Below are 288,358 nucleotides of genomic sequence, written 5' to 3' on the forward strand. Positions count from 1 at the left end.
GTTCTCCCTGCAGCTGGGCCAATCCCTTTTAAACAAGACATGCCCATTTTCCTCAGAATAACCCGCAAGGATAACAAGCAGGAGGGCACCCTTCCCCAGGCTGAGTCCTGCCCTGTGGGGTCCCTTCTTTCCTGGTTGCTTTTTCACACCTGTCGGACAAGCCTGCCAGCCATGAGGTCCTGGGAATCCTGCTGCAGCATCCCTCCCGCCCTTTCAGATCTTAGCTGAAGTGTTGAGCTGTGTGCCCCCCACCCTTCACCTCATAGCTGTAGCCTTTGGCTGGGGCCTGCCAGTCTTTGTGTGTCCCCCTGCAACCTCCCCCATGCATGTTGCAGCCTCCCTGGTCTATCTGTGTCTGACACAGAGATTCTCAGGAAATCTTTGGTGAATGAGTGAATATCTGGTGGAGAAGGGAAACTGAGCCCACAGCCCACTAAACAGAACATGCAGCTGACAGCTGGCGCCTACTCCTTGGGAAATCCTCTATCCAGGCCTGTGGCCCATCAAGCCTGCCAGGGCTGTAGTTCTGTGAGCAAACTGAAAAACAACTGTTGTTTTAATTGTCAGATTCTCGGGAGGGGAAAGAGAGAAGAGGGATTACGATGCAGCCACAGTTAACCAAAACAACATTCTTTGGACTAATATAGTCCTTAATGCTTGCATTTTATCTTCAACTCAGGATAACACTGCTCCCCTCTGGGTATTCTGGAATTTCAAAGGGTGTATAGTGTATCACAATGCCAGGTTTTGGAAATGGAGTAAATTGTACTACTGGCATTTAATGCCCATGGGCACAGGAATATTGAGTTTCTCCCGGGCTTGAGATAGTCACCCACAATGAATCACCCCAAAACAGTGACTGACAATAGTGCTCCCATGGAAAATCATTAAGTCACAAAATTAAGCCTTAGTGGAAAACATGGTTTAAAAGATAACAATGAGATAAAAATATAAATATTTGATGTAAACTGCTTTCTAAGGAAAGAAAACAAAGGTTCATCTAGATGCCAATTTTGAGTTCATGGAGTCACTGCCAGAAGGGCTGTCTGGAAAGTTGTACTGAGAATGTGCTGAGGGAGACACATGTGGAATCATCATGAAAAGGGTGCTGTGATCAATTAGTAATGTCAGCCATTGGCAAGGAAAGGAGTGTGGTGGGCTATGGAAATGGTGCTGTGATCAGTTAGTGATGTCTGTCCCTGGCAAGGTAAAAAATCTACTGACAAGGCAATCCATCATTTTGGCATCCAAACTGGAACATTTTGAGGAGTAAAAGAAGACTTAATCTTAATAAGGACATTGGAGCCATAAGTTTAAAAAAAAACAAAAAAAAACTGGGCCTTTGACAGGACACACTGCCCCATTGCCATGCCATGAATTTTGGCCCTCGTACTTTCTGATCTGGTGCTTAGAGATAACCAAAGTTGGGGCTGTCTAGCCCTACAAGCCCCTGAGATGTTAGATATTAATTTTTCTTTTAAGTACTCTGTTTCAGTGTGTGGCTAGGTATGAAAAATTGTTCTAAAGAACACATTAAAAATTAATTAAAAGAGTTTCCTCTAATATTTAATCTTAGCAGCCATGTACTCTGAGTGATGTATTCCCAGGCAGTGTGTCAGGTTCTGAATAATTAAAAAAGAAGGGGAATCTGATTCAGCCCCTGAATGAGGCTGCCAGGGGTTTTAGAACCAGTAGAGAACCCAGGATTTTATCCCCTGAGAAGTTCCACTTTGATTGACAGGCTGCAGCCCAGTAGCAGCTCTAAATGCTGGCACTGCTATCGGGGGTGCACGGTCCAGGTGAACTGTAACTCAGAAGGAGATTGAGCTCAGTTCAGTTCTGCTGACTCTTCACCCCTGAGCCATCCCACCTGTTGTCTCCCAGGAAAAAGGAGGGCACACTGGTGAATTATGGGAGGCTCCCCAGGCCTCCTCAGGAGTCAAGAGCGTTCTGTCCCCTCCAGACATGTGCATCTTCCTTTTGCAACATTTCAGAAATCGAAATGAGAGTTCAAAGCAATGGGAAGACATTAGGGGGACTTCTTAGAGGTGTCCCAGAAGGATCATTAGGAATAGGGCTCTGGAGACACACTCTCAGCCTGAACCCTGACCCCACCACACCTCCTCTCTAAGTTCAAGCTGTCAATGGATAATAATCTTGAGTGTAGTGCTTGGCAGGTAACAAACTGGCAATATATGTCAGTTACTATTTTCTCAGGCTTATCCTCTGTGTGCTTTTGTGAGGTTGCTGGTGGATTTAAAACTAGACATTCTCTCCAATGTGGCCTCCATACTGCTGACGTTAGAAGGAGCTCAAAGATAATAACTCCTGATCTCACTCTGTGTGACCTGCAAAGTACAGACTATGGCCTATTGCAGGTATACTGGGTAAGAAAAATTCACATTTGACAACAGGACTTCATTTGGCGTCATATCCACTCAACTAAACATAGGAAAGATGATTCACTTCCCACCTTCCAACCCTCCTCCTTCTCATACTTTGATGCCCTAAACTGAAGACATATAATTTAAAGGAAGAGAAGTTCAGTGCAGCTTATGTGTTGGGGGCTCAGATTGTGGTAAGTCAGCTCCAAGGCAGAAACAGCATGATGGAAGGACCTAGCAGAGAAAAGCTGCTTAACTCGTGGCAGCCAGGAAGCAGAGAGAGAAGAGAGGAGTTAGGCAGAGCGACACACCTCCAATGACACACCTCTTCCAGCCAGGCCCCACAGCATACTCCGCTAAGAACTCATCAATGGATCGGTCTACTGCTGGGTACAGTGCCCCATCATGCAACTTTTCACCTCTGAATGCATGAGAATAGGGGGCCTTCTAGATCTAAACCATATCACAAGATTTCTTTGCTTTCTGCCCTAACATCACATTTAAGGCTTTGGAAAGAAGAAAAAGAAAGTTTAATTTTCAAAAAATCATTTTATATAAAATAAGGCAGCAGCTTCTAGCCATCATGGCAAATGGCAAACCTTGTAGGCCAGATGGTTCCAGAAAATAAGAGTCCCTGAGCTGGCCTCTTGGTTCACATGGACTGCTCTCCGTGTCCCCACCCCCTGGCATGTGTGATTGTAGGGATGATCAGCTTCATAGAAAGTACTTAGTAAAAACTGTCTGTTCTTAAGACCCAAAGATTGCTCAATCCTGCATCAGACAGAGTCATCAGAGGTAAATAACATACTTGTGAAAGGCTGAGGCAGATGGAGGCCAGCTTAGGTTACATAGTCAGTTCAAAGTCAGCCTGAACTACAATGTGAGACCCTGTCTTAAAAGAAAGAAAAGAAAAGAAGAATAAATAGAAAGAAAGAATCTGTTTGGGGCAGCAGGTCACTCACAGAAGCCCTCGAGGGGCATGGAGAGCTACACTAAAGCTCTGTAGCACCACGCGGCAGGGACTCTCAGAACACTGCTCCCTCTCGTTGTAGGAGGCTCTTCAGACACCGAGTCAGTGACTGGTGCACTGCTGGGCTGCCCTGAGCATACGAAAACTTCCCAGTTGTCCAGGTCCTCTTTGTAAAAGCACTTCCTCATGGCTTAGAACACTGGGCTTTCAGCATTCAGTCCAACTTGCAAGACCTAATGGGTTCTGTCCCAGAATGCCAGGAAACCCAGAAATATGTCTTCTTTTCATCTCCATAGGCCCAGCTCCAAACACTGGAAATTGTCCAAAACGGAGACAGCCAATGAGTGAGGAGCTGCCATGGGTGACCAATGCTTGCTCTATGCTACTCTGCACCTTAGGATGTGGGTGAACTTGGCATCAACCATTGTGCCCATTTTAAGTGATGCCAGGCCCCCATTACAGTTTCATGAAGTTACACTGGCCCTGTCACTTGTCTCATAGGAAATTCTGTCAACAGTATGGATTGCATGGTTCTGTAATTTTCTATAACACTGGAGAATTCACAAGAAAGGATCATCTGTCCATAACCCAGCCTCTTGTCATCTCTCCCCTGACCTGTTCTAGATCCCAGACTGGCAGCATTTCCAATGCCCGTACCTGAGAATCCTGACTAATACATTTTCTGTCTTTCATAAGTATCTGTTTTCATTGTTATTGATATCAACTTCATCTCTCTGAGATGCCAGAGCCTTTTTTGAGGGACTTCATGATGTTCAGAGTTTCCTGTCTGGTTAAGGACCAGCTGACATCTGACCTTAACTTATGATCAGGAAGAGAAGGCTGGAGCTGTCTGGCTGAGCACCATTCCATTCCCACCTTCCTCTTGGGTCTCCTCAAAGCAGAGCTAGAGATCAGGCCTGGAATAAATAGGAGCAGTATATTAAGGAGTTCATCCTAGGAGGCACCCCAAAGAGAGTGAAGAATGGTGAGCAGGACCTCAGGAGGCCAATAAAGAGTACATTAATGAATGGGAGTCCACTGCGGGCAACCAAAGCTCAGTCCCATGGACTTGCTCTGAGAGACTGCTGATTGAACCTCAGGGAAAAGAAAGCTGGCTTGCCACCAGCTCCAGTTGGCTGATAGTGCCTCCCGGGACATCCATGTTGGCCCTGCAGCCTCCTCAGTCCCATCTGGGCTTGCATCAGAGGCAAGCTCATGCACAAAGACAGCAGTGTGGCAGGCGGGAGCCACCCTGGGTACACCAAGCTGCAGGTGACACCAGGGCAGCATGGAGAAGACACACAGTGCAGACCAGCATCTACCACCATCAGGCATTCCTATGACTGCTACAACCCCCAAAACCAGATGGCATCAAACAGCCAGTGCATATTGTGCCCCAATCCTGAAGGCTAGAAGTGTGGAAACCAGCAGCAGCAAGGCCCTGCTGCTTCTGCGGGCTCCAGAAAAGGTCCCTCCTGACTGCTGCCAGCACTGGCAGTGTTCAGCACCCCTTGGTGTGCCAGGGCCTGTGGCAGCACAGCTGTCTATCCGTGACAGTTAATCTGATTGTCAGCTTGATTGGATTAAGAAACCCCTACAGAGCTGGTTGCAGTGAGAGGGCACTAACTTCTCCCCAGGCTGTCATGGAGGAAACCGTGCCTTTGAAGAGGATGTCGTTTCTTGGGCTTTCTCCTTACTCTCTGCTTCTGGGCTGGCAAGAGGTGAGCAGCTTTCTTCCACCACACTTTGCTGCCATGACGTTTCTGCCTTAGAGCCAGATGACCACGAGCTGAAACCTCTGCAACCGTGCGCCGAAGTGTTTCCTCGTCTACATTGTTCTTCTCGGGTGTTTGGTCCCAGTGATGAAAAGCTAACTCACTACCTCTGTCTTCACATACCCATTTTCTCCAAGTCTCCGCTCTCCTGTGTATCCGTGGTCCCCCTCCTTTAACAAAGGACACCTCATACTGGATTAAGGGTCCACTCACTCTGGGGACCTCAACTAATGGCATCTGCAACCAGCCTATTGCCAACAAGACCTAAGGTGACATCCTTTTCTGAGGAACAGAATTCAGCCCCTAATAGGTGTTTCATACTTGCTACACCCCTTAATTTCAACAGCAGCCTGTAAGAGACCTGAGTCTCCCGATGTCACAAGGGGCAACCTGAGGTTGGGGGAGGTGTGACCCGGCCAACATCTCCCAGCCAACGGGCTTCTAGCTCTGCAGCTGTGGCCAGATTCAAGTCTCCTCTCCACTGCAGAAGCTGCCTTGGCCCATCGTGTTCTGAGGTGGTCTCCCAAGCCTGCTACTCAGGTTCAAACCCCACCTCCACTGCTGAGGGCTGTGAGGTTTTAGCACATGAGATCCTATGTGAGAAACAGTACAGTGAACGTGGCTGCTACCCTCACATTCCCAGTGGTGTCTGGCTCTCCGGAACATCTGCTCAAGGATCACACATCCTTATTTCCAGGCCACAACCAGGATCACTTTTGTCCTCTCCTTGTCACAGGTACCCATAGTGATTCTAGGCAGGGACAGGACAGACTGCTGGGTGGGGTACCAGGTGGGGCACCCTTCTTCCCCTGCCCATGCACCCTACCTGTGCCCCAGTTTACTAACGCCCTTTTAGGTGGGACTCTAGGAAGGTGGAGATTAAAAAAACAAACAAAACAAAAAACCAGCAGTTCTTAATTTCCTGCCTGCTGCACGTGGCTTAATCTCGCCCCTCCTCCAGGCCTGCAGGGGGCTCCAGGGGAGATGGGCAGATTAAGAGCAACGCTTCCGACATGCCCTCCCACCTCTGGGAAAGCAGCCGCCTCCGCAGCAGATTTCCTCAAAGCCCAGCGAGGAGCCGCCAGAGGAATGTGTGGCCTCCCTGGCATGGCAGACATTCAAGGGAGCCCACCAAGGCGATGTGAGGAAAGCCCTGGGAGCACAGCGGCTAGGAAGGGAGCGCTGCGTTCTGGTGACTGGGACTGTTCGTTTCTGGGATGGGAGCTCCGCGACCCAGTGCGAGCACGGGGACCCACACGGCTCACAGTTAATTCACTTCACCGCCTCCTATTGAAAAACCTATTGCAGGGGGTGGGGCGGGGGTGGAACCACCGGTCTGCACAGGTAGTTATTTCTCTGCCTGGGGCCCGCCTGGCTCAGAACCAGCTCATGAAGAGCAGGAAGTGATTGTGCAGGCTTCTGCCCCAGCCGGGCACTGCCAGCTCTGAGTTCCAGGGTGCCTGGGAGCAGCTTCCCCACCCTGCCTCCCCCACTACCTGCATTTTGGGTGGTCTTTTCATTGTGGGACAGGATTGTCTCTTAACTGCCAAAGCTAGAGTTGGAGTTCCTTGCACCTCTTCAGAAGTCCCTGGGTTCTGTGGCACTTGGTGAGCATGGGGCAATCAGGGGACTGTGAGGAAAGCCATTCTCTTCCTGCAAGCAGCCTGCAGAGCAGGGAAGTTTGCAGAAGAGAGCAGAGGAGCTGGCGTGGTGGTACACCAGGAATCCCACACTCGGGAGGCTGAGGCAAGGGAATCAACACAAGTTAAAAGGCAGTTTGGGCGACATAGTGAGTTCAAAGCTAGCCTGAACTACATAGTGAGACCCTGTCTAAAACAAACCAAAACAAAACAGAGGTGTGCGCCCAGCTTACTGCTACAGAACAGAAGCAGAAAGTTTAATCCAGCCTCACAGAGCCAGCAAAGCTCCTGGAGAAGTCCTCTGTGAGGAAATGGAAAGAATGAAAAAGAGTGAAGGGGTGACCTGAAAGCGTGAAAACCCTGCAGCCCAAAACAGCATGGCATCATCTTAGAATATTCTGGAAATTGAGATTGTGGGGGTGATTATGGTGGTAAGAGGATTTGCATCAAAGACACAAAGTTTAGAGAATTAACTGCAGATTTCAGTATCTGAGGGGAATACTCACTTCAAATGTTAGAGCCAGCAGCCCAAACCAGTCCTGAGTAAATCACCTGGTAGGAATAATTTGTAACTGCTTTTCTTCCTTATATCACTGAGTTTTTACTACACGTGAGCCGTGTGCCAGGCCCTGTGATTGCTGACAATGGGAGATGGCAAACACACTCTTACTGTCCCCATAGAGCTCACACCCTGTGGAGACAGAATCTTAGCTGGGGTGGTTGGTGTCCCGGAAGTCACAGGTGTGCTAGGGCTCCCGCCTGCTCAGCCCTCCAAGACCGTCTCTGAGAGGGGAGGTGGGAACTTGGGGAAGAGACAGGCCGGGAAGATGAGGAGAGGAAGGGACAGGGCCAGAGAGACAGACCCCGAGACAGAGAGAAACAAGGATGGGAACAGAGAGAGAAAGGTGGAGGAAGTCAGGTGATGGAAAGAAATTGATCAAGTAAGATAAGGACAGGGACAAGACACACTGAGGGAGTGAGAAGAAGAAAGAGGGAGAAACACATGGACATGCAGAGAGGGAGAGGGAGACAGAGACAGAGAGACACGGAGCTCTGGCCCCTGCCGGCTGAGGGCTGCTGTGGCTAGTGTTCTAGGTGCCCCAAAGGCAGAATCCGAGCTGTCGTGCTGGGAGAGCCAGGCCTTCAGTGGCTCTCCATCTCCACACACACCCCAACCCCACAAATCTGTGCTCACTACAGGGACAGCCTGTCGTGCCTGAGGTCTTAGTCACCAGGGGTCCTCCAGGGCTGTCTTTCAAGTGGTGACCTGTATGGTCCAGGCAAGGATGCAGGGCACGCACAGTGTCCAAGGCTGTCGTGCTGGAGTGCCCCAAGAGGTCTGAGGCCTTGATTATACAGCTGGGAGGGGGAGGTCCTGAGACAGGCCTTCATCTAACGACCACAGGGATCAGGACCTGTGCCTGGCACTGCAACCCCACAGCCAGGCTGGCGCTGGGAGCTTATTTTACAGATCTGGAAACCAAGCCCACGTGAAGTAAAGGACTCACACAAGGCCAGTGGGTGTCACCTGGCCAGCAGACTTACCTAGCAAGCTCACTGCTGCTATGCCAGGCAGGGTCCTTCTTTGTCACAGAAACCCTGAAAGCAAGTGTGAAGAGCTCTGCTTTCTTGATGAAGGTAAAAGAGGCCCCAAGCACTTGGGCAGCCTACCCACAAACCTTGCTGGGCTCTCTCCAAAGCCCTGAACCCCTCCCTCCCTTATTCCTAACCCCAGGACCCGTGCCCTTTTCCCCAGGGCCTCAGCATTCAGGACCCTGGAGGAATCAGGCCAGGGCTCCTGATGGAGACTCAGTGTGCCCACGGGCATCTGCTGTGCCCAGCCCTGCTGCAGCCCCTTCCTCCCACCCAAGGGGCTTAGCCAGGTCCTCAGAACTCAGGCGTCCTCGGGCAGTCCAAACTCCCACAATGAGCAGCAAACCACAATGGGATTAGCAGCGCCTGTGACGTGGTCACCAACAGAAATCACAGACCCTTGCCTCTCATGACCCAGTCGTTGCCAAGTCCCAAATTGTCAGTCCTGCTCATCACACTGCAACTTCTGGAGCTGTCAGTCGCACTGCTGTTATCTAGTGTGTTAATAAAGCATGTGTATGTTCTTTTTCATATCTTGATAGTTGTATTTCAAAATCACCTTTCCTTAGAGTTGTTATGGAAAGTCATTTTTCTGAAAAGGGTTCAGAGGTTTCCCCAGATGCCCAACAGTCCTGGGCACACAGAGGGTTCAGAAGTTCTCCTACTCAGATTTAGCAGAGGTCACAGTTCTTCACCTGCCCCTCTGTACCTGGGATCGAGTCGCGGCTGGGTTCACACCCACTGGCTCCTGGCTTCCAATGTGAAACTCCACCAGCTGTCAGAGATGCACAAGCTAAAACCAGGCAGTGCCATGTCCTCATGTCCCACTCTGAGCAAAGCCTCACCCGTGCCTGTGCTCAGCCCCTCACGACAAGACCTCCCAGCCCTTGGTAGCACTGCAGCCCCCTCTCCCCGCCCCCAGATGCCTTCAAAGCAAACCCGCTTCCCGCTACTCTAATTGAGAAGGCAGCAAAGCATGATGTACTAGTTTTGCACTGTGGCTGCTTGTAGGACTCGCCTGGGGAGATTTGAAAAGCTGGGGGTGACCCAGAGATTGGTGAGGCATCCTGAGTTGATGTAGGATGACGCCTGAACACTAAGATTGTTGTGAACTCCTCAGAGGAGTCACATGTGCAGTCAGTGCTTAGAACTTCTGATGTACAGAAAAAGTCAAGTCCCAGACTATCCCGCCCGGCCATGAGTTCCACTTCTGTGTCTAAGATGAGTAGAAGCCTCTCTGACTCGGTTTGCCCCTTTGTAAAGGAGTTATGTGTACTAAGCATCCATCCATCACACACCAGTGTTCCATAAACTCATTTCCTTTACACCCCCAACAGTTTTGTGACAGTGATTATATTACCCCATGCCTGATGTCACCCACCGAGTGAGGGATGGAACCTGAGCTGGAATCCTGGGGTCTGACTCAGGCACCCCAGCATTTTGCACATCGCATCACTAAATCGGTACTCCCCACACTTTGCTAAGTCTTGTCAAAGGCTTAAAGAACTCATTCAAATGCCAGCTGTGATTCAGTCTATCAGAGGCGGGTGGAGGGATTCTGTGCTTCCACCATGCTTCCTTAAGATCTCACACTGTTGCCCCAGGATCTCACTTTGAGCAGCCAACAACGAAGGGCCCTTGTGCCCAGTGTCCACACTGCCTGTCAGTGCCTGGGCCAGACCAGTGCGGTTAACTTTCTAGGCCATGCCCTCTGCCAGTCCATTCCCCTATTCTCATGGCAGCACCCAGGTTCGGGACGGTCACCCATGCCCCTGCTTGGCTAGAAGACTTTGTCGACACTGGTAACCATTCCAACTGGTGGGCCAAGGAGGCCTGGCCACCTAAAGTGACAGCACACAAGCTATGGCCAAGCGTGGGCACCTGATTTGGCAAGTGAGAGAGTAAGAGAAACTCTTTCCTCTTCCACTGGTGTTATCAGAAAGAATGCTCTTCCTTCTTGAGACTGATTTGGTTGGACAACTTCAAGGATGTAGCTGTGGCCACACCCTCATTTCCTTTCTGAAGGGAGAGCCCAGGGCAGTAGGCCACAGAGGGCATTGATATGAGCCTAAGAACGAAGGTATGTAGAGTAGAGAGAACCCAGGTCCTTGAAGATGTCATGCAGCAACAAGCTTTGCCTGAAGCTCACATTTGGGCTATCAATTCACAAAGACTACTTAATGCCTTCATTGCTTAAAGCCAGCTTGAGTCACTTTATAGCTATGTCTTTTAGCGTCAATAGGCCTAATACAAGTATGAATCTCAGTATAGCTGCTCACTAGTTATGTGACCTCGTACAAGCCATTTAACCTCTGTGAGCCTCAGTTTGCTCATCTATAAAATGGGACTGGCAATACTTAGCCCAAGATTGTTGTGGGGATTAGGAGAAACCATGAAGGTCAAAAGCTTGGCATCTATACAACAAACAGTAGCTATTCTTAACAAGACTCGTCATTAGTCCCAGTTTGGCAGGCCCTCATTCTAAAAACTGCTATGTCAGCAGTTATTTCTAGCTGTTGGCAAAAAAGAGAAGCAAATTAACCTAAAAGATTGAGGAGGGGGTGCCTGGAGAGTTACAAGTAGCATTGAGAAGGAAAGGGAAAGAAAAGCTGACCTCCTTCAGTAACCAGAAGAGACAAGAAAGCTTGTCCTGGCAGAGACTGGAGAGCTTTCCTGGGTCGTAACAGATTCGGTCAGAACACATTCAGACCTTGGCTCCATCCTGCAAAGCGTATGGAAGCCACGTTCTGCTTCTCTGGATATTTGATGGTCTGATTGGCTCAGCCTTCCTAATTGTGTTCTATTGACAAATATATTTGTTTGGAATAAGCAAATGTATTGCAGGCAGGAAACAGACCAACTTCAAGAATTTATTTTGCTTTTTGGCACCATTGCACTGAGCTTAGCATTCATTATGCACCCGTGTAAAGCAGTTTCTGAGAATGCTGGCCTGAGTTATCTTTTTAATTATATTTATTTTTTCAGCTGCAGTTCAGATCATGAACAGACTTGCTGGTACTCAACAGGCCTCACCGGGTGAAACCTCCTGCCTCCCTCAGAATCACATCGCAAGGATTAAATGTTCGTAGATTCCGGACCAATGTGTGATGCTGCCATGCACCATTATCCCTAATGGATGAGAAATGGGGTTTAGTCAGTCAAATCCCTGCTCTGAGGCCAGAGAAGTCCATAGAAACCAAATCCTGGTCACCAGATTGAAAATGAAATCAGATTTAAGTAGAGAGATGGAGAGATAAATGGAAGGTAATTTGGAATGGGTCACTGGGGATCACCATGACCCACTTTCCTAAACCCCTGCCACCACCGCTATACCTAGCAGCCATATTTGAATGTGGCCTTCTCCCGCCCCCACTTGGATGAGAAGTGAGCACGTGACCCCAGAAGAACCAATCAGAGTTTCTACTGGGGTAACTAGAGAGAGAATGAGGGGAAGAGAGAGAGAGAGTCTCAGGAGATGTGCACAGCCATGTTGGATGTCACATACATAGAAGAACAGCAAAAGGAAGGTAAGCAAAACAGTGACAGAATGGTGCAATGGGGCAGCAGGAACGGGCCTCTGTGGGTCCTCAGTGCCCTGCAGTCCCTGGTTCGGGTCACTGAGACGTGCTGCCCCCTTGGACTAAACTCTTCTTTCTTGTTCCAGCAAGCTGAAGTTGTTCTCTCACTCACATCCATACAAGGGAAAACTATGCAACCAACTAAACAATACTGTGGAAGAGTGTTTATTAACCCCCCCAAAATGCACAAGGGAACATTGTTGAGTGCTAAAAACACACTTCTTTTCTCCCTTCAGCAGATATTTATTGGGCACCTACTGTGTGTCATATGCTACAGAGACACTAGGGAGTAGATCACAGGCCAGCCAACCGTGGCCAAAATGTCAGGTAAGATCTGGCTAGGGTGGAAAGACGTGTATTAGGTTTCACAGCTGGGAGAACAAATACACCACATTTACAACAATATTTAGAAGCAGTGCTGCTCAAAATGTGGTCTGCAGACCTGGGAGCTTGTGAGAAACAGATTCTAAGTGCCCCCCCCCGCCCCCAGGCCTACTGGGAGGAAGGCCCCCATATCTGTTTAAATAAGCCCTCCAAGTGATTCCATGCATCCTCAAGTTTGAAACGCACTGGAAGTAAAATACCCTGGGGCCCACCTTCCAAGTTAACAAGGTTTTCCAGCTTTTCTCCAAGTTTCCATTCCTCAGTACTGTGCTTGCAAGACCACCCAAGAATGCATGTGTGTCTCAGCCAATAGTATAACAATCAATCATATATCATTGGATACATATTAATTTAATTCTCCTAACAACTGTGTAAGATAGATGCTAAGGTGTTCCCCACTTTAAAGATGAGAGCACTGAGGCACATGTTGTCACTTGCCCAAAGTCACGCAGTAAGTGATAAAGAGAAGGTTCAAACCCAAGCATTTGGAAGTAGCTCCAGAACTGGTAGGGTGCTTTGTTTTGCTTTGTTTGTGTTGTGGTTCTAGGAATTAAACCCATGGCCTCACATGTACTAGGAGGTACTCTATCACTGAGCTTGTACTTTTAAGCACTGGATTTAGCTACCTGTCCAATAGGTCCTGAACATCTCTGCTACCTGGCAGAGAAAATGGGGGGGCAGTCCTATCCCTGGAGCCCCACCGCACTGGGTTGATATTAATTTCCTTTTTGAAACTAAAGGGTAGCATAATACCCTTTGAAGAGCAACAAAGCTCCAAATGTGAAACAGATTGTCAACTGGGCAGTGAATCTTCCTGGGTCCACCCCACCACATCCTGCTGAGCGCAGGCACACATTCAGCGAGCCAGTACATCGGTTACACCCTTGGAGAAGTATATACACCACTGGTTACCATTATGCTGGTTCAAGTTGCTGAAAATTAAACTCTTCTCAGTCTGTTTTGCGAAAATTGCTACCTGGCCCATGCAAACCACCACATATGCTCTGCCCTACACTACCTCCAGTATCCATAGACAGACTCATGACCCAGAAATCATGTAGTGAAAATTGCTTTTTTTTTTTTTTCCTTTTGAAGCAAAGTCTCAATATGTAGTTCAGGTTGGCCTTGAATTTGCCCAGGCTAATCTCGAACTCACAGCACTCTTCCTCCTGCCTCAGCTTCCCAAGTTCTGAGATTATAGGCATGTACCACCATGCAGAGAAGATTGCTTTTTAAAACAATGGCCAACATAATTGCAGGTCTTCATTTCCTGAGAAGGTGGTTTTTCCTGTTGCTCAGTGCAGGAAGCCGTGGATACTGCTGTCCAGAGTCTTGGAAATGTGGCTTCAGATAGCTTTAGAAACAAGGACCTCCACCCTTCTCAGCAAAGAAGTACTATTCTTTGCTGGTCCACTTACTGTGCCAGGTCCACAGGGCTCACCATTCAGTGCCACACAAATGGGAACTCATGGAGGGATTGAGCTCCTGTAGGGAGCAGCCCATTTATTTCCTGACATGGTCAATCCCCCGGAAATGGGCCAGAATAGACCTTTGAAGTACTCAACAACAGAAAGAGGAGAATGCAGTAGAGCAGGCAAGGGCTATGAAAGAGGTGAGAATTTCTGTCCCTATTCAGAGCAAGGGTTAGATTAAAGCTAGCAGATTAATAGCACAAACAGCACTTCCACATATCTGCTGCCCACAGCAGCCATTGCCAATCGATCACAGTCTTTATCCTGAGAGCCAGCCCCTGCCCAGCCCACCATCACTTGCACATATAACTAGAACTGAATTTCATTCATCCTTGCTGAAGGGATGGGTAATTGATTTTAACCACTAAGTCCACTTAAACCTCCTGGGAACAGGGGCCATAAATTTGCCCTGGATCTCAAGCCTGCCCTAGATAATGCCATAAAGTTTGTAGTTGTTAATTCCCTGTGACTCACAGAAACGTTAGTCTTGTTAGCGCTGGGGAAGTGCCCCATGGGATGTGTACCTCTCTTCTGCAGATAGAATGGGAGAGGTCATGGTTTTCCCAAACTCTTGAATTGTGGAACCTTTTTTCCAGATTAAAGTTTAGTCAGAAATTACAAGTTAGTAGCAGGACTACCATGTTTGAAAAGCAGGTGATAGTCCTAGCCCACAGCCACCCAATGCCACCTCAGCCAACGATGCTGAGAGTTTGGAGAACTCCATAGCTCCATGTGATGGAGGAGATCACTAAGATAGTCCAAGTAAGTCTCCAAGTTTTACAGGGAGAAAATAAAACCTAAGAGAAGGAAATGTCCCAAACTCGCAGAGCCAGTGGGTGGCAGAGACCAGAATTCAGCCCACATCACATACTTGGTCCTGACTTTTTGTATGCTGCAGTAGCCCTAAGCTCCTGGCCCCTCTCGAGTCCAGGTCTTATTTGTCTATCTGTGACTCCTGTCCCTAGATCCGTGGCATGAGTTTCCACCTTGTCTAACTGTCTTGTGGATCTCCCTGCTGCAAAATTCCACAAGGACCCCTAGACCCTCACCTGGCTTGACACCAATCTTTCCTCTTCCTGATCAGCTGCCCACAGCAATGCCCACTGTGCCACAGACCGTGAGCCCATGCAGCTGCTCACACCACCGAGCCAGCCTCCTTCCTCCTCCCAATACTTAATCTCTAGGGCCTTCCACTGAGGTTTTCGCTTTGACCTCCACCCACTCTTTCTCCATCCCCTTGCTGTTTCCTCATTCCAGAACACTACCTCTTTCCCCTGGATTTAGGTAATAGCCCTTTTCACTAGTCTCTCCAACTTCGGTTTCATTCCCACTCAAAGTGTGGCTGCGTGGATCTCCCCAAAATACAAATTCAAAGGTGTTACGCTGATTTCAAAAGCTTCCTGTTGATTATCAAATGATGTCTAACCTTACATTTATCAGACTCTTTAAAGTCAGAAGCATTCACTTCTCTAGCCTGTCATTTGCCATTCCCTGACTCATACTCTTCTAAGGTGGATCTACTGTGTGTGTTTTGTGTGCGTGTGTGTGTGTGTGTGTGTGTGTGTGTGTGTGTGTGTGTAAACTTCTGTCTTAGGCCATGCACAGTGCCCTCTGCGTGGAACATTTTCCTCACTTCTCACCTAATGTCTGCTTCACGTCCTTATTTAGCTGACCCTCCTCTTGTCAACTCTTCCTGCCCTCAATACCATGCATGACAATGATCCTCCACGAGCCTCCCTGGCACCTGCCCACCCTGTCCCTCTCTTTGCCCTCCAGTGGTCCTGTGGGAGACAACTCCAGTGGCTCCCCTTGAATGCAAAACAATTGCTGCAACTTTGATTATTTGGAGACTTATTTCCTTATTCTGATATGTAGAGAGCTGGCTACGGTATTTCCTGCTCTCTTCAATTGGCTCTAAGCATTGCAAATAAGGCTAGTGAGGTATTGATATGTAATCTCTAAAGCCGGCAGACAGTCTCCTGCTTCCTCGAATAGTGCTCTCTATAAAAGATATGAGCACAGCAGGATATTAGAGCCAACAGCCCCAGGAATGTCAGCTGGGTGTGAGCCTCAAAGTAAAGAGGCTATTACTCCATAGGTCACAAAAGTTTACACATCAGAAACCGAAACAATAGCCTTCTAAAACAATTCAGTTGCTACCTTAATTGAATTATGCAAATTGATCCTTCTGCATACCTATATCTCTGCATTTTGCAGAGACGCTTTTCTCCCCACCTAGCCAGCCAGCTTAAGCTGCTCACATAATTCCCCCCCACCCTCACTGTCGCTCATCCCTGAACCACCCTGCTTCTTCACAAGATAATAAATTCCGGGAGAGGTCTAGAATCAAGGCCTCTGTCCACATGTCCTCACAGGGATTGGATTTAGGACCCCTTGGCTGCCCTTAACGTGGAACATGTCTTGGTGTCTTTACTCTCACCGTGGGTTGCATTGGTGGTGGTAGACTGGAATTAACTTGCTGGGATTCCAATAACGTCTCAATGGGATTCCAAATATAACTTTTCAGATTGTGAGGAAAACTGGAAAAGGGATTACAGTATTTGGATGGCTGAACACAATATTTGGATTACAATAGGTCCTGGAATTCACTCAGTGACTCCCTCTTGTTAAATGCTAGGGCTCTGACTTATGAGTTGTAGGTGCTCAGTTAATGGTCAGTGAAGGAGCAGTAAATTGTTCCATCATTATTACAAGGGAGTTTGTGCCCTGACCTGCTTACAGGGCACAATCATTTTATGTAAAACAGAAAATGAGTTCAAAGAAGAAAAGAAGCCTGAGCAAACCCGGCCATTAAGGGAGTGACTCTATACACAGGCAAAGGGATCTGGTGTACGCCAGAGCTGCACATTTTCCAATCCAGTGCCTGCCTGTTAGCTCTGTGTCTTTCCATATATAACAGACATCTCGTTCCCACAATCCACCTCAGTATTATTCTCAATCAGCATACACTCTTCCCTGAGCTGATACTGCTGGCTTATTTGCAGGTCCTTCCAAATGTACCATTATATTTCTCAAGGACAGAAGCCCTTTATTCACCCCAGTGTCCCCAGAGCTTGACCCAGCGTGGGCACATAGTAGGTGATAGAACTTTTGGCATGACTAAAAAGATAAGAAATATGAAATAAAAGTGGCCTTTATTTTAAGAATATGGAGAGAGACTCCATGACCTCCGGGGTCTGGCATTCTCTCTGCCCGACACGTGGTGTGGGAGCATACATATAGCTTAGGTTTGGGGTGGTGCCCAAGGGGCATTACGGATGCACAGGTAGCCCATTGGAATTCATTTCGTGCCACAGGTAAATTGCCTAGGGGGCAGGAAGATGACCTCAAGATAGAGCCTCTTGGTTCAGCTTCCCATCCAGGACAAAATCCTTTCAGTAGGCCCTCAACAAAAACCACATGGGTTCATGAATTGGAATGAAGGAAGGAGAGAGGGACAGAAGGAAGGAAGGTGAGCCAGAAGGAAGAAAGACTAAAGAATGGGCTGAAAAGAGGGAAAGGAGAAAGATGGGAGGAGAACACGTGTTCCGCCGGCACTGGGGCCTCAGTGCCTGGCCCCAGCTGCCAGTAGGATGGGTGCCCTTGGCAGCTCAGACGCCCTACATCACCCCACGGCAGGGCAGCCCTGGGCTGGGCCCATCTTCACTGGCCAGGGCCCTCGCTCTGCCCTGAAGCTGAGCGTGTGGGAGATAAAGCTGGAGAGGATGGTGGAGAGTGCCCACAGCCTGGAGGAAAAGGCAGCCTCTGTGCCCTTGATTTACAGCAGCAGCCTGGCCTCCAGCCTCCTGCCTCGCTTCTCCTCAGCACCTTCACTGCCAACTGGTGTTCATCAGGCCACAGAGGGGGTGACGTAAGAACCTTGGCGCAGTTGGATGACCTGAGGCAAAATTCTTGGCTTCTCTGTGCAACTGGGTTTTCCCACAAGAGAAGCCAGCATGTAACCCCTGAAGAATCTGCTGTGAAAGGTGCTGTCCTGGCACAGAGTTAGTACAGAGGTAGTACTCTGTAAATGTCAGCATCACTAACATCATCTTCAGGATGACCATCACCCACCTAAGGGGGAAGCTGAGCAGAGATAGTGGGTTCTGGCCCGGAGTCCCCTGAGTTTAGACGAGGTGTTAGGAGAACTCACTTAGGCAAAAGTTTGATAGCCAGGAAAAGAAAGGACCACAGAGAAAGGTCAGGAAACTTCCCAAGGGTCACATGGCAAATGACAGGAGCAGTCCCTGCCTCTCTTAATTCTTCTTCCCCCTCCACCCCACCCCAGCCTTGTGACGGAGACCACCTGAGGGGCAGCAAAGGAAGTTCAGTGAAGGCCAGAACTGCCTCGCCCAGTCCAGTGCAGTTCAGTACCCAGTAGCCACGCGGAGCCCCTCAGCCTGGGTATGCCGCCACGGGACCCGTGAGATAACCCTGAACTGTTTGGGCTGTTTTATTGTAATTAACTTACATTTGAACTTAAACACTGATACTTACTTGGAAACTTGTAAGTGGGGCTGGAACAAGTTTGAGGAGGTGAATCTACTTTTTCAACTATATAAAACCTTATGAGAACTAAATGTAGATCAAGTGTTCCCAGGAAAATTCAGCACCCGAATTGAGATGTGCTGGAAGGGTGTGAAGCGCACACCAAATTTGGCGTGCTTGGTGTGCCCAGGGAGGGTGAGAACTGGCCGATGAGTGCGTGTATTGATTATATGTTTTAAGGATCCTATTTGGGACACAGTAGGTTAAATGAAGTGTGCTATTAAAAGTTCACTTGCTATTTTTGATTGTTTTTGATGTTTCTACTAAAAAACTTAAACTTACTTACATGACTCCTCACTATATTTTCACCAGACAGTGCTGGGCTTAGAGGGACAAGGGAGGGCCAGGGAGAAGGTGACCCACTGATCCACCAGGCTGTCCTTGGCTGCTCCAGGACAGAGGCCTGGGCTCTCAGGGCACATGGGCACAGGGAGCCAGGCTGTGCTACTTGGGAGGCCGAGCTGGCTGCAGGGCTGTCCCCGCACTCTGACACTTCTCTGGCAGCAGGGAGGCATCCGGGATTAGCGTTAATTCTTTCCCTGAAGGGCAGAGAAGAAGGTTAAGTGCCTGCTGAGCAACCGCAGCTGCCCAATTAAACGGGAGAGGGGAGAGGGCAGGGGAGGAGGCCTGGGGAATGTTCTCAGGGATTCCCAGGGAGACAGGGAGGAGGGGTCCCACTTCCTTTATCTCACTTCCCCTCCCCAGAGGCCTGCTGGGTGCTGTCCTCTGCTCCTGGATGACAAAACAGTACCCTCCCCCCCTACGCTTGTGCTCCAGGAAGACAGCACAGGCAAGGACGCTCTAGGGCAGAGGAAGTCGGCCACGCCGAGGACGGGCATTAACCCACCTCACCCCACGCCACATGCCACCTGCCCCGAACCTCCATCAGTGCTATAAGTACTGTCACCATCATCCCACTCTTTAGATATAAGGCTCAGAGAGGTTCAGCATTTTCCCAGGGACACACAGGCAGGCAATGGGAAAGTCAGAGGTTTTAAACAGCTGGTTACAACATCTGACCTGAATCTGAGCTCACCACAGTGTGATGCTGGCAACATATCAGACTTGGCAGCAAAGCGGCAGAGGTGGAGGAAGGGTGGCCAGAGTCCTCCGGCATGTTGGAGCCTGGCACTGGTGATGTAGGAGACACGCCATGTTCCCGGGGGCTGCCTCCTATTGGCCCCACTTTGGATGCCATCTCCCCCAGGAAGCTTTCCCTGACTCTCCCTCCTTCCCTTCCAGATGAGCCACCTACACACCCTCCACACCCAATAGATGTGTTCATCTGTAAGCCATAAGCCAATCTATGTGAATAATTAGCCATGTTGTTTCGATTTATCCTACTAACAACCTAGTAAAAAAAGGTCCTATTACCACCCCATTGAACAGTTAAGGAAATTGCAGACAAAAAGGAAACCCAGAGAGAGAACCAGTAATGTGATGAGTACAGAGTAACTGCAGGTAGCGGCAAAGCCCAGTAAGAAGAGGAGGGGTGGGCAAAGGGGACACGGGCCGCGGTGCGAAGTGTAAGCTGAACATCAGGACGACATGGAGCAAGGCACAGCAGAGGGTGAGGACCGAGGGCAGAGGCCCTGTGAGGAAAGCTGGCTTAGTGTGTCCAGTAAACCACAAGGGGCCATACACATGCACCAGTGTTCCTGGCAGCAGTGTTCATAAGAGCTCAGAGCCAGAAACAAGTCAAGCACTCACCAACTCACAAGCAGAAATATTAATTATGGTACATCCAAACGCTGGAGTATTACTTGGCTGCAAAAAGGATTGGGAATGCTGATATACGGCCTACATGGATGCATCTGGAAACTGTTATTAGGCTGAGTGAAAGAAAGCAGTCACCAAAGACCACACATGATATTATTGTGTGATTAAATGCCCCGAAAAGCCAAATCTGCAGCAACTGGGAGTGGACTAGCCGTTGCCTAGGGCAGGAGGAGGAGGAAAGGGAGTGGCCGATAATGGGGACTGTGGCTCTTTGAGGTCAATAAACATGTTCTAAAATTAGGTGGTGGTGATCATGCAACTCTGTGCAGGTGCTAAAACCATTCATCTGTGCACTTTAAGGAGCTGTTATGGGTTAATTATACCTCAATAAAGCAGTTTAAATAGAAAAAAAAAGATGTAAGATGGGCCGGGAGACTGGAGGGGAATGAGAGAAGAAAAGGGAGACTGTGATCAGATCAGAGGTCCCCGTGTTTACAATGTGGTCTTGCAGTCCACAGAAGCTCTGGGGGTGCAAGTGGGGAACCTGGTGGTCCCAGGGGCATGTTTCAAAGCTTGCTTACTTCTGTGTAGCATCACAGTGAAGTATGTGATTGCTGGTGCCTAGATTAACATCCACAGCTGAGCCCTAGCTATGGGACTGCAGAACATTACATAATGTGTGAGGACCTCAGTTTCTCAACCATAAAATAGGATGATAACATCTCCTCACAGGAGGGCTTAAACGAGTGTTCTTGAAGCACTTACAGTAGCACCTGGCACAAGGGCAACAGTGTATGAAAGTGTGGTGACTTATGTAAATCAGGTAATCATGGGGCGATCTGTGTCCACCAAAGGAGGAAGCGCGGCCGGCCAGGGCCACTTGTTGTTTTGAGGAGTTCTGCCCCTGCCCGTGCCCCTCCCGCTGCCTCTGCAAGCTCACAAGTGATTGCTCCAGAGGCCTCCTTCCAGATGGGCAGTAAATCAGAAACCAGGGGCTCCTGTTACCAACGGTGGTGAAGTTCCCCCGACTACTCCCCCAGGTAATTGCAAGCACATGCTGCCACTAGGACTGGTCCCCAGAAGTTTGTATACCTGGGCTGCTCACACCACAGCAGCTGTCGTGAGAATTTCCACAAGCATCAAAGCTGCAAGAAGCAGCCTTCCAGGGCTCCCAGGTTTGTTTCAAGCCAGAATTGGGCAGCTCTGGATGGTCTCTAGGAGCTGAGAGAGGAAGGGTGGGTCATGATAGCATGGGGTCCTCTCCAATGGGCCTGATCTACAGGTAGGGCATAAAGGTAGAGCTATGGCAATCTGTGAAGCTACCTGCACAGGCTTTGCAATGGGGAGGATTTGCTTCAAGTTGTTTTCCACTTTCAAACTGAGCCCTAAAGTAAGCCAGAAGACACCTCTCCAGACCTTAGTTTTCCCATCTGTGAAATGGGCTTGATGTTAGCCATGTCAAAGATCTCATAGGAGAGTAGGAGTCACTTAAGTAACAGCTCTAGCACAGCAGCTGGTACATCCCTGACCCTCAAGGGGATGAAAGGACAGCAGTTAGAATGGAGTTGTGCAGCCAGATGTGGTGGCACCTGGAACCTTAGCACTCCGACAGCGAAGCCCAGCCTGGGTAACTTAGTGATTTAACAAGTCCTGTCTCAAAATTGAAAAAGGGCTAAGGAGGTAGCTCATTGGGAAGACACTGGGTTCAATCTCACAAAAAAGCGGGGAGCCACTCACCGATCCTTAATACGCAACAAGCCTTTGTTGTCCTGGGGGGGACATGAGGACAGGAGGAAGAGCAGGACACACTTAGAGACTTTCCCCATGAGGTTCCGGAGACCATGATTTTGAGGAGGAATTGAGAACTCCCCAGCAGGCTATCAGCTCTCTGCTCCTGGGCAGTTTGGCTTTAAATGCAGCCAATTCAGGACTTACATGGAGACACTAGGACTCATCCCCTCCAGCTTCCTCTCCCGGGTTGCCAGACTTAGCGAATCAAGTAATAGGATGACAGCTACATTTGAATTTCAGAAAAGCAAGGAACACTTTTTCAGTGTCAGTATCCCACTAGACAGTTGGCATAGGCACGACCTGAGGCCTGTGCTCTCTCCTGCTCACAGGCTCCATCCCCAGACTCTGAGCCCCGGTCAGTGTTTCTCCAGCCCCAGAGAAGAGTGATTCTGACAAAGCAAAACTGAGTTTGTGGATGGAGTACATGGAAGACAAGAAAACAGGTCCACACTGAGCGACAGCAAGGAGAGGAAGGGAAGGGGTGCTGGTACCCCTCAGCCTGAGGGCGACCCAGCTAGGCGATGCTGAGAGGCTAAAGAAGCGCCACGTTCTGCCTGATTCTGTGACAGCATCTCGGGTTAAACCGTCTCCAGAACTTCTCTCCAAGACTCTGCGTCCTCCTCAGCAAAGCACAGTAACAATTCAAACCCCTTGACGTAGTTGTGAGGATTATCTGAGGCTCACAGATTCCACTTGGGACCCTTTGTTCTTACACCATGGTCACAAACTCAGGAAGCAACGCCCAAAAATTCACTTCCTAAGGGTAGATAGTTTTACGAGTTGGTGCTTTTGTGATTTATTTCATTCCTTCCTTGCAAATACCGAAATGAATGCCAAGTGTTTGGCAGAGTTTCTCAGCCTTGGCACAGGCACACAGAGCCAGATGGCTGGGGTGAGGTTGGCTATGTCTTGTAAGATCTTCACAGCATCTCCAGACCTCACCACTGAGACGCCAGTAATAGCCTCTCCCTGTTGTGACGTCAAGGGGATGTCATTCCAATACACGTCCTAAGGTCCCCGGAGGCAGAGAGTAAGACTACCTCTCCATTGTGGCCACTGTGATGATAGAATAAAACACAAAGACATGTTCTCATAAGCATGTATGAAGACACGGTATCAGATGTCTACTGTACACCCTACTGTATGTTATGCATGGGGAAAACAATCTCTGGAGGCTGAGCTGTAGTCCCCTAAAATAAAGTCCAATAATAGAGACAATAATGTTACTTCTGAGAGGTAGCTCAAGCATCTTCCTGCCTCTGGAGATTTTCAAACAGCACTGAGAATGAGAGTCACCCCATCTCAACAGCATTTCCTCATCAATTCCTTGCATGGAGAAGAAGGGATAAGACCCAGCCGGCTGGTGAGCTTCCAGTTTAGCAAGTGCCAAAAGGCTCCTTGGAGCCACATCACACTGTGTACAGGGTCGATGTCTTAAAGCCCCGCTTTGCTGTTACTATTTTTTACTTGCTTGTTTTTGAGATAGGTCTTCCCATGCACCTAGGCCCTCTTTGAACTCAGTGATCTTCCTGCCCCAGTGTCCCGAGTGTTGATTACAAAAATGCTTACTAGTCTCGTCTTAAGTCATGGAAATAAGGATATCAGAAAAGGCCTGGTGAGAGCACGGGGCAAGAGAGTCGGAAGGCCTGGAGGCAGACACCTGGGAGGCTACAGATTCCACACAAGCCTGTCCTAGGCCTGACGGTGACACCCGGGTTTGTCTCGATCGATCGCCGGTGTCCTTGGACAGGCTATCCAGTCCCCTGGATGCATCAGCCCCGTGGCTGAGTGTCGGAGACAATCACACGGGGTCAGGGCTCAGAGACGCCTTCTCCCGTGGCCCGACACTCATTACTGCCGTCGTGCCATTCCCACGTTCCGAAGCAGGGCTTCCCGTTTTCATCTCGCGCTGGTCCCATACATCAAGTGGCTGATCCTGCTCTCTGAATAAAGTTGTCCCATCTCTGGGTAGTGACATCCCCCACTGTAGGACTGCTGCAAGGGTGACAAATGATGGTTCCCACACTGCCAGGACCAGCCCACGGCTGTCCCAGTAGCCTAGCGCAGTGCAACCATCTGTGGTCCCATCTCAGAAGGAAGTCCCTAACCACGGGCCTGAGACCATGACTCCCAGCTTCCGGAGCCTTTGAAATCCTCACTGTTTATTATTTCTGTTCCCCCATCTGTTTCCTGTAGCAATGAACCCTTTAAATGAAAAGGCCTGTGGATGTGGGGGCGGGAGGCAGGCAGGACAGGGCAAGGGACAGCTGGGCAGCTCCGTGCTGGTGCAGGAGCTGAAAGGAGAGGCCTAGGGAGAGCAGGCAGAATGGAGGAAATAGGGGTCCACACACTTCTGCAGGGGCCCGAAAACAGGCTCCGATGTCTGCCCTCTATTCACCTGCAAGGAATGGGTTTGAGCTGGTATCAGATTCACAGCAGCCCGCAGCCCCTCTGTGCACCACGGCTTCCAGTAACACAGAAGGCAGAGTTACTGTGGCCCTCAGCAGGTGTACCCGGGGGGCTCAGGGCAGAAGTGTCAATGGCCCCCGTCTTCTCTGTCACTGCCACCACAGCAAGTGTCAGAGCCCCAACCATCTCTACAGTTACACATCTTCAGACACTGTGAAGGTACCTCCATGTGCAATAAGTGGAGGCACCAGGCCACACCCCAGGATACTGCTGGGGACCCCCTCAGATCGGTGCGCTGCCACCCCAAAAAGAAGGTGTCCACCAGTCCTCCACAGGAAAGACATGCTATATAGCTCCGGCACGCTAATGGTGTGCACTGCGAATCTGCAGGAGCCAACTGAGGGCTTGGCTCATGCCCCACAAACCCAGGAGGGACTGAGCAGTATCTCTGCCTCCATGGCCCCAGGAGCCCCCTCCTCTAAGGCGTCCCCTCCATCTCCTCCAGCCTCCTCCAGAGAGGCAGGTCTGGGTGTGAAGCATCCCGCCTCCTCCCCAACTCTTCTCCTCTTCTCTATGCCCCCAGGCCCAGGCTTCTGACCCTCCAAAGCCCTAGCAGACGTCTGCTGTCAGGGTTCCTGCTGAGTCATCCCCTCCCTTCTGCCAGCTGTGCTGAGGACAAAATACACAGCGGGTAGAAGGGAGGAGGGGACAAGGGTGGAAAGGAACAACAGGAGCAAACAACACAGCTGTTTGTACTTCAAGAGTCACGTCCCACCATGTGCTCCCAAAGAGCTATGTCGATGCTTACGATGATGATTGTAGGTTTGTTGTTTCACAAGAATTTGAGATGTGCCTGTGGGAATGTGTCACCATAAGAATACCATCGCTCAAACAGTGAGATGCTGGAGGAAGGACTGGTTGCCTGCCTGTGTCCTGGTATAGCTTGAAAGTCAAATGTCCCCAAAAGACGTGGGGTGTTGAAGGTTCAGCACTGTTGGGAGAACGTAGAACACCTAGGAGGTAGAGGTAGGGCCCAGGAATAAGAAGTGGGGTTACTGGAGACCCCCACTGCTTCCTGTCCTCTCTCCTTTTGCTTCCTTACTGCTGTGAAGTGAGCAGCTTCCTATACCATGTTTCCTGCCATGACTGCTCTCATCACAGACCCAAAGCAACAGTTCCAACTAGCCATGGACTATACCCTCAGAACTATCAACCCAGAAAAAACGCTTTCCTCTTTTCAAGCTGATTATCTGAGGTAATTTGTTACAGTAACAAATTCTACTAATGCATACCCTGAGACACCAGATTATCCAAAGAGGTCTTGGAAAAGGGTCACAGCCCAACAAAGCCCTGGCTGCTAGTGACCTCTGGATGCAGAGACCAAGAACATCGCCTCAGCTCTAGGCCTCTGTCCTTCTTACCTCTGAGAGTGTCACTCTGAGCCTTCATCCTGTTGATAGTGAGACACTCTGTAAGACAGAGCAGTGGTCACCAGAGTCTGACAGAGCCCTCAGGAGCTATGGAAGCAGTTCTAAAGCTCAACTAGGAATCCTGTTCATAGGAGAGTTGGATGGACTTCCTGTTCAAGTTGCTCTGAGCAGCGTTGCTTAGCCAACACAGTTTAATATCCCTTCCAATCAACGTAAACGTACTTTAGCAATATCTCCCCTCTTGGGTGTGAGGGCAGCTCCTGTTCCCCTCAGCATGCAGAGCCCACCACAGACCTTGGGACCCACAGAGACCAGCTCTGAAGCCAGCAGCTGGGACAGCTCTGAGCAGGGAAATGTCACTCAGTGACTGACCTGGAAACAGAGCCCCTCACCTTAACATGGAAGACATTTCCAGGTCCCAGCTCTACAGAAGGGCATCTCCTCTGCCATTTCAGTGAACTTGACTCCTTTCAACAAATGCATTTCTAAGACCTGGAGGACAGGTGGGACTGGACAGCAAGGTCAAAGTAAGAGCCGTCACCAGAGTCATGGACCTCATCAAAGGTCCCAGGTGAGAGCAGGTCTCTGCTGACTTTGTCCCAGAGTCAGTAACACTGGCAATGTCCCTCTGGGGTCAGTTGGTGCTGCTGGAGGGCAGGTCCCACCACAAACCAGCCAGCTGATCGAGGGGTTATGCGCAGAACCCCTCGGAGCCCCTCGAATCACCAGCCATTTGTTTATTCACAAAGCAGTTATTCATGTCTCCTCTGTACAGCATTGGTTTAAAAGCAGAGAATAAAATAATGAGCAAAGATGACCACCCAGCAGCTCGCAGGTGCTGCAGAAGAGGCACATCATCAAATCTCTAAGCCTCTCTGTAAGGAAGTGACGGTACCATCCCCATCTACATTTTACTCACTTATTCTTCAATGCTTTTGATGTATTGAAGAGTCTGAATTATGCTGCAAGTAACAGAAAACTCCAATATCAACGGCTGCCCTAAACTGCTTCTTTTATGGGTACAATGTTCATGAGTAACTTGTTTAGTAACTAAGCTGTCTAACAGCCTTGATGGTTCTTTGGGCCTTTGCCTTGTGAATATAAGAAGGCTGCCACAATTTCTACCATCGAATCTTTGTTCTACTTTTTTCTCTGTCCTCCCCCTCACGACTCCCCAACCCCAGTACTGGGAATTGAAGGGCCTTTACACTGAGATCTATCTCTAGCCCTTTTTTCTTTTTTGTGACAAGGTCTTTCAAAGCCACTAACTTACCCAAACTGGGCTTGAATTTGTGACCTCCTGTCTTGGCCTCCCAGAGTGCTGGGATTAGAGGCATGCATCACCACACCCAATCCAATAAATCTCTAGTCCAAGCGACAGGAAGATGAGCAAAATGACCCCTATCAGCTGCATCAGCCTCCCTTTTGTGGGCATTCCTGGAAATCTTGTGCAACAACTTACACTATCACACACACACACTGTTGGTAACTGCTCCCCCCACACACACGGCCTTCAGGCTGACCATTCAGACGCTACAGAATCTTCTCTCCGCAGCACCTTCCTTTGGGCCCAGGTGCTTGCTGAAGGAACACACAGAGTAGGGCAGAAGCACCAAAAGGCCGCTCCTGGCCAAAAGCTGCCTCAGTTCGTGGATAAACACCCCAGCTCCCTGGCCTCTGGGGGAACCCTGGGGCCTGTGCTATACCAGCTTCCAGAGACTCCCTGCAAGATGGAGCCCAGTTCCAACTTGCTCCCTCCCACACCCTGCATTTGGCCTCTCTTCCCCATCACTTTCCCCTCCCTGGAATCATTTTCCAAATGAAGTGCAGTCAGCCCTCTGCATCACCAGGCTCTGCACCATGGACTCAACCAAAGGTGGCCTGAAAGTTTTCAGAAAAAAAATTGTGGCTGTATGGAACTCATTTGAACATTTTTCTTGTCCTTATTCTCTAAACAATACAGAAAGCAATTATTTGCATAGCATTTACATGGCATCAAACTAAGAGTAAACTAGAGTTGATTTAAAACATGGGGAGCTACCTACCACCGTGTTTTGAAGGCCTGTATTGTCAGTGTTTTGGGCTCTTTGCTATTGTTATTTATTTGTCTTTTTTCTTTGTGGTTTTCTAGTAACTTCTTTTGTTTTTCCCTCTAATACAGAAAGGATAGGTATACATTCACAGGTTTACACTTGCGTAAAACTCCTAAACAGTTTATGAGAATTGATTATATAATGCATGATGAGATGAACAGCTACTTTGAAAAAAAAAAGAAACACTAATGTACCCAGTGCTGATTCCATAGCATCATGCTGTGAAATCCCGTAATACTATTATTCTTTGTTCAGAGTGGTTTTAGTCTGTTTTGCATTGTTTAATTTCAACATATGTGAAGGAATGGATAGTTTGAGGAGAACGAGAGACATTATGGCAGCCACTGTTGATTTTTCTATTGTCTGGTTTTTAAGGCCTATAAGGCCTTTTTCACTCTGCTCTGATCAGTTTAGTGCTATTTTGTTTTCAATGAATTCATTGTGTGTGGAGATAAGGACAACTATTTAGAAGAAAACAAGAGATATTATGGTAGCCACTATAGATGTCCTGTTGTCTTGCTTTGAAATCTGTCACTTACATTGTTTTCTTCTGATTGCTTTATACTCTTTTGTTATGTTTAGTTTTACTCTCTTTAAAATAAAATTTAAAAATAAAAATAAAACATAGGGAGCTTGAGAGCATACTACATGCAAATACCACATCATCTTTTAAAATCTAAACAAGCAGCCAGTCAGTCTGTGTCCCTGCCTGACAGGAGGTGGAAGGTGTATGCCAGAAGAAGAACACAGTGCAGCTCCCATCCACAATGGGGCTCTGTGACAAGGAGAAGATGCCTGTGATCTCTGCCTCTTCTGTCCCCTGCTGGGCTTAGGGCTGCCTTGGCGACCAGACACAGCCTCTGCCCACCAGGCCTGCAGTCCCAGGGTGGTACAGATGGACAGACAGACAACCAAAGCAGCACAGTTACATGCTCCATCAACAAGGGTGGTTGGCTCTCAGCAAGCCTCTGTCCCCAGTTCAAAGTGCCTGATAACACCGATCCCTCCTGCCACCTCCTCCCAAGGCCCAGACAATGTTTGATGTTTCCATTCTGCAGATGGAAACTCAGGGCTCGGGAGGCCAACTTGCTGGAGAACACAAGCCACCCTACAGCTGAGTGCAAAGTCAAACTCACTTCATACCATCTCAGCAGGAAGCTGGGTCTCGGTTGTATGAGGGGACGAGGGACATGATGAGGGGAAGAGAAAGCAGGCGAGGCCAGGCAGGGGGCACAGCCCTGCCAAGGCTGGGCAGCCTGAGGTGCCACAAAAGGCCATGGAATGGGGGAGCTGCCCAGGCCTCCTGGGAGGATCTGCCCAGCAGAAAGGGAGCTGCGACCCAACTCCACTCACCCTGCTGGTTGGCTCACACTCGTACACAGACATACAGACACACCCTCGTGTCTTCTCCCCTCTGCACCCCATCGCCAGGCTCACCACTGCACAGGGCCCTACTACAGCTCATCACTTACTTAAACCCAGTTCACATCGACTCCCTGCTGCTGCCTGGAGGCCAAATCCCCAGCTGAGGGTCCTCCTGGAACACCTTCAGAACACAAGCATCATAAATTCAAACTCCCAATTTGGGATTAGCCATGAGCAAGCCATACAGTCTGCCGAAGCCTCAGTTTTCTCACTTGTAAACAGAAACTTAAACAGCTGCCTTGTAGTTTGTGATAACAGCCGAATGAGATTATACAGCAAAGAGCCTGGCACCGCGCATATCAGCGTATGTCAGCCATCCGGACTATCACTAACACTGGCACCTTAAACGGTCCAACTCTCAGGGCCCCCAGAGTGCGCTAAGCAGGTCCCTTCCACGGTTTTTGTGCCATAGCTGCTCTGGCCTTCTCTTACCCTCTCTCTGTCCTAACCATTCCCTCCCTGAGGCCAGAGAATCTTCTCCTCTGGCCATCTGTCATCAGGCCCAGTAAGTCTCAAGCCTGGCTGCACATTAGACTCACTGGGAAGCTTTTAAAATGCCCCTTGGGTGGGCCACAAGGGTCCCAGTGCTTAACAGTTCTGGGGCTGGGTTGGTCCCCAGAGGGCACGTAGATCTTGAGTAACTGAGATCTGTGTGACAGCCCTCTAGCCTCTCCTTCCAGTGAGGCCTGCAGTTTGGCCCTGTTTTTGGTGTGTACAGTGGCTTTCCTTGCCTAATAACAGGCTTAAGGGTGGCTGCAAACCCACTTTCTTGCAGAGAGACATGAACAGCGCTTTGGTGACTAAAGAGTTCTGCTATCCTAGGCCAGGCTAGGGTAGAAGGAAGGCACACGGTAGCCTCACTGATCCCTGTCCTGCCTGTCCCCCTCATTCCTTGCTCCTCTGAAGTCTGAAGTCACCGTCACTCAGACTAGACAGCCTCTAGCAAGAGGACTCCTCAACACAAACCCAGGGGCCTATCCCATGCTCCCAGACTGCCTGCTGGAGTCGCCTGCCGCCTCTTGGACCCTCACTCCACTCCACTGAGCCCTTTAGAACAGCCATAGGCCATCCTAGAGGGACCCCAGTGGAAGGGATGCTTCCAGCCTGACACATGACACTTCTCCAAGATCTCATAGAACTCTCCTGCCCCACAGGCTCTTTTTAGGGTGTGACTTTGCCCTCCCCACTAAACGGGAGCATCTATCTCTCTGCCCCTGCCCTTTGTGACTGCCTCAACCTCATGGATGACCAAATAACACACACTGGGTGGCTCCCAAGACTAGATGTAATAGGGGATCCAGGTCCTCCCATATCCCCTCTTGGGAAGCTTATTCTTAGAGCCCACAGGACAGGCTGGAGGCAGCACAGTCCCTGTGGGGAGGCTACCACCTCGACAACCAAGGCCTCTGCCACAGTCAGGTCAGCTGCACACATGCCCAGCACTGCAGCTGTGTATGGGGCACCAGGAAGCCTACAGGAAAGCTGCCTTCCCAACCCCGCTGTAATAAAGGTGATATGTCACTGCACCCACTAAGTGTAAACTGCCTATTACACAGTAACAGATAACTCATGTGCAAGCCTTGAAAATAGACTCCAGGCCTTTGCACCAGGAATCCCAGGGTCCCCAGGGCTCAGCACATGAAAGGAGCCCAACTGGAAGACACCTAGGAAAGGATGTCAGCAGGCTAAGGGTGACATTGCACCCAGAGATGCACTCCATGGTGAGTGAGGTTCCAGAGCGACAGTCCAGACTGCAAATCTGCTAGCTGAAGTCTTGTTCTTGCCTTTAGTAGAGAGCATGCTGGGTAGGGCTGAGCATGCTGAGCTCAGCAATCAGATAGGAGCTGCCACCCTGACACTTGTTTGACTTGGCTCCTTCTCTGGCTCTGAAGAAAAGGAATTGCTGCCAGCATTTAAACATTGGAAGCCTTCAAACAAAACCAGTAGAGGTACCAATATGTGTCTCCCCCACCTCTGATTACAGAAACAAACTTACAGTAGTAACATTTTCTCTTGAAACCCTGAGGAGCTGCCCCCCTGGGCTCCCTATTTTTCTTGGTTACAGCTAGCTAAAGGGGCTGGGGATTTAGCTCAGCGGCATAAGTGCCTGCCTTGCAAGCATGCAATGGATCCTGGTACCAAAAAAAACCCAACTAGCTAGAGCCCCCCCCCCCACTTGCTTTTGCCTTAAACTATCAGCCTCCACCATTGTGTGAAACTTTCCAGACCGTGTAGGCATCTGATTTTAGAATTGTCCAAGTATATTCTCTCAGATTCCTCACTTCCCAGTTGTGAGACCCTGACCTTTTCTCTGGCTGTTTTATAGCCTGAAAGACTCAGATCACTCAGCCTTCCAACACTGGGATAAGAACTGCAATAAAAATGCATAGGAAGGGGGACTCTCGTGGAGCAGCTGGCATATGGCAGTACCTTACACATAACTGCAAGGATTGTCACTGAAGGTTACTGTTGTTCCAGACCTTGGGCCTAGCGTCCTGCTTGGAAACTCGACTCCTGCTCCAGCAGTCCTGCTTGGGCCACATTAGCTCTCTCCCATCACTTCAGCCTGCAGATTCATCCCCAGCCCAGCAGATCCCCAGGGACTGGAAGCAGCCAGCTGCAGCCCAGTCTTTGAATGTAAATATTAGTGTTGGCTCATCCAGTAGCATGGGACACAGAAGAGCCAGCCCAGGGGCTACCTCAGCCTGGCCTTCCAGCACACTGGCCTGCATACCTGAGGCTAACATGGGGAGAACTCAGCTGGCAACCTGTGTACCTTCCATCCTAAGTCGTGGAAGGACTGATCTGCCCCAGGCTACCAGGTCTGGGCCCTTTAACTGCAGCAGCTGAGAGGGAGGCTGGAGCTGAGGCTCCTGGCACTGAGAAGGAACATCCCATAGAGGGGTCTGCAGAGCCCAAGCTTCCTGCAGGAAGACTCTGTTCTAGCAGGAGGCCGTCGGCTTCTGCGGCTCAAGCTGAGGGACCCACTGCAGCTATAATTATCTGGTTATTTCAGGCAGAAGGCTTTGGCTCAAGCTGCAGAGCCTCAGCTATTTGTCACTGGCCGCAACCAGAGAGACCTACTCCAGCTTTTAGCTGGAGCTCTTAGTTGGGCAGGGAGGATTATTGTTATTCCAGGGGCTCTAAGCAACACAGGGCGGGCAGAGCAGTGTGCTCTCTGCTCATGGGCATCCTGCTTCCGCACGCTTCCAGACTTCTGGATGCCACTGGGGCTCGGCAGCTTGCCCTATCCTGCAGCTCTCTGGGGGAGGTAGTGGTCACTAGGGTGGCCTGTGGGGTCTGTTGGGCCTGGAGTGACATCTGGCTCTGCCACTTCCTAGCTGTATGTCTTGGACAAGTTCCTGAACTTCTCTGTGATTCAGTAACTTCATCTACAAACAGTTGTACCTAGAAGAGGTACAGTTGTTTAAGGCTGAAACGGGCAGGATACTGCCCCTCCCCCAGTGCAGAGGGAAGAGTAGCTGGCCCCAAGGTGAATGTGCCTTATGCTCTAGTCAGGCTTTGTGACCAGCACCTGTAGGCTGCTCAGTATCTGCAGATAATTGGCTGCCACCCACGCTGACTCCATCAGTGGCCACTTCCTCCCCAATATGGCAACTCCCTGACATGTAGATGAGGGAATACTACACAGAAGTTAAAAAGGAATAGGGCCTACTTCCACTCACTGACAGGGAAGAATTTCCTAACAGACATTTGGGGACATGTGCTACACATGTGCTTTCCTGCCTCGTCTCTTCCCTATGCATGGCAGGTACTGCAGGCTCATGCAGATGCCCTGATTACGGTCAAGTACAAAGCCCCCATGACTCTACCCCTCTCCGTGAAACCACCCACCTCCTGCAACAGCATCACCACAAATATCCATGCACACAGCGAGTCTTTGTTGGAGAAAATCCCTCTCAGCTCCACTCTCTGCCAAACCGGGCAAGGGCTGCAACGCGACAGAATTATCAGCATCGAGCTAACAGTGACAGATGAGCAGACAGGCGAGTGGGGACAGCGAGCAAACAGATCCATTTCCCAGCCTGAGGATCCATCTGGGCTTCCCCCCCAACAAAAAGACAAATTTCTTTTGAGGTATCCACAGGGCCTTGTGTCGGAGTCAGTTTTATTCCCACGAACAGCTGAGGAACGAGGCAAGTGGGGCAGGCGGCAGCTCCTTGCTGAAGCCCTGAATGTCTTCTCCCCTCAGTGACACCTCTTTGTGATTGGAGCCAAGAGGCTGCTGCAGGAGCAGGAGAGCAAGGAAGGGGGTGGGAAATGCAGTCCTTGGGCACAGAGAGCCAGCCTGTCCGGGTGGACAATAGCCAGCCTCAGGCCGGGGCTCTGCTTACCTCTGAGGTCCACTCCGAGCATTTTTCCCAGTCAGCCAGGCCCAGGCAGCCCTCTGGCAATTTCCATAGGCCCACTCGCTCCTGGGACAGTAGGGCCAGAAGATGCTCAAATCCACATCCAGGGCCCACGGAAAGGACAGATGGCACCCACACACGTGTAGCTACAGGGGCTGGGTATCCCTGCAGCTGTGATAATTCCCTGCTGTTAAGATAAAATACTCCACACTGCAACTTACAGGAGCAGTGGTTTATAGTTTCAGAGGCTTCAGTCCGTGGTTGGTGGCTCCAGGCCAGAAACATCATACAAGGATGTGGTAGAGAAAATCTATTCACTTCATGGTGCTCAGCAGGAGAAGAGTACCTGTGAGAGGTAGATGACCCTGCAAAAGCACAGCCCTGGGGCCCACCTCCTAGTGGCACATCAACTGTGTACCCAGGGATGACCCACTGAGGAGGACAGCTCCTCTGCAAGGGTCTCTTCTCAGGCAACTGACAGTTAAAATTAGCTGGTACATGAGACCCCTTACCAACATCCTATGTTCGTCCCTTTTCTGCTCTTATAATGAAATACCTGAGGTTTGGTAGTTTGCAGAGCAAAGGACTTCATTCCTCTTACAGTTCTGGGATCTGAAAGTACAGAGAGCACAGCGCTAGCTGGCTGCATCTTATCATGGTGAAATGCAGCCTGGGAGCACACACAGGAAGGAGAGGCCATGTGTGTGGGAGACAGGAAGCAGAATACAGGAAGGCAGGTTCTGTCTGTCTGTCTGTCTCTCTCTCTGTCTTTTGAGACGGGGTCTCTCTATATAAGTCTGCATGGTTGCTTCCAAGGACAGCACCACTATCTGCTGACCCCTCTCACCGGCCTGGAGGACACACTCCACACAGAGCACACCCTTGTGCACTGCTGACTGACTGTACAGCTCAGTGTGGGCCATTTGGTTCCTTGTGGGACTGGAGTGATGTCCCGGGTGCCCAGCAGCATCGTCCATGTGTCCTAACCCAGGGCAATCCATGGCCTCCTGGAAGGGCGGCCGAGGTACATGCCACTGAACACTGAGGTAATACCAAATGTCCTACCATCCTAGTCTGGCCTGGGTGCAGCTATTTGAGCCTGGACACAGCTGGGCTGGATTTTTTTCTTTTCTTTTCTTTTTGGAGCAGGGATCAAACTCACAACCTCGCACTTGCTAGGCAAGTGCTTACACTGCTGAGCTAAATCCCCAGCCTGGTGGACTGGATTTTAGGCAGTATTCCTATGCCTGCTGCCCAGCAGCTCCTTGAGGAATGTTACTTGCACAGGGATGGCCAAAGTACAAGCAGGATAAGGGACTGTCAAGGTCTTACTAGGCGTAAGCTCAGAGCTGGGCAGCACTGCTCCTGCCCTCATCCTGTTGCACAAGATCAGCCTCAGGGCCTGGGCCAAGGTCAGCGGGAGGTGGGCCTCCCCCATGGAGTAGGGGAGGGGAAGCAGTGACTAGCTGACCAACAGCCTCATCTACAAAGCTCCCTGCCATGCATGTGTCCACTCATGATCACCTGTGTGCAGGGAGGAATGCACAAAGATACTCAAAGCACAGTTTGTGATACTGAAAACTAGGGGTGGGGGGACTAACATTTTTCCACTGGAAGGGATGGAAGGACTTATTTCTCAAGACTATATTAGAATACTACACAGCAGTTAAAAGGGAAAGATTCTCCTACATGGTAGGTAAGACAAGCAGGTCACAGAATACATATAATATGGTCTTGATGGGGAAAAAGACACAGCCCAACTGGAGTGTGTGTGTGTGTGTGTGTGTGTGTCTGTGTATCTGTGTGTCTGTGTGTCTGTATATCTATAAAAGGAAAACAGCGGTGCAAGTCATGCACAATTTTATCTGTGGGAAAGAATTTTTGAGTTGTTTCAATCTTTCTTAAAGGGAATGTGTTTATGTATGTGGATTTTTTTTATTATTTAAATACCAAAAGGTAAAACTTGCTTAGGGCCCAAGACCTCATGGGAGGAGAATGTCTTAGGAAATCAGGAATGCCTGAGTCCTGCCAAACTCGACCTTGTCCCACAGTGCTTTAGAGAGACAAGCCCACATAAGTGATCCAGAGAAAGACTCCAGTGGTCCCTCGATGACGGGCCAGGTGACGGTGCCCAGGGGCAGCGCCATGGACAGCACTGAGCTGAAGCCCAGGGCAGGCTGCAGAGGCACCACCAGTCCAAAGTCTCGGCCCCTCGTTCATTCAGTTGCCTGCAGGCCTGCCAGCACCAGTGAACGAGAGTAGTGCCTGAGAAACAGGAAAGAGGCAGGGCCCAAAAGAGACTGGACCAGGCCTGCTTGGCCACCCAACCCCAGATAGGCAGAAAAAAGAGCGCGCCCAGGCCATGGGAGGGTTTTGGAAGTACAGAGTGAGCCCAGAGCACGGGGACAGCCCCTACCCACTCCCTGTTGTTATTCCCTCCTCCTGGGAGAGGGAGGAAGGACAAGGGGCAGAGGTCACTGCCTCTATAATCCTCCCCCAGGCTGCACTCTCCAAGACAGCCTGCCACCACTAGCCTGGGGATCTATAAATAACTAGAGTCACAGGCCCTGTTCCTCTATCACACTGACACATAGCTTGTGGTCACTGCACCGGACAGGAGATGGGCACACTGCCACCTACATGTGCGCTCCCACTGGGCAGTGCCACTCCAAGCTTCACTGCAAGCCTCCGGAGCAAGGCAGGCATCCCTGCCGCCTGGACCCTGCGCGTGGCTTTGGACTTGGAGATGGAAGAGTACGCTCTGCTTTTCTGCTCTGAGCATTATTAACATCTCATTTGAAAATCTCTTTGGTTTTGCACTATCCTGGGAGAGCTCTCGATGTCAACAGCTCTGTCTCCCTCCAAACAGGACTGGAGGGCCCAGCCCTGCTCTGCAGCCAGGACATCCATCTGTCTTCCCTTCCTCGTGCCTCATAAGCATGAGGCGTCTTTGCCTGCCTGAACTACAGTAATGAAGCGACATGGACTCTGTAGCTCTGGAGGCTGAGAAGCCCCAGGTCAGCACCTTGGCAAAGGTGTGTCCAGTGTGGGCCTCCTTCCCAGTTCACAGATGGCTTCTTCTTGCTCTGTTATCACATGGCAGAAGGGACACAGAAGACCCCAGGGACCTCTTTTAGGAAAGCATTAACACCAATCTGAGGTCTCTACTTCCATTACCTAATCACCTAACTCCAAGGCCTTGGGGGTTAAAACTCCAGCCTGTGAGAACTACAATGGGACCCCAGCAGGTGGAAACCCTTGGTATGGAGGTGACAGCCCTAGCCCCGCCCCACCTGGCATTGTCACTGCCCCAACCTTTGCTGGAAGGAAGGAGCTCCGTGAAAACCCTCCTGGGCCCCCAGAGGGATTCTGCTCTTCCGTTCTCAGACTCACACCTCTCCCTGGAAGCTGCATTCCGGCTCTGCCCTCCAGGTCCCCAGGGGCTGCCTTTCTCTCCCACTCTCGCCCCTGGGGCTGAATGCAGTGCTTTGCTAGTCTGAATTAATGCCTCCAGAGACTAAGAAATCCACAAAAAAAGCGAAGATTCTTAACCTTGCTGCCCGCTTGGGTCTGTCACAGACCAACAGACCCCGAGGGAGGCCAGGTCCTTCTTCAGCAAAGACAGGGGATGTCAGAGTCACCACTCTCTGGGGTCCACATTGGACTTCTTGTCACAGAGACCCCATCCTCACATGCCAAGCAGAAACACCTCCAGACTGCATCTCCAGTACCTTCAGGCTGGAGCACCAGCTGCATCTCCTGTCTCCCTCTCTGCATGGATGCCACGGCCCATATCACTCAACTGCGCTGCCCCAACCACTGCACATAATGCATCCTCACCAGGAGCTCCCTGGCCTGCTCCAGTTGTAACAGCCAAGCAGACATTCAGTCCCACTTGCTACTGTTTATTAAGCATAAGCTACATGCCAGGGACAGTGAACAGACAGACCAAGACCTCCGTGCTCTCAAGCCTTCTGCTCTGGAGCAGAGGGGAAAAGAAGGGAGCACGAGGAGCAGGAAAAGCATCTATGTCTTTATCAGAAGCAGTCTGTGTGCTATGGAGAAAGCTGAGAGCAGAGTGAGGGAGGATAAAGAGTGTGCAGGTGTCACTTGAACTAGGTAGTGAGGACAGACCTCAATAAGACAATGACGTCTGAGCCAAGGCTTGACAGAAGTGACGTATGTGGATAGCAGCAGGAAAAGCCACTCCGGCCAAGGGCACGGCAGAGGAAAAGCCCAAGGCAGGAGATACTTGCTGTGTTCAAGAAATAGTGAGAAACTGGGAATGGCTGGGGCAAGGTGGAGGATCAGAGACACCGACACCGAGTGTCTGCTGGAAAGGGATCTGCAGGTCACAGAAGCCCTGGGGACCTCAGGGAGGGAAGCGGGCTGGCACTGGAGGGTTTGGGGAGGGAGGAAATACCTGACTTCCTTCTGTAGGATCCCTCTGGCTGTGGGAAGAAAAGACAGAAGGCCCAGGGCTGCAGCGGGAAAGCCTCGGGTACTACCAAGGTGACCACAGGAGGAGACTGAGTGCTGGCCGGGGTTTAGGGGCAGAAGGACAGTGGGAACCAGGGAGGAGGTCCAGCTTTCCCAGCTCACAAGACAGCAGCCCCTCACAGACATACAAACGTATTAGGTGCACGGTGAGAGAGAAAGGGAAGAATCTGAGGGCAATCGCATCGTTTCTGGCTGAGCATCCTCAAGGATACAGTCGTTATTAACTAGAGCATTGTCTCAGTCCATTTTTCTCCTGCTGTAACAAAACACCTGAGACCACATAATTTTTTTTCTTTCAAATTTTTATTTTTTTAGAACGTGTTTGCGGGACACAATGGTTACATTTACAGTGGGAAGCCAGGGAATTCATAAAGCACAGAAACTTACTGCTGGCAAGTCCCAGACAGACGGACCCACCTGCAGCAGCCTTTGTGCCGTGTCATCCGTGGCAAAAGGTAGAAGGGCAAGGTGGCACTATGTGACACCAGCTGGAGCCAAGCCCGGGTGCAGCTCACCCCCACACCAACATGCGGGTCTCAGCAGGAAAGCATCCGTGCACTCCTGAGGCAGAGCCCCCTGACTCGCTACCCCTCAACAGTGAGCCAGTACTAAGTTTCCAACATATGTACCTTGGGACACCTGCAAACCCAGCAGGCAGTGACCTTCCCATGTCCCAAGCACTGAACACAAACCTTTACCTGCATTGTTTAGTTCATTTCCTCCAAACCTACAAGGTCAAATGAAGCCAGCTCAGATCCACGTGGGGTAGATGCCCCGAGGCCAGCCTGTCTGGTGTAAATATTCATCTCCTGTTCTTCTTCTAGGGCTGCGTGATCCAGGTGGCTGGTGTCACCGTTGTTTCAGGCATGAGTATAAAACATAGTATTCCACATCTTTTGTTTTGTTTTGTTTTGTTTTGGGGGTATTAAGTTTGGAACTCAGGGCCTTCCCACTGAGCTACCTGCCCAACCTTTTTATAAATTGATTTTTTATTTTGAGAAGTGTCTCATTAAGCTGCTAAGTAGCCCTGGCTGGGCTAGATAGACCTTGCGATCCCCCTGCCTCCGCCTCCGAGGACATAGTCTCCCACACTTTGAATCATTTTGTTGTTATCACTCCTACTTCTGATGAGACAGAGTGGGCTCAGCAGTGTCATTGTCCCTCAGGGTCACCCATGCCATTTTAAACAGGCAGGGACCGGAGACAGAGGCCTCTCATGTGCCTGCCACCTGGGCTGGGGGACATGACCTACTGAGATTTAGGGGCTGGGGTCCTGGGGGTCTTGCCCTCTCTCTCTGGTATCCACAGTATGATAGGGACACCCCAGTATGGTGGCCACAAGCGGTCTGACCTCTCTCCTGGAGGCTCAGGGCTCCCAAGCTACCTTGTCTGTCTCAAGAAAGACAGAGCAAGGTGAGAGATGGGTTGCCATTGTGACTCCATCTCAGAGGTCAAATGTGCCTCTTCCACCTCATTCTAACTGCTAGGATCAAGTCACTAAGCTCAGTCTGTGTACCAGGGAAAGGGAATTAGGTTTGACCTCCTGAAGTAAATACTGTGTCAAAGAATACGCTATAAAGGGGCTGGGGATTTAGCTCAGCAGCATAAGCACCTGCCTTGCAAGCAGGTGATCGTGAGTTTGATCCCCGGTACTGATAAAAAAAGGAAAAAGAAAAAAAAAATGTAAAAAAAAAGAATACGCTGTAAAACTTCTACATTTAAAAAAAAAATGACATAATTCCAGTGAAACAATTATATAGTGTCTCATATATATTAAGTACTTTTTAAAAATGGTTATTTATACTTTTAGATAAAAATTAAGTAACTTACAGCAGGGTGTGGTGGCACATACCTCGGAAGCTGCATAACACTCAAGAGGCTGAGGCAGCAGGATCACTGTGAGTTCAAGATCAGCCTGGGCAACTTGGTGAGTTCAAGGCCAGCCTAAACTACATAGACACTCTGGCTCATAAGAAAAGAAACAAACAGAAAAATTTAAACCAACCACCTGCCTTCTCCCAAGTCTTTAGATGTTCTATTGGAGTTTGGTCTGTTCTGGAGTCTTTGCAGGTGCCAGCCAGCTCTCGCAGGAACATCCAACTGAGAAGCACCTGGCTGGGTCTGGGAGCTGGGCCTCCAGGTTCTGCTCTGCACCTGGCAGGTCAGAGTTAATTCACTCCTGGCTTGTTAGTGAAAGCAATTGCTGAGCACAGGTCTCAGGCTTCTGGCCAAGCTCCCCTGCTCCCCTTGCAAGGAGCTCTGTCAGAAGAGGGAAAATAATTAGTCATTAAAACAAGTGCTTCAGGAACATGACAAACATCAAACCCCAATCTCGCAGCTGGGTGACATTCTGATGGTTAAAACAGCTCCACACCGCCTCCAGATGCTCACGATGCATCATCAATCTAGTTTCCCCAGTCAGAGCTAGTTTCCCCAGTCAGAGCTAGTGGCCCAGGGAACCCTCTGGCTACTCTGCTGGCTGCGGACTCCACATGCCAGGGGGTCCTGGGAATGTCTCATCCTGTGTCGTCTGTCTGGCAGAAGTGGCATCATACAATATTCCATGCTAACAATGTCACAGTCATGGGTCTGCCTCTCACTCAGCCACTAACACATCCATCCATCCATCCATCCACCAACACATTCATTGCCTCTCTCTACTCACTATCCATCCATACCTACCGACACCCATGTCCATCCATCTCTCCATCCCCAACCCTGATCTCCATCTACTCCCCCGTCTATTCATATGTATGCCAACTGACCCATGCACCCCTGCATCCACCCACCCACCCACCTCTGGCCTACCTACCCATCCTCCAGTCTCCATGTATTCACCCATTGTACTGGTTACTTTTGTCTCGCTACTAGGACAAAATGTCTGACACCCAAAATTAAGGAAGGAAAGGTTTATTTAGCTCGCAGTTTGTGGAGGTTTCAGTTTGTAATCAGCTGGCTCCAAGGCAAGGTGGTGTGGCTCAGGGGCAAACTTCAAGGGAGCAGAGGCAGCAAGAGCAAAAAAGGAGGGGAAGAACAAGCCCCTTTTCCTACTCATATCTTGTAAGCAGGCTACCCACCCCCCAGGGAGGGTGCAGCACTCATATCATCTATAAGCTCTCCTCTTGCACAGGATGAGGATGTTTACAAAGTGAGAACTCTGGCTCCCTGCTAAGTCCCTTAGTTAAACTTCTAAACTTTTCAAGTTGGCACAGTGTATCGACCATTATACCCATCCATCCATATATACACCAACCTACCCACCCACTCACCTATCTGCCCACCACCTACTCATCCATCCATGGCTCCATCTATTTACCAACCTGTCCATCTATATACCCACTTACTCACTCATCTGTCCACTCACCCACTCACCAGTGTTACCCACCCATCTTCTGTCAGCCTACCCATCCATTCTCCCAGGCAGACAATCAACATTTAATGAGCACCTACTGGCTATTCATTAATTTACCCAAAAAGCATTTATTAGTAACTGATAGCAAGTGTAGAGAACTTAATATTGACCTATTCATCAGTGAAGACCTAGATTTTATGTATGTCACTTAATAGTGATCAGGTAGCAACCATTGGGTTGTTCATTCATTCAGCAAGCATTTGAGTAATTATATAGTGGAGGGTGATAGATGAATGAATGGGCTGGTGGGTGGATGGTTAGATAAGTGGGTTGATGTATGAATGGATTTATTTATCCAGCCATCCAGAAAGTTGACTTACTGAACATTTAGTGGTGCTAGACCTTGTTCCTGCTGTGATTAGGACAGAGTCCATGCCCTAAAGGCCAGAGTGCAAAAGCAAGACATCATGCCCATCAACAGATATGAAGACACACAGATTGTAGGGGACTCTCCAGGTGTAGGATGCTTCAGAGGAGGCTTCCTGGGAGGGTAAACAGCTGAGTTGCAACTCACTTGTGGGCTCAAAATTCAAGTCACCTTAAATCTCGGCTCAGCTTTCTAGCCTGGGCATCTGGGTTGTAACTTTCCATCTAAATGTCCTTTTTCTCACCTGCAAAGCAGGAACAATAACAGAGCTAGTCAGAAAGAGTTGTGAAGAGGCAAAACACCTATAGTTAGTGATCCGTAACCTACTTACTGCAGGAGTGGTAGTTAGCCGGGTAGAGAGGAGGAGAGAGGGAAGCCCAGGAGCGAGACCTAGAGCAAGCCCGGATGCCAGGATTCTCCAGCACAGCTCTGACATACGGGGAGACTAAAAGTCACTTAGAGTTGCTGCAGGAGGAGATGTGAGAGGAAAAGATACACAAAGGGCTGGGGAAAGGTCAGCATCGTGAGGGACTAAAACTGTAGACTTGGGCCCAGTCCGGCTGGCAGAGAGACTCCAGCATTGCCAGTGTGTTCAGCTTTCCAGGTGGAAAAGGTCTTTCCTGAGGCCCCAGGTGCAAGGCATGCTGGGCAGCACCCTTCCCGTGGGCTGCTGGAGCCCACCCAAGGCTTCCTCAGGACCATGTTTGTCAACAGACTTGCTGTCCTCCTCAAAAAATACCTGTAGCTGCAGGGAGTCCAAGTGGACGGTTTCCTGTTGGGTGGGCTGGAGAATGGGGACCCAGCATCCAGCTATGAGAAACCCTCCCTGGCAGGGACCCTCACGCCTGAGGCCAAGAGTGGCCCAGACCGCAGGGCCATGCATCTGCCAGTTCCAGGACTCCAGTCGCCCTCCCCCACCTTCCCTGTCACACTTGGGGATGTCGCAGGAAACAATGTGCCTCTGCAAGCCTCCCGGCTGCGTTGGCGGCAGCCTGGCGTCAGGCATCACAATGACTCCCATTTCCTAGGAAACAGGGAGTTGCACTTGTACCTTTGCTGGGAGCCTCCACATTTGGAGCCATCATGTGACTCAGGGAGCTATTTTTAGCCTCCCCCAGCCCTGTGTTGTAGGAAGAATGATTTGATGAAAATACTAAACTCATTAAAAGCCTGGGGGATGGGGAGGGGAGGAGGGGAGGAGAGGCCGGAATGGGGAGGCTGCCGCCTCTGAGAGCCAGGCCAGGCTGAGCAGTGCTGCCCAGGTAATTCTGTGGGGACTTGGCACTTCCTGGGGTCTGTGCGTGGGGGGTGGGGCAATAGGCACCATAGTTCTTACAGCTGCTGTCACTGGCACTATGAGGTGGACTCTGTACCCACGTTACCTCCATCTATTACGTTCCATTGTGCAGTTGAGGAAACTGAGCCTTTTGGAGACCTCAGAAATCACTCAAGGTCATTAGCTAGGAAGCTGAGAAGCAGAGCTCACACCCAGGCCGCTGGCTGGGGAGCTTGCCCTCCCCTCCAGTGACCAGGACCCCGTCTATACAAACCTGGGACTATGAGAACCTTGGGGCACGGGCCTGCACAGTTATCTGGGCCCCTGTGCTTGATGTCCTGCTCTGCTCTCACCATCTTGACACCCTGGGTCACTTTTGAACCTAGAGCAGGGCCTGCCAGGCCTTCCACTTGCATGCTCAGCTGCCTCCTTTCCTTTCACTGTGGTCCCAGATAAGGTCCAGATTCTGAAAACACCTAGACGTGGGCTCCAGTCCCACCTTTGCCTCTTTTTAGCTGTCTACCTCCATGGCTCGGCCTTGTGCCTCTGCACCTTGGTCTCCTGGTTCATCAAATAAAGACGGGACTTGCTCCTAACTCATTTCATTTCTGCAAGGATGAAATGTGGGTTGTAGGGGCAAGCACTCAACACGGAGCCAGGCACAGAGTAGAAACTTTAACTTTAATACTAGTTACTGGGTGTTTGGGGGAGTGGGGGTATGTGTGTATTTTGCCTGAACCCAGGGCTTTCTCACTGAGCTATATGCCCAGTCCTTTTCTGAGATAAGATCTCTCTAAGTTGCTAAGTTGCCCAGACTGTGCTCCAACTCATGATCCTTCTGCCTCATTCTCCTAAGTGCTGGGGTTTAGGTGTGCCTCATCATGGCCAGGTTCCAGCTAGCTATTATCATCCACGAAGACAGTTAATATTTTGAGCTCCTCGACTGCTTGCACCACATGTTACTACTCATTCCTGCCTTCTCTCATACATGCTAGGTTTTCGCAGGGATGCCTCACGGGGACTTTCGAACCTGTTCCCCATAAAAGGCCCCACCCACTGGCCTCTGCACCCCCTTCTGCCATTGCTCACTGCCTGCAGTGCCTAGAGAGGCTCCTAGCTGTGACCTCAGAGCCAAGACTGCGGACTCCAAAGTCTAAGCCAACAGCATGTGTGATTCCCACAGTCCTCCAAGAACAAACGCAGGGGCACCAGCCTCTGGGTCAGTATGGGGAGACACTGCCTCCCCTGAGGACTGTACCACAGCTAACATCTCTCTCCAATAGCCCTGGGGTGTTGGAGCCAAGAGCATCTTCCACTTTACAGAGCAGAATGCCCAGGGAGACTTCCCAGGGATCATGGTCAGAAAGTGACACACCAGGATTAGGATCCAAGCCTAACTGCAAGCCCAAGATAACTAACTGCTGATTTCCCCTATGCTAGGCAGGCAAGAACGGGTGATGGTAGGCTTCTATCCGTAGCCACTTTCTCCAAAGACACTCACAGCCCAACTTGGGCCTGCAGGAAAGAGTAGGGTGGGCAAAAATAGGCCAGTGTCCTCATGCCAGCCTCCAGATACCTGGACAAAGACTCCTCTCTGCTTCCTTTGCCAGATGTGTTTATGTGCTGTGCTACAAACCAGCTCCCCCAGATGCCCACTGTCTCCAAGCTAGTCCCTGTCTGCTTCAGAGCCCAAGCTGCCCCTGGGGTGTGGGTCCATACCGTCTGGGACTGAGAATACCAAGCTAGAAAGAACAGGAGAAGAAATGTTTGCTCCATAGAGGGTCACAGGCAGTTGGCCTTTGAAACCAGCATTTGCCCTGGAAGAACATCAGAAGCAAGGCATGTTTGAAGCCCAAATTGAGCTTCCTGATACCCTGCTCCTGGATATCCAGAGTCTTCCAGGCAAGCACTGGCACCTCCTATCCATGGCCACCTTGTGTGTGCCAGGTCATGCAGGGCTGTGGCAGTAACACCTAGGAGCTGAGGTTAAGGACCAACCAGCATGCTCACATCACAGATGGGATGCTGCTCAGGGCATTCCACATTGTCTCCAGGATGACCGGGGAACTGAGCACTAATCACTAATATGTCCTATATCTAGCTAGTAGTTCTTAGGGTCACCTCCCAAGTAAACTACTGAGGGAAGGCAGCCTAACAACTAAGACTCGTCATTTGTACATTCACTGATCCCACGAGTCCCCCTTGTTCACCTGCCTTGTGTCCCCACAGTCAGTTCCCATGAGCCTCAGTTTCCATCTCTAGATAATGAGAATTGTCTTTCTGTCTGGTGTAATCCTACGTGGCAAGCTTTGGATAATACCTCCATATCGAGTGTCTGGAAGGCATCAGACATGAATAAAAAGACATGTCTACACTGTCTCTGGCACACGCCAGCCCTGTGCAAAGTCCTCCCTCAGTGCTCTCTGCAGACCTCCAAGGACCCTGTACAGTCACCGTATTTACCTTCTTTTACAGGGCGAATTCAAACTTGGGGACGGGGTTAAGCGGTTTTTCCTCGTGACAACAGTCAGTGAGTGGCAAAGCCCAGACCCCAAGCAAGGTCCCTGAGGATCCTGACCTATCCTTCAAGCTACACAATTGTTCCATTCTGCCCCACCCACCAGTCAGTGCACATCAGAGAAGGAACTGGGTCTTCTCGCCCGTCAAACAGCTATTGTCATTCTGTCCAAAGGCTATTCATAGCCTCAGCTGTAAGCGGAGGAGCTCACAGAAAAAGTTGCCCTTGTCAGGAGTCTATTCTCTGTTCCTTCCCTTCCTCACCCTGTGACCTCTGGTAAAACAGTGCACCTCTCAGAACTTTCCACTCTTCACCTGTACAATAAGGTTGTCGTGACAGCTGGCTGTTGGTACTGACTCTGAAACGATGCCCTGTGACTTTCAGAATCAGGTCTGAGGAATGAAGGCTCTAGAGGCAAGCGAGTCTATCACTGCCCACTAGGCAACCACAGGTAAGCCAGATCTGAAACTCAGTTTTCCCTCTTGTGAAATGGGTAACAATTGCATCAGCAGCATAGATATTAAATCTGGAAGACATGTGTAAAGGCCTTCCTTGTGAAACCAGAATTCTCTGTCCATAGGACAATAAAGATTGAGACGTGTGTTTTCCAAAAAAAAACAGCCACAATGCCATCTCCACTGTGTATATACCTCTCTCATTATGATTCAGTTGTTCCTCCCACTGCGAGGCAAGGCACAGTCTGTTCCCTTCCAGCATCTAAACAGGATTGCAACTTTGATAGAAATAACATGTTGTGACTTCCAAATCAGGGTCATGAAACCCAATGCAGCCTGATTCTCTTCAGTTCTTTGGGATGCCCACTTCCTGCTACCATGTTGTCAGGAAGCCCAGGCAGCCTCATGAACATAGAAAAGACACAAGATCTCCAGCCGAAGGCCAGCATCTCTCTCCTAGACACTTGAAGCAGCCACCCAGAAAGCGTGTACTCTAGTCCTAGCCAGGCTGCCTCAGCCTTTGTCATGTGGAGCCAAGCAAAATTCTCCTCATCGTGCTTTGTACCAATCCTTTTATATGATGGTTGTTGAAGGTACTAAGCTTGGGGGTGGTCTGCTTGCAACAGCAGCTGACTGATTCAGAGAGGCTAAGGAAATCCCCAAGGCCATGCAGCAGCTGTGAGACACAGGAGGAAGCCCATTCACCAGTCCACAACTGAACAAACTCACACTAGGAAAGAGTCTCCCTCACAGCCCTTGGAAGAAAGCAACCCCACAGACAACCTAATGTCTGGCTTCCAGCCTCCAGGACTTATTTTGTGGTCATTTGTTCTGGTGGCAGCCCAGGGGGAATCACACAGCTAGCAGAGGAGATGCCTGACTTTCTAATGACTAGTGCTCTGACCTGCACCCCAAAGCATTCTGGGAAGGCTTGCTGGAGCACGCCACTTCTAAAGACTGAGGGAAGCTCAAGAATGAATGCAGAGATGTCAGAGGGAAGAAGTTCTCCATTTAGGTGGCAGCTCGGAGCCTAGAAGCCTCACTCCAAGGTCTGGAGCTACTCTTGTGGCTGGCATTTCTTCCGTGGCCAGGACAAGGGGAGGGGAGGAGCGGGGCCTTTGTGAATCCAGCTATACACCATTTGGATGTCATCCTGAGGGCAGTGGGGAGCCATCTGCCTTTCTCTTCAGAGTCTTGTCACCACAGCAGGAGTGCTCTAAGAGCATTTCACACCAAGCCTGGCCCTCCTCCTCCTCTTCTTCTTAGAGCCTAGCAAGGAGGGAAATGGTGGGTTTGTGCCCAGCAGGAGTAGAACGGTCTTTGCAAAGCCCCCCTGGGTCTGGGAATTAACGGTTGCTGCTGCTGACTGTCACCCTGCTGCCCCTTAGAAAGTGTCATCATTGCCAAGTGTGTTTCCAAATAAAGAAAGGCTTTATAGAGCTGCCTGGGGCTGGGTGGGCAGCTGGAGGGTGGTGGGCTCAGAAGGTCCCTCAGGAAATCTCCTTGCTCAGGGTGGCCCCAGCTAGGCCCTCAGCCCATCTCAGGAGGCCAGGGTGCCCACCTGCTGTCTTCACTGTTCCTGGGAAGGGTTCGTGGATTCGGACACATTCCGCTCACCTCCTATGGAGCCTGGGGCTGGCAGAGTCCTCATGGGGATCGCTGTAGTCTGGAGCAAAGCTTGACATGCCTTTCCTGCCACTGCCTCCTCCCTCAGAAGACATGCTTCCTGTCAAGTCTTTTCTGCATTCCTTCTAGGTCAAAATGCCTCAGCAGCAGCAGTTTCTGAAGCCACTCTGGGGCCTTTCCAGCCTGGGCGACCCCAGCCTCTAAAACATCTCCCCAATACACTCAGCAGAGGCCAACAACCTTCATGTCTGAAGACGGAACAGATGCAGGATGCCCGGAGTGATAAAGGTGAGGAGCCCCCACTGTCAATCCCAAAGGCCCTGCCAGTCTTTCCCAGATACACAAATTGTCTTCAAACCCTGTGATTCACCTGTAACCACAGCAGTTGGGAGGCTGAGACAGGAGGATTGCTGCAAATTTGAGGCTGGCCTAGGCTATATAGTGAGTTTAGGACTAGCCTGAACTACATAGCAAGACCCTGTCTCAAACAAAATAAAAGACCCTATGATTCAGCCAAGGTGTGGTGGTATATAGTTGTCATTGCAGCACTCTGAGACAACAGATTGAAAATATGAGTCCAGTCTGGGAAACAAAGGAAGAGCCCATCTCAAAAATAAAATAATATGGGGCTGGGGGTTTAGCTCAGCGGCATAAGCACCAGCCTTGCAAGCAAGCAGTCATGAGTTTGATCCCCGGTACCGATAAAAAAAATAATAATAAAATAATACAAAAGGCTGGCCTATAGCTCTACACGGAGGCCCTGGGTTCACTCCCCAGTGCCAAGAGAGAGAGACACAGACAGACAGACAAACAGACAGACAGAGAAACAAGAAAAAGGTAGAAGATACCATGGGAAGAGCCCAGAGGTCAGCCTGAGGTCACTCTGACTGGACCCAGCCCGTGGCCCGGTGGGATGGTTACCCACAGGGGCCTGTTCAGGGGTTAGACACAATGTGCAGCTGAAATATGCACAGTGGGAACTTGAAAGAAAGGCAGAAAAAAAAGGTTGGGCTGAGACAGTTGCTCCTGTGTTTGTTTTGTCCTTGCTGCTGAGAAAGGAGAGTTGTTTGTAGTGTGTTCATAGTGTACCCCAGGGTGGAGCTAGGCCCTTTGGGGTTTCCGCAGTGCAACCCTGAAGCCGGCCTCTCTTGGGCCTGCCGGAAAACCTGGAGGAGGCTCAGTCCCCAGAGGCGGGAGACAGATTCCGGAGGAAGAGGATAGAGCCTGAGGATGCACAGAGCACCACAGGTAGATAGCCAGGCCCGGGGGCAGGGGAAGCAACCCTAGAGTGGAGGTGCCAGGCATCACTAGGTTAGAACAGCAGCCCTGGGAAACTTCGAGGGACAACAGGATCTCCTGGGGCCACCATTGCAAACCTGGCCGTGGTCGAAAAGGAGAGTGGAAAGGAAGGACACAGAGAAACAAACAGACAAAAAAAGGGACATCCAGGCTAAAGTGGGGGAGGATGAGATGCTCTCCAGGGAAGAAGACCAAGAATGGATGAGATGGAGAAAGCACTCAGAAAAGGAGAGGAAGGGGGTGGGGGAGGGGATGACAGGACAGGGAGGGCCAGTGAAAAGGAGGGAGAAAGAGGAGGGCCAAGAAGAGGAAAGAGGGAAAGAATGGAAAGAGAGGAGGGAAGCCGGCACCTGGGAGGAGAAAAAGTTGATTAAGGGTGTCACAGGTCCATGACAGCGGGGCCCAGGCTCACAGGCCAAGGCTGCACTGAGCTCGCTCAGATGCTACCCACAGCTGTCCTGGAGCCCAGCCAGGGAGCTGGCCGCCCTGAGCCTGTCTCCCACACCAGGAATGGTTTCCACGGGTGCAGGTGGAACCTAGAGCCTGGCTCACTTTGTTCCTGGAGGCGTGCGTGCTGGCCTGGAACCGTACCTCCTCCACAGGGCTCAGCCTGCCATCCACTTGGCCATAGACCTCGGACCAGGCCAGAGGCACTTGCTCCATGGCACACGAGGAGAGGAAAAGTAGCCCTGTTGGCCCAGCCGTCAGCCAGGACAAGCACTGCCAAGGGAAAGGAGAGCTGGAAAGGTCACCGTTATCCCAGGGGGGTAATGGCTCCTTAGCATTTAGAAATTCAGTTCCAAAAAAGAAGGAAGAATTGCGACACATAACATAAAGAGTGTCTGGAGAGGGGAGAAGCGAATTCGATAGGGAGGCACTCGGACAGGGACGCTGGCAGGGCCAGGCCTCTCTCTGCCCAGGAAAAGACAGAGGGTAGGGGTGCAGGGACAAGATGTGCCCATGGCTTTCAGTACCCAGCACAGTGTTGGGCATTTAGGAAGCCCTCAGCAACTATAATAGGTCCAGGAGTTTTAGAACCAGGTTGAGAGAACAGGTGTAGAAAGAAGCCCTCTGGCCCTGGCTACCAACTGCCTGCCAGGAACAGGCAGGCACCAAGTCAAAGCCACAGTGAGTATCGACGGCTGCCCTGTGCCATCTCCACCCACTCTCCATCTCATCCTTGCCCAGATGCTAACAGATGGGGTCCTCAGTCTCAGTGCATTCTACGGACAATGAGCCCAGCATGGTGGTGCCCACTTGTGATCCAGCACTCAGGGAGACAAAGCAGGAGGATCACAAGTTGGGATCTAGTGCAAGCAACGTGGTTTGGCAAGAAGTAGTCTCAGAACAAAATAGTGTTTTGTTTTTTTGTTTTTGTTTTTTTTTTTTTGTCTTTTTGTTTTTATCGGTACCAGGGATCGAACTCACGACTGCCTGCTTGCAAGGCAGGCACTTATTCCGCTGAGCTAAATCCCCAACCCCTGAACAAAATGTTTTAAAAAGGGTTTGTAGCTCAGTTTGAAGGCCTGGGTTAAATCTGAGAACTGCCAAAAACAAAGAGGAGGGAGCTAAGGTACAAAAACCCTATTTAGCAGTCCCCATGAGGTCACAGGTTCCTCAGTAGCTGAGCCTAGGTGCTGCAGAGGTCCAAAGAGCTGCCTTCCACCAGGTGCAGGCCCCATCATGGCAGCAAGCCACCCCATCGCTCTGAGATGCCCAGTTCTGTTGTCCGGCTGGCAAACCCTGGCTCTCTCTCAGAGCAGAATTCCAGTAAGGGCTGGCCCACATGAGACCCCAGATGAGGAGCCGCAGGCCCTGGACACCACAATTAGGGGCACAGAGCACCCATCTCCCAGCTGTCCCTGCCAGCCCTCTGCTTCCAGATGGGAGCACATCAGGACACTAGTACTCAGGCCAGAAGGGTCCCCGGCCTGGCTTGGAAAGTAGAGGAAACCCTGAGGTCAGAGAAGAGAGGACCTTGCAGGCCAGTAAGAAAATGATGTTTCTTAACCAAGCCATGATGTAAGGCATGTGTGTGTTTGTGTGTGTGTGTGTGTGTGTGTGTGTGTGTTGCACGTACATGTGTGTAGTGTCTGCAGCATGTGGTTTGGGTATCTACATATAGCGTGTGAGTGCAGGGTGTGGTGTGTATGTAGGGGAGGTGACAGTCACTGTGGAAAACCAGTGCAGGAGCAAGGTCTGAGTGAAGGAAGGAGCAGCAGGTGGCGGAGAGTAGGGCAGGGGAGGAGAGGACAAGATGGGGGAGGAGGAAGTGGCAGGGGCAGGGAAGGGAAAGGAGGTGGCCAGGGACCCCAGAAGCCCGTACTTCTCCAGGTCACAGAGGTTCTCATGGAGTGGAGCATTCGTAGGGTGGGGAAGCCTGCTCAGCTGCCCTGAGCTGTGTTCGCTCTCACCCTCATCGCCCGCAGCTTCCGTCCTGATGACCAGAAGCGGACTGAATCCACAGCGGGTGAGCTGGTGACCAGGGAGAGTAGTTTCAATTGGATCTCGAGTTTCTCTCAGGGATTTGCCATTGCCCCATCTGGTTCTGCCTTGGCCTGACTCAGAGAGGCGCCTCCCTGGTTGATGGTCACTGGCTGGCTATGATTGGGACTGATCAGCCCACTCATAGTGGGACCCTGCCGATATGGAGAAAAACCCTCCAGCCCCACTTGCTTGTGAACTCCACACCTCTATGCAGTGCACACTCCTCAGCTTCACTATGGATAAAATCTCTGTCACGGGGTGCATGACGGGAGCAGGAATTTGGACACAGCTCAAACTGTGATTCAATCCACTACCCTCTTTTCTTGGGCTTACACTAGGGTCCAGCGGATGACCTTTCAATTCAGAGGCCAAAACTCCAGCTCAGAACAGCCAGGGCTGCCATTTTCTCGACACGCAGCCTAGAAGAGTCTTAGAATCTGACTGCGCATGCTCAGACCACCCATTACGTCACGCTTTACTTCCAATCATCCTTGTTTCTTTATCGCATAAAAACTTCCAAGCTGGGGCTGGGGTTTTAGCTCAGCAGCATAAGCACCTGCCTTGTATACAGGCGGTCACGAGTTCAATCCCTGGTACCGATTAAAGAAAAAAATCACAAAAAAAACCCTCCAAACCCTTTCATCAGGGAGGCCAATTTGAGGCCCACACTCTTGTCTCCATATGCTTGCTCACCCCATAGTTTCTCTTTTGTCAAACTTGTCATTTTACCAATTGGCATAACACACTATGAGAAAAGAACTGGCCTGCTTTGGTAACACTGTGACCAACTATGACTGCCCATGCTGACTGCAGCCAAACTGATGAACTGAGTCTGCTTGGCATGACAACAAATTGACCAAAGACCAACTCAGGGCCACACGGTTGATGCACTGGCTAGTTGGTGATAACTGTGTTGCTGGCTGCCTAATTCAAGCTGACTATAACTAAATAACTTACCGTGAATAGCTACTGTGACTGTCTGAATTCTGTGACTGACTGTCTGAAACAGGCTGTGTGGGCAACAGATTATGACCTGATAACTCCAAGTGATGATCTTGATGGTTACTCAGTGGCTCTGACTGATTCTCTAGCTAAGGGACAGGTGATCTCTTTTAGACTGTGACAGAGTGCCTCGATCAGATCCCTCTCAGAGACTGACTGATTGCCTGGTGTTTCTTTTTTTTTTATCGATACCAGGGGTTGAACTCATGACCATGCGCTTGCAAGGCAGGCACTTATGCCACTGAGCTAAATCCCCAGCCCAACGTGGTGTTTCTTTATGGTTGTGACTGACCAGGCCACAGAACGTGGCTGCTTGTGACTAACTGTGATTTACTCTTAAATTGACACAAACTGACTATATCCAAAGGACAGGATCAACTGGGTAGACTGATAACATACCTTGAATATTAAAAAGTGACTGCAAGATGGACTGGGTGGCTGGAACATCACAGGGTGTCCTGTGGCATGAATCGTTGTGACAGTGTATGATGGTTAATCTTGACTATCAATTTGATTGGTTTGAGAGGAGCCTAGGAGATTGGTGGGTGTGGCTGGGTGGCTCACAGGGGCATGACGTTGGGGTCTGTGTTTGATCTGTAGTGCATTATGCTCTGGTCATCCTCTTCCTTCATTCTCAGCCACCGTGAGTTGTGGAGCCATACCCTTATGCCATGTCTCCACCTTGACACCAGATGCCTGTGGACTGAAACCTCTGAAATTGTAAGCCAAAATAAAACTATTCTCCTATAGGTAGCACATGGCAAGTAATTTGTCCCAGTGACAGGAAGCTAATGCATAGTAGAACTGAGTCGCTGTGAAACAGTATTCTAGGGACCAACTGACTTGAATGTGTTGACTGGCTGACTGAGCCTGACTGGTTGTCTGGTTGACTGGCCGCCTGTTGCAAATGGCTGACTAGTCCTGCCTTGACTAACTAAGTGACTGACGGGTTGACATTGACCAGATGGCAAGAGACATACTGACCATGACTGTGACTTCAGTGTGAGTGGCCATGTCTGACTGTGTAATAGAATCTGACAGTGAGGCAGTGACTAATTGATTAACTTACTGGCTGACTGAGATTGCCTGGGCCTCTGACTGACCAGCCATGACTGTGATTCTTGATAAAAGTGTCCATACATAGGTGACTCTAACTAGTGTAGCAAAGTCTGCCTTACTGTAAGACAACCAACTCTCTGGCTGGCAGGGTGTGTTGACCAGCTGACTGGTTGCAGTTGACCAGGCAACTGGCTGACGGTGACTGTGACTCATGGTGCAAGTGGCCATGCCTTGCTGTGTGGCCCTGTCTGTGTGTTGGAGTCTGACTGTGAGAAAATGGCAGACTGACTGACTTTCCTGGCTGGCTGCCCCTAGGTCAGCCTGTAAACACAGTCCCTACCCTTCCCGGAACCATTGGAGTGTGCTTGCTCATGGGAGCAGGCCCCGCCTGAGGGGACAGAGAAGCTTCTGTGGAGCAGCGGGGGCAGGAAGGGGAGAACAGGAATAGGCCCTGCCCAGGGCTGGGCCCAGATGGAAAGTTCTCCTCCTCGCCCTCGCAGGGGCTGGGTCATTGGCACACATTCTGGGTTGTGATTTTGGCTCCAGTCTTATAGGGCCTTTGTTTGGGGGCAAAATGGGGAGGGGAACAGGGGGAGCCTATAAAAATATAGAGCCAATAACTCACTGACATTGCTCCAATTATAGAGGCTTCGGGTGGAGGAAGTGGGGGGAAGCAGTGGGGGTGCGGTAGGCCTGCTGCCTGCTGGTTATGGGGCTTGGACTGGGGCCAAACGCTGCCCTAGAAAATCCAGGCCTTGTGCTGCACGGCTGGGGAACCCTTAGGACGGAGCCAAGTGTCTGCCAGTCACACCCTGGTCCTTCTGCCATTTTATAGCAGAGGAAACCGAGGCCCACAGCCCTCCGTGGCCCAGGGCATTTCCCAAAACCCAGCCTTCCGGGTCACTCTGCCAGAGCCCTGAAACATGTAAACTCCAGCCGCTCTTTTCTACCCCAGAGGCGCTGGCAGCAGGCTTTCAAGGGCAGAGTCTGTCACCTTGAGCTGGTCTGAGCCTCAATTTCCTCATCCCTTAAGTTATTTACATTTCTAAGAGGAAACCATGAGCAGAACTCACACTGGGTGTCCAGGTGCCTCCGTCTCTTTGAATGTGCAGTCCCTGGCAAGGGCTTGGCTTTCATGCCTCAATTTCCTCACCCCAAATCCGGAATGAGATCTGTAATGGCACTGATTTCACAAGCTTCTTGTGAGGAGAAGAAAACAGCACAGATAGTCTTCAGCTTAGTACTTGGCACCATAAACAACCAAGAAATGTGAACTTCCATTAACTTAAGAATACTCATTTCTCAGTAGATGTGTTAGGATTCATCAAGAGCTTCAATGTCAGTGTGATGGGGTCACCACGACACTCAGTTCCACAGTCTGGTAATGGGACCATCAGCGAACCCAGCTGAGCCTTCCCGGGTCAGCCTGAACTGCCACCTGCTCCCCGAAGGAGAGGGCCAAACACTACCTCAGAGTCTCTGGGGGGGAGCAGCTGCTCCCTACAACCCAGCTGCTGGGGCATGGGCCTCAGGGAGAGGGAGGTGAAAAGGAGGAAACTCTCCAGGGCCCCCTAGGAAGATCTGGGTCCCATGGTCCTGTGGAGGCCTCTTCCAGGAAAACTGGGTGTCTCGAGTCCCACTGAGGCAGGAGGGAAAGCTGAGCTCTCACCTGGAGCTGAGCAGGGCCAGGGCAGCTCTGGAGGCAGAGCTGAGCCAGCTTGAGGGTCTCTGGGGATCAGAAGAGCCCTCCCACCACACTACTCAGAGGGCCACTGGGGAGCTGGGCTCATGGGATCACCTCAGTTGCTTACAGCAGCCTACAAATGACAACACACCAGGGAAGGACGCTTCCTCAAGGTCACTCCTGAGAAGCAGCAAAGCCGCTTCCTCACCACGTGGTCCTCATTCCTTCTTTCCTAACACCAGCAGGTTGCACTAACCCTTTTCTGGGCTCAGGGCTGGCACTATGGGGAAGAGGCCAGTCTCTCTCTGCCCCGAGGCCATGTCCTCTCCTAGACTGTAGTCAGCAGAGGCTGAGGTACAGAGGCAGGACTGGGCTTACCTCTGTTCCAGTTCCAACTCAGGACTGACTGGACCAGCAGCCTTGGGCTAAGGACTGTCTCCTCTGACCCAAGTTCTTCCTGCTGTGCAACGGGGAGAGTTTGGACACCAGTCGCACAGGGTAACGGGTGTGCAGGGGGCAAGCAGGAAGCGGTGTGAGCCCGAGCGTAGGGTGGTGCGGAAGGGAGCCTGGCCCAGAGCATGTGGACCCCACTGAGGGCCAGTTTGAGCCAGACAGGGGGCTCTCGGGGCTGGAAAGGCTGGAGCTGGAATCCAAGAGGATGAGGCCAGAAAGGACACCGCGGGCTGGGACAGAGTCAAGGCAGTCTGTTCCAGCTCCCAGGCCCGCATAGACGTCCCCTCAGTCCAGGTAGGGTCCTCGGACAATCACAGCCCGTTCTCCTGCCTCTGTTCTGAAGGTTTTGGAGAGAAATCAGTTCTTTGTCCTGTCCAGCTTCTTTTCCAGCCTCTGGACCCAGCGCGCTGGCCTCGGTTCCTGCCATTTCAACCCCTTGGCTCCTTCGTCATTCTGCCCTCTGTCTCGCTGATCGCCTGTCTCCCTCTCATAAGGGCCCTTGTGATGACATTGCTCCCTGAATAATCTTCTCATCTCAAGGTCCTTAGCAAAACTTCAAAGCTCGTCCTGCCTCGAGGGAGGCTGTTTTCTCCCCGCGAGACTCTGGCTGCGGGGACCCACATGGCTCATTTACCGCCGCTCCAGGAGCAGCCCTCGCCTGCATCCCATTCCACTGGCCTCTGATTCTGCTCTATTTTCCTCTGATCCTCTCATTTTAACTGCTGTATTAGAGATGCATGTGTTTGTTTTCTGTTTCACCCAGCTGTGTTGTAAACTACCCAAGGACTGGGATTGGTCTGACTTGGTCATTAATGGATAATCAGACCTAAAAGTGTGTAGTACGGGGAGCACCCAGGACACAGATCCCAGGCCCTGCCCTCCCCGATTCCCCAGGACACAGCCCCCTGGTAACCCTCTCCTAGAAAATGGCCCTCTGGAGGCAAGCTCCCTCCCCAGGAAGGACTCTATTTCGTCTTACTCAGCCCGCCAAGTGCCCCCAAGACACTGTCCCTGAGAGGCTTTGGGGCACCCTTGGACTTCCCTAGAGAGGGCCATGCCACAGGACTGGACCAGTCCAGGGCCGGTGGGGTCAACAGTGGCCTCCATGGAGATATTTGTCCAGGTCCTGCCCTCCAGATATAATGACTGTGACCCAATTTGGAAAAAGCATCTTTGCATCATTAAATTAGGGCTCTTGTCTGGGATCACAGTGTGAGTCTTAAACCCAATGACAAGCGTCCTTTTATTTTTGACTTTTTTATTATATATTTGTGATTCATGATGAATACGTTCCTCGTGGTACATGGTCAGATCGCCTCCTCCCGGCTGCTCCAGGTCCAGATCCCCTTCCCATCCTTGCAGCATCTACTGTCCTGTTCCCTGTCACCCTCTTATTTTGGTCTTTAAGTTGCCTCTCTTTCGGGTTTCTTATGAAGAGAAGCCATGTCCTTTTGGAAGGCAGAAGGGAAGACGCCTAAAGAGCAGCAGGCCGCGGGAAGGTCCTGCCGCCCGCCCCACTCAGAGCTGAGAGCAGGGAGAGCAGTCCTCTGAGCCTTCAGAGGGAGCAGGGCCCTGCTGACGCCTTGACCAGCCTTCTGGCTGCCAGGACCATGAGGAAGACATTTCAGTCATCGTCAGTCATCTGGGTGCAGTTAACTTGTTATGACAGCCAGAAAATTCTGTAGCACGGCAGGGAAGAGCAAACTGACCTCCTGCTGCAGCCCCAAAGAGCATGCCTCTCAGAGTCACAGTGCTCTGCTGGACAGGACTCTGGCCCAGGAACTGGACTCCCTGCTCTGCTTCCAAGCCACCACCAGCCCTACCTGCACCCCTGCCACCTCTTGAGCAGACCCAGCGTTTTCCTCCTGAAATGTGTTTGCAGAGAGAACCTGGACCACTTGCCATTCATTTGTTCCACCCTGTACTCAATTATTCAGTCAACAAACCACTTCTGAAGGTCCTACCATGTGTTTACTTAGGGAATAAAGAGGAGCAAAATCCTTGTCCTCTTAGGGTAGCATTCTGTACAGAAGGGGCGGAGAGGGAGGAGAATATCCCATATGCATACAAAGCTGTTAACAATGTATACAGCATTCCTTAGAAAGTCCCCTAAAGTTTTTGTGACTCCCTGGGGGCACTGCGACATGAGAGAGAGAGCTAATGATGGGAATGGCATGGGGTAGGGTTAGGACTGTCACTATGTGCCCGGGGAGCCCCTCTCCCCTTCACCAAACTGTTGCGTGGAGCTTGGTTCTGCTAAGAAACAGCAGAACAGGGCCAGCCTGTGGGCCAGACAGCAGCTGTGGCTCCCACAAGCTGAGCCCTGTGGGCCAGGGTGGCCAGAAGGGCAGACAGGACTAACGTTCTAGGAAGGAAGGCACCGCTGGCCAGAGTCTGGAACAGGGATCAGGTCCAGAGTCCACGCCAACCCTAGCCTTTATGGGGACAGAAAGCAAGGTCATCTGACCTGTGGACTCTGTGGGCAAGAAGGGTTTGAGGTTGGACCTCGCCTGGGGAGGACAGGAGACAGGCTTGTAACGAATACCTGCCATTCCCTGTGGATCCACCGTTTGCCAGGCCCGGAGGACCTGTTTTATACAGCTGACGATCAAACTCTCCAGGTGCGCATTACTCCAAGCTCCCATTTGGTAGATGACAAGACTGAGATTCATGAAAGCCACATAGCTCTAAGGGCCTACAATTCAAGTCTAAGGCTCAAGTTTGAATCCAGTTTGATTTCAATCGCCTCAGACTACTGCTTTTGGCTCTGTTTCTGAATTAGTAAAATGTTTTTGATTTCAAGGGACAGATATCTAATTCAGACTGACTTCAGCCTACTCCCAAAAAGAATGTGTTGTAACATTTAAGGTTTTCAGGCACAGCTGGATCCAGATGCCGAGTTCTTACAGTTCTCGCTCATTCTTTGGCCCTGTTTGCCTCTGTGTCAGCTTCAATTTATGACACAACAGCTACCAAAGACAGCAGCCAAGTCCCCAGTGTACACCCTAAAAGCTTCATGTACTCCCAGCAACAGGAACCTCTGTTCCAATAGTTCTGGTGCGAGTCCTAGGAATCATTTTCACTGGCTCAGCTTGGGTCACATGAGCAGCGCAGAGACAATCATCTGCTCAGTACAGTGTAGCACTGCTCTTGTCCAGGACTGGATCAGGTATCCACCCCTGAGCCCACAGCAACCTCTCATCTCTGAATCACAGCCTGCAATGTGGAGCGATGGCTCGCCAGAGGGAATGGGAAATTGTGTACGAGCAGAAGAGAAATTCTGTGTGCTGGACCTATGGACCCACTCCAGCCTCTGCTTCTCCTTTCATCTCAGGAAAGGTGACATATGTCATCCTGCTCCTCCTCACAAAGGCTTTTTCTACTGGGGGGAGACCAGGATTAAGGCTGCCCTTCCTGGCAATTGATATGGTAAAGGAAGTACTCTGCACATCAGCTGCCCATTGGCTCTGAGCTTAGCCACTTCTTCCTCTGGTCAATTGGGTGCAAGTGTGCTTCAGGTCAGCAGGGCCTGAGCAGATTGCTTCCTTTGCCATGGACACTGGGCTTCTGCCGGCCACTATGACATCCTTTGTGAACCTCTGATTCACAAGGGAACCTTGTTTTCATGAACCCAAAGCCTGTAGAAGAGCTGCCGAGGTGACCCACAGACCCATGTTGAGGCGACCACTTGTCACAACACAGTGCTTGGCCAACACATTCATGAAATGGGGGATTTCTTATGTTGAGGGAAACCACTATTGTTTGCAGCAGTTTCTGAGGGAGTTAGTGCTCTGGGTTGTGGAAGGTCTTCCCAAGATGCCTTGCGGGTCTGGGACAGCACAGCAGCCGTGTTTCAGCTCCAAAGGAAGTCTCTAGAAGGAGTTTCGGCACCTTTTCTAGAGCCCTGCAGTATGCACTGCCCTCCTCCAGAGGATCCTAGGACCTGTGAGCTGTGTGATCTTAGGCAGGTCACTTGCACTCTCTCAGTCTTAGTTCCTATCTCTGTAAAAGGCAATAATACTAATCTTTAGCTCTTTGGGGAAGTGCTCATGACTACACAGTTTATAGTACCTAGTGCTCAATAAATGCTAGGCTTCGATTTATTTTTTAAATTACCAGAGGGCTGAAGTTGTGTTTGATGTTCAGTCTGTTCCTCCAAGCCTAAGGAACAACGGGTAAGTCCACACCACACACAAAGAAGCCCTCCACTGCCCAGCCTGGAGAAGGGGGCCGTGTTCCCTCAGGAAGGCAAGTTTTGATTTGTTTTGTTTGGGTTGGGTTGGGTTTATTCCCCCACTTTGGTTGCTAGGTTTTCACTTACTTAAAATCACACAGCTGATTTATTTATTTTGATTGTTCATTACACAAGTAAAAATAAAACAAAGAAGTGCAAACTGTGATTCGCTGCAACTTCAACTCAGGAGAAACAGCGAGGCGGGTGAAAACCTCACAGTTCCAGTAAGCAGGAAAATACTGGTCGCTTTCTTTCCTTCAGAAGTTTACTGTGAGGTGCAATTGCAATGCCAGTCGCTCAGGTGCAGATTTCAGACTCTGCTTCACCAGCCCTGCTGTGCCCAGCTGTGCAGATCTCAGTTAAGCAGTCAGTGGAGCAGCAGCCTGGAGGATGTCACCAGGCGCCCTGCTGAGGGCCAGGGAGTGATATCCTGGTTGCTTCACCCCCCAGCTGGCTAGGCTGCTTCAGCTTTATCTCAGCAGAAGAAATCAGATACAGAAACTTTAGAGGACTCTCCTGTGCCCAATAGCTGGCTGCCTGGGTCCAGAAGTATGGTCAGTCCCTGGGAAATATAGCCCAGCCGGCTCCACCTCTGGGGGCACTCAGGAAGCGGCTCAGCCTGGAGCTTGCCTTCTGTCTCTGTACCCCAGTCCCTGCTTGAGACTGCCCCAAAGCTCTATCACTCCCAACTACTGCTTCTGGGGCCAGGATGGCCACCCTTACGAAGAGTGAGAACCTCCTGTCTCCCCAGTCACCTTCCCAGCCCAGCCTGGGGAACAGGCTGCCTACTCTACCACAGAGGGTCCTGAATAAGGAGCTTCAGACCTACATCCCACACCTGACCAGACCACTTCCCAGCCCTGTGTCTCATCTCCCTGGACCTCAATTTCTCCATCTATAATAGAGTAGCAAGAACACAGCTCAGTGGCTCCCAAATATTTGGAGGCAGAAAACCTCTAGTTATAATGCATCTAGGACTCCTGGGTCAAATGCCAGGAAACAGCTACATTGGAGGAAGCCTGGGGCTCAGGCCTGAGCTCAGTCTTCTGGGGACAGTGGCTACACCACTAACCCAGCTCATCTCTGAGACCACACTGGCTTCTCAAATCCTAGGATTTCAGGATCTTGACATGGACCACTCCAGCAAGATAATTCTTCTTCTTCTTCTTCTTTTTTTTTTTTTTTTTGTCTTTTTCCTTTTTATCGATACCAGGGATCGAACTCACGACTGCCTGCTTACAAGGCAGGCGCTTATGCCGCTGAGCTAAATCCCCAGCCCCAAGATAATTCTTCTTAAATGTGCTAATCAAGTCAGTTGAGGTGCAAGGCACACACAGGCTTAACTTGAATCAAGTTAAGCAACAAAAGAACGTCTAAATTGCCCTGGCTGGGCTTAAACTTTCAATCCTAATACTTCAGCCTCCCAGAATGCTGAAATGACAGGCATGTGCACCAGGCCCAGCTGTTCAAAGCTTTCCTGAATGACTTCCCTCGGCCTGAGATCATCAGTTTAACCTGTTCTTTAGGGTAGATGCTCACCAAATTTGAGTGGTATCCTTATAAAAAGGGGGCATTTTGACAAAGTACAGAGGGAAGATGGTGAGGAGACACAGCGAGAAGAGGCCATCAATAAGCCAAGACAGAGCTGCTTCCCTCACAGCCACATAAAAACCCACCGCTGCTGAATTCCCGCCTCCAGAACCGAGAGACCATCCACTCCTGCAGTTGAACCGCTCAGTTCATGTCACTGTGTTGTGATCACCAGCCTTTGTGAGCAAACACAGTGTCACACAGCGTCGGAAGGTGTGCACAGTCTAAAACCTTTGTCAACCCTGGATGTCCCAGGGACATTCTCCAGAGACAGCTGTCTGCCCAAGAGGGCACAAATGGCAACTCTTGACACCCTCTGAGTTTCCAGAGCACACTCTGCTCACCGGGACTCAGCTCTGTGGGAAGCTGGGTCAAACAGATCAAATGGGAATTCAATTATGGCTTGGAGATGAGACCACGAGGTCATGGATTAAATGAGGGCAGGAAATAGAGCCAGGACCTTGCTGTGGCACTGGTAGCCCAGACTCCACACGCAGCAGGACAAGGCCAGCCTGCTTGTCAAGTAGACCAGAAAGCAAAGTGAAGAACAGGTAGGCAGGATCCATTTATCCGTGTTTGCCCCCTAAAACTCCAGCATATGGCAAGCTATACTCTGGAAAGCACATTGGAACTGCTGGATATGTATCTGTTAATTATTAAAATTGAATCTATTTCTCCCCCTCCACTTAGCTGAGAAATCTCATGTTACAGAGAAAGGTTAATTACAAACTGACTTCCAAGAAAACTTTGTTGGAAGCTTCAGTTTCCTCATCTCCACGATGATTCTTTAAACTCCATATTTGGGGATACAGACTTAGGCTGGCTTAGCAAAATTGTTTCCTCATTCTTGCAGATCCCAGATGTAACAAGCATCTCAGACCAGCCAGTGGAACCAGGATTAACCAGTAACCACTTCAAACCATCCCAAACTGTCTAAGATGGGCTTTTGTTGCTTTTTAGACTGAAGATCACTGTCTTTTCAACATGTTGTCCTGGTTGCAGAGGTAAAAGGGCCTCAAGTTCTGGGACTGCAGTGAGGGGTGGATATACAATATTCCAGGGCGTCACCAATCAGGTCTGTCTGCTCCCCATTTGGAGAAGGTAAATGCTCTCTAAGTTGGCAAGTAATGTGTACCACATGGCATTCCTTGGCTTCAAGAGAATGTGAGAGGCTGCACATCTTGAGTGACAACTGGAATGGCCAGGTGCAGAGCAAGCCTCCAGCCCCCAGGCCAAGCCCCTGCCACACAGTAGCCCCACCAGAGAGCTTCTCTGCTTGCCACAGTCCCCGTGGCCTTTCCAGAATTTGGCTGTCCCAGTGATGACTGCAGACTTACAGGAAGGTAAGACTGGCTTTGTCTGCCAGGTCACCTCCTGTTTCTGCTATCCTCCTCGACTCCACATGGTCTCATCCAGCTATCATATGGTACCCAGGCCCTGAGTGTCCTGGGTCCATGACCCAGACTAAGCCTCCTATCATAGGATTCTCTTTGGTACAAGAGATAGGCACCTCCCTCACCCAAATTTCCTGGGATCTGTAGCTCGTGGGTAAGGATAATCCAACTTTGTTTTCAATTTCTGTGCTATGAGGATATAGTAGCAAGCTTCTGGGGGCACTATTTATTGCAAGAGGACAATATATTCTTTTTTTAAATTCTCATTTCATATAGATGAAGAACCTGAGGCATAGAAAAGGTAAGTAACCAGCCAGGGTCATACAACAGGCAAGATTCAAATGCAGGCAATATTCTCACCACTGCCTGGATTTGAATCTTGCCTGTTGTATGACCCTGGGTGGTTACTTCTCACCACTGGCACGAAATGAACAAAAGAAACAAGAAAGAGTGACATCAGTTAAGCACCCCGCCCCGCCAGCCATGCCTGAGGCTACCCCAATTTCACAGTAACACAGCCAGTCTATTTCTTTTGTTTGCCTGAGCCGCTTTGTTTTACTGCTTCATGCAGCCAAAGGAGTCCTGCTTCATGCACCCTTCCAATATGATTTTCCTGGGTGTGATGAAAAGTCTCAGTGTTTCCTATACTTCCTTTAACAGGCTCTATCTGCAAATGTGACATCCCTTCTTGTGGTTCTATTATTCTCATTCTATAGACTAGGAAATGAAGGCCCTGAAAGACTGACCCACTTGTCCAAAACTACATAGCTAATGAGTGGCCGGTGGACCAGAGTTCACCCAGATTTTCCTGCCCTGGCACCCGTGACCGTGACACCTTCATTCAAGTTAAGTGTTGTTGCACTGAAATCAGTAATATGTAATACATAACCCGACCACTTCAACAGCTAACATGAAGGATGGCACTAGACATATGGACACCAGGACACTTAAAATGAGCTTTTCTAAAACATCAAAGACCTATTTATATGTAATTTACATATCATGCAATTCAACCATATAAAGCGGACAATTCCAAAAACAGTGGGTTTTAGTTGACTCAGACTAACACAACCATCACCAAAATCCATTTAAGAATGTTTTCATCATCTTCCAAAAATCTCTGTGCCCATTAATAGTCACTCTCCATTTCTCTCCAATACCCCTCAGCCCTAAACCACCACTAGTATACTTTCTGTCTCAATAGATTTGCCTGTTCTGCACACTGCATAGTAATTACATCATGTGATAGATGAGTTTTGGTTCTGTCTTTTTTCATTTAGAATATTTTAATGTTCATCTACATTGCAGCTCGCATCTGTACTTTTTTATTGCTATGCTGCATGCAAGTTGGATGATACATTTTATTTATCCATTCATAAGTTGACAGATATTTGAGGTTTCATTTTTGGGCAATTATGAATACTGTTACTATGAAAATTTGTGTGCAGTTTTTGTTTTCATTTCTTTGTTATCTACCCATGTAGGAATTCCTGAGATACATGACTAAGGTTTTTTTTTTTGTTTTGTTTTGTTTTGTTTTTTTTTTGTGGTGCTGGGGATCAAACCTAGGGCCTTGTGCATGCAAGGCAAGAGCTCTACCATTGAGTCACATCCCTGGTCCTATGGTTAACATCTTGAGGAACTTTTAAACTTTTTTCTGAAGTTACTGTACCATTTTAAGAATTTACATTTCATCACACTCTGTCATTCTGTGTGTGTTTTACTGGGGATTGAACCTAGGGCCTTTGCACTGAGCTACATCACCAGTCCTTTTTAAGTTTTTGAGTTAGTCTTGCTAAAGCTGAACTTGAATTTTCAATCCTGCCTGAGCCTCCGAGAGTACTAGGATTACAGGCATGCAGCACCATGCCTGACTGGGCTCCTGCTGTGCACCAGCAGCATGTCACCTGCCCAGGGAGGCAGGAAAGGCCTAGAGGAAATCCCTGGGTCAGGCAGAGTGAAGAGGAGCATACTCAGCCCCATAGACCTCCTTCCAGCAGTGGCGACTATAAACACAATCCTCAGATGTACAGGACATGGGGTGGATGGCGGTTTCCACTGGTGCTGAAGTGGATGGTCACGGCAAGAGGCCACCAGTGTCTCACTGCTGTCAGGAAGAAAGGCTTCTAGCATCCAGGGAATCAAGGTCAACTCACTTAAGCAGGAGTGTGACTAAGATGGGAGTGCATCTGAGAGCACCACTGACAGCCAGAGCACACTGTTAGATCTCTCCCAAAACGTGACATGGAGAGTGTGCCTCCCTGCTCCAGGCCAGAGCCACAGCCACGCTGCTGGCATGCGAACAGCCTGGAGCACTGCCCTGTCTGCAGTTAAGATGCCAGCCCCTTTCTTCTTCTGCAGTCAGGCTGGTGTTGGATGGCTGGGGATGTAACTGTCAGTAACTGTGGGGCAATTGAAGTTGAAATGACCTGTGGTTCCTAATGTGGCCCTGTGGATAACAGAGTTACCCAGGGAAGGTAAGGCAGGAAGTTAAAATTTCTGAGCATCTACCAACACTAGGAGTTTGTCTGTTTTCCTTAGAGGTACCTTTTCATTCTACAGTGAAAGAAACTAATATTCAGAGAAGTCCGGGATTTGCCCAAGAAACAAAGAAGTAACCTGTACCTAAAATGTCTCAGCTACAAGTCCCTTGCTGTATTCACTGAAGCCAAAGTTACAGCCACCAGAATGAGCTGGGTATGGTGGTACATGCTTAGAATTCCAGCACTCTGGGAGTCTGAGGCAGGAAGACTGCTGTTAGAGCCCAGCCTGGGCAATTCAGTGATTATTAAGACACTCTCTTAAAATAGAAGGGAGGGAAAAAAGCTGAAGATTTAGCTCAGTGTAAAGCTCTGGATCCAATCTCCAGTAGTGCCAACACACACACACACACACACACACACAGTGATAAAATTTAAACAGGTCTCTTTCTTGCAGGATTTCTCAGAAACTTTTGATTCATTATGTTTCAATAGAACTTTGTAGACAGGAACTTGAAATTTCATGTAATTTTCACACATTACAGTTACTATTCTTTATAAAGATTTTTTTCAACCATGTGAAAACTGTTTTTTGTTTACAGGTTGTACAAAGTAAGCATAAGGATGAATTTATTTAGCCCATAGGCTGTAGTTTGCCCACTCTTTTTGTATTCAGCTGTCATGCTGAGGATTTAAAGTGAGTTAATATATGTAAGGCTTTCAATAAGAACCAATAAAATGTGCTGTTCTTAGTACTCAAATATGGCCTTAATGATGCCCAACTGTTTTGTGTAATTGGTTTATAGAGTTGGACCAAAACAAGAAACTGTCGCAGGTTACCTAGAGAACTATGGTTTCTTCCCTCACAGGTTGCATCTCATTGCCCATGCGCTAGTTTCTCTGTGGCCTAAATTCCTGCATGGGATGTAGCAGTCTATCCAGAGTGGCTAGCCCCATTGGGTTGCTGGCACTCCCTCAGCATCCCACTACAGTGGGCCCTGCTTGCAGGCTGCACAACAACATGATTGACGGCACCAGGCAGCTGCTGATTGTTCCAGGATGAATGGGAGTTGTTCACACTCTTATTCCTCTATTTGTTTGCTGCCTTAGTCTGCATTGTCACCATGATCTCTGCAAGTAGAAGTTGCTTGGAACTTCACAGTGTAATTTAGTAGAGGATCTTGCCTCTTGGGGATGTCTCAAATTCATGTTCTACAGATTGCCATAATTCTAGGCAATGAGATGATTCTCCTATAGACCTCTCCAAATGGGTACAAACTTCTTTAAATGTGAAGGAGTGATGAATACAATTTACAAATCTGCCTAGCTTCCAGACCCAAAGTACTCCTCATTGTGGGGCTTCTGTGACAGCTCGTGACTCAGGCTGAAAAAATCATTCTCATCCAAAATCTACTCTCCATGAGTGTGTTTGGGCTGATCTAACTAGTTTGTAGCTCAAACTTCTCTGTTCCAGGGGCTTGTGGATTTATGCATGAATGAAAACAAAAAACCTAAGTTTCAATTAATAGTGTTTGTATGTATGTGAGCCCTCCACTCCATGATGGTGGTACTCTGTAGATTGCTAGTTCTCCTGCCAGCTCTCAGCTTTTTAAAAATAACACAAATACAATTTTAAAACAATACAATAATAACAGACAGTGAAAATCATTTTAAAATTGAACTTTAATTATGAAAATTAAAAGCCATATTCATTGTAAAACTTGTACACACAAAATCAAATAGCTGTCAAAAATACCACTGGACTTTTATTTATTTACATGTGTCCTTTAGCCAACAGTTTCCTTCTCTGGGCCAAGAAAAATAACATTTTAAAAACATGATAAAATCATCCCAGAACAAGCCTCTTCTCATTCCTGGTGTTATCAGCAAGGCATCAGAATGAGTACAGAAAAAATAATTTTGTTCCCATGAAATATAGTCCAAATCAACCAGCTACTGGGGTGTTCCTTGTATCTGTTTTAGCAATGAAGAATCCAAGGCCACAGACTTACCCAAAGTTACCCTGTCCTTGGAGGTGATTCTCACTGGGCTCTGACTGTAGGTTCCAGGAATCTATAGTCTGAGGCTGATAGAATCAGGGCATCGTTGATATGGTCCACATGGCATAGTGTCCCTCCTGGCTAGCAGGCTTTCAAACCTGGGCTTTAGGATTTTCCTGAAAGTCCAATGGCCTCACTAGGTGTCCTCCTCTGGCCATTTTGAACAGGAAGCTGAGCTCTCTCAACAGAAATGTACTAGGAAATGTTCTTCTTCCTGGCTTTGAAGACTCAACTGTTTTCTTGGCTTCTAGGAATGAAGTCAAACTGCCTTGTATGATTCCTCAGCTATATGGATGGGTTTTGTTTAGGGCAGGAACGACAAATGGACTTAACCTTGAGGGGACATGGTTAAGAGTCATGATGCCAAGTCTGGATTTGGCTGAAAAGAAGATACTCAAATGGGTTAGTGATACATGGCCCAGTTCAAGGAGTGGAAAACTACTGTTATGTCTTACTACATCTGCAGGTCTAGATCTGAAGCACCTGCAGGAAAGGGTCAATTTGTCTCTGTTTTCCTTTCTATATATTCATCCCTATCACAAATTTCACACATTGCACTGGATGTATGATTGGGACTAAACATGTAGGGACTGGATGCTTCACATGTCCCACCCCAGCTTGATTAGTTCCTGGAGCAAAGCATTAGCAGGGTGAACACTTAGCTGCATCCACTCTAAGGTCTGTCCAGACCTCAGCAACTTCTCGTGTCCAAACACATCCTATGACCCATTCTAGAAAAATCAGAGCCTTCCCTCAAGCATTCAACTGTCTACTCTCATTGGACACTCAGACGAGACCCTGGTTTTGATTACAAAACAGAACCTTGCTCAAGTTTTAATTCTACCACAACGTCAGCTCTAAAGGACTGCTACTGCTCATCTGAAGGGTTCAGAGAGCAGCTCTTTGAAACTGCTAATCAGGGAGAGGGGAGCAATGGCCTCCCTGAGGTGGCCACTGTTCTGGGGCTGGCCTGGGCAGCTGCTGGCTATTGTCCATTCCCATGCCGCTATGGAAGAAGGCAAGCCACAAGCGTGACATTTTATCAAGACCACGATGTTATCACACCTGGTCATGAAACTTCAGCACGAGGGATGGGACACTTGGAACCAATGCTACAATTCAGTTGAGGACTAAAGAGCAGACTCCACCTCCTTTCCTGTCTAGAACTGGAAACAACTCTTCCTAGAAGTCAAACCTACTCCCACTTCAAGAGCCAAGGACCTACATATACCTCACTTAGGGTAAGCACCCATCCTCCCCTTAAGTGTTGCCAGTGTTAGCAGCACAAAGACCTTCACAAACCAAAAGCCAGGGGATAGGCAGATTGTGTCTAAAATGGCCTGTGGAAAACACCAGTCACCATTGAATCCCCTCTGCTCTTCAACCCTTTCAGGCATTTCGCAGGAGCCAAACCTGAGTCACATGATACTGAAAACAAGGATAATTGAAAATGTTTGCTAAATTTTCCTTCAACAGGACAAACTCAGTTGCAAGTCAAGGAAGATGTACAAAGAGGCGGCACCAGCAGCGTGTCAGTGCCCCTTGCAGAACTCAATGAGCCAGCTCTGCACAGCCTTTAGGTTACACATATACATCCCACCACAGCAGACTTAACTACACTTGGCCAGAACCGGAGAATTCTCTTCAGAAGGTTTTCTGTCTAACACTGAATTAGCCACTTGTAGCCATCTTCACTTTCTTTCTTCAAATCACCGTGGCCTATCTCAAAGGATGAACAAAGATAATTTACTCTTTCAAATTTCAGTGATTCTTTTGCTCAACTGTATCTTCTGCATGTTTGAGGTACGCAGGAAGAAGCTCAAGATAATTTCAGCTTCTGGTAACTCAAGTTAAAAAAATCAAATGCGCTTCCTATTTATATTTAAAATATTTTTTACCTAGATAAAAAATAACTAAGGTCTAAAATCTACACAACACAAAAATAAAGATTTCCATTGTAAATTTTACTATTTTATTTGTGAAAAAACTACAAGCAGAATTCATAAATAGACATTTCTATTTAAAGCAGGAAAATGATAAAGTGGCTTCTAATAACATAGTCGTGCACATGCCAGTAACAGGAATATATTAACATCTTTTATTTGCTAGACAAAGAGCAGTGTCCAATATAAATTTCCCCAAAACATTTAAGACCTGTGAATTTCTGACCAGTTCACAAAACCACCAACTGACACTTTAGCATGAAGAGAAAACAAACCTAACAGACTGTCAGCTCTAAAGACGTTACAGAGCAGAAAACTTCCAAAAGCGTTATACAAGCTGTCTTTCTGGGCAAATGGAAAATATAGCTCGTATAATACATTAACAAAAATTCACAAGATAAGATTATGTTTTGACATACTTAACAAGCATTCTCTATTTGTCTCCAACAAACAAAGCTAAGGAAATAATGTAACCATCTTTACACAGTAAATTAAGGTTACAAGTCATACACAAGAACAGAACTGCTTGCGCATTAAAAACTGTTCAGCTCCATTGTCATACTCTAAATGTTGGCTCTTAAACCATTTTCGGTTACATACAAGCAAAGGTTATTATATATTCAGCAATTAATAAATTTTCAATAATTTAAGATACGGTAGCTTAAAAAAGTAGACTGAGAATGGTCTTGATAAGGCAGGTAAAACATCTTAGTGGAATAAAACTCACAGAAGCTTTTGCCAATTTCTTATTCAGATTGAAACTGAAAGGTTTTGATTAAAACATTTTCTAGGTGTCAAGATGCCTTTACCTTTTTAAAAAATTGCATGACTCAAGCAGAACAAGTCAGATAAGCTCTTGTGTGTGCCTATGCACACACAAGTGTGTTGTATTAAAACAAATGGAAACTTGCAAGCATAACACTGTGCTTTTTGTTGTTTTTTTTTTAAACCTGCTTTCTGTGCCACTGAATACCAAGTATTTCTGGTCCTCTTTTAATATATATCTCTATAACCTACACTAGTGTTTTTATGCACTGCCTACTAGTTATAGGGCAAACTGCAAAGGCAGAAAGTTAGAGGAATTCCATTTCCAGAATACATGCCTGAGGGGTGTCAACAATTTTGGAAATTAAAATTCTAAAAATACCTACCACTTTGCTACCTCAACAAAACAACTGCAGCTAAAGGGTGGTCGTCTAACACCTGATCACTTGGTAACTCCCACTGCTAGCTACAGGTCCTACCAAAACAGCAAGTTCATCCCATCCGTTCAACAGCCATCCACCTCCCCTTCCTTCACCTTTCTCCATTCTTTAATTTATCACGGAGGCAAAACTGAAAAACCAAAACATTGGCAATGAGTTAATTAGCAGCCTATGAGTAGCTGGTTAATCAGCTATTCCACTAATCTAGGGGTCCAATCACTTTACATGAAACTAATTTTGAAAAATACACAGTGTTTCTGGACAAAGTGCATACCAACACTTATTGGTTCAAAAAGCAGTGCAATCCACGAGTTTGGTGGCATTTAAGCTTTTTTCTTTAAAAAGTTAATTAAAAACTTAGCAATTCTTTACACTTCTGGAAAATAAATATGGCTGACTAATTTACCCTCCCTGAGACCCTTAATAAAAGGAATATTAAAACTTTAGAAGGAATGTCTTTGCAATATCCCACTAATATTAAAATGTGGATTTAAAAGTCATAGTCAAATCACTATGTATTATATATTCTGATGCTTGTAGAGAGCACCTAATTTCCTTTGGTTCATTAATAAATACTTTAAAAAGGTATTAAAAAGATAAGCACAGCTTGCATCCCAGACACAAGCATGATTTTAAAAAGAGGGGAACATTGTCCATGCATTTGAGAATAGGACCACAGCAACAAATGGCACTGCTTTATAATCTAGACCTTTTAAGAACAGATTTTAAATTATGGTAATTAGCAGACTACAGAATAGTTTTAATGTAAATGTGAAAGGAACCTTTACTGTTGGCTACTCAATTCAAGCTGTTAATTTCTTTTTACTTGTTGCCTCCACACACAGAAGTTTATTCTATTAATAAGCAAACCACTTTCTCAACAACAAAATGTGGTGCTTCAATACATTATATGCCCTCTCGTGAGTCCTTAAAGTAAGATCAAATAAAGGAAGGTTAGTATCAAGTTCTTATTTTTGAAATGACTCTGAAAGTACTACAAATTCAGTGGATATGAACACTTAAGTCAAATAGAAGGCAGACCCCCCAAATCCAAACACAAGTGAAGAAAAATGTTTTTCAAATGATAGGTAGAAGTGTATTAGTGGTCTCTGATTTTTTTTTTTTTTGGCAAGGCAGTAAAAGTGAAAAAGGATTGGAAGGAGTTCACTTGAGTCATCTTTCTGTCAAGGAAGACAAAGATCACATGTGTGTTTGCTCTTGCCAGTGAGTATGAGCTTTCCCTGCACCTTGGCTACTCACCACTGTAGACCCTTCCCAGGGAAATGGGAAATGTCCACATACTGAAGGGCTCCATGTTGGGCCTAGTGTGTAGTTGATAATGTTTGAAACCATAGTAGGTTATAAGAAAGAAAAATCAATTCTCACAACATTGGTTAGTGAAGTACAAGGCAAAAGAGACAGACAAATTCCAGTAACAACCACTGCAAAGTTGCACACAAAGTGGAAAACGAGGGACTGGATCCCAGTATGGTATAGGCCAAAAATGCAGTTTCAGACTGTCTTAATCCTAAAACTGAGAGACAGATTCACCTCAGACATGAGTAGAGGTCTGGAAAATGGATGGAATTCGAGGTACAGAACACTGTATTTTCATGAGTGCTTAAGTTGAGAACAGCAATGTTAACATGTAACCGTAATTTACATGAATACTTGGCATTCTGGAGCTAGTTTAAGTTTCTTTTGGATCATCAAAGCCCTCCCCCCAACTAAACCACTTGTGATTTGTCGGTTAACCCATTGCAAAATGCAGGCTATCTGGAGCAGTCATTAAATTTGAGATCACATAGTTTAAAAATATATTTTTTTATATCATCCAGTACTTTTTTATAGACAGATGAGTCAAGTTCCCATGTGGGTTGGAACATACTTCATGTAAGACTGATTTTAATTCAATCTCAGCACTTTCATGGAAGGGACTGTCCCAGATCTGTAACTGTTCAATGTTGTATTCACTTCACAGTGTATCAAGCACCAGCGTTGCCATGGATTGGTTTCAAATAACCCTTTATATATAATTTTATATTTATATATATAGTTATATCAAAACTGATAGTACATAGTATAACTGGAAGAAAGAACTAAACTTAAGAGGATATGCTGAAAGGATGGAGTTTTGTGAACACAATAAATAAAAGTCCCCCCCCCAACCCCCATCAACAAAACAAAAACCCAGTTGTAATGTACATGGAAAATTGTGCACAGCAGATTTTTTTTATATAAAAAGTAGATTCAGGAGCACATCCAATTATAAATGATTGTTAGGAAAATCATATAAAACAATGGAATACATAAAAGTGTCAAGAGTAATCGTCAGGGTGCGAAATTCCTTGGTGGCCAGATGCCCATGGCAAGCAGAAATTATCCTGGCAGCATCGCTAAAGAGGTCGATGTCCATAGAAGATTCTCCAGGGGTGCAAGCAGCATGGGCAGGTGGAGGATTTGAATTTCATACCCTGATTCATAGTTTTCACAATTCCATGTGCAATTTCAGAAAGATTCATCATTTACTGCTGACATGTCGCCTTTTGGCGTGGAGGAACGAGAGGAGCCCTTGTCTGTGCTCTCTGACCCCGAGCTGCTCTGGTTCTGCTGTTCTGACCCTGCACTGGAGGTCACTGTGGATGAGGATGTCGAGGAAGAGCGAGTTTTTTCCTTAAAGTCTGTGATAATGACAGTGACGTTCCCCACAGTTACTGCCAACTGCTGTGCAGTGCTCCTGTCCACATTTTTCAGCCGGGGCCTAAAACACATGGGAGGAGAATGCCAAATTAAATAAATGATGGATTAAAACCAGGTTCTAGCATCATCAGCACGTATCATGACTTCAAGACACTGTTGCAATAAATCCAAACTGCCTACCACATATACTACCTTTGCTATCTATAAAGTGTGCTGATTGATTTAAGCAATGACCATTTGCTAGCCAAGGTTTGGACCAATGCAAAAATTATTAATTTACTTGTCTCCTGCTTTGGCCACTCTAACATAAAAGGTTGCAAAAACAAAACAAAATATACCCCAAAGTCAGCAGTCCCACTCTCACCTAACTTTTCATCCCACCTCCCTGAACCTAAAATTCATAGCTATTAATCCTGGACTCTTGCTTATGATTATATAAATCAGAATAGCAGTTCAGTATTCATTCTAGTTTCAAAATACCTTGAGGTGTGATTCGTTTCGCTGGTCTTTGTTGTAGCGTTTGCAGACTGTATACTGTTAGCTTCGCTAGGAGGATCTTTCAGAATATCTGACTTTGGTCTGGGGGAGACAGGATAGAAAAAAAAAGCAGGGATTTAAAAGGTAGCTTTGGTTTATCTGCAAAACAAGACACTATACTTATTTTCTTGGAAACTTACTTTGTTTTCTTGTTGGTATTTTTCTTGGTAACACTAGGACTAATTTCCTTATCTTTCTCGGGTTTCTCTTTATCTTGCTTTTCAACCTTCTCCTTCTTCTCCTTTTTTGGAGGCGGTGGAGTGGCATACTGCTGTGCCACTTGTTGTGCCACCAGCTGAGAATTGATCCGAGGTTTTCTGAAACAGTCAAAGAAAGATACCAGATTTGTTCTATAAATATTTTTTAAAAATTATTCTTGAACTTCTAATTTCTTAGGCATTTTACTGGCTATTCCAAACTAAATTATACAGCATTACCTCTAACATTATTACTGTGATGTTTTATGAGTCGTTCATAAAACCTGTCCTTTTTCCAAGGAGATGATAAATTTGCAAGTGCTAACCCTAACTCACACAGTTTCATGTTCATGTGGCCAGTAGCACAGGACAGTGTTTCTGGGAGTGCTGACAATACTGCTTCTTTCAGGCTGTCAAGATTATACTGATTGACAGCTTTCAAATACTCCTGCTGTAGAGGGTTAATCTCATTTTATTAAATGGACACTGGTAATCCCCTGAAAAGAGAATGAAATTAGAAGTGTGCCATTCACTTCTCAATCTAATTATTCTGACTGGTTCTGCCCCCCTGGGGTGCTATGATTGGCATGGGCAACGCACACAGGGCACAAAACCCAACTATGGTTCATATTAGTTTCCAAGGGGGTAAAGACTGAAAGTCTGTATGAAAAGCCTAACACAAGTGATACATTGTGCCATCAACCATTAAGTTTGCTCCAATCTCCAACTGACACTGACTCTCAGCACTATTGTTTACAGAGTCTAAGTGGTGCCAAACATTTTCACAATGCATGACCATTCAAAGACCCAAAAGCGAAAGGAACATTTGCAAAAAAGAACATTTATGCATTACTTCATATACATTAGCTCCTCCTTATCAGTAGGGGATATGTTCTAAGACCCTCACAGCAGATGTCTGAAAGCAAGTTCAGTAAGGAACCTTATAAGCATTACTTTATCACCAAAGATCTGAAAAGAGACAGTTACTAAGTGATCATACAGTATGGCAATTCTAGATCAAGGGATGATTTATGTCCAGGTAAGAAGAGTGGTCTGACAGCACGAAATTTTATCACAGTTAACTCACAAAGTACACAATTCAAAACTTGTTTAAGAATTTTCTACGTAATATTTTGGGAGCATGGATTATCATGGGTAACTGGACTATAAAAAAGTAAAGCCTTGGATTAAAAGGTTTACTGCTATTGCCATCTAGGTGAGACATTTACAACAGAATAAACTCTCCAAGTACAAACATGCAATATCCAAATGGGTCACTAACAAGGTCACTAACACTGGCTGCCACTTCCAGATCCTACAGTTCTTCCTCCATTCCTCAGGGCAGGCTTAGTAACCACAGAAGAGATCGGACAGAACTGTACACAGACCTACTTCTTAAAAGAGCGCCTGCACCACGGGACAAAAATACATTTAAGGGGGGAAAAAAGGCTGACTTTGTACATTAATTCTGGTCTCCTTTACAAGAAAGACAGAGAGAATGGCTAGGTGCATGACAAGAGAGCTTCTAAATGAAGCATGGTTACTGGAGTACCTCTTGGTAGGGGGTGCAGCATGTATGAAAGGGAATGTGGGACAAGAGGGGACAGATGGTGATTACTACATGGCTGCACCTACATTAACCTGTTTCAGTACTGTCTTTGTGACAGTGTGGTTTGCAATGCAGGTACAATCTCAAATCAAGCTTCTGATCAACCTCTAGCAATATGAGCTTTGATCATGCGGTAGCACACCATGGAACCAGTCATCTGAAATATAACACAGCCTGGCCCACGTGTGGCCTCAGTCCCTTGTCACTGTACAAGGGATTCAGGTACAGATATAAAAGCATCCACAGACCAGGGAAAATGTACTGAGTCTCAGGTGCTTCCATTATATATACATAGTCTCACCCCTAGTGGAGGAAGGCAACAGTCTCTTTGTACAGTTTCTAACAACAACAGCGATTATAACACATTCTGCTCCTTCAAATCGGAAGACTGTTAATACTTGTATAAAAATGTGACACTTGTGAAACATTTCATAAACATTCACTGAGGACACAAACAGATCAGCTGTCTATAGGGATTATCAAGCAGTTAAGAACCAGAATTAAACTGCTACTCAGCAACCAATAGTCCGGTGTTAAAAAATAAAATAAAGTACTAGGGCTAATGAATAAGGCATCTCATTTTTATGAAAAAGTATACTCTATAGGACATCTTCATTTAAAACAATATGTGAACTTTTCTTCTACAGTAATCTGACCCAAGAACAAGAGGTTACCTGGACCTGGATATAAGAATCCTCTGAGCAAAAGAATTTGAAGCATGACAAGGGCCTGGCCCCAGGAGTTCCCAGCCTAGTGAGACCTACCAATCTGAATCTGAGAAGTCTGCCTCACTGGGACATCCTCCAAGTCTTATGATGTCACCTGCTTTGCTACATCATGACTCTCAATCTGCCATGGAAAGGACCACAGTCTCATTATCTTTGTCATGCATTCAGCACAGTGCTAGGTACTCAATGAGTTAGTGAATAAGTGAACCCTGCAAAGACAGACAAAAATGGGATCTGTACTGAGGAAAGAGTTCACAACAAAAACTGTTTTTAAACTTGTGGGTGCTGAGGATTAAAGGAGGGCTCTGTCCATTACACAAGGGATCAACAAGCTTTGAGGAGGATTTCTATAGAACAGGATGCCTTGAATCATGACATACAGTAAAGCAGGGGGAAAGACTGAGTAGACAAGAGAAAAAAAGTTAACTCACAGGCCAATGTAGAGTAAAAGTACAAAGAAGTCTTGGGCAAAGCAATAGGGCCACGTCCTACTGAGCCAAGAAAAGGATATCAAGGACAGGTTAACTAACATTTTTACAACATAATTCTTCCAGGCAGCTACTCCCTGTCCAGGTAAGCTATGAGAGATAAAACAGAACTAGGACTAGAGTGGGGCAAGGGTAGGGTTTGGAAAGGAAAAAAATCACAAGAAATTTAAAAACTACAGAGATTAGAAATGAGCCTGTCTTGTGGAAAGAGATTAACAGAGACAGAAAGAGAAGTGTTGTAGTTCACAAGTTGCCTTGAGCCTGCAAAGTAATGCCTACAAGAAACCCTTCTCAGCTCTCTAGAACTCCTGCTTACACAGAATGGACTACTGACACAGCCTGCTTGCAAAGTTATCAGCGTGCTGCAGTCAACAGCCAAAGTGCTTCTCTAGTATATGTCTCACTGGTGGCTGGTAGAAACGTCAGCAAATACGCTCTCAGGATTCTTCATCCTTTAACCCTAAGACAAATTGTTGTACGTACAAAACCAACTGTCCACAATTATGTGAATTTCCTATTTGCTCCTATACAATGTTTTGCCAGAATATTGAAGTAGTATTTCTTCCTGTCATACAACAAAAAGCCAAACCTTCTCAAGTGGAAAGGACCTAAGGTTACATGGGATCTGATGATTACCAAGAGAAATGGTAGCTCTGTGCTGCTGGCTGCAGTAGTCCACATCTGTAATTCCAACACTCAGTCACTGAGACAGGAGAAGCACTACAAGTTTGGTGCTAGTCTGTGCTATGTAATGAATTCAAGGCCAGGCTGGAAATACATTGCAAGACCCTGTTCTCCACTCATCTCTTCCTCCAAAAAAAGAAAGAACACACACACACCCCTGTGTTGTTTTAGAAGTACCACTATGGGGGCTGGAGATTTAGCTCAGTGGCATAAGCGCAAGCAGGCAGTCGTTAGTTCGATCCCCGGTACCGATAAAAACGAAAAAGACAAAAAGACCAAAAAAAAAAAAAAAAAAAAAAAAAAAGTACCACTATGCCCTAAATGTCAATATGAAAAATTTAGATGTAGGTCAGTTTAGGCCTTCATTAACTGCATCACACTGCCCTTTGGCAAGAAGGGATTATTTGGTTGTTCTTGTGGGTAGAGAAAAGAGGACAGGGAAGCTGTCAAGAATTACTTTTCACTGTCCTTTGAACATTCTCCATAATGAATGAATTCTTATCACAGTAGTTAACACTTCTGATCAGTGAAAAATAGTGACTTTCTATAAATTCACATTGCTTAATGAAGTTTTCTAAGCATCATGTAACATATACTGTAAATAGCTCTTGCTTAAAAGGTAAAATATTTTCATATCATACAGTCAATACTTCATAATAAAGAACTGAGAGTAGGAATCTTCAATATCATCTATGATTTCCAACTCACAAACTTTAATAGCCTTCCCAGCACACTGCAAAGTATCAGGTCCAAACACATGGCTTACAGCTTTTAGTATCTTAAGTCTCAAAATGAAACCAACCAACCAGCCAACCACCACAGCAACCACAACCACCATCACTCTCACCAAAACAAAAAAACCCACACTTGACCAAAGGTACAATATAGGAAACAGAGTTTCTAGCTGTTTCCCTCAAGTGTGGCACTGAACAAGTTTTCTTGTAACTTCAAAACTAGAATTCATGAAAAAGATCTTGTCTTTTGTGTATATTATTTTTATAGATTTCTTGTTGCTATTTTAACAGTTTGTACATTACAATCCTATGAAATGTCAACAATACACATCATTAGGATATGTCTATTTGCAATTAAACTATTAAATTTTACTCCAGAAGGGTCCATTCCATTTTTAAAAAGTAAAACAAATCTTTACCTGAGGGGAACCTGTACTCATACTATTTCTCAAATACTTGTCTATAGCTCAGCTACAAGCAAAAAAAAAAAAAAAAAAACAAAAAACAAAAAACAAACCCCCCCAAAACAGCCATGTTTTTGTAGTTTGTGCAGTGAAGACCAGACCACATCTTTTCTTTGATTACATTCAACTTTTCATAAACTATCTCTTGCACTTTGTCCACTTACTACCCATGCAGTGTTTCACCTTTCATTCAGTTAAAATACTCCAAAAGTATTTTAAAATACTTCTAAAATCAGACAACTCACTCATCATTAAAAAGAGGTAACACTGTTCCTTACAACTTAAAATATGCATTCATCCAATCAGTTTATATGAACAGTTTATATGCTCCCACTCCCCAAATTTTCCTTGTGTTGGCAATTTGTTGAAGAATTTAGCAACTTTGAGCAGGTCTTTCCAGAGACTACTCTTTATCAAGATTGTTCATGAGAGATCACACTGCAGTGTTATAATTAAAAGAACCCTTCTTCACATAACCTGTTTTCCCTGAACAAAAAGGTCATCTTACACATATATACGCACTGGGTTGGCGATTTAAGTAAAGAGAATTTTTCTATTATTGATGCCCTAAAATATGTAGGTAGGAAGACACCAAAGTACCCTGTGGCGCCCCCATTCAGTAATACCCACTCACTAAAATGTTTTAAAAAAAAAAATGGGAACAGTAGTATACTCAACCTCAGGGTTTGGCCAATGTGTGAGAATGTGTTTTAGAAACTGCATACAATCTTTTTCTTTGCAAAAGGGCCTTGTTAAAGCTACACTGAAACTAAACATATCTCATCTTTGATCGGAATACTTTATGCAAGAAAATGTATTCTAAATTGGAAAGAATCAAATTGCAAATACAGTTGTGGACAACAATCTATTTTGGATGAATCCTATATTTACACCTCAACATAGATGTTAAACATGAAGTTGTCCTTCCCAACAGCATCATCTACTAAATACTAGGGGCCCGTGGCTCTCTTGATTTGTACAACTTGTTTGTGGTTAACCCAACCTAGCTCCTGACCCATTGTATTTTTAAAATGTCAAAGAATGTCAAGGAATTATCTATAACACTTTGTAATTTCATTTAAACCAGTTGTCATTATAATATAGCTAAGTTGAAAACTCAGTTGTCACTCAACTTACTAAAATAGGGTATTAATGTCCCTGTTTCCCAATCAGTGTCTTTTTACACTTCTTTTCTTCCTATTACTCGCCTCTCAACAGAAACATTAATCTTTTTTGGCTCATCTTTTAAAAGGAGGTGAATCTAAGGAGTCTTAATGTCATTCATTATAGATCACTTTCCCATTTATATTATATCCCTGACACAAGAGAACTACTGTGCTCCGCTTTAGACACTAAAAATTTTCTACCAAATCTGATTCCAGTTATCAAAATTTAAAAACCCGGGCCATCTCATTTCTCTCACATATCTCCGCTTGCATCATCTTCACAGGAAATGGAAGGACAATATAGTGGAAAGGACAAAGTAGGGACTTTTTGAAGTGAAGGCAGCCTCTGGACTGACTAAACAGACAGAACCTGCTACAGATCTCAGAGAAATTACTTGAAATGGGAATGACATCTAATTTAACAGGGCCGAAGTCAAGATGAAATGAACTGAAGTTTACCTAGCTTCCTCCATAGCACATGAATAATCAACAGAACGTATAAATTCCAAAGCACTGCTTTCCTAGCTATAGATGTATCCACTATTCACACTCAGAAAATAGAAGGCAAATGGAAGTGGTTATTCATGAAAAACCTGGGGAAATGTATACACACAAAGCCTTTACATTATGTTGGCACTCTAAAGTCAATTACGCTAACAGCAACAACTAAGAAGCCTTCTAGATAAAGCTGCCCATCTTTCTACATAGAGAATTCTGGTTTTGCTGGTCCTTTTTAAAAAAGAGGATGTCCTTAACAACAGTCCACCAGACTTCAACTGTACAATGTACACAATTACATACTTGTCAAATACAGGTTGGTTAAGAACAACAGATGGTAGGACAAGGATCCATAACTTAATAAACAGCAGATTGGGGATTTAGCTCAGTGGCCTAAGTGCCTGCTTTGCAAGCCTGTGATTATCATTTCAATCCTCGGTACCAACAAACAAAACAAAACAAAAAACCCAGCAGATTAACTCACTACACACTGTCACCACAAATATTCCCAAGATCTCCTATACACTGAAAATACATTTAATATGTGAGCATCAGTAAGTACTGTAATTTTAACAACTGTTCTATAAACCTGTCTGGCAGCCATGGAAAACAACCCATTGGTTTTGAGTATTGGTGTAAGACTACTATGATCTCCAAGATCCTTTCATGAAGCTCTACAAAATTATTTACATAGTTACTTGTCTTTTTACTTTTGCTTTCTCACAAGTTAACAGGATCTTTCCAAAGGCTGCATGACATGTAATAACATCAATCCAATAGCTTGTACACTGCCATGTTGTAAACATGTCTCAGTCTTCATTTCTGATAGGGTGTTTCTGTAACATATAAGCAAGAATTACAGGCATTTCCCCACAGTCCCTAATTTTAAAGAGGTTAAAGGATGTTCTGATAAAAATCTATGAGAGGAGGGGCTGGGGGTGAATAAGCTCAGCGGCATAATCGCCTCCCTTGCAGGTGTGTGGTCCTGAGTTCGATCCCTGGTACCAGTAAAAAAAAAAAAAAATCTATGAGAGGTACACCACAGGCAAGGAGAGGAGACTTTCTTGAGAAGGCAACTTGTAAGACAATTTTTTTCAGCAAAATTTCAAGAAAGAAATATAAAAGTAACCTCCAAGTGAAGACTAAAAAAATTTTTAAAAAATACTCTAAACTTATTAAGTACCAGCACAACCTTCTAAAAGTGAGCTTAAATATTTCAACCAGACTATAAATGTGGCATCCTTCCATTTCCTCTCCCATGGTGCTTTACTGCAAGAAATGTATTGTGTCATTCCAGCATTTTAAGTCAAAGTCCCATTCTAAATATGCCGTTTAAGTCTCCCACTGCCCTTCTCCAAAAAGAAAAGCCCAGGGACATAGAACATGTCCACAGAATCCAAAGAAAAATGTTTCCCTAATTGTTTTGAATATGGACTATCTCCAAAGGTGGCATACACACACACACACACACACACACACACACACACACACACACACACATCCCTACATATTTTTAACATAAATTGCATCTAGTAAGAGACTTCAGTCAGTGAGAGGATCATTCTCAGCCTCGCACAGTGGTACGCACCTGTAATTCCAGCACTAGGGAGGCTGAAGCAAGAGGATCTCTAAGTTCAAGGCCAGCCTGAATTACACAGTGAAAACTTGTCTCAAAAAGACCAAAAAAGGAGGGAGGGGGTTCGTTCTGACACTTAAATCCTAAGTGTAGGTTGGCCCTAACCTACAGGCCCAATAAGCCAACTCTGAAACAAAGCCTGCTAGATACATCCATGCCTATATCCTGGGCCACCATTCTGTGCTTCTCAAATCCCACTTGAGGGAATGAGAAGACTTTGTGCCACCTTCTCTCACCTTGGCTACAACTTTGACATTCTGGCTAGATTTTTCCTGAGGTCTACCAACATTTTGAAGAAAGATGTTATACATTCTGGATGTCTGTGGATATTCAATTTTGAAGGCCCACATTTTTACGATTAAAGGTGCTCTGTACTCTGAAGTCCTCCTGGTCACAGCTGGTAGACTACGACTTTTAATGGTAAGTTCTTTGCTTTCTATTTCTTGTGAAACTATCACATAAAAATTCAAGGTCTGACAAATATTTCAACTGTTTTACCCTCCTCACAAGTTGGTCTCTTCATGTGTCAAAATAAGGGTTGAGCTAAAAACACTAGGTTTTCTTTAAATCCAATCTTTAACCAACCAACCAAACAAACAAACACCCAAACCCTAAGTACTACAAACAAACCAGAAGAAACAAGTTAACAAGTTCCAGCCAGCTTCAAGTACTAGTGGTACATACGGGATTGTCTCACCGGTGGCTTTGTACTGGTGGTACAACTGTATCAAATCACATTTACTGGTCCTTTTAGTAATAAAATTAGTGAGAGTCCATAAATGGACCAAATGTAGTTAGTTGATTAACTACTGCCCAAATACTAATGCTACTCATACCAACTAAAAGAAATAACAAATGTATTTCATTAAGAAACATTTATATTCATGAATAGCTTCATAACACAGAAATCTTACAAGAACCCCACTGCTTATATATATAATATGCATTTACAACTGCTGTACCACAAATTAGCTTTATTACAGTTTTTACACCATTTTAACGTCTTCCTTAAGGAACTGTAATATGACATCTGGTCTGCTAAACCAAGCCTTTCTTTTGCATTACTATAATAATCAACCCCCCCCCCCAAGAAAGAGCAGGTGGCCTGTTGGGACTGTCACATACATACCACCAGTTGTTCAAACCAGTGGGAACAATTGAATTTAAATCAGACCTGCCCAGTACCAACACAGGAATTACAGAATATGTAAAGTGACTACTCTTCTCATTCAGACAGGCCCTTCAGGTTAGACTGTATGATGGTCTCCACAATAACAACTCTGACAATACCATCTATACTGCAGACATTTCATATTAATTATGGTCTTTATTTCCAGTAAGAGAAACTTTTGGGATTTCTTTTCTTTCAAATCATTGTAAACTCAGTAAAATGAAGACAAAGACTCAAAACTTACAGTTTCTGTTAGAGACACTCGCACTGACTTAGAATTACTTCAACTGAAATATGATTTCATTTTGATGGAGCGGAGAACAACACAGGTAGAAGATTGGAACTTATGTGCCAATTCAAGTAGTTATCTTTAAAATAACTGTTCATCACATTTTATTAATATATCTCCAAAGAAATTAACTAGAAAACAATTAAAATTTGGGTTAGTATAGGAATCTGAATTATAATCAGAGTATTTTCACGCATTGTCAAGAGTCATGAATTATTATCTTAACATTCCGAGGCACACATGGTATTTCAGTGCCTATGGTATTAATAGGCAAATATGAAAATCTACTGTAGCTTACAAAATACATCTGATGATCTAGATGACCATTTCTTTCTAGGCCTTACTTTTGCCACAGTCTGCTGTTTACAGACTCTTCTCAGTTTTGTTTCAACAACCTTCACATACTCAACATCCTATGTTGCTTCACTTCAAGTCACAATGAACTTTATCCTATCTTTTCAGAAGATACTTTTCATCATTTGTGTGTTTGGTTACTTACTACCCTTTGGTTTTTAAAATACCTTTCCCTTCATACATACTTAACCTTCAAAACCTAAATCTCCATGAAGACCCAGCTCAAGTGTCACTTTCTTCATCGTTCTTGAAAAGTTAACAGTTTCTGGCTAATGTTTCAGACTTGCTGGGGATTTAGCTCAGCGGCATAAGCACCTGCCGGGCAAGCGCAAGGTCATGAGTTCGATCCCCGATACCAAAAAACAAAACAAAACAACGTTTTAGACTTTCCCAACAACTCACTTCACAATTTATCACCCTGGACAGGCACCTCAATTTGTCTATCTTCCCTCGAGTTTATGAACATCTTCAAGGCAACAATGACCTTTTCAATGTACACCATACTCCCCAATCTTTATTTTTAACATACTTGATTCCTGACAGCAGCTCAGTTAAGGCTGGCTGCAAGAATATAGGCTGTATAATGTGGTGCAGACAGCAGATGTTCCACCAGCAAGTAGCGTAACACTGTATTTAATCGTCTTGCCTAGGCCTTTGCAACAGAGCTCTTTTTTATACAGCCATACCCTATCAAAAAAGGCAAGATATGGGTTCTCCGTGAACAGGAACAGAGAAAATTAACTTTACCGGTTTCTTATGAGGAAGTATTACATAGAGTATCATAATACATCATCTCTCATAATGTTCACAACTTTCATTCAAAAGGTAGTACTAGGGATTGAACCTATGGAGTTACATTTCCAGTCCTTTCTATTACTGATTCTGAGGCAGAATCCCATTACGTTGATCAGGCTGGCCTCAAGTTCAGAATCCTCCTGCCTTAGCCTCCTGAATAGCTAGGAATATAGGCTTGCACCAGCATGTCCTAATTCCTTGCAATTTTGTAGTATTAAAGGAACCAAGGCCCAAAGTTTACACAGTACCTACAAGGCCAGTCCAAGTAGTATTTAATCCAAATTTTGGCTCTTTCTGCTAAACCACACTTCCCATCCAATGAACCTTGCCTTTTAAGAAGGGAAATGAACAGAAAAAGGTAGTAAGTAAATGGGAGGGAAGCAAAGGAAAATGCAACACCATTTTTAGAAGGGAGAGAAAAAGCTTGCAGGAAACAAGTCAGTTTTAATACTGAAAGTCAGAGCAAAGAAGACTGAATGCAGGCCCCTGAATATAGCTATCAATGAAGTGTTCTTTTAGATTGTTTCTCTTCCCTCTAAACTATGACATACACGTTTCTTTTCTATCTCAAAAATAATCTACTAGCTCTGTTCCACAGAGTCTGATACTATGAAGTGTCTAAAGCTAAGGAACTAGAAAAAATGCTTTAATTCTAAGTCCTTCAAGAATGCTCTTGGCGTTTTCTAAAGCTTATCTAGCAAAGTAAAAAGGATCTATGATTATAATAAAAACCGAGTTCCCAAAGCATAGCATAATTAATAAACTTACTTAACCCTATAGAAACCACATTACAAAAGTAGGTTCTGTTCCACTCAGTGGAATTCCCTCACTCACCAATAAGATTTCCAATTACACAGATTTATCTAAACCCTTAACTTATAAAAAGGGTTATTTGGATAAACCAAAATGACCTTATGTTGCATATGTAGATCTATCTATCTATCTATATGGGGATAATCATCCTCATTTTAAAAAACCTTTGATTTGGTATCCATTTCAAATAAAATACCTGCCTTTTACATCAAAGCAATCCAATTTTCATTCTTTACAGAAAGGTACTAACAAGGTAAGGATGAATCTCAAAGACTGTTCCTTACCTCTTATACTGCTCCAAATGCACTCTCCACACAGACTTGTTGAGATTTTAAATCGCTAATTTACAAAGATAACTAAGATTTTCTCCAAATGTTTTTCGAAGTAGAAATTATAAATGTTCTTTTTTAAAAACAAAATGTGGCTGGGTGTGGTAGTGCAGTTGTAATCCCAGCACTTGAGGGAGGGTGAAGTAGGATAATTCCCAGGAGTTCCAGGCCAGCCTATACTGCAAAGTAGATTGGCCAGAACTACATAGACAGCCCTTCCCAAAGACAAAGGCAGGGTGGGGGAGTAGACTCACATAACATACCAGTTTGTCGCAATGGTAATACCTGACATAAACACAGTAAAATGATCAAAACCAGACTATGAACACTGTAAAATTCAATTAGCTGAACCGGAGGAGGGCCCGTTAGACTTCACCAGTTTCCTCACTCAAGTCCTTTTTCTGTTTTAGAATCCTGTGGGTGTCCCCACAACACAATCTTTTGCTTGCCCATTTTAATGCCCTCCTATGTGTGATAGCTTTCTTTTGTCTTTTATTTCTTTCTTAATCTTTTTGAAACAGGGGCTCATTATGCAGTTCAGGCTAGCCCTGCACTCACTTTGTAGTCCAGGCTGGTCTCGAACTTCCAATAATCCTCCTACCTCAGCTGGCTCAGCTTCTGGAGTGCTGGGATTACAGGTGTGCATCACAATGCCGGGTTGTGAGGTAGCTTCTTGCTCATGAGTTCATAGCCACCACACTTACAAAGAGTGCTGGTCAGTTATTCCTAGAAATACCCCTCAATTTGGATCTTACGTTTCCTCATCATAAATGGGATCACACATTTTGACAATAGCAAAGCAATGGTACTCCGTATCCTCAGAACATATCAAGCACTTCAATGTTACTGCATCTTATTTTCCTACTATAAAAATTTCCTTCTTTCGAGATACTTTCAGACTATATAAGTATGTTGCTTCTCCTCAAACTTTCAGTCAATACTTTTAGAATCCAATGTGGACGCTTAACAAATGACCATTCTTATGTGTTGGTGGCTTTTTAAAGATCTATTTCACCTTTTGCCTTTCTACTTTCTAACTAGCACTCTTTAAGAATTCTCTGCTTTCCCATATATTCTCCCCCACACACATATTTTACTTATTTATTCTATGGCTTAAAATCAATGTTTTCATCAATATGGGGCTTTCTTCTGCAAATTATTCTGGCTTTGGCCACGAGTAGGCCCTGTACACTATTTTTGATGAATCCCAATTCTTAATCTGGGTGCTTATAAGTCTACAATTTATTATTATTATTATTATTATTATTATTATTATTAGTAGTAGTAGTAGTAGTAGTAGTAGTACTGGGGATCAAACTCATGACTTTGTGCTTGCCAGGCAGGTGCTTATGCCTCTGAGCTAAATCCCTGGCCCTCTACAACTTATGCTAGGATCATATTATCCTTAGACTGTGCTCCACTCATAAGCACTGCATTTCATGACTATTATAATCTAAAGAAGGAATCATAACAATCAGTTGTGCAAGGTGACAAATCATCACACTCTGTTCCACTTAGCCTCGTACTCCTGAGAATATAACTGTGAGCAAAACGACACCCTTGTCTCTGTAAGCTCAGGCTCGGAATATCACGGCACACTTTAAATGTTAAACTAATTTAATTTATATCATGAATCCACTATTTCTACTAATCGTACGCTGTTGTATTCTGTATACATACTTGATCATCAAATAACAAGTGGCCAGAAGTAAAAATGACAAGAGAATTAAGGATAGATTCTTGTTAGATGAAGTATTCCCCAAAACATAAAGAGTTTTCTGGAATTCAAGAGAGAGAAGAGCAACAAAGAATCCAGATCTTGTTGCTTTGGGCTTCTTTTACAAAACTAAAAGCTAGTGGTAATGCCAAAATTACTCCCTCCGTGCTCTGAGGTGCACCCAAATACTTGCTCTTCAAACAAGAGTGGAGGGGCAAGGGAAAGGACTAAGACGTAGTGCAGTTCACTGGCTTGTTTGACTTGCCCTAGGATACATTTTAATGAAGGACAATTACATAGTTTAAGATGCATTTTGTTGTTATTGTTCTTTTGTTTTACTTTTTGAGACATGGGCCTTGCTATGTTGTCCAGGCTGGGCTGAACTCTTGGCTTCAAATAATCCTTTCACCAGAGTTATCTGAGTAGCTTGGACTATAGGTATGTGCTGCAATGCCAGTTAACTGTAACAAATGCATACAGCAGTACACCGAAAGAACCAAACCAAAAAGGGGTATAGTGCACAAACCTCTAATCCCAATAATCAGGAGGCTGAGGCAGGAGGATCACAAGTTCGTTTGTCTAATCCAGGCACACAATAATAAACCTTTAAAATATTTATTCATTTGCTTACATTTATCTAAAAAGCTTTACAATTACTGGGCATGGTGAGGCACATGTCTGGAATTCCAGCACGCAGAAGGTTGGAGCAGCAGGACTGCTAGGAGTTTGAGGCCAGCCTGGACTATACAGCAAGACCTTACCTCTAAATATATACATACATGGAACCTACTATCAATCAACTTAAAAATTAATCAGTTGATCCACATAGGAAGGCTTGCACATACACAGTCTGTAAAAACAGTGTAGATGTAACAGACAGGTGACAAGACTGGCTGGCTATGGGAGAATTAGCACTTTGGATGACAGAATCAAAATCTTAAGGGGTTCAGTGAACTGGAGTAATGGATTTGAGATCAGACAATGAGATTACACAGTATACTAGTATTTATGAAGGTAGGCTTCTTGTTGTATTTCTTAACATAAATGAAACTGTTGTAGTGGAAACAGATGTTAAGAAAATGAAAGTTTATTCCTAGTCTTTCATCAATTTGCAAATCAATTATAACAAGCAACCTCAAGAGTAGCCTCAGTTACCACAACAAAAAGGGAGAAAATAACTGCTCTTTACAATAGGGTTGAGGACAAAATGTAACTAATAAACCCTTGAAGAGAGAGTACAGAAGAGCTATTTTACCAAGTTTTATTTATTTATTTTTAATCAGTACCGGGGATCGAACTCACGACTGCCTGCTTGCAAGGCAGGTGCTTATGCCGCTGAGCTAAATCCCCAGCCCCTTTACCAAGTTTTAAAATCTCTGATGTTAGTGAAACCAGACAAATACTTTCCTCCATCTTTCAGACAAAAGCCTCACCGGGTTAACGCTATGTAAGAAATTTTACTATAGGAATAACAAGTATGTTATTATTGCTACACTACATTCATGGAGCACCATCAGCAATGCTAGTTATTAAAAATGGTATTTCATGTGCTTTGTATTACTAAATACTACATGGAAAATTATTTTCCCCTCTCTGAGTACTTCAGGTTGTGATTACATACAGTGAGATTCACTACAGAGGTGTTCAGAGCTGCCCTAGTCAGTACAATCCATACCATTTTTAGCAGTATCAGCAATGACAACACCTTAGAGTGGTGCCACTTCTGAGATACCAGTAGCTTTCCATGTTTCTGCTATACCCAACCCTTGATCTAGAAGACTGGAGTTCATTTAAAACAGGCTAGAACTGAGAATACAATCTTTCAGAAGTAGACTAGAATTTTAAGTCTCACTTCTGACTAATAATTCGGCATCTTCTCCAAATGTCTTTTAAATAACCTATCTTCTTAAATGGTTCATTACTGCATTACATCTATCAGTTAAATTTTCTTACACTTAGCTGTTAGTAATAAGCCACACCCCTTATTTGAGATATATCCATACCCTAAACTTAAAAACCTTGTAAGAAATTCAAGAAGATGTACACACAGTCCCATCCATTTACAAATAAAAAGCACTGTTTCACAGTAACCACAAATAAAATAAACCAGGGCCAGAACCCTTCCACAACCAGGAAATATATTGCTAAGTATATTTTTGTGAGGACATAATTGGTATGATCCATAAAATCCTAAAATAGGAAAGTGTTACCTGCCCAACAAATAGAGATTTCTCCTACAAAAATACAAACCTCAAAATAAGTCTTTTGCTTTGGGGAAAATTATCAATTTGACTTATCTGGATAACAACAAATAACTTTACTCAATCATCTCAACTACTGAAGAATGAGAAAGCCCTGGGGACAAGGCTTTAGCAAAACTGAACAAACTATCCTGCAGATTTAGAAACACAAACATGTTCAAAACAGAAAAAGTGATAAGGAAAGCAAATAGTTTCATAGGGGTTGGGGGCCAGAAAACCATAATCCCCCAGATCTGGCCATTTTCTGAACCGAGATTCCATAAGCTTCATTCAATGACTAGACTGGACAGGATTGGTGGCCAAACTATCCCAGGTGTGCCTGGCTCCAAAAGGCCTCACTTGGTCAGCTAGGCCCTGCCTGAATCCCCAATACCATTAAGACAGGAAAGCAAAGTACAGTACTTTAAAAAGTAGAAGCTTTTGTTTCTCACTTCTATTCCATACCAAGGAGAACTGGGGCATGGCAGGGGAAAAGAGATTCCAATTTCACACATATTTAAGGGCCTACTAAACGCAGTTTTGGCCTTAACTGGATGTTGCAAGACAACTGAAGATAAGTCAAGGGCCATGAATGATGTAAGTGTGATGAATATCCAACTATACCAAAATGCATTGTCAAGCAGTAGGAGGCTTCACATAAACATGACTTACAAACCTAGCTCAAACTGGTTGACATAACATGATTTCATAGAAACCTTGCCATTTCCAAGTAGTATTTAGTGAGGTGTGAAAGTGTACATGTTTCTGAAGAAAGAATTCTGAAACCTTTTATGACCAGCTCCCCTGTGCCCTCCTTCAGACTCTTGGTCCCCTTCCCATTTGCAAAAGATCTGTCTCCCTGTTTCTTTTCATCAATCTTTTATTTTGCTCTTTATTTGTACTTTGGAATTCTAAAATAAGAGACACCCGTGGTATTTAAGTTTGTGCATCTGATTTATTTTACTTAACATTGTATTTTCAAGGTATACTCATTTTTCTACAAGTGCTCAAAAATCTCCTTTTTGGCAGCAAAATAGTATTCCACTGTGTATAGGTAGAAAAATTTCTGTCTGTTGACAGACACACAGAGACTGCTTCCAAGATATACCTATTACTCCAGTGCTGCTATAAACACTGGTATGCATGTAAGATGTGTCATGGACATGTATCAACTACTCACAATAAATACAATCTGTATGTCACAAGAATGAATAAAAATAGTAATAATAATACTGGAATGGTAAAAATGGGGAAAGGGTAATAAAAAGAATAAAAGTGCATTCAGGTCATGTACCCAGTCTCAAAATGACTGTAAATATACGAATGTGTTAAGAATTTAAAGTTTTTAAAGTACAGCTAACAACAAAAAAGATTTCTAAAAATATACATCAAAACTATCTGCTTTAAGATCACAACTGAATGATTCCATATTAAAGTTGTCTAATTTTGTTCTCAATGATTCTACATTTATTCAATCACAAAATCTCTTCTTGATTTTACTCATCCATCAAAAACTAAATGATGTACTGAATGTGGGTGCTTTTTAGAAGGTGGTGGGACAATGGTGGTATTTGGCCCAGTTCTGGTCCATCATTTTCAATTTTCCCTAAATTTAACTTCAAAAAAAGTTACCATGTCTGCACTTTGAGACAGTGACCAATAGAGGAATGAATTTATATATTTTACAAAGCCCAGGGTAATGTTACTAGTACAAGATTACAAATGTCATCAAGGAACTCTACTGAGGTAGATTACCTGTAGAAGTGCACTATACTGGATATTCCCCTCCACCCTCCTTTGATTCAAAGTCACTGCTATTGCACAATAATGAAGAATTTGCTCCACTTTAAAGATGAGTAAATGGGGTTAGAAACAACTAAATTTTCCTAAGAATCTAAGTTTTAATGTCCCAGCATACTATTTAACAGCCAAATGAAATGTCTGACTGAGACTTAGAAATTTTTCCCAGTCTAGAACCGAAAGGTCAGGGCCTAAACAAGCTCTTCTACTCTAAGCTCCAACTGATGTCGTGTTTTCTGAATCTGGTGTCAAAGGGGAAACTTTCTTACACAATTACTTTACCTTTCTAATTCTGGTGGTGATGTCAACAATTTTAGTATGTCACTTCAGCAAGGTGAAGTATGGAAAAGTAACATCAAAACAGGCAATGCAGAACATAATTTGATTTACTCCTGTACATCACTAATTACTCACCTAAAGTAGCTATAAAATAAATTAATTTTAAAATACTATACTGTAGCTTTCCTTAGCTGTGGTTTTGCTTTCTGAGGTTTCAGTTAACCACAGTCAATCATGGTTTGAAAATATTACATAGAAAGATTCAGAGGTGAATTCAAGAGTTTTAAATTTTTCATTATACTTGATTGTAGTGGTTACTTTTAGTTAAGCTGTTAGTCCTTTACTGTGCCCAGTTGAGAAATTTACCTATCATGTGTGTGTGTGTGTGTGTGTGTGTGTGTGTGTGTGTGTGTGTATACATACATACATACATGGGGGGGTTATGTGTATATATGAGGTTCTGCACTATCCATGGTTTCAGTCAGCAATGGAGGTCTTGGAACATATTCTTTAAAAGACTGGGATGTGAATGAGACACTACTTACTGTATTCAATATTTGGATCAGCTGGATTTCTTTGCCAATTAATTAATTAAAAATAGTTAACATTTCTTAAGTGTTTAACCTAAACCTTCAAGAAGGTACTGGAAGGTATGTCTATCAAGTACCTTCAAAAAATGGTGTGGTGGTGCACACCTGTAACTGCAGCACTCCAGAGGCGCTAAGACTACCATGAGTTCAAGAAGGTCTGGCCAACACAGTGAGTTCAAGGCCAGCCTAAGCTGCACAATGAGATTGTCTCAAAAAAACCCGCCAGTATCATGTAGTTTAAAAATGGTTTTTTCAAATGATCCTGGAAAAATACTGCCTTAAAATACCCTGCATCTTAATTCTGCTGTTCCAGATTCACATAGGTTGTGTTGTTGTCTTTGTCTTTTTGAGACAGGATCTTGGTACGAAGTTCAGGCTGGCCTTGAGCTCACTTTGTAGCCCAGGGCTGGTCTCCAATTTGCAGCGATCCATCCTCCTGCCTCAGCCTCCTTAGTGCTGGAATTACAGGTATGCATCACCACACCCAGCTTCCACACATTTAAATAACAACAACCCGATAGGGTAGTGAAAGATGAGAGGATATGTAAATAAAATAAAATAAAATAAAATAAAATAAAATAAAATAAAATAAAATAAAATAAAGAGAGGATATCTACAGTCATTTGTCCAGTTCTATAGTACTAAGTAGAAAGAGAGGAACACCATCTGTATTAAGAATCAACTCTTTAGTAGGTCATAACTTCAGTGGACCACATCTCTCCTGCAAACCTTTGTAAAAAGGGTCAAGAGCAAAGCACCAGAGGATCTGTGGGTCCCAACAGACAGAAATTTACACAAAAACAGCAAAGACAACTATCAACACTCCAATGTGGACCTACAGAATCTCAGAATATTATATTCAAAATGTCTGATTCTTCTGAATTTGTCAAATCTGGGAAACACCAAATACAATACGTAAGTTAACTACACCTTGCACAGTATCCAAAAGCAGCTCAACTGAAATGACTGAAAATGGCCACACGTGTCTCCCTACTTTTTTCCGTAACTTTCATTTCAGATTTCTACAACTGTGGAATAATTTAATATCCACATCTAAAAATCACTCCTAATTTTCCTCTCAGCCTTTAGTCCCATCGCTACTTATTAGAGGAATGAAGTTTGTCTTTTGCTTTTATGTTTCTAAACTGAGTTTGCTTGACATTGTTTCCCTCATAAACTTTAAGCACCTCATGATCAACAACTAATTTTCACTTTTTCCTCTTAAAACCTGAGCTTCTGTAAAACAACATTCTGGAAATTAAGGAAGACTAACATTAACACTGTACATTACAGGATTGAGTATTGTTTTGTGTGTCCTCCCCGCCCCCAGCTCAAACTGCCCTGAATTTGGGGGAAAAAAAAAACCCCAAAAAACAAAAAACCCCACACTTTAAGTTAGTCTTCTCAGAACAGAGATATTCTAGAATGTGTTCCAATGGGAGGGCATGTTCATTAGTTAGTGGAAGAAATCAATTTCCTTCCTAGCTGAACACACTGGGCTCAGTTTGCAAGTATGAACAGTAAGTATGAGTTTGGAGACATCTCAAAGAGATCCCTGAGCTGACAGAGGTTGACTAAACTGTAATGGCTTGCATAAGATGCATTCCTCCAGGTTTGTGCAGCAAAGTCCATATAAAATTCATATATAAGGTTTGCACATAGATGTGATATTGTGTGATATATTAAATCCCAGTTATGGCAAAAGTAAAGGCACTTTCCCATCCTAGGAGAGATGTGGTATCTAGGAGTCTGGAAATAAAATGTCAACCTGTCAGTTAAGAGTGAAGAGTCTAAGGTGCATGCCTATAACCCTAACACACTGGGAGGCTGAAACAGGAGGATTCCAAGTTTTTTAAAGCCCAGTCTGGAGAATTTAGTGACATAGTAAATCTCTGTCTCAAAATAAAAATAACAAAGGGCTTGGAGTCTGAGTACAAAGGCCTAGGTTCAATTCTCAGTACCATCAAGAAAATAGAAGCGTACTCTTTCCTACTAACCAGCTTTCCTCTGTCAAAATAGTCTATCTGCCGGGCATTGGGGGGTGCACCTGTAATCCCAGCACTTGGGAAACTGAGGCAGGAGAATCTGGGGGATACAGTAAGTCCAGGGCAGCCTGACCTATATATATAGCCTTGTCTCAAACCAAACCAAATGTTTATTCAAGCATTACTCTGCTTCAGTCTCAGACATAGCAGCACAACCCTTCAGATACAAACCTCTTCTCATTCCCCTTTAAGTACTCGAAAATCCAATCCACATAAGTGTACACAACCTTCCAAAATGTGTTCCTTAAATGTACATGCCCTTCAAACATACATGGAGATCAAAAATCTAAACACGAATACATCATCCAAATAAATCAGTGATCCTAATTTCACCTAAAACATACATACTTATCAACACCTAATATGTAACATGTGACATAATCACATCTTTTAAAACTACAAAAACAATCTTTCTGTATCTTCCAATGCATGCAATTACAATGTGTTGCCACAGACTGAAAATGTACCGAAACAGACTACCAATTTTGAAATCTGTCCAAAACTTTTTTAATATTCTTCTTTCTGGGAAGGGGGGTGGTAGAATTAGCCAACTGTCTTCTTAACAAAGAGAGCATGAGAAAAGTCATTTCTGAGACTAGAGTGTACAAGGCAAGCTGGCTTCCTCCTTGTTCTCCCTTGGATCACAGAGGGAGGCTGGCAGTTACATTATGAAAATACAAAGTCTATGGAGAGGCTGCCAACAACCAAGAAGGAACTAAGGTCTTCAGCAAAGCCATGAAATATGTAAGGAAGTCATATCAAAAAGCAGATCCTTCAGACCTGGTCAAGTGGTTAGAAGACTGCAGGTTCAGGTAACTCTTATTACAACTTCATTGGGATCCTGATCAAGATTATACAGCAGTAAGTTATTGTATTACAAAGGAAACACAACTCCCATGTTCCTCAAATATATAGTTATTTTATCAAGAATGTCCAGAAAACAAGACATAGGTCTCAGGCTACGAAATACCTATTGTATTTTTCTAAGGCCTTTATTTAAAGTTATAGATTCTGATCAGATCTGTCCTAAAGGGAGTATGATTCACCTGAGGAAGTCAAAAGTAAATCTTAAGTCATCTTTGGCAATATCCTGAGAAATGTGTCATTAGGCAATTTTGTATGTGAAATGAACACCACAGTGCATATATATATATATATATATATATATATACAAACCTAGATGTCATTACATAGTACACACCTATATTATGTGGCTGATGTATGTGTATGGTACAGCCTATTGCTCCTAAAGCCACAACATACGAAATTAAATCAAGACACAATAAATGTAAAGATCTGTGAGACTGCTGGCCTACAATACACTTTCTTTTAGTAAGTGCAAGTTCTGCACCCTAAATATTATGTAAGCCAATAACAAACATTTGTTATCACTGTCAAGTGTCACACTCTGCACACAACTGTATGTGCCACACTTCAGACAGTGGTTTGCTTACACTGGTATCACAACAAACATACTGTATTGTGCCTCAACAGCATGACAGCTACGATGTTACCAAGCAGTAACGATTTTTCAATTCCATTTCAATTTTACAGGACCTTCACTGTGTGTTCATCACTAAAAAAAAAGATCCATCACTAAAAAAAAAAAACCTGTCACTGTACAGCATGTGCTTGTACAGGTAACCCAATTCTGACCTCACAACAACCTCTTCATATATATCAAATTTTGTCACTAGCATGTACGTTATTCCTTTAGACTGGTGACCAGCAAACTTTTCCTATTAAAGGTCAGGCAGAACTCTTAGGTTTGGCAGGCCAACAGGCAAAATCAGTGTTACATGTCAATTGGTAAGCACTTAAAAATGTAAAAAACAAACAAGAAACAACTAACCTCCTAGGCCCTATTAACCTAGGCTCTAGGTTTTGAGTGGTAGCCTGCCTATCACAGGTTAGCCTACAAAAAGGGATTTCTCTCTTTCATACTAAAGCAAACCCCAAAGTTTCACATTTCTTGCATATCAAAGGTCTTGCGCACAGGTTGTACAGCATATAAACCATAACAACAGCAATAAACATGCAGCTTTCATAGATGTCTTTTCATGAGAGCAAGGATCACCACTCTAAAGTTAACAGTCAGCAGAATAGAGTCTCAAGAACAAAAACACAGTTCTGTCAAATGGGAGGAAAGGCAAATTTGTTTCAGTCTGGCTATTAGCGGAAAGGAGAATGTATGTTCTATTTCTATCAAGCCCGTATGTTGAAATCCTAACTTCTAAAATGTTAGTTACAGGAGGTGGCTCTGCCTTTGCTAGTGGGATTGGAAAAACAAACTCCTTCTTGCTCTACCATGTAAGGACACAGAAATCACTAAGGACTAGGAAATGGGCCCTGGCCAGACACTAAATCAATCTGCCGGCACCTTCATCTTGGATTTCCTAATATCCTGCTGTTGGCAAGCTAGGGAAGCTAATGGTATTTTGTGAGAGCAGCATGAATGGACCAAGATAGGGCTAATGGCAACAATGCTCCCAGATGACTAAGTAAAACAAGCAAATAAGCCAGCCTCAACTATTGTTGTTCATTCAGTTCTTTACAGGCACCTGCTAAGATTCTCAAGTTTGTTTTAAAGAGCATGCTGTTCTATAAACCTAACTTACTTGGATCAACAGATGTCTGGAATTTATCAGATGAAATTTATCAGATGAAATTGGTTCTTCAAACAGTCAGGAGACATCTTCAACTTCCAGCCCTTATTCTCACCAGCTACGTGACTTTTGCCCAGTCACTTATTTTCTCTAGGATTTAAACTCTTCATAATGGAGGTGACAAAATATGACTCAAATATGTATATTTAACAATTGTGAGTCAGGCATAGTGGCACAGACCTATAATCCCAGCACTTGGGAGGATGAGGGAAAAGGATTACCAGGAGGAGCTAGAGGCCAGCCTGGACTACACAGTGAGTTCAAGGCCAGCCTGAACTACCTAGCAAGATTTTGGCTCTAAACAAACAAGTAAGTAAAAATAAAATAAAATGCAGCTATAAAATAAAATAATAAAAAGTGTAAAGCCTAAAAATAATGTAAACCTAAAAGCTGGCAGTTTTCTTACAATATGGGGGGAGGGGCGGGAATGAAAGGAACAGGGTCTAGAAAATACTCCATCTGGTTTGGCTGTTGTATGGGGCAATTCCAAGAAAACTATGAAATATTTTCTGAAGGGAATACCAGCTTCCTTCTTCACTTTGCCTTAACACAGTGTTTCATCTGTTTTCAAAATTAAAGACCCATTAATCTTTTCAGTAAAAACACTTCCTCCTTCCAAAAGCAGCTTCAAAGTATACGCCCTTTCTCAAAAGAAACTGAAGCTACTTGAAATCAGCGTGGCATGCCAATGAATAACTCTGAATATTCCCCAACAGGAAAAACAACAATCAAACTGCACTTGCATCTACAGAAAGCTGGGCATTCAACATGAGATTATATAGACAGTTTTGTACTCACTTGGCTATATGGCTTTCTGCTTGGTGACTGAAGGCTAGTAGAGAAAACCTCATTTTTCCTACAGTGTGACATCTGGCAACAGTAAGAATTTGGGCTAGATCATATTGTTTTAGATATAATGAGCATAAAGTTATGTAAAATTCTTTACAACTGTAAAATACTAAGTACTTTATGACGATTCAATGTTTTAAGAATTTACATTTTGAGTTTTAATTTATTATTACAACACAGGTAATCACCTCTCCACTAAATGAATTCTGTATGTTAACTGAAGTTGAAGGAAAGGACAGATAATCTATCTCAAAGAGTGGAAATTAAGCAAATATTTAAAGAGTTTGAGACTTCCAATATTTTCCAACCAATATCCCGTGAATCCTACCCTATGAAGTGGCATACAAAATATACACACCAAAGTTGGGAATGGTGGCACACATCTGTAATCCCAGCACTCAGGAAGCTGAGGCAAGATTGTTTGGAGTTTCAGACCAGCCTGGGTTACTGAACTGCACTGCAAAACCCTTTTTCAAAAAGACAAAAAAGAAGAAAAAAAATGTACACACCAAGACTGTGTTCAGTTCACAGAACAATCAATGCCAATGAAAATCAAAAGCAGAAAATTAGGAAAAGAAAAACAACATAAAAAACATACAATTTTGCTATAGTTAGCTGAACTTCAAGTTTGGGTTCAGAGTTCTCATGTACCACTGAAAAAAAGGAAAGACCAAAACAACAACAACAACAAAAAAAAGAACAACGAGGAATGGAGGTAAGGACAGGCTGATAAAAGCAGTTCCTTGGGATTACAAGAGGATAGGATCCTTGCAAATTCTGCTTAAATCAGCATTTCTCCTCAAGCCTGTCTTAAATCCCCCAGTTTGACACCAATCTAATTCCTACCTTTCCCTAAACAAATAGGTGTGTTTGCTAACCCTTTATTCTTAAACCCTAAACCTGACAACTGTTAGCTATTTCTTCCTGTTTCTACATCCAATTCAAAGTCTTCCCTGAATGCTCCCATCCATGATAATCTCCCCATCTCCAGAAGCTTTTGCATTATTACAAACTAGTTACTTACTTCTATACACACGTGTAATTTTCTGTTCGATGATCTTGCACTTTCAATTATTCATTCATTTGACATCCATACATTGTAACTCAAGCACTGTGTGGATGCCAGAAATACAATGGTGGATAAAATAAATCCTTCTCTCACAGAACTTGCTTTAATCACAGACAGAGCTAAACACGAAAATAATCATATATGTAAAAGGAATCACATATGTAAAAGAAATATTTGAAGCCAAGTATTCTGAAGAACAGAAAGGAGAATATTCAAAGAAATGTCTGTTGGACATGGTGGCATATAACTGTAATCCTAGCACTCTGGAACACTGAGACAGGAGGATCACAAATGTAAGCCCAGCCCTGGGCAATTTAGTAATGGAGATCCTATGTCAAAATTTTAAAAATAAATGTAAAGGGGAAAGGAAAGGAGTTGTAGCTCAATGCAACTCTGGGTTTGATAAGGCAGTACTGCAAATGACAGTATCCCCCTTCTCCATGACTTTTTAAGTAAGTGGGAGAATTAACTAGGTTTAAGAGGGAGATAAATATCAAATGATGGGCAGTTTCAGGCAGAAGAAACAAGGCCTTCTGGGAAGGAAAGCCAAACATTTGTTATTTAACACCAAAAAAGCCAGAGGAGCTGAGTTTAAAGACAGGCACAACCACAGGGTGAGGCAGGAGTTGCAGGTAGGGCGCCCAGAAGGGCGCTGTTTTCCCAGGGTCATGCATTCAGCTACTATGAATCCCCTACTGCTGAAGCAGAAAACTGGAAAAGTCTCTTTCTCAGTAAGTAAAGTGCTTCAATAGGTATGTCTTGAAAAATTAAAACAGACACAAGTTTTTAAAGAAATAAGCATCTTGGTAGGCTATCCCACCAGCTCAGAGAGTGATTCTCATCTATGCTTACCCTTAAAAGACCAGTAATTTGCATTTCTGACTTTAAGCTAAATCAATCAGGGAGCCTTAAAAAACAAAACAAATGCTTTGGACCCAACAACAGATAGATACTGCCAGGCATGATGGTGCACGTCTGTGGTCCCAGCACTCCAGAGGCTGAAGCAGGAAGATCATCCAAAGTTGAGGGCCAGCCTGGGACACATAGTGAGTTCAAGGTGAGTCTGAACTACATAGTGAGACCTTGCTGAGAGACAGAGACAGAAACAGGGAGAGAGAGAGAGAGAGAGAGAGAGAGAGAGAGAGAGGAAGGAGGAGGAGGAGAAAAGGCGGAAGAAGAGGAAGAAGAGAGAGATAGACAGACACTGAGACTGAACATGAATGAGATAAAGGCTATGTAGGAAAAGTTATCTTTAAATATCTCCCAGGGAACTCCAATATGAAATACCAGTTCAGAAACACTCGTCTTAAGGGTAGCTTCACTCTTCCTGAAACACTGCTCACCTAATTCCATCTAGACTTAACTCAACTGCTAGGGCCCTCGTGCCTAGTTGAAGAACCATGTATATTCTTTTCACCTCCTTCAAACAAGTGTTTATTATGTTGGGATAATAAAGCCACCCTGAAAGTAAGCAGCTCAATTTTGGATTCTCTAGTTAAAACTCTAGTTTGTGGGCAAAAGAATAAAATTCCATCAACTGCCTTAGAAGAAAAAACACAAGAGATTATCCAAGAGAGAAGCTTCTCTCCACTCTCATCACCAGCCAAAATAGGGAAAGAACAAAAAAGGGGTGGGGCGCGAATAAATTCATTTTTGCTTACTGTGTGGCCATAGCAAAAAGCTTGAGAATCTGACAGAAAAGGACAGATGCATAGTCCCAAGACAGAAGAGAATGAATGCAATGAAAGTTGTTTCTCAAATTGCAACTGCATTACAATTAAAGTCACATATAGGTCAGCTTTTAAAACTATTAAAATTGCCTGACTTTACCTAGGTAAAGACTTGGCTAAAGTTTGTGCTTTGCTACGTAAGAAAACTGCTAAACAATGCTGCCTGTAATAAGGGAACTCTACTCCTAATACTCATTAAATACACAGAAATGCTTACACAAATTCAAAATTAAATGTACATTATGTATTATTTTCAATTTCAGTGGCTATTTTGCATTATTTGGTGCATCTGGTCATTATCAAGCTGTTGTACATCCTTGGTAACAGATGTTTAACGATAAGGGTATATTTAACCAGTTAATAGGTAATTTTATATATTAAAAAAATTGACTTTAAAATTTACCTCACAAACGAAAGAAACATTTAGCCTTCTCTGTCTTTAAATGCACTCTTAAGAATGGCTCAAACTGGTACAATGAGGAAAATTAAATTAGTTCTCAAGTACTAAGATGAATTTGGGCCAACTGTAAATCACACCATCCTGATGCTATTATACGAAGTCATTTGGCATTTACAGGATCTTACATCAATGCCAAAAGTGGCTTTCAATACACAGGCTACTTAATGCCCACAATCTCTCCACAGCTACACTTGCATACAGTCTTCACTGGCCAGAGCACACAGAGACTGATGTGACAATGGATTACAAGGCTTCTTAATGCTTTTACCTAATATTAGCTAAAGGTTGAACACTGAACATTGTGCCTAAACTACAATACATGTGGATTTGTCAAACAGACACTGGTCTCCAGAATGAAAAAACAATGTATACTTAGTAAGTGCCTTCAGCCTCCATACTTAAAATGTTATTTCTTCTTTAAATCTGTGAATATTTCATCCCATCTTTTGATAACAATTTAAAACATTTCATTTGTATTTTTGTAATTTTTATTTTAAAGAATAAAATCAAGCAAAATAAAGCCAGTCAGAACAAATCAGTGTGACACAGAATTTCAAAACAAGATAGCAGTATAACAATGGTTACGTAATGTCCCTTGTTATATTCAAAATAGGTGCCCATATCTTCAGATGTATATAGTAAAATCAAGCAAAACAGAACAGAATGGAACCAATAAAAACGAAACAATGAACACAATACATGACTTTAAAACAAGATAAAAGTAAATCCAAAATGGCTACACCACAATATTTTTTGTTATCGTTGAAATAGCTGCCCATGCCAGAGTCAATAAAATCAAACAAGACAAAACAGAATAAAACCCAATCAAACAAACAATGCAAATGATACAGGATTTCAAAACAAGCTAATAAGGAATTAACAATGGCTACCACCTTCAGAAAGAGACCTCCCATAAATGCTACATTGTGTATTGCTATCCTCTAAGACCGATGATTAGACTACTGGTTTAGGCCTGCAAAGTCAGTGAAACATTAAACATTGTAAGCATTAAGTTGCATTTTACCTCAATAGCTAGCTATCCTCTCAGCCTGTTTTTCTGCATCAGGCAGTTGAGAGGTGCGGGTGGGGAGGGATTATATATGACGCCAGTGACAAACAGGGATACTGGCTCTTCTTGTCTCAGCCAGCGCGCCAGAAGGGCTGGCATGTGGTTCTCCTTCAGGTAGCCCGCACATGATGCCGACTCACAGGAAGGGCTTTGGCCTCTTGTTTCCTCCCCCACAATCCATATTTCCTTCCCATTTACGCTTTTAAAAATGTCTTCCAACACAAAGTCTTCTTTTGGCAATAACTGCATTCTTCAAATTGTGCTCTATTCTACTATCAACATTAATGGAGCAGTATGTCTTTTTTGGGGGGAGGGAGTACCAGGAATCAAACTCAGAACCTCAGGCAGGCTCTATACAATTAAGTTAAATCCCTAGCCCTGCCTTTATATTAAATTAATTTACAAATCTTATGGATGACAGAAATAATTATCATGCATCAGAAATCCCTTCCAACACATTTCATGTGATACTTATAAGTTATTCCTATAACTTCAGTAATCTAGTACTTTCAGAATCATTTCCTTTACTTTTAGTACTTCAATTAATATAGCTTAAAACTTAAGGAGCATGTTCACTCTGGGCTTAAGTTCAATGCCAAACAAGTTAAACATTACAATTCCCTCTGAGGATAAAGATCTAAACCCATAAATAGCACAAAATATTCAGAATATACAAAGCAAAAACAAAGTTAAATCAAATATTTGGCACATGCTAAATTAATACTCAGAGGACTGGTGAACATATGCTGAAGCAGTAACAGCATTATGCTGCAAGAAATAATAGACTTTCTATAGCGTACCTGAATGAGAATCTACTGGATTCAAATCTCTGGGGTTGAGGGTAAGAAGCTGACACGATGCTACCAGGCATTTCAAGAACTAAATGCAATTACAAAGAAGGCAGCATGAAGCAACTGAAAACTTAGATGAATTGTTCTTATGTTCTACAGAAGGTAAAGATATGTGAGGACACTAAAGTACAACTGTCATCTGTTCAAGAAAGGAGCCCGTGCAAAGCAAAACATGTAACGGGTACAGTCAAACATTTGAATGATGAAAACTTTATTTTCATTTCTTCTTTGGATGGTTAATATGATTGTGTTATTTACTTAAGTGGGAAGTAAAATTATTAAATACAGTTCTTGTATGTAATTGTAATCTTCCTCCTAGAACTTAGTGTTCATATACGTTACTGCCATTACCCTAAACCATTTATCTAAGATAGTAAAGTGCATTAGGTGTGAACCTTCCTAATACGAAAACCAATCTTCACCATACAGCACAAACTTAAAAAGATCTGACTTATTCCTTCAGTAAAACTAAAACAAAAATAAGATACTCGTTTCAAAAGTAAGCAAAATCAGCTTCACCTTTGTTTTTACCAAATTTGTGAAGGTCAAGCCTTTGCAGCAAGACACCACCACCCATGCTACCTTGCTTTCCTGTCAAGTACCTCTTTCCAGGCCAAGTCAAAGTACCCTACTGGACTGCTTTTTACGCATATTCTAGGTGGATTATTTCTGTCCTCATCTTTTAAGTGGGATTACAACAAGTTTTTTCATGGTTGGTGCAAAGATAAAAAAAACACCCATAGAACACTCCGCACTGGGCCTGGCTTATAATGGTCACTCAATGAAGTTATTCTCCCAGATCCTGCTGTAGATCAAAGTACAGCTCACCTGAGCTTAGTTTATCACAAAAAAGATCGAGGTTCAGTCTTTCAATGATTATATAATTTCCTTCATTTTGAGGTTTTTACAACACGCTATGGTGCCTGATCTAAGGTCCTAAAATCTGCCAGTACTTTCTCAGGCATTTTGGAATCTTCTCCAGAGGCAACTTTTGCCTACATTACTCTTTCAGGATCCCAATTCAGCCTACAGTATTATTACCACCACCACCACCACCTGTAAGTCTCCCTTCATTGACTCAACAGAGATTTACCAAACATCTGTTACATGTTAAGCTTTATCAGTTATTCTGTCCAAGATTAGTAAATAGCTTGAAACTTCTCAATAATTTAAACTTAGAATTTCTTAGGTTTCTCTCTTTGTTGCTTTCTCACTTTGAACAGTCTCATTTTTTCTCAAGAAATCCTCTCAACGATTTCACAAATGAGAAAATGGCATGAGGCCCAGAGACAGTAGTCATCTTTACAGTATTAGTAAAATTGCAGGCAATCCTATTCAGGTCTTCTAAGAGCTTTATATCTCATTGAGAGTCTTTAAATTACAAAGTAATTTTTGTAAGAGAGTCTTTAAAAAAAATTTTTTTTAATAGCACAGGCTCTTTCTCTACAACTAATTATATCTGTATTTAAAGTATTATGGTTGTTGTACACAATTCAACACATCTGACTGTTTTTATGCCCCAGCCAAGTTATGTTTGTGAGTTCAATTGGCTTGAGTGTGATTTTAAGGAGGCCAAGACTATACTTCCTTCTCCTTACAGGCCACAGGGTACTGGTGTTTGGTGTCCAGATACTGTACTATTACTATGGCCAAACTTTAGTGCAAATGCCTACCATTAACACAGCAAAAGTGAATGAGTCATTCAACATTCAACCAACACATCACATTTTGACAAAAACAACAGCTCTTGTCCTATACTGATAGACACAGACAATTTAGTTAAAATATCATTGTAAACTGAAAAATGATGGTTAAAAACCTAGATACTGTGACAGAAAAGACAGGCTACCAACTTTGTTTCAGCAAATGGATAAGGGTTTCACAAAGGAAATTACAGTCTTCGAATTCAGTGATCAGATGATCAAATCTAATAGGGAAGTGTATGCGCATGTGTGCATGCATGTGTCTGTGTGTGTGCAGTGAGAGACAGTCTGATACACCAATACACATTATCACCAGTGAAACAGAGAACTGCAGGTGTTCACTATTTGGGTTACCAAAAAAAAGTAAAAGCGTTTGCCATGTGATGTCTCAAGTACAAAGAGCATCTCTTGGTCAGTTTGTTTTTGATCTGTAAATTTGTAAGAGTATTGATTTCTCCAGGTGAAACTCTCAGTCCTGCCCAAGATCCAGGTAATTAGTAATACTTGGAACGCACAAGGGAAGAGGTAACTGATTAACAACAGCAAAAACCTTTGGGCTTAATTCTCTCAGAACACGTTCAGAAGGCATTTGGATATGTAAGAGCTCTAACTCTTCAGTTATCTGAATACCGAATATAGTAGGCACATATATACTAGCTTATGGTTTATGTTACCTGAAAAATAGTAAAAAAAAAAAAACAACAGTCACTGCTTGTAGTGTTACATTTTCCTTGTAGAAGTGGAAAGGGGAAAAAGCAGTAAGACACACTATTTTTGACAATCTGCAAAATATTTGCAAATAATATAACCAAAAAGCAAATCAGATATTATATAGTCATCTTTAAGATATCAACACTCCACATCAAAATCTATGGATGCTCAAGTCATTTATTTAAAATGGGCATATCTGGACATAAAACTACACCCATTTCTCCAAACATATGCTTTAAACCATCTCTAGTTATAATACAATATAAATACTACATAAATTGTTATACTGTATTGTTTAACGAATAATGACATGGACAAGCCTGTACATGTTCCATAGTTTCTATCTACAGATTGTTGAATACACAAATGTACAATTCAAAGGAAGCATTAGCTACATTTAAAACAAAAAAAAATGTTTTTAGATCACAAGAACAAAATAAAAGATTCAAAATGGAAACCCACCATTGAGATCTAAACAGTTGAACCTTCTAGAAACTTTATACATTGCTAAACAAAAGCCAGAGAAAGTGGAGCATCTTGTCCAGGATACACAGGGTCCTCGAGACAGAAACCACATGAAGCCTAAGGTTTCCAGGACACTTACTTTCTGTACATTACACTCTTCCAAATTTGCAATGCTCATCTTCAAAATTGAGACATGGGAGTCTTCCTTAAGTAATAATTAGCAACAGAAATGATGAGGGAAAAAATTACTTTGTAATGCCCCCCCACACTCAGCATTTATAAACTTAAACATATAATATGATAATATTAGCTTATGTGGTTGTATTAACAGGATCAATTTTTAAAATTTGAAAATACTTTCAAAAATCTGCCAATTATTGACACTGTTCTAGTCAGTAAGAAAAAATCTAGTTACTATCAACAGAAATATTCTAATGTACCAAGAACATGTAACTTACAAATATCCAATTTTGTAGCATTTTAAAAATTAGTTAAATGAAACAACTCCCATCTTTAAGCCTTCTGAAGAACACATTTTATATATTCAACTTTAGCGCAGATAACTGCTAAATCTGTGGTGAGAACCCATCCCAACATTTATCTCTGGAAAGTAATGCACATGAAGGATGCCCCGTATTCTATGAAACCAAAGATGATCAAGACTCCAGATGCAGCATGGAAGCATTACAGGCCAACATGTAGGTACACAAAAGTGAAGATGGTTTGTTTTGTTTGTCCCTCTCAAAAGATTCAGAATCATGCCTTAAAAGTTAGACTAATATCGCACAATAAGCAAGCAACAGAAACCTCCAAATTTGTAGGTATTGCACCAAATGCATTTCTTGGCATATCTACCTTCGTTATGCATATTACATGAAGTAAAACAGCCCAGAGATGTGAAAAAAGCAGTTCAAGTTTCATGGTCCAGTCACCTTCCTTCCAAAACACCCTCTGCAACTCCAAAGACATTACTAAGTATATTAGACAACATTGTTAAAAACAGAAAAATAAAACCATTAGTGCAGATGAAAGCCTACATTATACAGTGAAAAGGTAACTAATGAGAGAACAAAAATCTATCCCCTCGAGAGGGGAGCAACTTAAAAACTAAGTAATCCCATCACTTTGGTCTTGGTGGCTTATGCATTCCATTTAATAGATCATAACTGGTTAAGAGGATAAGATATAATACCCAAACAACTATACAACTATATGCTGCTTTTAACCACAGCCTAACCAAAAGCTTGAGATTAACTCAGCAGAACCAATTCATCACAAAGACTTGAAAACACTCAAAATTTGTGTCAGGCAAATTTCAAGACAGTAAAAAGATTACAACACATTTATTAAAATATATTCCATATTTCCCATACTATCACTTCTGTGCAACTATTGGGGGTAGAGAGATGGTATGCTGTGCAGTTACGAAAGACTCCAAGAAGCAGGTGTTCCATCTGTAAGGTGAACCTCCATTAACTGTATACAATGCAAACCAAAGGTATCTTCCAAAAGTTCTCCAAATGCTTCACATTGGAGCATCATCTCAAATAGGTTTTCTGTGAAGCACCAGTGATACGCACATTACCCCCCCATAATACCACCAAATTTAAATCGGCTGTTACATTTTTTAGCAAGAAAAACTTGCAGATTTGCAAGCAAAATATGCGTGTAAGTTAAGATGCGTGTAAGTTTAAATCATGTGAAATATTAAAATTCATGGTAATGAACCGTAACTAATGCAACAGGGATGAATACCTTATAAAAGACAAAAGAGAACTAGTAGACCCTTTGGCTTTTTGCTTCCCCAGCCTCCAGAACTATGAGAACATAAAAATTCTAATCTTTATAAATCAGTCTCAGCTATTGTTATAAGCAGCATGAGCTAAAGTGACTCCACAGTCTGTATTATTATATCCTACACCTGAATGGGACCTCATTTTCTGTCACTTATACATGTTTACATACTGCCAGAGCAAGAATACTTCTCCCAAGAGGAGATTGATGAAAGTTAGCTGGTGCACAGAGATACTAAGGATTTGTAAAAAGTAGTCAAACAAATGATACTTTTAATTTACAGGTATTTTGAAATCCAGAAATTCACTTCAAGTGTTATTATTGGGCTTCTGCAAATGCAGGTGAATGGGGTGGGGGGGGCAGGAGTAAGAAAGGGAATCCTGCAGTGGTGGTGTGGATATGTACGTATCTGTAATCTCAGCAGTCAGGAAGCTAAGGCACGTAGTTACTAAGTTTGAGGCTAATCCTGAGCTATAGAGGGAGAAGGTGGTCTCCAAAAGAAGTAATGGCCTAATTAAATATGAACTTTGTTTCTAACAGACTTTCTCTTTTAAAAGTACTGTAGCTATGTACTCAAGAGCTACCTTAACACTGATAATTCTTCCTCGAGAGCTAATACCAATTTAAGACAAAATTGAGATATTTAAGTTTAGTGAGGAAAAAATGGTAACAAAAACATGGCAACTCTCAAAGCAGACTAACACTGTTTAGCCTGATATCTAAATGGTAATGAAAAAATAATTCAAATAATAGAAAGCCTCTGTTTAAGTTTTATAAGAAATTTAGAGATTTTTGAAAGATTTCTTCTGCTGTTAAGTTTCTGTACATAGTAAAGACAAAACAGATCTCAAACAGACATAGGTTAGCCTGCATTTCTAATCATCAGACTGTGATTTGGCATCAATTACAACACATGTATCTTGCGTATCTCAGTCAAGCTTATTTTGAGGCTCTTTGAAAAACAGTACTTTTTCACTATAAAGATGATGAAAGCCAACTTTTGATGCAAGATTTATAATGTACCTAGAAGGTTCTGAAGCAAAAATATATACCATAAATTATATTCTCACTATGGGTTAAGAAAACTAAAAACCAATGAAAGTTAAGGCAGTATCAAACAGTTTTAGAAACAGAATAAAGGAAAGCTTATTAGTCTTCCATTCATCTATCCCCAACTAGGTGATTAAATCTGGAATCTTCATACTAAGCTACATACCCAATCCTTTGGTTTTGTATTTTGTAGTCTCTCACTAAATCACAGAAACTGCACATTTACAATGGAGAGTAAACAATACACTAGAATGATCAATAAGAAATTAATTTCTAGAACTAAACAATAATACAGTATTAACATACCAGAATCTATGGGACAGAATGAAAAGTCACCACAAAAGGATGTTTATACCTATAAATTCTCACATCAGAAAAACAGACCATGCTCAAATAATCTAATGGTACAACTCAAGGTCCTAACAATCAAGAAAAATCCAAAAGCTAGTACAAAGAAGGAAAATAATAAAGATTAGAGCAGAAATTAACAAAATTGAGACCAAAACCATAAGAATCAATGAATCAAAGAGCAGGTTCTTCAAAAATAAGCAAAATAGAGAAGACTTTAGCCATGTCTACCAAAATAAGCAAAGACGCATACCAATGCAAATAAATGAAAAAGGCAAAATCACAACAGCCACCACCAAAATTAAAATCCTATATTCCAATAAACTGGTTAATCCACAAGAAATGCACAGTCTCATAGTACATGTTAACTGTCAAAACTGAACCATTAAAACACAAAAATTCTCAATGATCCAACAACAGACTACAAAATTCTGCCACTGATTAAAAACCTACCAACTGGGGCTGGGGATTTAGCTCAGCGGCATAAGCGCCTGCCTTGGAAGCAGGCAGTCGTGAGTTTGATCCCTGGTACCAATGAAAAGGGAAAAGACAAAACCAAAAACCTACCAATTTAAAAAAAAGGCCCAGAATCCAATGGACTCACATTACATTCTACACTCCTCAGTCTCTTTAATAAAACTGAAAAGGAAGGAGTTCATTTTTAGAAGCTACCCTTACTTTGATTCAAACACCAGGCCACGGCTCAACTTAAAAAACTACAGGCCAATCTCTTTAATGAACATAGATGCAAAAATTCGTAACAAAATACTGGTAAACAGGATGCAGCAAATCATTAAGAAGATCATACATCACGACCACATAGGCTTCACTCCAGAGATGTAAGCAAGGATGGTTCAACATAAGCAAATCAATGAACATACTCAGAAAAAAAAAATTACACAATCATCTCAATAGATGTAAAAAAGGCCTTTGCAAAATTCAACATCCATTCATGATTAAAACCTTAAAGAAAGAAAATAGGTAGAGAAGGATCTTATGTCCTTTATGAGAAGCACACTGTCAGCATTCCAATTAAATGGGGGAAAACTGAAAACTTCCTCTAAAATCAGAAAAGTTAAGGATATTCACCTTCACATCTGTTGAATGTAGTACTCAAAACATCAACCAGAACAGTAAGTTACACAACAGAAAAATAAAAGGAACAGCTACAGGAAAAGAACAAGTCAAATTATCTTTTTTTTTTTTGCAGATAATGTGATGCTTCATACAGAAGACCCAAAAAATCTCACCAAGACTTCTAGAACTAATAAATTCAGCAAGGTAGCAGGATATAAAAATCAAGTGTTCCTACAGACCACTAATGATCCAGAGAAAGAAATCAGAAAAAGTGTCATTCACAACTTTGAGTATAATTAAAGTTAAGAATTGTAAATGAAAGACCTCTATTAATGAAAACTATAGAACTCTGAAAAAATACAGAAGCCATTAGAAAAATGGAAATATCTCATTCCTGAATAGGCAGAACCATTATTGTTAAAATGGCACCAAAACTGATACATAGTAAAATTCTTATGGATCCAGAAGAGACCCAGAATAGCAAAAGTAATCTTGAGTAAAAAGAGTAAAGCATGAGGCATCACCATCCAGGATTTTCAGCTATATTATACAAGCTACAGTGGTCAAAACACAACACAACACCAATGTTATGGTGCCGGCACAGAAAAAGACAGTCTTATCAATGGCACAGAACAAAGGATGCAGTAAACCACTCCAGTACATACAGCCACCTGACACTTGACAAGGGAACAAGCATACACCTTGAGGAAATGACAGCCTTTTTAATAACTGTGCGGGGAATATTGGCTATGCTTGTGAAGATCCAGATCTTCACATGTACTCAACATGTACTAAAATAAAATCAAAATAAATCAAGTATCTAAATACTATCACAACCTGCTGGAAGACAAAATTGGCAAAACTCCTGTGACAGTGGCACTGTGAACAGAATCCCAATTTTATAAGAAATAACAATAAGAGTCAACAAATGGAGTATCAAATTTAAAAACTTCTACAAATCAACAGTGAGGGGACAACCTAAAAAAAATGAGGGAAAAAACTCTTGTGACTTCCTCCTCAGAGAAAAAACTAACATGCAGAATATAGAAAGAACAAGGAAAAAAAAACCCACCAAATATAATTAGAAAAAAAATCAGACATAAAATCACAAAAGGGAGAACTGTTATGAACAGACACTTCTAAAACAACTACAAATGGCCAGTACATTAAATATATATATATATATAAAGTTCAACATCTCTGGCATTAGAGAAATGCACATTAAAACACTGAAATTCCATCTTAATCCATAAAGAATGCCCATCACCAATGTATCAAATAACAACAAATGCTGGTGAGGCTGGGAGAGGGAGGCCTTCTGTACTCTTGGTGGGAATATATACTAATACAAATACTATGGAGATTCCTCAAAAAACTGGATAGACATTCCATTTGACCCAGCTATTCCCTTCTAGTTATCTTCCTGAAAGAGTGACAGACATCATATTACACTGACATATGCACACCAATATTTACAGCAGCACAACTAGTGATAAATCTTGGAAGCAGCCTATTTGTCCATCAACAGATGGATTCAAAAAATGAGGTAAATAGGAAAGGAGGCATTTCTTCACATACATTGGAATTCTATTCTGTCACAAATAAAGCTGAGGTATTTGTAGGAAAATGGATGCACCTGGAGATAATAATGCTAAATGAAATAAATCAGACACATAAAAGTAAATACTACATGGTTTTTCTTATACCCAAAATATAATAGAGAGCAAATCTAGATAACAGGAAGCAAGAAGATAGAGCTTTTTGCAAATGGGCAAAGAACCCCAAAGTGGAAGGAAAAGGGAAGCTGGAGAACAGAAGTTAAAAAAAAAAGAATAAATGTTGAGACGGGGTCTCGCTATGCAGTTCAGGCTGGCTTTGAGCTCACTTTGTAGCCCAGGCTGGTCTCGAAAATCACAATTATCCTCCCACTTCAGCCTCCAGAGTGCTGGGATTACAAGTGTGAGCCACCACACCATGCACCCAACTAAACATTCTTTGGCTGGTAAAATTTCCTTCTTCTCACTGAATGTTCACTTTGATGCTTTGATCCTGTTACCTGAATAACCGTTTCAAAGATGATAGTGTGTAATCTATTAACTGGTGATATCTTACTGTTTTTTTTTTTTTTTTTTTTAGTTCTGTATTACTTGTACCCTTACACTGTTTTGTTCTGTTCTCTTTTTCCTTTTAAATAAAAAAATAAAATAAAATAAAATTAGTTAATAATGCCTACAAAAAAAAATTTCCTTCTTAAAAATGTACTTCTAGATGAAGAAGAAAATTAATTGGGACTATGGCTTAGTGTATTTAGGCTACTACAACATCTTAGGATAAACAGAAACAATAGAAATTTATGATTCACAGTTTTAAGAATTCAGAGAGTCCAAGAGCAAGGCCTTAGCCAGATCTATTATCTAATGAGGGCCATTCCTCATAGATGGTGCCACCTATGTCTTCTCACATAAGAAAGGAGCAATAAACTTCCCTGGGCTTTTTATAGCTATATTAATTCCAGTGAGAGTAGATCCTTACTTCTCACTTCCCAAAGTTATACCTACTTAATAACAATAGAGTGGAGATTAAATTCAACACATAAATTTAAGGGACACACTCAAACCACAGCTGCCTCCATAAGTTTCTTCAAAAACTTGAAATTTTTGCTCTTTAAAGGCACCAGTGTGAAAATAAAAATACATTTATCTGATAAATGATATATATCCAAAATACAGAAAGACAATACAGTGAAAATGCAAATACAGAAACAAGCAAAATATTGAATGGAGATGTGACTGGAGATCTACAAATGGCTAATAAGCATAAAGATGCTAAAACATCAGTCATTCCAAAAACACAAATTAAACCACAGGGAGGTTTCATAATATACCCACTCAAAAGACTAATAAAAAGGAATATCAAATGTTGGTGAGGAAATAGAAACTAGAATCCTATGCTGTTGATGGTTAACATGGTACAACCATTTTGGAAAAGTTTTATTTAAAAGCTAAAACCTTAAATATATAATTCTTACATCTTACTCATATATAATTAGACATATACAATTATTAGGACAAAATTCATGCAAAGATTTCTACATAATTTTTTAAAGCAGCATTATTCATAATAAAACGGAAATAATTCTAATGTCCATCAACTAATGAATACAGAAAATGTATTCTACACAACAGAATACAGCTCAGTGATAAAATAGAATAAAGTATTACTAATAATACAAGGCAGATTTGGGGCAGGAAAAAAAAGAACTATTTCCTTTTTGATGACACTGACTTGAAATTGCTATGGAGACTAAAAGCAGTCAATGGTTGCCTGGGAAGAGAACATTAACTGCAGAAAGACAAAAGGGAACTTTCTGGAGTGTGGATGACTTTTTGCTGTTGTTTCAGGTTTTTGTGTTTTGTTTTATTTTAGGTAAGGTTTCACTATGTAGCCCAGGGTGGCCTTGAACTCCTGGTAATTTTCCTACCTCAGCCTCTCAAGTGCTTAGATTAAAGGGGTGAGCCACCACATCTAGCTGGGAAATATGTTTTAAAACAAAACTGGACTGTGAAGATGATTGCCTAACTATATAAAAATCACTAAAAATCATTTAACAATTTAATGAACAATGTGAATGGAAAGTAAATTATACTAAAATAAAGCTGTTAAATGGAAAATTAAACCAATCTTCCAATATGTAGTAAGTCATGTTTTCATGCATAAATTGTAGGTAAGATTAGATACTCAAAAGAATAGCAGTTTTGGGGCTGAGGATTTAGCTCAACAGGTGCAAACGCTTGCCTGGCAAGTATGATGAGGTCCTAAGTTTGATCGTTGGAACAAAAAAAACAAAAACAAAAACAAACCAGCAGTTCTCATTTAAAACATTTTTAATAGATGTCTAGTTTATCACACATAGCCAATTTCACTATAGTGTCCAGGAGGAAAAACAAAAAATCTATGGTCCTGACCAGTGACTGTGACTGTTCAAGAGCAGTATGAAGCACTGTGATAGGATTACTTTGTATCATGACAGGCTACCAGTGATAACATTAAATAGAAATATATGTGCCCTACACCAAGTAAAGGTAAAACCAGAGGTGGCTGAATAAGTATATGGATTGTAGCACATTATTTTCCTAGATGTGATAATGTACAATTGTGTACAATTACCACTAAGGAAAACATGATAAAGGGTATAAGACATTTCCCTACAAGCATTTCCTACGACTACATCTTTAATTATCTGAAACTTTTTAAATTAAGAAGACAAAACATTACTTTATAGTTCTATGGAACACCAATATAGGATACAGTCTGTGGCTGAATCATTATGTTCAAGTACTGCAACGTAGTTTTTTTAATAAGCACAAATCTTTTGCTGAATGGAAGTAGATCTAAGAAATTATATGATGAAAACCACTATTGATTCCTAAAAGCTGAGGAGGGAGATGAGGAGGGAGATGGTGAGGGAAAAGAATTCAGCTCTTAAAATTTTCACACCAAGTTGCATAAAACAGTCTCTGGAGGCAGATGCAAAATTTTCAGAGAGAATAAAAACAATCTCATTAATCAGAAAGGTATCTTCTACCGTGTGGTACAGCTGGAATCATGCCTTCAAAAGTACAAAACATGCAACATATATATCTTTCCTTCTGGATTCCAGATTCACCAACAAAGTTCACATCAGTAACTGAGCTTTTTTAAGACCCTGACATCTAACAAAAGTGATCGAATAGGATAAATGGGGCACTCTGACAATACTTTAGCCTGTTGGGAACCTAATTTTATCTTGGTTTATTAATCCAACCCAAAAACTGCGAAGTTGTGAAGTTTAGTTCCTTGAACCGGTGACCTAATGATGACAGCTGACCTAATGATGACAACTCAGAGAACAGAACTGACAGTTAACCAGGAAAAGGAAAACTGAGGGTGGGGACGTGGGTGGAAAGCCCTCCTTTCTAAGACAAGACTAACTATAATGAGCCATTTGAAAAACTGCAACATTACCTGATAGCTAAAGCAACTGCAAGAAAAAGAAAATGAGCACGTACTATAGCTCTTTTGTTTCCTGAACAAAACATACTACTAAAAACAAAGAATAGAGAACAGGAAAGTATTAAAGTATTAACAGGAGAATACATATAGTACAGTAGAAAAGAGTTTAAAAGATGGGGAGAGGGGTACAGAAAAGTTTAAATTTTAACTCTGGGAAGTATACTAGAGAAGAGTAAAACCAGTCAATCATGCAATAGAATCCTTAAATTCAAAAGGATTTCAAACAGGTTGCAAGCACAGGGGTGGGGGTGGTGGGTGGGTGTGTGTGTTTAGCCTGTAATCTGAGCTACTCAGGAGATTGAGACAGGAGAGTCCCAAATTCAAGGCCAACCTGGGCAATTTAGCAAAACCACCTTTCAAAAAGTAAAAGGACTGTGGGATTATGGCTCAATGATGGAACACCCCTGAGTTTGGAGGAAGAGAGGCAGGCAGTATTTGCTAACCTTCTTGGTAAAATAAAAATACACTGAAACAACAAAGTGTGGGTGTGGGGTTATAGCTCAGCAGCACAAGTGGCTGCCTGACAAACTAAGGTTCTAAGTTCAATTTCTGATACCAATAAACAAACAATAAAGTATCATTTCCTACCCCTTACTCCTCTCCCATGTAAATGTTGGGGTCTCTTATAAAACACAAATTCTTTGTTGGCCCACAAACATTTTCAAAAAACTATTAAAATTAAGAAGCACACATTCTTCAGCCCAGTTTAAAAGTGGTACACTCTTGTAACCCTAGCACTTGGGAGGCTGAGGCAGGAGGATCCTTGCAAGCTTGAGTCCAGCCTGGGCTACAAAGTGAGCTCAAGGCCAGCCCTAACTGCACAGCAAGACCCTGTTTCAAAAAGACAAAAAATTGTATACAGTTTAAATATAACAGCCAGGCATCAATGCACACCACTATAACCCCAGCACTCAGGAGCACCGAGGCAGGAGGACTCCAAGTTCAAGTCCTGCCTGGCCCACTTAAGTAACACCCTATCTCAAAAATTTAAAAAGGAGGGGCTGGGGATTTAGCTTAGTGGCATAAGCACCTGCCTTGCAAGCAGGCAGTCGTGAGTTCGGTCCTTGGTACCGATAAAAAGGAAAAATGCCAAAAAAAGAAAAAAGAATTTTAAAAAGGAGGGCTGGGGATTTAGCTCACTCAGCTGCATAAGCACCTGCCTGGCAAGCAAGAGGTGGTGAGTTAGATCCCCAGTACCAAGAAAAGAGGCTACATCCATGTTAAGAGTGCAATGGTACCGAAAAAGAAAGAAAACATGAAATTTGCCTGTCTTAACCAGTACACATTTGCAAAGATGCTCACAACAGCACTACATGTAGCTGATGATAATATAGGTCAGTATCACAACACCTGCCTTGCAAGTGCAAAGTCCTGTGTTTCACTGTTGTTACCACAAAATCTCCACAAAAAAACAGCACTACATGTAACAGAAAAAGAGAAACACTCCATTAATCTGCTGAAGAGTAGCAAAGTTGTATTTACCCAATTAAGTAAAGTATGCACATCACTAGATTCTAGTGCCAATAATTAATTTCAATACTGAGTGAAAAACTCAAGATGCAAAAGGATATGTAGTTTCCAAAGAAAAAGTCAGATTCATACAAACAGGTACTAATAATAGAAATAATAATGATATATGCTATACCTACTCCAGTTTAAGTGGCTTGGAAAGGCACCAAGAAGGAAGAAGTCAGAGATGTTCATTTAAAACTTGTATGTTCAACATTTATGATTTTTAAAAACTAAAAAGATTGCAAAAATCTTAAATATTGTGAGCATAGTATGTCATATTTACTTTTTTGTGTTTTCTATTTGAAGTACTACACTTTTTTAAAAGTTTTGAAACAAGCAGCTAATTAAACCAAAAGGGAGGGAACTCTCTTCTGTCTTAGGAGTCAAAGAACAGATCATATAAAACTTATATTTGAAAAGAAGAAATTACGTATCTCTTAAAATCTTCCAAATTCATTTAATAGATTAAATAAGCCTCCCAAACACAATGATTTCTGCTTTAAAATATTCAACAATTAAAAACGAAACAAAAACAATTGTATGGCGTGTATGTGTTAACACTAGATGTATGTATTATCAAAATGGTATACTGAATACCAAAACTAGACAAATATAATACAAGATAGAGATGAATCTTTCTCAAGATCATGGATCCAAATTGGAAACAATCCAAAATCCCAAGTTTTCTAAGTACCAACACAATGCCAGAAGTAAAAAAGTCCACACAACCTTTATGTGATAAATCAGTGGAAAGGCAGATGCATTAAATGCATTAAAAACATTAGGATATTTTTTAAGGTGCATATGAATACAAATTGTTTTCCTACTTGGATCTCATCCCCAGATGAATGCAAACGTTCCAAAATCCAAAAATTATCAAAATTCCAAAATACTTCTGGTCCCAAAAATATTATTAAGACATGCTCAACCTGCACTATATTGGTAACCTAATCATAGCTATAGCATGAATGGAAAGTTGGTTCAATATCTGAAAAAAAATCAATATAATTCAACATATGAACAGGCTGAAGAAAAACTACAGATTCAAAGTTTTAGTACAACTCAATACACATTCATTCAAATAATTTGAAAATCCCAGCAAACTAAGACACCTAGTCAACAAGCGTAAGACAGTACTTGGTAGATCAACTAAATCTGTAATCATATGGCATACAGTTAAAGAAGACAGAAATAATTCTGTCTTTACTAACACTGTACATAATTACTGTCTAAGTAGAAAACTGCAAAGAATGCCTGTAATCTCAGCACTCAGTAGGCTGAGACAGGAGGATAACTGCAAGTTGAAAGCCAGCCTGGGCTACAAGACCAGTCTGAATTACTTTGGAAGACCCTGTCTCAAAACAAACAAGAGGCTGGAGATTTAGCTCACTCAGTGGCATAAGTGCCTGCCTGGCAAGCCTGAGGTCATGAGCTCGATCCTTGTTACCAACAAAACAAAACAATGCAAAGAACCTGCAGAAAACTACTGAATTAACAAGGTCACAGGGTATGAGTCAATGTATAAAAATCCACATAGTAGTAAGGATAACTGGAAATTAAAAAGAAAAAATATCGCTTTTCATAGCATCCAAAAATATAAATACAGATAAATCAATCTACAAAACACTAAGATAATCAAAAGTTTAAATAGAAAGATATGTACCATCATATCTATGCACTGGAATACTATCATTAGGTCAATCTGCTGCAAAATGATGTATTACTAGCACAATAACCACTAGAACCATGACTCTATTTGCATTTAAATTGAAATCAAACTGTAAAATTCATTTCTTCAATTTCACTAGCCACACTCTATACAATTAACAGTCATCAAGTGCTAATGACTAAAATACACTGGGCTGTGCAAATACAGAACATTTCCCTCAAAGTTCTACTGAACAGGGCTGATCTACTACAGGTTCAATGAAACACTATCAATATCCCACCAAATATCATACAAACTGACTGGTAGACTACAATTTGCAAGGAAAAGATTCTAAAATAACCAAAACATTTTTGAAATAAAAGGAGACCAAGCTGAAGAGCTAGACACCAGATTTTATGACATCTTTTTTTTTTTTTTTTTTTTTGGTCTTTTTTCTTTTTTATTGGTACCGGAGATTGAACTCACGACCTCCTGCTTGCAAGGCAGGTGCTTATGCCGCTGAGCTAAATCCGCAGACCCTACCTATAATACTCAATGCAATCTGGTATTGACAAAAAATTAGGCATATAGTTAAAAAAAAAAAAAAACAGACACACACACAGAATCATCAGATCTTTTTCTACAGATGTCAATATAATTTGATGGAAGAATGACTTTTTTCAACAAATACAATAAAAACTGAGATATTCATATGAACCAAGAATCTAGATCCATACCTTTCTTCGCATTTCAAAATTAACTCAAAATGAATCCAATCTCAAAAGCCAGATGTGGTGGCACATGCCTATAAACCCAGCATGCAGGAGGCTGAGGCAAAAGGATAGCCTCAAGTTTCAGGCCAGCCTAGGCAATACTATGAGTTCAACAGCCATAGCCATAGAACAACTACATAGCCAAATCTTGTCTTCAGGAAGAATGGGGGCAGACAAGGGGAAGGAAGAGCTGCAGAAGGGGAAAAGAGAAAATCCGAACTAAATGTAAAACGTCAATCTTATAAACGTCTAAGAAAACATAAAGGAGAATCTTTATGATCCTAGTTTAAGGATTTCTTGGATAAAACAAAAAGTATAATTAAAAAAAACTTTTATACTAAATTTCATAAAAACTTAACAATTCTCTTCTTGAAAACGACCCATGAAAAACCACAAGCCAGAAGAAAGTATTTGTAAAAAAAAACATTACCTGATTCAGAACTGTTATCTGGTATATCTGACAAACTGAAAGCTCAGTAAGAAATTAACACAATTAAAAGTGGACAAAAATTTAACTCACTTCACTAAAAAAATGCATGTAACTTACAGAAGCACAAAAAAAGATGCTTATATAGTCATCAGGAAAGGAAAAATTAAAACCGCAGTGTTACTACTACACATTTACTTTCAATGGCTATTAATATTAAAATAATCTGAAATGCCACAAACTGAGGAGGATTCACAGAAACTGGAATTCATGCAGTAATTTCAAGAATGCAAAATGGGACTTTCTGGAAAAATGGAAATACTATTTTTTTACTTATGTTTTAAGATTTAAGTTCATCAAAATTCACATACCTGTATACCAAAACAAGTTTATCTTACTGTATACATATTACCTCTAAAAACCAAACTTTTTACAGAAAGTTCAATATTTAAAATTATTTTCTGTTAAATATTACATTTCAGTTTTCCACCCAAAAACTCCTTTCCTCATGCACCTCTAAATGGTCTTCTGAGGGCAACCCACTCAGGACCCTTATTGTCTCTCTCCAATAGAAACTTTTTCTCTCAATAAATACATTCTGCTCTTAAAAAAAAAATGCACTTGTGAGGGCCTCATATAACCAGCTTCATCAAAGCTGTACCCTATAAGACAAGATAACCAGATATTCCATATTACGAGACAATCTGTTTATAATGGGTAATTTAACATCAGTCCTGTAAGCTTCAAAAGGGGTGAAGATATGTAAATCATTCCACTTCTGCTAAAAAGCTCTAGATGCTCCACAATTACCTACAAAGTAAGTCATCAACAAGAGTAATCAGTAAGAAAAGATTCTAAATAACAAATCTTATAAAAGAAAAAGAATCACTAAGAATGTATTACAGATAGTAACTTAAAAAAATAACCACTAAGCTGTATTCACACACTTCCCACGGGTAAAGTAGGTGGGCACAGGAGGAGAAACATGGACAAGAAAAGCAAAGTTCACATCCTGAAGCCCCTTATATCAAACAAACCTATCAAGCTAACATAATCATAAGACTTCCTAAAATAAGCACTGAAAGTCAGAGACAGTTGTCATTGTTTGTGGATTGTAACAATATATCACAAGTATTCATCCCAGATATAGGAGATTTGGAAAATGAAGTTTTTATTATGAAATATCTTTTTGTGATATAATTAAAGGGAGTACCAGTGTTTACTGGGACCTGCTCCAAGCTAGGACCTGGAGTGCTGGGAAACCAAGCGACCTCTCCCGCCATGGTGAGAGGCCGTGAGTGTGGCAGGCTCCGGTGGACCAGGACTGAAGCCACTGGCATTTACTGGGACCCACGCCATGATGGGATCTGGAGGGCAGGGAAACCAAGCAATCCCTCCCGCAAGAACAAGAGTCTCTAGGACAAGTCATTAGTGACTTCCCTACTGTCTAGTTTTGAAGACCTAAATTGCCTTCCTCATTCTGTTTGGATCAGTTTTATACTATGTTGTTTTGTATGAATTCTCTGTACACAAAGACATGAACAACTATTTGAAAGAAAACAAGAGACAATACGATAGACAGTGAAGATCTCAGGTTGTCTAACTTTGAAATTTATATCTCCTACATTGCTTTCTGTCCTATTTTGTTCTGTTTTGTTGTGTTTAATTTTACCCCCTTTAAAATAAAAAGAAACGTTTTTTAAATAATTATAATTAAAGGGAGAGAGTGGCACACCTCTTCTTTAAGAGGTAAAGGAACCCTCAAACAGACAGAACATGCTAGCAGTCATTTCTAAGAGTCCAAAGCAGCACCTCTAGTAATCTTCCTGCCAAAGCTTTAACCCAGAGTATAGTCCAGGGTCTATTCCACTAACCTGATCCAAAATTGTCAGAAAGTCACCTAAGCTAAGCTCATCGGTTTTAGTTTTCTTGTATATAACAGTTGGATGAAATAATCTTTAAAGCCTGTTTTTAAAGAAAATTTTCTAAGGAGGAAGAAATGATAGTGTAACCAAGAGCAATTTAAAAAATTCAAGCTCGTTTTGGTTATACTGTGGCTTACTTTACTATAAAAGAGGATTTAATACATCAATTTTAAAAAATGTATTTATTTCACAATAGGATATAAGCCTTACGTAAAAATGCAAGATGTTGCTGAACAAATCAAGCACAAAAAACATGAAAGATCTATCCCAAGATCCATCATAAACTACTGAAAACCAGTTATATCCAAAACTCTAAAAGCAGCCAGAGAAAACAAGAGATATTATGTAGACGAATAAATAAGATTGTTCATCAGAAATGTTATGTCCCACAAAACACATTATCTCTAAAAAATAAAAATTGAACGTAGAATTTTGTAATCATTAAAAACACCTTTTTTTTTTTTTTTAATCGGTACCAGGGATTGAACTCATGACTGCGCGCTTGCAAGGCAGGCACTTATGCCACTGAGCTAAATCCCCAGCCCCTAAAAACATCTTTTAAATGAGGCCAACAAAATGGAAGCCTCATACAGTTGGAACTTCAGAAAATAATGGGGCAGTTCTTTGAAAGGCCAAAACATAGTTGCCATTTGTCTAGCAAGTCTGCTCCAGAGGAAGAGGGTGGTTTGACATACATATATACCCAAAATAAATCTACATAAAAATATGTACACATTCACAACAGCATTACTCATAAGCCAAAGGGTAAAACTATATAAATGGCCATCAACTGATAAATGCTTAAACAAAATGTAGTATAAACCTGTTACAGAGCATTATTTGCCCATGAACAGATGGAAGCATCAATATATGCACTGCATCAAAGATGAACCCTGGAAACATGCTAAAAAAGCCAGCTATAAAAGATCACATGCTATATGTTTTGAATTATATAAAATATCGAAATTGGGCAAATTTTTAGAGACAGGATATTGGTGGCTTCCTAGGGCTTACCACAGGGAAGAATGGGGAAAGGCTGGAGGTGATAGCTAAAAGGTATGGGATTGGGAGAGGAGGGCAGAAGACAACAAGTAATGAAATGTGGCAATGGTTTATAACTCTGAATACACCAACCACCACTGAATTGTATAATTTAAATACGTACACTGTATGACATGAAAATATCTTAAAGCTGTCACCAGAAATGGGACAAAATAAAAACCTGAGATGTTAGAAAAACTAATTACCAGCAGACCTATACTTTTAAGCAATATTAAATGAAATCCCTCAGGCACAAGAAAAAGTTACTGCACAGAAATGTGCATCTAGACAAAAGTAAATTTGTGGAAGATACTTTAGTATTTTAAAAAATAACTACTTAAAGCAAAACGTCAAATAATAGCAAAAGGGCAGGAAAATCAAATAGGCATTACACTACTATAAAGTCCTTTTACTGCATTTGAAGAAGTGTATCAATATTCCTTGAGGGTAGACTATAACAAATTGAAGGCATATAATAAAGCAACAACTAAAAAAATCAAGTATACAAAGTGTGGTGGTATAGATCTGTCATCCCAGCACTCTAGTAGAGGCTGAGGCAGAAGGATCACAAGTTCAAAGCCAGCATGGGTTACACTGAGTTCAATGCTATTCAGGACTACATAGCAAGACCTGCTTCAAAAAAACAAAAACAAAAACAAACATACTTACATTTTAAAAATCAGTTACAGGGAGTAAGTTAGTATGGCAACTTTTTAAAGGAGGAGAGTGCTTCCAGTTAACCCAAAAGGCAGCAGAAGACACTGAAGCAGGAATGAGCGAAAAAAGAACACAGTAAGGCAGCAGACTTAAAACCAGTAATATCAATGATTACATTAAGTGTAAGTTGTCTAAACATTATAATTTAAAGGCAGAGATTGTGATATTTGATTTAAAACACAAAACCCTACTATACACTGCCTAGAAACACAGTATAAACAAACATAAACACACAAATACAGGCAAAAGTATACCATGCTAGCACTAAAGAAAATACAACGAAAATGACTGTATAAATAGTGGACAGAGTGCATTACAGAGCAAACAGAATTACTCTGGGCTAAAAAAGGTTATTTCATTTTGATGAGACTCAATTCATCAAGACAGACATAACAATTCTAAATGTTCATTGGCATAATAACAAACTAAACATTATTAAATTAGGAAATAAAACCAGAAAGATATTTGGGAAAATCTTCACAAATCTAGAAAATATCTCTTATTTAAAAAAACCTATCTATTCAAAGAAATGACAAAAGTATCTTGAAGTGAATGAAAATGAAAACAAAACCAAAATTTCTGAGTTACAATTATAGAAGCATCTAAAGGGAAATGTGTATCAGTACCTAAATTTGCTAACCGATATAGGCCAGGTATGGTGGCACACATCTGGGGATCCCAGAACTTGGGTAAGGGTGATCACAGGTTTAAGAGACCAACCTGAGCTACACAGTAAGCTCAAGGCCAGGCTGAACTACACAGCAAGACCCTGTCTCAAATAAACACCACCAACAACAAAAAATTAACATAGAAGAGCAAATGAAATTCAAGATTAGATAAGAAAAGAAACAGTAGAAGTCAATGTAATACAAGACAGAAATAAAGCAAAAAAAGGGGGAAATTCAAAACTTGTTAGGACCAACAATCTCCTGATAAATCATTCATCAATGAAGTCAATACAAATTATCAATAAAGAATAACACAACATCCCCACATTTTACAAATACTAAAAAGGTAGATGAGCCAAGTGTGATGGTAAATGTCTATTAATGCTAGCTACTCTGGAGGCTGAGACAGAGTTGTAAATTTGAGGCTAGGCTTGAGCAACTTAGCAAGACTATCTCAAAATAAAATTTTTAGAAGAGCAGGGAATGTAGCTCAGTGCCTACCTAGTAGGTTGAGACCCTGGTGTTCAAATCCCAGTACCATCAAAAGAGGAAGGGAGGGAAGGACAGAAGGAAGGAAAAAAAGAGTACTGGGAACAACTTTTTTAAAATTGTGGACATATTTCTATTTCCTTGGAAAGTACCAATTGCCTAAACCCACCCAAGGGAAAAATTCAAACTTTTTTTTACATTTTAAAGAAAGTGAATTTATAGCTAAAACATACCTACAACAAAGAAAACCCTCAACTGAAAGGGTTTCACTATCAGTAATTACAAAAGAAATATTAACAAATTCCCTAGAAAACTGAATAGGGAATATTTTCCAAGTCATTCTATGAAACTCACATTACTTTAAATATAAAACCTGACATACATTTTTTAAGGTTTTTAAAAAAAACCACAGACCAATGTTCTTAATGAACACAAATTTAAACACTCTTAGAAGTATATTCCAACATGGGTAATATTATGAGGCTACCTTATAACAAAGTAAGATTTGTCAATGGACTGCCAAATCAGCTTACAATTCTTAAATCAACCAAATAACTTTGAAAAAGAACAAACCTGGAAGTTTTACACTTCCAGATTTCAAAACTTAGTATACAACGCTACATCAATGAAGACCATAGAGCTAATGTAAAGAAAAACAAAACAGGTCAATGCAACACAACTAAGTCTAGAAATATTTCACTGATTTTCACCAAAGATGCTAAGGCAATTCAAAAAAACCACTATTTTCAATAAATGGTATTGGAACTAGATAACCATATTTAAAAAAAATTACCTCATTGTTACCAACTGTGATTAAAACAGTAATTCAGTACAAGCCAGAGTCCTAATTATAAGGGTTATAACTATTACACTTATAAAAGCAAAGCTGCAGGAAAATCTTAATGATCTTAGGTTTTGACAAAGATTCATAAGTGACAGAAAATGAAGTTACAAAAAACAAACTAAACTTCCTCAAATTAGCAAGTCTGCTAATTTTAAATTGATATTTATCCAAATAAAGAATTTTCACAAATCACTAAACCAATCAACCAAATTTAAAGTGAGTAAATGATACAAACACTTAAAAAAAATTACAGATGCCAAATATGAATGAGACATTCTCAACACCCCTTGTTATTAGGGAGGTATAAATTTAACCATAGTAAGATACCACTATACACCCATCAGAACTCTCAAGTTTATATCAAGACTGGAGAAGTTGTAGGGAAACTGGAACTCATACAAAGTGGTGAAGAGAATTTAAAATTATACAGTCACTCTGAAAAAGTTTAGTAACTTCCTAGTAAGTTAAACACTGATCAGGAATATATACTAGAGCTCTGTTTATAAGAACCAAGAACTGCAAAACAACTCAAATACTTGCCATCTAGTGAATGGATGTACAAACTTGTAGATTATCCATGTAACAGAATATTATTCAATAATAAAAGACACAGATGAATCTCAAAATAAGCACACTGATTCAAAAAGTCAGACCAAAGAGACTAAACACATTAATAAAGAATTTGAGAAAATCCAAACTAATCTTTACTGGCAGGAAATGATTAAATAGTTAAAGAGGAATACAAAAGGAAAGAAGAAATTTCAGGGGTGACAGATGTGATCACTGTTTATATGTGGTGTTATCAAGGTTATTATTTTAAAATGAAGTTTCTTAATATGCCAATTATACTTTTAATAAGACTTAAAAACAAAGATGGCAAATGCTGTGTTTTTTCTCCTTATACAGTGTATTCTCGGTTTTCTTCTTAAAGGCTAATACTAAAATTACTTATTAATCTACAAAATTCATCTTACAAGGCTTTATTACTTATCATCTGTTAAACTCAGAAGATAAAATTTAGTATTGAGGATGTATTCTAGAAGCACTACAAATAAATCATGTATTTGAACAGCAAGTTGATTTTCTCCAGCCTATACTATTTATATTTTCTTGTTTGTTTTGTTTTTGAGACAAGGTCTTGTTATGCAGTTTAGTTTGCCTTGAGCTCACTACCTAGCCCAGGCTGCCCTCGAACTCTGAGCGATCTTATCTCAACCTCCTGAGTGCTGGGATTCCACGCAAACACTACTATGCACAGCCTGTACTTATTTTCAAAATCCTGTATCTTCATTTGGTGTAACTGTAAGTGACAAAAGATCTCACACACACACACATACTCCTTAAATTATAATGTTCAACTATTCAGAAATGATCTATACTGCCAACTTTTGCAAAGACAAAGTAGTTTCACTAATGGTTCAAAGAGATCATCAATCTAGTCTGTTTATATTGGAATATATTTTTCATATATGTTGGAGTCACTATGCTATTTCCACTATTTCTAACAGTAGAGTAATTCTATGTTCATTCCTTATCTTCAGACCATTATCTGATCTAAACGTTTTTCCATCTAGCACATAAAAGTATACAAAAGAAAAAAAGCAGCTTGATTTTATTCAAATCAACTGTGTGCAGTTGCTTTGTTCACATCATCTGTGTTTTCATGGCCAGGGTAAAAAGGAGAGTGGCTTTTTCCACTACTTTTTGAGTCTGTTCTTGAAATTCAAAAGTAAGGAAACACAGTAAATCAATTTTCTTTGTCAGAGCCTGTGTTTGGTTCTAGGATTTGGAGGAGCTTTTTGATCTGTTTTGTTTTTATTTTTTCAGGGAGATGAGACTGACTGATGAAAAGGGTAAAGGCTTTTGATTAAAATAAATGCGTGGCTTAGATGAGATTTCAAGTCATACTAGCTGCTAACTGCTTTTCGTTCAACACTCTTTCACTACAAAAAAAACAGGAAGACTGAAAAGTCTTGCATGTGTTCATTCATATACAGTAACTGTAATAAACTTAACCAAAAAATTCTGCTAAACTCAAGGTAAAGTTACATCCTCTGATAGAAAACCATTAAAAAATTCTAATCTATCTACAAATTCCAGACACTGACTTATTTTTTGGTATCAGGAATCAAACTCAAGACCTTGCACTTGGTAGACAGTTACTGTGCTGCTCAGCTGTATCTCTAGTCCAGATATTGACTCTTAAAAAATAACACATCCATCAGTCCAAAGGCCTGTTCTTCGAAGGAAAGAAAATACAAGCATTAACACCACATAGTATATCTTACTTTCTTACAAATCAAGCTGTAATCCAGATAGGTTTGCTCCTTCTACTATTTAGACAGGTTAAAGTTTTAAAAAGCAAGACTGAATAGTGACACTGCAATAAATTCAAAGTTAAAGTTTGTTCTCACTTCTTTCCTCTGAAGTCTAATTTCATTATAACATTGGAAGAGTTAAAATGAGAAGAATCACACACAAAGAAGTTCCAAAATACATATATCATTCTATTAAAAGTCTAAAGAGATGTTCCACTTCATTACAGTGAAGAACACAAAACACTACCATAGAGCCAGGCATGGCAGCACATGTCTATAATCTTAGCACTTGGGTGGCTGAAGCAGGGCGACTGCTGCACGTTCAAGGCCAGCACGGGCTACATACTGAATTCAAGGCCATCGGGAACTTCACAGTAAGACCATGTCTCAAAAAACAAAACAAAACTACTGTAATGTGAATTTGGCTGTAGAGACAAGACAGTTTTTAAAAAAATCAAGAAAACAGTCTCATTCATAAAGCATTATTTCATATAAAACTATACATTTAATAAATGGTACAGGAATTGGAATAATTATACCCTGAGACAATCATTAAAATAAAAACTTCCAAATGATCTAAACTAAAAGGTATAAAGACAACAGTGAACACCAAAAAATAGCACCATTTTTACCCATGCTGTGAGCATTGAGTAGTAACATTAATTTTGAAAATATATCTTTGGAAACCACAGGAGAATCAAAATGATCTGTGGCATTGATATAATTACCGTAAATCCCTGACTTACAAACACTGAAGTTACAAACACGGTGTATTACAGATTCACAGGTGTAGAGTCTCCGTCAGATTTGTCAGATTACAAATGAATCTGATTTACCAATCTTCTTCCAGTCAGGGACTTAACTCTACAAACAAAAATCTCCCCACCTAAAAACTAACTTGGTTGATATGTGCATAAAATTTCCTCATTGCTGAATATACCATTTCCTGTCCCTGTTTTGTTTTTGTTTTTTTTTTTTAAATTAGGAACTGATATTACAAGCTGCTAGGTAACATCTACTGAAAAACCAACTTGGTACTTCATTCATATCTTTATTCTGAAAGTTAGTACTCTAATAATTACATGGTTACTAATGTCTAATAATTTAAAACACAGCAAATTCTTTTTTACCAAAGCATCGCATTTCATGTCTTCTCTCATGAAATCCTCGTTAGAATAAAGAGTTCTGAAAACAATATAAAATAGCACTGCCAAAAGGAAAGCTTGTCTTAAGACTTAACCTCTGCAAAAGAAATCATAGTATCCAAATGATTGGGTTCAAAAAACTTCCTAGCTCATGTCTTGAAACATTTTATTGAAAGAATTGCAACCATTTTGAGTCTTATTCCAACTTGATTTTTATTTTAGTCTACCTTTATCTTCATAAACCATTTTTTAAAAATCTAGTTGCAGTTTCTAAAACCTTCAGCTGATAATAAGCACACAGAAGAAAACTTCCAAGGAGGGTATTTTTTGGAAGCCCTCCATAGGGATCACCTTTTAAAAACAAGACAGTTCCTCACAGAGGATCATATTCTGCCATTAACTGTTGCCTCAAGTATGAGCAGAAAAGCAGGTATGAACTTGGAAGGAAAACATAAAGAAAAAGAACCACCCACTTTAAAAGTAACAGTGTCAGAATAAATTTAGAAACTAAAGTAAGGAAGGAAGGTAGGTGGCTGTATTTCCAAGGAATTTACCAAGTTGTTTGTTTTGGCTTTTTTTCTTAAGTGAACATACCCACTTTTAGAGAGGATTAGCCAACATCTGACATAATTATCTTAGAAAACATTTCAGCAAGAGATGAGAAAAATGGATTGCACTCTAAAATGGTACACGAAGAATACAAAAACCAACACAGTTAAGACCCAGCATCTGAATATTTAACAATTTAGTCTGCCCCTGAGAGCTTCAAGTTTAAATATGGGGCAACAAACAAATGAAAAAATTTCAGCACAAAATGATTCTGTGCTAAACTAGAAATACAACGCACCACACACACACACACACACACACACACACCAAACACCCACCAGCACAGTATTTCAGGGATCATAGAAGAACTGAAGTTCTCCAAGAGTCTTGAAGTGAAAGCCACAGTTTAATAGATAGCAATAAGCTACAAAATTTCAGGGAGTTATTTGTGTATGTGGTAGGTAGCACAATAGTATAAAAGAACATGTTCAGATAACACTAATGAGTTTGACCAGAAGTTCAGCACCCAAGGTTGTTAGGCAGCCAACTTACTTTATCTGTGTGTTCTGAAGGCAGCACAATAGATTAGACTTTGCAGATTAGTTAAGACTACTACAATGGTACAGGTACAGGTGTGGGCAACAAAAGCTTGCAGTTAAGTTATATGCTAAATTAAAAATGAAATAAATGAGAACATAAATCACAATAGTTGCACCAGAAGTAATACTAGAGAAATAAAATCAGTACAATTTGGTTACGAATGGGCTCTAAATTACTATCCAAAGATTGTTTGGTTATATAATAGAATGCCATTATTAGAGGGGGAAAAAAGACTTAAAAAAAACCAGGTAATCCTATAAAGTTGAAAAACATGTGTCAAGTGCAACTCTACTAATATAAATGACTTAGAGATAATTAGCACTAAATATTTCTTTATCCATTAAAATGAGAACATGAAAAAAAATGCATGAGATGGGTTAACATTGAGTCAGCTATATGTTAAAAACCCATTAAACATCAGGTCCTTATCTGCACTGGGTAAGATCCAAGATCACTGATGAAGTTTTTCATGAAATGGGCTCCACTGTTCTTAAAAATTAACTAACCCCTGCTTGCAGGTCTGAGTTACAGCATATAACCTGAACAGCTGATGTTCAATAGATAAATGCTAAAAGAAGGAAAACCATCTTATGTATTCTATTCTATTAGACACAAGCTTTGATGTAGAGTATGGCTCAATATTAACTATTTCAATAATAAATATTCTTTTCAAAAAAGCATCAGTGTCATTCTTTAAATACTGTATAACATATGTATCAATTGTCCTAGGGCTGCAGTATAACAGTTAATACATACAAAAACATTTGTCTTCCATACTAGGTGTTCTGCCATTTCTTAATCTCAGACACTCTGAATAGGGGACTGAGTGAATCTGACACTGGGTCAGCCTGTACTGACTTTAATATCTTAAAAACATAATTATGAAAACTGTTCAGTTACATATCAACTCACTACCAAAAATTTTTAACAGATGAAACTTTACTATTCAGAAAACCCAAATGTGTCAGTATCTAGTGGAATATAGTACAGGTAACTTTTTCTTTTAAAATTGCCAATTCACAGCTGGGCATGGTGGCTCACGCCTGTAATCCCAGCACTCGGGAGGCTGAGGCAGGAGGATTTTTGTGAGTTCGAGACCAGCCTGGGCTACAAGGTAGCTCAAGGCCAACTACATGGTGAGACCCTGTCTCAAAAAGACCAAAAAAAAAAAAAAAAAAAGCCAACTCACCATATTTTAAAACTGGAAGACAGAGAAATTAGTTCTGAGAATTTCAAATTTTAATTGCAACCTAGGAATTTATAACCCAACTGAGCAAATACCTTTTGTACATTATATTATATGAAGTACCTTTTTATTCACAACATAAAAGCAACATAAACTGTGTACAGTGAAATTTTTAAGAAATCTCACACACTGAGATCTCCCACAAAAGAAATTTTTCAAAATGGTTATATTACATTTCATTCCAAGTCAATCAGTATAGCCATATTCCACATTCTTTACATAAAAACTAAATGTAGAATTTCATATTGTTGAGATTTGACAAGATCAGAAACAAGTCCTCCCTGCAGAATATGACGGATGCCAAGTGTAAGATGATTTAGTCATCTAAACCACAGAAGGATGGGTAGACAGAAAAATGGGACAATGCCAGGTAAAACCATGCTGACACAAGAGAAAATCTGAAATCACACAGGCAAAGAACATTCTACACACCTACCTACTCTACTACTTCCATGCTACATAACCAAAATATAGTAATTCTTCTTACAAATATGCTTCAAGAGGGCATACTAAAAATACTATCAAGATAAGCTGACAGCATGCTATGATATATTTTGTCTTGTAGTTTCTCACATCAGGCTGTATACATTGTACTTCCTCAATATTTTAACTGCAGAAGGAATTGAAAATAAAGGCAATACATACAGTTAAAGGCCAAATTCACAGTACTGTGACACAGAGCCTAATGACATACACTCCATCTGATTCTGCCTAGGAAACAAGTGCCTTCCACAGCACCAATGCCCTGGGAGAGTCAATTATTCACAAACGCACTGCTCCTCCCCAGTGATTTTAATGGTGGTATGCAATGTTCTTTCAAAGAAGCGTGTGATTTTCTGAATAGAATAGCATTTCAAAAAATCCGATTTTAAGACAGCATATATTGCATACTGTTAGTCCTTTATTAATTGGTATACTTCTCCAAGAAACTGGAGAAATACTCAACTTTATCAAGAGAAACACAGCAACAATGAATCCCAGATATGGTAAATTTTCGTATTACAGGTAATCTGATTAGGCTAATAAGATAAACCTGAGTAAGGTAACTGCTTAACTGGCAGTTATTTTACTGCCCACCTATAATCTAAATAGCCCTAGAAAAAGAGTGGTGTATTCTTTGAGATGACAAAGGTGAAAGGCAAATAATACAGTTAAAAAAAATACTTGGTACTATGATAATTTGTCCATTTAATTAAATCATCTGTCTTCTACTCTATTGGGTATGAAATTAAGGTTATTTTTCGGAGCTTGGGCTTCTCTAACTGTAAAAGAGTAACAACTCAGGATTGCTTTGACTATTACATTGCGGGGGTAGGGTGGGGGTGGGAGGTTAAAACTGACAAGCAAAAAAGCACTATGCAAATACATAGCACTTCAGGATATCCTAAGACATATGGTCTAAATGCTCAAGGACCTGGTGCGTTATCTGTATTCAGTCAAGATATAATTTAAAAGGGTCCCAGCTGGATATGATGATGCACACTTACCATCACAGCACTCTGGGAGGCTAAGGCAAGAGGATCACAAGTTCAAGGCCAGCCTTAGCAAGACCCTCTCTCAAAATAAACAATAACGTGCAGAGGATGTAGCTCAATATGACCCTAGATTTAATTCCCAGTACTAGAAAAAAAAGTTAGGGTTCCAAACTGTAATCCTGGGAGATTTCATATACCACTATTAATATTACAAAATCAGCAATGGTTTTTAAGACTAGTGAACCTAAATAAACAATATGCTACACAAGAATAACACTACCACCGTGTAACACATTTTCAGTATATATTCTGTGCCTACACTGTGCTAATATGGCTATAGTTTCCTATTTTGTCCTTATAATGTCTCTACAGAAGATATTTCCATACTTTATAAATGAAAAACTAAGAAAAGAAAAGATTTTAGGTATATAGATGTGTGTATGTATGTATGTGTGTGTGTGTGTGTGTATATATATATATATATATATACACACACACACACACACACACAAGATAGGTAACTATATTAGTAATCTGTTAGTTCAACCAAAAGAACAGTTTGTGCTTTCAGTTTGACTTTTTTTGTGCCTAAATCTTGTAATCTAAACAATCACTAAGATAAGGCAATATATGTGTTAATTTTTTTATAATTTTTTGAAATTATGTACCATTTCTCTGCTTTTTTGTTTCATTTTTAAAATAAAAAAAGAAAAACTAAAGCACAAGTTCAAGAAACCTGCCCTTTAAAATCACAAAATTAGCAAATGAAAGAACCACTGTTACTCAAACTTTGAACATCAAAACTCTCAACATGTCCTCTACCATACAGCAGCCACTAGCCAAATGTGGCTATTAAACACTTAAAATATGCACTCTGGATTAAACTCTCAAACTATCCAACAGCCACAAGATTTTAAAAACAGCATAAAAAACATAAACTATCTTATTGTACAACCATCTTATTGTTCTGTTTGCTTTGAGACAGGGTCTATTTAGTTCACGCTGGCCTTGAACTTGCAGGGATCCTCCTGCCTCAGCCTCCCCTTCAGAGTGCTGGGGAATATAGGCCTGGTATTGGTTATACTCTGAAAATGGTATTTTGGGTTTAATGAGTTGAAATATATTCATGTAAGCAATTTGGCTTGCTTTTTACTTTTTTCTTATGGCTACTATTAAGTTTTAAATTTTTACCTTGGACAGTGCTGATTTAAGTCAAACAGGGCATCTTTAATAAAACACAGAGCACAGCTAGGCACAGTAGTGCACCCCTATAATCTCAGTATTCCAGAAATTGCGGAAAAAGGACTGCAGCAAGCTCAAGGCCAGTCTGAACTACACAGCAAGACCGCCTCAAAAAAACCCCAAAAACAAAAGGTACAAAACAAAATTTTTTCTTTTTCTTTTTAGAGATGCTCTTCCTACATAGTTCAGGCTGGCCTTGCATTCACTACGTAAGCCCAGGTTGGCTTTGAAATTATAGCAATTCTCCTGCCTCAACTTCCCAAATGCTGGAATTACAGGCATGCACCACTGCCAACAAAACAATTTGAAATTCACAAATAAAGCACATTTCAGAGAATACAGTCAGATACTTTCCAAAATTAATAGCCATTTTAATACTAATCTAGTGTAACCAACAAAAGCCAAATTTGTGTGTGTGTCTTGGACAGTATTTGAACCCAGTCTTTTTGTGCCAGGGATCAAGCTCATGACCTCGTGCTTGCCAGGCAGCACTTATGTCACTGTGCTAAATCCCCAGCCCCTGAACCCACAGTCTTTGCATTGAGCTACATTCCCAGACCTTTTTGCTGCTGTTCTTTCTTGTTTTTTGAGACTGGGTCTTACTGTGTAGTGTAGGCTGGTTTTGAACCCTAAGGGCCCTCCTAACTCACCCCGACATGTTCTAACTATAGGTGTACACCAACACATCTGATCTATCCATATTTGTTTGTTTGTCTGTTTTCATTAGGTACTGAACTCATGACTCTACACTTGTCAGGGAGACACTGTGCCCGGTTTCCCTTTTATTCTTGGAGACAAGGCCTTGCTGAGTTGCTCAGGTGCTTGAAATTGTACTCCTCCTGCTTTAGCCTTTGAGGAATTAACTGGGACTACCACAAGACTCAATAAAAGTTTCTTAATATAAAAGTTAGCTCCACTTAAATTTCAATATTCCAAAACAGAAAATCTTAAAAGTTCTCTCATAAAAACTGCCTTTTTCCAAACCAAAAAAAAAAAAAAAAAAAAGGTAAGATTGCATGCCACAGAGATTATAAAAAGTATTTACCATCTCACTGAGAAACAACATTTGATCAATTATTTCTTCCAGATATATACAGAATACAATGGTTTGCATTTTATTATTTGGAGGATGATGAATGCATTTGTGTTTATGGGGGGGAAATGGCCATGAGTTTCTCACCCAATGTTGAGTTTGTGAACAGAAGCAAAATTCTGCTGAACATTTTTGTGAACCAAATTGTTTGCAAACAGGAGCATTACTGAATCAAGTATTTCTATACAGGTGAACAGTATAAAATATATAAAGTAAGCACATAATTTATAATTTTCTAACTTTTTTGATTAATGTATTATGAAAATTTTAGTTCATCATTATATATTCTAAGTATTTTCAGAACTTACTTTGAATTACAGACTTGTGAAAAACTGAAAACAGAACATGAAGTCCCATGTAATCTTCACCTAGTTTCCTTGCAATGCACCTTCTTGATTATAGTACAATGTCAAAACCAGAAAATAGGGTTGCACATGGCAGCACATTCCTGTTAATTCCAGCAGTAGGGAGGTTATGGCAGATCACCACAAATTCAAGGCCACCCTAGGCTACACAGTGAGTTTGGAGACCAAACTGGTCTCATAGTGAGGCTTGTCTCAAAAAACCAAAACCAAAGCCAAAAAACTCCAGAATAAATTGATGTTACTATGTGTATACAACATGTGTGTGAGTGGGTAGGAGTCTGATGCTCCTTTTTGTGTTTTTAACTGTAAAAATATTTTTTAAAGTTTTACATGTCTAAAATTTGTACATATTTATGGGGTACAGTTCTGATCCTGTACACAATGTAATGATCAAATCAGTGTAATCAGCATTATCATCTCTTCCCATATTAACGAACTTTATGCTAAGTATATTTCCTTTTTTATCCTCTGGAACAAATACAGGTTATTGTACCCTACTATATGCCATAGAACACCACAACTTAGCCCTCATTATTTTATTTTGGTATAGTCCTAGGCACTTCCCTGGCCACCAGGACAAAATACCTGATACAGTATCCCTAACTTGAAGGAAGGCAGGTTCATTTTGGCTGTTTCTAAGATTTTGGTTCACGGATGGGCCTGGAGGCCGAAAAGCTGATCAGTTCACCTCAGCCAGGGAGCAGAGAGAGAAGGCAGAAGCCAGGGAAAGGAGTCAGATTTTTCCAGTCATGCCTCCAGTTGACCACCCCCCACCCCACACCTCACTACTAACAGCACTCAGATCTGAACTCAGGCGTGGTTTAGCTCAATCCACCCTCTTATCAAGCTGTAGTATTAAAGTATTGAACATGTACCCTCCTCACCACCAGTCCTAGACTCTCCACAACCACTCAGGTGTTCACAAGCTCTATCACTTTGTCATTTCAACAACATTAATGGCATCCTACAGTACATATAAGACTTTTCAGATTAGCTTTCCTCACTGAGGACAACACTCGTGAGATCCACCCAAGTTACTCTAAGTATCATTACTGTCACTTCTGTTGCTCAATAGTATTCTTTAGTACCTCATACCACTTACCTGCTATAGGACATTCTGGTTGTTTCTAGTTTGAGACTATAACAAAGCCGTGAGCATGTTTTGTGTAAATATAAGCCTTCATTTCTTTCAGCTCACTGCATTTCTCTGGATGAATGTCCAGTAGCACAACTGACAGATCTTACTGTAAGAAATTGCCAGACTATTTTCCACAGTGAAATGTACAACACTGTACATTCTCATTAGCAATACATGACAAATCTAAAAATATTTTAATAGCTGCAATATATCCTACCTTCACTAATCTGTTTTAAACAACTCTGTACCAATCCCTATTTACATAATTTTCAATTTTCCTGTAGTTGCTGTTACAGCAACGATACAATCAACACAGAGAAAAAAATTTCACTTGCAGGTCACACGTATTCCTATCTGAAAGTTATTTTAAATTTTGTTATTTCAAATTCACCTGTTCATAATGCAAGATAATTGATTTTAGAATGTAAAAAAGTTTAGCTGATATGGTCTCCCAATTTATAAGTATTTCTATACTTCACACACTGTATTCATTAAGGAATCACCTTCAATGCCAAATCTGGATCACACACATGCACAAACATGCCAATAAGATATTGGTTGCTTCTCTTAAATTCACTTTGAAAGACTAAAGTCCGTATCTGTAACATCAAAATCTTCAACTTAATTAGGAAACATGGCTTTTCTTTATGAGAATCTAATGGTACTCAAATCAGTAGTTCTCAGTGATGCCCAAACCAGCAGAATCAACATTATCCAGAATGTGCTAGAATTTCAAGCCGTGTGCTAGTACTACTTTTAAAACCTCTGGGATAACACTCAATCATGTTCAGTGAATGGTATTTTGTGTTTTGTTTTGAAACAATCTCACTATGTAGTCTGGTATGGCCTGGAATATGGGGTGATCCTCCTACCCCCCATGTGCTGGGATTCCAGGCATACACCACTATACCCAGCTTTTAGTGTATGTTTAACGCTTCAAGGCGATACCGATTCAAGCTACAGTTTGAGAACTATCATCACAAACAAACTTAAAATAAGAATATTACATTGGATTACCAGATTAGGATTCTCTTGAAAACAAAACTGTTTGAGCAGAATTTGTCATGCTCTAGATATCAGAAATTCATTTTGATTCTTCCCAAAATAAAAATTCAGAAAGAAAATACATTTTTGCTATAGTAATTCTTTACAAATAAGGAGACCTAAAACCATGAAATAGTAACAGAATGTCTCATTTAAATGAATCTTCAAACTATTTTTTAAATCAAAGACTTAAGTTTATTTTCTCTTATGCTGTTATGGTTTGTATCTAGATGTCCCCCCCAAAGCTTCAAATAGCCAAATTGTAGATGGAGCTCTTCCAAAGGCCGTAGTGCTGAGATTAAAGGTGTTCCCTGGATGTGGGTGGCTCCACCCAAAAGGCGGGGTGGGATACAAGGGAGAGCTACCTGGTTCTGCTGTTTCACTGCTACAGCTCACTGCTTTGCCGTATGGGAATATTGCTCCTCTGTGAAACCCTTCTGCCACGCTACCCCTTTCTACCTTGGAGCCAGCAGACTGTGAGCTGAAGCCTCTACAAACTGTGAGGCAAAATAAACTTTTTTCCTCCATTAAGTTGTGTTGGGTATTTTGTCTCAGCTACAAGAAAAGCAAGAAATATGCACAGCTTGATTTTCCCACATGGTATTACCACCTAGCCCATTTTAAAAATTCAATGAAATAGCTTAAGCTAACCATAGTAGTTAAATATTTGAGGTTCAATCAGCAAATAAATACTGCTCAACTAATGTTAACAATTCTCAATGTCTGGATTAAAAGTGACATTTGTCTCATGTTTTCCTTTTGCTCCAAATTTTCTTCTATATAATAAACACTTATTACTTAATAACTAAAATAAAAGTAAGGAATCAGTGTCCAAAGTATAAAAGAAAATCTACAGACTATTACTACTTTTAGGTTTCCATCTTCACTGTTCTTCCTTTCCTTTTCCTATACTACGTAAGAATTTATAAATTTACAAAACAAGAAAAGTGACATCACCAGAAATATAGTTTTCCTCTTCAAAGAACTTACTATACTTCAAAATCAAAAATGAACATATAATAAATAACAAAGGTGGAATATTCAATTACAGTTACTATTCTCTATTCACCCAGTAAGTGTCCAGTTGTCCTTTTCTAAGAAAGAGACTCTGAAGACAGAGTTATGCCTGGTAGTTACAGTATTCCAATCTTCAGACAAGAGTGATCTAGGGACTGGACAAAAGACAGAGACCTAACTCTAGTCAGTTCTTTCTTTGATACCAAGTCCAAAAGTTATCTTCCTGATTACTGACAACGTGGCCCAATAAATTCTGTTTTTTGGCTTAAGGAGGCTTAGAAATGGATCCATACTTTCTCCTAACTTTGACTAGCACTTTCAATATTAAAATTTCATTCTGTAAAAAAATAAGAAAAAAACTAATAAACCTCACAGTCTACATATGACATCTACTCTGTTCTTAGCGCTCGTCAAGTTTTTTCCCCTATTACTAACTACCACACACTGTACCATGTATAATACCCAATATGCAATTGGCACTCATATCAACCTGTCCTTCCCCAAAACTATCAGTTACATGTTAATTTGTATTGTTAATGCTCCTAAATTCTGTATTTTTATATATCCCTTCCACTAATTTATTTTCATAGAGAATAATTTAAGCAAATTTCCTAAATCAGCATAGAGCTAAAAAGACAGCAAAAAGCATTATCTAATCCTGCTTAAAAATAGTTTCACCTGATTACCCTGTGATTTCAACTATTCATGTGATTTCAACTGTTCTCTTTACTGAGATTTCATTTTTGGCACCAGTTGACTACTACTGCCAACCACTGCAAAGTAATAAAACTATAGCTAAATAAATAAGTTGAGACCTCAAGTTAACTGAAGATATTAACCAAACTTACCCAATGAAGTACAGTACCATATAGTGTACAATATATGACTATAAAGTATATAAGGTGCCAAGTGTCAAGTTCTAAGTATTTGAACATGGCAGAATATCACTATGACATTTTAACAATATTCAAAATGTTTTCTAACCATTTTTAAGCTATCTTAGGTGCTAGTTTATATGATCCTAGTTCTTTATCACACCTTATTTTTGACTTCTCAAAACTGGTTTTATACCACACCATCAGTTCCCTGGCTTCTTAACAAACTTTTCAATATGACGTGTGGCTACTAAAATCACAAACTAGACAATAATAAAATATTATTAACCATTAATGCTATCTGGGCAAGCATGGTAAAATTCTGAAGCTGAAACTCACCCCCAGGAAGTATTTTACAAGCAAACTTTTTAAGAGACCAAGTGCTCAAACTGTAACCTCAAATCCACTGATTTATCACAAAGCGCTAATGCTACAATTAAACCTAAATACTGGGATGTAGCACAGAAAAAAACCACCTATACATCAACATCTTTTGTCTCAAAAAAAACAAAAAACAAAAAAACTTGTGTATCATAGGTTCACTACTACTGGCCTACAGAGTCAAAGGCTGCAGTCCTGTGCTGAAGTTCCAGTGCCTGGAACTTCTATAAATTTTCTATAAACAAAACTAAAACACCAGCAATATTTACCTTTCCGGTTATACTGCATGAAGGCAACTTTTTCCTAATCTAGGAACATTATAGTCACAAAATGAAAGCCCTAATATGCTGGAACTTCTGACAATATCCACTTATCCTATACAACGTATATTTATTAAACTCCTACCAAGAGCCAGGCCCTGTAAGTGACACAGAAAATGCAAGTAATGAAAAGAATAGCCCTGCCCTTAAAAAAGGTGACAACATGAAGTTGAAGAGTTATGACACAGATGCACGTGACTAGAAGACAGAAAGACTTCCTAAGACATCTAAGAGGACAAACAGAAGTGAGCCAGGACACAAAAAGGAAATAGAGGGAAGCATGTGGAGGTATGAAAGTGAGACCATGGTCTGTGCTCAGAAAACATCAAACAGTTTCATAGAAAACAACACACACACTTCATGTAAAGGACAAATCAGGTGGTGGCAAACTGCTTCCAAAATTCTAAAGAACAAGAAAGGATCAAACAAGTCCTTGTGTGGCATTCAGATTTTTATCTTATGAACTGCCTTTAAGTTGTTCAAATGAAAATGCCCAAGAAGCAGACCCATTTATTTGTCCTATGCACCTGTACAGTAGTTTAATAAATAGTACCTGGGAGTAATAGCCTGTGGGATAAGTAAAAAAGTACCAATAACACTAAGAGTGAACAGTTAGGGGGTTGGGAAATTAACTTCTGTCAATGCTATACAACAAATCCAATCAATGTCTGAGAATCACAAAGCACAGTTTAAACTCCAGCATCAGGCCTTCCTTGATGAAGGACCACACGGTCCCTAAACTTTTAAAAAGCACACTGCCTAACTCTATCCATCTCTACTTATTCTATGCCACTCTGGTTTCAACAAGTTCACTCAGTTCCTCAAAAGTAGTTTTCCAGGAGAGAAAGAAAAAAGAAAGCAAGCAAGAAATTTTCCACTAATTTAATCAATGCCTTGAAACAGAAATAACTAATATACACTATCTCGTAGAGGCAAAAATTTGACTTCTTTTACAGAGCTCTCTATACACCAGTTCTGTTTCACACTTATGGATGGTGGGCTCATGCCATAGCCAGAAGTGATAGCTGTTAAAAAATGTGACAGACATGTTGGGACATGCCTGTGATCCCAGCTGCTTGGGAGGCTGAGGCAAGAGATGACTTCATGACATTATCTCAAAAAATTTTTTAAAAGGACTGAGGATGCAGTTCATTGTTAAAGTACTTGACTAGCTTGCCCCAAGTTCAACCCCTAGTACTGCAAGAAAGAACAAAAACACCAAAAAAGCATGGACATAGTGGTGCATGCCTATAATCATCCTAGTACTCTGGAGGCTGAGGTAGATGGCCAGCCACAAGTTCAGGGCCAGCCTGGATTACACAGTGAGATCCTGTTGCAATGAAACAAAATAAAGAAAAAGAAAGGGAAAAGGGAGAGGGACTGAAGTGAACTTTTCTTTCTAGAATATGTAAGGAGATGGTCTGGCTGCAGAGTTAAGCTCTGAAATATTCTTAGGGTAAAACAGCAATGGTAAACCAAAACTACACACAACATGGAGGATTATTACATACCACAAATGAAAGAAACCAGACCTAAAAGTTTGAATGCTATGACTCCACTCACACGAAACTCAAAAACAAGCAAACTAATCTCTCTAGTGACTAAAGTTAGGACAGTGAGAGCAGAGGGGATTTTCTGGGAATGTCTCTGAGAATCTGATGAAGAAACTGAGTGCCGGTTACAAAAACCATCATTTTATTAAAGTTCACTAAATGTTTAAACTTAGGATTTTCACACTGCTCTACGTAAATACTTGTGTTCCAACTTTAAATAAACAAGTTTCTGGTGTACTCCTTTTTGGCAAGTATAAAAAAAGAGCAAAGACAATAGATGAGGGGGCAAAGAGAATTGGTGATGGGGCAAAAGAGAAAGTAGGAACCAGAAAGACTACAGAATATACTACTAGCTCAAATCCTAAAGGAATCATAGAAACATAGAAACCAGCATTACTTAAAGTACAGTAAGAAACTCAATTCCTTCTGGTAATTAATTTGCTGAACTTGAGCACATCAAGAAATTTTCTAAGCCTTTGAGTTTCTTTAGCACTTACTAGCACCATAAATGTGTACCACATAACTAATATGTAACTGAATCCATTCAATAAATTCCTATTCCCAATGACTAGAATATACTAGAAGTTGACCTGCGTGTAGTCTACAACCTACAACTAAGTTTCATAACCTGTACACCAAGCCTCCAACTCTTAACTGTCCTAACCAAATAAACTAAACAGCACAGGTAAACCTACAAAAATAACCATGGCCTGGCTCCAGAAGAAAGAACCATTATGTGAATACTGTCCCCACAGCAGTCCTCTATTCAGTTCTCAATACTCTGTACTTCTACACCCCAACTTCTTGGTATTACCTGTCACTAGCTGAAATTATCTCTTCTTTTGCTTCATTTGGTTCACTTGCTTATTTTGCCTTTCCTCTCCAGTGCAGTTCAAGTTTCATGAGAACACAGACTTGTCTATCTTTCCCCCAGAGTCAGGTGACTGTGTGTTTAATAAAAAACTTGTCAAATGAACTACCTAGGTAATTTACTCTTGGGTCACCAAGTATACATAAGATCAAGTCAGGACCAATAAATCAGTAAGTCCAATATAACAACAAATACAAAAATAAAATATTATCCCACTCCTGGCTAAGAGTAATCTTTAAAAGTGTACCAGCTTTTGTACTCACAGTGAGATTGAAAGGTCTGATAAAGTTTGATGATCTGGAAAACAGAGGTAATTTTTGATATTTTATGCAAGATTTTTATGAAAGACAAACACTACAACAAAACCAATGTGATGTAAGGCTCAAAGCATTCTTGTGGCCTCCTAGGAAATACAAGCCAAAAGACCTGTCTCTGCCATAGTGTGGGAATCTCTTGTGCTTTCTGGAATTCTCCTTTTTGAAAAGCATCACAAGACAAAACCTCTTTTGAAGTTTTAAATGATGGTCATACTATGTTGCTTTGTCTCAACAGAACCTCTACTCCTAGACTATTTAAGGGTTGAGTTGTTGAGTATCTGAATTTAAGGGGAAAAGTTCAAATTACAAATGCAAAGAATGAGAATTATCAAGGAAATGTTTTATATGCAAAACATCTGCTTCCTCAACCCTTACAATTCATCACCAAGAGCATCACCTTAAGTTAGAAATTGTATTAGACATCAAAGTAACTTCACTTGCTTCTACTTGTCTATAATTAAAATTGTAAAAACACGAAGGCATAATGACACACACCTATTGTAACCCTGGCACTCAGGAGGCTGAGGCAAGAGGATTGCTGCAAATTTGAGGCCAGCCTGGGCTACATCATGAACGCAGGTCCATCGTTGACTACAGTGAGAGCCAGTCTCAATAAAAGCTCTAAAAACACTGAAATTTTTACTGGCAGGGGCAGCATTCAATTAACCAAGTACTGAATAAAACATGATGTTGACCCAACACCATAATAAAAATCTACAGTTGACTAAGAAAGTTCTGTATCTATGGTAATTAGCTAAAGTCCAAAATTTCCAATTTTTCAAGTGAATGCAAATTAAACAGTACTATAAGGCCAAACACACACACACACACACACACACACACGTCTCTACTGGCCTTTAAAGAAACAGAGTGGGTCTCACTATGTAGCCCAGATTGGCCTCAAAGTAGCTACTTACCCCTAGGCTGGCCTCAAATTCAGGATCATTCTGCCTCAGCCTCCCAAGTTCTGGGATCACAGGAATGTACTACTGTGCCCAGTAACAGTTTTTACTTCACAGACATTGCATATACAGAAATACTAAGGGCACGAAAGAAAAAAAATGTTTAGCATCAGGTCCAGGAAGTTACTCTGCCCAATATTTGAGAATTTCACCTCATCAGAACAGTTAGTTAAGTTTGTAGGGTTCTAATTTCTTCCTTTTAAAGCTGGTATCCTTTCCTGAGGCTGGTAGAGCAGGAAAAGAAATACTTCTTTCCCACTAACATGCCATTTTACACACATGCACACACACTTCTTTATTTTTCTGCTTGCAAGGCACCTGGGTGATATGAACATTGTGGAAAAACCTTCTCAGTTGCTTAAGACTTCTCTAGGCTCTAGTATTAAGATTTTAGAACACATCAAAGTATATGCGTAACAATCAAAACTGATGTGATGGCAACGGATTGCAGTGATGATTGCTCAACTCTTAAGTTGACTTTAAAATTCTAACTACATTTACAATAGGTGAATACTAAATATGATATTTAAACCGTAACTTACCAAAGCTTTTTAAAAAGTAATAACCAACCAGAACTACAGAGGCTAGTACACTTGGAAGAACTGTACCAAACAACAAGTACCAGACACCCAACACATATTTGGTAATACATCGAAATTATAAATATATGTCTCTGTTGTCCTCAGAACTTCCAAGTAAACCACACTTTGGGGGGGGGGTATTTTTGTTTATAGTTTTTGGAGACAGGGTCTCACTATGTTGTTCAGACTAGCTTTGAACTCACTGATAACCGAGGTTAGCCTGTAACATATGGTAATCCTCCTGCCTCAGCCTCCCAAGTGCTGAGATCAAAGGTGTGCACCACCACACTGGGCCCAAATAGACAATACATTTTAAATTTCCCCCTTTTTTTTCCTCCTAATGTGTTCTTAGAACTTTCCAAGGTTCCTTTTTCCCTGCTCTATCATGCTTCAAAAAGAACCTAAGACCTCATTTCTGAATCGACCTTCATAATTACACTCGCAGAATTAAAAATTATCTGACACACATACCAGTACTAAGAGCTAGCATATGATTTTGTAGAAATTCATTTTGTCCAAAAGAAATGTGGGCAGGGGATCCTTCTAATTGTTTCCAAAGTGATCTCAATTTGTACTAGCTCTCGTTCTCTCTTTTTAAAAACTGTCTCATAGTGCTGGTGACCCAATCCAGAACTTCAAACTCCCAGAGTCTTGGGTAGTTTGAGTTACAGTCATCTGGGTTCAAGTCTTAACGTCCTGTTAACACTGTCCTGCCCCTCCCCCAATGCCCTCAGCAGTATCATCTACTTCCTTGGAACTTAACAAATGTTCTTTGGATGACTGGTGCTATTTCCCTAATCTAATTAAAGAATATCAACTCTGTCTTCAAAGGGCCATTACAGTCTCGTGTCCTACTGGACTACCACTAATTTAAAGCTGTTTTTGCTGGCCTGTCTGGTAGATGATGTTATCAATATTGATTAAAAACTCAAACAATCATAGGCTACCCTATTAGCTAAGGCAGTCAAAATACGAAACACTAGTTTAGACAATAAAACACAACTTCTGTGCCAGTTAACAAATTACTCTAAAAAAAAAAAAAAAAAAAAAAAAAAAAAAAAAAAAAAAATCAACATTTTGCCTATTATCCCTTATCTAAAACCGAAGTACAGGGCAAGAGTTGTTCAGTGATAAGGTGCTTGCCTAGGGTGAATAAAGGCTAAGTTGGATCCCTAGAATTGCAACAATCTTCTATTCCCATCAGTATCAAGTGTGAATAATACAACACAAGACAGAAAATGTCTAGTTCACAACAAACTGTTGATGTACAAATTCCAAGAAAAAAGCACTGCAGGAAACCAATAAAACAGAAAAATTAACAAGAGACTATAATGGATAGGAAAGGATGAAAACCTGTCAAAGTCATTTGTTCACATGAAGCCCATTTACAATATAAGAAAGCCAAAATACTACTTGCATTTCTGAAGAATGACTACTACTGAAAGGATTTAAGACACTGAAGTACTGACAATAACCAAAATAAATTTAGGCCTGGTAAAAGTATCCTGAAATGATCGTTTAATTCTCAGACCTGTGAAATTATGTTCAAACCCTACTCAATGGCAGACATCAAAAATTACATCAACACCTAAATTACACTATGTGAGTTGCTTTTCCTTAATAGCTGGGTGTGGTGGCACACACCTGTGATGCCAGTTTTATTTGAGAGGCTGAGGCAGGAAGATCACCACCACTTCAAGGCCCATCTGAACTACATAGCAAGACCTGTGTCAACCAAGACAATAAAATACTTTAACAATATGTTTGTTTAAAGACTGAATTTCACTGTCATTATCCGTGGCTCTTAAAAGGTTTAAACATTTAAGAAAGAGTTGAAATGTTCCACGTGCTTCCAAAAAGTTGATGAGTCAAGTTTTTCAACTACATGCAAAAACTGAAGTGCATTTTCATTAAGATAATTATTCCCAGCAATAAATCAGTTGTAAACTTTTGGATTTGGTTTAAGTTTCTCTTCACCAGTAAGGATTTCAAGTTCTTACGAGTTTCCCAGTCATTTCCTTGAACATCATCTACAATAACACTCAAAGCAAAACCACAATAAAGAGGTTTGGCCTCTGAGGGATTCTACATGTAAAAAACATTACTCATAAATAATATACAATCACTATTGCTTTAAGTAATAGATACATTTCTAAACTCGCATGCCATCTGATGGAATTCCCTATTTAAAATAGCAAAACAAAATCTACAAAACCGCCAATTTTGGTTTTTCATTTTAACTAAATCTATTCTATGATGATACAAAAAGTTGACACGAATTTACTCTTTAAAAAAATACTTATGGGAAATACTCAATTGTTTCATTCAAACCTCTCATTCTTTAAGAGTTAGTGGAATCCACAGAACATGTCTACCAGTAAGCGGGGGTTAATTAATACCAGTTTGTTTTTAGGTTGTCCAATACTATTTAACCCTAGATATAAATAAAGCAATGAGATCTGAACAGGAGGGTCATTCAAAACAACATCTTAATTGGATTTGTGAAGTACTACAAAACAGTCATACCGGAATAGCACAAATTCAAAACCAAGCACCTGATGAGAATTTTGGCAATCGACTCTCATAATATGGTCTAAAGGCTCCACTAAGAATTCATGTCTCATTTGTATGCATGCCTCAATACCTATCTACCAAATGACACCAGAAAGTTTCACGTCAAACTCTTATCACCACTGAAATTAAGAAAGTTAAGATGACCAGGACACCCCAAAATCAGTTTTGACATTTCATCCCAGTATACTGAAATGTTAAATCTAAACTAGTTTTGACACCACATGCAATTTTACCACTTTATCACTATGAAAATCTTTCAACTTTTTTTTATAATGGAAGTCTTAAACACAAAGTGCAATACAGTAATCTTTTATATTACAATTTTGTAGCTTTCCCAAAAAAATGCACTTTATTAAATCCCCAACATTTATTTTCAAAGGCAAGAAATAACAGACATTTGCAGCTCAAAACAGGAAAGGCACAACCAGCCTTTCTGCACTTCCACCATTTAATTTCTCAAGAGAAGAGAAAAAACTCAGGGCAGGCAAATTAAAATCATTTTTCACAGAGCAAAAATAAAAACGTTCTAGTGTCCTATAACAGACAGCCATAGCACTGCTTTTTCTCTTTCTGAGCCAGTATCAACAAGCCAAAGGATGCAAGTGTCAGACTCGGTGTCTGAAATAGGAAAACCTGGGAAAATTCCTCCCCATAAATCATTTAGCGAACACAAGGCACCTCACCCAACATGAGATACACACAACCCAAAACACCTCACTCAACCCCAGATGCAGAGAAAGCCGCAATCAACAAGTTGCAAAGAGGGTAGAAAAGTGTGGCTCACAACCTTTCTCCCCCCCACCTTAAAAAAAGTCCTTTAACAAAAGGTAACAGAGATCTTTAAGTACCTGGTGGAGGTGCCTTTCCTCACGTCGCAGATGCTACATTTAAAGGCTTCGGCACTGTTTCTGAAGGTACAGACGCTACAATCCCAAAAGCCTTCGTCTGCCGCAGGTTTTGCTTGTCTTTTTGGCCTTCGGAGTAGTGGGGAGTGGGAGAAAGAGGAGGAAAGAGGCAAAGACCAAGCAAGGAAAAAAGGAGAGAGAAAGCAAAACACAGGCGCTGGTGAGCCGCCGTAATTTCGCAGGAATCCAACGCTGGAAACTTCGCTCGAGCGACCACCCACCCACCCTTTCCGGGGCCCGGGAGAGGCCGCGGGGACGAGACCCGGGCGCCCCCACCGGCACCCGCACGCCCCGGCCCGGCCGCCTCGCCTCGCACGCCAGGCGGCGGCGCGGCGCCCGGGAAGGGCCGCGGCGGGCGCAGGAAGCGGGCGGACTTGTGGACTCGGGCGCGGGGCCGGGGGGGCAGAGCGAGACCGCGGCCGGATCTGGAGGGGGCGCGCGGGGGCAGCCCGAGCCGGCGGCGGGGGGGGGGGGGGGCCCGGCTCCTTCCCTCTCCCTCCCAGGCTCGCGCCCGCCCTCCTCCCTCCCCACCTGGTTAAATCTCCCTTTGTCTGGGAGGAGTGGCGGCGGCGACGGCGGAGGGCGGCTGAGGAGCCGCCGCCATGGCTGCGGCGCGCACGGCCGCCGGGCCCGAGCGGGAGCGACACCGCCTCCCGCCGCCGCCGCCTCCCCCCGCCCCCGGATCTCCATCTTAGCCGCGCCTCCCCCCGCCCGGGTGGCTCCGGGGCCTAGTCGCCGCCGGCCCCCGCCGCCCGCCCCTTCCGCCCCCTCGGCTTGGAGCAGGTACCTGGTCGGGCTCTTCTTGTCGCCCATGGTCATGGATGGGCTGTACCCCAGCCCCCCCACAGCCGCACCCGGCGCCGCTCCGAGGAGAAACGCCGTCCGAGAGTCTTCGCGGACCTGCCCCCTCCCGCCCCCGCGCCCGCCCGCCCTCCCTCAGCCGCTGGGGCTCGAGCTCGAGCTCCGGCCGCCACCGCCGCTGCTGCCGCCGCTGCTGCTGCCAGTCTCCGGACGAGACTAGTCCCCGCCAGCGCCGCCTCCGCCGAGTGACTGACGAGGGGCGGGGCCGGGCGCCGCGCGTCACGCACCGGGTGGCCAATGGGAAGGCGGCGGCCGGCGCCGCGGGGGCGGGGCGCGGGGGAGGGCGGGGTGTGGCGGACGTGGGCCGGGCGGTCGGTGTGCGTGCCCGGGAGTGTGTACGCGCGGGGGGCGCGCGTGCCTGCTGGTGGCCCCGCGGCCCGGCGCAGCGGAGCGTGCGAGCTCGGCGGGGCGCTTGTGGCCGCGCCCGCGAGCTGGCAACGGGCTTGGCGCCCTGTGCAACCGCCCCGCTGGATTGCCGCTCCGACCCAGGCCCGGGAGACGTTCCGGCAAATAGTTCCACGCACTTTGCGCGCGCCGCGGGAGCTTCCCGCGGCCGCGCCGCTCGCGACTCCTCGAGGCTTGCAATTCCCCGAGAGCCGGCGTGGCCTCGTTTGGCCTGCGTCTCCCCCAACTAGTGATCCTCTGCCACGCGGAGCTTTGTATCTGCCACTTCTAAAGTCCTTGCTTCCAGTCGTGACGCCAGCTCAAACCTCCCACCCTGGAGGGAACTCTCCAGAAAAGGTGTGGCGTAATTAAAAGCGTACCAGGCTAGACCCTGAGCTTTGCGCCCACTCTTCCTCGGACCCCCCCCCTCCCCGAATAGGGCGTTTCCCTAGAGAAGTTGCTATTCAGATCCTGGCAACCGCATGCTAGCATTCTAACCTCGTGCTGCAGCTCCTGCAGCTCCAAAATGAGGCTAGTAACCCTCCTCCTATGATTGTTTTGAAAATTCAGACACAATGGATGGAAAGCACACAGCACCTGGGAAGCGCTTGGAACTGACTTGTGCGCCCTTTTCCCCACATTAGAAAACCACTGAAGGTGGAAAACGAGTCAGTACCCTTCACTGTCTGCGAGGCTCCAAGAACGCGCTAGCCAAATTAACTAGAATGCAACTCAAGACCCTCTGCTTTCACGCACTGGGGAGGCACTGTCAGAAGGACCCAAGATAAAGGGCCAAGGCTCCAGTGAGCTGAAGCCCCACGTAGGAGGAATGACAAGGACACAAGACAGTGCTAGAAACAGGGTGTGAGGATGGGATGTTGAGGGAAGATAAGGGCCCAGTCGGGTAACGTGCTAACGTCGGCATGTCCCATGCAAGGGAAGAACACTAAGGAGGTCAGGGCAGCTCACTGAGTCTGAGAACCCAGGGAACAGGAAGTCTTAGGCCCAGTTCAGGAATCAAAAAGGAGAGCCTAAAGCAGGAGGCAATGTGACAATGATCAGCAAGCACACTATGTCCTCTCCAGCACCTATGAGAGTCAGGAAAGCAAAGCTGTTTAGCCAGGGTCGGCAACCTCTCTGGCCCTGGCTGCCAGAAATGCATTCCTAAGAACTGTAGGCGAAGAGGAAGAAAACAGGGATTGGAACCCTAAGGACAGAGGCGCCTGAGAAAGCTGAGGACCAAATGCAGGAGCTGTGGCGTAATGCCACACTCTGCTGTCTCCACTGTCTGTTTAGCATGCTCCCAGGAATCTTCCCCTGGAGAAAGAAAGGTAGCATAAAAGATCCCCTAGCTGGGATGTGTTTACACATACTAGTAATTCCAACATTCTGGGGAGATGAGGCTGAGAGATCACAAATTGGACCCCGCCTAGGAAATTCAGCAATTTAGAGAGACTTGTGGGGAGTGATCACTCAACCTTGATTCCTGCTCTCTCTAGAAGATGAGGCAGAAGGATTCCATGAGTTTGAGGCCAGTCTGAGCTACATAAGTGAGTTTAAGTCCAGCCTGCATTACATAATAAGACCTTGTCTTAAAAAGAAAGAAAGAAAAAAAAAACTTGTCTAAAGGACTCAGCGTACAGTTCAATGTAAAGGCCCTAAATTTAATCCCCAGTACCAAAAAGAGGAAGAGGGGAATTAGATTAGATCACAGTGACTGAAAGAAACAAAACTCCCACTAAAGGAGTGATCTCCATACAGAAAGCTGGTAGCCACAGTTTGGGGCAAAGAGACTTTATTATTATTATTAACAAAATACGCATCATTTTGCAGCTTGATGCATCCTTGTATCACAATAGAGATAAAGGTATACTAGGACATTTTCATCCTCTCTGGGACCCGTTCCCTTACTACCACCCCAGTAACCAATATTCCAAGTTTTGTCAGCAGAAATGAGTTTCACCTGTTTATGAAGGTTATATCCTTAGGTGGTATGGGATCTACTTTTGTATCTGGCTGGCATTTCTTACTCAACATAAAATTTATACTATTCTCCCACATTAGTACCCCCACATCAGTGGTTTGTTTGTGTTGCTTTACGTAATTGTGTAGAACCCTATTGCAGTTATATCATTTCTTTTTATTCATAGGATTTTGGATTTTTTTTAGTATATATTTTTTGTATCTTTGTCCTGTGTTAAGTATTTTTCCGAAAGAGAAAAGTTTAAAAGTTTAAAAGTTTTTAAGAAAAGAGAGGTTCCAGAATAAACAGCTTATTCCTAGGAAATCCTCACTGGTGTAACTGTAGAGATCCAGTTTCATTCATATATTAGAGGTAAATATCTATTGAAGAGTCTTCCCCTTCTTAAGCCCAGGAGATGGCTGGAGTGCATGCTCTGGGCCAGGTGACTCTAGATGACTCTAGGCTATGAAATTTTAGCTAGAGCTGGGTGGCCAACTGTCTTGGTTAGTTTTCTCTCATTGCTGAGACAAAATACCTGATGCTCAAAATTAGGGAAGGAAAGGTTTATTTATCTGACAATTTTTGAAGGTTTCAGTCCATCTCGGTTGGCTCCAAGGCAGAGTGGCATGGCAGGAGGGTAGCTGTTCATGGCTGCTGCTAATAGCATGAGCAAACAGGGAAAAAGAGAGAAAAAGCACATCTCCTTCCTGCCCTTAATATTGTATGTCGGCTCTGCCCCTGGGCAGGTGCAGCATTTACACTGCCAATCCCAGCACTAGACAATGAACCAATTACAGACACTAAATTCAGCCACCGGCATGAGGCTTGGGGGCCACCTAGACACAAACCATAACACTAACAAAACCACCTCCAAGAAACTGCCTTGGAAGACAAGTAAGAGGTGACGGCCCCCCTCGCTCCTCTACTTCCTATTTTGAACTTCCATTTCATATTTCATTTGAAGGAATGACTGCTCTTAAATCTATTTGAAACTGGTGCTTTCAGTGTACATGCTGGTTAGACTCACTCTCCAACAAATGCCTAGTATGAACAGTTCCACCAGAACCTTTCACAGGTTAAAACATGTGTTTTGTCTTCCTTTCCCTCATTTATTCCACTTTACTCCCACCAACATCTCTGCTGGTCCTAGAAGAGTTACTACCTTTAGAGCATGGGACCTTTGTTGTTACTACTCCCTCTACTTTGAATGCCCTTTATCCAGCTATTTACATGGTCAGCTACCTCCCTTCCTTCTGGTCCTTTCTCAGAAGACACATTCTCAGTGACGTTTGCCCTGGTTACCCAGCCTAAGAATTTCATATACCAGCTCATAGTGTAATACCTTAAGTTCTCCATTTCTACTTTTCTTTTTCTCCTGGAATGTACCCACTTTCCACTTACCTTGTTTAGCATATTCTTGCCCTAGTACAACATACTGTCCATAATTGTGACTCGCTACAAAGATAAGTATAGGATTCAAGGTAAGAGGATACTAAGGAAGAGAAGGCATTGATGCAGCTGGGTGAGGTAGGAGAGTTTCCTGGAAAAGCAAAAGTTGCCTAGGAAAAGACAAGGCAAGAGTGTTCAGAACTGTGATGTTTTGGAGGAGCTGAAGGCAAGCAGCTGTGATTGGAGTCAGGGAAAAAAGAAAGGCTGGAGAGGCAGGCTCTGACTAGATCCCATATGGCAGCATGAGCTGAGCCAGAAATAAGGACTTCATCCTGAATGAATGCATCCGTGGAAGCTCTTGAGAGGTTTTACCAAGAATCTTATCCACTCAGGATTGTCTGTGCTCTGCCTTAATGAACAAGGCACTGGGAGAGGCAGACTTCTTTGAGGAGGAGAGTTAATAGGACTTTTAAAGTAGCCTGGGAGTTAGGCAGGAGTTAGGAGAGGCAGCAAGAGTGGGCATCGTGTCTTTCTCCTGCTCAAGAAAAAAGAGAAAGCCACTGTTGCAAGCCAAAGGAAGGGTTTGGAAAGTTAACACTTCTGCTTCCTCCTGCCTTGAAATTTGTAACTGCTCCTCACAAGAAGGAAAGCTGGAGGAAACTTCACCAAGTCTGGAACTTCAAACCTTAAAAATATGCAAAAAAAAAAAAAAAAGTTAAAACAAGAGTGAAAAAGCCTCTCTCTAGAATAGTTCAGGCCTTACCCTTGCCCTATGTAGGTTATTCCTGATGGTCTAGGTCTCAAAATGGTCCAGCTGAGATTTTCAACAATCTGCAGTGATGAGAAATACTTCCTATGTATAAGCACATTACATGAACCCTCTTATCTTATCCTAGGCAACCTTCGCTTTTCCAGGAAACTCTCCTACCTCACCCAGCTGCATCAATGCCTTCTCTTCCTTAGTATCCTCTTACCTTGAATCCTTTATCTTTGTAGCCAGAGTTACAATTATGGACAGTATGTTCTACTAAGGCAAAAATCTGGTGAACCTTTGGGAAGAACTAATTTTTAATTTGAGATTGTCTCCCTCCACTTTTTTTCTTTTCTTGGAGGGTTGACTAAATTTTAATATCCCCTCTCCCCACTTTCTTTCTGGGAATTGTCTCTGGGAATTGAACCCAGAGTATTCTACCATTGAGCTACATCCTGGCTCTTTTTACTTTTTATTTGAGATGAGGTCTCACTAAGTTGCCTAAGCTGGCCCCGAATTTTTGATCATCCTGCCTTAGCCTCTTGAGTAACTGGTCAGTATCTCTTCTTTAATGGAGTAATAGTGATAGAATATATTGGTTGCATTTCTTAAAATGTCCTCAGTTGGCCAAATCACAAGCTTACAGTTCTATGTTGATTTTCCAACCAAACTTTAAGTTTTCAGGGTACCAAGATCTCAATACCTTTAATGAAACTTTCAGAGCTGAGGAACAGGGTGACTGGAAAAGCCACCCAAGAAGGGCAGAAGCTAGAAAGATTGAACTGCTAAGGGTTATTGTCCTGTTTTGCACAGAATGTCCCTTAAGTGGTTTAAGAGAGAAACTTGTTTCTTGGAGCAGCCAATCACCTGGAGCATCTTAGGACCTGGAGAAAACCTGAGAACACCTTTCCTGTGGTTATTTCAGGTGAGAACTAAGGATAAACACTAGTATCACTGGGGACACCAGAGATTGAAGCTGCACATGTGATGAATTTCTGAAGAAGCAACTGAAGTCTGAGGGAGGTAGAACATCCCTGACTATCCATGTTATACCTTAACAACAGTTTGCAATCAGTTGCAATATGTCCTGTGCATACACTTGTCATTAATGTAAAGTTTTATTGATCTGCCTCTTCCACAGTAGGAAATGTCACCAGTCCAAATTGTTCTTCTGGGTTAGACCTCAGACCATTTACCAAAATTAAACTAGATCATAGACCTAAGTGTAAGACATAAAACTTCCAAACAAAATATGGGAGAATCTTGACTTTGATGATGCATACCTGTAATCTCAGTTCTCAGAAAAGTGAAGCAGGAGGATCTAGAGTTCAAGGCCAGCCTGGACTTCCTGGTGAGCTCAAAGCCTGCCTGGACTACATAGCAAGACCTAGTCTTACAAAGGGAGGGGGGAGAGGGAGAATCTTTGTGACCTGGGGAAGGGAAAGATTTCTTAGAAATGATACCAGGAAAAAGGTAAGTTAAAGAAAAAGTGGGTAGTTTAGATTATCAAAATTTAAAATTTCTCTTTGAAAGACACAAGAAGACAAGTCAAAGACAAGAAAATATTTGCAAGATATTTTCACATTCTGTTCAAAACAGGATAAAAGACTTATATCCAGAATATGTGAAGAACATTTGCTGTGCAAAGGAAGACAAGCAACTCAGTGAAAACATGAGCAAAAGAACAGGAATGGACTTTTCTCCAGAAGACATAGGAGTGGCTAATAAGCACAGGAGAAGATGCTCCACGTCAGTATTCATTAGGGAAAATTCAGATTCCAACCACACTGAGATACTGCTGCACATGGGAACAGCTTAAATAAAAAAACTTGACAATGCCAAGTGCTGGGGTAGATGTGGAGCAATCCTCCTACACGGCCGGTGGGAGTGCAATATGGTACATTTCCTTTGGAGAAACAGTTTGGCAGTTTCTTATCAAGTTAAACATACACTCAACTGTATGAGCCAGTAATCCCACTCCTAGGGACTTACCAAGAAAAATGAAGGCCTATGTTCACACGGTAACCTGTGCTCACGAGCTTAAGGGTTGCTTTATTTACAGTGACCAAGATTTGGAAATAACCCAGATGCCCTTCAGCTGCTGCTGATTAGTAAGTTGTGGTACATCCATGCTGTGGACTACTATTCAGCAATTAAAAGGAAGAAACTATTGGCCTGTGTAACAAGGATGCACTATCCCAAGGGAAAGAAGGCAGTCTCAAAAGGTCATGTACTGTGTGATTCCATTTATAGAAAAGGCAAAACTGTAGATGTGGAGAATAGATCACTGTTTGCTAAGGGTTAGGGAGTGGAGGATTTTACTGCAAATGAGAATTGGAAGGGGCACAAAAATTGGGAGGAGATGGAAATAGGATACATCTTGGTTATGGAGGTGCTTACAGATAAAATGTATTATTCAAAACTCACCTATGCACTAGAAATGTTAAATTTTACTGTATATAATTATCTTCCAGTAAATCTAACTTCTCTCATCATTCTGGATTGAAATATTTTGTCTCTACATTCCATTTACTTACTTTCTTAAAGTGATAACCACAGCAACTAGCTTTGTGTAGTTTTGCTGTGACCTAGCACATGAGTAATCATGTGCCTTCTCAAGTGGAACCCAGGCCACAATCCCAGGAGTTACCTTCACACCCACGTCATTCATCTTGGATCTTTGCACTTGGCCTTCAGTGCATAGCCTGCATCTGACCTCATAGCTTCTCCACTGCACTGGCTCCAGTTCAAGCTCACTGAGCTCCCTCCTTCTCCTCTTGCTCCCAGCACCTGTCAGGATATGCTCAGTTATGCTACCATAACAGCCCCCAAATCCTTGTGATTGATTCCCTTCTGCAAACTAATGCTTCACATAAGCTACAATTGATGTGAATCTTACAATGATGGCCAGATTCTCGTACCCACACTCAGCAGGCGTGACCCATGAGTGTTTCTGCAAGGAGCATAGAAACTGCTTGGTCATTAGCTTTGTGACTGCCATGATTCTTCAAACTTTCTTATGCAAGCAGTAGTCTAAGGATTCTTTTAAAGATATCTGTAGCAAACTTGCACCCCTACTCAAAATGCTCTCATGACTTCTCACAACAGTTAGATAAAACTCCAGAATCTTGATCCTAGCATTCAAATTCCACTAATTTCATCCACCTTCAGCATCTCTGCACTGCCCCCCCCACCCCGCCCCGCCCCGCCCCGTCCCACAGCTAAGCTTTAAGTTTCATGGCCCCGGCTGTTTTCTGCCCTGCCAGGCACCACCTTACAGCCTTTCTACCTTTTTCCTTTGGATGTATGCATGGCTCCACGTCACTCATTGTCCAGGTGTCTGCTTTCTGTCTCCTCTTCAAAGAGAACATCATAAGTTATATTTTCTTTACACATTGATCAAGGCTCAACATTCCATAATGTAGTATTTGTTTTTCACCTAACACTTGTCTTTTGTTTGTTTTTTGTCACAAGTTCTCACTATATAGTTCATGCTGATATGAACTCATTATGCAGCCTAGGCTGGCCTCAAACTGGTATTGATCCTTCTGGTTTAGCTTCCTAAATGCTGAGATTATAGGCATGCACCACAATGCCTAGTTTTAATTTCTTTTTGTTGTTGTTGTTGTTTTCAGTGTTGGGATCAATCCTGTATCTTTGGTGCCTAGGTCAGTTAGAAAAAGTCTCTATGTATACTAGGAACTCACTAATGATTTGTGAAAAAGGGAGAACTGTAGATCTACTACTGGTTTAAAACTGTGAATAAACCAGGTGTGGTAGCATAGCCCCATAGTCCCAACTCATACTTGGTTTTGTTTTGTGTTTTTGTTTTGTTTTGAAACAGGGTCTCAAGCAGTTCAGGCTGGCCTTGAGTTTGTATGTAGCCCAAACTGACCTTGAACTCACAGTGATCCTCCAGTCTCAGCCTCTTGAGTGCTGGGATTACAAGCATGTGCCACCTTGCCCAGATCAACTACTGCTTTGGATGGTGAGGCAAGAAGATCAAGGATTTGAGGCCCCTTGGCAATTTTGCAAGACTTTGTCACATAGAAATAGTTGGAGGGAAGTACAGCTTGGCCACCACTGTAGTACCCTCTTCCTGTCCCCTCCGTTTACTTTCCTCACCCCAATGAACTAGGACAACTTGCTTGAGTGTCTTCCCTGGCTATCCAGCAGCCACCCTCCTCCACTCCAACATGTGTGTCATGTGTGCCCCTCCCCATCTCCAGCCCTTCAGATGCCACTGTTACCTCTGAAGTGGTTAAGATCAGGGAGGAAAGGACCTGGGCCCACACCTATCCTTCCAGAAGACAGCCTGCCCCTCACTAGTCCACAGCAGAGCAACCACTTAAACCTATCACAAGGCTGCAATTAAGCAATACTCCTCAGCCACTTCTCTAGTTGGTTTAGGAGGGCTCCTCAGCATGCTGCTCCATGAGACCTGTTAAAATACCTTTGGTCGGGCTGGAGAGAGAGCTCAGCAGCACAAGTGTCTACCTAGCAAGTGCAAGGTCCTGAGTTTGATTCCTAGTACCAGAAAAAGAAAACGAAAAAAATAGCTTTGGTGGTCCTGTAAACCTGATCTTGATTTATTTCTTGGATAATGTGGACTCCCAAAGTCCTATTAATCTACTTCAGATTCTTATCCTGAGTAGTAGCGATATAGTGGTCGGTACAAAAGAAACAGCAATAAGTACTAGGGGCTGTTGGCATTGAAGATCCCTCAGAGACCAGCAGCAATGAATGTCACCAACACTTGGTGGAGTTAACCTACAGTGTCTTGCACCAGGAAGCAGAGTCCAGCAGCTGGCTGTGTCAGCTGTTGTCATTCAGCATTATCTGGGCACCTCGGGACTGCTAGCAGAGCTGTACTTTGCCATGAATCAAGAAAAAAGAACTCTAGGCTGACTGGCAACATCCCCATTTGATAGATGAATTGAGTCAGTGCTATCCCTGAGTTAGGGTCAGAGTTTTGAGCTCCAACTCAGCATCCCTTGGTCTCCCTCTTCAATGGGCTACTGCTACAGCACTGAAAGAACAAGCAGGCTGTGGAGGATCCCTGGAGAAGGCAGGAACCGGTGAAGTTCAGAGAGGAGTCCCTTCTAACTGAGGATTTCAGCGTTTTCAAGACGTACGGGTTTTCTGGCAGGCAAAGCTAATTTGTGGATCCATCTTACTATCAAGTTTGACAAAGCAGACCAGCCTCAGTGGTCAGAAAACAGGCAAGGAACGGTGCCCTGCAGGGCTGCTGCTGCGGTAGGGACCCTTGAGCGCAGCTCAGTGCCCACACATGAGACTCACAGATCAGAAAGCAGGGCACCCACCATTCCTCCTCTAGGAACGGTACAGTTTCCTACCTTTATTCAGCCATAGTTCTCAGCAGTTTGGGTGTGGATGGAAGGCACTGAAGCTTGAACCCAGGGCTTTTCTGCTAAGCTGCACCTCCAGTGCTTTTTAAATTTATTTTGAGCCATGGTTTTGCTAAATCACTTGTAATTCTCTTGCCTCAGCCTCTCAGATTGCTTGGAGTACTGGCATATACCAGGCTCCTACTGCTCTTTTATTTATCTATTTTTTTGAGACAGGGTTTTGCTGTGTGGTCCAGGCTGGCCTTGCACTTACTTTGTAGTCCAGTGATCCTCCTTTCAAACTCTCAGTGATTCTTTTGCCTCAGTCTCCTGAGCGCTGGTATTACAGACATGTACCACCACGCCCAGCTGCAGTGCTTATTTTTCACACTTCGTCCTTAGAACCCATTACGAAATTCTGAGGATGAGAAGAAAAGACTGTCCATGTAGCTCCGTCAGTTATGTTCAGAGGAAAACAAAAACTCTAAGGGCTTGGAGATGACAGAGGGCTGTTACCTACACAGTTCCCTGACCCTGACAGCCAGCCACTCTCCTGTATGAATTACTGTTGTCTTCCTCCTCAGGGGGAAGCCACCCTGATCTGGCAGGCTATGTAACTTAGCCAGGATAATTCCTGAGACTGACCAGATTTTATGCCCAGACTTCAAAAGCCTACTTTTCTAGTTGCCAATTCTTTCTGCTATTTCTTATTGGTATGCCTAGAAATTAAACGTCTTGGCATTCATTATTAAGAATAAGATTGTCAGGCTCAGTGTTGCATGTCTTTAACCCCAGTACTCAGGAGGCTGAGACATGAAGATCGTGGCAAGTTTGAGGCCACCCTGATCTACATAGGGAGTTCAAGGCCAGTCTGAACCATATAGGGAGACCTGTCTCCAAAAAATCGGAAAAAAAAAAAGAATAAAATCAAGCCAGGTATGGTGGCAAACAAACACCTACAGTCCTAGCTACTAGGGAGGCTGAGGTAAGAGGATAGCAAGCTTGAAGCAGACCTGGGCTACATATGAGAACTTATCTCAAAAATCAGGACTAGGGAACATGGGTAGCTCAGTTGCACAGCACTTGCCTAGTATGCACAGGGTTCCATCTCCGGCATCTCAAAACACTAAAAAATGAGAGTCACTCACAGGAACAGCTAATGCTGGGGTCTGTTTGTGGCCTCCATCGTGTCTTCTCAAACTCCATGTGCAGAAGACCTAGCCCCTTCTACCTCAGGATGGACGACATTCGGAGATGGGGGTCTTTAAAGAGGTAATTTAGGTAAAGTGAGGCCTAAATTCATGCAGGGCAGGCCCAGCCCTCCATGGCCCTTTCAGGAGAAGTTTGCATACAGAAGCATCAGCACTGCACACAGAGAAATCCTCGTGAGGACGAGTAGGAGGCAGCCCTTCCAGTCGCCAAGGGAGCCTTGGAGGGAACCAACCCTGCAGCACCTTGATTTTAGACTTTCAGACCTAGAACTGTGGAGAAATCCCTTGCTGTGTTTTAAACTGCCTGGTTTGTAGCATTAATATTTTGTAAAATCAGCCCTAGCAAACACATGTCATGAGTTTGTGGGGAGTTAAAAGAAGCTCCCTCTGGGGTAATAGCCCACATATACAGAGTGTTTACTCAGGTGGACACTGAGCACTTGGGTGTTTTAACTCAGTGAATGCTAAGAATAGCCCTAAGGTAGGTTCTACTACGGAGTCCTGGTTAGAAACAAGGACACTAAGGTAGGAGGGTTTAGTCACTTGCTCTGAGTCCCGAGTTTGGAAAGTAGCTGGGCCATGAATCGAACCCCAGCATTCACTCTGGCTCCTGAAGGTCAGGCTCAGAAAGACCTAGCAAGTTATCATTTCCACCACCCAGACAATGAAACTAAGACTCAGACACTTGTCCCACATGCCACAATCAGGGTGTGGGAGAACGAGAATGTCAAGTTCTTTATATGTCATCGCAAACCAAATCCCTGGAACTCAAGAATCCCGAAAGCTGTCAGCTGGAGGAAGGAAAGGGAGCCACTTGGACCAAAAAAAAAGCAGAAATCCATGAGCCTATACTACAGGTTTGCAGGCAGGAAAAATATGACAAAGTGAAGGCCACTTGAGAACTAAGCAGAAATGGCAAAATCAAGCCAGTATCTGGAGGCCTAAGAAGAGGAGAAAGTACTAGCTACAGAGGCTGGAAGAACACTGTGTCTCTCATCTGTGCTCTTTCCATCCTGATGCTGCTGCCACATAACACTGTAAACAGAGAGGTGAAGTCTCTTGCTGGGGGTCACACAGCTAAGAAGGCATGTGGCAGGATTCACTCAGGTTTCCTGACTTCAAAGCTCATTGTTTTCTTCTTTCTCCTGAGTTTGGTTTTGATAGACATGTATAAGGTCCCTACTGTGTGGCAAAGGCACACACTGCAACACTCAGAGGACAATTTGAGGAACTCACAGCCTGGGGGAAGCAGGCAGGTGGGCAGATAATGGAGCACTGTGGCCCTCAGGTGAGCCATAATTGGGTATCTGTGGCTCCCTATGCTTTTGTGTTTTCTCCTTTTTCAGTGGATCATTGGGCCTGTGCTCTGTGTCTGGAGAAGGAGATGTGATAGAGTAGAAGAAAAAAAGGCCTGTCAGTCTCTGCCTGTACAGTTTCAAAATTCTAAACCCTCCAGCTTCTCACAAGGGAGCTGAAAGGTGGTGGGGTGGGGTGGGATGGGGAAAACATTGCAAAGAAAGGGAGAGGAGGGTTTTTTCCAGGCAGAAAATGGATCCTCAAGTGCTGGGTGCAGGAGACAAAGCTCAGAATGTAGAGTACTAGGGCTGAGGGGCAGGGGAGTGTGCTCCAAACAGGGCCTCAAGAAGGCTGCAGAATCCAGGGCAGAAGTGGTGGCCTGGCAATCTGTGAAGGTACCAGGGACACAAGCTGGGGCGTGCACGGCCAAGATGTCCCTGGTAGTACTCAAAGGAGCCAAAAAGAAAATCAGAGGTATCTCTATGGCAACATGTAATAAACAGATTCCTTCAGGCCAGGTAGACACCCCCACCAACTAAAATTAAATTAGGGTCCTCATTCAGAATGAAAATCAAGAAGAGACACATGACAATTGAGAAAGATACTTCCGGGATACCTGAAATTGGTAAATGCTGTGTTGTCAAAGAAGCAAACCCAAGTGCCTGAGAACATCGGGACCGGCCAGGATCACCCAGGAGGCAAATCAGGAAGGGCATCCCAGGTCAGGAAGCAGCACGTGCAGTGACACAGAGGAGCGGTGGCGGCCTGCCAGGCAACCGGTGCCAGACTTGCAGAACAAGCAAGCTGGTGAAGAGGGGGGGATGGGAGCCTAGCTGCTTTGAAGCACTCTATGAATCTTGCAGATTGGTTGGGTTTCATCTTGAAGATGATGGTAAGTCATTTACCGATGATAATCAGGGAAGGTTCAGGATTTTCCCTGAATTTTAAAAATGCCTTTGGGAGCAATGTAAGTGATACAGTCTTGGGGTAAGAATGAGAAAGGAGATAGGAGGTCAATTAAAAAAAAAAAACAACAACAACCTGAAAAGGGTAATGAGAGGGTTACTGGGGAAAAAGAGAGATTTCAACAGTTAGATCTCCTGGATTTGATTCACACTTGAATGAATTCTGGGGTTGAAGGAGAGGGAAGAGTCAAGGACAAAGCTGAGGTTCCTGACTTGGTGACTGACTGGGTGGGTCATGTGGTATCAACAGAGACAAGATTATAGTACAGAGACTCTTTGGGAGAAAAAACGGTAAGCTGAGTCATTGGTGTAATAAATTTGATGAGGGAGCTGGGGTTGTCTCCGTGGCACAGTGCTTCCTTAGCATGTGCTGGGTTCCATCCTCAGCACCACCCAAAAGCAATGTTTTACAATATGTCCCTTAGCGTGCGTTTGGCTCACACAGCAATAGTATAACAAAATGAAACAAGGAACTATTAAACATGGAAATTTATTGTCAAACATAGCTGAAATCACTAGTCTCCAAGGAGGCACAATCAGCAGGATACAAAGAGCCTAGACTCTGTCCTTCTCAGTTTGGTGTCAGCCTAATCTGTCCTCCTCATCATCACCCTGGTATAATAAGGCACAATTTCTGCATGGAAAGGGACTGTTTTCATGCATCTTTGTAGGAGGGAGAAAAGCTTAAACTGTATCTCCTCTGACATCTTCCCCTTCATGGAAGAATTGCGTCACACACCCACTCCTTAAACAACACTGGGTTGGCCAGTCATCAGGGAGGTAGTGCTAGTTGAGATTCCACTGTTTCTCCTCTATAAAGCCATCCCAGCCCATGCAAATGGAAAGGCCCTGGAAACCAGGGTCAGGAGACAGGTTTGGGCTGAAGCAAGCATAGAAGAGTTAATCAACGAACAGGCCCCTCCCTGCAGGAACAGGAACAGAGAAAAGAAAAAGAAGCCAAACACTAGGAGTCTGGAGAGCACCTCTATTTTAGGGTGGGGATGCCTGAGAAAGAGAAATTATAGTTTCATAGGTAGGAATTTGACTCTATTCAAATTCACCTAGACTGGACCAGTCCTGTTACGTATTAGTTTTGTAAACTTGGGTGGGGATTTCTTAATCATTTCAGAGCCTTGGTCCCTTTATCTGTCAGGAATCTTGCCCTCCCACATAGATGAAGAGTGGAAAACCTGGGTGTGGTGGTGCATGCCTGTAATCCCAGCACTCTGGGAAGCTGAGGCAGGAGGATTACAAGGATGAACCCAGCCTAGGCAAATTAATGATTTGGCAAGACTCTCTTAAAATAAATTTAAAAATTTAAACAGAAGAGGGGTGCCTGGGAATGTAGCTCAGGGCAAAAGCCCTGAGTTCAATCCCCGGTACTGGAAAAAAAAATCAATAAGAGAATACTTACATACAACCTTGTCCATGATAGCTTCTCCACAGTAGCTGTGGGGTAAAAAATGTGCAGTGGGACTGATGAAGAAGCTGGAGATGCTCAGTTCAAGGCAGTGTCCTCGAAGCTGAGGGAAAAGAGGATTTCAAGAAAAGGGAACAATTACATCAGCCACGGGCAAGGGGTCAGGGCAGAGGTGATTGCAAGATGCCCTTTGGATTTAGCAATTACAAGGTCACTAGTACTTTGGCCAGAGCATTTGAGGGGGTTGCTGGAGCTGGGAGCAAGACAGCAGAGTCAGCAGCAGGACCAGAACCCCACTGGCCTGCCACCTCTCCAGTAGTCTTTCCACTACTCCAGGAGCTGCTTCATTTGGAAAATTCCCCTTTAAGTCATGCCTTAAAAATATGCGCTTGGAAAGCAGTAAGCAGTAAGATCCTGCAGCCTGTGAATGAAATAGCTCTTCTTCATCATTCTTTAGTCTTTTGTGGATAAATTGAAGGTACCATAGTTGTTTCCTTTCATTAGAAATACATTACATCACTTTGGAACATTTCTGTTTATCATTTTATTGCTATGCGGTTCTTTTTCAAATGACATACTTTGCAAAAATAAAAAACAAACAAACAAAACAAAACCCAAACAACATATGTGCCTGGCATTTAACTCAAAAGTTTGAGCCCTCTCATTCTGCGTGCACATTAGAGGCGAAATATGAGGACCAGGAACACTCCAGAAGAACTGTGCAATTTGGCAAATCCTCCTTTAACGAATGATAACAAATGATGGCTTTTGAGATCGATTTGGTCATATGGACTGTGTTTGTCAAAGTTGTCATTAAAACCCTAATACAGTACTTTTCCCATTGCAAGATGTCTCCTGGTAATCCATATGTGGGCAGCAGCTAAGCACGGTCAATTTCACGTCCTCCTTCCCACCCACCTCCCCCTCTTTACTCTCTAGCTCCCCAGCAGATGATCCCTTATCCCTAGCAACCACTGCAGCTGCTACTGTTTCTCCACTCTGGTGAGGAGTGAGGAGTGTAGGCTTGGGGCCAAGTCTTTTGTCCAGGGCTCCCTGTGGAAAACGGTAGAAGGCAGCAGCACACACTGTCTTGCTGTCAGTGACCCAAGTTCATCACCTTTGTGGAACATCTGGATTACAACACAAAGTTCAGAGGTCCAGAGTACATGTCTGCACCTGGTCTGGCTATTTAAACGGAGCTGACCTCAAACCAACATCAAGTCCCTAGCTGTTTTGCAGAGGCAGAAGGTTGGATACCAAATATAAATATTAACTTCATCATCTTCTCCTCAGGCCTTTGTGACTCAGAAAAGCATGTTAATCACCTACTGTGCAAAAAACAAAACCAAAACCAAAAAAACTCCTACCCAACTCTTCTCTGAGGCCTGACTGTTCTCCCAAGCGGGCAGATTTCCCTTTTCACTGACTGCTTTTGTTTATCTCTCCTCCTCTTCCTCCACTCCCCACTTTTCACCCCTCGCTCTGCCCTCCCCCTCTCCTCTTCCTCTTTCTCCTACTTCTTGTCTCTCTTTTTTTGTTAATGGTACTGGAGATTGAACCAAGGGTTTCTGCCCTGAGCTATATCTGCAGCTCCTTTTATTGTGAAACAGGTCCTTGCTAAGAGGCTGAGTTGCCCAGAATGGGCTTAAACTTGCAATCCTCCAGCTTCAGCTTCCTAGCAGGCCGTAATTCCCTGTGTGTGCTACTATCCCTGGTTTTGTTTTAGTTTTTACTGTACTAGGGATTGAACCTAGGGAGCACTAAGCTAGCATTCCAGTCCTTCTCAACTTTAATTTTATTTTCTAGACATCATTTTCACTAAGTTGCTCAGGCCGTCCTCAAACTTGCAACCTTGTTGCCTCAGCCTTCTGAGTAGCTGGGAATACAGATGTACACCTTTGTAATGCCCAGCTCCAACAGCCATTCTAATGCTTGTTGACTTTAGTGTTACCTTAGCTCCACAGTAGTCTCTTGCATCTCAGGTCATCTGGTGGTGGGCACACTGTAGTGGCGATTGTCTCTAGCCAGGAGAGGCTTGTGAGTAAGCATCTTGTCATTAACACTTGCCAGGACCCAGTGCCTGGGAAGGGGAAAGGGAAGAAAATAGGAAGACAAAATAGTACATCAAACTGAAACAGGACCTGAACTCTCAGCAGCTGTGAGTTACTCATTCTCTTTGGGTCTGTGTGGCTCAAAGCAGCCAGTTGATGGGGTAGATCAGATGTGGTAGTGTGAGGACCATGAGAGTCCTGGGCACAGGATTGAACATGGTTTTTCTGCTCCAGCAAGAGGCCTTGAGATAGAGAGATCATGATTTAATTGTACAGTATTTACTAATTTATTGTCTTGATTATCATTGATATACAAAATAATGGGTGCTGGGGACAGAGTCATGTGCAAAATATTATGGGTTAAGGGAGAGGATAAGACTCAAAACCTTGGCTGGTTTCAGGGAAAGAAGTGTTTAAATAAGAACTCTCAGTCATACCTTTATTCAACATATGTTTATTGAACACCTATTACCCCAGCACTGAGCGGGATACTAGGAATACAATAGACATGAGAGACAAGGATGCTCCCATCATGGAGCCCAGCCCTTCATGACTGTGGGCATACTGTGTACCAGACCGATGCCTTCATGGAGACAGCCAGCTGTCAAGATAGAGGAGACAGTCTGACTAGTGGCATCTCAAATGGGCCACACACATGATGCTCAAAGAAGTCTAGAAAGCTGGGGTGAGGGGTGTTAAGAGGACTTGATACAGTTTGATGCTTCCCAGCCAGGGGCAGTTCTGCTCCCAGGAAGCATTTGGCAGTGGAGACAGTTTTGTTGTCAGACCTCGGGGAGGCAAGTGCTGTTGGCAGCCGGTAGGTAGAGGCCAAGCATGCGACTGACCATATGCAAGGCATGAGTCTGCCCCCTTACAACTAGATTGTGACTCTGAAAAAATATCTGACCCAAAAATATGAATGGGGTCACTAGTGTCCAATTAAGAAATTCAGTTCCAGTGCTAGGAGCCAGGGAGTGCTTTTGGGAAGAAGCATAATTTGACTTGAGAACTGGAAATGCTTTGCTTTTAATCAGAAGAAATCCTGGGAGAAAAGAGAAGTTCACAGAAACTGGAGCCCAGGGTGTAGGGATGGCCAGGGGAGAGGAGATGAAGCACAAAACCTGTGTTTGGAGGCACTAGAGCGTTTTCTGTGTTGTGTTATAAAGTCTGAACATTATTTGAATGCTAAAGTAGTTTTCATGCCCCTCTACGCCCTCATGGACTTTTGAAGCACAAGTGTTGTGGCTCCATTTGTTTTTAGCAAATCCACTCTGACACCAATGCAGATGACTCCAGGAGAGAGACTAGAGATAGGTGAAAGACTTTTGCCATTTAGAAATGACTGATGGAAGCAATGGCTGGGAACATGGGGAAGCTGCAACAGACTCCTAGAAATTAAGAAGTCTTGTATTTGGTGACTATTTGGACATTGGAGGAGAAGGAATTGCTCAGTGTGCAGTTTCTACATGTGGGCTAGTTAGGAGTGGAAAAGGGTGGCACAGAGAAATAATTTGTAGGGGAGCACAGTTCATCTTAGGAAGTGTGGTGATCCACGCTCCATCTGAACGCTGGCCTAGTGCTAAGCATGGAAATACAGATTAGGGGAATTGCATGCCTGCACAGGGTACTAAGCTCTTAGACACATCCAGGCTGCATCCAGGGAAAGCATCTAGTGAGAGACCAGAAAGTGGGGTTCATGCACATTTAGGGGGCAGAAGTAGGGCCCAGCAAGGTAGAAAGAAAGCTGTATTGCCCACCAAGGAAAGACTTCACTTTAAGAAGAACATGGTCAAGCTGTCCTGTGGAGAAGAGGGCAAGCAGGATGTGAAGTCAGATGAGGCTGGTGGACGCATCAGTCAAGTAGCCACTGGTGACCTTTTCAACAGCAGTTTCACTACAATGGTGTGGGTGGAATTTATTTAAAGACACTTGATTACTCACATGTAGAGGAAGAAAATGGGAAGGGAATGTCTTTATAACTAGGCAGAATTTGAATAAATAGCAATCTTTTTCTAGGCTTGGCAAACAGAAAAAGAGTGTATCAATTAAGTAGCAGAGAAGCAGATTAACAATAGCTCAAAGCACAAAAAGAGTTATGGTTACTAAAAAGAAAGTCTGGAGCCTCAGAGATTATTTGGCAGCTTAGCAATATCTTTAAGAATCTGCACTCTATTTTTCTGCAACTTAAACATGTTGACTTTTGTCTTTATCCTTATATCCTCCTGATCACATAATAGCAGTTATAGCTCCAAGCATCGCCTTCTCACATGATAGCACCTACAGCAGAAAAAGTAGCAGGGTCGGGGATGGGCAGGTATCAAGAGGACAGGTATCAAAATGAAGCTCACCTAATGCTCATTTCTTTTTTACCACCACACTGTCCCTCATGTCTCATTGGCTAAAAGGCATTCACATGCCCTCCTGTAGACCAAGGAAGGCAAAGGTAAACAGAACTATCATAAACGATTTGCATCAAGCATCCTTCCTACCTAAACAAAACTGAGCTTTTGTTTACAAAGAAGAGGGAGGACTGGCAGTTGAGATGGCCACCAACAGTGTCAGCCACAAGAGCCCACCCCTTACAGAAAGAGATAAGTCCCTGCAGATTTGAAAAGAGTGACTGGCTTCCACAGTTGAGTGGTAGCCTCACTTTAGCAGCAGGCCAATTCTTCACAAATCTTATTATATCCCACACTCTGGAACACCAAGTGATAGGTAGTAATTATGATGGTGGCTCTGGTGACAACATACACCTAGCATGTGTTAATTATGTGCCAGGCACATTACCTTCACTATCAAAGTGATCCTCATACCACAAGCGAGATGGACACTCTTAAGATTTCCATTTGAAGTGCAAGGTCATGAGTTTGATCTCAGATTTCTATTTTTTTTTTTATTGGTACCTGGGATCGAACTCATGACTGCCTGCTTGCAAGGCAGGTTCTTATGCCGCTGAGCTAAATCCCCAGCCCCCAGATTTCTATTTGATAGAGGAAAAAACTAAGTTCTGAGGGACTTTAATAATTCGCCCAAAGTCACTCAGCTACTGGTAGTAACATCAGCTCCAGCCTGGCTCAACCTAACACAGTGCACATTCTGACTATATTCCCTTACCTGCTTAGATAAAAAGATCCCCAGGACATTTTATCACATGTTTGAAGTAGAAGCAGCTGTATGTAAAAATGAAAGGTTTGCTGTCATGAGCACTTTCTACCAATGTCTTAAGTTGTCAGCATTTCATTTTTCTACATCGATTTGTAACTAAAGCAAATCCATTGTACAACCCACTCCTCTGGCTTTGGTAAGAGGCTCATTGGGTGTACATCATGCACCAGGGACGTGGAGAAAGAGATACAGTTAACACATGTTAACAGGATGTGTGCGCAGCATGGTATCCAGAAGTTACCCAGTTGAAAAGCCACGTGGATAATATTTGGGGGACAATGAACAAATCTGAGAGAAATTCATATAAAGGAAAGAGAGCACCTCCAAAAAAGATACCAAAAGTTGTCTCAGATGTTCAGTCCGTTCTTAACAGGAATTTATTTCCCATCTTGTGATGTAGAAAAAAGAATTGGTGTTTCTGGGTACTGTGGTCTTGGCTCAAGGCAATATTCTGTACCCATCAGCTCACTGAGCCTCACAAAAAGGTTATATTATGTTTCACAGTTGAGGAAAATGAGAATGTTTAAGCAATTTGTTTAAGCCAGTGAGTGACAGAGATGAGACCTGAAGCCATCTTGCTCTGTCCCTGCAGACCTATCATTTTTAACCACTACACTTTACTCCCTAGGAGGTCCTGTCACATAAGTATCTCTAGGTAGCCAGCGAATACCGGAAATTTTATTCCATACTTGGAGGTAGGGGCAGGAAAAAGATTTGGAAACTCACAATCTTTCTGTCTATTTTAAATCTTAATTCTATTCCAATCATATTTCAAAGTGTGCATTCCAACTATATTTCATGTATATATAATTAAATCATGGCAACATACTGGAAAGGCATTTAATAGTACCTCGAAGCAAAAGTAAAGAGGTCATGAATAGAGGGACACTCTTAGCTATGTTTATAGTGCTCTATGCAATGGGTATAGAGGTCTTAGTTTGCTTAGAAAGTAGGTGCTCTAAAGCTGGGCATGGATGCTGAAATAGGAGGATCACTACAAGTTTGAGGCCACCCCAGGCTACTCAGAGAGTTCAAGGCCAGCCTAAAGTAACTACATAGTAAGACCTTGTCTAAAAACAAACAAAAAAAAAAGTGAGCTCTAAGGCAACCCAGACTTTCTCAGGGCAGCACCGGCCTTCCTCAGACTGTCCTCCGGACTTCACTGCTCCCGTGGATAGGACTGGGGTTGGTGTGTGGGTGGTTGGGGAAAGATGAGCAGGAAGACAGCAAGGAGAAAATTCTCCCACCAACACTAAGAAACCCGTTTCTAGGAGCCAGGGACAATCCTTGTCTTCCTTCAGAATGACTTTAGAGAATTTGAACTCCTCTATCCAAAACAGAAATTACAGACACCATCTGGGTATGAACCACTCTGTGATTAACACAAAATCAGGGTAAATCTGAAGCCACGCTAGCCCACAAGGCACCATAAGAGAGCAGAATATGAGTGACTAGGGCACTTTTCCCTCTGGGCAGCCCAGCCCTGTGCCAGGCAAATGGCTTGCAGAGGCCAGGCTGGGTCTCAGCCTCCATCGTGAAGACTCAAACAACGTGGTGTGTGAACCTCTGCATCAACTCCAAGTTCCTGGTGAGAGCGGAAAGCTGGAGACACAGCCTCACCCACCTAAAAGGGAAGGAGGGCATTCTTAGAAAGCTCTTTTGTTGCTGAACTGCTTAACTCCTGCAGCTCAGCCTGGAAAGATTCAATTAAGAGAAGTTGCAGGAAAACCTCAGAACCATGAAAGGCCCAAAGCCATGTGCAAAGCTTTCAGAAACTGTTAGTATGAAACAGTTTTGTTTAGTTCCACAAAATTAGCGTTGACCCAGGCAATATTTCTCCTCTAGCCTCATCTCTCAGCCTCAGTCACAACACCTTACAACACAAGAGGAAGAACAATGGAGAATTGGGGACTGAACTCAGGACCTCCTGCTTGCCAGGCAAGCACTTATGCCGCTGAGCTAAATCCCCAGCCTTAGGATTATGGAGGATTTAAGAGTCAGGTTATAGTTTAGGGTTGGAACTGGGCTGAGCACTTTGGAGCTGTGTGTCCTTGGACAAGTTACTTCACTTCTCTGAGCTCCAATTCCTCACAGAATTATTGCGGACACATGAGATAATGATGCATAAAACTTTTTACATAATGCTTGTTAGAAAATGGACAATACATGATAGTGGTTATTTTTTTTTTTTTTTTGTCTTTTTCGTTTTTATCGGTACCAGGGATCGAACTCACGACTGCCTGCTTGCAAGGCAGGTGCTTATGCTGCTGAGCTAAATCCCCAGCCCCATGATAGTGGTTATTATAACTCAAACAGTGCTGTGAGAATTCGGGAATGATCAGACTCTCTGAGTCCCTTTTTGCCTCTACACTCAAATGGATTATAGCCAACCCTCCTGGACATGTATGACTGGAAGTAGACATGCCCAACTTTATATATGTATATAAAGTTGATATATGATATCAACTTTATCATGAGTATGATAGTGAAGATAGGGATGAATTGTTTTCTACCCTTGAAAGTTTGCACATCATTAGAAAAGAGGCTGCAAAAAAGAGGCACCTGCTAGTGTCAGTCTGGAAAATATTCTAGAGGTTTCTGTCCTTTTGTCCCTGCCCCATTCACCTCCTGCAGGAACTAGCCTATCACATCACAGAACTCCTGGCTCATCCTAGTTCAGCTGATTGGACCAGAGTGAGACATGCAGCCATACCGTTCCCTGCTATGAATTCAGTGCTAGGAATTTTAACTTGAGCAAGTTCAGATTCAGAATCAGGATTCAGTTTGTCTGTGGAGTCAGTTCCATAAGACCTGGAAGTGATATGGCCTCAAGGCTGAGGGAGTTCACAGCCTTCGATATGCCGGTTATTAGTAAGTAGAGAATCTACAGGAAGGCAATGAGGAGAGGCCATGTGGCTCTGGAAAGAGTCGGAGGGAAAGCGCTCCTTAGTTTGTAAGGGCTTTTCTTCTGAGGCTCAGTTGCCCTTCTCCCATCTTCTGTTCTACTAAAGCCTTTCTTCTTTGAACCATCAGGGACCCTAACTCCACATGAGTGTGTGGGCCACTCTGATTAGCTATAAGAAGTTGCCAGAGGACATTCAGATATGATCCCTTAATCAAAATAACTGCCTCTTGAAAACTTGATTAAATTAGCCATTTGGTTTTAATCCAAACATCTGTTTAGCAATTGATCCCTTTTGAACTGATGCAGAAAAACAGGAGAATCACCTTAGACTAGGAATACAGCAATGTTTTATGTTGATGTGCCATTAAGAAGAAGTTCCTGAAAAATACATGCTTTGAAAGAAATCAAATTCCAAAAGTTTCAGATAATGGAGGAGTGCAATTTAAATGTTTTAGGCGTCATGATTTCTAGGGGGCCAACCGACCTGCTCTTGGGTCTTAGGCCCATGGCATGGATTTACTGTTATGGCTAGTTTAAAGGTACTTTATGTCAGCACTACCCAGTCAACAGAATCCATCTAAAGATGAAAGGGAAGGTGCGATCTGAGATTGAACCTAAGACCTTCACACTGACCTACATTCTCAGCCCCCTATTAAAAAAAAAAAAGGAGAATAAATTCCTTTTATTTTGAGACAGGGCTTCACTAAGGCACCAAGTTGCTTGAATTTATGATCCTCTTTGGCTCAACTTCCCAGAGTGTTAGGATTACATGCATGCACCACTACACCCAGCTCCAAAAGATTTTTTTAAAAAATATAAGGGGCTGGGGGTTTAGCTCAGCAGCATAAGCACCTGCCTTCCCCGGTACCGATAAAAACGAAAAAGACAAAAAAAAAAAAAAAATATATATATATATATATATATATATATATATATATATTATTTCAACCCAAGCACCCTTTCTAAGTATCTTATCCTTGCTGGTACATTAGCAACATGTTTTTGTCAAGACCAAAGTTTCTAAAATTTAGTTCAGGGAAGTCTCTGATAGGGGGACTGCATTCATGGGGCATGTAGATTGTCTGCACATCAATTGGTATCTTGGGACTGCTCTGGGGCACAGAGGTCAAAGTTTAGTGATGCATGGAGTTGTTTTCCTAATGGTAAGTATTGATTAGTGCCTTAGAAGCAACCACCAGGCACTCAGTCTTTCCCCAGCCAGATGCCGGCTCCCACAGGAGTGTCTTTCTCTAAGAACCTGGAAAACTGCGTAGAACACTAAGCCTGCAAGATGGAGAGACTGAGTGGCTGTGAATGATGACTTCAGCAGGATAAGTGGAAAATGATAAATAGCACTGTGCAGCATTGGCATAACAATGGTTTGGTTGGAAAATACTGAAAATCAACAAATATCATATACATATATATTTATATTATTTTTCTATTGCTGCCATAACAAATTATACATAACAGCAACTGAAAAATAGCATTAGTTTTATGCATCATACACCTCTGCAGACCCAAAGCCCCAACTGGCTCTATTGCTTTTCTGCTTTGAGTTTCATGAGTCAAGGTGTCAGCAGAGCTGTGTTTTGTCTTGGAGACCTGGGGATGAATTGCTCCCACGCTCTTTCAGGGTGATAGCAGAACTAAGTTCCTTACATTCCTGGTTCCAGGTCTCCTTTTCCTTGATGACAGGCATGTGGGACCCATTGAAAATGAACAGTGCTCTTGGCACCTAACATCACCCATGTTCATTCCCATGGCCTCCACATCGCCCCTCCAACCATGGGCAGGCTCCTGTCACCCTGTGAATCTCTATACCTTTCCTAGATGCCCAGCCACTCATACTTCGAGGTAGAGTTCTGTCTTTGAGAGCTCAAGGGATCTGACTATTTATTTATTTATTTGGAGGGGTTTGAGACAGAGTTTCACTATGTATTTCAACTTGTCCCTGAAATTCTTATAATCTTCCTGCCTCAGCCTCCTGAGTGCTGGGATTATAGCCATGTATCACTATGCCCACCAGGGCTAACCTATTTTAAAGTCTGTAACCTTAGTTATATCTGCAGTCATTTTTATTTATTTATTTATTTGGTCTCTTTTTAGACAGCGTTTTGCTGTGCAGTTCAGGCTGGATTTAAACTCAATTTGTAGCCCAGGCAGCCTCAGACTCACAGTGATCCCATTGCCTCAGCCTCCAAGTGCTGAAATTACAGGCGTGCACCACCATGCCCAGCATTTGCAGTCCTTTTGCCATGTGATGTAGCATACTCAAAGGTTCCAAGGCACAGGATGCAGATATTTTGAAAGGTCTATCATAATATATCTACATTTACAGTGATACCTTGGCTGTCCAGCTCAACTCATTCCAAATTCACTTTTGAACACCAAAAATTATGAGAACTGAGCATATTTTTCCCATAAGAAAAAAAAAAACCAAATAATTGATTCTGAGGCCCCAAAATTATGTTTATAAATTCATTTTTCAAAGACTTTGACAAATTTTGCAGGGATTTCATTTTTAACCCATTGTGGTTCTGTTTTTCTTTTAGGTTTATTGCTGGTATCACTTTCTTTGGAGCCATGGTAATTTTTGACTAAAAGCACAAAAAGCACAATTTTGAATGTTGTATTGCACTAACACAAGCACTGTATGTTGTCTACGTTGAGAGCAGCTCTTAGATTGAAGAATCAACCTCTTTGTGTCTTGATGAGTTGTAACACGTGACTCATTTTTAGCCCTTACAGGTTTTTTCAAGTTGGAGTTTTGGTTTGACTATGGAGCAAAGTTACAAACACTGAGCAGATTATTTTTTCACACTTTTTCACTCAAATAGAGGAAAGTTCAAGCTTAGAGCAATTCAACAACTGAGGTATCACTGTACATCCTAAAAAGTAGTGTTTCACCTGAAGCTCTTATAGCGTCTGTATTGCAATCTGGCTGAGCAAAATGCATTTGATGGTATGTTAGTTATCTGTTGTTACAAAACAAATTTTAGTGGCTTCACACAATACATATTCATCACTCCACAACCTCCACGTTGGAAATATGGTGCATCTTAGCTGATTGCCTGTGCACCAAGATATCTTACAAAGTTGTAATCAAGCTTTTTGCCAGGGCTGCAGCTTCACTGAAGGCTCAATTTGGGATGAAAGTCCCACTGCCCAGCTTATCTCCATATTGGATGGCGTTAGGCATGCACATCCAGTATGCCCATGTGGTGGTTACAGGCTTACTCCTCACCACATAAGTCTCTCCATGGCTGACTGAGGGCCCCCAAGGTGGCCCCTGAGATCTCTAAGACCTCTAAGAACCTGAGATTTCTAAGAGGTATAGAGCCAGAGAGCAATAAAGAATGAGTCACCAACACAAAAGGAGAGAGCCCCAGATAAAAGTCAGAGAACCTGAGGCAGAAGACATGCTCTTTTCCTATACCACTGTGACCAGTTTTTTGTTGTTGTCATTGGGGTTTATTTTTGATTTTTTGAGACAGGATCTCACTGTGTAGTTCAGGCTGGTCCTGGACTCACTATGTTGTATTCCAGGTTGGCCTTGAACTTGCCACAATTCTCCTGCTTCAGCCTTCCAAGTGCCAAGATTATAGCTGTGTGCCAGCATACCCAGCCATGACTAATTTTAAGTATACAATTCATTGATAAATATATACAATTGATGGATGACATTTCCAGAGCCTTTCATTTTGTGAAGCTGGATCTATACCCACTGAATAACTGCTTTTTGTTTCCTTTCCCCTCTCCTTCCTTAGACAACCACCATTCTCTTTTCTGAGTCCCTATATTTGACTATTTTGATATATCTTAAGAGTGGAACCATGCAGTGTTTGTCTTTCTGTGCTGCGTTGACTTCATTTAACCCAGTGTCTTCAGATGTTATCCATGTAGCATATGTTTGAATTTCCCTCTTTTATTAAGACTGAGTCTCACAGCATTGTTTATGTTGGCCTTCAGCTACTAGGCTCAAGCAATTCTCATATCTATATCTCCTGAGTAGCTGGGACTACATGTGTGTGTCACTGCACCCAGCTTCCTTCCTTTTTAAAACTAAATAATATTTTATTATTTGCAAATGGCATGTTTTCTTTACTTATCCATCAACAGATACTGGGTTGCTTCCATCTTTGGTTATTTTGAGTAAATGCTATTATGGAAATGAGTGTACAAATAACTATTCTAATTCTTGCTTTCAATTTTTTGGGTTATATCCCTATAAGTATAATTTCTGAATATGATAAGGCTACATTTAGCTTTCGGAGGAACCTCCATACAATTTTCAATAGTGACTATGCCAGTTGACATTCCTGCCAACAGTGCACAAGCATTCCAATTTCTCCACATCCTTGCCAACATTTGCTATTTTTTCCCCTTGGTGGTCAGGCTAATAGGTATGAGTAGATAATGTATTTTTTATTTGTATTTCTCCAGTGGGCAGTGATGCTGAACAGCTTTTCATATGCTGGTCATTTGTACACAATGTATTCTTGGGTTGGAACACACAAATCTTATAAAACCAATATTGTAGTGATACACACTCACTTGTGCTGGATTCCTTTCATTAGAAGTGAGTCAGTACCTCTGGTCCACACTAAAGAAGGGCTGGATAGTGGGCAGGAAGAGTCACGTTAAAGGCTGTTTTGTTGCTGGACACACACTCTCTGACACCCACAAACTAAAGGAGGAGAGGTTTATTTGGGCTCACAGTTTCAGCAACTGCTCCATGACTAGTTGAGGGTAGAAATAGGTGGTGGAGGAATCAGGTAGAGAAAATTTGCTCACACCATAGTGGCCAGCAAACAGAGAGAGAAGGGAGGAGTTGAGAAGAGACAGACACTTCCAGGTTAGGCCCCTAGTAACCTTCTCTGAACAGGTCTTATCTGAACAGCCTCGCCTCACGGCAGCAGTGGGTTAATCTTCTGATAAGTACAGTGCCCGTGATCTGATCACCTTCCAGAAAGTATTGTGCCTATGAACATATGAGGCTTTGGGGTGACAATCTAGATCTAAACCCTAACAGAGGCTGCCGAACACAGGTGGGACGAAAGGGCTCGGCCAGGGATAGTGCAGGCTATCACTGTACCGAGGACTTTCCTAATCTTTTCTTTTGATCAGAATTGGTTGAGCATGTCAGCAGCAAGCCCCAGACTCAATTTGTCCACAAGGCAAATTTACTTCTGCAGAAGGGTACACTATGCCCCTGAGGTGAGGGTGTAAGCACACTGAGAGGCGGCAGCAGGCTGCCTTTGTATCCTAACACGAAGAAGCAGCTGACCTTTCCTCAATGGCTGCATTGCAGGAACCCAATACATGGCTAGTCTAGGTGACGTGAGGAGAGGGTTTGAACAGTTGCTGAGCAGAGTGGCTGAGGTGGGCTTGTGCAGGGAGAACTGAAAGTCCTTGGCAGGGCTGTTCCTGGGTCCAAGCCCCATATTTTACTTGTAACTATAACAACTGCAGCCCATGTGTGTGCAGGGGAGGAGGGAAGCCCAGGGGGAAATAAAGTCCAAGATGATGGTGCCCCTGTTCACATCCTTTGACAGAAGACAGGGCCCCAGTTTCTCACAGGCATTAAAAACAGATTGTTAGGCTCTTCCACTGAAGCGGATAAATCTTGGGTGGGGACTATTGAATTTGCTTTTGTAAACAACACCCTAAAGGATTTTTTTGTCTTTTTAAAACTTGAGTTGCAATTCCCATACTACAAAGTTCATCCTTTTAATTCTGTGATTTCTTTCTTTAATATATTCGCAAACTTGTGCACCTACCACCATTGGAGGACATTTTATCACCTCATAAAGAAATCCATACCCATATGTAGTCACTCCTCATGGCTCTCTCCCTCCAACCTCTGCCAGCCATTGATCTACTTTCTGATTCAGATTTGCCTATGCTGAACATTTATATTAATAGAATCATATAATATGTGTCCTTTCAAGTCTGGCTTCTTGACTTACCTTTGTATCTTCTAATTTCACCCCTGTTGTAGCATACATAGGTGCTTCATCTTTTAAAAAGGTGAATAATATTTATGTTATGGATATGTCATTTATTTATCATGAATCTAGTGAATTCTTACCATTAGGGAAGTCTGAGAAAGGCCGAAAACTAAATTATACAAGAACTAAAGCAGATTAAATGCCTAGAAAGCTTGTAAAAATGTAAGTCTTTGGTTAAATTCCAAACCTCCTGGACTAGAGTTCAAGGAAGGCCCAGCAACCTGCATTTTAAACAGACTTTCCGGGGAAAACCTTCTGAACTTGGACTTGAGCAGAAGTGAGGTGAAGCGAGGTGAGGTTAGGTAGGCAGCAGGGAAAGGATTATTTCCTCGAAGCACGTTATTCCTAAAGGACACCTTTTCAGCAGTTTTTAAAGGTAATGTGATGAAATGGCACTTCAACACTGAATAACAATGACTATGGTTACTGTAACAAGACCTGAAGGGAGCTGAAAGAGTCCAAGGCCTTGAGGCCCCGGAGGACGGGTCCAGGTGACGCCTGTTACTGGTCTCTGCTTTCTGCTTTCTCTGGCTGTGGGCCCTGCCCTCTAGCCAGGCCCTGCTCCCAGACAGCTGCTTCTGATGTAAGAATGTCACTAAGTAGAGCCTTGTCAGGGATACTCTGAGCGGGATGCATTTGGGAGCTTACCTTGTCCAGTGACTCCCAAACACAGGTGATCCTCCAGAGTAACATCCAAATTTTCAGCCTCTTCCTTCCCTCCAAGACCTGGGACCTTGGAATCTGTGGCTCCAGGTAACCCACTTCTGGTCCAGCCAACAGTTTTTCTTCTCTCTTCCTCCTCCTCCTCCTCATCCTGCTGACAGTCTTTCTGCATTGCGCAGGCTGGCCTCCGAACTCTTAGGCCAAGCTCTCCTCTGACCTCAGCTTCCCAAGCAACTGGGACTATACCTGTTCACCATCACTTAGCTACATCATTTTTTTTTCTTTTTTGGTGGTACTGTGGATTGACCTCAGAGCCTTTGCACCGAAGTACATCTCTATCCTTTTTATAGTTATTTTATTTTGAGGCAGTCTCACTAAGTTGCTAAATTGCCCGGGTATGGCTTTAACTTGCCATCCTCTTGCCTCAGCCTTCTAGAGTACTGAGAATACAGGAGCCACACTACCACGCCTAGCTCCATTTTTCAAAGCAGGGAATTGGCCCAATATCAAACAACCAAAGGAAAGAATAGTGCCTGGAACTTAGGTCTCTTAACACCTCAATAATATTCTTTCAAACCTTTCTTAGAAAGTGCCAGTCAACCACATATGGTGATGCATATTTGTAATCCCAGTGCTTGAGAGGCTGAGGCAGGAAGATTGCTGCAAATTTAAGAGCAACTTGTGCTACATAATGAATTCAAGTCCAGCCTGAACCACATAGTGAGAGCCCATCTCAAAAAATGGTTCCAATCATTGGAGTAAATACAGTAGCATATGGAATTGGATATTCTGTATGGTATAGGATCATCTTCAACATCAAGAATTGTAGCATGTTAAATTCTGAAAGAATAAACAATGAATAAAATTGTCATTGCCAAGGTCATACCATTTGAAATCAATTCCAGTGATATATCCCGGTGGTTTGATTATCATTTAGAAATGATCAGCTATTTGGGAGGCTAAGGCAAGAGTATTGCAAGTTCAAGTCCAACTTGAACAATTTAGTAAGAGTCTATTTCAAAATAAAAACTAAAAAGGAAAAGTGATGCATGTCAGTACTAGAGTGACCCTGATTCAACCCCCGGCATGACTCCCCAGTTAACAAATTGGAAAATGTGAACTTCATGCATATTATAAATATGGGTAAAATTATCCATCACATCTATTTACAATGAACCTGGGAAACAACAACCTTCCAGCTCAGTGGTTCTCCAGTCTAACTCTTGTTTTTATTTTTATTTACTTATTTATTTATTGGCACCAGGAATCAAACTCACGACTTCACACTTGCTAGGCAGGTGCTATGCTGCTAAGCTATATCCCATACCTCTTGGGAGTGCTTAAAAATATACTTTTGACGAATCCTGACCTGAAGACAGAGTCCAGGGCCAGAGCACAGGATCCTGATTTCTAAATCAAGCCCCCTCCCTATTATTCTAATGCAGAGTTACTGGTCACCATTACTGCACCTCTGTGAACATTTAATGAAACTAATCGGGAAGCTTTCACATCATATTCCCCCAAAATATGGTCACCGGGAGTGGGCTTGTGAAGGCTACCATCTGGCAGCCTTGGCACTCAACAGGACATTTGTGCACCACTTTTGCATGCGATGAAGGGACTTCATATGAATCTTCTCTACTGATTTCAGATAAGTTTCTACCTTACCTGATCTGCCAGGAGTTCAAGGCACTGGATTCTCCTGACCATTCTAAAATTGACTCCATGAATGAGGTTTTATCTTCTTAGAATTTTAAATAAGAGAAAGGAAAAACTGTTAGAAAACAAGATGGAATTCTTTTCTCCCTGAAAACTACTCTATAATACATGATAACTATGGGAGTCCTTGAATATTGTATGCTGAAATTGGGCTCAGCTCAGCCAGGGAGATTCACAGACCCATGGGGCTGAAGTAGTGATGAGAAAGGAAGCAGGATGGAGGTGAGCTCTAGACCATGATGCTCAGATTCTGAAGTGCCTATGAATCAACTTGGGACCTGGTTAAAACGCAGGTTCTGTTCTAGTAAGACTGGGTTGGGTTTCAAATTCTGCATCTTTAATAAACTGAAGTAAGATTCATACTACTGCGCTACAGACAATTTGAGTTGAAATGTTCTAGCATGAGGATCAGGCAGTAGGAAGAGGACAAGGAGTGTGATCCCTTTCCCTCCTGGTTCTTTGTCAAAGTTACCAGGAGATTTTGGAGAAGTTACTACATCTTTTAGAACCTTAGATTTTTCTCCCATAAAGTGAGGGTAGGAGCTTGGTCTAAATCAGAGCCAGCAAAGACCTAATCCTTTTGAGTGCTCTGTGAAAAGATACAGATGTTGAAGTTTGGATGCGAACCATTCCTGGTCCCACAGCACAAAGAATGTAGGCACTGTCTTCAAGAAAGCACTCTAGTTAATTGTAAGTTGTCACACATTGCAAAGTGTGACCCAGGAACTCCATTCATACAAGCTGATAGCCAAAACAATTAAGTTTCAAGAGAGTTGGACACTTTCAAGGTGTTAGAAGTCTTGATGAGAAAGAAGTTGCCACAGAAAGAAAGCCTCAACCATCAGGACCCTCTTTGTCAGGGAAGGTGCCAACAAGACAAGGAGAAAAGGAGCCTACTAGAAGATTAGCAGAGACCCTTAGGATCAAACAACTCATTTTATAATGTCCTGGTCCTTGGATTTAAAACCTTGACTTTCTTATAATTTCAGCTTCAGCCCCAACCCAAGCTGGAGAGGCAAGAAGACTCATAAAGGCAGAGTGCAGAAGTCTCTTCCGCCCAGAGCCTCCCCCTAGGACCTGGGGTTGGGAGCACGTCCCTGGCACTGCCCAGGAGGCTACGAAGTCCTGATGCCTGTGATGTGTTCCAGCACATCCTCATGTCACAATGATCTATGTCACTAAAGGCAGGGGCAGTTCAGTGGTAGCTAGTCCTTCAGAGACTTAATCAACACCCTCCTCATGCAAAGGTCTTAAGGTCAAGAACTGGCACTGTGTTCAGATGTTCAAGGTTAAGGGAGGAAATCTCAGAGGGAAAACTACAGCCACTTAGTACATAATGCATCAAGGTACTGGGCCAGCGACTCTCATTTCACCTCATTTAGATGCCACCCTGCTGCAAATTCATGTGATCGAGCCCATTTTCAATAAGGAAACAGATTCGGAGACATCAGCAAAACTTGCCCAGCTCACACTGCTGGAGCACAGATGAGCTTGCCCTCTGAAGCTCACAGTACCACCTCAGCACCTCCCAGACACTCCCTTAGAGGGAATCAGTCGAAGCTGAAATTGAACGAGAATGAAACAAAGTGAATCTTATTCCACCTCTCTAGTTCAGGACAGAACAGGTACCCAGCATGCTGGAATAGTGTCTGTGACTCTTGGAAGGAAAGTGTGACTCTAGTGTCTTTGTCCCCAGATCTTCTAGGTAACCCGATTGTGAGGGACCTGAGTTAAGTGCCTTGATTCTGATTACCTCACCCCAAGAAAAATCTCATTTCTTCTGGATAAAAATGGTGGATGCCCTTAGCAGCTGCCCTGTGGATACCCTAACCCACACAGTTAATTCATTTCAAACATGTTTTGACAAATATGGGCTGCCAGACACTGAAGCTGGCGTGAGAGGCAGACATAGGGAAAAAAGGCAGATGAGTGTATTCTGGTCAAAGAACAGCAGGGAAGATCATAGTAGGAGGCATTTCATGTGTAAGGAATCCGGAGAAAGGGAGCACTGGGCTGCCCTGGGAGCATACAGGAACCCAAGTTCAGCAGGCAGCTCAGAAGACCAAGTGGATTGAACTGAACTCAATCACCCTTCCCCTGCTTAGAGGAACTTGAACCAAACCAGAGGGTGAGCCATTTCTGCCACCTGGAGCCATAGCTGCCCCTCTCATTTGAAGAAACGCTCTCTACTAAGGTTGCAATCAATTCCCTGCCAACTTGGCTAATTGCTAGTGTGCCAAGCCTGTCTCCATCTGGGTAGGGAAGCACTAAAAGTGTGCATGTCTGCACGTGTGCATAACACAGCCCGCTGTACTCACAAGGCCCTATTTCACATCCTTCCTCCCTCCTCACTCAAGCTGAGTGGCTGGTGTTTCCTTCAGAGCTTGCCCTGGAGATGCTGTTAATGTGATGTGTTTTAAATCCATTTCCTTTGTTCTTAGGGGAATACACTAAGATATTAAACAGTGGTAGATCTGGGTGGTAGAATTAACAGAGAATGTTTTCTTTCTTTCCTTTTTTCCTTCTTTAATTCTATTTTGTACCTTTTCCATAATGAACATAGGTTACCTGTAATAAAAAGATTTTAAGATAAAAAATAAGATTTCTTTTGCTATACTATAGCAATTTCTAATTCACTTTGGCTCTGCAGTACAAGGTGGCAGGAGATGTTCTTGAGGGCTGGCGACAACTGTGTGGTATAATGGAAATAATTCCAGTCTAGGAACCACAACAGTGGGATCTGTTTTCAACCCTGCAGAACTTTCCAGCTTTGCTACATTAGCTGATCACTTAACTTCTATGAGCCTTCATTTTCTCATCTATAGCATGCAGCAGTGATGGTTCCTGGGAGATAAAATTGGCGCACAAACACCAAATGAAAGTATCCTTCTAAGTGGTGTACCTACAGGAGACGTTCATCCTCAGATGCCCCAAATGGTGCTTATCTCCAAGGGTATTCTCCTTGGAGATAGAAGCTCTCTCCTCTAGTGAGTAGGGCTGATCTTCTTTACAATAGAGTATCACAGAAATGACAGCATGTTACTTCTTGGACTGTAGTCATGACTGTAGTCATGTAGACATGCTGTAGTCATGACTCTGCCTCTTGGTTCACTCATACAAGGTGGCTGCCATGCCATGAGAACACTCAGCTGGCCTTATGGGAAATCACTGGAGCCAGGAACGGAAACCTGCTGCTAATTTGCCAGCCACATATGTGAGGCACCTTGGAACAAATTTTCCAATTCCAGACCCTTAGCAGACTACAGCCCCAGGTAACATCCTGATTCTAACCTCAGAAGCAATTCCACACCACAGACTCCAAGTTCAGTCACTTCCTGTTTTCTGGTCTACAGAAACTGTGTAGCTACTCAATTTGGGGACAATCCATTACGCAGTAATAATCAACCCTGAAGCTTTGTAGCCCTCTTGGAAGGCTTAAGAACACACAAAACTTTAGGAAGAGCAATTCATCTAAGCCAGTTTAATTTCCTTCCATGATGAAGTGGCCTGGCACATGGGTAAGGGAGAAATAAGGGTGCCTCTTTGCTTCTGGAGGGCTTTTAATCTGACACCACATGCTATTCTTATCAACATGCAGGAGGCGGGGCCTGAACTGTGGTTCATTGATTTGGCCCTAGGAGAACTGATGTGGGAGCTAATTTAGCACCTGCTGGAGGAGAAAGAATATGGATACTCCCCTGGCCTGAAAGTGACCCCTAAAGTTCATCTGCTGGAAACTTAAGCTCCAATGCAATCATGTTGGGAGGTTTTGAAAAGTTCTTAGGTCAGGAAGACTCTGTCATGAATGGATTAATGCCATTATAAAAGGACTTGGTAGAGGGAGTATGGCCCCTCTACCTTTCTATTGCTTCTGCCAAGTGAAGATCCAGAATTCAAAGTGCCATCTTGGAAGCAGAGACCAGCTCTTCATCAGACATTGAACTTACCAATACCCTGGTGTTGGCTTTTCCAGACTTTCAGAAACATGAGAAATAAATTTCTATTGTTTGTATAAACTATTCAATTTGTGGTATTTTGTTATGGCTGCACAAATGAACTAAGACAGGTACCAACACTGATATGCATACTGACAATTGTACTCTTCACTAAGGCTCCTGTTAACACTGCTCACACCTCTTAATACCTCTCCCTTGGGAGCCCCAAGTCCTACGAATTCACTAACCATCTTGTCCTTTAATAAGCAAAGAAAATGGTGTCAGCTCCCACTACAGCATGTTGACACTGCCCTTCAAAAACCCCACAGGTTTCTAGACACTCATCAGCCCTTAGCCATCACCCTCTGCTCCTGAGGATGCTGTCCCCACACCTTCCCTGCTACCCCTGGACCATCTCATGGTCTCCAGGTCCCAAAGCATCATGAGCATGAAGTTTGTTCCTGAAAGAGTCCGCAGATGAAGCAAGGGCTATTATAATCCTGCAGAGCAGATAAATTAAAACAAAATCTAGCATCCTGGCTCCAATTTCTTGCTGTGGCTATAAGTAGTGTTTCTCTAGGTTTCTGATTCCGCTTCTCTTCAACTGCCTCCCCTTCTCTCTATATGTGCGCCTCTCAGTCCTTCCTGCTTCCCATTCCCACGTTCTTTGCTTCCCTTTCACAGGCTCACCACTCCTAACTCCAAATTCCTGCTGCTTTTTTGTACACAAACAAACTCTGTCTGTCTCACCTCTACCACTAGAGTGGTAAGGACAGGGTTAAATGTGTGAGCTCTCACCCAAATAACCCCCTTTTAGCTTCTAGCTCTGCGTTATCTCTTTCAAACTTTTCTTCCTCTGTTTTGCAGTTGATAAAATTGACTTCCAGGGGCATTCAGTTTATTCAGTTTTGGCCAGAGACTCAAGGTAAAGTGGGAAAGATCTGGGACAATTCCCAGGCTTCTTTCAAGCAAAAGGAAAAACTAGGTTGGAGATTCCTAGTTGACAGCACCTGCAAACGCCAAGTCAAGCCTGCCTGGTGCTTAGGAGGAAAGAAATTCATGTAGATTTAGTTCCTAGATAGCTTAAAATAGGATCATTGCTCATCAGTCCTGAAAAGTTGCAGGGCAACCTTCCAGAGGTAAGGAGAGGGGGCAGAGTCACGTGGCCTTCTGAGGTCATTTCTAGCTTGATGATTCACAAGGCAAACCCAGAGTGGGTTCAGTCCCCACCCCAACCTCAGTATGCTTTCATTTTGTGTTATGGTTTGTCACTTGAGCTGATTCAAACTGAAATTGATGTCATTTCCTTCCTGACTAGTTCTTGACCAGAAAACATTGATTTCTCCATCTAACTGGGATTTTTTTCTTTTTCATCCAGTTCCCACAAAATCAACTTGCAGTTTTTTATCTCTATTAAAGAGAGCACTTGTCAGGGCTCATCTTCTAGTCATGAAAGCAATATACATCTTATTGTCAAACAAACTAGAAAACAAAGAGACTTGAGAGAAGAAAATGAAAATTATATATAATATCACACCCACAGACATACATTAAATATCGTAGTATGTTTTCTGTCTTGTCTTTCCCCATGTATATATTTTTATCATAATTAGATCACATGCTTTCTAAAAATCTGGTTAAGAGTGGGAGGCTTGATTAGAAAATGACTTTTAATAGTGTCCACTTGTCAGGTGCTGAAAATGTTCCAGATACTTCATACTGTGCATTGGTAAAATGTTAGCCCTTGATTTGCATTATCTTATTGAACTCACACAAAGGTCCTCTGAGGGAGATATTATTATTATGCCCATTTAATAGATGAGGAAATCAAGGCTCTGAGAAGTTAACATGTCCAGGCTAGATAGTTCATAGAGCAGTGGGGGTTAATTTAACTGAAATCTTGCCAGCCATGCTTTGGAGCATTCATCTTTATAGAAGACAGTTTGCTTTGCTTTTCCTTAGGGAGAAGTGCTTTATCTGGGAAAGCCACAATGCTTGTGTGGGTATTTATTTATTTATTTATTTATGGGCTTCAAGTAATCTTCCTGCATCCCAAGTACCTGGGACTATAAGCATATGCCACTATGCCCAGCCAAGTGCAAATATTATAATCAAACCAGAACACATCTGAGAAACAAACTGTGCTACATTCTGACCTCAACATTTTGCTTTTAAAATGTGTAAAGAGAAAGGAAACTAGAGAACAAGGTCAAAAGTGTATTAGCCAGTTGCTCCTATAAGCTTGCCTATACTTCCTATAAGCTGTTGCTATTTTAGTACTTAAAGGCCATTGAATGGGCAGAGGCAGCTGACAGATCCTGGAGACAGTGTAGATGCTGACTGCTTATTCTTTGTATGGCCATTAATTGAGCACCTAGGTCTGTCTCTCTGGCACAGTACTGGGCAAGGACTCCAAATGCAAATGGTATGAGGCCAGCACTCAGGAGATCAGCTTCAAAGTGGTGAAGTGGTGTGATAATTAACACACGTACACACGGGCAGGATCTGGAAATGAAACATTATTTCAAAATAACTCAAAATGTTACATTGACTGTTAGAGGGATTTGATACAGAAACTGACTGGCTGACTTAGGCAGAAGGGGGATTCTTGGAAGGATGTTGCAGAACTCTCTAGAGCAAAGAGAAGGCTGGAGTCAGGCTAGGAGCCGCTGGGCACCCAGCATCCACGGAAGGTTGCTGGCAGCAGAATATGCTCAGCTGCTGTGGCTGGAATGAGAACACTCCAACTGCTCTCGGCTTTGGGCCCGAGTTCGTGATTCAGATTTCAGGGAGGGAGCTCCTGCTGGCCTTGTGGCGGTCACATGCTGGGGAGCAAGGACTGGCTTGCTTGGCTCGCATTCCACCAGAGTATTGGAGAGCAATTAGCAGAAGAGGGGCTTGAGTCTGGGTAGACTACGAACAAGGAAGATAGATCCGTGCATTTCTTGGAAAAATGACAGCCAAACACCGAGGCTGTGACAACACATATCAAAATAATCTCTTTTTTCTTCTACTCGCTTTTCTCTCAGGCTGAAGCTGCTCCAAAGAATTGATCTCTATGTGCAAACCACCCTGACACCCAGGCACCCTTGTGTAAAAGGTGGTGTGAGGATTCCAGGCACCAAAATCTAACCTGCATTTCAATGAATTCCCAGGCAGTCCTAAGGCTCTTGAAGTTTATGGACTCACAGACACACCCTCTCATCTCTTTATTATACAGATCAAGCTACTTTCCCACCAGCCTGAAGGAATTCCTCCTCTTCGGCTGGAGGGAGGAGATGGGCTGTCACTTACAATACTGTATACAAGGCTGTTTCTGGTGGGGTGAGAGAGAAGAAAGAACATTTCCAGGCTAATGATTTTTATCTTGTAAACAAGAATGACGCAGACCCAGGCTGTGACCTTGGAGATCCCGTGCTCTCAGACTCAGGCAGTCCAAATGGGTACTGAGGGATCCCAGGGGGCGTGACACTGTTCTCTGGGCTAGCCTGGCGCCCGTCCAGCTTGCTCTGCTGAGGGATTCCGGGGACAGAGGGACAGCACAGGACCAACTGGAGGGCCAGGAGGCGTCTCAGCGCCCTCCTGAAAAGTCCCGCTGAGGTGCAAACCTGCCAGGATGCTCAGCACTGGTCTGCTTTCTCCTCAGAGCGAGCAAGCAGGCAGCCGGTCCCTGACAATCACACCGAGGGAGCTGGCCAGCAAGCCCAAGAGATGTGCAATTTGGAGAGCTCTCGAGTCCAGGTACCCATCTGTTGGCCTCTTATCACAGCGGTCTTGCGACATCCAAAGCAAGCAGCAGACTTCCCCGGGTTAGCAGTCTCCCGTGAGTCATTTCTCAGGAACTTGGTGGCAGCCACTTGGTTGAAGGCAGCTGTGAGAAAGAATGTCCGTGCCGGGTGGCCGCAGCCGGGCTGTGGCTGCGCGGGCGGGACCGAGGCCGGAGCACAGATGCAGGCGTGGCTTAGCTGGGGGCAGGGGCGGGCCAGCAGGCACCCCGCAGGGTAATCTCAGGAGGAACCGCGCCAGGCCCATCTCATCTCGGTGACCGCATGGCAGCGGTAGGGAGGAGGACTGTGCCCCTAGCTCCCAGCACCGGGAGGGCGCTCAGGGCAGAGTCGGAGCCAAAGGCAGTGTGGCCGGTACCTTAGCGTCTTTATTTTTTTTTTACCCTCCCCCTGGCATCCTCTTGGGACAGAAACCTGAGGATCCCAGGAAAAGCCCAGGGAATAGGTCCCAGTCTTACATCCTGGTGTTTTCTGTTGTTGCTGGTGGCAGGGAGCTCTGACACCAGGGAGACTTGAGACTACCTTTTGTCTAGAGAACACCTGGGTCGAGGGGGACCCAACTGCTAATGTCTGGGGCAAAGGGGTGGGATGTAAGGACTCCTCAGTTGCCCTAGTCTGGCAGCAAGCAGCACCTTTCTGCAACATGGCCCCACCCCCATCCTTCCAATTCCTCCCTACAGGAAGGGCAGGACACTAGCTTACCCTGTTCCTCAGCTTGTCTGCCTGGAACTTCCTGTTCACAGGCTAGCTGCCGGCCTTCCAGCAGCCAGAAAGCAGCCAAACACTGGTGCTTACCACCGTGGGGTCTCACCAGCCCAGCTCTTCCACAAACAGCAAAATCCAGAATTCAGTTTAGACGCGCTGAAACGCTTGGTCAGTGGCCAATGGTTTCGAAAGGTTTTAGAACAAGACATCCATCGTCTTGCGTTTGTGGAAGACTATGATTTACATTTCTGTGACATTCTCCAGTTTCAAAAGCCACTCGTAAATGCCAGTACTTCTGAGTTTTATTTCTGCTACTTGTACCTCCAGAGATAGGCAGTTCATGTTAAATAAAAAGAAAAAAGAAAGAAAGAAAAGGAAAAGGAAAAGAAAGGACTTTGTAAACCACAGTACGTCCAGAAGGGAGAACCTAAAATACGAAAAGAACAATGATGACATAAATAAGTAAATGGGGGTGTAAAGTAGCCCCAGCCACAAGCGTGCACTTCTCAGGGAGTTCTTCATAAACCCAGCTGGTGGAGGTTTATTGAACACTTACATACTCTTTCAAGCACCTCCATGTATCACCTCAACTACAGTAACTAGAGCAGTGGTTCTCAGCTCAAGATTGTTTTACCCCTACCCAGGGGCATTTGGCAGTGTCTGGAAATCTTTTTGTTGAAAGTGGAAAGGGATGCCTTAGCATTTAGGGAGTAAAGGCAAGGGATGCTATTAAACATTCTGTGATGCCCCAGACAAGCAAAGAATTACCCAGCTGTAACCGCCACTAGTGCCCAGGTAGAGAAACCCTACTCTTAGGTATAGGTATTATTATTGACCCTGTTTGTACAGATGTGGAAACAGGAAGATAGAGATATACTTTGTTTTTGTTTTTTTTTTGTCTTTTTTCTTTTTATCGGTACCAGGGATCGAACTCACGACTGCCTGCTTGCAAGGCAGGCGCTTATGCCGCTGAGCTAAATCCCCAGCCCCGATAGAGATATACTTTGGTACTTAGCTTTTTCAGGGATGGGTTGAGACAATTTAGGCTGGTCTTGAACTCATGGTAATCATCCCACAACAGCTTCCAAGTACTAGGATTATAAGCTTGCATGACTGCACCCTGCATGATGTCTAGTTTTATGATCAGACATTGTCCGTAAAAATGAGCATGAACAAGGGATTGAGAAGAGTCTGCCGATATTTGAAAAGAATGGGCTGAAAAGGGAAGCCATTAGATTCTCCTGCAGTTTTCAGCTTTGGGATACTACACTATCTGTCGATCTGGGTGAACTGACACATTGCGGCAGTCTGTGTCCAGGATGAACCTTCCAAGACATTTTAGCAGCTGCAGTGACACTGCTTTCCAGACTCACTGTTCACTTCCCCTTTACCGTCTCTGTTTTCCAATTTTGCTGCAGCACTTCTCAATTTGCAGCCTGTCCTTCCACCTTGTTAGGTCCATTTGTGATAGTTCAGCCAGCAATGGAAGGACCCATCTGCCCTCCAGCCCAGTGCTTTCTCACACCAGACAGCGGGCATCTGTTGGGGCTGCAGTGGATGGGAAAGGTAGCCAGCTGTCTCCAGGTCTCTCCTGGGTAAACCCCAGAGTCATCCCAAATGCCAGCTGACAGCCTATACAAGGAACAAGGCCACAAGGAATAAAACACACGATGAGGCTGGACAGAGTGGCACATGCCTGTAATCCTGCACTTTGGAGGCTGTGGCGGGAGGATCGCAATTGGAGCCCAGTCTGGGCCATTAAGCAGTGTAGAGAGACCCTGTCTCAAAATAAAAAATAAAAAATGGTTATGATTGTAGCTCAGTGCAAAGAACTCAAATTCAAGTACTAGCATTGCAAAAATGAAATGAAACAAAACAAAAACAAAAACAGATGAGACTTCTCTACGACCTATGAAGAAAAATTGTTCATGATGTTTTGAGTACAGAATTGAACACACACATGATGACTTTTTAAAAATTTTCTGCTTTTGGATGTTCCATTTTTTTAATGAATATATACATATATATTACTTTTTATCAGAAACAGTAATTCTTTTAACAAGAATGCTAAGAAAAAAGCCCCACATAATAAGAGAGGAATGAGGCCCAAACGAGCACAAACAGGGATGTCACAGCAGTTTTTCTGTGTGCGATAACTCAGACCAACACTTCACATGAAGTGAAGGTGGCTGAGCAAAACCGGGGTCCTTGGCCACAACTGAACAATACGTGACAAGGAACAGGAACGCACTGCTGCTCCCCACAGCACCAGGCGCCAGCATCGCAGACATGATGTTGCACAGAGAGTACAGGCTGTATTGTATTTCTATGAAGGTCAACAACAGGCTGAATTAATCTGGAGATCATTATTGACTGGGGAGGGGCAACAGAGCCTTCAGGGGCTGCTGCTGAGAGGGCCAATGACCTCTCCCCTTCCAGCCCGGAGCCACTCCTCTGGCCCTATATTTGCATAAACCACTCAGCATAACAAAAGCCTTGGAGGTAAGGGAACCTCGGCCCTTGGAAGGCAGTTTAGCCAAGATGTGTTGATATGCACATGCCCTAACTTGGATACATACACACACACACACACACACACACACACACACACACACACACCGCCCCCAGGAGGGGTCTCATGGCTGAAACTGTGTGGAGATCCCGTCACCAGAGCTATGCCTGTGAGTCCCAGCTTTCTACTTTAAACTACTTCCTTGTCACCTCCCGCCTCTAGGGCTGAGCCAGGAGGCTTATTGTCCCGGGGAGGGAGAGCCAGCACAGAATAAAGAGGCCATTGATCAGCATGAGTCTCGTCAAGCTGCCATCCCTGACCTCTGCAGAGGCGCAAGGGCCAAGGAAATTGAGGCTTTCTGGAGGGGAAAGTTTTTCTCAGTGACCCATTCCATGCTTGCCTGCCAAGCCAGGTGGAAAGCTTTTAGGAGGTCTTCCCAATTAGAATGACTCAGTGCCCTCGGGGACTCTTGTTCTCTCTGCCCTCAGAGTGGCCTGGCAGCATTTGAGCAGATTGGTGACCCATCAGTCTCCTGGTCCAGCCCACTCTAGGGCTCCAGAGCCCCCAGGCCACCAGCCACCATACACCCTTTTTTCCTTGTGTGCTACCCCATGAAAAGGTGGGAAAAGTGTTGATCTAGAACAATGAGTTGCATCATTTGCAGGAATGTCCTAAACATGATGCCCAGAAGAGAAAGAAAAAGAAGAAAGTCCTTGAGGCCATTCATAAGAGACACCCCTGTGTCTCTAAGGAGGGGAGGAAATTTGGACTGTTCCAGAAAATGATGGGAGAAGTGTGTTAACATCAGGGTAAGGGTTTCTATACCAGGGCAAGCCTAAGTCTACTTTCCCCTTAGGGACCTGGCCTTGGCATGATATCAGGTCTCCCTGGAACTGTACAATGGCCAGCAGATAGCAGGACTGTGTGGGAGGATTTCGAGCACAGTGCCCCAGCCTTCTAAGGCCTATACATGGCATGCAAGACATGCAGAATTTTCCAGGGGCCTGATGTGGGACCAGGAAGGTGCCAAAAGAGTTCTGCCCCACGATCAGGATCAACAGGCTGCTACAGGCAAGGAATGCAAAGCCAGCAACAAATAGCTTGGAACGTGGTACTACTGGCCAGGGCTTGTACCAGTGCCTGGGATGCCTTTGCACAAATAGGAAAAGACATGCTGGTCTGACTTGTATAAGAAGTTCCAAGGCTCACAGCCTGGCTGGCAGCGCACTGACAGGATGTCAGCCCCTCCCTCAGCAGCACCCCCTACATAGAGTACACCCCGTGTATCTATCAGTGATGACGGAAATCACCACAAAATTTAGGGGAAGCAGTCGTGCCCAACAGTCATTTTCAGAGGAAACTGTAAGTACAGATCCTATCTCTACCTCCACCTCCCAGTCTCCCCACTGTGCACCTGACCAGTGACCAGGCACCATCTTAAGGGTCTCAAGGGTGAGTGGGGGCTGAAAATGGGGTGATGGGACTCAGAACTCTGACTTTCTCTCTCCTCAGCCATACTATGTCTGAATGATCTCAGAGGTTTTTTAAATCACCAGGCTGACAAAAAAATATCATTTCTCCTCTTTATCCTCCAGCTGGGTAGAGACTTGCCTGGAAAAAGATCTATAGTGAGAAAATAATGAACTGCAATTCCTGTGCATATCCAAAGCACCGGGCAATAAAACTGCAACTGTGCCAACCAGTCTCTTCCCTCTTGCTACATGTTGCACGTCTTTTCTGTAGGTGACTGAATGGTGTAGTTTGCCTTGAAACTCTCCTGGATCTTACTAATTCCCAGGATCATTACCAATCGCACCCCCTTTCACTCTCAGGAAAGAATCAGCGTGGACGATGAATTACACAGTCATCTATTAATAAAGACGTAACAGATGTCACATCTGGCTGAACTGCCCTTTCTTGAAGCTCTAGTTCATGCCAAGGAAGGGCAGGCTTGGTGATGGAGCTTAGAGAAAGCAGATCTCTCTAGGCTGGGGAAGCCAAGCAGGAGGAAGAATCTAACCAGAACTTCGAGGATCTGTGAACGAGAGGTACAAAGTCTTCTAGACAGAAGGGGGTGTGTGCGTAAGATATGATTTTAAAAATGCATTGAATTTTTAAACTAGAAAATAATTATTACAGTAAAAGACATGCTGCCATGAACTACCCTTGAAATCCTCCCTGATTTTGAACACACTTATCCTATTCTCTTTGACACTTTCTGAAGCAGTTCTGGGAGTCCACTTTCATGAAGGTCTTCCTTAGGCTTATTTAAAAGATACCAAGAATCCTGCTGCTGAGTGCCATCCAGCAGAGGACATGCTCATAAAAACATGACACTGTGTCCTCGTTCACCTCGTCCGCTGGACCTGGCACTGTGTGAATGTGTTTTACTCTATGATCTTGGGAGGACTAGCTTTTTATACATTCTTCTCTATCCTTAGCTAGTGTGCCAACAATACCTTTCAGTGGCAAAGAACCTAGGGCACATGTGCCGTATGGGCACGCAGTGGGCACCCTCTATGCTCGCAAGCTGCACTTGCATCCCCTAGCAGCTCCACATTCAGGTTTAGTTGCAGTGCTGGCACTCGGGAATAACTAAGTAGGTTTTGGGTCTCTAACAGTTTTACCATCACTGCTTTAGATTTTTATTTTCAATGTTTTAGCATCTATTGCTTGAAACTATCCTGAATGTCTTTATTTTTAAATTTATTTTTAAACCAATTTTTGCAGTGCCAGGATTACATCCATAGACTCATGCATATTAGACAACCACTTTACCACTTAGCTACACCCCAGTCATTTTATTTTCAAGACAAGGTATTGCCCAGGCTGGCTTTGAACTTGCAGTTCTCCTGCCTCAGCCTCGCTAGTCCCTGAGATTACAGGAACACGCCACTTGCCTGGCTAGGTGTCCTCAGAAAACAACTCCTCCACATGTAGCATTATTTAACAACTTATTCATTGGTGGCACACATGTATCAGACATAGCCCTGCCCACGTGGACCGTCCATTGAGACATGCACAGATGGAACACTGGTTTGTGATTTTGTTTACCATGAATCCACCTCAGAAAATAGCTGTTATCTCTGTGTTCAGTGGCTGTAGAGTTAACCAGAAGGAAAACACTAGATTAACAAATATACACACTATATCAGTGCCTCAAACAGTCAAACAAGTCCAGAATCATTTACATTTTGTATCTCTCTATGATTTATCTCTTTTTCTAAATGCTGTAACAAGTAAATAATGTCAACTACTTGAACTATTAAAAGTAACTGATTTTTGCATATTTAACAAACATGTGTAAAGGCCGATGGCCTCACTTATATTATCTCAATTAATCCTCCTAACAACCTTGAGATAGGTCCTCTGTTGATCCTCATTTCACGGACAAGGAGACTGTAGCTTTCAAATGCCAGGGCACATGTTCAAGGTCACTGTGGCATGTGCAAGACTGCCCAGTTAGTAAATGACAACTAAGATTCAAATCCAGTGAATCTGAAACTCTTAGCCACCACTGAGTTGGTGTCAGCTGCAACTCTGGCTTTTAGTTGCCTACGGAGTCTATTTTGACATTACCAGAACTGAAATTTAGTTGTAGCTCTTATGAACTGAAACGACAAACTGAAAAAGAGGAAAGAAAACAGCTTGAAACCTGTTCCAGGCCCTGCATGAGGCAAAGAACGAAGTCAGCGGAAATGAGAAGCCAGCTGGATTCAGCGCGCTCGCGAGGAAGGGGGGCTATGGGAGCCAACTTAATTGGATGATTATTTCAATTATCTAATTAAGAAAGATTACAGCTGAACAAAGACCGAGAGGGCCTCCAAGGTGACTTGAAAAAAATAAAATAAAAAGTTGATTAGCTTGGTTGGCCCTCGGCGGAATTGGAAGGTCAAAGGGATTCCCCAGGTGGAGACTCTGGCCTTTGGGACAATTAGCCACCAAGGGACTCCGCGCTGGGCCTCTCCTCCTCTGTGGAAAGCGATCTGTCCCCTTCCTCACTGCTGGTGACTTGAGTCTCCGTGAAGCCTGTCTCCCTCCTTTCTCTCTTCTGCCTCCCTCCCCTTCTTCCTTCTTTACCTCTATTGTTCACACTTTCCTTTTTTTCTTTCTTTTTGTAGTATTTTAGTAAACAAGCATAAACCAAAAAAAAACAACCAGTCAGTTTCCATCCACACTGTAGAGCAAGGTTATAATCTGATCACTGCCCCACTCACATGTCAGGCTCGTGTAATTTTTAAAAATATATAAATTATTCATCAAAATTCAAAAGTCAGAGATTTAAAAAACAAAGCAGAACAGAAGTCAAAGATTTCACAAAACACTTCAAATCTCTGGTTTTATTTGAAAAATCGCGTCTGACAGCCCTGGATCTGACTTCCCAGGAGTCAGGGGCAGAGTCATTCCACTGTGTGGCCAGGGGCTGTCCTGGCAGGGCAGATGCCAGGTGCACCCCCTGAGCAGCACTTCTGTGCCTCAGACAGGAGCGGGGCGCTGTGCCCTTGACACACGGCAGGTGCTCTCCAGCTCTCAGGGCTCCTTGGTGTGGAGGTGAGGGTCAGCTGGCCTCTGACTCTCGGTCACATCATCGGCCTGGTCCATGCTGGCTTAGCCCAAGTTAACTAGTACTAGTTGAGGGAGTTCACTGTACAACCTGCTAGAGCAGGGCTGGTATGAACCCGGCTAAGGAGTAAACAGCGCTGGGTGCAGATGTGACCCTTATTACAAACTGAACTTGCTCTAGCCCTTGATTTCTAAATGAGGGATAAAATTACCTGTTTGCTTTTCTATATTACTTGGGAGGGTATGGTGAAAAAAAATAATAAGGAAATAAAGGGCCTGGCTTGGTTCTTAGTATGTGAGAAGTGCTCATAAGTGGCAGTGAGTTTAGGAGCTCAGTAAGAACTGTCATCCTGGGCTAGGGATTTAGCTCAGCAGCATAAGCGCCTGCCCTGCAAGTGCGTGGTCATGAGTTTGATCCCTGGACCCCCCCCCAAAAAAAAGAGCTGTCATCCTTACGCATCCACAGCATGGCAAACATGGTGTCTGAAGACATCCTTAGAAGGCATCTTGGTCCATTTTTGCTGCTATAAATGACGCACGTGAGACTGGGTTAAAGAACAGGAACATATTTCTCACAGTTCTAGAGACTAGAGAAGTCCAAGATCAAAGCATTGACTGGTTTGATATCTGGGGAGGACGTGGACTACACTTCCAGGATGGCACCATGATCTCTGTACCCTAATACAGCACAAAAACAGAAGAGAGAAACCCCATTCCTCCAACTCTTTTTGTTTGATTATGGCATTTTTGTTTTGAAACAAGGTTTTCACTAAATTGCCCATACTATGTTCAAACTCGTGGATCCTCCTGCCTCAGCCTCCCAAGTGCTGGGATTACAGGTGTGTACCACCATGTGCAGCCCTTTTTGTAGCAGCATGAATCTGTTCAGGAGTGGCCGTTCACCAGGCTCTACCTCCCAACACGGTTGCTCTGAAGGTTAAATTTCCAACACGTGAATATGGAGGGAATAAAAACATTCAAATCATAGCAGAAGGTGGATAGTACTAGCCCCATTTCAAAGAAGAGGATACTCTTCATCAGTCTTTGGATTCTGGTTTTAAGGACTCAAGTGTGACGAGAATTAAGATTTGCACACAAAACAATAGATGGGGGATATAAGAGGCAAACTTTTTCCACCAAGTGTGTGTGGAAATAAACTGACATAAGTGATTAAAAAAAAAAAAAAAAAGAACAATTCTCTTTCTCCAAAAATAAGACCTAGCTGGAAAATAATCAGCCTTGAAAACTAGAGATCAAAAATGCCGCCCCAATCAGCCTATCTTTGCCTTCTCTGCCGTAAGATTCTCTTGCTTGGTAGCTGCTCTGTAGGGCGGGCTGATTGGGGTTGGCGTTTTTGAACTCTAGTTTTCAGGGCTGATTATTTCCCAACTAGGCCTTATTTTGGGGGAAACACTGAATTACTTTTTCCTGGAAACAGAGTAGTGGTTCTCAAATTTTAATAAGCATACAAATCACCTGGGGATCTTGTCAAAATAGAGAGGTTGGACAGAGTTAAATAGAATTAGTACTATTCACCTAAATCATAGAGGTTGGAGAAGGGCCTACAGTTTGACATATCAAACAAGCCCTGAGGAACAGCCAGCCCACACATTGTATTTTGAAAAATGAAGCGGCCGTGGCCAAGGGATTGGTATCCCATCATAGTGCCTCCTCCATCATGATTGGTTCAGGGCCAAGCATAAGAAAACAGTTCGGCAGGAGTCTTCCCTGGGACTCTGCATAAATGTGAGAGGATAAAAGTGCTAGGTTTTCTTCAGGACCATTAAGTAGGATGAAGAAACCCTGGGTTGCCTCTCGCCTACTTAAATCTACTAGCAAAAGTGGTAGAAGAGGAGGAAGCCACTAGGAGAAGCCATTTTGGAGCCAACAGAGACAATGAATAAAGGACAAAGCATCATGATGACTTCGTTTAAATACTTGGAATCTGACACCCACACCTGAAGTTAGTTCCATCTTTGGTCTCTGCAAGTCTAGAAGCAATATATTGTTTTCCACTAGTTGACTCAAGTCATTTTTATTACTTCAAAATCAAAGAGTCCTGATTAACTTGGGTATTATCTTAGCGGTTTTAGTTACCTATCTCTGTTTATTAACCCGAAACTTAGTAGCTTGAAATGACAGTGATAAACATACATATCCCCCACAATGTCAGTGAGTCAGGAATCTGATAGGAACTCAGTTGGGGAACTCTAGGCCCTTGTTCTTTCAAGAGGCTTCAGTCAAGATGTCTGCTGGGGCTGTGGTTCTCTACAGCCTTGACTGAGCCAAGGAAATTCACCTTAAGGTGGCTCACTAATTCAGAAATAAGTCACTATAGACCCATCATGAGAGGTGAGCTTCGTCTCTCCCCAGCTCCTCCAATCCCAACCTCCCATGGGACCTTTTGGGCATCCTCAGAAGGTGTAGCTAATGTCAGACACAAAGCAAGAGAAAAATGAGAAAGAATACCAAAGCATTCTTTTTATGAACCAACTTCAGAAGTCACAGAATCACTTCCTCACATTCTAGTTTTTAAAAGTGAGTCATTAATGAAAGGTTTGGCCCAGACAGGACACTGTAGCCAGGAAAGCCACAACTGGAAGCAGGAAGCCCCATCTTGCCCTGCCCCTAGGAAGTTACCTGTGACGCCATCTTCCCGCCCCTGGGAATTTACATATGGCGCCAAACCTAGGACCAATGGGCTACCTATGTATCCCTAATGCCCGCCTTAGGTTCCACCCCAAACCGAGGCTATTTACAGGCCCCCACGCCGCGTGTCCGCCGGAGAGATCGCCGGACGCCAGCGGTGGGGGTTGCCGGTCATCTCTCTCCGTGTTCTCAGAATAAAGGCCGCTTTTTATTTTATATTTCTCATCTTTTGTTAATATTTTTTATCTTTTGGAAATAACTCTATCATTTGTTGCCGTGACTCGATCGGCAGGCAACTAACTCTTGGGCCACATACCCAGCGTTTCCTCGCCGATAATCAGATAACATCCTGGATTAATCCCGAGCTTTTTCCTCTCCCGAGACGTTCCTGTCGCCAGCTGCCTGCACTCCGCATCGGCCAGACTGATTTCAGGTGAGCACTCCCCGGGGAACTTTTCGCACTGGGCAGCCCCAGTGGAATGTTCTCCCCGTCTGCGTGGGTCTGTGCATTTTCACGTCCTTAGGACCGCCCAGGGCAGGGTTCTTTCTGGGCAAACCTGCGCCCACAAAATCTCTCACATTCTTTGGGTTCGGATAGCCCAAAGCAGAGATTTTTGGGACCGCCCACACTGAAAGAATGCCTCACTTCCCTTAAAGCCTTGCGCTTTCACGGGCAAAACTGTTACTGACCCCACGTAGACTCCATTCGTAAATCTCTCAGTGACGACTGGAGTTTACGGTTTGGAACCGTAGCTGCCGCGTAGTACCACAAATAAGTGACGACTTTTTTCTGGACCTCCGGTTTTTTTTTCTTGCCTGAATCAGTCATGGGGAACGTATTTTCTAACTCCCAAAAGACGCCTTTACAATGCCTAATTTCTAATTTACGTACTCTAAAAATTAAAGGTACCATAAAAACTAAACAACTAACTTTTTACTGCCAGGAGGTCTGGCCAACCTACCCGCTTATCGGCAAGCCTTGGCCCAAACAAGGAACATTTGACCCCTGCATTCTCAGGAACTTGTACGATTTTTGTCAAGCTGGCAACAAGTTATTAGAACTCCCTTATGTCCAAGCCTTTCTTATTCTGAGAACACGCCCATCTCTCATTAAGTCTTGTGCTCCAGCTGAGATACTTTTAGCTAAGTCTACTGCGCTGCAAACTTTTCCTTCCTGCCCTCCATTGTTTTCCCAGCCGCCGCCTGCCTACCACCAAACTTGTTCCCTGCCGTTACCTCCCGCCGGACCGCGCTCTCCTCCCCCTATGCCTGATTCTCTCAGCAGCTCTAATCCCTCTCCATTGCAGATACCTCCCACTGTACGATCGTCTCCCTCTCCGCCTTCCAGGACCCATAACTCTCCCAGCAGCTCTAATCCCTCTGTGTCGCAGTTATCTCCCGATGTTCCATCCTCTCCCCCGCCTTCTCCTGGGACCCATAACTCTCCCAGCGGCTCTGATCCCTCTGTTAGTGCTTCCTCTCAGTCTCCGACTTCTCCTGAGAATTCTGTATCCCCTACAGCATTCTCACTGCCCGCCCACCATACTAGGTCTTGGTCGCTATGTCCTTCCAGCAGGTCGCATGATTGTTCCAGCTTGCGTGGGGAACAGTCACCATGTTGCAACCCTCTGCCACATGGCATGGCGCCGCCATGTTCCGGAGGGCCACATGGTGACAGGGCGCCGCCATGTTTTGAGTCACGTGACAGGGCGCCGCCATGTTTCCAGGGCCTTCACTGTCAACAGGCGTCTCCTTGTGGCTCCTCTTGTGGACTACAACAGCCGCCCTGTTGCAGTGCACATGACGCTTCATTGTGCTGCCGACAGCAGTCCTCTAGCTGCGAGGCACACAGTGAGACGCCATCTGCCTGTGTTTCCCAGGGTGACCGGCAGCAGCTCTGTAGTCACTCTACAGATGATTGCTCACACGCGCCTACCGGAAGGATGGCTGCTCAGTGGCCCTCTGCTCCGGAATCTCCTCAGGCTCTGCTACCGCTTCGGGAGCAAGCTGGCCCCAAGGAGCTTGTTAACATCCATGTGCCTTTTTCCCTTTCTGATCTATCCCAGACTGCCCATAAATTAGGTAGCTTTTCTGTTGACCCACAGAATTATATCAGGCAATTTAAATTCATTACTAATTGTTATGATTTACGTTTTAAGGATGTTTATGTGATTCTAGATACCTCTCTCATCTCACAAGAATGGAATCAGCTGTGGCAAGCAGTTCGAGAAAAAGCTGATCACAGACCTGAGGTAAACACCGCTGGTAATGACTCTAGGCCTATAGCTGTGCCAGAGCAGGACAAGCATACTAACTATAACAAACTTTTAAAACAGGTCCAGGAAGCTAATCAAAACCCAGCTGTGTTCCTAAATTGGCTTTCTAATCCTCGAGCCCTGCAAGCAGTTCCAGCTTTGCGAGCTGTGTCGGGCCGCCTCCCAGCCTCTCCCCCATGCGCCGTCCCAGCCCCTCCCTCCCCTGTGCGCCGTCATCGCCGCCGCTGTCACCTTACACGTTTCCGGGGGCAGTCTGAGCCCGCCCCTGCGCGCTACATCTCAGTGCTTGTCCCGCCCACTGGGCGTGCTCTGCTGGAGCGCCGCGAAACAGCAGCTCAGCGGCTCTGCTCAGGCATGCTTTTTTTTACAATTTGGCTCCACTCAAAAGATGCTTTTTTATTACAGTTTAATCAAACCATTTAATCAAGGTTATTTGCCACCTGATAATTTTACCAGCCTTGTTTATCAATCAAAGCCTTCACCAATCTCCTGTTTAACAACTAAGGTAATAAATTCCTTTTTGCTGGGAACCACTAGCTGTATTTCAAGACAAGGGTTTTCTTAAAGTTTTATTTTATTTGTCTTGGTTCATACTACTGCAAGTAACAACTTTAAAAGTAAATGTGTTCAGAATTTGACCGTATTAGATCAGTTTTGATTTATTCATAAGATTGCTAAACCTTTACTGCAAAATGTTTCCATTAAAGCCTTTTTAGACAGATTAAAGCCTTTTTTGTTAATTCCATGTGGCACCTTAAAAAAAAAAAGCGGTGTGCCATCCAGATAAAGCCTGCTCTCTAATCCAAAATGCCAATATTAAATTCCTGCATACTTACTTAATTCTACTATAGTCCAAATCCCAAACAAAAAGGCAAAACTTGACCTTCAAACCTTAGAGAGATCTTAATATGGTTTTTTATATTTTTAACACTTGTGACACTTGGAGTTCTGAGACAGGTAAACCTACACAAGGTGGAGCTGCCTGGCCCCTCCATGGACCATGCTCAAATGCAGCAGAAGATACTGGACAAGAAAATGCCCCATCCTGGCATTCTTTGAGACCTTACTCCAGGGCTACTGGACTGTCCTAGCCACCAGAGAGTGGGTAAGCCATCCTAAGTTCTAGCCCTCATAGGAAATGTCGACACTGCCAGATTAGTCACTGACAGAAAATTGCTGCTGAAGACTGAGGAAGTTCAGGGCAACAACAGCCCCCTTTAAGGTGTCCGTCTCAGATTCCAAGTCGCACTAAAGTCTCAGGTAAGACATTCTCTATATTTGTGGACATAGAGGCCATATATACAGAGGTCTTCCTGAGTATTCAGGCTGCTATATTAAGTCCTCAATCTCTATGATGGGGTATTGATGGTCAACCTATGCCATTTACATTACAAACAGGGCCTATTTTGTGCAGGTCCCAGTCCTAAATCTTAAAATGCCTTTTATACAGGCTGACTTAGACACACTGAGGCCTCAACAGCTTCCACCTGTTGTTGCTGGTGGACCCTTCCTCAGTGATATAGACCACCCCCTTCCTTTCTTGTTCACCAATTTGTCAGACAACCCTGGTCAAGACTCTCAGATACATTTTTGTCTTCTCACTTGGTTTATACTTTTTCAGGATACATAAAAGCCTTTATTATACTTGCTAAAGTTCTGTTACAGCAAATCATTCCAAGGACTACAACCAGGTTACAGCCTAAGTCAAAGTTGCTGGACTCCCAGCCCTAAATCTCATCATTCTGAGTGGTCATCTCATCTTCTGTCGCCTACTCGTCTCCGTCTCACAAAGGCCTCGCAGCCACAGTTAACAGGCTAAGTCATGTTTTGTTATCCACTTTGGTTCCTAATTTCTTACATTTTATTAATGATCATTTTTACAGCAGGACTCTTTAGCAGTATTGCCTACAGACTCCAACATCATGCATACCAGAGACAAGCCTCACCAACCTACCGTCTTAACTTTTGTGCTTTCAGATGGGGGAGTAATCACCTCTCATAACTCCACTCCTCCTAACCCCATGTTTAATTTTCAGAATTCTGCCTTACTGTGGAAATGTTTCTACCTCAACATGGTCCTGATAGAATGATATGTCTAAATCAAAGGCACCTTTCCCTCTACCTCACCTGGGTCCTTAAATATGACAGTGACATGTCTCCTCATAACATTTTGTCTCTTTGTTTTTCCAGTCTGACATACGTGCATTCACCAGTGAAGTTGTCCTGGCCAAAACACCTGGCACCAGCGTCTACCTGGGCATCAACCTTCATCCCGTCGACTCCCCTAGGCTCCAGTACAGCGCCCTTTGCCAGCAGGAAGTAGTTAAAGAGAGAAATCTTCGCCCCTTTTCATAATAATAACCATAAGACGGGATATGAAAGGTTTGGCCCAGACAGGACACTGTAGCCAGGAAAGCCACAACTGGAAGCAGGAAGCCCCATCTTGCCCTGCCCCTAGGAAGTTACCTGTGACGCCATCTTCCCGCCCCTGGGAATTTACATATGGCGCCAAACCTAGGACCAATGGGCTACCTATGTATCCCTAATGCCCGCCTTAGGTTCCACCCCAAACCGAGGCTATTTACAGGCCCCCACGCCGCGTGTCCGCCGGAGAGATCGCCGGACGGATCGCCGGACGCCAGTGGTGGGGGTTGCCGGTCATCTCTCTCCGTGTTCTCAGAATAAAGGCCGCTTTTTATTTTATATTTCTCATCTTTTGTTAATATTTTTCATCTTTTGGAAATAACTCTATCAATTAAGTACAGTATATTCCATATTGAGGTAAAGAGGAATTCCTCCCTGCCTCGTGAAGGGAGAAAGGTCGCAGTATTTGTGGACATATTTGGACACATTTACAGACATAAATTATAGCCCCATGTTTAGCATGTCACATGACTAGTTGATGGCAGAACTGGAATCTGGGTTCATATCCTAGATCTGCCACCCAAGGGCTGAGTGTCCCTGGTCATGTCATGCACCTCTGCATCTTGTTTCTCATCCACCAAATGAGAAGGTTGGATTTGACTCATTGAGCCTTAAAACCCAGGAAGTGTTTGGAACAAAGATACTTAAGGCCACATACAGTGCCTTGCTGTTCTTATGGGAGTTATGTTATCATTTACTTTTCTTACTTTCTAAAAAATGACTCTGTACATGGGGAACAAAGATCTATTTTATCTAGAATATAACTTGTTCCATTCTGCAACCTCCAATCTCAGCAAGCAGGACTTGATTTAACCAGCCACCACGTTAAACAGTCCTGACCGTGTATGACTCCAGGGCCGTTTGAGGTAATTACCCTCATGCGGTTGCTTAATCAAATCAGGCTTCAGAGAGTGGAGATTGCAGGATGAGGTTGAGGACAAACAATCATGTGACAATCACGCTCAAAAATATTTGGAGCTAAGGTGGACTTTAATACTAGTAAAGATAATGATCACGATAATGTCTTTAATTGAGTGCTTATGGTTTGCAGGTACTGTGGTAAATGTGCTTTTTATAAAAACTCTTTCATCCCATAACAACCTCACGAGCAAGATGATGCTACCACCATTTTGTGAATGAGGAACTAGAGGTTGGGAGGAGTAAAGTGAGCTGTGTAAAGGGCAGAAATGGGATTAACTCTGGGTTCCCTGGATTTACAAAACTGTGTGTTTTCTTACTAAATTAAATTGCCTTCTTGTGCTGTGAATATAGGGCCAGGGATTAATCCCAGGGCCGTATGCCTGCTGGGCAAGCAGTCTCCCACAGAGCCACAATCCAAACCTTTTCTTTTTCATTTTTGTTTGAAACAATCTCGCCAGGCTGGCCTTGAACTTTTGATCCTCCTTCTCCAGTCTCTGGAGTAGCTGGGATTATAGGCATATGCCTGAATTTGTTTATTTTTTATAAGAAGCCAAATAATTCCTTAAAATTTTATTTTTAATGAAAATATTGAAAAATACATTTGGTTTTATTGACACCTTTTTAAAGTTTTTTTTTTTTTTTTTTTTTTTTTTAAACTGGGAATTGAACCCAGGGCCACTTCACCACTGAACTACATCTCCAGCCCTTTTTCTATTTAGATTATTTCTAAATTATCCAGGCTGGCCTCAAACTTTTGGTCCTCCTGCTTTAGTCTTATTAAATGCTGGGATTACAGTCATGCACCATTCCTTCTGCCTTAAATGGTGACTCGTCACTGTAAAACACTCATGCAGTCCCCCACAGTGTGATCCTATATTCAACCGAGACAATGATACAGACACAACCCAAACCTACTCCTCCAAAGGCACCCTAAGGGGGCACTGGAAACTGTGTATATGATGACAAGGCCTTTATTTTATTCTACTTTTTGATTCTAGGAACCAAACTCAGAACTTTGATCTTGGTAGGCAGATGCTGTGCTGCTGAGTTATAATCACCAGCCAGTCAACACCTTTAGTAGCTCTGGAAAAGGAAGGAAGAATTTGTTATGGTTTGGGTCTAGATATTCCCCCAAAGCCTCATGTGACCCCAGATAGAGCTCTTTCAGAGGTGACTGAATCAGAGTGTATGATGCTGATTGGTTTGATGTTGCTCTAATCCCAGAGGCCCGGATACAATATAAGGGACAGATGTCCCTCTGCCAAGCCACCCTCACTTGGAGCCAGCAGATTATGAACTGAAACCTCTAAAAACTGTGAGCTAAATAAACATTTCCCTCTTTAACTTTGATGTCAGATATTCTGCCTCAGCAATGAGAAAAGTAAATAAGACAGAATTATTTGAAATATAAAAGAGGCATTACCAGGAAGCTGGGTAAGGGGAAGCAGAGGATAGAAAATGTCTCTCAGGGCTGGGGATTTAGCTCAGCGGCATAAGCACCTGCCTTGCAAGCAGGCAGTCGTGAGTTCAATCCCTGGTACCGCTAAAAAGGAAAAAGACAAAAAAAAAAAAAAAAAAAAAAAGTGAAAATGTCTCCCTACTGCATCTGGGACAGTGAGCACAGACAACCCTGGAGAAGTCAGGTGTGTTGGTCAGCAACAGGTACCTCAGACAAAACAACTTAAAAAGAGAAGAGGATTATTTCGGCTCACAGTTTTAGAGCTTCCAGTTGCTTTGGGTTACGGTAAAACAGTACTGCGGGAATGTGCAGCAGATGAGGTCCACTCCTGAGAGTGAGACACAAAGAAGGAGAGAGGCAGTGGCTTAGAATCACCTTCCAGAACAGGCTCCCCTCCAAGACCTAAAGACAGCCTGCTGGGCCCCATCTACTGGAAGTCTCCAGCTCCCGAAAGCATCGAAGGCAGGGGACAAGCCCTTTTACTGCAAGAGCCTTTGGGGGACATCCAGAGCCAAACTATAGCACAAGAGGTTAAACAAGTGCTAGGAAGTAGAGTGAGATGACATAGGCTGATGGTTGGAGAGCAGGCAGACCACAAAATAAAAAATATGACGAGGGAGGCAGAGGTGTACAGACAAAGTAAGCGAAAGCAACAAGGTGAGAATGTCAGAGACTCACGCTTAGGTAGTGGCAGACAACGTGGTGACAGGACAGTGTAAAACTGCCTTTTCCATTAACATTGGGAGAACTGAGCATTTTAAAATCACCTAAAGAGTTAATTGGAGACAAAGACATCACTAGGCCAACACTGAAGGGAAAACAGGAACCCAAAGAGATAAGCAGAGTTTGGAAGTCACATTTAAACCAGGAGTATTAGCTGATTCCTGGAATCGGAATTTTTGTTTTGGTGGCCTTGTCAAATAAGGGAGAAAGAAGTTGAAAGCGCAGTCTGGCTGGAGACACTTCCTGTAATACCAGGAATCCCAAAGCCCTAATTCCCTGCGGTAGTGAACCAAAGGTCAAGTAGGTTTTGTGTGTCACATTTGAGGTCAGGATGCAGTATTTGGGCACCCAACCCCAATCTTGAACTTGGTTTAAAGTGGTCCCCAGTCACCTGGCAAAAACAGATATACATCTCTCAGACAAAGGTATCTTTACTCTAGATCACAAGAAATTTCTATAAATTATTTTGGGGCATAATAGGCAGCATATAATCAAAGGTAACTGGGCATTAAAAGAAATAAGCACCAATATAAGAACAAGCAAGAGCCAGCAACCAACAGAAATAATCTGAAAGGGCTTTAGATGATGGAATTATCAGGCACAGGCTGTAAACTTTAGCAGATTTATAAAAAGAGAAGACAGAGGTAAAGAAACCGGAAACTATCAAAAGTTACCAAGTGGATTTGAAAAAAAAAATCAAGTAGAACTTTCAGAAATTTTTTAAAAATACAAGCACAAATCAAAGAAAAAAAACTATTTTAGATGCAAAATTATATTCTATCAAGGAAACTTGGAAGCAAAAGTATAACATTAGAATGACTTCTAGCTATAAAAAGAAAGAACTCAAGTAAATGTGTTTTAAATGATAAAGATTTTACCATCTTACATAACAAGAAATCTAGCACTTACCTTGAATATATTGGTTCTTAGTTTATTTCCTCATGGTAGCAAAATGACTGCAGTCCTCCAGTTATCATGTCTTCATACTACATTCAAAAGAAGAAATAAAGGGGCCTTTCTTTTGTGTATTTTCCTTTTAGCAAAAAGGAAAATCTCTCAGGAAGAAAATCCACCAGCACCCAGGTGGCCAGAAGTAAGCCACATTCTCCAACTGCAAGACAGGCTGGGAAAGCGAGTTGCTGACATACTCAGCCTCTGTGATGGAAGATGGAATCTGGAACCCAGGAGGACACGCTCTGAGTCAGTGCCCTGATTCTATGCAGGAAGGGGAACATGGAGGGGGAGAGAAGAAGGTTCTGAAGAGGGAGCACTGAACTATCTTTCAGGGTGCTTAACTCTGTCATCTTGAACCACTCCTTCCCGCCGGCAGCCTGCTAACTGAAGATGCAGGAAGACCTTTCTTCCTGGAGTCGTGGCTTGAGGGAATTATCCTGTAATCTTCCCCAGCTGTCTGTCTTACCCCCTGGAAGAAGTATGAAGGACACCCCAAAGAAATCAGCCCTGCTGTGACATTTCATTTCAGACACCTCGGGTGGGGGCGGTGCAGAAGGACAGGCTCAAGCCGTGGTCTGCACTAGGGGACAGCGCTCACCTGACTCAGAGCTGATGGCTTTGAGGAAGGCACTGCTTCTCTTCAATCCATTTTACTCATTTGGGAAGCAATAAAAGTTGACTCAGTGACTTTGAAAACCTTATTTCTTGTTCTAAAGCAACAATAAGCACCAAAATCAAATTTTAAAAGCTATCAAAGTGACAACAGGGAATTAGAAGGAACCTCAGTAATGCTGCTGGGACTTCCTCCTCCCTTCCCCATCTGCTTCCCGGTGTGCAGTGACCTCATTTCCCACATCAGGAGAAAGGAGGTGATAGAAGGCAGTGTTGAGGGTGCTATGGGTGGCAGGAGGCCTTGCTTCATGGCGCAGTGGGCAGGGGAGAGAGAGAGGGTCCCTTCCAGGGTTAAGGACCCCACCCAGTTCACAGGCCCTGGCTGGGCCTGGATCCCACTGGGAGTTGTATTAGTCAGCTTTCTCCATACTGAGATAAAGTACCCAAAACTCAGAACTTAAACAGGAGACGTTTATTTGGTTCTCAGTTTCCCCTGGGTTCAGTTCATGGTTGGCTGATTCCAAGGCAGAAATGTCATGGTAGAAGGGTCTGGGCACAGGAAAGCTGCTCACCGCATGGCAGCCAGGAAGAGGAGAGGGAAGGAAAGAACTGGGAATAGGATACACCCTTCCAGATCACACTCCCAGCGACCCATTTCTAACCAAGCCCAACTTCTTAGTAGTGCATTCAGCAATGAACTCATCAGTGGATGAAACCTCTCATCAGTGGATGAGTACTGCATACACATGATTCCATACACATGAAACTTTAAGGGGACATTTTAGATCCTAAACCATAACAAGAGAATAAGAGTGGGTGGGACTGGCAATAGATACTTCTATTACTAGGATCTCCACGAGAACCACAGGGAATTAAGACAAGCTATTACTAGAATGTATCAGGGGGAAAAGCCCTGCGTGATACAATTTGTCCCACTTACAAAAATAAAGAAATGGAGACCCAGAGAACTTAAGCAACTTACTCATAACACACAGCAGATGACTACAGACATTCTTCATTTAAGGCCTGAGCTCCATCCCTGCAAGTATGTTGTTAAATGAGTTCAACGCTAAATGAGGAACTGTGTCTATTATGTCATTAGAATATTCAGAATAAAGAAATGGTCAAAGGAAACTCCAACTTGATGACTTGGCTTTTATTTGCATAACTCTTACGTGCAGTACTATAATGAATAACAGCCTAAAACTATAGCACTGTACAATACAATCAGCAAAAATTCCTGCTTTTCCAGTTAGTAAACTGAATCAGACACTCAGAGAAAAGGACATGCCCAGAACTACCCAACAGGAAAGTGGCAGGATCAGAACAGAAATCCAGCACACTGCCCTACACAAAGGGCATCTCAGGGAGTGCACAGGGTGGATTTCAAAGAGGTCCATCCTGGGCTCCCGCAGCCAGTCAGACAGTGTGTTCTCATTGCCCCCAGAGGCCCAGGCCTTGACCTTTAGCAGACCAGCGGGGCCCCAGGAGAGGGCCAGTCACTTTGGCTCCTTAAAACTTCCTAATCTGAGCTGCTTCCCTCATCCTTGCCTATTTTGGTATTGCTTTAAGTCAAACCCAAAACTCTTGGGCTAGGACAGAAAACCTGCACAACTTCCAGATTTCGAAAGGACTGATAGAGCCCTTCCTTTCCTTCTATCCTATGATTGCACAGGCCTTGCCTACATCCCTGCACTTTAGTACCCAGCCTTGCTTGCATACTTCCCTTGATGAGAAACTACTATCTCACATAGTCCAATCTGTTTTCTGACCACTGTAACTGTACTTTTCCAAAGAGCTTTCCATAGGAAACAAATTTCCAAAGATGTCATGGAAAAAGCTGCTTGTGATAATATCTTCTTAGACATTTATACCACAGTAGTATTTTTTGGACTGTGAAAAATGCAGCCATCAAGAATCTTGTTTAGTAGTACTTAGCTGAGAACTGCTCAAATTTATCTAAGTACAGAATGCTTTCTTCAAGGATCACCCACCAATACCCTGTATATCTTGGAGGTGCTGAATCAGTAAGATGAAAATCTCAGAGGTGAAATCACTCTAAAGCTTTGGTCTACAATTTGAGTTACAAAGAAGAAGCCTGGTACTGTGGCTTCAATGTCATTTGAGTGTGCTCCCCAAAGCTCTGTGTGTTGGAAGTATAATCCCCTATGTAGCAAATTGAGAAGTGATGAAACCTTTAAGAGGTGGTGTCTCACTGAAGGTGGTTAAGTCTTTGGGTAGCTTTAGAAGGAACTAATGCAGGTGTCTTGGCGTGAATTACTTCTTGTGAGAGTGGATTGGTACAAAAAGATCAAAACTGGCCACTCCCCAGTCTCTAGCTTTCTTTCTTGTTGGGTAATTGCTTCTTCCCATACATACTCCCACCATTGTGCTGCTGTCTACCATAAAACCCTCACCAGAACTCACATGGAGCTGGTACCATGCTCTTGAACCTCCAGAGTGAGCTAAACAAACGTTTTCCATTATAAAGCACTCAACCTCCAGTATTTTGTTACAGTATCAGAAAACTGACTGATATATCATGGATTAGAGGAGCCAGATATTATATTGAATGCCTTTCACAAGTTACCCATTGTTATGCTTTGTGTCTAGGTGGCCCCCAAGCCTTGTGCAGTCAATGGAAGTAGCTAAGTCTAGCATTTGTGATTGGTTCATTGTCTAGCATGGGGATTGGCAGTGTAAGTGCTTCACCCGCCCAGGGGCAGAGCTGGCATACAAAATAAGGGAGAGAAGGAGGTGTGCCTTTCCCCTTTTTGCCCTTTTGCTCTTGTTGCTTGCAGCTGCCATGAACAGCTCCCCCTCAGCCACGCTGCCCTGCCTTGGAGCCAAGTGCATATGGACTGAAACCTCCAAAAAACTGTAAGAAATAAACCTTTTCTTCCTTCATGTTGGGCATCAGGTATTTTGTCTCAACAATGAGAGAAAAGTAACCAAGACACCTATACCCCTTTTCTAACAGATGAAACGACTAAGGCTTAGAGGGGTAAAATGTCATGCAGCTAGAGGGTGGCAGTTGGAAAGGGAACCCAACTTTAAATATGATGGATACAAAAACACTCAGGAGAATGCTTGGCATACGGTGGATTTATTTGTGCTTCTGTTATTATCTGATTAAAAGTAAGTGCTCATAATTACTTCTTGGAACTTGCTGGAAGTTTCTGCTTCTGAGCTAAATACTATATCCCTAACGTTTTTCCAGATATATGTCCTGTCTTCCTGCTCATTTCCCTACACTGTGCAAGCCAAGCAGAAGGAGTGAGCACACAGGGCATACGACCTTTCCTAGCTAAAAGCAGCCTGTCACTAGCTGTTACCACAGAAGAACGCTCACCTTGCGCCTAAACCTTGGCAATACCATGGAAACAGCATCTTCAAAAAGTCACAGAGGGGAGCCAGAGAAGAGCAAGGAAAATCATGCAGAGGAGAAAACCTTCCAAACCAGAGGCTGTCAAATTCAGCATTGATCAAGCTAGCTGGCTGCCTTAGTGTGTTCATGCTGCTATAACCGAATGCCTGAGGTTAGGTAACTAACTTGTAAAGAATGGAACTGTATTCTCTTACAGTTCTAGAGACTGGGAAGGCCAGCATCAGGACACCAGCACCAGGAGTGTTATCACAGGGAGGAAGGCAGGAGGGCAAAAGGGGCAAACAACTCCCCTGTTAAGCCTTTTATGAGGGTACTTAATCCCTTTTATAAAAGAGGGACTCTCATGACCTGATCTTCTCTTAAGCCTCCTCTTAATACTACCACACTGAAATACCTGACACATTGACAACACAGCAATCCCCACAGGGCAAGTCCAGCTCTCCTGCTGCATTTGTAAATAAGGCTTTACTGGAATCCATTCATATGCATTACTTGTACTGTTTTTTGCATTGTCATGAGAGTTCTGTAGTGGCAAGGGACCCAAAACATTTTCTACAAGGTTCTTTGGAGTGGTAAGAGCCTCACACATGTTAGATAAGGACTTTCCCACTGACTGACATGCCCAGCTCTTTTAAAATTTTGAGACAGGGTCTCATTAAGTTACCCAGGCTGGGAATTCAACTTGTGATCCTCCTGCTCACCTTTTGACTAGTTGATAATATACAGGTTTGAACCACCATTCCCTGTACCCAGTAACTCACAATGAGTTACACCCCAGCCCCTGACCACTTTTTAGAGACTCTCACTCAGCTGCTCAGGCAGAACTTGAACTTGCTATCCTCCTACTAGCCTCCTTAGTAGAACCCTGCCTACCTGGGCTTCAAGTTGTAGGGAAGGGAAAGATGATGACGGAACATTTGTAAGGAGCCAGCACCTGTCTTTTATAGTTGTCTTGGTTACTTTTCTCATTGCTGAGGCAAAATACCCACACCCAAAGTCAAAGGAGGTAAGAGGTAAGGTTTATTTTGGCTCATAGCTGGTAGAGCTTTCAGTTCATAGTGGGCTTGCTCCAAGGCAGGGTGGCTTGGCAGAGGAGCAAGACAGAGGAGAAACAGGTCATGGCGGGCAAAAGGCAAGAGGGCAGTAAAGCACTGATGTTAACGAGAAAGCATCAGCAGCCTGCCTCCCCTTTTATCCCTTCTAGGGTACCCACCCTTTGGTGGTATCACCCACCCTCAGGTTGGGCCTTCCCACTATCCACACCCAGAACTACACGAAGCCACTCAGTGCAGTACTTAGTAATCACATATCTTTAATCCCAGCGTTGCATCTTTAATCTCAGCACTACATACCCTGAACCCAGCCACCTCCAAAGGCCCCACTGTGGCTGCATGAAGCTTTGGGCTATAATAGTTGTTTTCCAAATGTTCTTTAAAAAGCCAGTTAGGAAGGGTTAGGCCAGAATGAGCTGTCTCTGAAGAATTTAAACAGGAAGAAGCTGTTTTCCACTGAAGGCACAGTGAAGACGCGTGCAGACTCTGGAGACTCCTGCAGCACCTCAAGGCCAGGCACTGTGGCTCTCTGGGAGGTCACAGCACTGGCCTAGCCAAAGACAGACTAGTCATGGGTTGGCCTTGTTCACTGGATGGGAAGAGACTGATATCAGGGAAACTCCACTGGGATACTGATCAGGTGAGAGGAGACCTGGTGGATGGCTTTTTTCCCCAGTACTGGAGTTACACTCCTAGCTCCTCCCCTGCCTTTTAGAGACAGAGTCTCACTAAGTTGCTCAAGCAGAACTTGAACTTGCTATCCTCCTGCTTCAGCCTTCCAGAGTGCTGGAATTATAGGCAAGCACCACTATACACAACCCAGATGATTATCTTAAGTGACAAGGCCACTTCCACCATGTGAAAAGAAATCTTAGTCTGTCATCTGTAAACATTCAGTTCACCTAAATAGTACTCTTGTTTTGACTTCATGACCTCAAAAGCACTTTCTGGTTATGACTTGGCTGCTTTCCATATAGATCTATACCTCATGTCCTCGGTGGGCATAAGAGTGACACATAATGTTGTGTGTCTGAGAGAAAGCACACTGTTCTAAGGATTAGGATCTCATATTCATTAGGTTTCCCAAGGGATTTATGGGCCCCAGGAAAGGGACCCAGAGTTCCTGGGTGTGCAGTTTCATTAGGCGTTCCTCCCATCGGTCCCCCTGCAGGCAGGGACTTTGTTTCACACACCATCATTTCTGTGGCCCTCAGTTCTCTGACTGCCCCAGAAGACACACTTATTATGTGTGTGTTAGAGCAAGAATGCAGGCAGGAAGGAAAAAAAATTAGATCTAGAGTGTCCCCAAAAGTCTCATGTTTTCAGATGTAGGGCTTCAGATGGTGACTGAACCAGGGGGTGCAAAACAATTCATGGAATGGTCTACTGATGAATTCATAGCTGAATGTGCTGCTGGGAAGTAAGTCCTGCTCAGAAGAGGCAGGTTCCTGGAGGCATGAGCCAAAAGGGTATATTCTTGTCCCCAGCTCTTCTCTTCCTTATTTGCTTCCTGGCTGCCAGGATGTGAGAAAAGTTCTTTCATTTTTGCCATGACCCAGCTTAGTATGGACTGAAACTCTGGAACATGTGAGGCAAAATAAACCTCTCTTCCTTTGAGTTCTGGGTGTTAGATACTTCCACCACAATGCTTCTGCCTTGGAGCCAGCCATGGACTGAATCTCCTGAACTGTGAGCCAAATTTAAAATGAAATTGTGGGTGTCTGGTATTGTGTCAAGCAATGAGAAAGCTGACTGATACAGAGGATGGGAGGAGGGAGGTGCAGTTGTTCATGCAAGATCTTGGTCCCTGAGATAGAATTTTTGTTGTAAATTAATAAACTGACCTTCTGGCTGGATACAGCAGTCTCAGGAGCATAGTTAGTGGATTTTTCTGTGGGCCATTGTGCTGCTCCCAGTGCACTGTCAAATCAGGATTCTTAAGCTCTGAAACTCGTGGCCAACGCTTGGACTTGGGTGAATTCACACGTAGTGCTCCTTGAGGCACAACTGCTGGCTCTCCTGGCAGAAGCAGAGGGCTGTGCCTTTTCATAATTGCATTTCTACTGCCGTAATGGCATCTGCTACTTCTGCAGTGCTAGGGATGTTGAAAGCCAGTGTTGAAGCACCTAGGACAGCACTGGCATCCAATAAGTGCTCAGCAAACATTTATTGAATAAATGGATATAGCACTATCTGGGGTAAGCCATAAAATGCAGATTGTACAGTTGCTTTTGCTATTAAGCCTAAATCATGGTTGAATAACGTCCAACTACTTACCGTAGTCTGCAACCACAGACATCCTAAAAGGCTGGGAAAAATTCAGGGCAGCACATCCCTGAACACTCACAAGTGCCTGAGGCCAAACCAACCATCTTGTTGGAGGAGTTTTCAGGCCTGGTTTGACATATTACATCAGGTGGTAGCAGTTTGTCACTGAGGAGACAGCAGGCTCCAGCCTTAAGAAGAAAAAAGCAATTTCAAAATGAGACATGGTTGAGGCTGGTGTGGTGGCACTCATGTAAATCCTAGTGCTTGGGAGATTGAGGCAGGAGGATCATGACTTCAAGACCAGTCTGGGGCTACATAGTGAGGCCCCTATTTTAAATTAAAAAAAAAAAAAAACAAGATTAGATTGAGAATTTCTAGGTGTTTAGTGAAAACTCACAAAGCTGGAAATTATTGCTCAGCAAGGGCTACCACACATCATGTCTCCCTTTCATGTCTTAGGTAACTGTGAATTTTATGCTTTTATTATCTTTTCAAGGCACATTTGTGCACATACCTCAAACAACCTTTATTTCTTTGGGAAAAAAGTAATATATGCATATTATTATATTATCTAGTCCCATACAATGTTACTCCCAAACTTAGCAATTTAAGGCAACATATATCAGTTCTCCCCCTCGACTCTGAGGTCAGGAATCTGGGAGGAGTTTATCTGGGCAGGTCTGGCTCCAGGTCCCACAAAGTCTCAGGAAGGCAAAAGGACAGTGGCACTGTCAGTGGGGGCCGCAGTCTCATTCAAGCCCAGTGGGCCCAGGACTTGAGCTCACCTTAGCCACAGGCTAAGCTCCTCCCTGCGTGGTGAGCCTTACAGGGCACACAGGGGTGCCTGCACCTCTGAGACAGGTAGAGACACACAGCTTGCCAGAGACAGGCAAGGAGAGAGAGAGAGACGCTATAGCTTTTTACCATCTTGTTTGGGAGTGCCACAGTGTCTGTTCTCCATGGTCACGCAGAGTGACTCTGGCACAGCACAAGAGAGAAAGGCAGAGAGGTGTGGCAGCAGACAATGGCACCAGATGGGACAGCAAGAGACTGGGAGGGAGTCTGAAAATTCATCTATAGATACCGTGACATTCCTACATTTGTAACATGGAAGCTGCTGGACATGATGGCACTGGTCTCTAATCCTAGTGCTGTCAGAGGCCGAGGCAGGAGGATTGTAAATTCAAGCCCAGCTTGGACAATTTAGTGATTTAGCAAGACTCTGTCTCAAAACAAAAATAGGGGCTAGGAATGTTAGCTGGGTTTAATCCTGATACTGAAAAAAAAAAGTGGAAACCTGATTTTTAATTTTTCTCCCTTCACATATGGCTAGACTTCATCACTGAAGCAATTAGCATGGGGTGGTAGCTGGGTGTGGTGGTACACATCTGTAATCCAGCACTCAAGGAGGCCAAAGCAGGAGTATTATTGCAAGTTCAAGGCCAACCTGAGCTACATAGTAAGTTCAAGGCCGGCTGGAATACTAGCAAAGACCTGTCTCAGAAAACCAAAACCAAAACCAATCACAAGAATGAGATGGTGGTGATGGTGTGTGACTCTGTGGGCACAGTCATGAAGGGCACTGTGATGGCCACCATCTCAGGTCACTCTTGTGGAAGAGCACAGCATCTGTGTTGTAACTCTACCAGCAGAGCAGTCCTCATAAGAGGAACAGTCCTCCTGTCAACAGCCAGCACCATCTGGCCAGCCGCAGGACAAAACACCTTCCAAATGCATCCTCCCGCCTAAGCCCAGCCTATGGGTGGCCACAGCCCAGCTGACAGCTCTGCTCACTCTGAGCCACAATCACTAAACTAAGGTTCTCAAATTCTTGACTAAAATAAAATGAAATCACAAATGTTTATTATTGTTGTTTTGTTTTGGTAAGTCTCACTATGTAGCTCAGGCTGGCCTTGAACTGGTGGCGATCCTCCTGCCTCAGCCTTCCAGGTGAGATTACAGACATGTAATCTCATGTCTGTAAATTCCATGTTGTAATCTCATGTCTGTAAATTCCAATGCCTGAGCATTTATTACCATTTTAAATCACTACATTTGCAGGCGATTTGTTACTGAATTTCAATGATTTTACTTGTGATAACCGTACCTGTTTTAATTAGTTTCAGCAGACAGGGTAAGTATTAAAGGAACTTGATAGTCCACTGAATACCCAGAAAGACTCAAGGCTGAGGCTTGGAGTACAAACTCATGAGCCCTCCAGTGGAGGGCCTCTACTTCCCTTGCTGCAGACAGTCCCTCTACACTCTAGCAACAGGGTGCTGCCTCCAGGACCCTGGTGCAGCCATGTTGCTTTTTCCACTGCTATACTCCTCAAGAATGTATTTTACATGACACTTCCAAACCAAGGACTTTGTGTTGTATGCTTATTCACCAGCACGATGGTTAGATTCATGCCTCAAACTTGGCTGGACCATGGTGCTCACATAGTTGGTCAACTACAGTCTGCATTTTTCCATGTAAGTGTGTTGGAATGAGATTAACATTAAATCAAAGGGTTCTGAGTAGAGTGTGTTTCCTAGGGTGGATGTGCCTCATCTAATCAGTGGAAGGCTTTGATGGACCAAAGAGACAGACCTCCTTCAAGCAAGATGAAGTTTGCTGGCTGGTTGCTTCTTGAAACACAAAATTGGCTTTTTTCTGGTCTTCATATTTGTGTGACTCAATTCTTTAAAATAAATCTCCTCTCTCTCTCTCTCTCTGTCTCTCTCTCTCTCTCTCTCTCTTTCTCTTATTGGTTCTCTCTTTTTTTTGGAGAACCTTGATTAGTACATCTAGTTACAAGTGAGGGTTGGAAGCTGAATTTCTGAAGGATCATTAAGACTCATACATGGGGAGATTTAGCTCAGTGGCATAAGCACCTGTCTGACAAGCACAAGGTCGTGAGTTCGATTCCCAGTACCCTTCCCCTCCAAAAGAACCACTCATAGATGGGATATTCTGCACATAGGAAAGATATTCTAGTTGCTGGGGTGCCACCAAGCCCCCAAATCCTAACCAACAGCTATTATATCTTTGGTTTTTTTTTTGGTTTTTTGAGACATGGTCTCACTATGTAGCTCAGGCTAGTCTTGAACTCACCATGTAGCCCAGGCTGTAGAATTTGTGGCCATCCTCCTTCTTCAACCTTCTAAGGCTGGGATTACAAATGTGTGCCACCATGCCCGTCATTTACTCATAATTTAAATCATTAAACATCATAGCACTCTCTTACATAAAATTACATTTACCCTCAGTGACGTCTCTTCTCTCCAGTCCACTGAGGAAATCATGCACAATCGTTGATGAATATCCCTCAAGCTATTTTTCTAAGTTGAATACTTTAAAGGTGTTTCAGGCACATGCTTGGTAAGAATCCAGGGAATTCTAAAGGTTTAGATTTAAACCTTTAGAAATACTGTAGTCTTGATTCTGTATACACCTTCTTTCATTTATGTACATTTGTAATGAATGACACATCTCTCAAGAGATTTTCTAACTTTATCTCTTGATTCAAATTAAAGTCCGACTATAATTCCTTCTCTAAGGAATGATACTGCATGCCCCTGGGTAACTCTGGAAGTCTCACTTTCATCAGAGGTGAGAGGTAGTTCTTTTCTGGCTTGGATAGTCCCATGAACTCTTATTAATTCATATTCTTTAAAATAGGAATTTATGATTATTCAGTCTTCTCCAGGTTGAAGTTTGCTTTTCATTTTCTGTGGGCAAAGCGATTAAATAAAAAAGCCAAATTGCAAGACTATTTCAATAGCTACAGTTTTAGATGATTTTGGCATATAATTTATTAGGTTCAAATGGAATCTTCTACATAGAAGTAATTTTTTCCTCTAAGTTGAAAGGAGCACAGATGAAGACTGATTCTATCATAGAATCTTTAAGAGTTTTCTGACAAGATCCCCATAAAGTTTCGTTCCTAGCTTTAAACTACAGCAAAACTGGAATGCATGTGGGACTTTTGAGTTTAATAAAGAACATTCATCTATTATTATGACTCAGGAATAGTAAGTTATCTCATAATTAGCCCAGAGGAAGGAGATCCCAGAAGATGGCTGGAGTTGTCCTGGAAGACAGAAAACCTTCTGAGAAAAGTGTGCAAGCAAAATCCAATGATTATAAGTATAATTATGAGTTCTACAAATGCTTTAAAGTCAAAATAGCAGCCTGTAATGATGCAAGTCAACTTTCTGAGCTTCAAGTTGGGTAATTCTCCTTCAACACAAAGAAGCCAGGCTTATAACCCCAGCCTGCTCTTCTTGGTGATAAACTCACATAAACAAATGGATCCACTCATCCCTTGAAAAAACTGGAAGCATTTGGGACCAACAGAGCACAAGGGACAAAAATTTAGGTTTCCTGTGGCCTTGTGTCTTTACCTTAGTGAGCCATGCAGACCTGCATATAGAATACAGCTAGGAGGAATATACAAATGTGTGGCCAGAAGAGTTTAATATATAGAAAGTAGATAAGGGACTGCATGGGGCCTAGATTTGAGGCAAAGGACAGGTGGGTGGGGGGAAAGAAATCGGCAGTGACCACTACTGGCTATGCAATTTCCTTTATTTTTCTTCTCCCTTCTCTCTTTTCTTCTTTTTCCCTTCTCCTCTTTCTCCTTGTCCTCCTCCTCTTCCTCTGTATCTTAGTTACTTTTCTCTCGTTTTTGAGACAAAATACCTGACGCTCAAAGTTAGGGAAGGGAAGGTTTATTTCTTACAGGTTGAAGGTTGCCATCCATACTCAGTTGGCTCCAAGGCAAAATGACATGGCTGAGGGGCAGTGGTTCATGGTGGTGGCAAACAGCAAGGGCTAATAAGAAAAGGGAAAGACATGCCTTCTCTCTGCCATTACACTTATGATGGCTCCACCCCTGGGCGGGTACAGCACTCATACCACCAATCCCAGTGCTAGACAACAAACCAATCACAAATGCTAGATTTGGCCGCGACCATGATTCATGAGGCTTGGGGGAGGGGCATCTGAACATAAACCATAACTCTAGGCAAACATGCTACCACTGAGCTACAGCCAAGATCCCTCCCATCTTTTTAAAAAGTTTTGAGACAAGGCCTCCCTGAGTTGTTTTGGCTGGACTTGAACTTGCAATTCTCCTGCCTTATCCTCCCAAGTATCTGGGATTATGGACATGCACTACCACACCTGGTGAGAGTTTTTTATGATGTGATGAAAACGTTCTAAAATCAATTGTAGTAATCATCACACAGTAACAGCCATGGGACTGTGTACTTTCAAGGAGCGAACTGTGCTATGCATAAATTATCTTTCTATAAGTCTGCTTTTTTAAAAAAGTGATTTATGTTTTATTTAAATGCAGACATTATAGAAGCTAACAATCAAAGAGTGAAACCCCTTTCCTCTCATCCCAAAGTATTACATGTGTGCAGATTGATGTGTATCTTTTTGATTTTTTACTCAGCATGAACAAACACTGCCTTTTATCTGTTCTATATCAAATTGCCCATCAAGCTATCTAATTATCATCTATCTATGTAGTCCTCCGCTTAGTCATCCAGAATTTACTCATACCCGCCAGGAGTGAAAGAGACGTATATGATGAATAGTGATCAGATTGAACACCCAGCTGCAAAGATAGGGTTCTTCCTGGTGCAAGAAACAGAAAACATGGCTCAAGCCACCTCGAAAACAATACCAACAAAGCAATGAGTAGGTTTTCCTTACACAGGAATTTTAGGGCAGGTCTAGTACCAAAAATAGCATGATTCAAAGGGTCAAGGACATCTTTGGGATCCTGTGTGTCTGTCCTCCCTCTTCTATCCTTAGTCTGGCTTCATTCTCAGGCTCCTGGAATGTTCTTCTGGTTGTCAGATGTCCAGGCGGAAGTTCAAATCAAGTGCAATCTTAAAGATCACATCTATGGGCTCTGGCCACCCTCCCTGAAAGAGGTGACCCAATGCTCCACCAGCACACAGGGGTGCGGGCTGCATGGCGTCCTTGCTGTTTCTCCCCAGCCAGCAGGGCTACTGCCTCTGGTTTTATTTTTGCTGAATTCCTGAATTATCTCTCTCCACAGGCTTTAAGTTTCAGTTCAGGTTCTTCCTGTGTCCATAGGACCCACCTCTCTCCTCCTTCTCTTCCTCATGTTGCTATATTCTAGAATCTGGACACCAAAACATGGAGAGATTCTTTCTCTGCTGCTCACCCTTCTGCCATTATCTTGGAAGTAGTAGCTAGGTTTTTAATTAATAGTGTTGAGTTGGAGGCGTCTTTTATTCTTTTAAATTTTTATTTTAGATTTTTTTGAACCAGGAATCAAACTTACAACCTCATGCTTATCAGGTAGGTGCTGTGCCACTGAGCTAAATCTCTGGCCCCGAAGGGGCCTTTAAAGGTGATGATCAGTCTTGATCCTGCTTGTATATCCTAGTTCTTCTTGATAACTGTGTTTTGAATGACTGAAGGAGGAGTGAGTCTCTGGCCAGGGAACTACCATAAACTGATTGGCCATGTGACCCCTATAAAATGCCTGTAATAGAGTTGGGAAGGTGGTACCCTGAAGGAAAACCAGGGTCCCATTAGCAGAAAAAGGATAACAGGAATGGACCTTGAGGGATAAAAACCACAGACGTCTACCATATCAGCTAACTTTAGATGTGGGTTTCCCAAATGTGAGATGAAATAACTTAGTGCTACATTGGAATGCTGGATTTACTACTTGCTAGCTTTTGCAAACTGTTTCTTTCTCTAAGTCTGGGCTTTGCTCAGGAGTAAAATAAAAAATAATCCTAACTCTTCAGGGATGGTTGCAAATACTATACACTAAGTGGCCAGGAAGCAGCAGATCTTCAATGGTGTGTAGCTCTTATCTTTTTCATGGCCCTGCTTATCCATTCTCCATTCCCAGTGATCATATTACTTTGGGGTTTTAAATAAGACCCACTGCAAAGCACATTTTAAAGTTCTCCATTATATATATATATGTATTGAATGATCACTACACTTATTATTATTATTGCTATTATTATTGGTCACTATGTTTTTAAAAAATAAGTTATCAGAGAATTTGGCCTTAAAATTTATTTTATTTCCCCTAGTGTGGTGTCATTCTGACACTGGAATCTGTCAGCAAACAAGGATTCAAAGGGGATCCCTGGCTAGCGTGATTTTTAAAATAGTTAACAAATGCTCCAGCTGGGCACTGACCAACTGGAATGACCAATTAGATTAGTCAGAATGGATACTGGCCTCCCATAGTCTGCTCACTGAACTAGGATGCCCTGTTTGTTGGCTGGTCTAGACGGGAGTCACTGAACCATCCCTACACTAGACATCAGCTTAAGGTCCCAAGACTTCACACCAGGAGCGGGCAGTAGCTATGCTTTCCTACTATCTGGAAAGATATTTTCCATCCCAAGTTACAATCAAGATAAAGATGCTGGAATGGAAGCAGCCCAAGCCAAGAGGAGGCTCCCAGACGTCTCTATACCAAGTCTCAGTTCTGACCTTTGGCATCATGCCCAAGGTTGGCTGATAACTCACAGCCTTCACAGAGGACAGGGGACTTACCCATGACCTGCAGAGGAGAGAGAAGCCAATGACTGGAGCCAGTGCCTAGTTCTTCAACAATGAGAGCCGGGTCACAACCTCCGCAGGTGACTGAAGAAGAGGTGGCTTTTCCTGCAATCGGAGATCAGAAAACAGTAGGCAAGCTGTGAAATTCAGAATATGGTAATGTGACCAGATACGGCTGTGCCTTTTTCTTCTCAGCATTATACAGTCAAGACTGGGAGAGCTCATGCCCTGATTTCCTAGGCAGACCATTCTGGAAGCATCAAACACGGACTCTCAATCCTAGTCCAGAAACTGCAGATGGTTGCTTTATCAGTCTCCACCTTTAAGCATTAGTCATTATTTAGCCTTAAGACATCTTTTAAGTAATTGGACTCTTTCCCACTGGAATTTAAACCTATTTTAGCTCTTTGTTTACAGATTATACTACTGTCACCAAATTTATAAATTTTGTCTACTTCAAATTCAAGTCAGAATTTAAAAATTATAGTAAAATACACATAATGTAAAATTTATCATTTAACTTTTGTTTTTTGATGTAAGTTTGTGCTATGCCTCTCAGGCTGGCCCCAAACTCAGGATCAGGAGATCTTCTTGCCTCAGCCACCCAAGTAGCTGGAATTAGAGGCAACATCACTATGCCTGGCTATACTTAAGCCATTTTTAAGTATACCTTACAGTGCTGCTGAGTGTAGTCACATCATTGTGCTATCACCACCACAACCCATCTCCAGAATTTCTTTTCTCTCTCCAGACTGAAACCCCATCCCCATTACACAATAACCACCTCCCCCACCCCACAGTCACTGTCTCACTTAGCTCTGAGAATGGGACTCTTCCAGCCACTCCTGTAAATGCAGTCGAACTTGCCCTCTTATACCTGGCTTGCTTCACTTAGCCTAATGTCCTTGACATTTACCTGCGTTGAAATGTCTGTTAGGATTTCTTTCCTCGTCAAGGCTGCATAACACTCCACTGTGTGCTGTGGTTTGGATATGACTTTCTTCCCAAAGCTCATGTGTTGCTAGCTTCGTCCCCAAAGTAAAGGTGTTGAGATGGTGAGGCCTTTAAAAGATAATTAGATCATGGGGTACAACCCTCAAAGGGACTCAGGTAGCTTTCAGAGGACTCTGCCGGGTCCTGAGGGAGCAAGTGGTCCTACAGCAGCAAGCCGGCCCCTCCCTGCTCTCCTGCATCCTCTGTCAGGAGTGCTGATGGTTGAACTCCTGCCATGTCATGCTGCTGAGGTCAACTAGATAGGGCTACCTGATCTCAGACTTTCCACTTCCAAAATTGTGAACTAATTAGCCTCTTTACTTCATAAAGTACCCAGCATCGAGTATTTTGTTATAGCAACATGAAAAAGACTAAGACAGTAATATATGCACATTTTCTTTATCCATTAATGTGGATGTAGATACTTAGGTTCTTTCAACTTTTAGGAACTGTGAATAATGTTGTGGTAAGTTTTAAGATTCTTATGTTTTTCCTGGAATTCATTAACTGGATTCACAGCTTGAATAGCTGCTCTTATTTCTATATTAAATGGTCACTGCAATGTGCTCCAACTGGAATTCATGATACATAACCTTAGAGATGCAATACAAAGTATATCATACAAAAATTGTTGAGACAGGGCCTCTAGGTAGCCCAGGCTGGCCTTGAATTCACTAAGTATCCCAGGCTGGCCTCAAACTCATGGTTAATCTCCTGCTTCAGCCTCCTGAGCGTTACAAGCCTATGCCATCATATCATACAATTTAATCCATAAACCCCTTTTTCAATGCCATCCACGTGGTTTCTCTGTCATAGCCAATGTTTGCTCTTAGCTCTTGCCTAATTAGTCACTAGAAATGCAGTCCTCACTTTTACCTAATCATAAGAGAGAGTTCCATTTGGTCAACAGTTGGATGATAAATCATGAAAAGGAGGATCTAGAAATGGGTGGATAAAATCTTCTTTTCTTTCTTAAATACTCTTTGGTATATTCTGCATTACCTACCACGTATTGTATTACTGTCCTAATTAAAGCCAGAAAACAATAAAAAGTGGAACAATATGGTTTTCCTTTTGATTGGTTGTAAAAACCAAACCCCGCATGAATATATTTCCTTCTAAAGGAGAAGTCAGCATGTATCTACACAGAGATAGACAGTAAACAGCTCAGGCTTTGTGGGCCATTTGGTCTCTGTTATAATTACTCAACTCTGCTTTTCTAGAGCAAAAGTCACCACAGAAGATGTATGAAAAGTATGTGTGGCTGTGTTCCACCAAAACTTTATTTATTGATGCTGACATTTTAATTTCATACAGTACGCATTCTTTAGTCCTTAGTAAAAATGATTCACAACTTCTAGCTTGCACAAAAAGACAGCAATTTCAATTTGGCCTGCTGGTCACGGTTAGCCATCTCTACTCCAAAATATTAAATAGACTAGATAAAATAGAAAGTCCTCTCGATGCTTTACACCAACTTCTGTCCTCTCCATACCTTCTCTTGTGGATGTGTATCTTCATTTTATTACTTTGGGTTTTTTTTTTTTTTTTTTTTTTTTTTGAGACAGAGTTTCATTATATTGCCCAGGTTGGCTTTGAACTCATAAGCCACTTGCCTCAGCCTCCTGAATAGCTGGGGTTACAGATGTGTTCTATCCTACCCAGTTCTATTACTTTTTAAATGGAAGATTTCAATCCAAGCATGGTGGTGCAAGCCTATAATCTTAACACTCTGGAGGGTGAGGCAGGAGGATTGCCCTGAGTTGGAGGCCAGCCTGGGCTACATAATGAGTTCAGCGCCAGACTGAACTACAGATTGAGATCCTGTGTGTGTGTGGGGGCGGGATTCAGACAAATACAAAAGCAGAGAAAACAATGTATAATCCTTTCTGTAACCATCTCTGAGTTGTGTGACAGTTATATCCCCACTCACGCAATCCATTTCCCTCATTGTATCCTCACATTTATCTAGATATTTTATGTATCCATAAAGACTTATCCATAATTATTGTACTTACCCATAAATCCTATTTAATTTGTCCATATTAATTCAACTATGACATTTACCCACAAATAAGAAGTAGGTATTTCTAAAAGGTAATGCTTCATCTTAAAATACCACAACTAAAATAAATAATAATAACTATAACTTAAAAATGCTAAGAGCATAATTTCAAAAAACTCATCGAGCAATAAGCATGACCTATGACACGGTGGATTTTGTTAGAACACAGCAGTTTGAAACAGAGACTGTAAACTGGATAATCCGTCCTTGATCTGATGCTTCCCTCAGTAGTCATTCAAGAGAGAGAAAAGGCGTTCAACCTCTCTGTGCCTCAGTGTCCTTCTCTGTGAAAGTGGGGATGTTTAAAGTGTGTGTTTCCCGAGTTGCTGGGAGAGCGAGTTAGTGAATACCCAGAAAGTTCTCATCTTGGAATCCCAAGTCCACAGCGCCGGGGCTGAGCCTGAGTGGAAGGTGTGTGTGGCAGGGAGTTTTGACTGCAGCCACCTCACAAATGCCTGAAACAGGGATAAGCACAACCTGTGTGACGGAGAAAACCGGAAAGTCAAAGCCAGTGGTCTGCGGGGCTGCCCCTGCTTCCTCCCTGGGCCACGCGGACTCCTGCGTGACTGGGTGTCTGCCGTGTGGCCTCAGCTGCTCCTACCCTCTGCACCTCTCAGCCTCCGCTGCAGCTTCTGTCATGCACAGCTGTTTGGCTCTGTAGTCTTTAGAGTTTTAAAAAAATGGTTTTAAGTATTAAGGACTAAACCCCTAGGGTCTTCACACTGAGCTCCATTCTAAGCTCTTTAAGGAAAATATTTTTTTTCAAGGGAGGGTTGAGCTAAATTGCTAAATTGGCCCCCTGACCCCCTTGCCTCAGGCTCCCAGAGTGCTGGGATCACAGGCAGGCACCACCCTGTCATTCAGAGTTCTTGAGAGAGAGTTGATGGCAGCCTTGCAAAAGGGAAGTGTTGTCCTTGCCTAGAACAGGGTATAGAGTTTACAAGGTGATCGTTTCAGAGACCTTGGTGAGCAGCTTAACCAGTCAGTCAGAATAAACTGGCCAGGGCTATGGTAACAATCCCGAGGTCCCTACGGCTTGGTGCCGCAGCCATTTATCTCCCATGTATGTGCACAGCCATCAAGAACTGGCTAAAGCTCTTGCTTCCTCCTGAACCCAGCTGCTGTGAACAACGGCACGGTCTGACCAGGTCTGGAAAGAAATCACATTGGTTCTTATACTCTTGCTTCCCATGTATCACTTCTGCTCACAGGTCGTGGGCCAAAACCAGTCGTGTCCACGCCTGTCTTTGAGCAGGCAAGAAGTTGCATTCCCACTGCGTGCCCAGAAAGAAGCAACGGCTGAGCGTCATGCGTGACACAGAAGGGGAGGAACTCAGCTATTCCCTATCCTCTTCTCCATCCCTATATATAAATCATGTATATAAAAGGCATTCAGGGAAGGCAATGCTGAGCAGTACCCCCCAGCATAGGCCTGTAATCCTAGCACTCTGGGAGGCTGAGACAGGAGGATGGCAGGTTCTAGCCAAGCTTGGGAAATCTAGTGAATTATCTCGACCCTGTCTCCAAATTTAAAAATAAACATGGATGGGGAGTAGCTGGGGATGTAGTTTAGTGTGAAGATCTTGGGTTCAGTTCCCAGTGCTGAGGGGTAGATGTATAATCCCTTTCTTCTTGGACTGAAACACTCATTCTGAGTCTTTCCTCAGTAAAGCCTTTCCTTGAAGCAAAACCAATCCTAACTCCGAGTTTCTCACACAGACCAATTTTTCTTTTTTTGTTTTTTTGAGACAGGATTTCACTAAGCAGTTCAGGCTGGCTTAGAACTCACTTTGTAGCCTAGGCCGGCCTTGAACTCAAGGTGATCCTGCTGTCTCAGCCTTCCAAGTGCTGGGATTACAGGTGTGTGCCACCATGCCTGGCACCAAGGCTGTTTTCATCTAAGCCACGGAGACCGCTTGAGAACCTCTCCAGGTGCTTCCCATTTCTCTTAAGATAAACAAGCTGAAATTAGTCAGAAGACTTAGAACACCCTGCTGTGTGACCAATTGTGTACCTTTCTGAATGATACTGGTGTTTTCTCTGACAGTTGCTATTCTGCCCACTCAAATTCTCTGCCAGCTCCCCGTGCCCCTAACAGGGCTCCCCTGGTAGAATTATTCACTCAGAATTTCCACATCTTCTGAATATTTCCCCTAAGATTCCTCCTGGTTTTGGTGTACCACCTGTCTAATAGGTCTCTTTCAGATTTCAGTATTTTCACAGTAAGGCAACAACTGTTCTGGTGTCTGAATAAGCCCACAGCAAGCTCTATGCACTGTTTTTCTTACTAGAAAATCACATTGGCTTATTGCCTGTATAACAGGGCCAAAATTTGGGTATGCAAAAAATAACATTAAAAAATGTCTGAGCCAAGCATGGTGGCACATACCCCTATAACCCCAGCATTCCAGGAGGCTGAGGCAGGAGGATCGCAAGTTCCAGCTCAGCACAGGAAACCTAATGACTGCAGGACACTACCTAAAATTAAAAAGTAAAGATGTGGGGGTGGGGGGGCTGCGGATGCAGCTCACTGCAAAGGTATCACTTGGAGAGTGGATTTTCCATTAATTAGTCTTATTAATTGCTGGAGTCCTCATTCAGTGGAGTATTCAACTTCTTCTGCCTTCAAGTTGGCCTCTGTCAGGTATTCAATCATTGTTTACATTCCCCGTGAGACTGTTTCTTGCCTCTTAGGAGGCTGCCATGCTTTCTACTCTCAAGATGACACCAGTGGACAGCCCCGATGTCAAGCAACAGTAGGACAGATGAGTAAATCCTGGCATCATCACACACTGGGAAACCATCTGGTCACAGAGAAACAGCTCGAGACCACAGCACCAATGACTCTCAGTGCTACGGGGTGGAGAAAGTCAGACAATTGAAACTATATATGATTTCACTTCTGTGAAGTTCAAAAACTAACCTGCAGGCTGGGCATTTAGCACATTTCTATAATCCCAGCACTTGGGAGGTTGAGGCAGGAGGCTTGCAGTGAGTTTGAGGCCAGCCTAGGCTACACAGTGAGTTCAGGTTCTGCCTGAACTGCATAGTGAGATCCCGTCTCAACAAAAAAATCGCCATTAACCTGTGGGTGTAACAGGCTATAAAGTGGTTGTTTTCAGTAGGGGGTAATTGTGTGGGGGAACACAAGAGCTGGCTAGGGGGCTGCCTTCTAGGTGGTAGCCACGGGGGTAAACATTCAGCAGGCACTTAGGGTTGGCATGCCTCACCATGTGCGTGCCCTACCTCAGCAAAACCTCAGCATCTGCAAAGGTGGTGTCTGGGTATGGGCAGAAGTTTAACTTGCTTCAGATGTTGGGGGAGAAGCTCTCTTCTCCGCACTCTCTGGCCACCTTCAGGCCATCATTCTTTCTGAACAGCCCGGAGCTTCACAGATGCCCCTGAGCAGTGTCTGGTCCCTGCTCTTTGAGGAGCCCTAGGCCCAAGGCCTCTCTGCTCCAGTTAGGAGCTCCTTGACTCAGATCCAGACTCCTGGCTCACTGGTCCTCAGAATTTCAGCCCTTTCCCACCTCCAGCAGGAAACCTTGGGGCCCTAAAGAAAGAAGCCTGGTTTGATGTTAGGCTGGCCTCCCTGGATTGCTTCTCTCTGTTATTTCTACCCCCACCAACCTGGTCCCTCCAGCAATCCGGTTTCCCTGTGCCAAAAGGGCTTCCTGTATACCTTTCTCACTTGACGGCAACTGCCTGTAGCATTTCCTTGGAGGGACCAATGCCTCCTCAGGCCCAGGGCCTGTGGTGGGAGAAGGGCTGGCTGCAGGGAAGGGAACTGCATCTACGTGCGCGCAGGAGCAAGGCACACTGGCTGGTGGCTTAAAGTATCTTAGACCCATTGCCCTTGATTTTTTTTTTTTTTTTTTTGCAGTCTATTTTTTTCATCACGTGATTTGGATGATTCAAATCAGTGTGCTTAGGATCAAACCACTATATTTTAGCAGTGAAGGAGTTCTTCAAATGACAGCATCATTCTGAATTCTAAGTGGGATCTTTTTTGCACTGTGTGCTCCTGGGCAGTGAATACATTTAGCATCTTGGCTCCCTACCTCATTGCTCTCCACACACATAAATGTCACTCATCAATCACCTAACCATCGAAAATATTCCTCCTGCATACCCAGAGTTCTACATTCCCTGAAGGATGGCTTTAGCCTAAAATGTTTACAGATTTAAAAAAAAAAAAAAAACAAACAAACAAACCTGAAGCCCAAAGCAGAAAAATGACTTACCCATGCCAGCGACAAATCAAGGATGCAGCCCAATCTCTTGATTTCCAGTTTGGCGAGATTTTTTATGCCACCCTGCTGACTTTCGATTTAGGTTTGAGGAACTGACACAAGGCAGTGTGAGGGAACTTCTGTTTCTCACCGAATTTCTGCTTTCCCACTGGTGTGGAAGCTGTCCCTGTTACTTCCTCTTTCCTTCCCAGAGAGTGCCAGGGCCCCGGGCCCCCTCTCAACCTGAGTAGCCCTGGCAGTGTCTGGGAACTTGCTGGCAGACATGCCCAGCCCAGACCTCCCCTGTGCAGACTTTCCCTCCCTGACCTTGCTAGACAGCTGTGCAAATGGGCTGCGCTCAGCTGTTGCTCCTCTGCCCTCTGCATCTCATCATGAATCAGTCACAAAGTCAGAGAGCGCACAGAGGGATCTGACTCAGTAAGCTTCATCCTAATGTTCTGTGCCCTTCAGATATAAAGAGCGTGATACAAGAGAGGAGCCAGCTGGGGGGAGATTTCAGCCAGGGAGCTGGGAATGCTGCACTTAGAACTGTTTGTTCCTGCCGGGCGTGGTGGCTCATGCCTGTAATCCCAGCACTCAGGGAGGCCGAGGTGGGAGGATCGTTGCAAGTTTGAGACCAGCCTGGGCTGCAAAGTGAGCTCAAGGCCAGACTCAACTGCGTAGCAAGACCTCGTCTTAAAAAAAAAAAAAAAGAAAAGAACTGTTTGTTCCTGCAAGCATGTATTCATTCATTCATTCATTCATCCATTCATTCTAGCAGACCAGGTCTACTGAATGCTTACAATGGCTGCGTTTCAGATGACACACGGGCAGATACAGCACACCTATTCCCTGTCTTTGTAGATTTAGAGTCTTCAGACTGAGCTCAAAACCTGGTTCTGCCACTGAAGCAACAACAACAAAATGAAAATACAGTTACTACAAAGAGCAGCGTATGTTTACATATGGGAAGTAACTAGACCGATTCTTAGCACACATGTGAAGCCACAGCTATTATTATTACTAAAAATGTAATCGTCCGTTGGTACAATTCCTGTTCCTACAATATGACATGCACATTTAGCTGAGAACTCTGTATGTTTCAAAAAATTGTGTTTAAAAGACTAACATTCCAAAGTTGTGCAGTTGCACATCATAAACACATATATTTGCGGTGTGTATCACAAGCAATGTGTGTGTGTGTGTGTGTGTGTGTGTGTGTGTGTGTGTTTTCTGGCCTGATAATCAGGATTTCTGTATTCTAAGCTCAAGACCATGATAAAACCAATGTATGCATACTTTGTGAAGACCTCGGGGAAGGAGAAAAATGACATAAGCATGAGCTGTTACTATTCTGTTCTCTTCCTGGCCTCCACTCTTGACAGACACTTTACCTTATTTAGCCTCTGCTGCCTGGTTTTAAACCTCTAAATAGATCGGTTATTTCAGGCTGGCCAAACCCTCGAAATTATTTGCCAGCAGCATTTTGGGGAACGTATCCCCTTACTGCACGAGCAAGAGCACGCAGCGCGAAGGCCTGCGCGGCTGCTGCCAGGTCTCTTCCCGCAGAGCCTCCGCTTGCACTCCCCGGCTTGGCTCACAGAAGGCACAGGAAAGAGCCCAGCTTTGAGGCCAAGCATGTCGTCTGCAGAGAGTCACAAAGCTCACAGACCTCACTGTCTTCATTGGTGAAGTCGTGGGAGGAGAGCAGAAATTTAACTTCGCAGGACTCCCGGGATAATTATATAACTAAGCTAATGATTATAATACAGCTGCTCTTAGCGCGGGGTGTTATGGTCCAGCACTATAACTCCAGCACTCTGGGAGGCTGAGGCAGAAAGATCAAGATAAATTCAAGCCCAGCCAATTTACCATCTTAATGAGACCCAATCTCAAATAAACAAACCAAACAGAAAGAAAAGATAAAAAAAGGAAAAGACTTGAATGTAGTTTAGTGTGAAGGCCCTAAATTCAATCTGCAGTACCACCAAGAACCAAAATAGAAGAAACATAGAAGGCCACTCCTCAATGGCAGTTAACGACTAGATAAAATTTTTCATTACAAGAAGGGGCTTAGCCTTAAAACACAGTGTCTCATGCAGGGGTGGCTTTACCTATGTTATGAGGGTAAAACATCTCTGAGCTTTCCCCACTTGCAAAAGTCCTGGGATTGAACCCAGAGCCTTCAAGTTGAACTACATCTTCAGCCCTCCTTAAAATTTTCCAAACAGGGTCTTGCTAAGCTGCTAAATTAACTGCCTAGTTTAGGCTCAATCTTCTGATCCTCCTGCCTGCCTCCCAGAGTACTGATCACAACCCTTTTATGTGGAAGGAAAGGACATGTCTGCTCCAAGAGGGCGGAAGCAAGGAGGGGCCCAGAAGGAGAACATATCACACAAGAGGTGGCCAGAGTATCAGGGAGACTTCTCTAAGCATGGCCTGATTTCCCTCCGGAGCTGGCCGAATTTCTCACAGCTCGTGGCAGATCGGTGGGGTAAGGGATGATGGTTCTAGAATATCTTGCTGTTAGCAAAGCTGAATGTCTTTAGGTGCCTCAACTTGCTCATCTCCATAGGCAGACTTTTCCCTGCAGTCTTTCAGATAGTCTGGAAGCTGCCTGCACACGCAATGCCTTATGGCCTCAGTATTCTGTATACTTTGAAAAGACTTTCTTATGTGTTTTTTTTCTTTCAACATTATCAAGTCTACTACATGCTAGGTGTCATTTTTGGAACTGGGATCCCAGCACTAAAGAGGTTACCCCAGGCCCCAGAATCCTTGAGCATGAGTCTCCAGGACAGGGCCAGGAGACAGGCACATGCCATGAGTGGCTGCCACATTCAGAGGTGGAACATGTCCATTATTACAATTCTATTGGGCAGTGCTATCCTGGAACATTCTTAACATTTTCATTTGAACACTGAATTAAAATCACATGGGCAGTTACATTTGCAACGTATTTTTCAATTAAAAAGAACTGTTTTCTTGAAAAACTGAACTACCTAGGTCATGCCCTGCAAATACCATTTACTGTTAAGAGAAACTCAGCTTTCTAGAGAAATGGCTGACTTAAGTCTAAATTGAGAAATGTATACAACAAGCCTGCACCACTAGTCAGATCATAAGGCAAGGAATCTGTTAAGGATGGCTAGGGTCAGACTGAAAGAACTGGGAACTTATCTACAGAAGTTCTCGTTGACCAAAAGTAGGAGAAACAAGCATCAGTGAGAATCACCACGAAGGCCTGAGTCACAATGTCTGGGTAACACCGCATCAGTTCATAATGACAGTGAAACACATATTCTCAGTTCCTTTGTAAAATGACAGGAAAACAGTCCTCTAAGACTGGCAAGTAAACAGAATGAGTCAAGCATTTATTCTGTCTTTCCAATAAGAATTATGCCTCAGAGTAACCATAAATCATCAAGGAAGAAATCATTCTGTCTATAGAAGTATTCCAGTGAACACTTAAAAAAGGAATGCAATAATTGGGCCTATTGAAACAATGGATTCAGCAAATGATCATCAGATCCCTGGTTGGGAGACCTTGACAAATGGACTCACAAAAAACCATGCAGTGAGAACTGAGTGTTCAGCCCTGAATCACTACCTGTGGACTAAGTCTCTGCCACTTCTGAGCTCTTTGTCATAGCAGCTTACCCTGCATCGTAACTAATAGAGATGGCTGACTAAAAACTGGGTATAAATAACACCTGTGCAGCTCTCAACACATTTTATTTCCCTATGACAAAGGTAGGTAGCACACTCCTGTCACACTGTGGAGGTCTGTGAATCCACGTGAGGTGTCACTTTGATGATGTGCCCACAGCTATACACTCAAGGATTGCTTTGTAAGGCAAAAATCCTCCATTCAAGTCTTTCATCCCACATTTTTTTCTTACAAGTCCAATGACAAGGAGGGTTTCACAACATCTAAGAACACTGTGCTCCGTTCCTATTTTTCCAAATCTCTAGAGCTTGTCTTTATGATTCTTCCTTGGAAAGAGTATTTCCCACCAAGAGCCAGCTCACTGGCCAGCTCTGGCAGAAGGATTCCATTACAACTAATAATGGGACTCAAGTACTTTAGAAGCTTTTACTAATTGAGCTGCTGAATATCCCTATGAAGTAGGTAACTATTATCGTCCCCAATTACTGTCAAGCAGCTGAGCTGCAGAGACATTAAGTGGCTTGCCAAGATCGTACAGCAGACTCTCAGGCACAGCAAGTCACCTCACGGAGGATGAATTTCAGCCCCATGCCAGGACCTAGAATTGGCCTGAAAGTTAGGAGACCTGTGGTCTGGTGGCAGCTGTGCCCTTAGATACCGAGAAGTCACTTCCTTTTTCTGGGCTAGTGAGTGTGTGTGTGTGTGTGTGTGTGTGTGTGTGTGTGTGGTGTGTGGTCTGAATTAATCTGCCCTTCCTCTGGGGCTTTCCTACTGACAATGGACATGGGGTTCCCCTGACAACACACACCTCCACTGCTGATACTCGGGGAGGAAGCTAACTTTGAGAAAGAAAGATTGAAAGCAGAGAATACTTTCCACTCTCTCTCTCTCTCTCTCTCTCTCTCTCTCTCTCTAATAATGGGAGTCCAGAGCTGAGCTACCTCCTTAGCATTTCCTTTATTTGTTTTTGTTTTTTTTTTTTTTTTTTTTTGATACCAGGGATCAAACTCACGACCTCTCACTTTCCAGGCAGGTGCTTATGCTGCTGAGCTAAATCCCCAGCCCCTAGCGCTTCCTTTAAAAAATTTTTTGTTGTTTTTTTGAGGCAGGGTCTCATTCTATAGCTCTGGCTGGCCCTGAACTCACTATGCAGCCCAGGCTGGCCTCAAATTTATGGCAATCCAGCTTCCCAAATCCTGGGGGTTACAGGCACTCATCACCATGCCTGCTGCCTTTTTAAAAAAATTGTTGAGAAACGGTTTTGCTAAATAATTAATCCCAGGTGGTGCTCAAATTTGTGATCCTCCTGCCTCAGCCTCTCCAAAAGCTGAGATTATAGGACTGTACCAACACACCCGATAGTGGAGACATCTTGTCTTTAATGGAACGAGGCTGCAAAGTGAAGAAAAGCCTGGCCTGAGTGGTTTTGGGTTGCAGTGCGTGGAGAACAGCCTTGCATGGGCAACAGAGACAGGGAGCTCACTGCTCCCTTCGAAAGTGGCAAGGTGAGGCCTGGAAGAGGGCCTGCCCCATCTTCCCATGGAATCCCATGGAAGCTACAGGCTGCTCTGGCTGGGATATGCAGGGACCCTATAAAAGTATACTGTCCAACTGGATGCCCCTAGAGTTCCCTCTCAATGATGCATGTGCACCAGAGTTCATTGTGGTGGACATCTGCCATGGGCCCTGCAGAAGTGTGGCTGGGGGTTTACCCGTGCTGCAGCCTGCATGGGCCCCAGGCACCATCTACCGCCCCAGGTCTCAAGGGAGAGATGTCATTGCTGGGGAAGGGTTAACTCCTGCTCAGTAAAAATGGAAGAAGTCTGGGGTCTCTCCCTTTTCCCAACATCTTTCTACAATGAATTAAGCTTGGCTAACTCATTACGGTGTACAGTTCACTGCATTTTGAAAAATGCCACTAGTACTCAAATCAAGAATATCCTCACCCCAGGAAGATTCTCCGAGTCTCCTTCTGTTAATCCTCACCCTGTACCAACCAACCTCTTTCTCATTCCTATCACCTTAGTTTCATTTTGTTGGTTCCAGAACTTGCTAATAAATGGGATCACAGCCATCAGTACCCTCTCTACCCATTTTAACATGCAAATGATGCTTTCAAGTTATTTGCCATGAGTAAAGATGTCGTACCAGGAAGACACACCACTGTGATCCATGGCTAGGCGTACACTGCTGCATAGCACAGCAGATTTGAGCTTTGCAGAGTTTCCTAAACATGGCACTCTGTCTTTGGCTTAGCAGCCTCCAGAAGATTCTCTTTCTTCCCCATTTTCTAAATCCTCCATCATCACAGCTTGCTTATCCCCCACGTTCTACGCCAGTGCACAGCCAGCACCACATGCTGAAGGGCCCAGCATCCTCAGAGGTTCTGTTTGGGCTGGAAGAACAATCCCTGAGACCTGCTGAGAGCTATTACAGCTCCATAGTTAATAATAACATTAGCTGCCATTTATCCAAGGTGCTCTCTTCAAGACATCATGCTCAGTGTCTACATACATTATCCCATGTAATTTTCACAGCCTCCCAGTGAGGCATTATCTCCCTTTAGAAACTAGGGAACTGCGGATCAGAGAGGCGAAGATTTGACTCCAAAGCTTTCAATGGGTAAATGATGTACTAGCGAATCTGTTAAAATTCAGGGCTATTCAGCAGGTCTGGGGCTGCCTGAGCTTCTGCATTCAGTAGCAGGCTTCACTCAGTGCTGGTGTGGCGGCTCTGGAAGATCATGTTAGGTGTAACTAGGGGGAGATGCCCTTAAAAGAGGAGTAAGGAATAATCTAGGATATGCGTACTGAACATCAGCTTTCAAAACCATGTGCTCAAACATCTGCTTATATAATGAGAATTAAAATCAAACGACCAAAGGGACAGAATTCCTCTCCCAGAAGCCAAGTATTTAAGTTTAGGAAAACTCTTGGAGAAGACTTTTAGTTTGTGGAAGACTAGGCAGAGGTGGGATAGGACTCAAACAAAGAGATGGTAGGGGAAATGAGCAGGTAACTGGGAGTGGAAGGCCAGGAAGGAGGCGGAACAAGGCCATGATTGAGCCCGTAATTGTTCCTGGAGGTTCAAGAAACCCAAGGACCCTCACAAACTGCTTCAAGGGGCTGGTCTGTCACTGGAGGAATGTCTGAGTCACATGGATCCTTCAGGCACACTGTGTGTGGGTGGGAACTGTGGGAGAAGAGGGATGGGAGTTTAAGTGAGCGATGAGTTGAAAAAGAGGAGATAAAGTAGAAATGGAGAAAAAAAACCTGCATGGAAAGTCAGAGCAGAGGCCACAAGGAGGGGCTCCCTCCGTCCCACACCAACCCGCGCATCTCCCAAGAGAAATGTGGGATATCCAAAAACAAATTGACAACTATTTGAAGATCCTCACTGGCTTTATTTGCAATTTAAGAATGGGGATAACGCTTTGTACCATAAAATAGAAGTATTCTGCAGGCCTGAATAGAGGAGGCTGATTTTATAAACAGAAAGGGCTATGGAAAACAGAATTAGAAAACAAAAACTCAGCTGTTGGTTTAAAGTTTCTTTCTGTGTAAGAAAGAACGATCAGAAAACAACTGATCAGTTGGCATCAGGTGACTCCAGGTTTCTTATCAATATAAGGCCTAAAGTAGAACTTCAGGGTTGAAGCTGGGCTGCTTGAGAAACTTAGCTGTTAGCACTTTGGTCCTGATTTCTTGTAAGGCCAGATCAACAGCTTGGTTTAGCTTGGTGAGCTTTAGCAAGAGTGATTTCATTTTGATTTTTAGCTGCACCTCACAAAAACTTAGTCTAAAACAAGAGCCTCCTGTAACTTTTGTTTAGTAAGAGTTTCCCACTGAAGCTACAGGTTCAAACCCATCTTTCTTAGAATTTTAAGAATACTTACAGTAAGATCTCACTTTTCTTTTCTTTCTTTCTTTTTTTTCTTTTTTTTGTTATTCTACATAAAAACCTTGGGAGGAGAGAGGGTAGAAGTCATCAGGCTACAAGTGTGGAAGTCAAGGCTAGAGATCACTAGAATTTTCACAGTTACCTGGTGACAGTGTGTCAAAGGTGGAGCTGGAAGGGTGTTTCTTGACCTTCTGTGGGCACCACAACTACCTTTTTAAAATACCCATTGCCTGTGTCCATACCAGACCATCTAGATTCCACTTGTCCAGAGCTAGTCCCAAGCACTGGTATTTTTCAGAGGATCCTCACTGATTCCAGAGTGCATTTGTGGCAGGAGCAAAGACAGAATGCTTAGCTCAGCTGCGGGCTCCAAGCCCAGGACACAGTCGGTCTCAGTTAACATCAGCTGCTAGGGATGCTCTGGCTCACTGACTGCAGTGCTGTGACAGCGTACTGCCACTCTGATTCTCAGACTCTGCCCAGCATCCAGATGGCCTGGAGGGCTCCATAAATCACACATTACTGGACTCACCCCAGAGCTTTCTTTCAATCCACTCTAGTCTGGGGCTGGGTCTGAGCATCCACCCATCTAATATATTGTTCACATTGTTCTGTAAATACAGCAAGAGAAGGTGACTCAAAGAGGTGAATTATATCCTGCCTTTCCAGCCTGGGGTGAGATGGAGCTCCAGGGATCTCCCAGGACAGATGGGGGCTGTGGTATTGAGGCTACGTTTGCAGGTGCATCATCCAGGAGGTGTGAGTCACACGCTGCAGGCAGTGCTGGTCTTCCAAGATGAAAAGGGGGCTGACACTGTCTGGAAACACCTGTAGCCCAGGCAACATGCTCTGACTCATTCATTAGAGGCAACTTGCACAGAGCAGGACAGGGAAGAAAGAAAACATGTAAAAAAAGAGAGGCTTGGTATCAAATGTCCTATAGCCTTGAGATGCATGATCTCACAGACATACATAGGCACAATTATATGTTACATTTTCTTTCAACCCACAACCAAGATAAAGGTTCTGGGGTCTTCCTGGGATTTTCTGCTCAGAAGGAGGAAGCCAGGCGTGGTCCCATTTGACTTGCCATTGGTTGGGTCATGTGGTCACGCCTCATCTTCACCTGCCTGACTACAGCTTGTTCAGACTTATTGGCCTCAAACTGCAACAGGTAGATGCCAAAACAGGAGGGTGCAGGGGACTCTGACCAGAATACCAGGGTGGACAACAGCCTGTTGTCCAACTTGGAGTGTCCTCTCTGGAAGACATGTAGGGCAAGGAGATAGAAGCAGTGATGGGAGAGAGACAGGACAGGAGAAAGAGGAGCTGAGAAGCAGTCCCTTAGGACAGTCTTCTGCAGGACAGCCTGTCTGAGCAGGTGACAAAATGGCCAGGGTGCAGGCTTCCTGCACATAGACTTTGGTGGCTGAGCAGAGCTGGTGACCTCCCTCCATTCTGCCTTGGAGCAGCAGGAGGCAGGGGCCTGACTCAGGGAGTGACAGTGACTTGGCCTGGAAGGCAGAGCTGTGCACAGGTGGCCAGCCTCTGCTCATCGTCTCCCTCCAAGATGAACAAGGACGGCGCTGCCAGCCAGCTCTGCTCTTCCTGCTTGTTTCCTCCTTCCTGTCATCAGACCTTTGCCCTATGCACAAATCTCATCCGCCAACCGCATGGGTGGGTTCTGTCTTTTCCTTTCATTGTAAGAAGACAGGAGGTTCATATGTAGCCATCTGAGTCTTAATCTTGGATGTCTGTTGAGCTCAGGTAACGTGGCTCTAAAGTGTCCATTATTAGAATTTCACACTGGAGATTGAGGAGGAGATGCTAAACAAAAAGGTGGGTTTTTCCCCCCTATTGGGAATCAAACTCACAACCACATACTTGCCAGGTGGGTGCTGTGCCACTGAGCTATATCCCCAGTCCACAAAAAGATGTTTTATCCAGGACTCTTTTGGTTGCCAAAGGAACAGAATCTAAGGAAGCTAAGCACAGTGTCACACAATTATAATGCCTGCACTGGAAGGCTGAAACAGAGCACTGAAGATTTGAGGCTAGCCTGGGCCAAATTGTGAGACCCTTGACTCGGAAAAAAAAAAAAAAAAAAAAAGAAAGAAAAAAGGTAGCTCAGAGAGAGGAGGAGGGCATACTTGCTTCAGAGGTTTCTGGCGTGGCCTGACCTGGGAACTTCAACATCTGTAGCTCACTGCTTTGCCCCTCTGCTTCCCTTCATTCCTGAGTGGAAGATGCTGCTGGCAGCGGCTCAGGGTTCACTGTACTGATAGAAATAGGTGGAGCCCTGCAGTTGTCTTAGGTCAAGGATGAGTGCCAGGAGACCTAGTTGGCCAGGCCTGGTCAGAAACATCACTGTAACCTCTGCTGGACTGGTCAGGGCTGGGTTCTGCGGCCTCCCTTAGATGGAGAGTGACTAGCTGGTCCTCAAGGGACATTAGGGTTCTAGCACCAGGAGAATGAGCATTGGGGTAGGGACTACAATATATTCCATGGTGTCATTCTCTTTGACTTCCTCTTCCCCATGGAGAGGGTCTAAAGTGGAACTGAGGTATACCAAGTCTTGGCCGCAAACTGGCTCCTGAACCCCAAGCAATGTTACCCAGCCTGGGATTGCTGGGATGATTCCTGTTGCATCTGGACTATTTCCTATGACTGCACACATGACAAGACACTAAGCTCCCTGACATTTCTCCCACAGAGCTGAAGACTGCCCTGCCATCTTGGCCCCCGGCCTCAGGGCAAAAGTACATCCATGTTAGGTGCCTTCTGGAAGCTGCTACTCAAAACAGGTTCTCTTAGGTAACTCCTGACTCCCTAACACTGCTTCCCTGGACAAAAGGCTTCTAAAGCTATAGGAGATCCAAGATCTAAGTTTGAAATGATACCTGCCTTTGTGTTAGCTGCAAGGATATACAGGGGTTCTTTTTTGAAAAGTGCTCCAAAGTAAGGCCTTCTATCTATCCCATAGGAAGTCACCATGCAAAAACACAAAGCGTATGACACTGCAAGCATCTTGAATGTACAATTGAGAAGAACTGCAAACCATGTGACTATGCAACCACATGGGATTAGTAAAACGAATAATGGTACATTTGTACAGCCCTTATGCAGCTCTTACGTAACAGTACTATGCAGCTAATAAAAATACTGTAGAAGAATATTAAGTGATGTAAGAGAATAGGATATGCTGCAAAGCCAAAACAGAACACAATTCCCCTTTTAGTTTGTAAAAATGGTACACACATTGCTGAATACTGAACTTTGTTCTTCCCAAAGCTTATATGCTGAGGCATCAACCCTAATGTGACTCTGCTCTGAAATAGGGCCTATAAGAAGCCAATTAAGGGTAAATGAGGTCATGAAGGTGGGGCTCTACACAGTATGATCTGCAGCCTTATAGGAAGAGCTCACCAGGTCACTCAGTATCATTCAGGGATATAGTGAGAAAGCAAACAGTCTGGATTCAGTCATTATCAGAACCTGATCGTGCTAACAGCTTGAACTCAGACTTCCAGCCTCTAGAATTGTGAGAAACACATTTCTGTTACTTATGCCACCTAGTTTTGTGTTATTTCATTATAGCAGCACATACTCTCTAATACACACATATGCATACTTGGCCTAACACTAGGTTAACAGGGTTTATTTTTATAAATGTGATTATTGGTAACTTGAAGGATCTTCATTTACTTTTTTTTTTTTTTAAAGACAGGTTCTCACTATGTCATTCAGGCTGGCCTTGAGCTCACTTGTATAGCCCATGTTGATCTTGAACTCATAGTGATCCTCCTGCCTCAGCCTCCCAAGTGCTGGGATTACAGGCATGCACCATCATACCCAGGTTCATTTACTTTTCTGTAGTTTTCAAATTTCGTACAGTAAGCAAATATTTTTTATGAACTCTCAAAACTAAGGCCATCTTTATGTATGTCAAAATGGTTATTTATGAACCTATTCAATGAAAAGTTAGTTTTGTATTCTGTTTGTTAATCTGTACTTGTTAAATTTCTACAATGAATATATATTAATTTCACATTTTGAAAGTTCTTTTTATTTTTATTCAGCACTTGGGATTGAACCAAGACCTTTGCGCTAAATTTTTTTTCTAATTTTTGAAACAAAGTCTTGGTAACTAAATTGTTGAGGCTGGGCTCTAATTTTGATCTTCCTGCTTCAGTCTCCCGGAGTGCTGGGATTACAGGTGCATGCCACCACACACAGGTTCAAAAATATTTTCATCTTACATACTAAGTCATCCAGACAGGACGCCTGAGATTCATTCATGTGTTTGTGTGAGTGCGTCTGTGAGAGAGACAGGTTGTACATGTTTAGTGTCCTTCATCAGCCTTGAGCTACCATACATTGGTCTGGTGTGGACCTGCTTGTCTGTCCCGTGACATCACACATTTAACACCTTAGCCCCATACACATCTGTGTCCCTCGGCGTCCAAGTGTCAGGGATCCCGTGCAGTTTCCAGGTCCTCAGCAGAACCTTCCTTAGGAGGTCTCCCCTGGGTGCAGTCAAGTGCTGGGCAGACTTCAGTGCCATCACAGGCTTGAGGGGAACATGATGGGAACATGGCTGCTTCCGAGGGCCCTTGGGCTGTTGGCAGAATTTAGTTCCTTGTGGCTAATGACTCTGCCCAGGGGCTACCCCTCAGCTTCTGAAGGACACCACATGGGATGTCCTTGCCACGCAGGGCTCCCCACCACAGATGCTTGTTTCCTCCAAGCCAACGAGGGATGCAGAGGCTCCAGTGGCATCTTACATCATGTCACCATGTAATGCTGTCCTCTAGGCTGTATTTAAGCATTTAGAAGCACATCACAAGTTCTGCTCACAGTAAGTGGATGGAGAGGTCATGCAAGGCCACCAGCAGGTCATGGGGGCCACTCCAAGCATCTGTCATAAAGGCTCTATTTAGTTCTATTTGGCATATTTGGCACATGTAAGACATGAAATGGACTTTGTTCACCTTCCAACTTGGAGACGGCTTTCATTTCCTCTCATCTCATTTGCTCTACTCTCCTATTCTATGTGCCTTACTCCATAAAAATTATAATGACGCAACACACACCACAATGAGGACAAGTCTAACTGTGCACAGTTTTGTGGTGACTCATGAAATGACTAAACCCACATAATTAGCACTCATATCAAGAACCCACATAGGCCCCTGGAACCCCAGGACTCTGGGAGGCTGAGGTGGGGAGATCAAAAGTTTGAGACTTACCTGTCAAATTTAGAGACTTGGTAAGACTCTTTCAAAATAAAAGATTATACAAGGGCAAGGAATATAGCTCAGTGTGAAGGCCTTGAGTTTAATCCCCATTGCTGAGGCAAAAAAGCCCCCCACCATGTAACTTGGCCTTGCAGGCCTTGCCCAGAGTGAGGGGTGGGCACTGTCCTGGCAGGGCTGTTTCCAACTGTTCTCTTTCTCCTCCAACTTTTCATGCCTATCGATTCCACTTATGAAGTTTTCCCAGAATAAAGATCAAGGACTTAGGAACAAGACCTGCTCAGCCAGGCAGGACCGGAATGAAGCTCTAGGAGAGACCTGGTGCTGATCGAAATGGTGTTTTGGCTCAAGTAGGGCTGAATTTGCTGGTTGATGGGTTCCCCCACCAGGGAAGCTGGGAAGAAAAGGCTTAGCTCAGGAAATTAAAGACAGAGAGGTACGGTTGTTGTCAGGGGCTCCTCTGCCCCTAGGAATCAGCCCCTGGTTTTATATGGTGTGGGGTGTCCCTTGGAGACCCAAAGTCATTTGCAGATGTGATTGAGAAACAGAATTCTCCCTAACAAGGGGCTGGGGATTTAGCTCAGTGGCATAAGCGCCTGCCTTGCAAGCAGGCAGTTGTGAGTTCGATCTCCAGTACCGATAAAAAGGAAAAAGACAAAAAAAAAAAAAAAAAAAAAAAAAGAATTCTCCCTAACAATGTGGATAGAAGTATAACACCAGGCACATTTCACAAACTGTAGTTTCCTACTGCTCACATTTAAAACAGTAACAGGAAACAGGTTTTAATAATTTTCATAATTTAATATTAAAGACATAATTCAATAACATTTTATTGGATATAATGCATCTAAACACTATCATTTTAATCTATAATCAACATAAAATACAGATAAGATATTAAAAAGAAATTTTAAATACAATGAAATATTTTTAAAATACTGCACCACTGGGGATTTAACCCAGTGGCAAAATGCCTACCTGGCAAGTGTGAGGTCCTGGGTTTGATTCCCAGTACCAAAAAAACAACATCTCTGAATCACAGTGGGGAGGGGGCTTGGATTTATTTATTTATTTAGTGGTATTAGGGTTCACACCTGAGGCTTCTAAACTAACTTACATCCCCAAACATTCTTTTTTTTTTTCCTTTGAAACTGGGCCTCACTATGGTATCTAAGCTATGCTCAAGCTTAGGATATTCCTGCCTCAGACTCCAAAGTAATTGATACACTGTACTCTGCTGAATCCCAGTGTTTTACAGCCAATATTTCACATGTCAAATCAGGATAGCCACTTCTGCCTCCATCAGAGTTCTTTTCCTTCTGATTTCTCCTGAAGGGAGAGGGATACCATCAGCCAGAGGGATGCCACATCAAATCGAAGTGATTTATTCCTACTTGGACTATGAAGCATTATTTCTCTCAGCACCAGGTCTGTAGCAAAAATTCTTTTTGGTCCTAGTTGATTGAACAGGTCTTGATCCTAAGTCCTCAGTAGTACGTGTGACTCGTGGCTGCCACACTGGCCAGTGCAGTTCTGAAGCATTAGGACGAAGTGCCGGGACATGAACAAAGGAAAAATAAAAAAGATTTCAATTGTCAAAGCCTCCAAGGTTGGGTTCAGTAACACCCAAACAATAAAATATATTCATTCATCAACATCTTTGCATGCAGATGACAGCCCTCAAGAACCTCATCCCACCTGGGTGTGGTGGCACACAGCTTTAATCGCTCCACTTGGGAGGCTGGGGCAGGAGGATCACTGCAAGTTTGAAACTACTCTGGGCTACACCATGAGTTCAAGGCCAGCCTAAACACATAGGGGCACCCTGTCTCAAAAACAAAACAAAACAAAAAACAGAGAGAACCTTATCATGTAGCAAGGGAGATGGATGTAATGCACCTTGATAACATAGGTGGCAAAACCGAGGCCAGAGATCAGCATGTGGGAAGGAGATGAGGCGGCAGCCTGGGAGGGTGACTGCGGAATGCACACTCCAATATTACCATCCATTACCACTGGTTAGGGTGCCTGAAATTCTCATCATGCAATGAGTTCTGGGTCACAAAAACAGTCTGGTTAAAATGCAAATACCTACTCAGGCAGGGTGAGTGCAGAAACTCATGCATGCCCATTTACATGCATTATTTCTTCAAAACCAAATTATTTATGCTGCTTAGCATAAAACGAGGCTGGAGGTTCCAGAAGAAGATCTAAAACTCAAAGCTCAAACTCGAGCACTCAGGCCCCAAAGGCTTCTAAAGGAAGACCGAGTGAGAGAGGAATGGAGTGTTGAAAGTAAAGATTGCAGTGTCGGGAAGACAGGGAGGAGTTTGCTCAACTTGGCACAAGGAGAAGCCAGTCCAGATGGTGTTTTTCTTTACTCTGGCACAGGGTATTCTTGAGGTCCTTGAAGACCTCCTGTAACAGAGTCCCTGCACACACTGTGAAAAGTCCTTAGCCTGGAGCCTCACTCCAAACCTCCTGTGGTAGACAGGGTCACCATTCCCAGTCATCTGAATGCTTTCCTATTATCAAATGGTTATATAATTTGAGTATAGTGGCACATGCCTATAATCCTAGCACTCTGGGAAGCTGAGGCAGGAAGATCATACATTTGAGCTGAGCCTGGGCAACTGACTGATTTAGTGAGACTCCGTGTCTTAAAATAAAAAAGGGCTGAGGATGTAGCTCATTGTGAAGTCCCTGGGTTCAATCCCCAGTACTGGAAAAAAAAAAGATTAATTATTGTTGGTACAGTAATACCTGTTCTCAAAAAAGCTGTTCCTTTCTTCTGAGATTATGAAACTCTGGGAGACCTGACACACACACACAGCATGTAGGGTGAGAAACAAAGTTCTTGACATGACAAACCACTAAGATTTGGGGAGTTTTTGTTACTGCAGCATAACCAGGTAAAAGCTGATGGATACACCTAATGAATCACATTTCTATGAAGAAGAAGACAGAGCCTGTGAAGCTGTATTTTCTCTTTAGGTGAACCTCATTCTCTTAATATCACCCAAGCAAAGAAAAGAATGCAATGAACCCTCCGTATCCATAAGCTCCAAGTCCACAGATTAACCAATCTGGGATGGAAAATACTGTGTACTAAGTATGTGCAGAAAGTTTTCTTGTTGTTATTCCCTAAACAATAATTCAATGACTATTTACATAGCATTTGCACTGTACTGGGTATTACATGTAATCTAGAGATGATTTAAAATACACCAAAGGAGTCCATAGGTTATGTGCAAACGCTACTCCACTTTACTGTTGGGTCTTGAGCATTTTCGGGTTTTGGCATTTGTGGGGGAGGGGAGCTGGAAACAACCCTCCATGAATAATGTGGGACAACTATATTCCTTTTCAGAAGTGAGCCTTTCATCAGCCAGAAAGTTGACTGCTGGCTACAAATCAAATAGACACTTAGAGTTTCAGGTTTCAGCAGTGCAGAGTTCCATGTAAACAGGACTCTTAATTCTTTAGTCCATCACAATCCTGGAAATTAAGGGAAAACCAAAGGTAGGTGGAGGCAGCCTCTGCAGTCTACCAGCAGCCACTGTTTGAGTTCCTGTTACACGCAAGGCACCGTGCCAGGCCCTGAAGGGAATTGAATGCTGCAAAACTGAGAGCCCCATGCCTCTGACGCTTGTCATGCCTGGCTGCCTGACAAGTGGGATTGTTGTCTTCCAGAGCTGGGTGGTGCTATGGTCTGAACATGTCTCCCAAAATTCATTTGTTGAAACCTACTTGTCCGTGTGATAATGTTGAGGTGGAGCCCTTAGGAGGCGATTAACTCATGGGAGCAGCGTCTTTGTGTCTCTAGTGACCTTGTAAAAAGTCAGCGACTAACCCTTTGCCCTTCCGCCCTTTCACCACGCAAGAACGCAGCACTGTCTCCCATGCAGCATGGAGGAACACGGCGCCAGCTGGAAAGCAGAGACAGACCCTCACCTGCTGTGAACCTGTTGGCCCCTTCCTCTTGAAATTCCAGCCTCCAGAACTGGGAGAAATGAATTTCTCTTCTTTAGAAAGTGAACAGTCTAAAGTGTTTTGGTATAGTCTCTAAGAGAGACAGAGTGAGCTTCCTATTACTTTGACCAAATGAGGGCTGTTGGCAGCAGGACGAGGCCAACTGTACCGAGAGGTGTACCTATGGTTTGGAGGGGAAGCCTGGGGTGTTCTCCCGGACCTATCATCCCCTTGGGGTACCTATGGAGCCACCAAGCTTCTTCTAATAAGTCTGACTGAAACAAGGGAAGAAACTCCCCGCCCCGCCGAACCTCTGGAACTTTTCAGTGGTCCCCAGTGTGTTTAGAACTGCACCTAGTCCTTACCCCTGGGGCAGGGCAGGGGCCTTTGTGATCTGACCTTGGCTCACCTTTCTAGTCTCTCTTTCTCTCCCCAGATTTCATCCTGCTCTCTGGTCACTCAAACACCTTTTTTTACCCAATGCACACCCCTGTTCCCAATTGTGGGCTCAACACACACTGTTCCCCTACCAGAATGTGCCAGACCACACTAACTCCGGAGCTCAGTTTATTCGTCACCTCTCCCAGGAAGATTTTCTGCCCACCACCCGCACACAAAGCCACACACACCAGGGAGGCGAAGCAGAGCCGTTGCAGGCTCAGCCCACACTGCACAGCGTTCCTCCAGCTTTGCTCTGGCGTGTGAGTGGATCTGCCCAATTGCTGCCGTTTCTCTGGTCCCTCATGCCCTGTCTTGCTTACCAGTCCTTCAGCTGGTACAGTGCCTGTCACATGGCAGGCGCTCACAAACTGTTTTGGAATGAGTGAACACGCCAGGAATAGAAAAGCCATCAGAACAGCTCCTTTCTGAAACTGTTCGGGCTGGGAGGCACGAGAGTCTCAGTGCATTTCCTTCATTCCCATGTATTTGATAGTAACTTATCTTTTTCCTCATCCTACAGCTACTCCCTCTCTCCACCCCAGCTCACCTCACTCTCTCTTCTCTTTCATGGGCTTCTCAGAGATCTAGCTTGATCACTCATGGAGCCTTCCGTTGGTGTAGCATGACTAGGGACTCACTACCGCAGCACAGCACCCAGCTTCCAGCGCCAGTGCCCCGGGCGCACTTCCTGGCTTTACAGAAGGCACCTAAGTGGCCCATCCTAAGCAATGGGGCACTGCGCCTTTGCCAAGCTCTCTATTAAACAGTAATGGACAAACAGTAAGTGGCTCAGGTTTAAAGTGCGGTTACTGAGGTGGAGGCTATTATTGTCTCCATGTGTCAGGGGAGGACAATGAGGCAACTTTCCCAGGTCCCACAGAGAAAAGAGAGTTTTGCCCGCAGGGTTCTAACCCAGTTCTGCGGACCCTAAACCTTCTGTGGTAAACCATAGCATTAGTATTGGCCTGGGCACAGCTGGAATCAGGGAGTCATGGGCCCCAGGAAGACTGGGTCCCTGAGGTAAGCTCCATCCAGATGCAGAGACGGGGAAAGGAGGGCAGTGTGTGTGGGCTTCATGTCCAGACATTGTCATCACAGTGAGTGGAGACTGCCTTGACCTCCTTCTTGTCCTCTTTCTCCTGGTCCCTCGCCCTTGTCCGCCCTTCCCTGGGTGCAGGAAGACAGAGCTTGGTGTGGACGCTGTGAATGAAAGGGAGGCTGTCAGGGCTGAAGACCCCAGAGAGAAGTCTCTGTTGCTCCCTTTCCCACCCAAAGCCTGGTTAGTCTTGTTCCACTAACGAACACTGAGTGTGCAACGAGCCTCTGGCGGGTAAGTGCTGTCCTCCATGGTGTGCTCACACAGGGAGGACAGAGCACAGCTGATAAAGGATGCTTTTAGGCTCAAACTTTGAGATATCCCTTCAGGACCTTTGAGGTCTCTGGGGAGCATTTTCCCTCCTTGAGTTGATTTCTTTTTTTGGTCTTTTTTGAGACAGGGTCTCATTATACAGTTCAAGCTGGACTTGAGCTTACTTTGTAGTCCAAACTGGTCTCGAACTTACAATCATCCTCCTGCGATAGCCTCCTGAGTGCTGTAGCTTGGTTAGTTTTGACTGTCAACTTGATTGGATCAAGAGAAGCATAGACTGGATGGTGAGCATCATCACTGAATGAACCCATTGACAGCCTTATAGCTGAATGGGGCTGGGCTTTGAAGACTGTATCTCTGGTCATCTGCCCTTTCCTGTTTGGCTCTTTCCTTTACTCTCTGCTTCCTGGATGCTGTGATATGAGTGGCTTTCCTCCTCAATGCCCTTCTGCGAGGATGTTTGTGCCTTGGAACTGCACAACTACGAACTAGAACTGTGAACAAAAATGAAACTTTTATCCCTTAAGTTGTACATATCAGGTATTTTGGTCTCATTGACAAAAAGCTGACTAACACACACTCTGAGCTGCCTCAGTTTCCCTTGCTAGTGTAGTATCACAAGAACACCTGCTCCAGGAGTTTTGGGTGATGCTGATAGAGCACATAATACCTGGCACACCAGAAGGATTTCATACCTGTAAGCAATTATTGTTCACAAACAACAGCACTACATGGGGCCAGGACTTGGAAAACCAAGGGGGAGGGAGAGAGAAAGAGAGAGAGAGAGAGAGAGAGAGAGAGAGAGAGAGAGAGAGAGAGATTGAGAGAGAGAGAGAGAGAGAGAGAGAGAGAGAGAGAGAGAGACTGTCTGTCCCAGACATTCCAGCAGGCATGGAAGGAATTAGAACTGACCGCCCTGCTGAGGGCCTGACCCTGGCAGCACTATTGGTAGGGGAGGTCATGCTGAGTTCTTGGTGGGGCCCTGTGGTGGAGACAAGGCTCACCAGCATCTGGAGAAGGCCCTGGAAAGCCACTGCACTGAGGAGACCGGGGACACGAGATGGAGGGATGTGAAAGGGAATGAGCTGCCTGTCACAAACATGCCTTCTCCACACGTGTGCGGCATGTGCCACTCAGCACAGCCGTCCCACTCGGGGCTTGCTTGCTCCCCTGCTCCTGTGTCAGGGCCACCCCCAGGCTGCCCTGGTGACAGGGGCTTTCCAAACTCAAGAGGGCGTTGCTAGGGCCCAGGTGTGGGAGCAGACACACTCCAGGGGGTGTGGGTAGGCAGGGTACAATCTGACCCTGAGGGCCCTCCACCCCAGGGACACAAGACCAAATGCCTAGATGAGGCAGGTTGTCCTGGAGCGCACGCCCTGGGGAGAGCGGAGCGGGGCGGGCTGATGTTCTTCTTCTCTCTGTACCGTGGCTTTGGCCTTCCTTCTTCCCTCTTTCACTTTGCTTTCTTCCCCAGCCTCTCAATGCCATTCTTTTTCTTTCCTTGAGGGTGACAGCTTTCTAAGGCTGTGGCAAAAAAAAATCACCACAAACCTCATTAAAAAGAACCCATTTTATTCTATTAAAGTTCTGGAGGTCTGATATTTGGCTGCTTCTGTAGGCTCCAAAACTAAATCCCCCGTTTGTCGCCCTGTGAGATTTTGGCAGTTGTGAGCCATCCTTGGAACTCCTGGGACCGCGGGCGACCCCTGCACTCTGTGCTGTTCTACCATAGTCCTCTCCCCTTGGTTTCTCCCATGAGGGTTATTTCCAAAAGATGAAAAATATTAACAAAAGATGAGAAATATAAAATTAAAAGCGGCCTTTATTCTGAGAACACGGAGAGAGATGACCGGCACCCCCACCGCTGGCATCCGGCCATCTCTCCAGCGGACACGCGGCGTGGGGGCCTGTAAATAGCCTCGGTTTGGGGTGGAACCTAAGGCGGGCATTAGGGATACACAGGTAGCCCATTGGTCCTAGGTTTGGCGCCATATGTAAATTTCCACGGGCAGGAAGATGGCATCACAGGTAACTTCCTAGGGGCAGGGGAGATGGGGCTTCCTGCTTCCGGTTGTGGCTTTCCTGGCTACAGTGTCCTGTCTGGGCCAAAACCCTTTCAGCCTCCCCTCTCTGTCTCTTCCGTGGACTCCTTCCTGTGTCTCTGATGGCTTCCTTTGCGTCTCCAAAGGCCAGGCCCTCTCTGCTCACCCCTGACCTCCCCTCGCAGTCATCGCCATGGCCTCACCTCTGGGGTTCACCTCTGTGTCATGCGTGGTCTTACCGTCGCTGTCTTTCCAGGGCCTTTCCTCCGTGTCTGTCCTGTCTCCCCCCACTCTGAGTCTCAGATGATCTTCCCGTCTGTATCCCTCACGTCCTTCGCATTTTGTCTCCTGTGCTTTCCCCGCTTTGTTTTCCTTAGCACCTTCTGCTGTGACTCTCCCGTGGCCGCCCTTCTCGTCTGTCCCAGCTCAGGCCCTTTGACTGTAATGGCCTCTCCCTGTCTCCGTGGTCTCCCTGCTGTTCATCTCTCCCACCGCTCGCCTTCTCTATCTCTCATATGATCTTGTCCTCTTGGTCTCTCCCGTCACCTGCCTTCTCTGGCTCTCCCATGGCCTTCTCCTCTGTCTCTCATATCACTTTCCTTCAGCTTCCGAGGACACATTTAATGTGCTTTGTACCCACCATAAATCCAGGGTCATTTCATCTCTACATTTAAACTCTGTTATCTATTAAGAAACTTTCTCAGATAAGATTTTATGTTGAGATTAGGGGTGAGCATACCTTTTCGGTGTGGCCACAATTTAACCCATTATCTCTCCCTGTCCTCCAAACACCCCCATTTTCTAATTCTATTCAATTTTTCTGTCCTTTTTCCTTTGCTCCTCCTTTCCCACATCTCCTGCATTCCCTCTTCTGTGTCTCAGCTGGCCTCTGTTTTCACACACCTCTTCTGTGCTGCCCTATACCTCAGTTTGCACTGACCACACCCCACAGGGCACTCCAGCTCAGGTGTGCAGCAACAGGTCACCTAGAACTGTGACTGTAATTCTTATAATAAAGTAACTTCTTGGTTCAGTCTGGTCACACATCTGGGCACTAGGGGTTTGCAGGTTCAGGTCCATGCCTGTGACAGCAGAATAGCTGTGGTACGCTGGCTGGACCTGCCCATAAATGGGTATTTTAATAGGACTTATTGCCCAGTAACTGTGGGTAATGAATGTGATTGGAAATTGAAGATTTTTTTTTCAGCATAATTTTACTGAATCAGCTCCTTCTGGGTCTATACTCAATGCCAGAGTTATCTTTAGTTACTTTTATCATTGATGAGACAAAATATTTTATACTCAAAGTTCAACGAGGAAGGGTTTATTGTAGCTTACAGTTTATAGAGGTCTCAGTCTATAGCCGGTGGGCCCTCGGGGTGGCACAGCAGAGGGGCATCACAGAGGAGAATCAGGTCATGGCAGTAGAAGGCAGAAAGGCAGCAGGACAGCAAAATAGTGAGGTGATGAGGAAGCAAGCAACAAGAGGCCACAACAGTCGAGACCACAACAGCCTTCCTGCTGTCCCTTTTAGTCCATTCAGGCTACATTCCCAGAGGGCACAGTGAAATTCTAACTTTGAATATTGTTTTATTATTTCTACATCTGTCCTCTACTTGCAAATCTCTATTGAAGTTCACCACCCAAGAGAGATGTCCCACTGAAAATGCCTGACAGGGACTTAGAGGTGTGGCTGAGCAGGGTGAAGACAGGCCTTCAGTGCTGTCCAGATCTCAGCCTCCTGCTTGGTGACCAGGGATAAGCCAGGCCGTCTCTGAGCCTCACAGTCATCTGGGAAGGTACAGGGGATGATGGGCTCGTTGATTCACTGTGAAGATCAAAGACAGTAAAGAAAGTAACATGTACTTAGTGAGCATCTTCTCTGCTGAATGCTGCTTCACATATGTTGTCTCAGAGCAGCCAGCACCACAGAGAACAGCTGTGTCAGGGTGTGTCTGGCTTTCCCCAAGGCTGGCGGGACCTGTATGGGGTCAGACTGTGCATCTGGCCAGGTGGAGAGCAAGCTTACTTGAGCAAAACTGAGATTCTCTCAGGAAAGAAAATGAATAGGTGTGTGAATGGAGCAAATACTGGGCTAGAAGCGACCAACTATGCCTCCAGTTCTCTTAGGGGCATTTCCCAGTAGTGTTTTCTTTCCTCTAATCTTTGTTACAGAAATGTTCAATTATGTAATGAGAAAGAATAGTACCACGATCCCCATCTACCCAGTGCGCAGCTCTAACAATCATCAGCATCACTCCTGTCCCCTCTCTCCCACTTCCCCAACAACTTCCCACATTCTTCCTTGGGTCATTAAAAGCAGTTGTTTAACTTTTTAAAAACAGACTTTAATTTTTAGAGCAGTTACTTTCACAGTAAAGTCAAGTATCAAATACAAAAGATTCCAGCCACCACCCCATCCCACCTCATGGGATACACAGCTTCCCCGCTATCAACATTCCTGCCAGAGCAAAGCATTTGCTACAAGGATGGGCCAGCCTGAACTGTCATCACCACCCAAGGCCCTTAGTTTACATTAGGTTCACTCCTGGGGTGTTCATTCTATTGTTTGGATGAATGGGCACTGACAGATAAATCGTTCCACTTTTCAATATGACAAATGTTACAAGCCTTGAATGGGATGCAGTGAAAAGTACATGGCACCCCCATCTATGAGTTGGGCCACCTGGATCTCACCGAGCTTCTGGAACTAATGTCCCAGTCGACAGGAAGCACAGGGAGGAGGAGACCATGTTCAAAATCCCAAGGATGCAGTTGGTGCCTTCTGTAACCTGACACATGCTACTGGATAGGAGACCCAAGTCTGCTTTGTTCAATAAGTGAATAGTGTGATAAGAAAGAGGGGCTGTGTTGATGTGTTCTGCAAGACTCTGTGCTGATAGGTAATGACAATATCTCAGTACTGAGAGGTGGGGCCTGATGGGCTCTGCCCTCGTAAATGGGATCAACCTCCTAGAGAAGGCTTAATGGGGCGAGTTTGTCCTTTCCCCTCTGATGTCTGCTGTGTAAGGAGAGTATCCTTTCTTCAGGATGCAGCACTAAAAGCCCTGTCTTACCAGCAGGGAGAAGCCCTCACAAGACCCTGAACCTGCCAGGCCTTTGATCTCAGACTTCCAGTCTGGATAATTTATAAGAATTGTATTTCTGTTTCTTTTCTTTTTTTTTTTTTCTTTATCGGTACCAGAGATTGAACTCACGACTGTCTGTTTGCAAGGCAGGTGCTTATGCCGCTGAGCTAAATCCTCAGCCCCCTTATTTCTGTTTCTTATAAATTACCCAGTCTCAGTTGTTTTGTAATAATATCATAATACAGATTAAGACAAAGGATAAACTACTGTAAATTAAAAGATGAGTCAAGAAAGCTATCAACCAAATGCAGTGTGGGGGTGGGGAGAGAAATTTAGATCGTGATTTGAACACAGCACGATACATTTTTGAGATGTAGGGAAACAGGATAGGGATTATTAATAATTCGGGATTGTTGTTAGTCTTTGAGGGGATCATGGCAGGGATGATCATTCCAAGATATTGTGGTCAGCTTCAATGCCACTCAGAAAGTTTGTTGTTAACTCATTAGCATCCTGGGGTCTCAGTGTTTCTATATACAAAAATTGTAGGCTGGAAGGGATGAGATCCACAGTTCCCACCTCCTGCCCCCTCACATGACAGCTTCAGTTCCAGGGTCACATGACCTCTCTTCGTGCTGATGCTAGCCTCAGATCTCAGAGGCCCAGAGTGATGGGTGACCTCATGGTTAGACACATCAGGCTGCTATTTATGTATCCCAGTAACTTGGCTATTTTTAGAGACATTATTGATTTCCATATAGCTGAGGGATACTGTGATAGTCTCATTATCCCTTGTGAAAAGAACCTGCCTCTCTTTAGCCTGGATCCAGAGAATGGCACTCCTCTCTATTAAATGCCTCTGTGATTCCCATCTCCCCACTTCTCCACTTTGTCAAGGTTATTTTAGCTAATTAACCCCATTTATTATTTATTATTCAGATAGCTCTGGTCACTCTCACTCAAGATGGGTAGATCCTAGGCTGTCCCTGGTAACCACAGACTCACAATAGTAAAGATGCCTTGCAATTCTGTAGAGCAACTCAAAGTTTTAAAGTACTGTGGTCTCCTCTTATATTCTTAGTCACTTTTGATTAGGACTGTCAGGATAGGCACTCTTAATCCCGTCCCACAGACTGAGTAGTTAAGATTCCAAGGAAGAGAAATGAGAGGGCGAGGAACATATATGGAACCAATGGTTTTCCATACTGGTCGTAGAACTGAAATTACAGGGAGGAATTTTTTAAACTTCCCATGCTCAAACTCTACCTTAAGCAGTTACATCAGAATATTTGCAGGCCGGTGCCTGGCAGTCTATTGATTTGCCCTTCTGAAGTGAATCTAAAGGGCAGGCAGAGTGATGCTCACTCTACTAGGGGCTCTTGTCAGTCGGCAGCGTCAGCAGCCCCTGGAGCTTGTTCAGATGGGGAGACACAGCACCTCCCACAGACCCGCTGTCTCAGCGCCTCTCTTAAGCTATAACATACTACAGTCTGGGTCATTTTATAAACATTAGACTTCATTTCATACAGTTCTGAAAACAGGGAAATTAAAATGCAGATACTGGCGGGACTGGTGTCTGGTGAGTGCTACTCTCTTCTTCCAAGACGACATCCTTCTGATGCATCTCTCAGGGAGAAAGTCACTATTTCTCCTCACATGACAGAAGGAACAGAAGGGCCAGTCAGTGCTCTTTTGACCTCAAGCTCTCTTGTGAGGTGCTGACCCCACCTAGGAGAGCAGAGCCCCCATAGCTCATCACTTCCTGACGGCCATACGTCACACTGCTGCACTGAGGATTAAATTTCAGCATGAATTTTGGAGGGGGCACCATCATTCAAACCAGAGCGCCTACTGAGAAGATCAGAACTTGAACTTAACAAGTTCCATTAGGTACTAAACTGACTTTTAAGTTTGAGAAGCAGCACTCTCAGAGCCCCCAAAGCCAACTGTTTCCACTGGACTTGGCCAAGAGCACCTACCTGGCTGATGACAGAGCTCTACCCAGGCAACCACTCACAGTTTTGTGCTACCTCTACAGGTGTCTGTGATCTGAGTCCTGGCCAACAACAACTCAAGCTTTGAGACAGAACAAGTTCAGAAAGGGTCCTGTAACAAATGACAACAAGGCCAACCCACACACTCTGAAGAAAGTGGGTAAGGGTAAGACGACAAGGGTCAACTTAACTGGCTCAGACCTCTCTAGCAGGTTACGATTAAATAAGGTCACCTTAGTTCTTAATATTCCAGTTACTGGATCCAAGCTTCCATCTGTCTAGTGAGCAAAATGACTTCTGTCTCTTTTTCCTTGTCCCTGCCCTCTTGTCTTTCAATAACTCCATGTCCTTATCATTCCAGAGGACCAAGGCTGTGACCAAGGCTGGACCAGAGAAGACTGGCAATTTGACCAGGCCATGCAGAACCTGGCTTGGGGCTGCTTTCTTCCATGGGTTTGGTTTAGAAACTGGCCCTGCATCTGGCTGTGGAGAGATGGAGCCCTCAATGGCCCAGGCATCCACACCAGCCTCCCTGACACTTTGGGAGGACTATCATGGTTCCTTACTAGTTACTTTTGCTATAGCACTCCTGGCTTGGGGTTCTGTGCTTCTAGATCATAACCTTCTACATAAAGAGTAGGTGATACTCTCTCTTGTCATGAGGTGAGTGTCCCTTGAGGGTCCTTGGTATATTTCTTGTAGTGACTACAATGACACCATTACCATCCAGTATCAAGGTTACTACTCCTAAGCTTCAAGAGGATGAGTTATTTGGTTCTCTTCTCCCAAAGGGTGGCAGGGTCTTTTGGCACACTGGTCTGCCCACTGCCCTGGAGCTGGATATATAAGGACTGATCAAATAATACAGTACATACTTAAGTCTTAAAAATTCATTACAGGAAAATCCACATTGCCATTAATCCCCTTCAAAATACTACCTTTTACTTCAAGTATACTTATGCCATTGTCTTGTTACTTTCTGAAAGTTCGTCCTCTTTAGTGTATGATCAAAAATATAGTGAATGTAGCTCTCAAGTGCTATCCAACAGAAAAGCAGGTTCATTAAAAAACATTAGTGTCTCCTCACCCATCTTATTCACCAGATCTGGCACTATGTGACTTCTGGCTTGTCCCCAAGTTGAAATGACCATGATAGTTGACATTTTGAATTGATTCAAGACATCAAAGCAGCCATGACAGCACAACTAAAGACACAAAAAAGGACTTCCAGACTGCTTTAGAAAATTTGAATTGAGGAGACTGTAATGTGTCCCTTACTGTAATATTTCTTTTTAAGGTTTAAGCACTCACTGTATTTTTGACCTCAATGCATACTGAGAAATACTGAAGAAGGCCTCTTTAGCAGCTGCACAAAGGCCATGGAGCCCCATCTGGCAGCAGGTGGGGGCCCGCACCTAACCTTCCTCGGTGGGGCTAAGACTCCTAGGCACACATCACCAGCAATTCTAAAGATCACTGCTCCAAATCAAACATGTGCAGACACTCACCTTGCACCTTGCACTGTGGAGGTCAAACTGCAAGCTTCACTATTGCTCAAAAGGCTTCCCTGGCACACTATTGCACTCAGAGCAAAGTCCACAGCCTCGGGGCCCACCCTTCTGTCAGCTGCCTCTCCTGCTGCTCGTCCCCTTCCCTGTCTCTCCAGCTGTCAGCTCCTCTGCAAGCTCAGTCCTGACCTCAGCCCTTGCCAGGTCTGTTCCCTTGTTGCAGGGCTGATCCCACCTCCTTCAAGGTTCACTGCAAACCCCACCTTCTCATTAACACCCGCAAAAACCCTTCTGTTATCCCCTTAGGGTCCCTTATCCCACTTCATCCCAAATTCTCATACTACAGGGCTTCACACACTTCTATGTGTTAGAGACTTTGCCCCCCTCCCAACTTGTTCATTCATACATCTCTGCAGCGAAGAACAATGCCTGACACCAGATGGCCTTCTGTAAATATTTGTGGAATGAACAAGTCAATTAACCAGCAAAGCTTCATAAGCCTTGGAGGTAGGTAGAAGTGTAGCACCCATTTTACAGATGAGGAAATAATCTGAAAAGAGAGAGTAACTTGCTAGGTGCCCTGAAAGGGCACTTCTTAGAACTGGCTGTATGACTTCAGAGCCATGAGGGCAAAGGATCCCTAAATGAGGTAGAGTACAGGGAAGAGAAATTAAGTTTTGTTTTGTTTGGGATAGGGAAGCTAGAAGAAATAAATCAGATGTGGAAAGGAGAGAGGAGGATTTTGGTCACCTTGAAATTTGGGGACACTTTATAATTCTATTTTTAATGGCAGATTATGTCTAAGATGTTGGAGAAAATTGGATCAAACTGACCCTATCTCTCTAGAGCCTTCAAGGTAACAGCCTGTGGAGTAAATGGTGTCACAGGAGGTGAGCCCCTGTTGTACTGTAGGAACCCACCTTAACACACAGGAATTAAGACAGTAAGCCTTTGTTACTGTTCTGTTTGTCAAAGCAGGAGTGTCCTCAGGTGTGGGCCAACCCTGGCTGATCTCCCCTAGGCTCAGGCGTCATGATGGCTGCCTGGGGCTGCCTAGCCTAAAATGCATCACTCACATTATTAGCCGCTGGCAGGCTATTGGCTGGCACGATGCAGGCCCTGGAGCCCATGTCTGGAATCCAGTAGGCCAGCTCGGACGTGTTCCAAGGCCAGGGACAGAAGCATGCATTGCTGTCCAAACTGAAGCGAAGTCCTTCCTGACCTCAGAAACCACACTCGTACACCCACGTGTATTACTCAGCACTGATCCAAGGGGTGGAAAGAGGTCCCGCCTCCTGATAGGACTTGGTGCAAGATTTGCTGCAAGGAAAGATACACCATGGCCATTTTAAAGAATAATCTACAGGTTATCTTATGCTAACAGAAATGCACAGTGTAAAACAGTAGCTCCAGACAATAGATAAATAAGGAGAGGTAGGGAGAGAGGGTAAGGAGCAGGATGAGATTACTATGTCAGAAAATTTATTTATTTATTCATTCTTTTAATGACTACTCCTTGACCATTTGCTGTGGGTCAGATTGTGTTGCAGGCCCTGTAATGTGAGAGCAGCTAGACTTGGGACCTGCCTTCCTGGGTTTGAGGTTTAAAGCAGGAGACAGATAAGGAAGCCTGTTCTTTGATTTGTCATGGCAAGTGCCAATAAGGGGAACTGTGGACATCCAAGGGAACTCACAGGAGGGACACCCAGCAAGTCTGGGTTGTGAGCAGGATCCAGGGATGGTTCCAGTGAATAAAGTCTAATATAAGATCCACTTATCGGCTGTGCAAATGAAGAGCCAAGGAAGGGAGAAAAACATTTGACGCAAGGGAATAGTACATGAAGAATCCTGGTGATGAGAGTTGGACTTGCTGATTGGATGTGGCTGGAATGACAGAGGCATGGAGACTTATGTAAGATAAGCAACAGGCAGTCAGGACTTCACATGGAACGAATTTTAGCTCAACAGATGGAACTGGTATGTTAGAAGCCACTTGCCCTGTGTAGTAGGGAGGACGATTTTCTGTGGAAAGGAGGGTCATGGGGTAAGAGTAGGGTAAGACGTGATTTGAGGGGTCCCTTTCAGAAGCTATATGAACAACCCAAGCAAGAAAGGATGGCTGCTCTACAAAGTGAAAGCAGAACTACAGAGGTGGACACACCAGAAGGAGAAACTTCAGACCATGTAGGGGAGGAAAGACTTTCCTTCTGATCTCTGGGTTTCATAATGGAGTTTGTGAATAAGCAGACAATAGGCAGACTAACAGGAGAAAACGTATGCAAATTTATCATATGAATACTACTGCATGAAAGAAAAGTAGATACCAAAATCTCCAGTGAGATCTGGAAGCACATACACCTGTGACATAGGGACAGGCCACGTAGGCAATTTAAGGAGAGTGAATGGTTTGGTGAAAGATGAATGGAAACAGAAGAACAGGAGACAGCTTGTGACGAAGATGGGGTGTGGTGCTGACTTTCTAGTCTCCTCTCCTGTAATCCGAGGGGATTACTGCTGACCTATGAAATTCTTGGGGATTCATGACAAGGAAATTCCTCTTGGAGGATCCTCTTTTAGGTAGACAAGTGGAGCCCAGAAAAAGGCTCTACCTGTACCCACTGTTCTCAAGGGCCCTCACTTCAACATATTTAGCATACCAAAGTACTATAATTTGGGATAGGATTTCCTGAATTCTTTTAGTTGGTAAGTGTCACAAGGGGATAGAAAATTCTTGAATGTTGTCTGGAATTTCTGGCTTCAGTAAGACAGAGAGATGTTGGCACCATTCAACCACATGGAAAATGACCACCTCCCATGATTCTCCTGACAGGAAGCACATCTGGGTATTAAGGAAACCATCACCCAGATGGTTATTAGAGAAGCCAATACCCCTCAGATGGTATCTAAGAGGAATCCATGGAGGGTGTCTAGGAGATAAAACACCATGGACCAATTAACAGACACCATCTTTGGCAGTGGGTTTGTAAAAGATAAGGCAATGTTTTTTGCTGGCCTGTTCTGTGTTTTGACTCCTGATAAAAGTCAGGAGCAAGACATTAAATCACAGCTCTGCAGTCTCTGTGTGAGGAAGACTTACCGTACTGGCCCTGGGGACCACTTGAAGAGCTGAAGTTCCCAGCACCCAGAGGAAGGAGAAACCAGGCACAAATGGCAGGAATTTATGCTCATTAATATTTTTTTATGAACTCAAAATTAGAAGCTCAAGAACTTCTGTGCAAATTAGTATCCCAGGACAATTTTAAAAGGGAAAACAAAAACAAAATCACCCAGAAAGCCTCAATTTTGTCACATACCTTTAACAGCACAATCAAATAACCTAGAGATTCATTTCTAAACACTAACATAATTAGAATCAATTATGGTTTTTAATTACATTTTTCTGATTACTAAACTAATATTCAGGTTTATTACTGGGAAATTTCAGAGACTAGAAACAAAAATAAAAATAAAAATCATGGGGCTGGGGATTTAGCTCAGTGGCTTAAGCACCTACCTGGCAAACGTGAGGTCATGAGTTCGATACCCGGCACCAAAAATAAAATAAAATAATAAAAATAAAAATCACCTCTGATTCCAGCCAGTATATCCAACTGCTGTTAATTCTATGATATATGAATCTTTCTGGTGGTTTTTCCAGTCCTACACGTAAGTAGTTTGCTCTTTAAAATTTTGAGGTAAGATGGGATCAACTGTTTTGTATCTCGCTTTTTTCAATCACATTGTCAGTCTCAAATAGGAGTCTTTGATTTAAAGGAATTTGATGTTCTGATAGTCTGTCAGTTTCTTAAAGTACCCTTTTTACTCACTGGACTTTGATGTATGTGCCTTGCTTCTCCTACCAGCTTCCAGAAAACAGGAGAACTGGGGGAACTTGACTTTTTGTTATGATGGACTTAATAGTATCATTTACAATAAAGACTCTGAGCACACGGAGAAAGAATGACACCAATGTGGTGGCCTTCTCAGAGGAAGGCCCAAGAGTAGTTAACTTCCTATGGCTGCTCCTGAGTAGGCTGGCCAGGAGACAGTTAATTATGGGATCCCCCCTACTCCTCTCTGTTCTCTTCTCTTCAATGCAGTTGTGGCCACCATGCCACTTAAGTGCCCCATCGTGGGATGAAGTTTATTTCCTTATCTTTTGGATCATGGCTGACCTTGTGATTTCTGTTGATCGGTGGAAGTGGCAGCTGTAACCATGTGTCCAGACTGAGCCTAGGACTTCAGAGGCTTTGCCCTTCTTGTCACTTCCTTCTTTTTCCATCAAAAAGCTAGTAAGTAGGGGCTGGGGATTTAGCTCAGCGGCGTAAATGCCTGCCTTGCAAGCAGGCAGTTGTGAGTTCGATCCCCGGTACCGATAAAAAGGAAAAAAGACAAAAAAAAAAAAAAAAGCTAGTAAGTCTGGGCTAATCCTTTAGATGATTAAAACCTATATGGAGAGAGGCCCATTCATTCGAGCCTGACCATCATGAACCAACAGTTCTAGTTGACCCTGGGGAAGCGCAGCACAGACCAGACCAGCCCAGAAATACTGAGTTTGATGACTTACAAAATTGAGAGCCAAGTAAGTAGTCGTTATCGCTTTTGAATTAGTAAGCCTTGAGGTAGTTTGTTACACAGCTGATAGACACAACCACAGAGCATATGTGCAGTAGATTTAATCATATTATTATGTTTAAGGACTTAGGAGTCCAAATATTACCCAGAGGAGTCTGCATAGGCTGCACAAAGGCAAGTGTCACATCTGTTTTGATCACTCTGGTAGTATCAGCATCAGGCATGTGCTGACCACTAGTAAGTGGTGCTTAAAGATGCTGATGACATTTATTGAATGCTTACTATATACCAAGTTCTATGCCACATACTTTTATATTTATTATGTTAGTTTGCAGTAAACAGAATAACATGCTTCCACACTCCTCTTGCCCCTAAAGACATTCACATCCTAACCCTAGGAACCCGTGAATATGCTTTCTTACGTGGTAAAAGAGATAGTGAAGATGTGATTAAACTAAGGTTCTTAAAATGAATTATGAGATGGTCCCCAATGTAACTACAAAGGTCCTTATAACAGGGAGGCAGGAGAAGCAAAGTCAAAGATAGGAGACGTAACCATGGGAACAGTAGGAGCGATGCTCTCTGAAGATAAGGGAGGGGTCACAGGCCCAGGAACACAGGAAGCCCAAGAAGCTGGAAAGTCAGGGAAACAGAAGCGGCCGGGATGCCCCAGCCGGAATCATCTCTGCCAACACTCTCATCTCCAGCTTCCGACCTCAAAAACTGCAGAAGAAAAAAAAATGTGTGGTTTTAAGCCAGTAAATTTGTGGCTATTTTTTTCAACAGCAATATGAATGAGCACAGGTTTAATTCTCACAGTACCTTATAAAATAAGCACTATTGTCATCATTTCCATTTCACTTATGAGGAAATAAATGGAGCCTTAGACAAAGTATTTAACCCAGTTGTTAAGTGGCAGCCTTAGAATGCAGTCCCAGGTCCCTCAGTAGGTCACAGGTGGATTTGGGTCCAGATAACAGCATCTCTGTAAAAAATGAGGATGAGGAATTGTACTGGATAACTTCAAATGACCTCCTTCTGTTCTGTCCTGCTTTTAAACAGTGCATCAGCGTCTCTTAGTGACAGGTCCCCAAACTCATAAGAAGTCCAGGTAGCATTCGGAAAGGTTCCTAGTCATGCCTTGAAAAGGACTCAGAAGAAATATCTGGAAATGGGGTGTGAACCAGATCACATTAGGACCTTAGAAAAGATAAAAATCATTAGAATTCTGGGGGACAGCCATAGAGCCCTGAGGTCATCTAGCAAGCCTATGTTGGCCTCCCTACCATCCATCTGCCTGCACTGTTGTGGGGCAGCTCATGTTTGGCATGGAACTGACCCAGCCTGGGCCCAAGCCCCTTCAGTGTGGTCTCTATCTTTTGCCATGGAGACTTATTCAAATATAATAAGAGTGATGTTCATACTTTTGCTCAGTAACTAGAGAAAGACAAGCCCCCTCTTGCTCTTGGAGAATAGAATGCAGGTATGAGGGCTGAAATGGCTATAACCACTTTGCTATTGTGAAAGAAGCCAGTTTGAAGTCAAAGTCCCTTTTCACAGAAGAGTAAAACTGAGAAAATTAGTAAAAAACTGAAACACATCTTCAATCACACCATTCCTGAAGTCTAACCTACCTCTGGACCTTTCATTTATAAGACCTAGTTGATTTTCCTTTAGGGTTTAACACAGTTTTAAGTGCTTTTTAAAGTTTTGTTTTCAAAGAAAAATTTTCCTAACTAATGTCAACTTGTCATGTTTAAAGTACATCTTTTTTTGTGTGTGTGTGTGGCATTCAGGACAGAATCCAGGGCTTTTGCACTGAACTACATCCCCAGTCTTTTTTGATTTTTGATTTTAAGCCAGGTTCTCACTAAGTTGCCCAGGCAGGACTCAAACTTGCACATGTCCCGCTTCAGCGTCTCAAGAGCTGGGATTTCAGGCATGTGCCACCATATCTGGCTCACATTGCCTATTTAAAAAGGCAGAAGTACCTCATCTTTTCTAGCGTCATTTCCTGGATCATTTAGCTTTTGGCCAATTCTTTCCTGACACTTTTACCTTCCCTGTAGCCAACCATAGCTTTTTGTGCCCTGATATGACTTGACCCCTATTCCTACTTTATTTAGATCCTATTTCTTTGCTCTCTTCTCTCCTACTGGCCCCAGATTTAATCCGAATTTCTTTGTCATAAATCCTGGCCTGGGGGATGTGCTCATCTACCCGAAGCTCACATATTGGTGGAGACTCAGGGCCCAAGTCATTTCTCAGAAGGCCTGGAGTGCTTCATGCTCCTGCCATCTGTCCCCCAGAGTGATGAAATGACTCTGCAACAGAAGCTCCTGTTTAACCACACAAATGTGCATGCAGTGACAAGCGGGCTGGAGCAGTGAAGTAAGGATCCTGTGGCACTGGATGTCACCGGGCAGAAGCTGTACTGTCATGGAGGAGAAGGCTATTGGGGGCAGCCTGGCTTAGAGATGCAACTGGCTTGCTAGAATAAAGAGTTTTTCATTCTCTCCCAGCATTTCTTTTTCTTTTTCTTTTTCTTTTTTTTTTTTTTTTTTTTTTTTTTTTGTCTTTTTCGTTGTTACCGGTACCAGGGATCGAACTCACGACTGTCTGCTTGCAAGGCAGGCACTTATGCCGCTGAGCTACCCCAGCCCCATCTCCCAGCATTTCTACTACAGGGCTCTGGGAGCTCAGCTAGTCTGCTTACCTTCTCTCGGCTTATTTCCCTCATCTATAAGATGGGTTTATTTTGATGGGTTTATTTGATCAGAGGTTTTATTTTGAATCTGGAATTTATGTAGAAGTTGTAGGTAGATAAAGTTTTCTGGTGAGAATCTCTACAAAGTTCATTATATTATGAAAGGAGTACGAACACAGAATTTTTAGAACTACAGACCTAAAAGGTTCCAAATGTTCTCCTCAGCAATGGCAACCTTTTGTTCTGGATCAGTTACTACTGTGGAGTCACCACAAGGATTGCATTCAAATGCAGGTGCATCAGAGACAAATCATGGAAGACAAAATGCTCCAAGCTTCTCAATTATATGTGAAATTTGTATACACATTCAGGTTACATATATCATCCTGTACAGAAATCCTTAGTACATTAACATTTGAGAACCACCAAAGTAGGCTGGAAAAAGAAACAAAAGAGAAATTCTACATGCTCATATTTGGGAGCTCAAACTCCTCTTCTTAAAAATAGCTCTCATCTAGATGCAAACCAAAAACTGCACTGTAAAACAAGTTTCTGCCCTTCCGGGCCATGTAGAGTGGTGCTGGGCACAGGGAAATAACCCATACTGCCCAAAAGGCTCTGGAAGAGGCAGTGCGGAGCACAGCAGAGCCTCCTCAGCAGAGGGGGAGGGGGAGTGCAGAGGCAGAAGGCCTGGGGATCAGGGGGTTGGGGGGCAGGAAGAGAGGGCACAGAGAGGTCAAGTGGGGAAAGCCGAGATGGGGGTGTGGGGTGCTGTCCATGCTGGGAGCAGGGCAAAGGGTATATACACACAGGTGGGACTTCAAACAAAGCTCTCTGGGCAAACACAGCCCAGGCAGAGCTGCAGCCTGGCTGGGTCTCAGGTGGTTTGTTTCTGGCCTGCCTGACACTTTCCCTGCAGCTCTGCCCAGAGGTCTGGCTGAGGGAAATAAAGGTTGCTTTGCAAAAAAGACAAGCTCCTGTCATCCAAGAATGGTGTGTTAGGTTACCAGAATAGACCTGAGAGAAACCTTTGGAAACATATTTTTCCCTCACGTCTAGTATTTGGTATCTATTGTTGCATAACAAATTACCCCCAACTTCAGAGGCTCCAAAGCCCACACTTTTGTTACCTCACAGTTCCTGCAGGTGGGGAACTGGGAGCTGCTCAGCTGAGTGTGATGGCCCAGGGTCTGTCACAAGTCTACAGTCACCTGAAGGCCACCTCCACCTTGGGTGGGGGGAACTAAAGGCCTCAGTTTCTCCTCTCATGGGCCTCAGCAGAGGGCTGCTAATGTGTCCCCAAACAGGCAGCTAGTGTCCTCCAGAAAAGGTGATTGAAGAGAGCAAAGGTAAAGCCACCACTCTTTTATGTAATCTCCAGGTCCAGCCTACTTGGAAGAAAGGGAATCAGGCTCTACTCTTTGAAGAGAGAAATATCAAAGAATATTGGACATATTTTTAAACCACCAGAATCCAATCTAGAAGAGTGATTTTAAGAATATTCTCAGGTGTGATAGTCCATGCAGGACAGTATTCCTGGCCTAATGGTAGAAACGATTCATCCGGGGGTGCTTGTTAACAGTAAAGACTCTGAAAAAGTCAGTGCCTCCCAAGAATTGTCCATACTAGGACTGGGAGGACCTAACAAGAAGCCAAGCAGCCAGCGTTTCTGGTAAGCCGTGCATGCTGCACAGGTTCCAGGAAGAGAAAAGTCAGCCCTCCCATGGGCCTACCAGTGTGCCGGTGGAGAATCAAATCCCCATCCCCCAAGCAACCAGCGGATTTGGAGGACAGGCTGAACTGATAGCAACTAAGGTACGTAAAGCAACTAAATGCTGGTATCGTTTGGTTGATTTTGCAGGCCTGGGGCCAGAAGTCTGAGCATCTCTTGGGAGGATGACAATATGCAATACAGCAAATATGGGGAGGTCCTTCTATCTTGTCTTTGAAATTCAATATTGTTCTCACTGTTTTGCTTTGTTTTGATGAATTGTTTTGCTTCATTCACTATTTTGTTTTGGTTTTACTGTTTTGTTTTTGGTTTGATTTGCTAAACCTGATGGAATGGACAACTATTGTGAAGATAATATGATATACTATGTTAGTTATTGTTGTTTTCCTAGTATCCTGCTTTGAAGTTCTGTATCCATTTTGCTGCTTTGTTTTGATTGGATTTGTTCTGTTGTTTTGTTGGATTTTATTATCTTTAAAACAGTAAAGACTCTGCCTATATCCCAGATGTTCAATAACAGGAGCTCTGCTAGGGGAGGCCAAGAAATGGATTTTTTTTTAACCAGTGAGAACTGAACACAAGACCTTCACAGAGAGCTACATCCCAGCCCTCCCCCCTTTTTAAAATTTGATACAACATCTCACTAAGTCACTAAATTGTGTATTCTGGGCTCAAACTTGTGGCCCTCCTTCCTCCAAAGTGTCAGGATAACAGGCCTATGCCACATTGCCCAACAGAAATGGATATTTTTGCTAAGTTCCCCCAGGTATTTAATGTAGATTACTACAGTAAAGGAGTCTGCATTTTGACAAGACTCCACAGTTAATCTGATACTGGTAGTATGTAAAAAACACTGTCACTGGAATTGGCCATAATTGCCAATTGGAATGGCAATATTGGAAATTGCAGTGCAGTTGGGCATAATCAAGGGGACTTTCCAGGTAGTGACTAGGACAGGAATGAGCAGTGTTGAGTTCAATTCCAGCATCCACCCATGAGGGACACACAACCTGTGTCTCATTCAGGTGGCAGAGTACCAGGAAGTCCTCAACACAGTACACCAGACAGCAGCCTGTAACCACTGAGAGCTTGCATGGGACTTGAAATCTGTTTGGTGTCCTCGATCCAAGGCCACATCTCCAAGACCCTGCTGGTGTGGCCACAGATTTTCCAGTGAGCCATGAGAGGGGCTGCTGTGGTCAGATCTGTAACTGAACAGGTGATGGGAGGGGAGGAGGCAGTTACCCTGGGAATATTTGGGCTGGCTCAGAGGTTCTGTCTTTGGCCCTGATGGGAATTGGGGTTTCCAAGGTGGCCCAGGAGGTGGTCCTTTATTCAGGTCTGTCTGGTTCTCCACGGTGCTTTCAGGACACTTTCCAGGAGCCTCTCTGAACGTCCAGCCATTGTCTAGGCCTCCTGCTCTCTTTTTATGGCACGGTTTATGTCCGCTCCTCAGCCCTGGGAGGGAGCCCTCGTAGGAGTTGCTAAGCAGCTGCTGGAGTCTTTCTGTTTTATGCTGGGACACTATTGTCCCTCTCTTTATTTCCCCTAAGGAGCCGTGACCCAGGTGGTTAGAGTGCTGCCTCCCAGTCTGTAGCGTCACTGGCCCGGAAAAGGGCAGAGAGCAAACAGAGCCATCAAGCAGCACAAGGAGCAGGTGAGTGGTGTGAAAGCCCTCTGCAGGTTGACCTTCCTCGCTGGACAGGGTCACTTCCTCCACAGGTGCTACCAGGCACTGGCCCAGGTCCCTAGGGTTTCCCAAAATGGCCTTTACCCAGGCTTCAGCATAGGGAAGCGCTTTCCTGCGGGCTCCACACGGTGTTGGCATCCATGAAACCCCTCGAAAACCGCCCCAAACCTTCCTCCCCTCTACTGCTCAACTTTAGTGGAACTGTTTCCAGGGCAATGGTAGCTGTGTACTTTTCTTTTTTCCCCACACATTTAATCATGTTCCTTGTAGAAAAGAAAATTAGAAAATAGAGATATGAAAGAAAAACTATGCTACACCCAAAGATATCACTAAAGTGAAATGTTTCTTCTAGTTTCTCTGTTTCTCTCTCTCTCTCTTTTACATGCATCTGCAAATGCATACACACACACACACACACACACACACACACACACACACACACACACAGAAAGAAAGAAAAGCCTAGGAGAAATATCTCAGAATATTAACAGTAGTTATCTTTGGATTAGGGTAGACTTTTCATTTCTCCATTTTCTAATTTTTTTTTAAACAAACGGCGGGTGAAAAATACATGGTTACAATTTTAAACTATATTCTCACCCTGGAAGCTTGATATTTCTTTTGGTGGGGTGGTCTTGTACTCTGTAGGATGTTTGCCCTTTACCCACTAGGTTCCAGCAGCCCCCTGCCATGCATGATAGCCAAATGTGTCTCCGAATTTTGCCAAATGTCCCTGGAGTGCAAAGTATTGCTCAATTTAAAAATTGCTAACTTCAAACACATACACCCACACATATATTTACTAAGTGGAGTTACTATATGTCATAAATACTAGCTGTGTCTTTAAATTTTAAAAAACTTTACAAGTATACCATGCCAAAAGCTCTTTCCATGGTTGGTACTGGGCTCCTCATCTCCAGTCGAAAGAGCTGCATTCTGCACCCATCCTCTGGCCCCAAGTGTGAAGCCACCAGTCCCCACGGCTGGATTCCGTGTATAAAACTGAAGTCCTCCCACTCATACAGCAGTACAAGCTGCTTCTGAAAGTGCAGATGTGGTGAGTGATGTGCATGCACAGTTGCGGAAGGCTGCCTGAGTAACTTCACCTCTCTAAATCTCTTTCTCCTCATATATCGTGAGCATGGACCATAAAAGAACATCCTGTGTTACCAGGGTTCCTGGCACGGGAGTTTCCTCCACAGAGGGAGACAGCTAGAATGAATGTCCTCGATATGATCAGCACATCATCGTTTTAAAGTGCTTTTAATGGCCCCGTGGAACCACCATATATTGAGGAAAGAATTCCCTAACGGGGTCAACATGACATTGGCTTAAATCTTTAGAAATCCTTCTCCTCTTTGCTGTTTGTCTTTAGTTTCTATTATTGGACTTTTAGGTGATTTCCAAATTTCCACTACCATAAATCTTTCTGTCATTGATACAATCATATATAGTTTCCACTGATGTTTTGGGAAACCTTGACAGAGACTAGACTAATGCTCCTATCCTTAGTTGGCACTTGTGAGGAAAAGATCATTTTCTCTGTGGCCTGTTCTGGAGAAGTTTCAGTCCACTTCCCCCTGCTACACCCACTCTCCCTGCACATCAGGCCCTGCTGGCCTGATTCATTGGGGTAGAGTGAAGATACCGACCCCCAGCTAAGCTCTGCTCGTATTTTCTTGCTTTTATGTCAAGCCTAAGCTCCCTTCTTTCTATCTTCAATCCACCTAGGGTTGTAATCAAACATCTAAAAAATTCCCCTTCTAGTGTTTTCTATTTAAGATGTGGTGTACAGAATTTGTTGTATATGATAAATGTGTGTGTGTGTGTGTGTGTGTGTGTGTGGACATGCACTTTTGCAGTTTAGAGAAATAAAATAAAATGAATACCTCTATATCCACCAGCTAGGCCAAGAAGCTATCCATGCACAGAAGTACCCCCGGCATAGTTGTCTCCCCCAAAAGAGGATTCCTTGGGGAAGTGGAGTGGGAATGCCTCCTGGAACCACAGGGTAGGCAAATGAGGTTCCCGTCTGAGTTTCACTCCAGCTGACCTGGTTTATTCTGTAGTCATAGGCACTTCAGTAAACCCCAGCAGCTTCTGGTTCTGGTTCCAGGTCTCTGACCTGGAAAATTTTTCTGCGATGTTAAGGAGATGCTTTCCCCAACCCCTGAGCCTAGGGCCTGGCATCTAGGAGATGCTCAAAGTACAGGAGCACAGTTCTCTCCTGGCCCTGATAGCGCTTAGCTCTGCAGTCCTAAGCGATGCAAGCATCAGGCTTCATTTTCCTCGGGTGCAAAGTCAAAAGGCAGACTGACTAGAGCATGCCTCAATCCTTCCCGAGCCTCTCTGATTGGAAAATGGGTTATAACAGAGCAAGAGCTTAACACAAGGACTTGGAAAAACAGTGCCCTTGGCTGAATCCCAGAAAAAGACCTGTGACTGAGATCACGGGCCAGGAGGAAATGTCTGGCTAATAATAATGACATTTACGGGGCTGTTCCTGGGGACCCTGTGTTGAGGGCTGCACATGGGTCACTTAATTTAACTCTAAAGGCAACCCTACGTGACAGATTTGTAAGCCATGCTTTAAGCTCATACTTCTCAAATGTTAGTGTGCACCCGAATCAATGCTGACTGCTGTTCAGCGTGTCTGGGGCAGGGCCTGAGAGTCCACAGTTCTTGTACATTCCAGCATTCCTAGGGGTGCTGGTAATAGTGACCTCTTCGGCCCCCCAAGTAGAGAAGCTAAACCCCCACCAATGGCCAGCCTGAGAAAGAGCTCCTGGTCCGCAGATTTCATGGTTTCTATGAACACAACCTTTATGGCTATTTTTATTCCATCCCAGGAAAAGAAAAATCAGGGCACCACACACTCACCAAACATGCTGCTTCTGGGTCAGACACACCAAAAGGGAAAGGTTTGCTGTTAACAAGACGAACCTTCTGGTTTCTCCCTCTGGCCATGTTTAGTTTTTCCACACTTTAGTTAAAGTCTCTGCTTTGTATGTCTTCCCATGAGCTAAGGACAGTGCCTGGCCAAACAAATTCAATTTGCTTTTTCACCATACACTTTTGTGACAGTGTGTGGCCCCAGCCTTCCACAAATGTGTTGTCGAGCGCCCATCACAGGTTGACGTTGATTTTGGCTGCCACTCCTGGTGGGTGCTTTATCCTTGCAATTCTCATCGAGGCTAGAAGAGAATTTCCACAAGAAATATTATAAGAACAGTAATCCCACCAGTAGATGTGTACATGGAACACCCAGAGAAAGAGGAGGAACATTTATTTCCCCCCAGAGAGTCATTTGGTTGCTACAAATGGCCATGGAGGAGCGCCTGTTCGCCTGGTCTTCCTGCCTCTCCTCTCCCTGCATTCCGCTCATCCCTGAACTCATGGCTCAGCAAAGCCCCTGCACCATTCTTCTGTCAGACACTCCCGGGTTACTAACCTCCTGAAATAGCACCAGCAGTTCTGTCCTTCAGAGCCCTTGGCGGGAAACAACTGCCCCAGACAAACAGGTCTGTCTCTCACAAAACTAGGATGTGTTATTTTGCAAACTTAACCTCCCTCTGTCTGCAGTCTCCTTAGCTGAGAATTGGATCAGTGTGGAAAAGGAGCAAGAGGGGATAAAACTCTCCAGTTCAAAGCCTTGGGGGCCATGGGAGGTGAGTACATCAAGGGATGGGACAGTATGCAGCTTGCCCTGAGCACAGGGAGCAGGAATGGCCTAATGTCCACACAGCCTAACAAAAAGGTGGTTACAGCAAAGACTAGAATGTTCGCCCAGTGAGAACTGAAATCAGCAAGGTGATAGCGGGAAATATTTCTCCACCCTGCCATTGTGCGACAAACAACAGAGTCAGTGACAACTGCAGATGCATTTACATAACTAGTGGAAGGACTGAGGATGTAGTGCGAAGGCCCTGAGTTCAATCTCCAGAATGAAAAAGAAAGTAGAACGATGTAATGAACAGATACTCTGAAGAAGAGACACTAAGATACCCAGTGCTGATTCTGTAGCATTATGGTATAAAATCTAGCAATAATATTACTCACTGTTCAGAGTGCTGTTAATCTAGTCTCTTATGTTTAATTTCAGAATACATAAAGATATGGACAGCTACTTCAAAGAGAATGAGAGACATTATGGCAGCCATTGCTGACTTCCCTTTGTCTGGTCTTAAAGACCTAAAAAGCCTTCATCATCCTGTAATGATCTGATTAGTTCTATAACATGCAGTATATATTCAACGTGTGTGAAGATGAGGACAACTATTTGGAAGAAAACAAGAGACAATATAATAGACAGTGAAGATCTGTAGTGGTCTTGCTTTGAAATTTGTGTTTCTTAAAATTGTTTCCTTATTAAAAAAAAGAAAGAAAGAAAAGTAGAAACTGGATTGATAGTTTGAGCTTGGTCTCCTTAGAGGGAACAATTAACTCTTGATGCTCAAACTCTGGCAAAAAAAAAGTGTTTGAAGTGGACTGAGCAGGAAAGAGATTGCTAGGGAGGGTCCGGCTGTATACTTCCAGCTATTTGAACTAGGAGTCAGGGAGTCCTGCAATATTCTGTATTTTGGTGCTAAAATTTGTCCCTGTGCCAGAAGTAAACGTCCCTATTTCCTGGGCTGAAGAAATCATTCCATTCTATCAGTTTGGTCCAAGTTTAATGGCTAGGCACCACCTCTAAAAGTGTGCTGTGCGAAGGAAATGCACGGGCTCACAGCTACAAAAGACATTATGGTACAACTGGGGAGGACCAAGGATAGAGTGTATATTAATTATATTATTATAGCTGTGCTTACTTTCTTGGCTATGATAATGGAATTTGTATTTTTATAAAATAATGTTCATTGTTCTAGTAAACATATACTAAAGAATTTACAGGTAGAATTTCATGAATTCTGCAACATACTTTCAAATGCTTCAGGGGAAATCTTTATGTAAAGTTTCTTCTGAAGATTTTGGGTTCTGAAGTCTAAAGATTCTCTGTTTTCTCTCTATATAAACTATATGTCTGTAAACCTATAAATATGTATCTCTCTTTGTGTATGGAGATGGGGAGAGAGTGTGGGAGGGAAAAGGGAGAGGTGAGATTTATCACTTGTGGGAAAATGTTATTGATTGGTGCAGCTGGCTAAAAGTGTATACATTCTTTTTATTTTTCACAGGCCTGAAACGTTGCTAATTGAAACATTGGGAAGGAAAGTACACTGCCTCTCCCCCTGAAATTATCATCACTGGAAGACAATATGTTGCTCTTGCTTCCTGCTAGTTTGGGTTCTCCCAGAGGCAGATCCTGAGTTAAAGGTTCAAGTACAACGCATTTACTCATGGCAGAAGAGATCCTGCAAACATCAGTAGAGAAGTGAGATGAGAGAAGGCGGCCAATAGTGAGAGTGTCACCTGCCCATGTCTCCAAGGGTGAACAGGTATTGCCACCCTGGGTGGCCCTGCACGGTATTTGTAACCCCTGCAGTTGGAGGGACCCTGGTGGTCCAGCTGGGCACAGCAATGTAAGACCCAGCACCTGCTCCACCAGCAGCCTCTCATTCCAACATCCAAGAGCTCTTTATTTAGTGTCTACCAGGACCAGCTCTGTGCTAGCTTCGGGAAACAGGACTCAGGAGGACAGATACCACCTGTTCCCCAAGAAGATAATGACTGGGAGAAAAACACAAAAGCCCAATAAATAAGAATTTATGGGCTGAGGGTGCAACTCAGTAATAGAGCCCTCATCCAGCATGAACAAGGCCCTGGGTTCCATCCCTAGAGCTGAAATAATTTTTTGGTTTTGATTGTTTGATTTTTAAAAATAGTGTGGGGGTGCAATTCATCCAATCATCAAACATTTCGTAAGCATTTCCTATGTGAGGGTCATAATTCTAGACCTAGGGGATACGAAGATGAGGCAATGGAAAATAAAACTTTAATAAAAAAGAAAGATGACATAAATGCTGTAGAACCTCAACTAGGCATAGTCACACACACCTATAATTCCAGCTACTTGGGAAACTAAAGCAGGAAGATGGCAAGTTTGAGGACAACCTGGATAACTTAGCAAGACTCTGTCTTAAAATAACTTTTTTTTTTTTTGTAAAAAAAGAAAAAAAGTGGGGGGCAAGGAGGTAGCTCAGTGGTAGAGTATTTGCCTAATATGCACAGGTCTTGGATTCTATCCCTAGTACCATGAACACACACACACACACACACACACACACACACACTGAATTATAGCTCCTCAAGCAACTGGTGGATCTGTTTTTAAAAGGAGAAACTCAGATCCCACCCCAACTGCTTCAGATGAGTGAGTCACTTCCAGCTGCAGACACAGCACGTGGGTGGTTTCATTAGTTACATTTACTAAGCGGTGCTCCCTCCCAGGTGGCCAACTCTGGCCATGACTGACAAGGGGTGTCCTTTGGTGACTTGTATTTGTTTCTGGGACATCTGGAGCAGAAGGACTCTCTGTCTCCATCCCCAGTTTGCAGGCTCCTCTGGGTTTTCTGGTGCCCGTGATAGCTCAGGACGCACTGGGAACCAGGGTTCACCTTTGGAAGCCACACAACCTCCTTTTTCTACCCAGCTACCCTGAGCCCTTCCAAATGCTGCCTCCTTATCATCTAAAAGTACATGATGTCTACAAAATCTGGTTCAAAGCCCACCTCAGCACCAGGTGAATAGTTTGTGCCTGATTCACTATCTAACTGACAGGGGCAGGACTCTGATTTCATCATCAGACACACCACTCTGTGGTCTTAGCCTCCTCCAGGTGACAAAGACAGAGCTGTACGTGTCTTGAAGTACAGATGTCAGACACTGGACTGGTGGCACTGTTGTTTTAAAGTATATAGGAGACAAGAATTAAAACTCTGTAGGCCACACACTGTTGTCTGGAGTTCCTTTCTCCAATACAATGTGGAAAGAATCTTTTTCTTCCCATTAGGTGTTTATTGCTGCTTCCTGCCATTGGGATGAGGGGAGCCAGCACTTTGTAATAAGGTGAGAACATTCATCACCTGAATGGTAGTTTCTGCCTGGGTCCTTTCACTGAGTGGCGCAGGCAATGCACATCTACTGCTATGCTGGGCACGAAGCCTCTTTTCTCCTTCATTTCCAACATCAGCTTGCTGCACGTGAAAGTATGGAAAGTGAGACTGTTTGGAAATTTAAATAGCAATTTAACTGAGCATTTATGGCTACTGAATCTAATAATAAAAATATTATGTGACTTTGCTTTACTTTTCCTATTATTTTATTATATTTTATCAGATTGATGTTTTGCAATGGAGTAGATATTTTTTTTTAAAAACTGGCAGGCCCAGATCATATGAGAAGTATCTTCTATATTTGGAGCAACAACACAGTTTGTGTGTGTGTGTGCACACATGCACATGATTGTGGTATGTGAATGTGTGCATGCACGTGTGTGGTGTATGTGGGGTTAGAGTAACAGGGAAGGGAAGATAAACTGGACTGAGTCTCTATTGTCAGGATGTGCTCACTCATATGGTGGCATTAGAAAGCTTTCTCAGAAGCAAACAAGCAAGAGAACATATAACTGTCTTCCAAATCTTGAGTCCCAGAGGAGAATAAATTGCAGCTATTAAAATCATCCTATTTGCACACAGGGTTCCTGCATCAAAATGTGTCCCTCTCACCCATGCTGGAGACAGAGTTCTTACATTTGTCTCCTAACTTTCCCCAAATCTGGCTTACATTAGAGAACTATTTCCCAAATTAACCTCTGTGGCCTCTCAAGTGAGGAATGTGAGATTCCCACCAGCTATTTTCTTCTGTTTCAAACAGGCCACATGTGTCTAAAGGAGACAGCGACTTCCAGGCTGGAAGTGGCAGACACAGTCGGAAAAGGACTGTTCCTTGGAAACGAGAGACGCCTCTTTTCTGCCTCTCACATCACTCTCCTGACGCAAATGTCTAATCCACGCTAAGGACATTCACATTAAATCACCTTCCAGGCCCTGGGCAAGTAACAAGTGGGATCCGTGGAGCCAGAGGACTGTGCAATGGGGCACTAGGGTTACAAGTGAACTTTATCTGTGTGCACGAGGAGAGGTCTGACAAGTCACGAGTGGCCTCAGCAACATTGAGTTATCATTCTCCACACTTGTTCAGAAAAAGGTCAAGACGCGGGCTGGTGATCATGCATGCCAGGCCACATTCTGCCTTCCCTGAAGTGATTTTCTTAGCCATGGCCTCCAGAATCAGACACACTGGATTATTTCTTCAAAGACAGAGCTAAGCATGTATTAGTAGAAATATCCAGGACCCAAAGTATAATTTCAGAATCAAGGAGTCAGACTTCTAACTCCAGCATTTAGATAAGGGGACATGGTCTGTGAGCTTAGAATCAGAAGCACTCTTTTGCTGCATAGACTGCCTGAACGCCACCACACCCTCCTCCCAAAACTCTAGACTTTGATCAAAGGAACAACGACAAACGTGAAGGTAGCAACATCATGCTTGGCCCCATTCACTGCTCCTGGGAACCCTGAGTCCACTATGTGAGCAAGCCCACCGGAGAACGTGGCCTCCAGGAGATTGAGGGGCCATGAGCTGGCCTACTGGGGCTGGAGAATGATGGGCCATTGGAAGCAGAAGCGAGCCACTCCAGCTGAGGCTTCTCAAGTGCAACCAGCCTGCTTACTGCCAGAGACGGGGAGTGAGGCCAGGTTAGAGCATGCAGCCCCACTGAGTCCCCAGGAGGACCACAGAGATCATACCACCCAGAGGAACAGAGCCACAAAAAATAACCAGTCATTGTTTTAAGCTCCTCTAAATGTGTTTGCTACAAAGCAAAACCCAGTTAACACACAGTCATTCATTCTGTTAAGTGAAAATTACAGGAGGCCACTGTTTTAAACAAAGCTCCTGCACTGGGCCCCAACAGATCAGACTAAAAATCAAAATGGAGTCACTCATGCTAAAGTTTCTTGTCACCAAACTGAAGCTAAGCTTTTAATCTGACCTTATGGGAAAACAAGATTAAAGAGATAACAGGCAGATCCAAGGACTTGATAGTGAGGTTCTCTTTGCTTTAATTCTTACTCAGAAAAGTAACCTGATCTCAACCAGCTGACTATTTTACTATTCTTTGCTTTCCTCTCCCCAGCTTACCAGAAAAGGAACTTTGAAATGTCTGATCTGCTTTTTGTTTTTGGTTGCTTTTTTCCTCACTCCTTTTCTGTCTACAAAGTCAATGTCCTTTTCTCAGCTTGTAGGTATACTCACTCTATTTTATGGAATGAAGTATTACCCTACTCTATAATGCAAAAAAGAGCCAATCAAGATCTTTACACTAAATTGTTGTGATTTTGTCCTTTGGTAATTTATTCATCCATTTGTTCATTTAACAAACCTCTGTTGAGTGCTTCCTGTTGGTTCGTTGTGCTCAGCATGAAGGCACCACAAGCCCCTTAAAGCCAAAGAGGTAGCTTAACCAAGCCTTGCACACTCTGGCATTAGGAGGTGCTCAAAATCTTTATTCAATAAACATATGAATTGGAATAAATCCAAAGGGACAATTATAGATCTCAGGCTTCAAAAGTGCAGATTGCTTGCCTCAGCAACTCCACTTCTGAGAATTTAATTTAAGGAAATATTTTCAGGATGTGTGCAAAAAATTTAATTATAAGAAGGTCCCTATGTCTACCATGGCTTCATTTGATTTGGTTGAAAACACATTCTAGGGGATACATTTTGGTTTCTATGATCTGGTTGATATTTCTCACCCTGGGCATGGCTATCTTAGATCTACTGTGGGGTATTTTTATGACTTTTTATATCTTTTGATAGAAAATATTTAACTATTTTAAGACACTTGGAGGTTTTATTTGTTCTAGTTTAAACATTTATAATTCTCTTTCAGTCAGTGATGCATGTGCTGGGTGGGGACAAAGCAGCAACAGCAGAAACTGACATTGATCAGTAGGGAATTGGTCAGTGGACAGTGTGAGCATAAAATAGATGCTCATCATTACGTGTGATATGCAAAAGCTATGAGAGACACTATGCTTCAGTTTACACAGCAAGGGGGCCATTGTACCAGTCATGGCTTTCCAAAGAAAAATGAGGTGGGGGTGGGGGAGAGAGGCGGGGACAGGAAAGGAGAAGATCATGTTCATTCAGGAGCAGAGTGTTTTACTGTTTATTTAACCGTGCTCTTCTGAAAGTTTTTCAAATTTTTCTTTTAAACTTTTCATCGGTACCGGGGATTGAACTCACGACCGCCTGTTTGCAAAGCAGGCGCTTACGCCGCTGAGCTAAATCCCCAGCCCCTGAAAGTTTTGATTTAGCAAATTGAGCCAAGATTAATTTTTCAATCACTGGTACACATATCATAAATTCTGAGTGCTCTGTGTAAGGCACGAGACAATGAACGCTAGCACAGTGTCCATCTTTTAAGTGGCTGCTTAGGTTGCTTTCTTGTTAATCAAATTCCAAGTGGTCGGGGCTGGGGGTTTAGCTCAGTGGCATAAGCGCCTGCCTTGCAGGCAGGCAGTCGTGAGTTCGATCCCTGGTACCGATAAAAAGGAAAAAGACAAAAAAAAAAAAAAAAAAAAAAAATTCCAAGCGGTCATAATTAGTTGGAAATATGGAGATGCTGAAAAGTAAGTAAAAAAGGAAAGTGAAATTAAACAAAACAAAGATGATCCTGCTAAAACATGCATGAAATATTGGAAAATCATTCCAGGCAAAATTTCCTCTTGGCATACAAAAATTTTCTCTTTGGATAGACATAGTAGCAGAAAATTATCATTATCAATGAATTCAACATTCTAACCACTCTGACTGATCAATCAATTTACTTCTGGTGAAACTGCTGTTTGACCAAAACTGTTTGCTATGATGTACAACAGTAAAACATTGGTGATAACCTAACCCTGCAACAAGAGGGCCACAAAAGGAAGTTAAACAAATGGCAGGTCATTAGCACAGTGAACATCATACATTCATTTACAGCCACAACCACCCCATTTCTTCAAAAGGAGCAAACAGACTCTTCTAAAAGTTTAAATAGTTACAGATACGAACAAGCTTAATTTAGTTTTGACCATATAGCAGTCTCTAGGAGTTTCTTCAACAAGGATGAACATTCTTTTCTCTTAAAAATCAGCCACATTTCCACTGTGTATTCAGTTCATCAAACTTAATAATTCCTTCATATTGCTTGTTAGTTAGTTCAGAACATGGGTATCAAGTGGAAAGTAAATCCGCTCGGCTTCAAAATGGTAAGGGTGATTCCAAAGATTCCCAAGAGGCTGAGTGTCCAAGAAGCAGCTTGTGCCAACCTGGGAACAAGCACTTCCTTTAAGACAGCTCTTATTCTTCACTAAGCCTTGATGCTCTCCTTCTGGACTTTGGTTTAAATTTTTTCTTGAACAACTTTATTAAGATATTTGGTATAGAATGCACTGCTCATATTTAAAGTATCCAGTGGTGGTAGGATGTGGTAGTGCACGCCTGTAATCCCAGGACTCAGGAGGCTGAGGCAGGACGATCACTGCAAGTTCGAGACCAGCCTGGGCTACAAAGTGAGTTCACTGCATAGTGAAACCTTGTCTCAAAAAGACAAAACATACACAAAGTTTAAAAAGTGTCCAATGGTGAATTTTCATATATTTGATACCTACTTAACTATGACCACAATCAAGATAATACATTTAGCCATTTCCTCCAAAATACTCCTTGTAATCCTTTCTTTCTACTTCCCTACCCCTCTATCAAGCATCCCCTCATCTGCTTTTTATAGTGAGATGAGTTTGCATTTTATAGAGTTTTATATTGTTTCCAACATCAGTAATTTATTCATTTTGATCACTGAGTCCTGTTCCTTTGTATGGATATACCACATCTTTGTGTGAATTTACTGACTGATGAGAGTATTTGGATTGCTCCTATTTGTAGGTATTATACATCAAGCTGCCAAATATTCATGTGTGGGTCTCTGTGTAGGCATATACTTTCATTGCACTTTGGTCATCCCTAAGAGTAGCTTGGCTGGGTCATATGGTAGATGTGTGTCTAACTTTATAAGAAACTGCAAAATTGTTTTCCAAAGAGCTTGCGCCATTTTTCATTCCCATCAGCAGTTGTAAGAATCTGGACTTTAGGTTTGTGTCTGTGTACACGTTGGGGTTCTCTCTCTTTCTCTTTCTCTTTCTCTTTCTCTTTCTCTTTCTCTTTCTCTTTCTCTTTCTCTCTTCCCCCACCCTTCCTATGCAGTGGGACAGCCAGGCAGGAGGACAGAGTCAGGAACACCTTGAACCCCTGGGCCATGTGATCCACCACTGAGCTATATTCCAGCCCTGGCGTTTGTTTTAAGACCACACAGAAACCTGGCCATCTTTTTCTTAAGCATCTCTAGGAGGAATCTGGGAGCAGGTGGGAAATATGACACTGTGTGGGAATCTACTGGGAAACAGGGAGGGACAATCTCATTGGAGAGCCAGTAGGTGTCAAATCTTCCTTTGTCTTTGTCCCAGCCTGGAAAGTAGCTGTGGAAATGGAGGAGGAAAGGGATTCCAATGAGCTGCTTTTGACTTGATGCAGTTTTTTTGGTTTCAATCAACATTTGTTGAATTAATGAGTGACTAGGGAGGCTGGAAAGAAAGAGGTGTGGGCTGGGATTGAAGAAGAAAATTTCAGAGAGTTTGTGGGGGAGCAGAAAGAGGGAGGGACTTAGCTGGGATGACAACAGTCTTACCTACAAAATGCCTAGTGTCAGAATTGCCACAGCCTGTTCAGTCCTAAGGAACTGACATCCCTGAGGGTTCTATTCTACATCCTGCAAAAGCAGATGGCTCTTTTAAAATCTCATAGTTAAAGAGATATCTGAGGTCTCTTGAAAAGTAGTGGTCAGAGCTTTCCTGATGAGGATCCTTGATTGTTGAACAAAATAAGCTTGACACAAAGACCACATGAGAGTACCCGGCCACTCTCAGGGAGTCCCCTCCTGGCCCATCTTCGTTCCTGCCTCATTTATGGGGCACGTACACCTGAGGCCCTCACCTCACTCCACCATCACTTCTCAGCCTCTGCCACTAGTTGGAAAGGCTGTAGGGGGATTCTTGCTGGCATCCTTACTTGCAAAACCCAACAGTCTTTTTTCACCCTTCTGGTGTCGTGGCAGTATTTGATCTTGCTGCCCACCTCCATCTCCTGGATGGCTCTTTCCAAGGTGTTCCTGGCACTGTCTCCTGCCTGGCTCTCTCACTGCTGCAGGAGGACTTCCCAGGAAGCCAGCTCTAAGCCTGGGAGGATCTAGGGGAGCTCTCCACATGCCTGCCATGGACAGCAGGGGAGGGAAGCAGGACCAGGCACAGGAAGTGCAGAGCCATGACACTGTCTCTGCAGAGGCCACAGCCAATCCTGGTTTTGGGAGCTGGGACCAGAAATTCGCATCCGTATAACACTGTTGACTGGTCACAGGATATGGGCCACCCTAAAAGGAAGCAAAACTTTGGGAGATGCAGTGTTCTTCAGCTGGAGGCCATTCTGAGGGTGTTCCAAGTGGCAAGGGACATTACACCCTCTGAAAAGGAGGCTGGGGCAGCTTGGGGCAATGTCACCACGTCTGCCTTTGCTCCAGCTGCTCCTTCCTGCCCTGGTGACCTGTTTACTATGGCCTCAGGCTACAGCCTTCTGTTCTTTATTTACAATCTTCTCCTCTGTAAAACACCAATAAAAGGAGAATCAAGAACAGTAGCCAAGCAATTGCTGGGTATGTGCCAGGCACTGTGCTACTAGTAAATGCCGGTCTATTATCTCATTCAAGTTTACAGAGACTCAGTGTCATTAGGGGAGATGAAGATTCCACTCTAGAGCCAGGGAAAATGTCAGAAGTATCTTCTTAAGCACTTTCCGCCATGTCACCTCCTGGCTCTAAGACTTTTGATGGCTCCCAGTTATGGTCACAATAAAATCCCAGACTCCCACTTCAGCAGCCAAGCCCTCTGCATGTTGCCCTGGGGCTCCCTTCTCACATCTTGCTTTTCAACTCCTGCCAAACCAGTCCCTTCCTGAGCACCTTCCTGTCCTGCTCCAACCTGCTTCCAGGGGAGTGGGTTAAGCCCCCTGGCTATGCCTGTGCCTTCATTTTCATTCATTCACTGGTTCATTAGTCATAGACCATAGGCGCCCAGCAGTGTGCTAGGCACAGGGGTTCAGTGCTGAGCAAATCAACCCCATCCTTCCCTACAGAACCTTATAACTCAGCAAGAAAGACGAGCATTATTCAGATTTGCCAAATACTTCAGTGCCAGTTAGTACTAAGAGAGAACATCAAGCTGTGTTGTGCAAGGAAAAGATATTCACCAAAGAAGGACAGCGGGCTGCTGTGACTGACCACCCTTCCTGGGCCATGAGTGTTGCTATGCTCACAGCTACTGCCCAATGGCATGGCCTGTGTTCCACACGGAGCCAGTACATACCTCTCTGTCTTTCAGGCTCCACTTCCCGTTGGCTGTCTCGAGTGCATGCTGTTCAGATGGTTCATTCCTGTGCAGCAAAGTATCTTCAACATCTTCTCCGTGACAGTTGTCAGGGATTAGAAGATTTCCCAGGTATTCTGTATGCCTTGGCACTCCCTGGTAATGACCATAGCTCACAGTAATTTTCTTCTTCCTGTCCTCTGCATGTTTTAGTGCACCCTCCCACCAATGCCCACCTCCAGAAGCCAAGTCTGAGACAAACTTAGCTAACTGTGGGGATGGTAAGAAATGGGGAAGAGACCAGGGAAGTCAGGGAAGGGCAGGGGCCAGTGTAGCATACCACTAGGCAAATTCTGCCTGCAGGAAGCTGGCTCTCTTGTGGCTGGGGAAATTCTGAGAAATGGTACAGAATACACATCTCAGAGTCAACTTACCCAAGAGTAAGAAGCTGGGGAGTTCACCCAGCTTCCTGGGCACTTGCTGCTTGGGGCCGCACTAATGCCTGGGCACTGCTGCCCTATGAGAGCAGGTGATATAGGCAGTTAGAACCCAGGAAGGCCCCAAGTGGGGAGGTGCGGGTGGGGAGCACAGCAGTGGTAAAGCAGAGAGCCCGCTGCTCCCTACAGCCAGGAAAGAAGCCAAGACTGGCAGAAGTCACATGGTCATGTGTCTAGGAGCCACCAGAGCCAAGACAACCTGCATCCTTCAAGGATCTGCAACAACATAAATGTCCCTTGAAGACATTATCTTGTCTTTCCTTTAGGGTTCCTTACAGTTCTTAGCTTCAGGCAAAGAACTCACTGAAGAAGTCTCAATTGTGTCCCTGCTTCTATGGTTTAAATACAAAGCGTCCCTCCAAGACTCATGCATTGTAGGTATGATATTCAGTCCAGCGGTGTTTGGAGATGCAGCCTGTTTGGACAAGGTGGTCACGGGGAGTCATGACCTTGTCCTCTCCTCTCTGGCTCTTCCTGGTTCTGATTTCCAGCTGCTGTGAGGGGCAGCTCCGCTCTACCAGGCCATCTGCCACAACCTTTGTACCTTGCAGCTGGTGAGTGATGTAGGATGTAGCGAGTAGCAAGGCTGGATGGGCAAATTGTGGGGCCCTGACAACTGTAAGATCCGGGACCTTGTGGATTACAAGAGCCTAGACAGTGCCAAACAGTTCTCAGGACCTCGTGTGTGGAATGTCTCTCTGGCTCCCTGGAGATGTGGATGACATAAAAGGGATGAGACTATGGGGAGCTTACTATCTGACTTCTCATGGTAGTCCATGCTGTGTTTCTCAGATGCCGCATGTACTTTTTTTGTTTTGTTTTGTTTTTGTCTTTTTCCTTTTTGTGGGTACCGGGGATCGAACTCACGACTGCCTGCCTGCAAGGCAGGCGCTTATGCCGCTGAGCTAAAACCCTAGCCCCCGCAGCATGTACTTTTATTTTTGCTTTTCTTTTTCTCTTGTTTGCCCAAGTTCAATCTTAGAGCAGTTGACTGAGTTTCTCCCACACTTAGTCACCTGTGCTTTTCACATAAACTCTTGGCACCATTTTTGGCTTGTCTTGTCTTTGTTCAGGCAAGGACCTGGAATACTATTAATGGTGAGCCATTTCTAAAAAAACTACCTCATAACATGATCATGGACTTTAAATCTTTGACTCTGTGCACCAACATAAACCTCTCTTCCTTTAAGTTGTGCATGTCAAGCATCTTGTCTTTGATGGAAATGTGACTAATAGGCCCACATTTGAACTTGAAGAACAAGGAACTTACTATCACAGAACAGTAAGTTTCAAAGTCTGCCCTCTCCTCATTCACAGGCTTGATCTGATCTTAAATCTGTGCACATGCTTCTCAGTCCCCTTTTCACTCTACCATTTCTTAGAGTTTGCCATTTGAAAATAGGGAAACTGAGGCATACAATCATTAATAGCTTCCTCTCATGAAGCTGAGACCAGAACTATAATTGCTCCTCTGGGGCCTCCAACAAAATTCAAATGCCTGCCCAGTCCTTTTTTTTCTTCTCCATGAAATTCCCCTAACTCGATTAAAGGGGGGAAAATCAATCAATTTACATGGTAACAGAAAAGGACAGGGCCATGTATAAAATATCCCCTGTCTGTGCTGGAGGGCACGGCCTACACGCTTCAAGAGCACAGCTGAAGGCCCTGGGGATTTGTTTTTCTTTCCCTGACCCAGGGACTCTGATCTCTCACTTAACCTCTGACCCCTTCAATTCAGATAACCAGGGAACTGGCAGCTGGGGCCAGGCAGCTCTGAATGCCACCCCGCTTGCCTGGCTGTACTGGCCATGGAGACGGAACAATGGAAGGCGGAGGCCCACGCAGCACTGTAGAGTCCATGCAGCTTCCAGGGCAGCGGCTGCGGACTCCAGTCCTGCAGGGGACCCTCTCTGCAATCCTTTCCTCAGCAGCCCCAGTGCAGAAGTGCAGGGGGCTGCCTCATTATAGCCAATGCTGTTTAGAGCCGACTTTGTGCAAGAGGGAAAAAAAATTAAAACAGCATCAAGACCTTGCTCTGACTCCTTTCAAAACTCCCCCTGAACCAGACTTCACCAAAGACCCATGACCTCCCCTGTTGCTACCAAATAGGCATTTCCCTCATGGCGGGCCTCATTAGAAACAGTGCTGGGGCCTAGGTTGTACCAGCAGCTACGCAGAGGTAGGCATGAGCTACTTGTTTGTAACTAAATCAGTCATTTTTATTAAACCATACATTTTTCTTCTTGTCAGGGAAGCTGGGAGAGGATTCCAAGTGTTTGAACTCTTCAACACTTTCACCAAGAGGAGGGTTGCAAGCCCCAGCTCCCTTCCAGCTCTGCTGGGGGCCAGCAGGAAAACAAAGAATTGCAAAGATTCCTTTTCTGCCAGAAGTTCCTTTCCAATTGTGGGCTCTTGGGCCCCACCTCCACTTCCAAGCTCCCTCAGGTGTCAAGTGGCTACAGGCAACTTGCTGGTAACCTGGCAGGCAGCAGTGACCACCCACTGACCTGCCATAGGCTGGATGCAGGGAGCCTGGCAAGAGGCTATTCACTTTTAGACATCTCAAGGGACTGGCGTTCCTTGCAGCCTCCAGTTCCCAGATGCATGTGGGTGGTCCATTCATTCATTCATTCATTCACTTTTTGTTTGCTTGTATATTCATCTATCCCCTTGGGGCAGCACCTGGCTCAGGAGGATAGCATATCAATAGCAGTCACCCACAGCCATAGTCAACATTTTTCAGGGTCCTGCTGCTATACTCCAGGAGGTAGAGACAAAATAACTGAAATGCAGCCCTTGTGTCCTACAGAGCTCGGTGTCATCAGGATGCGGGTTTCCCTCTGCCTACATGTAGGAATGGCCTAGGGAACTTTCCAGAAGGGCTAGTACTGGCCTGTCTGCAGAGATTCTGATGTTGGATGGTGGCAGGTCCAGGGATCTGCATTTTGTAAAGGCTCCCAGGCACTTCCATGGTACAAGCAGGGCTAACGCCCACAGCTCTGGAGGAAGGGCAACGAAGAAGAAGCTCTGCTAAGAGGAGGGGAGGCTAAAGCAGAGAGCCGTGGTGAACGAAGCCATGGAATCCAACTCTCAAGCCCATGGAGCTCAGTGGGGCTTCCTATAAATACTCAGAACTCCACAAATAGCAGAGTTGCCAGTCATTGTGCGCTGCTGCAGTTGAGAGCAAGAGAAGGTGGGGTGGGGTGGGGAGCCTGAGCTGAAGGGCAGCCTGCAAAGACCAGCCACAGTCATTTGTCACCCATGTAAAACTATGAACTTTACCCAGGAACAATGAGGAAGAGAGGAGGGAAATGATTAATTTTGTATTCTCAAAAGCACTTTCAACTGTCGAATGAACTGGAGGGCAGCCAGACAGAGATCCAGGTGCAGCAAGAGCAGCTGGCACTGAGGATGCATCAGGCTGACTTGGTCTGAGCTTCCAAGACTGCAAGAGGAGAAGCCGTAGAGAGCAGACGCCAGCGCTGTCCCACCTAAGGAATGAAGAAAGACACTGAGCTCTCTGGCCTTGAGGCTGCCCTGGGAGCATGGGCTCCACTGGGATCCTGGCCTGCTGCTTTGTCTCTTCAAGCCCATGCTGGTCCAAGCCAGCCTCCCAGTACCCAGAGCGAGCACTTACACCAAGAAGCCTCTTCCTGTGAGTTGAGTACCCAGAGAATGTGTGTTGCACTCTGATGGCATGCAACTAGGACTTTACCCAGTGCCTAGGGATGGAAAGATTAGTGCCAGTGGCATCTGGGAGAGGCTGGTAAGTATGGGGTGACTGATGTGTGGCAGGTGGGACTGAGGAGGCAGAAAGAGCCACCAGAATGAGGACAGCATACTTAAGAACGCCATTGTGAAGGCTAGAGAGATTTAAAGTGCGATCTTCAATTCCCAGAGTCAGGCCAGCACAAACTGAATATTGGGCAACAATTAAGGGTGCAGGCAGGGCAGAGTTTGAGGGTTCTGCTTAAGCTGCCTGCATATCTGGGCACCAAGAGAAGGGGATCTGCAACACTCTAGCAGGCTTAGCTACAGGCGTCCGCAAAAAAGACCTAAATGTACTGAACTCTGCCTCTCACAGGAGGAAATCTCTGATGTCATGCTTGTATCATTTCTTTTCCTTACCTCCCTTATCCAATCACCTGCTTGTTGGTTATGAATTTTGGGGGGTGAAGAAGAAAAAACTCAAGACTGGGGTGGGGCCAATTTAGGAGAGCACAAACGCTAGAAAGAACCAAAGGCGGAAACACAGCTGGACTCCTGAAATTTCTGAAGCACAAACAGTGGAGACCCCACGAGGAGAAAGAAGGCCTTTTGTGCTTTTCTGGAAGCCGTGTGATTTCTCATCTTTGCCCCTCTTTGTTCATCTATTCAATGGTCACTTTTTTCCTTTCTGCTACCCTCCACTAAGTCTCACTCTAACTCTTTGTGCTTACATGAACATGTGGTCACTCCAACCTGGCGTTGTACATTCTCTTCATTCAAGCCAACATAGATAAGCTTTAGTCTTTATGTCTCAATTACTAATCCGCAAGAAGATTAATCTGATTAGTAATAGAAGACCCCACTCAAAATGACTTCAGAAAAGAAAGCAAATGTATTAACTCAGCAGTTTAGAAGTCCAGGCATCACAGGATCCAGGGGTTTAAACATTTTCAATGAAACTGACCCACAGCTCTATTTTATTCTGGGTTATATTCATCCTTAGGCAAGTTCCCTCCAGATTTAGATCCTCTAGTTTCACAATCCTAGTGGTAAAAGGGTGTGTTTCTGCAGAAGTGCCAATTACATTCTTAAGGTGACTCTCTGAGCTGAGCAAAACCATAGCCTTGTTGATCAGTCACTCTGTTCAGAGGCTGGTAATGCTGACTGGCTGGACTGAGTAGCATGTGCACCTAGGATCAGATAGACTTAAAGGGAAATTCGATGCTGGTAGCAGGAAAGGAGCCCTAGCCATGAGTGGGCAAAGGCAAACAAAATGGCCATTGCAGTGACCACACCTCTCCACCCACCTCTGGGCTCTGAGCAAAGCAGTTTCCTTACAATAACATAGGGACCAAGTTCTTGTCACTTGAATCTGAGCAACTTCTCAGAAAGCTGCTTCTTCCCCTCCATGACTGGACACCAGCCAGGTTTGGCTACCAGCATGGGATATCGATACAGCCTCTATCAATGTTACAATAATGTACTGTTTCCATGACCTGTGGATAAACAGCCCCAGGACAGAGTCCCCAGCTTCCCCCAGCCGGGCCCCTCTGGCCTCTCTCCCAGAGCCTGCTCCAACCCCTGCTGAGTAGTGCTTGTTCATGACCTACAGGTCACAATCTGCTGCCAGTAGCAGATATTTCAGCTACCACTGATGTTAGTCCTATCTGTTCTCCACCTCACTCTATCCTCACCCTCACCCCTCATCCTGCACACAGCCCAGACAGTCGGCTTTTTCCACCCCTGATCAGAACTCTTCAAGGCCCTCCTGACCATCCTCTGAGACACTGAGGCAGAGCTGCTTTGCAGGCCTCAGGCTGGTCCTTGTGATGAGTCCTAAAAGCCTCCTTCAGCCTGATTTCCATCCCTACTGGAATGCATGATTCCCCTGCCTCTCCACACATGCCCAACCTTCTCTTCCACCTGATGTCCTTCCTCAAATATTTGTAAAGGGCCTACTCTGTGCCTGGTGCTGGCTTGGAGTAGGGGCAGAATAGGAGAGATGGAGAGAGAAAGCAGACAGAGCAAAGCTGTGAATGTCTCAGAGTAAGCACAGATCCCTGGAGGATGGGTAGAGTGGGGGACTTCAGGTGACAAGGGACTCAAGGAAGCCACCCTACCATGCCAGGGCTCCAGGGCTCCAGGGCCACATACCCTCCATGTGCTATGCACTGTGTGCTTTCCATGCACCATCCCAGCCACTCCCATCCCCACCTGTGGGAGGATTTGTGCAGCTCAGGGCAGGGTCAACACCGCTCACTAGGCACTCTGCTCACCATCCCCTTTCCCCGCCCTTGCTAACTCCACACCCATCATTAGCAGCAACTCAGGCTTAAGAAGACTCACCTGCCTTCCCACCAACCCCTGAGGCCTCAGGAACAACAGAAACTGGAAAATCAGGCAGGGAGTTGCCCATGCTGCATCTGGCCACTACTGGGCTACTTGCTGTTAGTAGGCAGGTCACCCGCTCCCCTGGTTTTTGTTGCCTTTGCATTAAGAGGGGGTGGAAAGATTCAGAGAATAATACTGACTATAGATAGCCATTAGCACAGTGGCAGGCACATGGGCAAGC

General features: G+C 43.8%; 1 protein-coding gene and 4 long non-coding RNA genes across 7 annotated transcripts in view; 2 read left to right on the top strand and 3 right to left on the bottom strand.

The window, feature by feature from the left end:
• LOC134478425 (uncharacterized) overlaps positions 1-4,049 on the top strand; it is a 4,720-nt gene extending 671 nt beyond the window's left edge. Inside the window, exon 2 of the long non-coding RNA XR_010051042.1 lies at positions 3,651-4,049. This is a non-coding gene — a long non-coding RNA (uncharacterized LOC134478425). The remainder of the gene's footprint in view (positions 1-3,650) is intronic.
• Positions 4,050-22,625: 18,576 nt separating this feature from the next.
• LOC134478426 (uncharacterized) lies at positions 22,626-29,413 on the bottom strand. Its single transcript, XR_010051043.1, has 2 exons — positions 29,259-29,413; positions 22,626-22,910 (listed from the first exon to the last, which is right to left on the bottom strand). It is a non-coding gene; the product is annotated as an uncharacterized LOC134478426 (long non-coding RNA).
• A 13,629-nt stretch (positions 29,414-43,042) lies between these two features.
• On the top strand, positions 43,043-53,323 carry LOC134478427 (uncharacterized). Its single transcript, XR_010051044.1, has 4 exons — positions 43,043-43,122; positions 46,039-46,105; positions 47,865-48,023; positions 51,369-53,323. It is a non-coding gene; the product is annotated as an uncharacterized LOC134478427 (long non-coding RNA).
• Positions 53,324-69,432: 16,109 nt separating this feature from the next.
• Positions 69,433-148,939, bottom strand: Rybp (RING1 and YY1 binding protein). The gene is made up of 5 exons (XM_063260250.1): positions 148,785-148,939; positions 147,941-148,066; positions 74,003-74,179; positions 73,806-73,904; positions 69,433-73,386 (listed from the first exon to the last, which is right to left on the bottom strand). The coding sequence occupies exons 1-5, from the start codon at positions 148,814-148,816 to the stop codon at positions 73,134-73,136; spliced, it is 687 nt and encodes a 228-aa protein (XP_063116320.1). The 5' UTR covers positions 148,817-148,939; the 3' UTR covers positions 69,433-73,133.
• Positions 148,940-189,408: 40,469 nt separating this feature from the next.
• Positions 189,409-229,570, bottom strand: LOC134478564 (uncharacterized). Of its 3 annotated transcripts, XR_010051278.1 has the most exons (8): positions 229,194-229,570; positions 222,808-222,953; positions 221,886-221,996; positions 214,338-214,516; positions 213,905-214,155; positions 207,607-207,718; positions 206,964-207,040; positions 189,409-190,305 (listed from the first exon to the last, which is right to left on the bottom strand). It is a non-coding gene; the product is annotated as an uncharacterized LOC134478564 (long non-coding RNA). The 3 variants fall into 3 exon arrangements; XR_010051279.1 differs by lacking the exon at positions 222,808-222,953 and having other exon boundaries at positions 213,905-214,079; XR_010051277.1 differs by lacking the exon at positions 222,808-222,953.
• Positions 229,571-288,358: the final 58,788 nt, after the last annotated feature.

The sequence above is a fragment of the Cavia porcellus genome, unplaced genomic scaffold, assembly GCF_034190915.1.
Source record: "Cavia porcellus strain 051 isolate PalLab524CR breed Dunkin Hartley unplaced genomic scaffold, mCavPor4.1 scaffold_13, whole genome shotgun sequence".
In the NCBI taxonomy this organism is placed as follows: Eukaryota; Metazoa; Chordata; class Mammalia; order Rodentia; family Caviidae; genus Cavia; species Cavia porcellus.

What these genes read in the sequence shown, in the direction of transcription:
- Rybp (XM_063260250.1), bottom strand. Translation starts at nt 148,816, where the DNA reads ATGACCATGGGCGACAAGAAGAGCCCGACCAG. An exon ending in AGGAAAGGCACCTCCACCAG is followed by an intron (nt 74,180 to 147,940) that starts GTACTTAAAGAT and finishes TGACTGTTTCAG; the next exon opens with AAAACCTCGGATCAATTCTC. An exon ending in AATACCAACAAGAAAACAAA is followed by an intron (nt 73,905 to 74,002) that starts GTAAGTTTCCAA and finishes TGTCTCCCCCAG; the next exon opens with ACCAAAGTCAGATATTCTGA.